The sequence below is a fragment of the Schistocerca piceifrons genome, chromosome 3, assembly GCF_021461385.2.
Source record: "Schistocerca piceifrons isolate TAMUIC-IGC-003096 chromosome 3, iqSchPice1.1, whole genome shotgun sequence".
Classification (NCBI taxonomy): domain Eukaryota; kingdom Metazoa; phylum Arthropoda; class Insecta; order Orthoptera; family Acrididae; genus Schistocerca; species Schistocerca piceifrons.
Window position 1 is genome coordinate 845563250 of NC_060140.1, and position 207266 is coordinate 845770515.

Here is a 207266-nt window from a genome sequence, read left to right on the forward strand (position 1 = left end):
GGCAACAATTTGTACCTTAGTTCGTGTAATTTTGCCATGGCGACGGCACATGTGTGGGCGCGCATTGTCTTCATGGAAGATGACTTTCTTCCTTGCCAAACATGGCCTTTTTCCCCGTATCTTCTGTTGCAATTTGTCCAGGAGGTTAACATAGTATTCCCCAGAAATTCTTTGCCCAGCGGGGAGATAATCTATAAACAGAATCCCCTTCGCATCCCAGAACACTGATGCTATGACCATAGGAATTGTCCTTAGTTTCTTTTGTGGCGGAGAATCAGCAAGTTTTCACTGCTTTGACTGTTGTTTTGTCTCTGGGGTATAGTAGTGCACCCAAGTTTCATCTTTGGTCACAAACCGCTGCAAAAAATCTTGTTCGTTTCTCTTAAAATGGGCCAAACATTGTTCTGATATGTCCATTCGCATGCGTTTTTGATCCAGCATCAAGAGTCGTGGCTCCCATCTTGCAGATAATTTTTTCATTTCTAATTCTTCAGTTAAAATGTGATATACCCTTTCAGATGACATCTGGCAAGCGTGAGCAATTTCACGCACTTTCAACCGGCGATCCTCCATGACTGTTTTGTGCACTTTTGCAATGATTTCTGGAGTAGTGATACATCTTGGCCGACCACTGCGCGGATCGTCATATAAGCTCCCCCGACCAAATTGAAATTCATTTGTCCACTTGGCAGCAGTTGTATATGAAGGAGCAGATTCTCCCAGTGTACTCTGTAAATCGGCATGAATGTAATTTGCTTTCATACCTTTCTTTACGAAGTACTTAATCACTGTTCGAATCTCGATTTTTTTCCATCTTCGCAAATCACTAAGCACGAACAACAGCGCCACGTCATCGCCACAGCTCTCTTTCAGGAGCACTGACGTGGTACTTGTTTACAGGCAACAGTCCAATGAATATCACGTGAACAAATCGTTGTACTAGCGCTGACCTCTCGTGGTGATTCCGAGAACTTTTCAAACCACCCTCGTATAAAGGGACAATAAAATATTCTTTCTGATTCGGCTTAAGTGACAAACATTGCTTGAAAACCAAAATTAGCAGGTTGGGCGCAGCTGGAGCTATTCTCATAAGGAAAAGTTTGTGACAGGTGGAACTGTGTGCCACACTGGAAACACAAACTAGGCCACCTACTTTTCGTGGGCACTCGCGTTCAATTAAATTCGCTACGCAATTTGACTGGTTTCCTCTTCATTTACTCCCCTCATTTCATTTCATTGAGTTTAAATTAATGTAAGCAACAGAATTAAAGGAACACTTTCTCGAAATGCTGCAAATGTCTCCCACGCATAAGTTTGATACTCGGCTCAAAGGCGCCCGCAATCTTCCTCTGAAATGGCGTAAAAGCGTGGCTCTCTGTGATGTCAATCTTAGGCTGGACAACGCTTCAGACAGCAATGTGTCGACGCAAGTGAAAAAAGGCCACACCTTAGAAGCTCATGTGAGTTGCGAAGTGGGTAAATGATGTCGCACCGGCACCAAATTTTTCCACAGTTCTGCTTAATACCACAGTGGATGTATCACATGACGGGAAGGTCGTCAGCCCCCTTATCAAAATTTCACTCCTTTTTTGGACGCCTTTGCGATGGAAGTCAGACCCGCGACGCCCAGTGTTGAAACCGACCGTTTTCTTATGGATGGCTGAGTAAAATATTTCAGACACACCATCGGTCAGAATCGTCATGAAAAGATCTCAGGGGATGGCGAAAGGGCGTCAATGAAACTACCCCTCTCCCTGTGGTCAAAAACGACAGTTTTCAGTACACCGAGCAACAGTATGACGTTCTTTACAACCTTTGACACTGTTGACATCACAGGATGTTTCAACCATTCTCTAAGGACACGGTGGGGCTGCATCCTCACTGAACGTATCACACCCCTTTGGCGTGCATTGTGACCACAGTTTTTGCTGTCATGTACATGTTGGAGCTGCTAGTCACTGTTCAATACCATTCGACGAAACCTAAATGTGATCCGAAGCAGCAAAGGGTACTTCTGATTTTTCAGCCCTTCTGTTTTGCATCCTCCTGTGGCGTGATCATGGGGGGTTCTGACACTGACCTTTCTTGAATGAAATGACAAAGGGTGCCTCTAAGACCCCACAGCTTAGCATAACCTTTGGTGGCACACGCCCACCTTTACTGCGAATTTTAAAAATGAACCTGTAATGTAGTCCTAGGCGCCTGCAGGCAGGCAACTCCTTCACACAACCCCGATTCCAGTTGGATGCCTTCAAGCACTTAGAGCTACACTGAAGCGCCAAACAAACTGGTATAAGCATGAGTATTCAAATACAGAGATATATAAACAGGTAGAATACAGTGCTGCAGTCGGCAACGTCTATATAAGATAACAAGAGTCTGACGCAGTTGTTACATCGGTTACTGCTGCTACAATGACAGGTTATCAAGATTTAAGTGAGTTTGAACGTGGTGTTATAGTCGGCGCATGAGAGATGGGACACAGCATCCCCAAGGTAGCGATGAAGTGGGGATTTTCCCGACCGACCAAATCAAGAATCCGGGTAAAACATCAAATCTCCGACATCGCTGCGGCCGGAAAAAATCCTGCAAGAACGGGACCAACGATGACTGAGGAAAATCGTTCGACGTGAAATAAGTGCAACCCTTCCGCAAATTGCTCCAGATTTCAATGCTTAGCCAACAACAAGCGTCAGCGTGCGAACCTTTCAACAAAACATCATCGATATGGGCTTTCGAAGCTGAAGGCCCACTCGTGTACCCTTGATGCTTGCACGTCAGAAAACATTACGCCTCGCCAGGGCCCATCAACACCGACATTGGACTGCTGATTACTGGAAGTGTGTTGCATGGTCGGGCGAGTCTCGTTTCAAATTGTATCGAGCAGATGGACGTGTAGAGGTATGGAGACAACCTTATTAACCCACGGACCCTGCATATCAGCACGGGACTGTTCAAGCTGGAGGAGGCTCTGTAATGGTGTGGGGCGTGTGCAGTTGGAGTGATATGGGACCCTTGATACGTCTAGATACGACTCTGACAGGTGCGTAAGCATCCTGTCTAATCGCCTGCGTCCATTCATGTCCATTGTGCATTCCGACGGTCTTGAGCAATTTCAGCAGGACACTGCGACTCCCCACACGCCTAGAATTGATACAGAGTGGTTTCAGGGACACTCTTCTGAGTTTAAACACTTCCGCTGGCCACCAAACTCCCCAGGCATCGACATTATTGAGCACATCTGGGATACCTTGCAATGTGCTGTACAGTACAGATCTCCATCGCCTTGTACTCTTACGGATTTACACCCCTGCAGGATTCATGGAGACAGTTCCCTCCAGCACCTCTTCAGACATTATTCGAGCCCACGCCACGTCGTGTTGCGGCGCTTCTGCGTAGTCGTTGAGGCCCTACACGATGTTAGGCAGATGTACCAGTTTCTTTGGCTCTTTAGTGTATTTCACAAATTGTCTTCGTAGAAGTTCGTTTTTAAAATTGTCAATAAAGGTTGCTGGGTGCCGCCGAGTGTTTTGCTTAACTCGGGCATCTTAATCACATCAATGCTGCTGTATGAGACATCGTTTGGTACAAGTTTTTTTTACAGAATATAATGTTGTAACAGAATATAGTATTAAATATTTAATTTACATAAATATCGATTTACACTTGTATCTTACACAGCTTGTAATGTAAAACATTGACTGCACATTACAATTAAATTATTGAATCATTTACACTGTTACATATGAATTCCTCCACACTACAAGGCCTTTCTTTTTAGCTGTGTTTCCATAACCATTTGAAATTTAGAGAGACCTTTTGCCGTTTCATTCACGCTTGTTTCAATGTCCCAACCCGCAATGATCGGACCACAAGAGAGCGCGAAATAGGAGGGCTGGAAAAGCTTCTGCACCCTTTGCTCTTTCGGATCACGTTTAAATTTCGTCGAATGGTTTTGAACAGTGACGAGTGGCTCCAACCCGTACACGACAGCGAAAACTGTGGTCGTGATTCACTCCAAAGGGGTGCCTTCACGTTCAGTGGGAATACCGCCCCACAATGTCCTTAGAGAAGGGTTGGAAATTCCGAGGACGTCAGCAGCATAAAATGTTGTCAGGAACATCTTTCTGTTGTTCATCGATCGCGAAATATGCTGAATCAGTGTCCCAGGAGAAAGGGTGGTTTCACTGACGCACTGTATGCCACCACCTGCAGCATTTTCATGACGGTTCTCAGCGACGGTGTGTCTCAAATGATTTCCGCGGCCAGTATTAAGAAAATCGCGTGGTTTTAATGCTGGGCGTCGCGGAGGTGTCAGAAGAAGGGGTGAAATGTTAATAAACGCGAGTGTGACGACACGTCCCCATCGTGTGAAACGTGCCCAAGACGTTATTTACAAGGGAAATGCCCCATCATACCCACCTCAGGTTTAGTGGTAAGATGGCGCAGTGGACAGCCCGTCAAAAACTGAACACAGATCAAACACGAAAACTGTGAAAAAAAGCAAAATAGAAATAGTGAACAGCCCAAGAACAACAAGTCCTGGTCGTGGTATTGGACTGCTAAGCGGGCAAGCTGTGTTCAAAACTCTCTGCGGCCCTTTTTTTTTCACAACATTATGAGCTATCCCTTCAGTCGCTGAAATGTTTATTCTGTTTCTGTAGTCTTCGCAGTTGTCATACTGTACATTGGCCGTAGAATAGGAGTCATGTTGATTAATCGGGTGCCGGTTATTCGCGTCTTTCCTGCACGATATTTCAACTGCGTGACTCGCAGTCTTCTTCAGGTGCTTTCCGATACTGATTCCGGTGTGGAACGAGTCCGGTATTTAAGGCTATGTTGTGAGCCCGCCCGGTTAGCCGTGCGTTCTAACGCACTGCTTTCCAGGCGGGAAGGCGTGCCGGTCTCCGGTACGAATCCGCCCGGCGGATTAGTGTCGAGGGCCGGTGAGCCGGCCAGCCTGTGGATGGTGTTTAAGGAACACAGACTCAAAGGAAGGCCTCGGCGCTTGTTCGTGACGTCACGTCAGCTAGGCACGGCGAACGCCAGGTCTGGTGCAGGCAGAAACACCTGGGCGTGCTTATCACTATAAATCTCTTATTTTTGGACAAAATGTTTGGTATTGTTTTGGATTCTGCAGTTTTATTTAGATGAAAGATTTTCTTACTATCGTAAAGCTACAAATGAAGATCATAGTTCTGTATTACTGAATCCTGTCGAAACAAACGTAGATCAATATGAGAAGATGCCTTGCCCCTTTGCAAGCTTCGGAAATTTTACATTCAAGTAACTATATTTACTTGATCCATTTTGCTATCGAAACTTACCCCAACCCCCTTACAATTAACTCGTTTCTTTTATTTATTTTCGTTTGACATCGTCACTGGAAATGTGAACTAATTTACATGTGTAAATGTCCAACTGTTGTCAGTCATTAGATTGCAGTCGTTTTCAACGAAAGGAATTCTAAACAGGAAACTAAATAGCTTCATACATCTAAAATACTGCTGAGCTTAAACTTTTTTAAACATGCACATCAGAAAAGATAAATATTCCCCTCTTGCAACTGAAAGGAGAAACTTTATAAGATAAAAAAATTTATTTCATAAAACAAGTATCTCTCTTTTGCCTCTTCTTCCGTCCCCCACCCCCTCCCCCAACGGGTACAATCGCAAGATATTTCATTAACATTCAGTGCTCCTCACCCCATAGTCAACCAAGATACCTAAAGAAGAGCACCAATATGTTCACAGTTTCTTGTAGAAGCAATCCAGTACAAAGTTACTTCCTCAGATTTACAAATAAGGGAAAGAAGCACGAATTCTGTTGCTGCTGGACCATGAAGTTGTTTTTGTATGTCAATCCTTAAAACCGGTGGAAATTTAAGTTCCGGAGTACACTATTTGTTAAGAAGTGTAATGAATTGCACAATTAATTGATTGCAGAAATCTTTCAGAACAATGTGTGTTGGTCAACTACCACTAATAGTTTCACATTTTCCTGTGTCAGAGATGGAGACACCACCATTATGAGTATGCCTGCAGCAGACCTGGCGTTCGCCGTGCCTAGCTGACGTGACGTCACGAACAAGCGCCAAGGCCTTCCTTTGAGTCGGTGTTGGTTTAAGGCGGTTTTCCATCTGCCTCGGCGAATGCGGGCTGCTTCCCCTTATACCGCCTCAGTTACACTATGTCAGCGATTGCTGCGCAAACGCTTTCTCCACGTACGAGTATACCATAATTACGCTACCACGCAAACAGTGTGGTTACACTCGTCTGGTGTGAGGCGTTCCCGGGTGGGTCCACTGAGGGAGGAACCGCACAATAAGCCTGGTGGATGGGTGGGGCGGCGGTGGGGTGAGAGGACTGCTGTAGCCTGTTGTGGGGTTGTGTACCACTGAGGGCTACGGCGGGGACGAAGCCTCTCCGTCGTTTCTAGCTCCCCTGTTCCATACAATACAATACAATACAAGCCTACGTTGTGTTAGGCGTTCCCACTGTAGCCCGCGCCGCGTCTGGCGCTCTGTCCGTGGTGTGCGCCGACAAATAGCAACGGCTGTGGCGTTTTCCTCTAGCCGCGGCTGTTCTGAACCCTGTGCGCGTACTTTGTGGCTATTATTCGTTGTTAATATAGCCAAATAAAGATCTGAATGGCTTCCAAACTGTGCTAGACGTTTTATCTTCCGGTTGTCATTATTTGAGTCCTTGTGTGAATTGTGACGTTCTGTTACCATAGGCCGGCCGGTGTGGCCGAGCGGTTCTAGGCGCTACAGTCTGGAACCGCGCGGCCGCTACGGTCGCAGGTTCGAATCCTGCCTCGGGCATGGATGTGTGTGATGTCCTTAGTTTAGTTAGGTTTAAGTAGTTCTAAGTTCTAGGGGACTGATGACCTCAGATGTTGAGTCCCATAGTGCTCAGAGCCATTGGAACCATTGTTACCATAGTGTGCCGTGTTAGGTGTCCCGTCTGAAGTTCTTGTCCCCCAGGAGCGGCTCCTGTGTCATTTTCAGGCCGATTGTGCTCACATTGTCGCTCGAGACTCGGAAGAACGCCCTCAGATACTGTGTGTATTGTCCGTTTCACGTACGTCCTCCGTTATATGTACTGGGCTGTTACCCTAATTCCATCTTTATACATGTCTCCCTTGGGGTCTGGATGTTGCCTATGTTGCGTCTTCAGAAGATCGAGTGGTGGGTTAAGGAGATTCTCCGCAACGTTAATCCAATAGATTCTTTATTAATGCTGTCCCAGTATCTCGATGTTCGTGTTAAAATCTTGGCACCATTATACTTCATAGAATGATTAAGTTCCAAACAATGCTCGGCAAGCCGGCCGGAGTGGTCGTGCGGTTCTAGGCGCTACAGTCTGGAGCCGAGCGACCGCTACGGTCGCAGGTTCAAATCCTTCCTGGGGCATGGACGTGTATGATGTCCTTAGGTTAGTCAGGTTTAATTAGTTCTAAGTTCTAGGCGACTGATGACCTCAGAAGTTAAGTCGCATAGTGCTCAGAGCCATTTGAACCATCTGAATGCTCGGCAATCGCTGACTTGATTGCCTGTCTCAGTCTGGTGTGCCTTTGGTGTTCTTTGCACCTGATGTCAATGGTCTTGCTAGTCGTGCCGACGTATGCCATGCCACATTCACATGCACTCCGTCTTCAGGCCACAAGTGGCCCATCGGGACCATCCGACCGCCATGTCATCCTCAGTTGAGGATGCGGATAGGAGGGGCGTGTGGTCACCACATCGCTCTCCTGGTCGTTATGATGGTTTTCTTTGACCGGAGCCGCTACTATTCGGTCGAGTAGCTCTACAATTGGCATCACGAGGCTGAGTGCACCCCGAAAAATGGCAACAGCGCATGGCGGCTGGATGGTCACCCATCCAAGTGCCGGCCACGCCCGACAGCGCTTAACTTCGGTGATCTCACGGGAACCGGTGTATCCACTGCGGCCAGGCCGTTGCCGTCCGCAGTCACATGGTACGTGGTAAACACCCGGTGTCTGTAGGCGCAGGTCATCCTTCACACTCCCTAGCAGAGCCTTGATGTTGGTGGGTTACGTTACCGTCGCAAGTAAATGTGATGAATAGTGACAGCAGGCGAGATACCACATACACGTCTCACAGAAATGAAAACAACAAGTAAACGGCTGCGAACTATGTTACAACAAAAGAATTCAACTGAGTCAAGACTTCCAAAACGGACCGGAACTTCAAATCCGTTAAAAACATACGTTTTGGCAGAGCACAGAGAAATTGTGATTGTGAAACTGTTGCAGGTTATGTGACAAACTATTACGTTTTCATAGTTTCCTTGGCAGTGACCACATTCACATCTGTACGAACACCTATATCGACTCACTCACCAATCGTACAAAGTAGGTGCGTCGATGAGAGATTCCTACTGTCGCTAATGCCGCTATGACACATCAGACGTCTTTTCCGATGGAACATTCGGTTGACTTGTCGCCTTGTCATCAAACGCTTGCGTTTCCCATTGTAAAGCCACTCCCATTCGGTTGCTAATAGAGCAGTTGTGTAGAATCAACTGTCATTATAAGCCCCTACCTTATCTCCTCGCTGTTACAAAAGGACGTTACATCACGACACACAAATTTAAATAAAGCGAACATCGAAAGAAAAATTAAAAGAATTGGCTTGAGGGAGGTGTGTACACGGCTCACGCGCTTGGCAGTCCAACAGCGTGGCCACTTTCTTTATTTCTTTCTTTCTTTTTTCTAGGTTGTTCGCTGTATTTACATTATGTTCATCATAAGAATAAACCTGATGTAAACAAACACAGAGGCGATGGTTGGTCAACAACCGTAACTCTCGCACACTGGTGTTGTTTCGCTCTTGCAAGTATGTGCGACTTATGTATTAGATATCGTATTACCATTTCACTGTAAATGAAACTTTAAGACATTCCGATGTATTAACAGCCTTCAACGTTTTTATTAATCATACTTTAGCTACGTAATTTTTATTTCAAAAATCGTGTACAGTCATAGTGTCTGTAAGCGCTACCTGTGTTCTGACTGTCCAGCTGTTCATGCGTACCGCAAAAATGGAAGACGCTGCTTCCTGCTTCGCAGTGAAACGCGCTCTCGGACAACCGTTAATGTCTAGAAACAAGTAGTTCTTAATCTTTTTCAAAACATTACAGAGAAAAATCAGCTTTGTCTTTTTTTTTTTTTTTTTTTTGAGAAACACGACGTAATAAATATACGACTTAGTATATTTCTGTTTTCCATTCCAAATACACTTTCTTAATTATCGATATATTATAAAAGATTGTTACAGATTTCGAAGTTAAGAAAGCATTACACATTTAAATTTTTTGGAGAAAAATAAAAAATCAAATACTCTTTGTTTGAATATGCCCATTGTTTTATAGGGCAGATGTAGTCTCACACGAACCGGAGTGATAAGCGTCGTAGAAAAATAGAAAACAATAGTTTTCACGGCGTGTAGCACACTGTACAAACGATGCATGTTTACACTTATCACCTTAACACTGCAATCTGAACCCAATAGAATTGGGCCAAGTCAAGGCATATGTCACGAGAAATAATAAGACATTTGCGCTGGCAAGCTTTCTGAAACTAATGCACGAAGCTTTGCGACACGTCACTGCCGAGCGATGGCGAAATGCAGAACAGCACGTCATAAAAGAGGAGGAGTAAATGTGGACTTTTTGGTGGCTTGAGATTCTATTGCTGATCGCCTCGTTATCAACGTAGCAGCACTGTCATGTACCGTATTCTTCGGAGCCCAATAAGGAAGAAGTTAGGAAGCTGCCAGACGACTGACTGTAATACCTCTAGTGGCTTCAGTACTTAACTACATGGTGAAATCCCAGTGCGCTTTTACGCCGCACATAGCTCATGCGGAAAAATTACCCTTGTTTAAAGTCAGGAATTTTCATCACTTTCGTTTTTAATTACAGTACTCTATTAGCTAAAATCGAGAGCTTGTTATGTTTCCCTGCAGGTCACCTAAGAAGCGTGTCGCCTGAGTTTTACGATTATTTCCTTCTGTTCGAAAATTAAATGACATTCAAGGCTACATTGTTCTCCGCTCGCCCCTTTTTGTGTCTTTATTACAACTGTTCACATCAGTGCAGATTAGCTGGACCAGGTGGCTGGCTAGTGCTTTCCAAGTTAAATGCGCCGGTAGAGCTGTTGTACCGTATTATCGCCGAGTTCAAAATGGCTCTGAGCACTATGGGACTTAACATCTGAGGTCATCAGTCCCCTAGAACTTAGAACTACTTAAACCTAACTAACCTAAGGACATCACACACATCCATGCCCGTGGCAGGATTCGAACCTGCGACCGTAGCGGTCGCGCGGTTCCAGACTGAAGCGCCTAGAACCGCTCGGCCACACCGGCTATCGCCAAGTCGATGTACGCGTAACGCACAGCGTAAAACGTATCCTCATTGACGTACTTGGCTGTACTCGGAACAGCTTGGCCTCTGCTCCACGTGAAATGAAATCCAATGAGGTTCCAGCAAACGCGGAAGAATACATAATGTAATGTTTACACGAGGTTTATTCTTATGAAGTCCGATGTTGATCCCTTCACTCAGTTTTTATTATTATTATTATTACACAGACCACCCAGCTGACTGACCGTGACGGCTGTCAACCACGACTCCATTGCTATTCCTGGTAGCTCTATATTGCCTACTCGTTCTTGGCACGTTCGCTTTTTCTATTTTGCTTGTTTTTCGCAGTTCAGTACACGTTCTTCCTGTTTTCATGCTTGATCTGTGTTCAGTTTTTGACGGGATGTCCACTGGGTCCTCTTACCACTAAATATGAGGCGGATGCTACGGGGAGTTTCCCTTGTTAGAACTGTGATGAAATTTGAAGTCAAGACGTCATGAGCTTCTGAACTGAACCTTCCTTTTCTTTCTTTCGTTTTTTTACGATAGTCGACACCTGCCTGTTTGAAGTGTCGCCGAGCCTGAGGGTGACTTTGCAGAGCGCCATGTTTTTGCTCCATTACAGAGGAAGGTTGTAGGCAATTTTTGGGCCAAATTGATAACTTATGCATCGCCAAATTCCTGTGTGGATGAGTCAGGTTTTGTGAGGTCTCTCGAGGAAAGGACACTGCCCTCTTAGAAAAAATATGAATGACTGTGCTAGTAAAACTCTTACATTATTTGATTTTCAAACAGCTGAGCAAAACTGAACGTACTCAGACATTTCTCTCTTTACTTATTCAAGTCACCACTACACTGATACACAATATTTTTAGCGCAACGCAGTCTGACTTTCAATAATCCCTACAAAAGAATGGCCCTGACTAGCAATAACCTATGTTGTTGTTGTTGTGGTCTTCAGTACTGAGACTGGTTCGATGCAACTCTCCATGCTACTCTATCCTGTGCAAGCTTCTTCATCTCCCAGTACCTACTGCAACCTACATCCTTCTGAATCTGCTTAGTGTATTCATCTCTTGGTCTCCCTCTACGATTTTTACTCTCCGCGCTGCCCTCCAGCACTAAATTGGTGATCCCTGGATGTCTCAGAACATGTCCTACCAACCGATCCCTTCTTTTAGTCAAGTTGTGCCATAAGCTCCTCTTCTCCCCAATTCTATTCAATACCTCCTCATTAGTTATCTGATCTACCCATCTAATCTTCAGCATTCTTCTGTAGCACCACATTTCGAAAGCTTCTATTCTCTTCTTGTCTAAACCATTTATCGTGCACGTTTCACCTCCGTGCATGGCTACACTCCATACAAATACTTTCAGAAACGACTTCCTGACATTTAAATCTATACTCGATGTTAACAAATTTCTCTTCTTCAGAAACGCTTTCCTTGCCATTGCCAGTCTACATTTTATATCCTCTCTAATTCGACCATCATCAGTTATTTTGCTCCCCAAATAGCAAAACTCCTTTACTACTTTAAGTGTCTCATTTCCTAATCTAATTCCCTCAGCATCACCCGACTTAATTCGACTACATTCCATTATCCTCGTTTTGCTTTAGTTGATGTTCATCTTATACCCTCCTTTCAAGACACGTCCATTCCGTTCAACTGCTCTTCCAAGTTCTTTGCTGTCTCTGACAGAATTACAATGCATCGGCGAACCTCAAAGTTTTTATTTCTTCTCGATGGATTTTAATACCTACTTTTCTTTTGCTTCCTTTACTGCTTGCTCAATATACAGATTGAATAACATCGGGGATAGGCAACAACCCTGTCTCACTCCTTTCCCAACCACTGCTTCCCTTTCATGCCCCTTGACTCTTATAACTGCCATCTGCTTTCTGTACGAATTGTAAATAGCTTTTCGCTCCCTGTATTTTACCCCTGCCACCTTCAGAATTTGAAAGAGAGTGTTCCAGTCAACATTGTCAAAAGCTTTCTCTAAGTCTACAAATGTTAGAAACGTAGGTTTGCCTTTCCTTAATCTTTCTTCTAAGGTAAGTCGTAGGGTCAATGTTGCCTCACGTGTTCCAACATTTCTACGGAATCCAAACTGATCTTCCCCGAGGTCGGCTTCCATCAGTTTTTCCATTCGTTTGTAAAGAATTCGCGTTAGTATTTTGCAGCTGTGACTTATTAAACTGATAGTTCGGTAATTTTCACATCTGTCAACACCTGCTTTCTTTGGGATTGGAATTATATTTTTCTTGAAGTCTGAGGGTATTTTGCCTGTCTCATAAATCTTGCTCACCAGATGGTAGAGTTTTGTCAGGACTGGCTCTCCCAAGGCTGTCAGTAGTTCTAATGGAATGTTGTCTACTCCGGGGGCCTTGTTTCGACTCAGGTCTTTCAGTGCTCTGTCAAACTCTTCACACAGTGTCATATCTCCCATTTGATCTTCATCTACATCCTCTTACATTTCCATAATATTGTCTTCAAGTATATCGCCCTTGTATAGACCCTCTATATACTCCTTCCACCTTTCTGCTTTCCCTTCTTTGGTTAGAACAGTGTTTCCATCAATAACCTATACCTTTCATGAATCACTTACCTCACAAAAATCTTCGTTACTCGAACTACTGCAATACAGCGAGCGCCAATACTGCCAGCTAAATAAAAGATTCTAACTACTGAATGCACTAACTACTGATAGGCATAGTTAGCAAATGAAAGATTTTGATAGAGAACTAACAATGTATTTACCTTAATAATGTTCAAAAGTCATCATATATATATATATATATATATATATATATATATATATATATATATATATATATATATATATTCATGACATCCAGAGATTTGAGAAGTTACTATAAGAGATGTGGACGTGTGTCCGCCAGAAAAAGGAAAGTTGTAAAGATGGATGTCATGAATTTATATATATATATATATATATATATATATATATATATATTTTCTGGCGGACACACGTCCACATCTCTTATAGTAACTTCTCAAATCTCTGGCATCTCTCCGTCCACATCCACAACTGCTTGTGTCTCACCTCCAGCTGCGCAACGCTACGTGCTGTTCACATCTAACTGCTTAACGCAACAATAGCGAATATTTCAACAATGCCAACCAGCCACAGACTGCACACAGCACAGTCAGTGATTTTCATACAGAGCGCTACGTGGCATTACCAACGTAAAGACCTAAACAGCCTACTTACAGGCAGTGTCCTCTGCACTTCCTAGTTGCTCCTGCAAGTGCCGTCGCTTAGGATTGCGTCAGTAGTTAACTACGCTCTTGGAAGTCCCGAGGTGCAATGCGGCGATGCTACGGAAGTGAGAGCCACCGCGAGTCTGCCGTAGGCGTTGTCCGCCGTGTGGACTTGCGTAGACGTCGTGTTCCTGGATATCAGAAAACAAAACTGTGGCTCCAAACCAAGCGGATAGTGCACCAAACTCTACCAGACTATTTACCTACGGAACAGATCGTAATGACGGTGACCATAACTGTTATCTTGACAATTTGAGGCACTTCCTGGCAAAAAGTAGGCACTCAAAAAGAAAAGGATTAAGTTTCGTGTTGTAGGGAAACAGTTAATTGTAGGCTATTGGCAAAAAGAAGGGCGATTCGCAGAATTTTTATATCTGTCGTAGCCTAACTGTATCACAATACTAAGGAAAGATGATCAAACGGTATGGCTGCTTTTTGAGACAGAAATTAGGATCAAGTCCCTTGCTGTTTTCTGAGAAACCGAAACTGACGACAGCGAAACGAAAGTCAAACTACAGACATACGGCTTGGAATGATTCTTCTGAACGGAAATCAAGAAATGCGGCTGCCACAGAATTTTCACTCCTCTCCAAGCATTGAAAAATAGCATTGAAAAATAAATGAAATTGCCAAAACTGAACAAATTTACAAAATTCCTATTCAACGTGTAAGGTGGCTATAATTTCGCACCTTACAAGAACCCATCCACGTACTTTGCCGTGATCTACAAACACAATTAGGTATCATGTGATAGGCTGTACATCGTATATATGAATATACAGGGTGGCGCAGATGGATCGGGTGGTTTTGAAGTGGACTGTACGTCTGGAGGGGGGGAGCCAGGTGTTCGGCGACTTCGTCCTGTGGTGGGGGGGGACGGGAAGTTTCAGTTGCAGGCTGGCAGTCAGTCGCGATGGCTACGTGGTCCGTTGAGCATCGTGTTTTCGCAGTGGAAGAGATCATACGCAATAACGAGTCAATTGTTGCTGTGACACGTGCCTTTCGCCGGCGTTTCAACATCCCACCTCGCGGTAGTGTTCCTAAGCGAGATACGATATTGAGTTGGGTGCATAATTTCCGCACTACTGGTTCATGTGCTCCAAAATGGACGCCTAGACCGCCAACAATAACAACGCCTGAGAACGTGGAGCGTGTGAGACGCGATGTCACTGCGAGCCCACGTCGATCAACGAGACGTCGTGCTCAAGCTCTTGGAATGTCACGTCGGAGCCTTCAAAGGATTCTTAACGAAGAACTGAAATTCCACCCCTATAAAATCCTGTTGGTACAGAAGATTCTCCCAACAGACCATCTTCAAAGGCTTCAGTTTAGCCAACAGATGTTGGAGTTATTGGAAGATGTAAACCTGATTATCATGATGTCTGACGAGGCTCACTTTCACATTAACGGATACGTAAACAAGCAAAATTGCCGTTACTGGGCCGACACTAACCCAAGAGATCTACACCAACGGCCTCTCCATAGTGACAAAGTGACGGTTTGGTGTGGGGTTTCTAAGGTAGGGATAATTGGTCCTTACTTTTTTGAAAATGAAAGGGAGCAGGCGGTTACTGTTAATTCGCAGCGTTATGTGAACATGATTGAAGATTTTCTTCTCCCACAACTAGAAGAGAACAATTACGACATGGGCAATATGTGGTTCCAACAAGACGGGGCAACTGCACATACCGCTAGGATATCAATGCAAGCTGTACGCGCTCTGTTCCCTGGCCGTTTGATTTCCCGTAATGGAGATGTCCATTGGCCCCCTCGCTCGCCGGACCTCACGGTATGTGACTTTTTCTTATGGGGCTATTTAAAAGCAAGGGTCTACTTGAACAAACCCCGGACCATTCAGGAGTTGAAGGCAGCAATTCACACCGAAATCACATCAATTCCTGGTGATGTGCTTGAGCGGGCAATGCGGAACGTTAAGGACCGACTCCAAGAATGCGTCGCTCGAGAAGGAGGGCATTTGATGGATGTAATTTTTAAAAACTAACATTACTATTTTTTTGTTGATAAACTTCCATTGTAACTACACGTTTTGCACTTTATTTCAATCCAATACCTTTACAATTGACAGTTTGACAAGTATTTTAAAACCACCCGATCCATCTGCGCCACCCTGTATAAAGGAGACTGACATTGTCACGTACGCCTTGTAAATAATTGTCAACGCTTATTGCATGAAAGATGACGGAGTGTCTTCATTATCATACTAGTAGAGGTTGGAACGCCAAGGTAGATCAAACGGCAGGCAGAACTCAAGCTCTGTGGGTAAGGCCTACACAGGTGTTGATCTTGCTTTAACACAGGAAGTAGCTAGACGGACGTCGTGGCACCTGAGCTCTGGAGCACAATACGGTGACGGCCGGCCGCTAGTGTAGTAGGGCCGGAAGGATAACCGGATAATACTTCCGAACTTTGCAAATCTAGGACGCAGGTGAGAGGAACGAAGAAGCGGCATCTCGGAAACCAAGCAGGCTGGGGTATTTCCAAGGATTTTTACTCAGAAGCGTACCATTGTACGAGTATAGGTTTTTCCACGCAAAAATCCCGTGCTGGACGGAGAAAGATTAAAATATGGTTGGTCGGGTGTCGGACTTGCTGTCTTTGCTCTCAGGAGAGTTTTTAGTTAGAACAGTTGGGAACTGTGCTGTTGCGACCTTATACGATTCTGAACTTCACCTCCGGGCTGGAAGTCGTCGTTGAGCACGCAGCGTTCAGTAATTGAGAGCACTTCCTCTGCCTATACTTACGTTGAGACGTTAACTGAACTCCGTCCTTGTGGCTGGGAGTTCGCGTTTCTCGTCTGTGGAACACAGAGAGTTGAAGACAGTATTAGAGTATATTAGTCAGAGGACCGCCTTCTGCCGTCCTAGTGTTTGAAAGCGCTTATTTGTGGCTTGAGTTCTTCCATCGACGCAGATGTGTACGAGAACGAGCACGCCGACGCACCAGACGCAGTACATATGGTGATATTGCAAATTGGCAAATTGCTTCAGCTTATTAGGGCTATAAAGCTAAACAGTTGTGATCACGTTAGTGTATTTCCACTGAGGTTCCACACCACCGTAGATCATCTTTGAAAGTAGTGTCTTCTAGTGTCTGGTACGTAGATGGTGTCAGTCATTTCGCGTTATGATATTAGACCGCGCAGTCATAATAAGGGGCAGAGTTGGGCAGTTTATTAGCAATTTTACTTAGGAAGTGTAAACTTTGTAATATAAAAGGTTTTTCTTAACCTACAATAAATATATAAGCAGGAGCAACGTTTATCATTTAGCTGTACTAGTTGCCTTAATTATTCATTTATGTTTAGATTGTAATTTATAGAATTAAGAGACCCTACGATCTGCTTCAGGGGGTAGTCAGACAGGGGCAAATCATCATTTTAGCGTTTATTATTTTCCGTTGCACACATTCATCTTTACACCCGCCTGGAGTAGCATCTTGGAAACGTCATGCGAAATTTATGCGCGAATTACCTCCATTTTTAACTTTAGTACACCGAAAATCTATTGAAGAGAGAACTGGAGGGTTCTTGTCTCTTGAGTGTAAGACAAAGCAAGTCACATAGTTCACACGGAAAAATAAAATAGCTCTCGGAATGAACTATCGCATTGATTAATCATCTTTTACAATTTTAAATTAGGTAGTCAGTTGCATGTACCACGGACTACCCTGGACGAGATATACACTGAAGAGCTAAACAAACTGGTGTACCTGCCTAATAACGTGTAGGGCACCCGAGAGCACGCAGAGTGCCGAAACACGACGTAACACGGACTCAACAAATGTCTGAATTAGTGCTGGAGGGAACTAACACCATGAATCCTGCAGACCTGTCCGAACATCCGTAAGAGTACAAGAGGGTGGAGATCTCTTCTGAACAGCACTTTGCAAGGCACACCAAATATGCTTAATAACGTTCATGTCTGGGGAGTTTGGTGACCAGCGGAAGCGTTTAAACTTAGAAGAGTATTCCTGGAGACACTCTGTAGCAATTCTGGACGTGTGGGGTGTCCCATTGCCCTGTTGGAATTGCCAAAGTCCGTCGGAATCCACAATGGACATGAAGTGATGCAAGTGATCAGACAGGATGCTTACGTACGTGTCACCTGTCAAAGTCATATCTAGATGTATCAGGGGTCCCAAATCACCCCAACTGCACACGCCCCACATCATTACAGAGCCTCCACTAACTTGAACAGTCCCCTGCTGACATGGAGGGTCCATGGATTCATGAAGTTGTCTCCACACTCGTACACGTCCATCCGCTCTAAACAATTTGAAACGAGACTCGTCCCATCAGGCAACAGGTTTCCAGTCATCAGAAGTCCAACGTCGGTGTTCATGGGTCCAGGCGGGGTGTAAAGCTTTGTGTCGGGTAGTTATCAAGGGTACCCGAGTGGGCCTTCGGCTGCGAAAGCCCATATCGATGATGTTTCGTCGAATGGTTCGCACGCTGACACTTGTTGATGGCCCAGCATTGAAATCTGCAGGAATTTGCGGAAGAGTTGCACTTCTGTCGTCATTGGTCCCATTTTCGCAGGATCTTTATCCGGCCGCAGCGACGTCGGAGATTTGATGTTTTACCGGATTTCTGGTATTCACGATACACTGGTGAAATGGTCGTACGGGAAAATCCCCACTTCATCGCTACCTCAGAGATGCTGTGTCGCATCGCTCGTGCGCCGACTATAACACCACGTTGACACTCATTTAAATCTTGATAACCTGCCACTGTATCAGCAGTAACCGATCCAACTACTGCGCCAGACATTTGTTGTCATATATAGGCGTCATACTAACTCGAATTCTTTACAGACGAATGGAAAAACTAGTAGAAGCCGACCTTGGGGAAGATCAGTTTGGATTCCGTAGAAATACTGGAACACGTGAGGCAATACTGACCTTACGACTTATCTTAGAAGAAAGATTAAGGAAAGGCAAACCTACGTTTCTAGCATTTGTAGACTTAGAGAAAGCTTTTGACAATGTTGACTGGAATACTCTCTTTCAAATTCTAAAGGTGGCAGGGGTAAAATACAGGGAGCGAAAGGCTATTTACAATATGTACAGAAACCAGATGGCAGTTATAAGAGTCGAGGGACATGAAAGGGAAGCAGTGGTTGGGAAGGGAGTAAGACAGGGTTGTAGCCTGTCCCCGATGTTGTTCAATCTGTATATTGAGCAAGCAGTAAAGGAAACAAAAGAAAAATTCGGAGTAGGTATTAAAATTCATGGAGAAGAAATAAAAACTTTGAGGTTCGCCGATGACATTGTAATTCTGTCAGAGACAGCAAAGGACTTGGAAGAGCAGTTGAATGGAATGGACAGTGTCTTGAAAGGAGGATATAAGATGAACATCAACAAAAGCAAAACAAGGATAATGGAATGTAGTCTAATTAAGTCGGGTGATGCTGAGGGAATTAGATTAGGAAATGAGGCACTTAAAGTAGTAAAGGAGTTTTGCTATTTGGGGAGCAAAATAACTGATGATGGTCGAAGTAGAGAGGATATAAAATGTAGGCTGGCAATGGCAAGGAAAGCGTTTCTGAAGAAGAGAAATTTGTTAACATCCAGCATTGATTTAAGTGTCAGGAAGTCATTTTTGAAAGTATTCGTATGGAGCGTAGCCATGTATGGAAGTGATACATGGACGATAAATAGTTTGGACAAGAAGAGAATAGAAGCTTTCGAAATGTGGTGCTACAGAAGAATGCTGAAGATTAGATGGGTAGATCACATAACTAATGAGGAAGTATTGAATAGGATTGGGGAGAAGAGAAGTTTGTGGCACAACTTGACCAGAGGAAGGGATCGTTTGGTAGGACATGTTCTGAGGCATCAAGGGATCACCAATTTAGTATTGGAGGGCAGCGTGGAGGGTAAAAATCGTAGGGGGAGACCAAGAGATGAATACACTAAGCAGATTCAGAAGGATGTAGGTTGCAGTAGGTACTGGGAGATGAAAAAGCTTGCACAGGATAGAGTAGCATGGAGAGCTGCATCAAACCAGTCTCAGGACTGAAGACCACAACAACAACAACAACATATAGGCGTTGCCGACCGCAGCACCGTATTCTGCCTCTTTACATATCTCTGTATTTGAATACGCATGCCTATACCAGTTTCTTTGGCGCTTCAGTGCAGTAATGACATGGAACGAATAAGTATGCAGAATAAAACCTTAATTCGTTTTTACAAATGAGTTCGCATAACCGCCCAATACGTTTGGCAGTAGAATCTTAAAACCTGTCCTTGAGCTCAAGCACGATGAGAAATGTTGAACAGAATGACTTCCTACATGCCTACCAGGATGGATTCCGATAACAATGTTCATGAAAAACCAACGTCACACTTTCCACACTTGACCTTCTAGAAGCCGTGAATCAAAACAGTTATGTGGAAGCAGTATTTCTTGATTTCGGAAAATCATCTGACTCACTATCACTCCTCTTCTTATTATCGAAAGTAATAGTGTAAGTGGTATCGAGCGGAATTTGTTAGTGAATTAATTACTTAATTACTTAATAGGGAGAACAAACCATGTTATATTTTTTGGAGGGTCTCCGACCGATGTAGACGAACTTCGGGATTTGCTTCAGTAAAATGTGTTGAGAACCATTCTGTTCAAATGTATTAATAACCTCACAGACAACATTAACAGTAGCTCTACAACTTTTGCAGATGATGCAGTTATCTATAATTAAGCACTATCTGAAAAAGTTGTGCAAATATTCAGTTATATATTGATAAGATTTCAGTGTAGTGCAAAGATTGGCAACTTGGTTTAAATGTTCAAGATTGTGAAATTTTGCGTTTTACAAAACGCCTAAATATCACTGAGTCACCCTTGAGATCGGTCAATTCACAAAAATATCAGTATGTACCATTTGTAGGGGCGTGAAATGGAGCGATCACATAGGATCAAGGTAAGGAAAATGTGAACAAAAATGTCGCTGAGCACTATGGGACTTAATATCTGAGGTCATCAGCCCCCTAGAATTTAGAACTACTTAAACCTAACTAACCTAAGGACATCACACACACATCCATGCCCGATGCAAGATTCGAACCTGCGACCGTAGCGGTTGCGCGCTTCCGGGCTGAAGCGCCTAGAACCGCTCGGTCACAGCGGCCGGCAAAATGTGAACACTTCTTATATCACAGTTGCAATGGATCGCTTAAAATCAACAGGTTTCATGTCGATAACAATTGAAGACTTACCTCAGAGAAGGTTGTGTATCACAATTTCATAATTTTTCAGGAAGTAAATGTTGTTTTCCTTTTGTATTATTTATTCATACGTTTTATTATGTCTTATGACGTTATGCAGCATGTATAATAAAACAGCAACACATAGCATATTTTCCATTATTTAAGAAGTTATCTTAATTTTTATGTGGCTTTCCGCATAAGAATGTTGCATGCCTGTAAACGTAGATCGTACAATAATGTCGTATACAGAAAAAATATGAGCTTCTCTTACAATGACAGAAATAACGGAAAATATTAACAGAATGTATTATATGATATACAAAAAATACTGCATATTTATTTAATTAACCTCCAAACAAGGAAAACTAGTTCTGTACAGGACAAGAAACAATAGGAAAAAAAATTAAACAGAGGAAAAATAAATTGAACTGCTCACTCAGAAGGCAAGTTTCCGCAAATTTCCTGTGTTGCACATCAAGGTATATACACATATGCCAGTCCCTCAGTTTCTCTACCGATAGAGCAAGAAGCTCTTTATACAAAAAAGAAGTTAGGATTGAGAATATCGAAAAAGTTCAAAGAAGGGCAGCGCTTTTTCTATTATCGCGAAATAGGAGAGAGAATGTCATGAATATGATACGTGATTTGTGGTGGCAATCATTAAAACAAGGCGTTTTTCATTGCCGCTAAATCTTCTCAAGAAATTTCAATCTAGAGCGTTCTCCTCTGAGTGAGAAAATATTTTGTTGGCGCCCTCCTATATAGGGAGAAATGATTATTGCAATAAAATAAGAGAAATCAGAGTTCGCACGGACAGATTTATGTGTTCGTTTTACCCGCGCGCTGTTAGAGAGCGGAATAGTAGAGAAATAGTGTGAAAGTGGTCTGATGAACACTTTACCAGCCAACAGAGTGTGAACTGCAAAGTAGTCATGTAGATGTAGGAAACCTCGTAATCAATATAGGGATGTTAACTTGAGGTCGATTTTCTCTTCTGTTTTTAGCAGAGAATGACATCCCCAAGAATGACTGACATTATGACTGAGGCGCAGATACAATGAATTTGGATCATCTGCGTTGATATTCAACCACGTAACTAGTAATTTACAAGTATGGGCCACGCTTCCCAATTCCTTCAAGAACATCGACGGGAACAAAGTCATTCTCGTTCATTTACTTTATAACGAAAGGTGTATTTAAACAAGCTTCACCTATTACATAGCCGGCCGCGGTGGTCGAGCGGTTCTAGGCGCTTCAGTCCGGAACCGCGCGACTGCTACGGCGCAGGTTCGAATCTTGCCTCTGGCATGGACGTGTGTGATGTCCTTAGGTTAGTTAGGTTTAAGTAGCTCTACGTTCTATGGGACTGATGATCTCAGATGTTAAGTCCCATAGTGCTCAGAGTCATCTGAACCATTTTTCGAACCTATTACATACTTCCATTCGTAGGTGATCTTGACGTCCATTATTCTTCTCTTCTCTGATTAGTGCAAAAATACGGCCCTATGGATAAAAGTGTCATTGTCCTGTTGTTGTTTTGCCCAAACCAACGGCCAGACCAAGCAAATTAGTATAGTGTACAATTTTTATGCTATGATTATATACAACGCTCTTGTACGTATCGCATTCGACGTAGTTTCTTTTGCTCCTTTTTTCCCCCAGGCACGTCTGTACCAGCTGTAGAAAGATAAGATTCCCCACAATCCCTCCCACTTTTCTAGACATCCTGCTTCCAGTTTATGGATCTTGTTTCCTTTCTGTGTTTTTAATTAACGACACAATACACACTAGCGTGAAGCTTACTTTTGCCACATGCTCCGTTTTCAAAGATACACAATGTTCTTCCAGGATGGCCAATCTTACAACTGCAAACAGCTTAACCTGTAAACAGAAAAAAAGACATCCGTTGCTATGATAACATGTCTCATGTGATGTACCTCGTAATTCCAGTGAAAACTCAGTATTGCCAAAAACATGACATACAACATTCTTTGAGGAAGCTCTTCAGTTATATTTGACCCGTTTTGGGCTTAACCCATTCTCATAACACGTGCCAAACGAAATACAAATGCCATGGAAGTACAAGCATAACGTCTGGTAGATCTTCTAAGTATAGGTTACGCGCGAAACGCGTTAAATATGATTTTTATTTTGTTGATTTTAAGTGACTTGTCGATACATCAATGATATAAGAACTGCTTAGAATTTACGTTATGGTCGCAGGCTCGTACGCGACTTCATATACAGGGTGTTTCAAAAATGACCGGTATATTTGAAACGGCAATAAAAACTAAACGAGCAGCGATAGAAATACACCGTTTGTTGCAATATGCTTGGGACAACAGTACATTTTCAGGCAGACAAACTTTCGAAATTACAGTACTTACAATTTTCAACAACAGATGGCGCTGCGGTCTGGGAAACTCTATAGTACGATATTTTCCACATATCCACCACGCGTAGCAATAATGGGGCGTAGTCTCTGAATGAAATTACCCGAAACCTTTGACAACGTGTCTGGCGGAATGGCTTCACATGCAGATGAGATGTACTGCTTCAGCTGTTCAATTGTTTCTGGATTCTGGCGGTACACCTGGTCTTTCAAGTGTCCCCACAGAAAGAAGTCACAGGGGTTCATGTCTGGCGAATAGGGAGGCCAATCCACGCCGCCTCCTGTATGTTTCGGATAGCCCAAAGCAATCACACGATCATCGAAATATTCATTCAGGAAATTAAAGACGTCGGCCGTGCGACGTGGCCGGGCACCATCTTGCATAAACCACGAGGTGTTCGGAGTGCCGTCTAAGGCAGTTTGTACCGCCACAAATTCACGAAGAATGTCCAGATAGCGTGATGCAGTAATCGTTTCGGATCTGAAAAATGGGCCAATGATTCCTTTGGAAGAAATGGCGGCCCAGACCAGTACTTTTTGAGGATGCAGGGACGATGGGACTGCAACATGGGGCTTTTCGGTTCCCCATATGCGCCAGTTCTGTTTATTGACGAAGCTGTCCAGGTAAAAATAAGCTTCGTCAGTAAACCAAATGCTGCCCATATGCATATCGCCGTCATCAATCCTGTGCATTATATCGTTAGTGAATGTCTCTCGTGCAGCAATGGTAGCGGCGCTGAGGGGTTGCCGCATTTGAATTTTGTATGGATAGAGGTGTAAACTCTGGCGCACGAGACGATATGTGGACGTTGGCGTCATTTGGACCGCAGCTGCAACACGACGAACGGAAACCCGAGGCCACTGTTGGATCACCTGCTGCACTAGCTGCGCGTTGCCCTCTGTGGTTGCCGTACGCGGTCGCCCTACCTTTCCAGCACGTTCATCCGTCACGTTCCCAGTCCGTTGAAATTTTTCAAACAGATCCTTTATTGTATCGCTTTTCGGTCCTTTGGTTACATTAAACCTCCGTTGAAAACTTCGTCTTGTTGCAACAACACTGTGTTCTAGGCGGTGGAATTCCAACACCAGAAAAATCCTCTGTTCTAAGGAATAAACCATGTTGTCTACAGCACACTTGCACGTTGTGAACAGCACACGCGTACAGCAGAAAGACGACGTACAGAATGGCGCACCCACAGACTGCGTTGTCTTCTATATCTTTCACATCACTTGCAGCGCCATCTGTTGTTGAAAATTGTAACTACTGTAATTTCGAAAGTTTGTCCGCCTGAACGACTGTTTGCAAAACACTCATGCAATCCATCCTTGAGTATTGCTCAAGTTAGTGGCACCTGTATCAAATAGTCCTGTTAAAAGGGAAGTTGAACGCGTGCTAAGCACGGATGGTCACAAGTTTCTTCGACCCACGACAGTGCTCCACGGACATGCTGTAAAAGTTGACCTTTCAAATACAGTTATTCCCTAATGAAATTTGTCATCAGTAATACTCCTCTCCTTCAAAGCAATAGCTAAGTTCATGGAATCAGTGGTAGAAATAAGAATAATTCACATGGAGATTTAAAGTCACTTACTTTGATGCAGTAATGCATCATTATTTAGGAATATACATTTTCAATAATTTTCCAGCAACCATAAAAATTTTAAACACCAAGAAAGTTCATTTTAAGAGGAGCCTACACAATTTATTGATAGCCAACACTTCCACCGACGAATTTCATAGGGAAAACTGGTGATGTACATATTTATAATATCAGATTACGGTGTTACGTAAAATCTAATTTCTGCACAGCTTCAGTGTGGTTGTGTAATCGATGTAAAGAAATGTTGTAAACTGCTCTGTTTCATGATGCGTGGCTGCAATATCTTAAGAATTATTCTACGCACCTCAACAAATTATTACACCATAAGTGAAATTATTGTAAAGAAATTTTCCGTGAGTATCATTTCACTTATGCTCAGTTGGAATGACTTTACATACTTCGTCAATTTTTCCTGCCGCAATGAAAAACGCCTTTGTTTTAATGATTGTCACCCCAAATCCTTTATCATGTCAGTGATACTCTCTCACCTATTTCGCGATAGTTCTTTGAACTTTTTGGATTTAATACGTCAGTCCTATCTTGTATGGATCCCACATCGCACAGCAGTACTCCAGAAGATGGCGGAAAAGAGCAATGAAGGCAGTCTCTTTACCAGACCTATTCCATTTTCTAAGTGTTCTGCCAATAAATCGCAGTCTTTGGCTTGCTTTCCTCATAAAATTATGTATGTGACCGTTCCAATTTAAGTTATTCGTTTTTGCAATCCCTAAGTATTTAGTTGAACTGACAGCCTTTAGTTTTGTGTGATTTATTGTGTAACCGAAATATAGCTGATTTCTGTTAGTAGTCTTGTGGGTGACTTCACATTTTTCGTTATTTAGAGTCAACTACCATTTTTCGCACCATACAAGTATCATGTCTTAATCATTTTCTAACTGGTTTTGATCTTCTGATGGCTTTACAACGTGGTAAAACACAGTATCATCTGCGAAAAATCAAAGTGGGCTTCTCAGTATGTCTCGTAAGTCGTTTTGTAGGTGAGGAACAGCAGAAGATATATAACATTCTTGGGGAACGTCATGTATTACTTCTGCTTTACTCGATGACTTTCCGAGGATTACTATGAACTGTGACCTTTCTGATAGGAAATCACGAATTCAATCGCACGGCTGCGATACTCCTTCGGCAGGCAATTTGAGTAAAACTCTATCACGAGGAGCGGTGTCAAAAGCCGTCTGGAAATCTAAAAATTTGGAATCAATTTGGCATCCCCTGACGATAGTACTCATTATGTCGTGAGAATTATGGAGTAGTTGCGTTTCACAAGAACTATATTTTCTGAATCCGTGATGAGAGTTTGTCAATAAATCGTTTTCTTCGAGATAACTCATAATGTTCGTACACAGCATGTATTCGAAAATCGTACCACAAATCGACGTTAGTGATATGAGACAGTAATTCATAAGGTTCCTGCTATTTCCTTTCTTGGATATTGGTGTGACTTGTGCAACTTTCCAGTCTTTGTGTACGGATCTTCCTACGAGCGAGCGGTTGTATATGATTGCTAAGTATAGAGCTACTGTACCAGCATACTCCGTGAGGAACCTAACTGGTGTACAGTCTGAACCGGAAGCTTTTCTTTTAAGTATTTTAAGCTGCTTTACTACACTGAGGACTACTACTTCTAAGTTACTCATCTTGGCAGTCGTTCTTGATACGTATTATCGAATATTTACTTCATCTTTTGAGGTCTTACCCGCATCGTACACTGAAGAGCCAAAGAAACTGGTACACCTGCCTAATATCGTGTAGGATCCCCGCTAACACACAGTTGTGGTGCAACACGACGTGGCTTAGACTCGACTAATGTCTGAAGTAATGCTGGAGGGAACTAACGCCATGAATAAAAAATGATCCCAATGGCTCTGAGCACTATGGGACTTAACAGCTGAGGTCATCAGTCCTCTAGAACTTAGAACTACTTAAACCTAACCTAAGCACATCGCACATATCCATGCCCGAGGCAGGATTCGAACCTGCGACCGTAGCGCCTAGAACCGCTCGGCCACAATGGCCGGCCCGTCATGAATCCTGCAGGGCTGTCCACAAATCCGTATGAGTACGAGGAGGTGGAGATCTCTTCTGAACAGCACGTTGCAAGGCGTCCCAGATATGCTCAACGCTGTTCACGTCTGTGAAGTTTGGTGGCCAGCGGAAATGTTTAAGTCCGTCGGAATGCAGAATGGACATGAATGGATGCAAGCGATCAGACAAAATGCTTACGTACGTGACATCTCTTCAGAGTCGTATCCAATGCAGAATGGACATGAATGGATGCAAGCGATCAGACAAAATGCTTACGTACGTGACATCTCTTCAGAGTCGTATCTAGACGTATCAGGGGTCCCATATCATTCCAACTGTACGCGCCCCACACCAGCTTGAACAGTCCCCTACTGAAATGCAGAGTCCATGGATTCGTGAGGTTGTCTCCATATACAATTTGAAACGAGAATCGTCCGACGAGCAACATGTCTGCAGTCATCAACAGTCCAACGTTGGTGTTGACAGGCCCAGGCGAGGTGTAAAGCTTAATCTCGTGCAGTCATCAAGGGTACACGAGTGGACCTTCGGCTCCGAAGGCCTCACATCGATGATGTTTTGTTGAAATGTTCGCAGGCGGACACTTGTTGATGGCCCAGCATTCAAATCTGCAGGAATTTCTGGAAGGGTTGCACTTCTGTCGAACGATTCTCTTCAGTCATCGTTGGTCCTGTTCTTGCAGGATCTTTTTCCGGTCGCAGAGATGTCGGAGATCTGATATTTTACCGGATTCCTGGTATTGACGGTACAATCGTGAAACGGTCGTACGGGAAAATCCCCGCTTCTTCGCTGTGTCCCGTCGTTCGCGCGCCGACTACTGTGCCATGTTCAAACTCACTTAAATCTTGATAACTAGCCATTGTAGCAGCAATAACCGATCTAACAACTGCGCCAGACACTTGATGTCTTGTATAGGCTTGCCGACCGCAGCGCCGTATTCTGCCTATTTATATTTGAATACGCATGCCTATACGAGTTTCTTTGGCGTTTCAGTGTAAATGTAATTATTTTGTGGAAATTTTGACTTATTACGTACCCATGGGTATGATGTGTTTGACGTATCTCTTTACTTTGTAAATATGTATTGTTGATTTTCTGTCATGTTCTACACGCCTGAGGATGTCCTCATGGAGATAAATGGAGTGAAAAGTATATGAAATCAAATCACAGAAGTGTGGACGATACGACATCAGTGCCTCTCACGGTGACAAGTTGAGGGTCAGAACGAGGAAGATTCCCTGCGGCTGAAACGGGATCCGGAGCTAGCTAGCTGCCTGGTTGTGTATTTTTGCGCCACGTCTTCCTGGCGGCCAGACCGCAGAGTTCCTGATGCGTGTGCACAAGCGACAGCACAGCAGATAACAGCCGGCGGCGTCTGGTGTGGACTGCGCTCTTACGCTGCAGTGCTTGTCGACTTTACGTCCTGAGCTGGCAGCCAGTCTAGCGACGTCTACAGCTGACTACCGGAGGGAATCTGGACATGCAGGTAAGGGCACCAGGCAGCGCGGAAGGGCGATGGCTCGGTCCGCTTGTAGGATGACCTGCAGCCCACAACACTTCGTGCAAACGTGACGTCACTGTGACCTCACACGCTGTATCGGAGATGAGAGGAGCCGTCTATCGACTATCCCGTGATCGTTCGTTTCTCAACAGGCGAGGGCGCTCCGCGAACATGACGTTCAAAACAATAACATCCTCTTCAACCAGAGGGTGTGGAAGTTCGCTTTATCTTTACTACAGGGTCCGTTAACCCAGAAATTTCTTCGTTTATAGTCCTGTAAAGTTCCGCTTTCATGTGGAGTGGGCTGGTTAACGGAGAGATTACAGTGTTTGCGAGAATTATGCCCGAATCTTAATGAAAAAGTTTTTGTTTGTTTATTTATTTACACGTCTAGTTCCAGAGGACCAAATTGAGGAGCGAATCTCCAAGGTCATGGAACGTGTCAGTACATAAAATAGAATAACAAATAAAATAAAATGTTCATGAATCCAAACCATAAGTTTAAGTAAACTCAATCAGTGCTATAACCTAGGAATCAGCTCAATTTTTCAAGGAACTTCTCGAAAGAAAGGAAGGAGTCACTCAGGAGGAAACTCTGCAGTTTCGATTTGAAAGTGCGTGGATTACTGCTGCTGTTGTTGTTGTTGTGGTCTTCAGTCCTGAGACTGGTTTAATGCAGCTCTCCATGCTACTCTATCCTGTGCAAGCTTCTTCACCTCCCAGTACCTACTGCAACCTACATCCTTCCGAATCTGCTTAGTGTATTCATCTCTTGGTCTCCCTCTACGATTTTTACCCTCAACGCTGCCCTCCAATACTAAACTACTAAACTGGTGAGCCCTTGATGCCTCGGAATATGTCCTACCAACCGATCCCTTCTTCTAGTCAAGTTGTGCCACAAACTTGTCCTCTCCCCAATCCTATTCAATACTTCCTCATTAGTTATGTGAACTACCCATCTAATCTTCAGCATTCTTCTGTAGCACCACATTTCGAAAGCCTCTATTCTCTTATTGTGCAAACTATTTATCGTCCATGTTTCACTTCCGTACATGGCTACACTCCATAAAAATACTTTCAGAAACGACTTCCTGACATTTAAATCTGTACTCGATGTTAACAAATTTCTCTTCTTCGGAAACTCTTTCCTTGCCATTGCCAGTCTACATTTTATATCCCCTGTACTTCGACCATCATCAGTTATTTTGCTCCCCAAATAGCAAAACTCCTTTACTACTTTAAGTGTCTCATTTCCTAATTTAATTCCCTCAGCATCACCCGACTTAATTACACTAAATTCCATTATCCTTGTTTTGCTTTTGTTGATGTTTATCTTATATCCTCCTTTCAAGACACTATCCATTCCGTTCAATTGCTCTTCCAAGTCCTTTGCTGTCTCTGACAGAATTACAATGTCATCGGCGAACGTCAAAGTTTTTATTTCTTCTCCATGGATTTTAATACCTACTCCGAATTTTTCTTTTGTTTCCTTCACTGCTTGCTCAATATACAGATTGAATAACATTGGGGAGAGGTTACAACCCTGTCTCACTCCCTTCCCAACCACTGCTTCCCTTTGATGTTCCTCGACTCTTCTAACTGCCATCTGGTTTCTGTACAAATTGTAAATAGCTTTTCGCTCCCTGTATTTTACCCTTGCCACCTTTAGAATTTGAAAGAGAATATTCCAGTCAACATTGTCAAAAGCTTTCTCTAAGTCTACAAATGCTAGAAACGTAAGTTTGCCTTTCCTTAATCTAGCTTCTAAGATAAGTCGTAGGGTCAGTATTGCCTCACGTGTTCCGATATTTCTACGGAATCCAAAATGATCTTCCCCGAGGTCGGCTTCTACTAGTTTTTCCATTCGTTTGTAAAGAATTCGCGTTAGTACTTTGCAGCCGTGACTTACTAAACTGATAGTTCGGTAATTTTCACACTGTCAACACCTGCTTTCTTTGGGATGGAATTATTATATTCTTCTTGAAGTCTGAGGGTATTTCGCCTGTCTCATACATCTTGCTCACCAGATGGTAGAGTTTTGTCAGGACTGGCTCTCCCAAGGCTGTCAGTAGTTCTAATGGAATGTTGTCTACTCCCGGAGCTTTGTTTCGACTCAGGTCGTTCAGTGCTCTGTCAAACTCTTCACGCAGTGTCATATCTCCCTTTTCATCTTCATCTACATCCTCTTACATTTCCATATTATTGTCCTCAAGTACATCGCCCTTGTATAGACCCTCTATATACTACTTCCACCTTTCTGCTTTTCCTTCTTTGCTTAGAACTGGGTTTCCATCTGAGCTCTTGATATTCATACAAGTGGTTCTCTTTTCTCCAAAGGTCTCTTTAATTTTCCTGTAGGCAGTATCTATCTTACCCCTAGTGAGATAAGCCTCTACAGCCTTACATTTGTCCTCTAGCCATCCCTGCTTAGCCATTTTGCACTTCCTGTCGATCTCATTTTTGAGACGTTTGTATTCCCTTTTGTCTGCTTCATTTACTGCATTTTTATATTTTCTCCTTTCATCAATTAAATTCAATATTTCTTCTGTTACCCAAGGATTTCTACTAGCCCTCGTCTTTTTACCTACTTGATCCTCTGCTGCCTTCACCACTTCATCCCTCAAAGCTACCCATTCTTCTTCTACTGTATTTCTTTCCCTCATTCTTGTCAACTGTTCCCTTATGCTCTCCCTGAATGTACAACCTCTGGTTTAGTCAGTTTATCCAGGTCACATCTCCCTAACTTCGCACTTTTTTGCAATTTCTTCAGTTTTAATCTACAGTTCATAACCAATAGATTGTGGTCAGAGACCACATCTTCCCCTGGAAATGTCTTACAATTTAAAACCTGGTTCCTAAATCTCTGTCTTACCATTATATAATCTATCTGAAACCCGTCAGTCTCTCCAGGCTTCTTCCATGTATACAATCTTCTTTTATGATTCTTGAACCAAGTGTTAGCTATGATTAGGTTGTGTTCTGTGCAAAGTTCTACCAGGCGGCTTCCTCTTTCGTTTCTTACCCCCAATTCATATTCACCTACTACGTTTCCTTCTCTCCCTTTTCCTACTGACGAATTCCAGTCACCCATGACTATTAAATTTTCGTCTCCCTTCACTATCTGAATAATTTCTTTTATTTCATCATGTATTTCTTCAATTTCTTCGTCATCTGCAGAGCTAGTAGGCATATAAACTTGTACTACTGTGGTAGGCGTGGGCTTCGTATCTATCTTGGCCACAATAATACGTTCACTATACTGTTTGCAGTAGCTTACCCGCATTCCTATTTTCCTATTCATTATTAAACCTACTCCTGCATTACGCCTATTTGATTTTGTGCTTATAACCCTGTAGTCACCTGACCAGAAGTCTTGTTCCTCCTGGCACCGAACTTCACTAATTCCCACTATATCTAACTTTAACCTATCCATTTCCCTTTCTAAATTTTCTAACCTACCTGCCCGATTAAGGGATCTGACATTCCACGCTCCGATCCGTAGAACGCCAGTTTTCTTTCTCCTGATAACGACATCCTCTTGAGTAGTCCCCGCCCGGAGATTCGAATGTGGGACTATTTTACCTCCGGAATGTTTTACCCAAGAGGACGCCATCATCATTTAACCATACACTAAAGCTGCATTCCCTCGGGAAAAATTACGGCCTTAGTTTTCCCTTGCTTTCAGCCGTTCGCAGTACCAGCACAACAAGGCCGTTTTGGTTAGTGTTACAAGGCCAGATCAGTCAATCATCCAGACTGTTGCCCCTGCAACTACTGAAAAGGCTGCTGCCCCTCTTCAGGAGCCACACGTTTGTCTGGCCTCTCAACAGATACCCCTCCGTTGTGGTTGCACCTACGGTACGGCCATCCGTATCGCTGAGGCACGCAAGCCTCCTCACCAACGGCAAGGTCTATGGTTTAAGGGGGGGGGATTACTGCTAAAATTTTTGAATTCTCGTGGTAGCTCATTGAAAATGGATGCAGCAGTATACTGCACACCTTTCTGCACAAGAGGTAAGGAAGTGCGATCCAAATGCAGATTGGATTTGTGCGTAGAATTAACTGAGTGAAAGGTGCTGATTCTTGGGAATAAGGTGATATTCAAATAGTTCAAATGGCTCTAAACACTATGGGAAATAACATGTCATCTGTCCCCTAGAATTAGAACTATTTAAACCTAACTAACCTAAGGACGGCACACACATCCATGCCCCAGGCAAAAAAATTCGAACCTGCGACCGCAGCAACCACGTAGTTCCGGACTGAAGCGCCCAGAATTGCTCGGTCACAGCGGCCGGCTAAGCTGATATTGTTAACAAGAAACGACAGTAAAGAGTATGTATATTGAGAGGCCAATGTCAAAGTCCCCAGACTAGTGAAGAGGGGTCGACAAGAGGTTCGCGAGCTTACACCACTTATTGCACGAACTGCCCGTTTCTGAGCAAAAATTATCCTTTGCGAATGGGAAGAGTTACCCAAAATATAATACTGTGTGACATAAGCAAATGAAAATAAGCAAAGTAGACTTCTTTTCGTGTCGAACGGTCACTTACTTCAGATACCGTTCGAAAAGTTCCAGCATTAAGTCTTTGAACAAGATCCTGAACGTGGGGTTTCTACAATAGTTTACTAATTGTTTTTCGTAATATCCTTCATGAACCCCACAATGAGATGATTTGCTGCTTTACAATCTCAAGGCAGCCAGCCAATAATGAGTACAGGGTGAACGTTAATGAAACCGGCAAACTGCAGGGACAGATTCCTAACTGTAAACTGAGGAAAAGAGGTCCTATGAGCTAGTGTCCGGAAATGAGAGGTGTGCGTGCAACGACAACAAAATGGTTCAAATGGCTCTAACCACTATGGGACTTAACTTCTGAGCTCACCCAAATCGCCCGACATGAATCCCATTGAACATTTATGGGACAATATCGACAGATCAGTTCGCGCAGAAAATCCTACGCCGGCAACACGTTCTCAATTATGGATGCCTAAAGAGGTAACATGGTCAATATTTCTGCAAGGGACTTCCAACGACCTCTTGAGCCCATGTCTTGTCGAGTTGCTGTACTGCACTGGGCAAAACGGGGTCCGACACGATATTAGGAGGTTTAAATGGTCCAAATGGCTCTGAGCACTATGGGAGTTAACTTCTGAGGTCACCAGTCTCCTAGAACTTAGAACTACTTAAACCCAACTAACCTAAGGACATCACACACATCCATGCCCGAGGCAGAATTAGAACCTGCGACCGTAGCGGTCGCGCGGTTCCAGACAGAAGCGCCTAGAACCGCAACGACAACAGATCATCCCGGAGCACAGTACAGAGCTGCATCGCATCCACGTCGCAACGCAACGGAGGATCAAAGTGGCCTCCGTGGGACTGCAGGTGGCAGAGATAGTAGCGGTTGTCATGCAGGATCCACATAATCGTACTTTGGCTTACACCATGTTGGCGGGCCTCTTGCCTGGAGCTTGTACTAGAGTTCGTCTCAATATCCCGTAGAACCGGGTCCTCCAGATGTGGTGTACGCACAGTCCGCCGCCTCCCTGCGCATTCGTCTGTCTGAAAGGACCCACGATCACACAAACGCCAAAAAAGGGCTTGAAAGGTTGTGTGATGTGGTTGGTGTCTGTGAGGGTATTTGTTTTGGTATAGCCGTGCTGCCTCTCGACCGTTTGCATCTGCTCTGTCGTACACAAACACCATCTCGGCTTGTTCCCGACATGAATACAGGACCATTCTGCTGCCTGCAGTACGCTGTGTCAGTCACACAGCCTGCAACACACAATGAATACACGGCACGTGGTCAGAGGAGCTTTCACACGTCAGCACCGTCTACCACGGCAACGATGCATTTCCGGAGGCATGTTCATAGGAAATTTTTTGCTCCATTTCTAGTGAGAAATCCGACCCAGCAGTTTGTCGGTTTTATTAATATTCACCCTGTATGTTCAACTGTGTTCTTGAAGGTGGCTCAACAATATAAATTAATGTTCAGCGATTTTGAAAAGTAGTTTTAGGCGTTTGTCTGTAATTAGAAAGAATGGTTAGCCTTTCCACCAGATGAATTAAAGCCGCAGCTCATTTAACTTGTGTCCTGTGAATAAATGCTCTTTGAAAACACCAGCACATTTTTTCTCTCGAAAACGCATCGATATTGGTAAAATTTGCTTTAATAATTGACGAAAAACGTAAGATTGGTCTTCAAAGATGTCCTTTAATTCATAACGTTCATATTTGGAAAAGAAGTGTCCTGAAAGAACTAGCTCGTAAATTTTCTTTTATACCTTATAAATGGCAGAGACTAAGTTACCCTACCTTTTACGTAATTCTCATGCAAACGTGTCATTCTTTTTCTGTGATTTTTATAGCGAGAAGTAGTTTGTTGTACCAGACCATCGTCGTGTTTTGGATATTTATTCGCATTTGCCAATTTCATGCTTCATTTGTAAATGATTGATAATGGCAACTTACTCCTGTCTGTGTGTGTGTGTGTGTGAGAGAGAGAGAGAGAGAGAGAGAGAGAGAGAGAGGGAGAGGGAGAGGGAGAGGGAGGGAGAGAGCCGCATTCTTGTATGTACATAAAATTGAATGTTACAGAACATACTTCTAATACAATAATAAGGGCGTCCCAGAACCTTTTACAAACGCGAAACCGGAAAAAAAATTAGACATGGCAGGAGTCGAACCAGCCACTGTGCTGTTTTGCTTCGTAACTGCACGCTCATTGCCTCCACACTACGATAAAGTTGCGGAACTTTGGCCTTCGTGCTGTAAGTCACAAATCAGAACCGCTGCTAAGCCATTATGTGATGTTTAATTATGACAAATCCCAACGAAAATGACGTGTTTTTGTAAGACTTCAATGTGACGTTTCCTTGAAACAGCATGCTTTCATTAAGACACAAGTTACATTACGAAAACTATCAAAATCTCAATCCAATACAATGTCTCTGTCTCAAAAGCACCCCAAATTGAACGCTAACGAAAGTCGGCAGCAATTCCTGTGGGCTTCGATAAATGCGTGTGTCGTGAAAATGACGTCACCTTTGCACAAAGTCTTGTGTACTATTGGCTGCCCGTTTAGTTTTTAGTTTAGTTCAGTTATGTCATGTTCCGTAGATCATTTTCACGATTATTTTATCGATATGATGTGGAACAAGTCAGATTACAAGATATATATACACACATAAATAGTGCTAATGTTAATATTACTGAAATTTTTAATTCTACACATGCAACTACATTTAGAGGTACAAGTTTTTTTACCAGTTTTGAAACAGAAACTCGTCCATGGAATAGGAGTTGTCCAAAAGAAATGATTTTAAGCTAGATTTAAAACTTGAACTGCTTGCTGGTAGACACTTTATGTTGTTGGGCAAATGATCAAAGATTTTTATTGGTGAATAATGTACTCCTTTTTGAGCAACTGACAGTTTCAATAACGGATAGGAAAGGTCATTTTTCCCTCTAGTGTTGTACGTATGAACATCACTGTTCTTCGCGAATTGACATGGATTATTTATAACGAATTTCATTATCGAATATATGTAATCTCATGGTGCAGTCAAAATACCTAACTCCTTGACTAGGAACCTACATGAGTCCTTGCGTGAATACCACTAATTATTTTCACTGCTCTTTTTTGTGCAATCAATATTTATGTCTAAGTGGTGAGTTATCCCAAAAATTATTCCATAAGACATTATTGAGTGGAAATATGTAAAGTACGTTAGGAGGCTCATTACCAAGACTAGCGATTGTACAAAGAGCGAAAGAAGCTGAACTTAACTGTTTGAGGAGCTCAGTAATATGCTTCTTCCAGTTCAAGTGGCCATCAATGTGAACACCCAAAAATTTGGAGAAATCTACCCTGTTAACTGAGCCCTGTTCATATGCTACATCAATTGTTGATATGAATCTATTCTGTGTACAGAACTGGATATACTGAGTTTTTTTTCAAAATTAAGGGAGAGTCCATTTTCTGAGAACCACTTAATAATTCTTTGAAAGACATTCTTAACAATATCTTCAGCTGCTTTTTCTGGAATGGGATTTATTATAACAGTCGTGTCATCTGCAAAAAGTACTAGTTCTGCTTGCTGAACGTTAAGTGAGAGGTCATTCACATGAATAAGGAACAGCAGAGGACCCAAAATTGAACCCTGCAGGGCTCCCTTTGTGATAACTCCCCAATTACTAGAATTTACCACCCTCCCAACATTATTTGTGTTATTCAGCACAACTTTTTGCTTTATGTTCGTTAAGTATGATTCAAACCAGCCTTCAGTTCCATAAAACCTGAGTTTTTCTAAGAGTGACATGATCCATACAGTCAAATTCCTTGGAAAGATCACAAAAAATATCAACTGGCGATAATTTGTTATTTAGGGCTTGTACTATTTGATGGGTAAATGTGTAGATAGCATTCTCAGTCGAGTAACCCTTCCGGAATCTTAACTGTGGCATGCTGAGTATATTATTTTCACTTAAATGTGGGACTACTCTTGAATACATCACTTTTTTGAATATTTTAGAAAATGAAGTCGGCAATGAGATTGGTCTGTAACTATTTAAGTCACTCTTGTCCCCTTTCTTATGAGGAGGTTTGACAACTGCGTATTTCAATCTGTCTGGAAAAATTCCATGTGCCAGTGGAGCATTACATATATCACAAAAGGACTCCACTTATTATATTAGAACAACACTTTCAAATTCTGTTAGAGACTCCATCAACACCACATGAGCTCTTGTTTTTCAGAATATTTATAATTCCCTTGATTTCAGTGGGGGATGATGGTGCTATTTCTAAATGCCTAAAGTCCTTTGGGACTGACAATTTTAACATATTTTTTTGCTTCTTCAACTGAGCCTTTCAACCCTATTTTTACTGCTACATTCAGAAAGTGATTGTTAAAAATAGTTGCAACTTGTGAATTATCGCTCACAACATCTTCGTTTAGCTTTATTTCTATGGTATGCTGTGCACTGGCTGCCCCGTCTTCCATTTGCCATTTGACAATATTCCATATAGTTTTAATCTTACTATCCGCATTATTAATTTCTGTCAAAACACATAAGTTTCTCGACTTCTTAATGACTTTCCTTAAAATATTACAGTATCTTTTGTAGTAAACAAGGTATGTCGGATCCTGACTTATTCTGGCCTGTCCATATATTTCCCTCTTCGTCTTACACAATATCTTAATTCCCTTAGTAATCCATGGCTTACTTGACTTTGTAATGGCTTTTTTTGAGTAACGTTTCAGGAAAGCAACTCTCAAATATTGAGACAAATTTACGGTGGAATAAATTTAAATTGGTATCAGCATCATTTTCTGTGTATACTTCGTCCCATTCTACCTCTTCTAGGCTGCTCGTAAAACTCTGTACCCTGTTTGCATCAATAGGTCTCTCTGCCTTGTATGAACCTGCCTGAATCCTGTGAGGTGCTATATGTGTTAGTTCCATTAATTGTGCATCATGATCAGTTAGCCCATTAACAACTGGGTACACATTAATTGTTTCTGCTTGAGCACTGTATATGAAAATGTTATCGATAAGTGACCTACTATCCTGCTGCACACGAGTTGGAAAATTTACAACAGATACTAGACTGAAACAGCCAAACAAATATTCTAGCTCATTTTTCCCATCCGTATCTTTTAAGAAATCTACATTAAAATCGCCACAAACCACTAACTGCTTCTTTTTGTCTGACAGGTAGCCCTATAATGCCTCTAGGTTTTTCATGGATAGCTGAAAGTTACCTTGAGGGGATCTGTAAGTTGTTACAATTACTGAAGAAGCATATTGCAGTAGCATCTCACAAGAACATGCTTCAAGGATCTGATCAATATTTTTGACTTCGTTTCCAGTTTTTATATAAGTAGCAACTCCTCCTTTTTCCATGTTGACTCTACATGAATAAGATGCTAATTTGTAATCCCTTAAATTTAACTTCTCCATACCTACGGTTACATGGTGTTCAGAGAGACACAAAACATCTATACCTTCAGAATTTACCTCATTTTATAGGCATACAAGAAGCTCATCTATCTTATTTTTCAATCTTCTAATGTTCTGATGAAACACTCAAATTTTATTTCTTTGGATACTGCTACAGACATTATGGCACTGTTCTGTTATAATCTCTTTCAATACTCTCCGTCTGTAACCTGACTTTAACCTAAAAAATTTGTCCCTCTGACTCCAGTAATCACAGGTATTTTGTCTTGTGTGCATGTGGCTTTCCGCAAGAAGATCAACTAATCTATCCTTCCCCCTCCTATCCAGAGGCAGGCCATGACTAGTGTAACCTCACCTCCCAATTGCATCAACAGGTACAGATTTACTTTCTGCCAACAACAACGCCGCCTCCCCCCTCCCCCCCCCCCCCCCAGCTATCTGTTAACACGGTTGACAGCCGTACTAACCCAGCGTGGTCATGGCGCTGCAAAACATCCACAAACCCCACACGAGTGTGAGCTGTTGCTGCTCCTATGACTTGCAGGTCATACCTAATACTATAGTCCGAATTGCTAGCCAGGCTGTTTCCTGCTCTTCCTACTATAAGAACATGATCCTCACCCGTTCGCGTGGCGTTAGCGTGTGCGCCATCCAGCGATCCAGATGAAAATTTGTCAATTGGCTCTTAAGGGCTGTGCTTTCCTCAACAGTCATTCACATTCTATTCCCTGTAACCCCCTTTCCATTAGATGGGTAGATCACATAACTAATGAGGAGGTATTGAATAGAATTGGGGAGAGGAGAAATTTGTGGGACAACTTGACTAGAAGAAGGGATCGGTTGGTAGGACATGTTCTGAGGCATCAAGGGATCACCAATTTAGCATTGGAGGGCAGCGTGGAGGGTAAAAATCGTAGAAGGAGACCAAGAGATGAATACACTAAGCAGATTCAGAAGGACGTGTTGCAGTAGGTACTGGGAGATGAAGAAGCTTGCACAGGATAGAGTACCATGGAGAGCTGCATGAAACCAGTCTCTGGACTGAAGACCACAACAACAACACTCCCCTTTCCAGTAAAGGCATGTTTCAAACGAGCAAATTCAAGCAGTTATAACAGAAGGACTAAAATTCAGTGGCCGAGCGGTTCTAGGCGCTTCAGGGTGAACCACGCTGCTGCTACGGTCGCAGGTTCGAATCCTGCCTCGGGCATGGATGTGTGTGATGTCCTTAGGTTAGTTAGGTTTAAGTAGTTCTACGTTCTAGGGGACTGATGACCTCAGATGTTGAGTCCCATAGTGCTCAGAGCCATTTGAACCAATTATTGAACTATATGAAATAAAAGCGTCATTACTTCTGAACGGTTCAAACTGCACGGTTCGCCGCGGGGCATGATGGGAATTAGTATGCGCATCACTACGTGCATTGTTGTTGTTGGCCCCTTTCATTTGAATGGGTTCGTAAGTAAGCAAAATTGGCGCATTTCGGGAACCGAGAATACGCATTTCGTGATCGAGAAGTCTCTTCGCCCCCAACGGATGAGTCTGTGGTGTGCGATGTCCAGTGACGGAATAATCGGTGCGATATTCCTTGATGGCACAGTGAATACCGAAATGTACGTGAAGATTTTGGAAGATGATTTCATCCCCATTATCCAAAGTGACCATGATTTCGACAGGGTGTGGTTCATGCAAGACGGAGCTCGACCGCATAGAAGCAGGGGTGTGATTGCTGTCCTTGAGGAGTACTTTGGGGACCACTTTCTGGCTCTGAGGTACCCACAGGCCACTCGAATGGGCCTCGATTGGCCGCCATATTCTCCAGATCCAAACACATGAGACTCCTTTTCGCGGGGCTATATTAAAGACAAGATATACAGCAATGACCCCAAAACGATTGCTGAGCTGAAAACAGTCATTCAGAAGGTCATCGACACCATCGATGTTCCGACATTTCAGCGGGCCATGCAGAATTTCGCTATTCGTCTACGCTACATCATCGCCAATGATGGCAAGCATATCGAACATGTCATAACCTTAATTGGAATATTTGTAGTGACTCTTGCATGTTGAATAAAGTGTTAGCAAGCCGCAGTTTGTAACTAATTTACTTTTTTTGTTCATATTGTTCAGTAATTGTCACTCTGTATGTGTAAAGTCACAGGTGAAATCTGCACAAAAATGTAAATGCTCGTTTGTTAAAAGTCTTAAATCTCTGAAAAGTCTTCATCGATTGGTTCGAAATTGTGATACAACGTTGCATTTGAATAAGCGCGCGTTTATATATAGGCCTACCTATCGTTAAATATATTTAGCATGTATATGAATATGTAACATATAAAGAGGAAAACTTATTACCAAAAATCTTTTACACGTAACTCTAACGGAGAATTGGATGGACATAGGCTATATATATTTTAATACCATATATACAGGGTGGTGCATTGATCGTGACCGTGCCAAATATCTCACGAAATAAGCGTCACACGAAAAAACTAAAAAGAACAAAAATTGGCTAGCTTGAAGGGGGAAACCAGATGGCGCTATGGATGGCCCGCTAGATGGCGCTGCCATAGGTCAAACGGATATCAACTGTTTTTTTAGTAGGAACTCCCATTTTTATTACATATTCGTGTAGTACGTAAAGATATATGAATGTTTTAGTTGGACCACTTTTTTCGCTTTGTGATAGATGGCACTGTAATAGTCACAAACATATGGGTCTTAATTTTAGACAAACAGTTGGTAACAGGTGATGAGGTCCCATACTCCGAGGAGCGTAGGGGACGATGCGGGAGACCCGCAGCGCTGTACTAGGCAAGGTCCTAGTGGAGGTGGTTTGCCATTGCCTTCATCCGACCGTAAATGAGGGTGAATGATGATGATGAAGACGACACAATAACACCCAGTCATCACGAGCCAGGAAAAATCCCTGACCCCGCCGGGAATCGAACCCGGGACCCCGTGCGCGGGAAGCGAGAACGCTACCGCAAGACCACGAGACACGGACAGGTAGGATTTTTAAATTAAAATACGGAACGTAGGTACGTTTGAACATTTTATTTCGGTTCTTCCAATGTGATAGATGTACCTTTGTGAATATATCATTTCTGAGAAGGCATGCTGTTACAGCGTGATTACCTGTAAATACCACATTAATGCAATAAATGCTCAAAATGATGTCCGTCAACCTCAATGCATTTGGCAATACGTGTAACGACATTCCTCTGAACAGCGAGTAGTTCGCCTTCCATAATGTTCGCACATGCATTGACAATGCGCTGGCGCATGTTGTCAGGCGTTGTCGGTGGATCACGATAGCAAACATCCTTCAACTTTCCCCACAGAAAGAAATCCGGGGACGTCAGATCCGGTGAACGTGCGGGCCATGGTATGGTGCTTCAACGACCAGTCCACCTGTCATGAAATATGCTATTCAATACCGCTTCAACCGCACGCGAGCTATGTGCCGGACATCCATCATGCTGGAAGTACATCGCCTTTCTGTCATGCAGCGAAACGTTTTGTAGTAACATCGGTAGAACATTACGTAGGAAATTAGCATATATTGCACCATTTAGATTACCATCGATAAAATGGGGGCCACTTATCTTTCCTCCCATAATGCCGCACCATACATTAACCCGCCAAGGTCGCTGATGTTCCACTTGTCGCAGCCATCGTGGATTTTCCGTTGCCCAATTGTGCATATTATGTTGGTTTACGTTACCGCTGTTGGTGAATGACGCTTCGTCGCTAAACAGAAAGCGTGCAAAAAATCCGTCATCGTCCCGTAATTTCTCTTGTGCCCAGTAGCAGAACTGTACACAACGTTCAAAGTCGTCGCTATGCAATTGCTGGTGCATAGAAATATGGTACGGGTGCAATCGATGTTGATGTAGCATTCTCAACACCGACGTTTTTGAGATTCCCGATTTTCGCGCAGTTTGTCTACTCCTGGTGTGCGGATTAGCCGCAACAGCAGCTAAAACACCTACTTGGGCATCATCATTTGTTGCAGGTCGTGGTTGACGTTTCACATGTGGCTGAACACTTCCTGTTTCCTTAAATAACGTAACTATACGGCGAACGGTTCGGATACTTGGGTGATGTCGTCCAGGATACCGAGCAGCATACATAGCACACGCCCTTTGGCCATTTTGATCACAACAGCCATACATCAACACGATCTAGACCTTCCCCGCAGTTGGTAAACGGTCCAATTTAACACGGGTATCAGGAAGCAAATACCGTCCGCATTGGAGGAATGTTACGTGATACCACGTACTTATACGTTTGTGACTATTACAGCGCCTTCTATCACAACGCGAAAAAAGTGGTCCAACTAAAACATTCATATATCTTTACGTACTACACGAATATGTAATAAAAATGGGGTTTCCTGTTTAAAAAAAACTCATTTGATATCCGTTTGACCTATGGCAGCGCAACCTAGCGAGCCAACCATAGCGCCATCTGGTTTCCCCCTTCAAGCTAGACCTTTCTTTGTAGTTCTTTCGTTTGATGCTTATTTTGTGAGATATTTGGCCCGGTCACGATCAATGGACCACCCTGTATATACGGTATTAAAAATATCTGCCCGACCTCCATTTCGCCAGTTTGCTCCGCCATCGCGTATCGACACGAAGACAAGATTAGAATAATTGCAGCCCACGCGGTGGTATCTAAGGAGACAAAGGAGCAAATGAAGCAAAACGTGTTAATATCATATGATTTAATCACCATTGTTTTGGGGATGGCATTGCAATGGTTGCTTGTAGTGTAGATAAAGTACCACAACGAATGCAGTAACTTAACAGAGCCAGTTTGAAAAGTACGGCAGACAATCTGTAAGTCTAATAGGAAGTATAACCAGAATATTGTAAAGTAAATACACTCCTGGAAATTGAAATAAGAACACCGTGAATTCATTGTCCCAGGAAGGGGAAACTTTATTGACACATTCCTGGGGTCAGATACATCACATGATCACACTGACAGAACCACAGGCACATAGACACAGGCAACAGAGCATGCACAATGTCGGCACTAGTACAGTGTATATCCACCTTTCGCAGCAATGCAGGATGCTATTCTCCCATGGAGACGATCGTAGAGGTGCTGGATGTAGTCCTGTGGAACGGCTTGCCATGCCATTTCCACCTGGCGCCTCAGTTGGATCAGCGTTCGTGCTGGACGTGCAGACCGCGTGAGACGACGCTTCATCCAGTCCCAAACATGCTCAATGGGGGACAGATCCGGAGATCTTGCTGGCCAGGGTAGTTGACTTACACCTTCTAGAGAACGTTGGGTGGCACGGGATACATGCGGACGTGCATTGTCCTGTTGGAACAGCAAGTTCCCTTGCCGGTCTAGGAATGGTAGAACGATGGGTTCGATGACGGTTTGGATGTACCGTGCACTATTCAGTGTCCCCTCGACGATCACCAGTGGTGTACGGCCAGTGTAGGAGATCGCACCCCACACCATGATGCCGGGTGTTGGCCCTGTGTGCCTCGGTCGTATGCCGTCCTGATTGTGGCGCTCACCTGCACGGCGCCAAACACGCATACGACCATCATTGGCACCAAGGCAGAAGCGACTCTCATCGCTGAAGACGACACGTCTCCATTCGTCCCTCCATTCACGCCTGTCGCGACACCACTGGAGGCGGGCTGCACGATGTTGGGGCGTGAGCGGAAGACGGCCTAACGGTGTGCGGGACCGTAGCCCAGCTTCATGGAGACGGTTGCGAATGGTCCTCGCCGATACCCCAGGAGCAACAGTGTCCCTAATTTGCTGGGAAGTGGCGGTGCGGTCCCCTACGGCACTGCGTAGGATCCTACGGTCTTGGCGTGCATCCGTGCGTCGCTGCGGTCCGGTCCCAGGTCGACGGGCACGTGCACCTTCCGCCGACCACTGGCGACAACATCGATGTACTGTGGAGACCTCACGCCCCACGTGTTGAGCAATTCGGCGGTACGTCCACCCGGCCTCCCGCATGCCCACTGTATGCCCTCGCTCAAAGTCCGTCAACTGCACATACGGTTCACGTCCACGCTGTCGCGGCATGCTACCAGTGTTAAAGACTGCGATGGAGCTCCGTATGCCACGGCAAACTGGCTGACACTGACGGCGGCGGTGCACAAATGCTGCGCAGCTAGCGCCATTCGACGGCCAACACCGCAGTTCCTGGTGTGTCCGCTGTGCCGTGCGTGTGATCATTGCTTGTACAGCCCTCTCGCAGTGTCCGGAGCAAGTATGGTGGGTCTGACACACCGGTGTCAATGTGTTCTTTTTTCCATTTCCAGGAGTGTAGTAAAGACTGACAGTGAAGCCGTAGATTCGGTTGATGTGTTTTATTTATTGAGGCTGGCTGAAGATGATGGTAGCGAAAGAAATAAACGGTGGAGTAGAAATCCTACAGCGAACTAAAACAGGGTTTTCAAAATTGCGTTAGCTTTGTGCCTGAGATGGTAAGTAGCGATCGGCTTTTAATTACGGCTACGGGACATGAACATTCAATGCGAAAATCATTCATAACTTGTGACTTGCCCAGCAGGTGATTGGGAACGGATGTTAGCAATTTACTAGAGGAGACGCTGGAACAAACGCGTGGATAAGGGAACGGGATGGAGTGGAAGGTGTTAAGTGTGAAAAATTGGCTAGATGAGAATAGGACTCGCACACTGAGGCTCTCGTAGAAATTTAATTTTGTGTACAGACAATTCATCCGTGCCGGGAATTGACGACGATTTATGCCTGTTATCGACATTGCTACTAGCAAGATACCGGTCGCGGGAATTCCAAGACGTTCGATATTGTATTAATTTTAATTTTGAACTCGGATGGTAAATGGATAAGGAAAAGAGTGAAATTACTAACATGAGTACTAAAAGAAATCAGCTAAATTTCGATTATGCGGTAAGTCACACAAATCTGAAGGCTGTAAATTCAACTAAATATTTAGGGATTACAATTACCAATAACCTAAATTGGAACGTTCACATAGATAATATTGTGGGTAGAGCAAACCAAAGACTGCGATTTATTGGCAGAACACTCAGAAGGTGCAACTGGTCTACTAAAGAGACTGCTTACACCAAGCTTGTCCACCCTATTCTGGGGTATTGCTGTGCGGTGTGGGATCCGCATCAGGTGAGACTGACGGATGACATCGAAAAAGTACGAAGAAGGGCATCTCGTTTTGTATTATCACGAAATAGGGGAGATAGTGTCAAAGACATGATTCATGAATTGGAGTGGCAATCATTAAAACAAAGGCGTTTTTGGTTCGACGGGATCTTCTCATGAAATTTCAATCACCAGTTTTCTCCTCCGATTGCGTAAACATTTTGTTGCCACCCACATACATAGGGAGAAATGATCATCACGATAAAATAAGAGTAACCAGGGCTCGCACAGAAAAATTTAAGTGCTCGTTTCTCCCGCGTACCGTTCGAAAGTGGAACGGTAGAGAGACAGCTTGAAAGTGGTTCATTGAACCCTCTTCCAAACACTTTATTGTGAATAGCAGGGTAATCACGTAGATGTAGAGGTACCCTATATATTGTAATGACTGAGTTCGCGGGTATGAAATTATGTGAATAAATGGCCGTATCTTCTGATTGCATTGACTTAGAAGCTTCAATGTTTTACACCGCCAAGGAACTGTAGACCTTAGTATGTGACACAAATTTCAAGTTGATACGTCTACTTGTTGCTGAGAATAAGGGTTTAATAGATTGACGAACAGTTAGTCGGATAACAAATGACAATTTTTCTTCGTTCGTTGTAATTACAAATTCACTACTTTCGGACTTTTTCCTCCACTTGTAATATGAAAACCTTGGTTCTTGCAAAATTTCAGCATTGCAGGCTAGCGGGAAGGACTCTACAGGTTTTGAGGAATGAATTCGGGAGTATCAAAATATGCGACATAAAGAGCCGTATCCTTTGACCGTATTGATTTAGAAGCTTCATTTTTTTACACCGCCAAGGGGCACCGTAGATCTTAGTAAGTGACCTGAATGTTAAAGTGATACACCATCCCGTTCCTGAGAAAATAGTCTTTTAACAGTCGGACAGACAAACAGACAGACAACAAAGTCTATAATTGTTCCTTTTTTACCGATTGAGGTAAGAAGCCCAAAAAATGAAGTGGAGAAAATCGGAATAGGTAATCAGACCAATGGGTGGTGCAAGGAGCAAAGAAGCTCTTTTCCAAAGAAGTAAGAAAAACAACGAAATGCGACCTACTGGGAGGTGACTAAATAACACTAGAAAACATGCAGGTGGAACATTGATGGAAAAGTCTAGAGGAGAGGCCTTTATTTAGCACTGAATATAAAATGCCAAATAATGACGACGACGATGATGATAGTGTGAATGAGGTACATTATTTAGCCTTAAGTAATACGTCTGATTTTTCTGAAAGTTGTCATTTTCTAGCAGCACTGATACAAGAATTTTAGACTTAGTTGGATGTCAGTCAATATCCTTGACTTATTGTTTTAATTTTTGTTCAGGGAGTACACTTGTACTTAAACAATGACTACATTCCTGATTATAACTTTTGTGTGTCTATGGAGAAATGACTATGTGGCAGAGAGAGAGAGAGAAAGAGAGAGAAAGAGAGAGAGAGAGAGAGAGAGAGAGAGAGAGAGGGATTGCCGACCTGACTCAACTGTCGTACTTTGAAAGTATGCATTTTAAATATACAGAGTGAACCAAAATTCGCGCACATGGTCACCATAGCATACGAACAGTGCAAAAATATCTCTAGCCAAAGTTTTTCCTGAACGTACGAGGGTTGGGACTTTAATAGTGGCAACTATTTATTTACAGCTCGTACAAAATAGATACGTGTTTCAAAGTTTTACTGGCCTTCAAAGTAGTCACCAGCATTGTTTATAACCCGTTGCCAGCAGTACCTGTTGTGTTGACAGTACGAGCGGCGCGGTCTATTGCCCGACAAATTTGTAGCAGTTCTGAAGCGAATGCCGTGAAGTGTTTCCTTCATTTTAGAAATCGAGTTGAACTTAAGAGGGCTCAAGTCACGTGAGTGCAGTAGATGGTATAGCACTTAGCAGTCCCATCAGTCAAACAAATCAGTAACAGCTTGCACTGTAGGTGTTTGAGCATTGCCCTGCAAAATGATGGTCAGGTCCTGCAGAAAGTGTCATCACTTCTGTCTCTATGCTGTTCATTTTTGGAACACAACCTACGACCAGCTTAGAGACAGAAGTGATGACACTTCCTGCAGGACCTGACCATCATTTTGCAGAACAATGCTCAAGCACGTACAGTGCAAGCTGTTACGGATTTGTTTGACTGATGGGACTGCTAAGCGCTATACCACCTACTGCACTCACGTGACTTAAGCACTCGTGAGTTCAACTCGATTTCTAAACTAAAGGAAACACTTCACGGCATTCGCTTCAGAACTGCTACAAATTCGTCGGGCTATAGACCGCGCCGCTCGAACTGTCAACACAACTGACACTGCTAAGAGTATCTTACGACTACCACATCGCTGGCAGCGGGTTATACACAATGCTGGTGACTACTTTGAAGGTCAGTAAAACTTTGAAACACGTATCTATTTTGTACGAGCTGTAAATAAATAGTTGCTACTATTAAAGTTCCAATCCTCGCATGTTCGGTAGAGAATGGACGTCGAACAAAGGCAATTTGGTACCCTCGTCAGTACACTATTCGTGTGTTGCGAGGTTAGTGCAGTAGGCATAGTTTTGGGTTAGAATATTCGAGTTCGATTCCGTACCTAGATGTAAATTTTTCATTTTTATTTTATAATTTTTATACGGCCAGTAATGCTGTAGCACACTATTCCTTAAACTACACATATCCTACAGTTACAGCCTCTTTTAACATCTAGCGTACCAATTACTAGTCCACAGTCGGAAATATTCACAATGAATTAAAAAGTATTATCTGTCATAGGATACAAATAAATACAAATCAACAAAGAGAAATTAAACGTACATACTACAGGGCCATCAATCCTTAACGCAACCACTTGGTGTGCATCATTTTCCCCTGCAGGCAGCCGGCCCGGTATATTTCCACTCTGCTGCGAGGGCGGTTTGTGTAAAAATCTTGCGCAGGCTTGCACGTGTTTGTTACGCGACGCAATACAGTGTACTGAGTGAAAGTGTTTCACATGAAGTGGAGAAATACAAGAATTATATTCGCCAAAGCGTAGTCATGAACAGTCAGGTAACGAAAGTCATGGGATACCTCCTAACATCTGTGGCCGAGCGGTTCTAGGCGCTTCAGTCCGGTATCGCGCTGCTGCTACGGTCGCAGGTTCGAATCCTGCCTCTAGCATGGATGTGTGTGATGTCCTTTGGTTAGGTTTAAGTAGTTCTAAGTCTAGTGGACTGATGATCTCAGATGTTAAGTCCCATAGTGCTCAGAGCCATTTGAACCATTTCAACCTCCTAATATCGTGTCGGACCTCGTTTTGCCCAGTGAAGTACAGCAACTCGACAAGACATGGGCTCAAGAGGTCGTTGGAAGTCCCTTGCAGAAATATTGACCATGTTGCCTCTTTAGGCATCCATAATTGAGAACGTGTTGCCGGCGTAGGATTTTCTGCGCGAACTGATCTGTCGATATTGTCCCATAAATGTTCAATGGGATTCATGTCGGGCGATTTGGGCGGCCAAATAATTCGCTCGAATCGTCCAGAATGTTTTTCAAACCAATCCTGGTGACACAACGCATCCATAAAAGATCAATCACCATCGTTTGGAAACATGGAGTCCAGGAATGGCTGCAAATGGTCTCCAAGTACCCTAACGTAACGATTTCAAGTCAATGTACGGTTCAGTTGGACCAGAGGAACCAGTCCATTCCATTTAAACACAGCCCACAGCATTATGGAGCCACCACCAGCTTGCACAGTGCTTTTTTGACGAGTCCATGGCTTCGTTGGGTCTGTGCCACAGTCGAACCTTACGAACACCTCTCCAACTGAAATCGGGACTCATTTTACGCGGCAACTGTATTCCAGTCGTCTAGGATCCAACAGATATGGTCACAAGCCCAGGAAAGAAGCTACAGACGATGTCGTGCTGTCAACAAAGGCACTCGCGTCTGCTGCATCAGCCCAGTAATGCCAAACATCGCGGCACCATCCTAACGCATACGTTAGTCCTATGCCCCTCACTGATTTCTACGGTTGTTTCACGTAGTGTTTTGTCTGTTAGCACTGACAACTTTACGTTAACTTCGCTGCTCTCGGTCTTTATGTGAAGGCCGTCGGCCACAGCGTTTTCCGTGGTGAGATGTAATGAATGCCTGAAATTTGGTATTCCCGACACACTCTTGACGCTCTAAGTCTCGGAATATTGATTTCCCAAACGATTTCCGTTGCGTCTAGCTCCAACTACTATTCCGCGTTCAGAGTCTGTTAATTCTCGTCGTGCGTTCATAATCGAATCGGAAATCTTTGCACATGAATCACGTGTCTCCAAATGACAACTCTATTAACGTACTGTCCTTTTATATCTTGTGTACGTGATACCACAGCCATCAGTATATGTGCATATCGCTATTCTATGACTTTTGTCACCTCAGTGTATGATTCATACGCACAGACTCAGCACATGCAGTATGGACATTATTTCAAGAAGAATTTCATGATGTTAAGCTTCCTAATTGGAGTACGATTCACCGATTGATAAGTATACTTTCGTGAAGCGGGAAGTATTCTTAACAGGATAAACAGACAACCAGTTACAGTACTCACACAGGGAACTCTGGATAACATTCGGAATGCCTGGAAAAGTCTCCTAGAAAATCAGTTTGACGTCTTTCTCAGCAAATGGAAATTTTCTGTGGCTCTATTCAAACGGCTGCAAAGTTATTCAAATTACAGTCCTGACTCTGCAAAAAAGGTCGGAGTTTTGTGAATGAGTTTTGAACTGAGTGCATGACGGAAAAATTGACCCTCACCTAACTTTCTTTTCGGACGAATTATGGTTCAGCCTAAGTGGATACGTTACTTCACAAAATCATCGTTATTGGAATTTTGGAAAACCTAACGTAATACACGAGGTATCGCAGCATGATCAAAAAACAGGAGGGTGGCTCGCTATTAGCAATGGGAGAACAATGGGTCCTATTTTTTTCGAGGACACAATTAACAGCGAGAGATATGTGGAAAATATTTTGCAGCCTTTCTGACCTCAGTTAAATGAAAGAGGACGTGCGTTCACGATCCTTCAGCAGGACTCTGACGGCACATGTAGCCAAGTTCTCACTACAGGAAATTCACGACGTGTTTGAAGATAGAGTTATCACTAACAACATATGGCCTCTGACTCTTCAAGCTTGTGGCAGAATAGGTGAAGCGTGGTAATGTGCAGACATGTTGAATGACGGTACAGAGTGTGGCACGTACGGTTTTTTGATTCGTTTTGTATATTTGTTTTTGTGTAAAGTAAAGGACAACTGAATAATCCGCTGATTTGATGACAATGTGTGTATGTATATTCGATAACAGAGCTGTCATAACATGGGTCTAGTACGGTTTTTTAGTGAGTAACGTCTGGCTGCACTGTTAGTAAATATAGCGTACATCCACGAGCAGAATAGCTGCTCTGCGATTTTCGGCAGAGAGCGCTTGAGTATGGCGCCATCTAACTACAAATCATTGCCCACGCGTGATTTTCGCGCCTGCGCATTGTTCGCGTGTCTGTTCTAAATACAGGGCCGTCGATGTGGGGATACCGTCAGTCGTACCTAGCCATCGCCAAAGTTCAACACATGAAGATGTCGGACAGTTGCTCCGAGGAAATGTTGCAGAATTTACACTACGTCATCCGGCGACAAACCCATGAAGACAACATATGACCTCCTCATTCCCCTCTTTAATCCGCTGCGACTTTTTTTATCTCTGGGAAGAATTACGGTAGAAAGTGAGCAAATCAATTCCACACACTTTAGATGAACATACACTATCATCCGTCAATTACTTCCATTTCTCAGAGTGAAGTGCAGTGTAATGAGCATTTTTTTACGCAGGTGTCAGAAATGCTTGAATAATGAAGTAAGGCAGTTCCAGCATCTTGCTTAATATAGGTGAATAATTTACTTCTACTTTTAAGTGTTTGTGTTATGGATGTTAGAAATAACCTACGCGACAAACTGTACTGTATTTGCTGTTGACCTCTTGACACCCGCATCTGTCCTCACTGACCGGTCACATGGGGATAAAGTGAATGCGCTAACAATTGATCACAATTTTTTTAGTTTGGAGGAATGGTACAAGTAACAAAAGGAGATCTGCTGACAAAAAATGTTCAAATGTGTGTGAAATCTTATGGGACTTAACTGCTAAGGTCATCAGTCCCTAAGCTTACACACTACTTAACCTAAATTATTCTAAGGACAAACACACACACCCATGCCCGAGGGAGGACTCGAACCTCCGCCGGGACCAGCCGCACAGTCTATGACTGCATCGCCCTAGACCGCTCGGCTGCTGACAAAGGACCAGAATGCATGGAGGGATGTAACTGCATGGAAGAGAATAGAGGAAATACTTCAAGGCAGGATGCGTCCCGCTTTTAAAGTGGAATAATAAAAACATATGTATTCTCATTTCTCTGTTAGTATTGAACAATCGCACGTGTTTTGTATAAGACCTACTGTAATTGCCACACAACGATTAAGAAACAAGATACCATATAAAGCAACCTCAAATCAGAAAATAAAGTAAGTACACCTAGATCTGGTATCAAACCGCCGGAATGGAGTATTCTAACTGAAAAGTCTACCTTCTGCACTAACTTACCGGCGTATTGACTGAAGACACTTCTCACACATATAATTACGGTGTTGCCAAATTGCATTTCTTTGACGTGCATTTTGTACCGAATGTATGTATGGGACGATATTTTATTATAGACGTTTTTGTAATGTTGGTGTTTAAGGAATTGTACTGCGGCGTCTGAGTGTGCAAATTTTGTTTCACCATTTATATGCTACATACAGGGTGACAATGATCGAACTATATGAAATAAAATCGTCGTAACTTCCGAACCGTTTGCGTTAGGACGGCCAAACTGCATGGTTGGCCGTGGCGCTTGATGGTATTAGTATGCACCTTGTTGGTTTAACGATGAAGTCCACATTCATTTCGATGGGGTAGTCAATACGCAAAATTGGCGCATTTTGTGGATTGAGAATCCGTATTTCGCGATCGAGAAGTCTCTTCACCCTCATCTAGTGACTGTGTGGTGTGCAACATCCAGTCACGGAATAATCGGTGCGACATTCCTTGATGGCATAGTGAATACCGAACGATATCTGTAGGGTTTTGAAAATTATTTCATCCCCATTATCCAAAACGACCCTCATTTCGACAAGATGTGGTTCATGCAAGACCCCATCGAATCAGGAGAGTGTTTGATGTCCTGGAGGAGCACATTGGGGACCGCAATTTGGCTCTAGGTTACCTAGAGGCCATTTGCACGGGTCTCGGATGACCACCATATTCTGCAGATCTGAACACATGCGACTCCTTTCTGTGGGGACAAGTCACGGAATAATCGGTGCGTTATTCCTTGATGGCACAGTGAATACCGAACGATATCTGTAGGTTTTTGAAGATTATTTCATCCCCGTTAAAGACAAGGTGTACAGCAATAACCCCAAAATCATTGCTGAGCTGAAAACAGCCATTCAAGAGATCATAGACAGCATCGAGGTTCCAATACTTCAGCGGGTCATGCAGAATTTCGCCATTCGTCTGCGCCACATCATCGCCATTGATGGCAGGCATATCCAAGTCTCATAACCTAAATCCGAATATCTGTATTGACGCTTACACGTTGAATAAAGGGTGTTCACGCCGTTGTTTGTAACTAATTTACGTTTTTTTCATACAGTTCAATAAGTATAACCCTGTATGTGTCGCAATGCTTTATGAAGAACACTACTGAACACACTTAAACACCCATGTAACCAGTATGAAGCGTGTGATTGTGGATTTGCTTTGATTTCTAGAGGCTGCTGCCATGGCTGGTTATAATGGTGACTGTTTCACACGAGATGGTGTATGTCTCAACACAAAGCCTCTCTGGAATGGCAAGAGAGGTGTCCAGTGTGCATGCCCCAGATGGATTTCATCTTCCCAACACCTATCTTGTCCAGCAGTTTCCATGGCTGGTGGATAGAAGTAAGATTCAGCAGGATGCACAACTCCTTCAAGAGGCTCAGTACAATCTCGAGTCAGCTCCTGTGAAACGAGAGGCAGCTCCTCAGTATGACTGCCACCAGGACTCACAGGCGAGAGTTGTCTGCCACCAGGTAGTTGCAGGTCTCGAACACTCATATGGCCAGCAAGCGCTTCGGCAAAGGCTATTTGTGGACGTGCAAGAAGAAGATGTCCACCAGAAGAATAATCACAAGAGAGTAGTGCGCCAAGATGATGCAAACCGCCAGACTGGAGACCAACAAGACGGACATCAGGAGGATGCACCCCAGTCAAATGGGGCACAACAACAAGACCCACCTCAGTCAAATGGGGCACAACAAGACCAACCCCAGTCAAATGAGGCCCAGCAGCAGGATCTACCCCAGCAACAGCAGGTGGACCTTCCCCTATGTCCAGAGGACAGCAGCTGCTCCTGTGAGACTGTAAGTGGGGTCGTGAGGGCCGACTGCTCCAGCTCAGGGCTGGACCAGCTGCCAGCCGGACTGCACCCCAACACCACGCGGCTCTCACTGTCTGGAAACAGCCTGCAGCAGCTTGGCAACGACTCACTGGCGGGTCTCCACAGGTATGCACTTCATCCTTCACTCTGCTTCTCAGCCTATGATGTTTTAGAGCTTGCTTGATAGATTAAAACTGAGAATCAGACAACAGTTCGAACCTGCACCCTTGCCGAACTGAGAATATTTTCTATATTATGTTGTTGAGACCAAAGACGCTGATGTGTTTGATTATATTGTTTCTTACAATAGGCCTATTTTGGCGTAATTGCCATCCTCCAGTTACTGGTGAAAAGTACAATATTTCAAATTTTTCAGTAGATCATTTAGCCTCTTATAGAATTACAGTTTCTTAAGTACATCAGATGCTCTTCATATCCATACAATAACGATGTCTCAGTTGCAGTCACAGTCTTTTATAAGTTTGCTCCTTTCATGCTGTTTGAGCTATGGTAGATGTTAAATCTTTTAATCAAGTGAAACAATGGTTCCAGAGACCTTCTCAGGTGTCAAACATCTATGATGTATATACGCATGAACCGTGATTTATCTTCAAACAATATTCTTAAGAATTTATTTTATTTACTAGTAATTCATCAAGAACATTAACACATTTAATCACATTATGTAAGCATGAAAGTAGTCGCCAGGGAGTAACTGATGAAATCATAAGCAAATTCCTTTTAACAAATGGGAATTTTATTCTCTTTAATAGTTCCTGAAAACATTTTTTAAGAGCTACAGATTTAAAATTATAATCATAAAACACCCTCTAAATATCAAGTTACAATTTATTCAGAGGCAGAAAGAAACAAGTTTTAACTGTATGAGTTTTCGGGCAGAGAACCTTTGCCGCTCCCTTTTGACACGTCCATAGTTACAACCGCTCACAACAGCCTCTGAAAGACTATACTGGTGCAAATCTGCAACACACCAGATTACTTTAAACTAAAAGCTTTAACAATTTACACAAGCACACAAATTATGCAACCTCGTAGGAAGGATGGAAATGGTACAAAACACTAAAAATTAAAAATATTAACTTTGCCACCGAAGGTGCAACTTGATTTTAATTTCTAAAAAAAGTCTTATGGTGAAAGGGTGGCAACTTTATATACTAAAATGATCATTTAAATAAAACCCCATGAAATGCAATCTTATATAAAATTGTACAAGGTTGGCCAAACAATAGTTAAGATGCTCTACAGTACACAGATACCGCCTCTCGATATCATAGGCAATAATATCAAAGTTTCCGAAAATCAAACCAAATTTCAGGTATTAGGCTGTTACGCTCCAAGTAATAAATTCGTTAACACACCAAATCCGCCAAACGTGACAGAGGCAGCTACTAACGTACGGTAGATTGATAGGGAGATTACCAAACAACACGAACTTCAGGTTGCCTTAACCCGCCCCCACTCCTCAAGGGAAAAGCGGAACACCCAATTTATAAACAACCACCTTCCCGCGGGTGGGAAAACGAAGAAGAATGGTGGGACGACCCCAAAGCAAAGTGGCTGGTGACCTCACCAAGAAAACAAGTAGAATTTAACAAGAGTAAATCAAACAACACATCACCAATCACTTAACTTCTAATAAACTGCGATTTCTCGAGAAGACCTGGCGCAGCAACCCCCCCCCCTAGCCCACCCCCCACCGCCCAACTAGACTAGCAAGCTGGGGACGAGAGACTGACCCGGACTGACTGACTGGCCTGACTGGCGAGCTCATAGCGCCCCTTAAATGCACGCGAACAGGCAACCTTTCCCACCAGAGGGAGACACCAGAGCTGCGATTGCCACAGCGGCGCCACCGCCAGAAACGGAGGGCGACTGCTTCACACTACGCGCTGCGGCGCGCTCTTCAAAACAGCAGTTTTTACCAGGGCTCAACGCAGACTGAAGCGACGAATGAAAATTTACGCCAAACCCAGGATTCGAACGTGGGTCTCCTGCTCACTATACAGACGCGCTAACCACTACACAACCCTGGCAGAGTTGTTTTTCACAACAGCATGTCTCCTTCCTCGATTGAAATTCCGGTTCACACATCAGCCCTCTTGATATTCCCCCTAAACTCGAACAGCACTGTAGAGGCTCTCCAACTGTATTGCAATAGCTGTAGCCTGCATATAACATCATAGATGTTTGAGGCTTGATAAGAACTCTGGAACCATACTTTCATTTGATTAAAGCACCTATGCCTCGGTTTCAGGCACGATCCTCTGTTTCGTTCGATGGTGAGATGCTATTCCAATATAGTTACAGAGCCTCTGCGTCATAGTTCGAGTTTAGGGTAGCCCATGCAGGGTTGTGTAGTTTTTAGGGTATCTGTCTAGTGAGCAGGAGACATGGGTTAGAATCCCAGTCTTCGTACAAATTTTCAGTCATACATCTACATCTACGTCCATACTCCGCAAGCCACCTGACGGTGTGTGGCGGAGGGTACCTTCAGTACCTCTATCGGTTCTCCCTTCTATTCCAGTTTCGTATTGTTCGTGGAAAGAAGGACTGTCGGTATGCCTCTGTGTGGGATCTAATCTCTCTGGTTTTATCCTCATGGTCTCTTCGCGAGATATACGTAGGAGGGAGCAATATACTGCTTGACTCTTCGGTGAAGGTATGTTCTCGAAACTTCAATAAAAGCCCGTACCGAGCTACTGAGCGTCTCTCCTGCAGAGTCTTCCACTGGAGTTTATCTATCATCTCCGTAACGCTTTCGCGATTACTAAATGATCCTGTAACGAAGCGCGCTGCTCTCCGTTGGATCTTCTCTATCTCTTCTATCAACCCTATCTGGTACGGATCCCACACTGCTGAGCAGTATTCAAGCAGTGGGCGAACAAGCGTACTGTAACCTACTTCCTTTGTTTTCGGATTGCATTTCCTTAGGATTTTTCCAATGAATCTCAGTCTGGCATCTGCTTTACCGACGATCAACATTATATGATCATTCCATTTTAAATCACTCCTAATGCGTACTCCCAGATAATTTATGGTATTAACTGCTTCCAGTTGCTGACCTGCTATTTTGTAGCTAAATGATAAAGGATTTATCTTTCTGTATATTCGCAGCACATTACACTTGTCTACATTGAGATTCAATTGCCATTCCCTGCACCATGCGTCAATTCGCTGCAGATCCTCCTGCATTTCAATACAATTTTCAATTGTTACAATCTCTCGGTACACCACAGCATCATCTGCAAAAAGCCTCAGTGAACTTCCGATGTCATCCAACAGATCATTTATGTATATTGTGAATAGCAACAGTCCTATGACACTCCCCTGCGGCACACCTGAAATCACTCTTACTTCGGAAGACTTCTCTCCATTGAGAATAACATGCTGTGTCCTGTTATCTAGGAACTCCTCAATCCAATCACACAATTGGTCTGATAGTCTATATGCTCTTACTTTGTTCATTAAACGACTGTGGGGAACTGTATCGAACGCCTTGCGGAAGTCAAGAAACACGGCATCTACCTGTGAACCCGTGTCTATGGCCCTCTGAGTCTCGTGGACGAATAGCGCGAGCTGGGTTTCACATGACCGTCTTTTTCGAAACCCATGCTGATTCCTACAGAGTACATTTCTAGTCTCCAGAAAAGTCATTATACTCGAACACAATACGTGTTCCAAAATTCTGCAACTGATCGACGTTAGAGATATAGGTCTATAGTTCTGCACATCTGTTCGACGTCCCTTCTTGAAAACGGGGATGACCTGTGCCCTTTTCCAATCCTTTGGAACGCTACGCTCTTCTAGAGACCTACGGTACACCGCTGCCAGAAGGGGGGCAAGTTCCTTCGCGTACTCTGTGTAAAATTGAACTGGTATCCCATCAGGTCCAGAGGCCTTTCCTCTTTTGAGCGATTTTAATTGTTTCTCTATCCCTCTGTCGTCTATTTCGATATCTACCGTTTTGTCATCTGTGCGACAATCTAGAGAAGGAACTACAGTGCAATCTTCCTCTGTGAAACAACTTTGGAAAAAGACATTTAGTATTTCGGCCTTTAGTCTGTCATCCTCTGTTTCAGTACCATTTTGGTCACAGACTGTCTGGACATTTTGTTTTGATCCACCTACCGCTTTGACATAAGACCAAAATTTCTTAGGATTTTCTCCCAAGTCAGTACATAGAACTTTACTTTCGAATTCATTGAACGCCTCTCGCATAGTCCTCCTCACACTACATTTCGCTTCGCGTAATTTTTGTTTGTCTGCAAGGCTTTGGCTATGTTTATGTTTGCTGTGAAGTTCCCTTTGCTTCCGCAGCAGTTTTCTAACTCGGTTGTTGTACCACGGTGGCTCTTTCCCATCTCTTACGATCTTGCTTGGCACATACTTATCTAACGCATAATGTACGACGGTTTTGAACTTCGTCCACTGATCCTCAACACTATCTGTACTTGAGACAAAACTTTTGTGTTGAGCCAACAGGTACTCTGAAATCTGCTTTTTGTCACTTTTTCTAAGCAGAAAAATCTTCCTACCCTTTTTAATATTCCTATTTACGGCTGAAATCATCGATGCCGTAACCGCTTTATGATCGCTGATTCCCTGTTCTGCGTTAACTTTTTCAAATAGTTCGGGTCTGTTTGTCACCAGAAGGTCTAATATGTTATCCCCACGAGCCGGTTCTCTGTTTAACTGCTCAAGGTAGTTTTCAGATAAAGCACTTAAAAAAATTTCACAGGATTCTTTGTCCCTGCCACCCGTTATGAACGTTTGAGTCTCCCAGTCTATATCTGGCAAATTAAAATCTCCACCCAGAACTATAACATGGTGGGGAAATCTACTCGAAATATTTTCCAAATTATCCTTCAGGTGCTCAGCCACAACAGCTGTTAAGCCAGGGGGCCTATAGAGACATCCAATTACCATGTCTGAGCCTGCTTTAACCGTGGCCTTCACCCAAATCATTTCACATTTCGGATCTCCGTCAATTTCCTTCGATACTATTGCACTTCTTATCGCTATAAACACGCCTCCCCCTTCACTGTTCAGCCTGTCTCTACGGTATACATTCCAATCTGAGTTTAGGATTTCATTACTGTTTACGTCTGGTTTCAGCCAACTTTCTGTCCCTAGTACTATATGGGCATTGTGACCGTTTATTAATGAGAGCAGTTCTGGGACCTTTCTATAGACGCTCCTGCAGTTTACTATTAGCACATTAATATTGTTATTCCCTGTTGCATTTTGCCTACTCCTACCTTGCCGCGTCTCAGGAGGCGTCTTGTCGGGCCTAGGGAGGGGATTCTCTAACCTAAAAAACCCCCATGTGCACTCCACACGTACTCCGCTACCCTTGTAGCCGCTTCCGGCGTGTAGTGCACGCCTGACCTATTCAGGGGGACCCTACATTTCTCCACCCGATAGCGGAGGTCGAGAAATTTGCACCCCAGATCTCCGCAGAATCGTCTGAGTCTCTGGTTTAAGCCTTCCACTCGGCTCCAAACCAGAGGACCGCGATCGGTTCTGGGAACGATACTACAAATTGTTAGCTCTGATTCCACCCCGCGAGCGAGGCTTTCCGCCTTCACCAATTCCGCCAACCGCCTGTACGAACTGAGGATGACCTCTGAACCCAGACGGCAGGAGTCATTGGTGCCGACATGAGCAACAATTTGCAGTCGGGTGCACCCAGTGCTCTCTATCGCCGCCGGTAGGGCCTCCTCCACATCTCGGATGAGGCCCCCCGGCAAGCAGACAGAGTGAACACTGGCCTTCTTCCCCGACCTTCCCGCTATTTCCCTAAGGGGCTCCATCACCCGCCTAACGTTGGAGCTCCCAATAACTAATAAACCCCTCCCCCCCTGTGCCTGCTCGGACCTTGCTGAAGGAGCAGCCACATGTCCACTCACAGGCAGAGCGGGCGATGCCACACGGCCAGCCTCGACATTGACCCTCCGCCTCGTGCGCCGCGAACGCCGCTGAACCCGCCACTCCCCTTGGGGAGAGGGTGGCCCAACCGCGCCCGGTACCGGCGAAGATGTCTCGACAGCAGGGACAGTGTGTGAAGCATGTAACACCTGGGGTGTACCCTGCGACGCACCAGACTCCCCACTGCCGCTACACTCCGAGGCAGCAGCCTGAAGACGGCTGACCGCGGCCATCAACACGCTCAGCTGTTCGCGAACAGTGGCCAGCTCCTCCTGCGTCCGTACACAGCAGTCACACATCCTATCCATCCTAAGGAATCAATTTACTGAAGAGAGTTGTTCAACCTTTAACTAGACTGCCAATTCACTAAAGGCGGCTGTTTATTCACTAAACTGGGGTTGCTAGCCACTTCTTGTATCAAACAATGAAAATTGCACTACCTGTCTCTGGACTGTATTGAAAACAAACACTAGCACTACTGGCACTATGGCTGACTAAAGGGACTCTCTGACTGTATTCAAAACAAACACGAAATCTATGGAACACTATTAATAGCACCAGACAATTAAAGCTTCCTAAAAGCAAATACACACGGAAGAAGAAGTGACAATTGAGAAAAATACAGTTAATACTTAAATTAAGGTAGCTCGCTGCACAGCAGACGTGAAGCAGACGGCAGTTACGACGACACTGACTCTACTGGCACTATGGCTGACTAAAGGGACTCTCTGACTGTATTCAAAACAAACACGAAATCTATGGAACACTATTAATAGCACCAGACAATTAAAGCTTCCTAAAAGCAAAAACACACGGAAGAAGTGACAATTGAGAAAAATACAGTTAATACTTAAATTAAGGTAGCTCGCTGCACAGCAGACGTGAAGCAGACGGCAGTTACGACGACACTGACTCTACTGGCACTATGGCTGACTAAAGGGACTCTCTGACTGTATTCAAAACAAACACGAAATCTATGGAACACTATTAATAGCACCAGACAATTAAAGCTTCCTAAAAGCAAAAACACACGGAAGAAGTGACAATTGAGAAAAATACAGTTAATACTTAAATTAAGGTAGCTCGCTGCACAGCAGACGTGAAGCAGACGGCAGTTACGACGACACTGACTCTACTGGCACTATGGCTGACTAAAGGGACTCTCTGACTGTATTCAAAACAAACACGAAATCTATGGAACACTATTAATAGCACCAGACAATTAAAGCTTCCTAAAAGCAAAAACACACGGAAGAAGTGACAATTGAGAAAAATACAGTTAATACTTAAATTAAGGTAGCTCGCTGCACAGCAGACGTGAAGCAGACGGCAGTTACGACGACACTGACTCTACTGGCACTATGGCTGACTAAAGGGACTCTCTGACTGTATTCAAAACAAACACGAAATCTATGGAACACTATTAATAGCACCAGACAATTAAAGCTTCCTAAAAGCAAAAACACACGGAAGAAGTGACAATTGAGAAAAATACAGTTAATACTTAAATTAAGGTAGCTCGCTGCACAGCAGACGTGAAGCAGACGGCAGTTACGACGACACTGACTCTACTGGCACTATGGCTGACTAAAGGGACTCTCTGACTGTATTCAAAACAAACACGAAATCTATGGAACACTATTAATAGCACCAGACAATTAAAGCTTCCTAAAAGCAAAAACACACGGAAGAAGTGACAATTGAGAAAAATACAGTTAATACTTAAATTAAGGTAGCTCGCTGCACAGCAGACGTGAAGCAGACGGCAGTTACGACGACACTGACTCTACTGGCACTATGGCTGACTAAAGGGACTCTCTGACTGTATTCAAAACAAACACGAAATCTATGGAACACTATTAATAGCACCAGACAATTAAAGCTTCCTAAAAGCAAATACACACGGAAGAAGAAGTGACAATTGAGAAAAATACAGTTAATACTTAAATTAAGGTAGCTCGCTGCACAGCAGACGTGAAGCAGACGGCAGTTACGACGACACTGACTCTACTGGCACTATGGCTGACTAAAGGGACTCTGACTGTATTCAAAACAAACACGAAATCTATGGAACACTATTAATAGCACCAGACAATTAAAGCTTCCTAAAAGCAAAAACACACGGAAGAAGTGACAATTGAGAAAAATACAGTTAATACTTAAATTAAGGTAGCTCGCTGCACAGCAGACGTGAAGCAGACGGCAGTTACGACGACACTGACTCTACTGGCACTATGGCTGACTAAAGGGACTCTCTGACTGTATTCAAAACAAACACGAAATCTATGGAACACTATTAATAGCACCAGACAATTAAAGCTTCCTAAAAGCAAAAACACACGGAAGAAGTGACAAGTGAGAAAAATACAGTTAATACTTAAATTAAGGTAGCTCGCTGCACAGCAGACGTGAAGCAGACGGCAGTTACGACGACACTTCAGTTTGCGTATATAAAAATCGTTAAGTTTTTTTGTTGTAATAGTTATTTATATAATTGTCGAATTGTGAAAGTTTATTGCGTAATGGTGTTGCGTGACAGCTATACAGACAGTTGAGTCAGGGATGTTGTATGGTCACAGGCAGCTTGCTTCATTGGTATTATATAGGGTTGTTCTTATCAGCTGCATTATGTTGCTTGTATGACTTGAATTTATGTTGTTTGTGATCATATGTATTTTAATCCTATTGTTTTTATGGATCTGGTTACATCAGACAGCGTTGTGATGTGCGAGGATTGTAACAATTGTCTGATGAGTTTACGTAAATGCATGCTTTCTAGTGGTTACTTTTAAGTTCGTGGTAACAAGATCTCTGATACAATTGCAGATTTTGTTTTTCTACTAATTTGCTGTTTGGAAGGATAATTTAAGTAAAATTTACTTTGTAATGTTTATGTTTCAGATGGATCTGTTCACCTCGTCTCCTACCTTCCAAACTTTACAGAAGCTCTCCTGCGAACCTTGCAGAACTAGCACTCCTGAAAGAAAGGATATTGCGGAGACATGGCTAAGCCATCCTTTCTTTCAGGAGTGCTAGTTCTACAAGGTTCGCAGGAGAGCTTCTGTAAAGTTTGGAAGGTAGGAGACGAGGTACTGGCAGAAGTAAAGCTGTGAGTACCGGGCGTGAGTCGTGCTTCGGTAGCTCAGTTGGTAGAGCACTTGCCCGCGAAAGGCAAAGGTCCCGAGTTCGGGTCTCGGTCGGGCACACAGTTTTAATCTGCCAGGAAGTTTCATATCAACATATTGACGGAAAAAACATCGACGTACCGGCCTACAGAAATATCGGCTGCACATTGTGAACTTATCTCCGGTTTCAGAGCTGTATATTTAAGTATTGGTTTATTGTTAGATATTCTGTACATGAACAAGCTAGCAGCCTGCTTATCCCACTTAGAGCAAGGATTGCAAGGAAAACGATGCACGTTCACGTTTGGCGATAATCACCTTGCTAACCAGGGTAACGGCATGTAAGTGGCACAATAAAAAGTGTCCGATGGGTCCGAATTTCGGCTTCGTTACATATCAGATTTGTCCGGAGCACTTAATGGCGGCTTCCGTGTTTTTTCATTTCTGGAAACGCCAGGAACTTAGCAGCAGCAGTAGTGTCAAAATTGTGTGGTGAAGTTCACGTTGCAGTTTCTGTTGGTAGCGCAAAGCGCCGATTGCGTCAGCATTTCCCCCTCACACGTCTCCGCCCACCACAAAGACCAATCTTGTCATTCAGATTTTTGCTCATTATTTTCAGCAACTGTCATCGAAGAATGCCGATGTGAAAAGAAAGAGCACACTATTGGCGTTAAAAATTGTTTTTTAACGTAACTGGTTTGCTATTTCTTCACATGGGAAATCTTGTTATTCCATTCACCCCCCCCCCCCCCCCCCGTACTACTGCAATCAATTGGACTTATTTTGTGCCACATATACTTCCTTCACACAGTCAAAGAGAAAGAATGGGCGTGATGAAAGCTCAAAAAGTAGTAAGACTCCTTCACACTGTGAAAGTAAAATTATGTTCTACTACAATTTCAAATGAACAACTTCAAATATTTATAGAAAATTGCGAAAGAAATATAATATGAAATAAAAATATCGGCACCGATAGTGCCATTTCAATATCGACATATTGGTGAAAAAATATCGCCGATGTATATCAACATTTTTGGACGACGTATCGGTATGTCAATATATCAATATTTTATCAACAACCCCAGAGCTAGGTCGCATGATCTCTCTCCAGTCGAGAGCGTTTGGAGCATTATAGGTACACACACTAAACTGTGCTGCACCAAGTGCGCACAGGTCAACTGCAATACCAACATTCAAAAAGCATTGTCAGAGGGCAAATACTTGCAAGGTAGTGTAGGCCCTTTGCTGTTCCTTATCTTTATAAACGATCTGGGGGACAACCCGAGCAGCCATCTCAGGTTGTTTGCAGATGATGCTTTCGTTTATCGACTAGTAAAGTCATCACAAGATCAAAGCAAATTGCAAAACGATTTAGAAAGGATATCTGAATGGTGCGAAAATTAACAATTGTGTCTGTATAATGAAAAGTGTGAGGTTATCCAAATGAGTGCTAAAAGGAATCCTTTAAACGTCGGTTACACGATAAATCAGTCAAATCTAAAGGCCTTAAATTCAACTAATTCACTATGTGATTAAAAGTATACAGACACCCCAAAAACATACTTTTTCATATTAGATGCGTTGTGCTGCCACCTACTGCCAGGTACTCCATATCAGCGACCTCGGAAGTCATTAGACATCGTGAGGGAGCAGCATGGAGAGCTCCACGAAACTCACCGACTTCGAACGTGGTCAGGTGATCGGGTATCACTTGTGTCATACGTCTGTACGCGAGATTTCTACATTCCTAAACACCCCTAGATCCACTGTTTGTGATGTGATAGTGAAGAAACGCGAAGGGACACGTACAGCATAAAAGCGTACAGGCCGACCCCGTCTGTTGACTGACACAGACCGCCGACAGTTGAAGAGGGTCGTAATGTGTAATAGGCAGACATTTATTCAGACCATCACGCACGAATTCCAAACTGCATCAGGATCCACTGCAAGTACCAGACGGTTGGATTTCATGGTCGAGGGCTGCTCATAAGCCACACATCACGCCAATAAATGCCAAACGACGCTTCGCGTGGTGTTAGGAGCGTAAACATTGGACGATTGAACAGTGGAAAAACGTTGTGTGGAGTGACGAATCACGGTACACAATGTGGTGATACGATGGCATGGTGTGGGTATGCCGAATGCTCGGTGAATATCATCTGCCAGCGTGTGTAGTGCCAACAGTAAAATTCGGAGGCGGTGGTGTTATGGTGTGGTCGGGTTTTTCCTGGAGGGGGCTTGCACCACTTGCTGTTTTGCGTGGCACTAACACAGCACAGGCCTACGTTGATGTTTTAAGCACATTCTCACTTCCCACTGTTGAAGAGCAATTAGAGGCCGGCCGCGGTGGTCTAGCAGTTCTGGCGCTGCAGTCCGGAACCGCGGGACTGCTACGGTCGCAGGTTCGAATCCTGCCTCGGGCATGGGTGTGTGTGATGTCCTTAGGTTAGTTAGGTTTAAGTAGTTCCAAGTTCTAGGGGACTTATGACCTAAGATGTTGAGTCCCATAGTGCTCAGAGCCATTTGAACCATTTTGAAGAGCAATTAGAGGATGGCGATTGCATCTTTCAACACGATCGAGTACCTGTTCATAATGCACGGCCTGTGGCGGAGTGGTTACACGACGATAACATCCCTCTAATGGACTAGCCTGCACAGAATCCTGACCTGAGTGTTCTTATGACACCTTTGGGATGTTTTGGAACGCCGACTTCGTAGCAGGCCTCACCGGCCGACATCGACACCTCTCTTCAGTGCAGCACTCCGTGAAGAATGGGATGCCATTCCCCAAGAAACCATCCAGCACCTGATTGAACATATGCCTCCGAGAGAGGAAGCTGTCATCAGAGCTAAAAGTGGGCCAACACAGTACTGAATTCCAGCAGTACGGATGGAGGGCGCCACGAACTTGTAAGTCATTTGATCACATAGTGTACCTTGGAATTACAATTAGAACAACTTAAAGTGGAAGGAACATACAGAAAATGTTGTGGGGAAGGCTTACCAAAGACTGCGTTTTATTTGCAGGACACTTAGAAAATGTAACAAATCTACTAAGGAGACTGCCTACGCTATGCTTGTCCATCCTCTTTTCGAGTACTGCAGCGCGGTCTGGGATCTTTACCTGATATGATTAATGGAGGACATCGAGAAAGTTCAAAGAAGAGCAACACGTTTCTAACTATCGCGAAATAGGGTGGGAGAGTGCCACTGAAATGATACACAATTTCGGATGAACATAATTAGAAAAAAGGCATTTTTCTTTGCGGAGCAATCTTCACACGAAATTCCAATCACTAACTTTGTCTCCGAATGTGAAAATATTTTGTTGGCGCCAACCTACGTAGGGAGAAACGATCACCACGATAATATAATGGGATGTCAGAACTCGTACGGAAAGATATAGGTGTTCGTTCTTTCCGCGAGCTATACGAGACTGGAATATAGAGAATGTGAAGATGGTTCGATGAACACTCTGCCAGACACTTAAATGTGATTTGCAGAGTATCCATGTAAATGTAGATGTACAGAGAAACAAATGCTTAAGATTTCAGAAAAACGGATGACATATTCACAAATTGAGCAAGTGAATAACGCATTGGTCAACCTCTGATCCATATGCAAGCAGAATTCGACTTGGCAATGATTTGTAGAGTCGTCTGTTGTTCTCCTCAGGGATGTCGTGCAAAATTCTGTCCAACTGGCTCGTTAGATCGTCAAAAATCCCTAGCTGGTTGGAGGATCATGCCTATAATGCTCCAAACATTCTCGATTGGGGAGAGATCACGCGACCTAGCCAGTCAAGGTAGGATTTAGCAAGCATGAAGACATGCACTAGAAATTCTTGCCGTGTACAGGTGGGCTTGATCTCAGGATGGCTTACCATAAAGAACAATCACACTGGGCACAGAATATCGACGAAATACTGCTGTAAGGATGCCGCGAATGACCAGCAGAGAGATTTGTGACGTTCGCCTGCTTTATTTCTTCGTTGATCCATCTCTGATCCTTTGCAACTAGAATTCGCCTTGGCAATGATTTATAGAGTCGTCTGATGTTCTCCTCAGGGACAGCGTGCGAAATTCTGTCCAACTGGCGCGTTAGATCGTCAAAAATTGTGATACTGGCTGAAAAATGGGGGGTGGAATTTCAACACTGACTACTTTAAATGATGTAGCCGACAGATGCACATTTGTGTTTCACCGTTCTTTACTTTCACTGTTCACCCCTCCCCCCCCCCCCCCCCCAATCATACACAGTTATATGGTCAGTTAACTATTGGCAAATTTTGATAAGCCTCATTAATAGTTTGCAGGCATACGTCAGCATACTGCTACAATAGTTTACTGTTGAATATGTATAGGCAGTAAAAACAGCACCACACAGTTCACAGTTATTGCATGATAATACGGTATGTATTGATCAGACACTGTCATTGTTTTAACACACGGCCTAATTGTGTTACACTTATTTTCCATTTAAGTTGATGCATTGTTGATGATCTAACCAATACGGGTTCCTCGTCTGAAACGCGGCCATGGACTGTTCCGAGGGCAGAGACCAAAAACCGAGCCTTTGTATATCATCACAATAATAGGCACTGAAACTATACGTTGTTCGATGTTTAAGTTACAGAAATTACAACTGAAACATACTTCACTGAATTAACTGAATATGTAGAAAAATTCCGTCTTTTTAACAGTTCCTTCTGCTACAAGGGTTAAGCCGTATTATTTGTTTAAATCATGAAATTAACAGATATAGTTACGCAAACAACGCTTTTGACAAAACTGGCAATTACTATGGAATTAATTAAGGACTGGCTTTGCTAACATGTTTTCGAATAAGCCAAATAAATACTTAAAGAATGTCGGTATTTCGTCATCCAAATGTTTATAGTTAGTACAGAATTTATGTTTGTTTATAAGTCAACAATAGTATTTAAGTTTCAAAACAATTACTGATTTCACCCTATAACAAAAGATATTAACTATGAATAATCGAAATAAATTAGAAAATCAATTACATATATAAAACTAAGCACAAAATTAGATCTGGTGGTATATTCTTTAAGACTGAGGGCCAAACTTTCCCTTTTATGAAAATGCAGATTATACTCACGAATGTCAATGGTAATTAGTCAGACATGAAAAAATGAATTTTAAAGAAGCAGATGGAAAAATAAGAGGGGAGGAAAAACTATCCCAGCTTGCTTCGTCACAGGTTCTCCTACGAAAAGAAATGACTCTCCAGACCATTACTCCTGACTGTTAGACCGTATGGAGGGTGACAGTCAGGTTGGCATTCCATCGCTCTCCGGGGCACCTCCAGACACACCTTCGGCCTGGAATCTCATTGACTGGAGTATAATAATTGTCTTTAGTGATGAGTGCCGCTTCTAATTGAGCCCCAATGACCAGCAAAGACGTGTGGAGGCACGCCAGACAGTGGTAAAAAACCAACCTGAATGTCGCTTGTGCACAATTTTAGTTTTTACAAGCTGTGCCATGAGGTCAAAAAAATTTCAAAAGAACTTTGTTTTTCGCTGACAGTTCGCCTTCCTAAAACACTGTGTAGTGGGAAGTCAGTCGCTGATATGGATCTCTGTGTCCCCCAAGAAGCGAAGCAGCTGCATTTTGTTCTGGAATTCTTTTCTGTCTTTGTAAAAGCGATGGGTTGTTATTCCGGCACCACTGCATGAGGGGTAAACACCGCCCTGTCTAAAGTGTTGTAGGAGGGCACTACACTGGCTAATCTTAAAAAAAAAATCAGAGGAAAAGAAGTCATGGTGCCAGTTTCCGAGACATTGAGACAGGGAGACGAGCATACCGGGTTGAGTGGAAAAACTGAAGAGAGAGAGTGTAACACCCAATTGTATAAGAACTGTGTACATGAGTGTTAGATGGTTGGTTAACATTGTAAAACTTTCGCCAGGTGGTGAGTTGGTTATTTTGTTAACAACAGTATCACTGGCCAGCATTTTGCACAGCCTTTTCATTGGCACAAAGATACTGCGCGATCATTGCAGAGAGGAGAGAGTTGTCTTCTGTCCGTGAAGCACTTCAGCTAGTTATTCCGAATAAAACACTTCGTCTAGATACTTGAGAAGGAAACTTGGTCCTCAGAGGTTGAGAATAACTCTTCGCCCGCAGATGGAGGGAACAGACTTTGCCACAGTCGGCACGTAATGTTTGTTGCAGAGAATATCAGATCACGGAAATCGCAGCTTTTCACTCTGTAAGGAATTGCAGCTTAGGCAAGTGGGGTTTGAGAGTTACCGATCGTTTGGAGACACGTTTTTTGGGTCAGATTTGTTCCGAAAATCTTATATTTTTACTGAGTGATGTTTTTGCATGAAATGGCTTTTCATTCTTCCGGCGGCATAAGGCAATCACCGTGTGCCCACCACGAATTTGTCTGTCCATTTACACTGAAGCGCCAAAGGAACTGCTACGGGCATGCGTATTCAAATACAGAGATATGTAAACAGGTAGAATGCAGCGCTGAAGACTACAAGTGTCGGCGCTGTTTTCGATCGGTTACTGCTGTTACAATAGCGGGTTATCAAGATTTAAGTGAGTCTGAACGTGGTGTTGCAGTCGGCGCACGAGCGATGGGACGCAGCATCTCCGAGATAGCGATGGGGATTTTCCCATACGGCCATTTCACGAGTGTAGCGTAAATATCAGGAATGCGATGAAACATCAAATCTCCGACAGGAGGAGGTTAGTGTTTAACGTCCCGTCGACAACGAGGTCATTAGAGACGGAGCGCAAGCTCGGGTTAGGGAAGGATGGGGAAGGAAATCGGCCGTGCCCTTTTAAAGGAACCATCCCGGCATTTGCCTGAAACGATTTAGGGAAATCACGGAAAACCTAAATCAGGATGGCTGGAGACGGGATAAATCTCCGACAAACAGGACCAACAACGACTGCAGAGAATCGATCAACATGACAGAAGTGCAGTCCTTCCACAAATTGCTGCAGATTTGAATTTTTTTTTTTTTTTGGTCGGCAGTCTACTGACTGGCTTGATGCGGCCCGCCACGAATTCCTTTCCCGTGCTAACCTCTTCATATCAGAGTAGCACTTGCAACCTAAGTCCTCAATTATTTGCTTGACGTATTCCAATCTCTGTCTTCCTCTACGGTTTTTGCCCTCTACAGCTCCCTCTAGTACCATGGAAGTCATTCCCTCATGTCGGAGCAGATGACCTATCATCCTGTCCCTTCTCCTTATCAATGTTTTCCACATATTCCTTTCCTCTCCGATTCTGCGTAGAACCTCCTCATTCCTTACCTTATCAGTCCACCTAATTTTCAACATTCGTCTATAGCACCACATCTCAAATGCTTCGATTCTCTTCTTTTCCGGTTTTCCCACAGTCCATGTTTCACTACCATACAATGCTGTACTCCAGACGTACATCCTCAGAAATTTCTTCCTCAAATTAAGGCCGGTATTTGATATTAGTGGACTTCTCTTGGCCAGAAATGCCTTTATTGCCATAGCGAGTCTGATTTTGATGTCCTCCTTGCTCCGTCCGTCATTGGTTATTTTACTGCCTAGGTAGCAGAATTCCTAACTTCATTGACTTCGTGACCATCAATCCTCATGTTAAGTTTCTCGCTGTTCTCATTTCTACTACTTCTCATTACCTTCGTCTTTCTCCGATTTACTCTCAAACCATACTGTGTACTCATTAGACTGTTCATTCCGTTCAGCAGATCATTTAATTCTTCTTCACTTTCACTCAGGATAGCAATGTCATCAGCGAATCGTATCATTGATATCCTTTCACCTCGTATTTTAATTCCACTCCTGAACCTTTCGTCGGCAGATAGAGATATGGGCTTTCGGAGCCGAATGCCCATTCGTGTACCCTTGATGATCGCACAAGCTTTACGCCTCGCCTGGGCCCGTAAACACCGACGTAGACCTTTGACGACAGGAACCATGTTGCCTGGTCGGACGTGTACGGATAGACGTGTACGGGTACGGAGACAACCTCATGAATCCATGGATACTGCATATCACCAGGGGACTGTTCAGGCTGGTGTGGCTCTGTGATGGTGTGGGGCGTGTGCAGTTGGAGTGATATGGGACCCCTGATACGTTTAGATACAACTCTGATAGGTAACACGCACGTAAGCATTCTGTCTGATCACCTGCATCCATTCATCTCCACTGTGCATTCCGATGGGCAATTCCAGCAGGGCAATGCGACACCCCACACATCCAGAACTGCTACACAGTGGCTCCAGGAACGCTCTTCCGAGTTTAAACGCTTCCGCTGGCCACCAAACTCCCCAGACATGAACATTATTGAGCATATGTCGGTTGCCTTCCAGCGTACTGTTCATAAGAGATCTCCACCTGCTCGTACTCTTACGGATTTATGGACAGCCTTGCAGGATTCATGGTGTCAGTTCCCTCCAGCACTAGTTCAGATATTAGTCGACTTCATACCACGTCGTGTTGCGTCACTTCTGCATGCTCGTTGGGGCCCTACACGATATTAGGCAGGTGTACCAGTTTCGTTTGCTCTTCAGTGTAGATTTTTAAGATTCCGGTCTTTCCCATTCACCTAACATGTACAGTCTTTGCCTGGTCATTATGTGTTAGATTAGGACTACGAGGAGCGTGCAATAGGTAACGCAACACTTTTTTTTATCTCGGCCAATTTCGGTTGACAAAATGCGAAACTTGTTGTGGAACACCGTGCCATATTTCCGCTTCAGCCGATGTAGTTTCATGAAGTTCTGAAAGGTGGTGGCGCTACACGTGGCCTTCAAAATGGCGTCTGTAACAGAGGCGCGTTCCAAGCAGAGAACCGTCGTCTTTGAGTTCCTTTTGGCTAAAAACTAGTGCATCGCAGATATTCATAGGCGCTTGCAGAATGTCGTCGGAGACCCAGCAGTGATAAAAAGCATGGTGAGTCATTGGGCGAGGAGTCTGTCATCATCGTAACAAAGTCGCACAAATCTGTCCGTCCTCTTGCGTGCCGGCCGATCGCACGCTCCTGTTCCTCCTGCAACGTAGGAACGTGCGGACACTCTCATTCTAGGTGATCGACGGATCACAATCAAACGCTTCACTGCACAGCTGGGTGGGGGTCTCTCTGACACACTCGCCCACCAGTTGCGGTATCCAAAATTATGTGCCTGCTGTATTCCTCGCCGACTAACAGGAGACCATATAGAGCAACTAATGACCATCTGTGCGGAATTGCTTGTGCGTTACGAGGCTGATCGTGACTATTTTTTGTCGAGCATCGTCACAGATCACGATGCGTGATTTCATCACTGCGAACCGGAAACAAAACGGCAATCCATGTGTAAGTAGGCTGTTTAGGTTTTTATGTTGGTAACGTCATGTAGCGCTCTGTATGAAAATCGCTGACTGTGCTGTGTGCAGTCTGTGGCTGGTTTGCATTGTTGGAACATTTGCCATTGTAGTGTTGGGCAGTTGGATGTGAACAGTTGGAGGTGAGCCGCCAGCAGTGGTTGATGTGAGGAGAGAGATAGCGGAGTTTTGAGAGCGGATGATCTGGACGTGTGTCCATCAGAGACAGTAAATTTGTAAGACTGGATATATAATATATATAATGACTTTTGAACACTATTAAGGTAAATACATTGTTTGTTCTCTATCAAAATCTCTCATTTGCTAACTATGCCTATCAGTAGTTAGTGCCTTCAGTAGTTAGAATCCTTTATTTAGCTGGCGGTATTGGCACTCGCTGTATTGCAGTAGTTCGAGTAACGAAGATTTTTGTAAGTGATTCATGAAAGGTATAGGTTATTGTTAGTCAGGGCCATTCTTTTGTAGAGATTATTGAAAGTCAGATTGCGTTGCGCAAAAAATATTCTGTGTGAGTTTAGTGCTGATCAGAATAAGTAAAGAGCGAAATGTTTGAGTACGTTCAGTTCTGCTCAGCTGTTTGAAAATCAAATAATGTAAGAAGTTTATCAGCAAAGTAATTCATTAATTTTTCTAAGGGAACGTTTCATATACATATGACGTTAGCAAACGAAAGATTTTGATAGAGAACAAACAATGTATTTATCTTAATAGTGTTCAAAAGTGATAATATATATATCAGTTCGTCACATCCAGTTTTACAAATTTACTGTCTCTGATGGACACTCGTCCATATCATCCGCTCTCAAAACTCCGCCATCTCTCTCCCCACATCCATCACTGCTGGCAGCTCACCTCCAACTGCGCAGCGCTACGCGCTGTTCACATCCAACTGCCCAACATTACAATGGCAAATATTCCAAAAATGCAAACCAGCCACAGACTGCACACAGCACAGTCAGTGATTTTCATACAGAGCGCTACATGACGTTACCAACATAAAAACCTAAACAGCCTACTTACACATGGAGTGGCGCCACACACCTCTCCTCCAAATAAAAAGTTCAAAGCCACACCATCAACCGGTGAAGTCAGGGCGACGATTCTCTGGGCCGGTGAAGGCGTTATTCTGTTTAATGTCCTCCGTCATGGTGCAACGATCAACTTTGAAGTGTACTGTGCTGCCCTCAGGAAATCGAAGATACGACCTCAGCGTGTTCATCGCCACAAAAATGGAAACGATCTTCTTCTCCATGACAGGTCTGTGCACCCGAGAGGAACTGACAAAACTTAATTGGACTGTTGTTCCTCATCCACCCTGCAGCCCGGATATCGCATCTTCTGACTTCCATCTGTTTGGTCCAACAAAGGATGCATTCCACAGACGGAGCGAGGTGGCGCAGTAGTTAGCACACTGGATTCGCATTCGGGAGGACGACGGTTCAATCCCGCATCCGGCCATCCTGATTTAGGTTTTCCGTGATTTCCCTATATCGCTCCAGGCAAATGCCGGGATGGTTCCTTTGAAAGGGCATGGCCGACTTCCTTCCCCGTCCTTCCATAATCCGATGAGACCGAGGACCTCCCTGTTTGGTCTCTTCTAAATGGTTCAAATGGCTCTGAGCACTATGGGACTTAACATCTGCGGTCATCAGTCCCCTAGAAATTAGAACTACTTAAACCTAACTAACCTAAGGACATCACACACATCCATGCCCGAGGCAGGATTCGAACCTGCGACCGTAGCAGTCGCGCGGTGCCGGACTGAGCGCCTAGAACCGCTAGACCACCGCGGCCGGCGGTCTCTTCCCCCAGACAACCAACCCAACCAACCAACCATTCCACGGGAATCAGTACGTGGTTGACGGGGAGGATACTGATGCAGCAAGGCGTTGGCTCCGGCCCTCCCAGTAAGGTGGCGTTAGGCCGTCACATTGAAAGGAGATTATGTTGGAAATTAGGGTTTTTTAGCCAAAAGCGTGGGGAATAATGTGGTGTATTGCAATCCTGAATAAAACCAACATGATTTCAGAAAAAATATGTTGTATTACTTGTTAGACGTCCCTCATATTTCAGGTTAGTAGTTGTCAGTTTTCCTGTTCTCTGTATTTCTCAATCTCAGACGGATCCTGTGATTAATTGTTATTCGTGTACGAGTTAGCGGAGTACTTTATAATAAACTGGGGTTAATTTAGACCATTATCTCGTTTAATAGTTAGATGATCCCCATTTATTCTCTGTTGTTAACTGCAACACCCGTGTCTCGTTTGCTAGGCCCATCCTTTTCCTACTACCGATCGAGGTGGCGCAGTGGTTAGCACACTGGACTCGCATTCGGGAGGACGACGGTTCAATCCCGGGTCCGGCCATCCTGATTTAGGTTTTCCGTGATTTCCCTAAATCGCTTCAGGCAAATACCGGGATGGTTCCTTAGAAAGGGCTCGGCCGATTTCCTTCCCCATCCTTCCCTAATCCGAGCTTGTGCTCCGTCTCTAATGACCTCGTTGTCGACGGGACGTTAAACAGTAATCTCCTCCCTCCCTCCTCCTCCTCCTTTTCCTACCACTAATCCACTGTGCTATAAATTTTATTAGCGCATATGAGCCCGTGGGGAGTGATCGGACAGTCGGTCGATCCAGCCAATGGTGATCGTTTTTTGTCAGTAGTTCAGTTGACGCCTTACAAACTCTACAGCACAATGTTACGTCACAGACGTCCTCATGTATTACTTCTGATGCGACAGTACCGTATTGCCATTTTTTCACAGGACAACGCTCGTCCACACATTGCACATGCCTCTTTGAAGTGTCTGCGTGTGGCTGAGATACTCCCGTGGCCAGCAAGATCCCCGTATGTGTGAGACCACATCTGACATCAGCTTTGTCCCAGTGGTAGTATCCATTATATCAAGGGCCATTTACAGCAGAGAGACTGAAATATGCCATTGTCAAACAGATAAACAGGAGCGGTATCAATGATTACCGACCTGTTTCACTGCTGATATTTTCCATAAATTTTGAGAAGATGGTTTGTTGTAGAATGGTATCTCGCCTGAGCAACAATTATACCTTGAGCAAATCGCGGTTTAGATTTCAGAAGAGTTGCTCTACTGAGAATGCCATTTACGTGTTCACTCAACAGATTTTACAAGCAGCAAATAATAAAAACCAGTTAGTATTTTCTGTGACCTATCTAAGCCACTTGACTTTGTGAATCATGGTATTCTTATAGATAAATGGAAGTTTTGTGGGACTGATGGTGTAGCCAACAAGTGGATAATATCGTATCTTACCAAAGAATGCAGAGAGTTGTACTTTGTAATTCAACCAATGCAGTCCTGGGACGTTATTGTGATTGGGGAGAAATCCCCAAGGCTCGATCTTAGGCTCACTATTGTTCCTCATACATGTAAACGATTTTCTGCCTAGTATACAACAGGCAGAATTAGTTCTTTTTTCAGATGATACTAGTATTGTAATCAGTCAAAGCATAGTTACAGAAACACGATCTCCTTAAAAGTATCAACGACTGGTTATCTGAGAATGGTTTGACCCGCTATTTAAAAAAATAAAATAAGGTGAAAAATAAAAAAGTGGTGGAAACTTTAAAATTCTTAGGGATCCGTATGATGAGAATTAAACTGGAAAAGCAGATTTTGGAACCCCTAAAACAACTTAGTTCAGCCAATTTGCTCTTAGAATCATTGCAAATCTTGAGGAGAGACGAATCACTAAATTAACATATTTGGCACATTTTCGTTCAGTAATTTCATACAGAATAACGCTCTGCGGAAACTCATCTTTAAGAAAAGGAGTCTTCATTGTTCACAGACGTGCGGTAAGACTAATATGTGGTGCTTGCCCACACCTAACCTTGCAGACATCTGTTTAAGGAGTTGCGCATTCTGACTACTGCTTCACAGGACATTTATTCCTTCATGAAGTTTGTTGTAAATAATCCACCGCAGTTCAAAAGGGACAGCGATGTACATAATTACAATACCAGAAGGAAAAATGACATTCATTACACGGCATTGGGGTTGTCTAGCACAAAAAGGAGTAGGCAAGTTGCAGCTAAAATTCTTGAAAACTTACCCAGTGATATAATATACCCAACGAACAGCAAAGTGCAGTTTCAAAACAAGGTGAAAATGTTTCTCCTTGACAATCCCTTCCATTCCATAGAAGAATTTCTCTTATTGTAATGTGTAAAACTTGGCGGGGGGGGGGGGGGGGGAGGTGAGAATTAGTAACTCACATCAGTGTATTAAAAAAAAGTTATAAATGTTCAACACATTACGATAATTACAAATTAATTTGCAATGTGCATGTAAAATGTCGCGTTCCACATCATTACGATTTGTCGTGCAAAATGATCCGTGAAACATGGAACTAACAAACAGTTGTGGACCAGCTTGCCCCAGGCCTTATGACACCATTATCAATCATACCAAGGCTTGCATCCAGACCACAGGAGGGCTTAGCGCCATAGTGACAAATGGGAAAATACTGCCGTGTTCTTTGTAAATACGACTTGATATTGTGATTCCTGCACTAACCCGTCAAGGTTTTTTTCCGTTTCCTCCTCCACTTCTTGTTGCTTCACTTTTTCTAACAGGCAGCGCGTATTCAGTGTTAAAATACTTCTCTTTTTCAAAAACACTCTTCTTGCTATAACCATTCTGCATTTTACATGCTCTCTACTTCGGCCATCGTCTGTTATTACGACAATCGTTCCGAAAGCAATGTCTCCTATTTTTATTCATGGGAACTACAGGAGCTACAGGCGGTATCAAAAAAAATCATTCGATTCCTGAAACTAGTAGACATATACAATGTGTGGTGTCACCGCCAGACACCACACTTGCTAGGTGGTAGCTTTAAATCGGCCGCGGTCCATTAGTACATGTCGGACCCGCGTGTCGCCACTGTGTGATCGCAGACCGAGCGCCACCACAAGGCAGATCTCGAGATACGGACTAGCACTCGCCCCAGTTGTACGGACGACGTAGCTAGCGACTATACTGATGGAGCCTCGGTCTTTTGCCGAGCCGATAGTTAGAATAGCCTTCAGCTAAGTCAATGGCTACGACCTAGCAAGGCGCCATTAGTAACATTGCATGTATCTAAAGAGTCTCACTTGTATCGCCACAATCTCCAGATGTACCAAAAGGATGGATTAAAGTTAAGTATTCCAGAAGCTACGTACTTTTCTTTATAGCATTCATTACGTATCCTGTTTCAGACCTCACGCCATCCTACTTTAACTTAGCGCGTGCCTTTCGGCTTCCTCTCATTGTGTCTAGGCTGTCTTGTCTAGACACAACACAATGAATCTTGTTTTTTGATGAATGAGAAACTTAAAAAAATTTTTCCATACATTTTCACAGGTATTCAATATGCTCCCTTGAGATGCACGGCATATGTCAATGCGGAATTCAAATTGTTCCCACAATGGAGCAAGCATGTCTTCAATTACAGCTTCCAGAGCTGCTGTTATGTGGTGTCTCAGTTCATTCATGTTTTGGTAATGGAGGCTCATAAACTGAGACTTTTATAAAACCCTACAAGAAATAAACACACACGGTCAGGTCCGGTGACCTTGGAGGCCAGTAATATAAGCATTTGGTCCAGTGCGACCGATGGATCGTTCAGTAATCTTTTGATTTAAAAATTCCCGCACTTCCAGATGCCAGTGTGGCGGTGCCCCATACTATTGGTAAATGAAGTCGTTCGAACCAGTCTCCAACTATGGGAAAAGAAAGTTCTCAAGCATATCGAGATATGTGCTTCCTTTAACATATGTGCTTCCTTTAACAATGTCCTCGGCAAAGAGAAATGGACCATACACAAGACACATTAAATTTTGAAGAGTCCCTCTCATGTTGTACAACTTCATATGGTTGTTCCGTACCCCATACTTTCACATTATGACGGTTTACCTTTCCATTTAAATGGAATGTTGCCTCGTCACTAAACACTAAACGTGGAAGAAAACTGTCATCCTCCAGCTTACCAAGAACGAAATTACAGAACTCCACAGGTTGCTGTCTGTCACCTTCACGAAGGGCTTGCAGTAGCTGAATTTTGTATGATTTCACGCATAAACGTCGACAGAACACACCCCAGACGGATATCGGGGCATGTTGAGCTGTCGTGATGCACGGCGAACGGATTTCTACGGACTGCTTGTGAAAGTATGGCGGATGCGTTCGACGTCAGTGCCAGACACTCGGGGAAAATCCGCCGATTTTCCTTCACACAAACTACCTGTTTCTCGGAATTGTTCATGCTACCATCTAATGCTCGACGCTGTAGGAGGATCCACACCATACCTAGTACGAAAGTCACGCTGAATAGTCATTAGTGACCCACACTGCGCAAAACGTAGAACACAGAACGCTTTTGGTTGTCCCGACACAATTTTTAATAGACCTGAAGTGGGCACAACTACTGCTACCTGGTGGGAACCACTAAAACACGAGACCTTGCTGTTTCCAACAGAATGTTCTTCACACACATATCTCAAATAACGTAATAGTTATGATTATTTTAAATCGGATGATTCTTTTTATATACCCTGTACATAAATCATAACAGTACAGCTAAATAGAGCGGTATTTTAGCTACAGACTGTCATTTTTCCACATAGCCACCGCCATTCGTTATGCACTTTTGCCAACGGTGAACCAGAGCCCGTATGCTGCGCTTGTAAAAATCGAAACCAACTGAGGCTAACCACTTCCTTACAGCTTTGACAACAGCATCCGAGTCTTGAAAATGTTCGCCGCGTAGTCCATCTTTCAGAGACCTAAAGACATGGAAATCTGAAGGCACTAAGCCTGGACTGTACGATGGATGTGGTAAGACAGTCCAGCCCAATTCTGCAACCAATTGCGTGGTCGCTGAACTGGTGTAGGGCCTGGCGTTATCGTGTTGCAGGTGAAAGTTGGTCTTCTTCTCTGGACTTACCCTGGAAATTCGGGCTTTCAGCTTAGTCAGTGTCGTCTTGTAGCGTGCTGAACTGACAGTTTCTCCAGGTTCCAGGACATCCAAAACAACCACACCCTGGCTACCCCAGGAGACTGTGCACATCACTTTGCCTGCAGATAGCTGTGCTTGAATTTCTTCTTTGGCTGATAATTCACATGTCACAATTACGTGGACTGTCTTTTGGATTCCGTTCGTGGTGGTGACACCACGTCTCATCTCCGATGACGATGCTATTCAGAAAATTGTCACCTTCAGCTTCATGTTGGTCCAGCAGGTGCTGACTAATTTCCATTCAATGAGTTTCTTGTTCTTCTGTAAACATCCGCAGGGCCATCTCGCACAGATTTTGCGATAACCGAAATGTTCCAACATTATTTCTACGGCATTATAGCCGACATTCGGCCTAGCACACAATTCTCTGGTCGCTATCAGCCGACCAGCGCGAATGCACTGATCAAGACCCTCTTCATTGCGAGGGAGGGATGACAGCTGTGCAGGGTCGACTGGGCTGTGATTTGTCATGCGCACGCTTTTCACAGCCTCGAAAATTCCGTACCCATCGCCTCACTTTGCTCACGCCTATTGTCTCCATACATCTTTACAAGCGTCGATGGATTTCGACCGGCGCAGTTTTTTTAGCAGTGTTTTATGCGCACGTCCATATCAGACTCCATTTTGGAACAGTTCTCTGCTGGAGCCAACTAATGCAGAACGACGAAACCACCAGCAAATGAAAGAGGAAGGTTTAAGCATTAACACTACACCAGTAGCATCTGGCTCGGACATCCAAAATGTCCACACAAAAAGAACAGGAGGCATTACTTTCGGAACGACCATCCAAACAAAATTCATCTACTACTTTCACTGTCTCATGTCCTAACCTAAGTCCCTCACCATCAGCTCATTAAATTCGACTACATGGTATTGACCTTGTTTTATTTTGTTGACGTTTATCTTACAACCTGTTTTCAAGACATACCTACTTCCTCCAACTGCTCTTCAGAGTCCTTTTACCGTCTCTGACAAAATTGCTTTGTCATTAGCAAAGCACAAAGTTTTAATTTCATCTCCCTGAACATTAAATCCCCGTGATTTTACGTACACGAAAATTGAACAACGATAAAAATTATGACTACGAGGATGAAGGCTCTCTTTCTTCGGTGGTGAAATGTGACCACACCTTTTGAAACACGGTGAAGAAACCTGTGGCTCCACAAGGAAGCAGGAAGACGCTGCACCGTAAGCAGCCTGGCGGAGACACATCCTTCCTACCACCAGCAGAAGCTTCACTCTCTGAGTCAGTTCCCTGCAGCGACTTCCGCACGAACTAAGACGGAAAAAATCACTAAAAACTGGCAATAACTTGAGAGAAAAGTAACGCAACTGACACGAAGGTTGAGCAGATTGTCTTTTTTGTACTTTTCAGAAGCATCAATGCACAGAGACACGAAGAAGAACAAAAGAATATAATGAAACTAATTGTTGGCTGTAAAGGCCCCCGTAATCGATCAAACGTGTTTGACAAAATCGCTCATATCCAACCACGGATTTGCCAAGCAACCTTGTACACGTTCAAACAACGTTTTGTCAGTTTAACCCCACTTTGAAGCAGACGCAATTCGTGTTCGCGTGTATTTTGAGCGTAGTGAGTACGGCCACAAATGCAGACAAAGCAGTCCTGTCATTGACTTTGGCACTGTGTAAAGAAGAAGAAGAAGAAGCAGAAGAAGATTCTGGCCCGGGGAATGGCTTAAAGTAAGAGTTTACCCATGAAAATATGCTAAGGGAAATATTACTTTCGGAATCCGATTATTACATCGAATTCCTTCGAAACGACAATGAAACTTTTTAAATCTTATTAAGTCCTACCTAAAAGAGCAAACTTGCCTGTCAACTATTTCAGTGGTTACATAAAAACGTGTCAATAGGTACTGCTTAAATCCAGCTTTAAAAAAGCAGGACCCAATTAATTACTATTTAAAATCGTATATGAAATACTTAGATATAGAAATAAATGTGTGTCAATTACAGTAAGTTGTTAACTAAAGATACGTAATTGCATATTACATAAAATCAAACGCATTTCTATAAACACGAAACAATTTAAATAAGTAGGAGTAAATGTTTCAATAAAAGTTTATTAGTGGACTCGAAACTTTTATACACGTTGCTTTGGAATTTTGAATATCAAGTCTTCAATAAAATAAAAGTTACCTACACCACAGAAACCAGTGAAACATACACTCCTGGAAATGGAAAAAAGAACACATTGACACCGGTGTGTCAGACCCACCATACTTGCTCCGGACACTGCGAGAGGGCTGTACAAGCAATGATCACACGCACAGCACAGCGGACACACCAGGAACCGCGGTGTTGGCCGTCGAATGGCGCTAGCTGCGCAGCATTTGTGCACCGCCGCCGTCAGTGTCAGCCAGTTTGCCGTGGCATATGGAGCTCCATCGCAGTCTTTAACACTGGTAGCATGCCGCGACAGCTTGGACGTGAACCGTATGTGCAGTTGACGGACTTTGAGCGAGGGCGTATAGTGGGCATGCGGGAGGCCGGGTGGACGTACCGCCGAATTGCTCAACACGTGGGGCGTGAGGTCTCCACAGTACATCGATGTTGTCGCCAGTGGTCGGCGGAAGGTGCACGTGCCCGTCGACCTGGGACCGGACCGCAGCGACGCACGGATGCACGCCAAGACCGTAGGATCCTACGCAGTGCCGTAGGGGACCGCACCGCCACTTCCCAGCAAATTAGGGACACTGTTGCTCCTGGGGTATCGGCGAGGACCATTCGCAACCGCCTTCATGTAGCTGGTCTTCGGTCCCGCACACCGTTAGGCCGTCTTCCGCTCACGCCCCAACATCGTGCAGCCCGCCTCCAGTGGTGTCGCGACAGGCGTGAATGGAGGGACGAATGGAGACGTGTCTTCTTCAGCGATGAGAGTCGCTTCTGCCTTGGTGCCAATGATGGTCGTATGCGTGTTTGGCGCCGTGCAGGTGAGCGCCACAATCAGGACTGCATACGACCGAGGCACACAGCGCCAACACCCGGCATCATGGTGTGGGGAGCGATCTCCTACACTGACCGTACACCACTGGTGATCGTCGAGGGGACACTGAATAGTGCACGGTACATCCAAACCGTCATCGAACCCATCGTTCTACCATTCCTAGACCGGCAAGGGAACTTGCTGTTCCAACAGGACAATGCACGTCCGCATGTATCCCGTGCCACCCAACGTGCTCTAGAAGGTGTAAGTCAACTACCCTGGCCAGCAAGATCTCCGGATCTGTCCCCCATTGAGCATGTTTGGGACTGGATGAAGCGTCGTCTCACGCGGTCTGCACGTCCAGCACGAACGCTGGTCCAACTGAGGCGCCAGGTGGAAATGGCATGGCAAGCCGTTCCACAGGACTACATCCAGCATCTCTACGATCGTCTCCATGGGAGAATAGCAGCCTGCATTGCTGCGAAAGTTGGATATACACTGTACTAGTGCCGACATTGTGCATGCTCTGTTGCCTGTGTCTATGTGCCTGTGGTTCTGTCAGTGTGATCATGTGATGTATCTGACCCCATGAATGTGTCAATAAAGTTTCCCCTTCCTGGGACAATGAATTCACGGTGTTCTTATTTCAATTTCCAGGAGTGTACATTAACGGCTCAATAAAAAGTATTTGGAAAGCATAGCCTTTGAATTAATTTCGATAGCTACTAAGTAGCTGTTGTCTGGAAGTAAATTGCGAAAAGGGTAAAGTACAGTATTTATTTACTCTTGCAGTAATACCAGAACAAGAGCGGTTGCTCCACATTGTTACGTTTCAGTGTGCCAAGATGCAATAGTGCCTGGATCGACAGCGCACGCGGCGTTAGGATGGCTGTAGTGAACGCTCCCTATATATGCACCTGCAGTGTTCGTACAAATCCTGCCTGTGATTTCTTAGTGTGCGATTTCGCCACGTCTTCCCATCCGCAGTGAAGGTCATTCTCTTAAAGGGCCACACTGCTCGCTCCACGAATTACGTAAAGCATGACAGAGAAGTCCCGTGTATGTGCCAGTCAGTTGTATGGAACCGGTGCTATAAGATCGGTCGACGTGGGGATGTGACCGAATAACAGAAAGGAGTTACCGTAGTACTACATGCCCCAGTGTACACCGTCAATGAAGTTGCCGGATTTGTTTGTGTACAACATGCAAAATGGTTCAAATGGCTCTGAGCACTATGGGACTTAACTTCTGAGGTCATCAGTCCCCTAGAACTACTTAAACCTAACTAACCTAAAGACATCACACACATCCATGCCCGAGGCAGGATTCGAACCTGCGACCGTAGCGGTTACGCGGTTCCAAACTGAAGCGCTTAGAACCGCACGGCCACACCGGCCGGCCTACAACATGCACTTTCTACAAGGAACTCTGTAGAGCTCGCACAGGTCAACTTGGCTCCTGCGCAGAAACGCATTCTCGTTCTGGAAAACCGAGCGAGGTGGCGCAGTGGTTAGCACACTGGACTCGCATTCGGGAGGACAACGGTTCAATTCCGCGTCCGGCCATCCTGATTTAGGTTTTCCGTGATTTCTCTAAATCTCTTCTGGCAAATGCCGGGATGGTTCCTTTGAAAAGGGCACGGCCGACTTTCTTACCCATTCTTCCTTAATCCGATGAGACCGATGACCTCGCAGTTTCGTCCCCCAAAACAACCCTAACTCGTTCTGGAAATTTTGGAAATTTGTGGCAAGGCCTTATGGGACTAAACTGCTGAGGTCATCGGTGTCTAAGCTTACCCACTACTTAATCTAACTTAACGATAAGGACTACACACACACCCATGCCGGAGGGAGGACTAACTTCCGACGGGGGGAGCCGCGTGGACCGTGACAAGCAAGGCGCCTTAGGCGACACGGCTGCCCCCCGCGGCATTCTCGTCCTCAGAGCTGGGATCTCTACTCAGTTGTCTGTCACCCACTAAGGCGCGTGCTTCACCTCTTCTGAACGAAACGCACTCTTCCCGCTTCGGGTACACTGCAGGAACGGAGGCATGTGCACACTGGCTGCACTACAAACTTTCTCAAATGATTTTAAAGAAGGTATTCTGCATAAAAAAGAAAAAAAAAAGATTCTATTACATCGCATAGTGTCATTTCGCTAATGGTCATAGCTATTGTGATATTTCTATGTTAAATAGGGTATTGCGCGAAATTCGAACAGTTTGCAATGAAAAATGGAGTTCACAGTGATTTTGCGTTTGATGGAAGTAAGGTCATACACGGCTACATACAAACTGTAGAAAGCATATTGAATTATTCTTTAAACTTGAGACGAAATCTATATGTTTCGTCAGTGTTAAGATGATAGATTGTATGTAGTGCAGTCACATCTGAAAGTGTGAACAAATAACAGAGTGAAAGTGAAATATTCGTGACATCACTCGCATCCCATTAGCTGTTCGAGATATCAAAACCACTTTTCGGCAGTTGATAGAATGCAAAGTGGGGCTTATTTTGTCTTATAGTTAACTTGCAAAACTTTATTATCCACTGAAATAAACGAGTAACTACTTCAATGAAATAATTTAATTATTTTAAGCGCCATTGGTATCTGCTGAAATGAGATCTAGTATTGGTACGTAATAACATAGGCGAAGGTATTAAGAAGGCAATAGGAATTCCACTGTTAAATGCAGAGAACAGAGCAGAGAGGTGGAAAAAGCACATTGAAGGCCGCTATGAACGGAAGTACTTGCCTGTTTAAGTGGTAGAAGAAGAAACAGCAGCCGACAAGGAGGAAATAGGGGATACAACATTAGAATTAGAATTTAACAGAGCTTACGACGACTTAAGATCGAATAAGGTAGAAGGAATAGATAACATTCCAAGAGAATTTCTAAATTAATTAGGGGAATTCGCAACAAAACGACTATTAACGTTGGTTTCTAGAACGTATGAGACCCCTGGCGATGTACCATCAGACTTTTGGAAAAACGTCATCCACACAATTCCGAAGATTGCAAGAGCAGGCAAGTTTGAGAATTATCGCACAATCAGCCTAACGGCTCATGTATCCAGGTTGCAGACAAGAATAATATACAGAAGAATGGAACAAAAATTAAAGATCACTGAGATGACCGTTACTTTGGCTTTAGGAAAGGTAAATGCACCAGAGGTGGTCCAGATGGTGCGGTTGGTAATGGAAGCAAGACTGAAGAAAAATCAAGACACATTCATGGGATTTGTTGACCTGGAAAAAGCGTTCGACATAGTAAAATGGTGAAAAATGGTCGAAATTTTAAGAAAAATAAGGGCAAGCCACAGGAAAAGACACACGGTATACCATATGTACAAGAACGAACAGGGAACAATAAGAGTGGAAACCAAAACCGAAGTGCTCTCATTGAAAAGGGTGTAAGACAGGGATGTATTCTTTCTCCTTAACTGTTCAATCTATACATCGAAGAAGCAATGACAGAATTAAACAAGAGTAGAATTAAAACTGAAGGTGAAAGGATATAAGTGATAAGATTCGCTGATGACAGTGAAAATGAAGAAGAATTACAGGATCTGTTGAACGAACAGTCTAATGAGTACAGAATATGGGTTGAGAATTAATTGACGAAAGACTAGAGTATTGAGAAGTAGCAAAAATGACAACAGCAAGAAACTTGACATCAGGATTGGTGATAACGAAGTAGAAGAAGTTAAAGAATTCTGCTACCTAGACAGCAAAATAACCCATGATGTTAAGCGATGTCTCAGTTCATTCACTGTTGTTGGTAACGTAGGCACATAAATAGTCTTTTATAAACCCCCCCCCCCCCCCCCAAGAAATAATCACATACAGTCAGGTCCGATGAACTTGGAGGCCAGTAATGTAAGGCTGTCATTTGGTCAATTGTGATGACTCCATTGTTCAGTTATCCTTTGATTTAAAAATTCCCACGTTTCCAGATGGCAGTGTAGCGGTGCCCCATCCTGTTGATAAATGAAGTCGTTCGAATCAGTCTTCAACTCTGGGAAAAGAAAGTTCTCAAGCATTCGCCATATCTGCTTCCTGTAACAGTTTTCTCGGCAGAGAAAAATGGACCATACATCTTTTCCCGTGGAACTGCATAAAACACATTAAATTTTGGAGATTCCCTCTCATGCTCAAGTTCATGTGGTTGTTGCGCACCCCATAATCTCACATTATGACGGTTCACCTTTCCATTGAAGTGGATTGTTGCCTCGTCACTAAGCAGTAAGCGTGGAAGAAAACTGTCACCCTTCATCTTGCCAAGAACGAAATAACAGGACTCCACAAGTTGTGTCTCACTTTCACGAAAAGGTTGCAGTAGCTGAATTTTGTATGGTTTCATGTGTAAACGTCGATGCAACACACACCAGACGGATATCGGGGGCACGTTGAACTGTCGAGCTGCACGGCCAACGGATTTCTGCGGACTGCTTGTGAAACTATGGCGAATGCGTTCGACGTCTGTGTCAGACACTCGAGGACGGCCCGGCGATTTGCCTTTACACAAACAACCTGTTTCCCGGAACTGTTCACGCCATCGTCTAATGCTCTGCGCTGTAGGAGGATCCACACCATACCTAGTACGAAAGTCACGCTGAACAGTTATTACTGACATGCACCGCGCAAAACACTTTCTGTCCCGACACCATTTTTACTAGAACTGAAGTGCGCACACACTACTGCTACCTAGCGGGAACCATGTAAAACTCGAGAGTTTGCTCTTTCCATCATTACGTTGTTTATGCACATATGTCAAATAACATAACAGTTATGATTTTTCTGTAATCGGACGATTGTTTTTGATACACCCTGCACTATAAAGTGCCACTATTGCGGTTACTGTGCTCCAGAAAATCCTCACGTTCACGTGGACAGACATTTTAATCTACTGGGTGTTAATGTGCGGTGTAGTCTTTCATCGTGCAGTCGATTGCCCTCCCTTCCTTTGAAGGTATCACAAATGGTGAGGTGTATCTTCATACACTGCAAGTAGCGATTTTACCTGCCATTCGAGATGTATTTGGAAATGGAAGATTTTACCTGCATCAAGAAAGCGCTCCGCCTCACTATCACAGCGATGTCAGAGGTTACTTGGATGAAAATCTACCAGGACGATGGATGGATCAAAGAGGAGCTGTTGAGTACCCACCGCCGTCTCCAGACCTCATACCTCTTGACTTCTACCTACGGGGGACTCTGAAAAATGAAGTTTATCAACAGAAGCCAGCTACATTGAACGAGCTACGAGAAACCATCGACGCGTCCTGTGAGGTCATCACACGGACAACACTGGCTGCCATAGTTCGATCAACAGTTCAGCAGCATCGACGTTGTTTCGCTGCTAATGGGGGCCATTTTGAACACGCAAAATAAGAATTGTAACGGTATGACATTTTGTTCCATTAATATTGACTGTCAAAGAGTGCCTACATTTTTCTGAACCCCTCTGTATTTAAAAACCAAAAATTTTAGCATTGCTGCTGTCGCTATATGATATTTTTACCAGATTATTCATAAAAAATACAAAAGCACCTGATATAAGGGAGGCCAAATAAATACCGAAAAATAACTGCTATTCAGAACTAAGATACTGGTATTGCTTTTAACAGATCGGTTTTTCCCATCGCAATGTTCCGTCGGCATGGGAGCCTTCACGACTACCATTGCCCAGATCACTGTATAGTACAAGCTCAACAGAATGCCATTTTGAATCCTACGTTGAAGCTGCTCGTTTAAACTCTATGGAACACTTACACTTTTCAATATGCTCTAAAGGTCATAAAATGTACATTCCTTGCGCTGATAATATTACAGCATTGTAAATGTATTGGTTTACATCTGACTGTAAGAGGTAAGCAATTTAAAGTAGGTGATTCGATGAGTATTTCGACATATGAGACATTCACTTACGTTCCATGTAAGTCATACGTTGCTGCTCTAAAAATTTACCAAATACAGTTAAATGCTTTACTAGTAGTGTATTTTCTGGTTTATACACGGTACATCTACTTAAGTTTATGGTAAGTAAGAGTTGCATTCGTAACCAATTACGGAACAGTGTTAAAGTGGAACACCACAGGCATAGAAATTTAACGTCAGCACAACAGAGAATTGCATGAGTACTCAAAGTATATTACTGAGCCCAATTTTATTGGCTATTTCAAAAGCCGTAAAAGAAACCTGTCCGAAGTTATTTAAAAAGTAAACGAAATCTGCAGAAAGATTAAAATAAACACATTTCTTACTTATATAATTTCATTACCACTGCTCTGTGAGCACATATATTTCTAAAACAAAGAAAAAAAAGCTTTTTTTTTTTACATGTAGTTACTCGATTTCAGTGTCCAATCTTTGCGCCTTGAATTTGCAAGCAACCTTTACTCTGATCTATATCTGAAGGAAACCGATAAAACTTATAGCGACAATTTTTACTATTATTTGAGCAGTTTGGAACTGAACACCCAACCATTTGGCGCTGTGGAACAATAAAATTAAGCAAAATTAGCTGATTCACTTTCTTGCGCCACGCGACGCATATAACATTGTCTTCGCATTAGGATTCAAAATGGAAGATTGTTCAGCACGGTATATCCAATGCTTTACCACTGCCCCTCCGCCTACCGTGAGTGCCTTCTGCGCAGTATATATCACAGCGTCAAAAGAGCGGTCGTAAAAAGGTCCTAACAACCGGGGACCGGAAACGAGTTATCACGCCTTGTCAATGGCAGTCGCTTTCAAACCCTCGTGGGACTGCTGCTGTCACTGAATGCCAAGTGCGCCTCAGCCAGCTGACACGCGAACTTTGCGAAGGGAACTGCATCCAGTCGCCATTTTGAGTGGGGTACCTCGCGAAAAGCCGTTGCTCACAGTGATACGTAACCACGCATGTCTTTGTGGGCCAAACAACAAAGAAACTGCACAGTAGCTAACTAGAGGCGTGTAATCCTACGAACCACGATGTAAGCTGTCGAGAGCTCCAAAGACTCAACGAAGCGTTTAAAACGCTGTTTGCGGAGGGTTGACTTAGCCCCGAAGTGGTTCTGTCAATTTTAAGGGTGTTTTTCATTCAGTGGCTTGAGTTCACACTTTTAGTTTACCATGAACACGCACCAGGATAGCTACGTCCAGCATTCTGGGCAGCCAAGTGTTGCCCTTTGTTCCAGATCTTCATGGTGATTATGCTAGATACAGTCCCGTCCTCCGACGTGTCAATAGCCGCTTTCGCAGGGCGGCAAGCATCAATACTGTAGAGGGTGTTTCACACGGTGTTGTTAACGTGATGTCTGCTGGGAGCGACTAAATTTTTATCCAGTGTGTTTGCTCAGAAGGGCCCCTGCTGTACCCTCGGTTGCACTAAATAGCTGCTGCTCATCTACTATTGACAGCCTAATATCTACTTGATCACAATGATATTTTTCAAAGACAACCTGTTTATAGTAACACCCTTTACAGTACTCCACAACTTCCGATAGAATATTTAGTGGTCTAAGTTTTACACAATGAAAATAATGGCACATGAGTGTGGCATTTGCGTATTAAAAGGAACCACAATACCCTGAATTGCCCTTGAGTGCGGCATATGCATCTGAACTGCTATATAAAGACAACATTATTACCAGAATTGTCGAAACGATCTTGGCCGATTTACTTCTTATTTTCATTTGATGCTACAATAAACATTCGAACAGACATAGGTTGCATCTTTGAATCGTTGTCAGAAAAAGTCTCGAAGAATGCTTGACCAGTTTACTTCAGGTTTTTGAAACAACAATGTACAGGTTTTCAGTTAAACCTGACTGGGAGAAAGAAAACTCTGTGCTGTGTTGTGGTATGAGGACGATATGTTGTTTCTTTTTTTTGTCGCAGTCAGTTTTAACTACTACATCACGGCATTTAAACTGTTAGAAAAATGGTTTCTCCCACATGCATTACCTCTCTTTATATATGTGTAGGTAGTGGGGAGTGGTGTGGCGTGTCATGGAGTATTGTGTTGCATAGTTTTCTACAGAACTACAACAAAATCAGTTACTTATTATTAACGTAACAAGATGTTTTATTTAATCACTGCTTTTCCCGGCTAATGATCGTTATTTTGTTAAAGAAATCTCCACTTGGGAACGTGTAGCAGTGTAAATGGCAGTAAGTTCATGCACAATACTACCATCGAACAAGCTAAATGAAACTTCCTGGCAGATTAAAACTGTGTGCCCGACCGAGACTCGAACTCAGTACTTTTGCTTTTCGCGGGCAAGTGCTCTACCATCTGAGCTACCGAAGCACGAATCACGCTAAATGCATGATTAGCAATCTCAACTACACAAGAGCAATGATTTTAGCAATATTCAGTGCTGTTGCATAATGATCTCATTACTAGTCGCAGATCGTCTATCGAATTTACCGCTACTGTTATTCGAGGTGGCAACACTTCTTTAAGCAAAATGAACAGTTTTGTCACATAATACCACACGCACACGACACTAATGTATTGTTTCCTGTCAAAATATTTCATAAAAGTTGTAACGAAGTAACCAGGCTTCATACATCAGTAGAGAACAATTTTTATCGCTTAAGATGCTATTTGCATAGATATAAGTTCACTATATTTAAAGATTATTCACCATCTGTGTCGAATTTATTGCCTCGAGACATAAAGACAGCCACTTATTGATTCTCCTTCAGGCACGGCTTTACTACTAACAAATAATGTATATTAAATCTTTTTTTTACCTTTATGTGGTGTCACCGTCAGACACCACACTTGCTAGGTGGTAGCTTTTAAATCGGCCGCGGTCCATTAGTATACGCCAGACCCGCGTGTCGCCACTAACAGTGATAGCAGACCGAGCGCCGCCACACGGCAGGTCTCGAGAGGCTTACTAGCACTCGCCCCAGTTGTACGGACGACTTAGCTAGCGATGCAACACTGACGAAGCCTCGTTTATTTGCATAGAAGATAGAATAGCCTTCAGCTAAGTCAATGGCTACGACCTAGCAAGGCGCCATAGCAATTGATAGTTATCGTATGAAGCATGCCTCATCAAAAACGATGTATACAAATGATGGATTGAAGTTAAGTATTCCAGAAGCTACGTACTTTCTTTATAGCATTCATTACGTATCCTGTTTCAGACCTCACGCTATCCTGCATGAGCTTATAGCGTGCATTTCGTCCTTCTCTAGCAATATAACACTTTACTATATATATTAACATTTAAAAGAATTTCTCAATGTTAATCGCTTATTATCCAGCATTTAACAATAAACCGCGCTGGAGATCAATAGCACTAATGGCTGCGCACCATTGTAGCTGATCAAAAATCTTAACATTTATATAAAGTCCAAACAAGTCGATTCATTTCAGTGACACAGAAACTCTATTTTTCAAATATTACTTAACAACATAACACATTTTGTTACAGACCTCTGTGCTCCGAGACATCGGTCACATCCTATCAGTACAACAGTTTGAACAAGAAGAAGAATTGTTCTAGAAGAATCATAGATAACAAAAGACTGAGATTTTCATGGGTATTGTCTGAGACATAGTTTCTTACAGGATATTAAATTATGTCATTGACAATAATTATTTTTTATTTTAGTATCGATGAAGTCCTTTTTATTAATATTAGGAGAATGTTCATTCGCATTCCACACTCGACGCTGTCGCGAATGTGATTCTAAATAAAATATAGGCGTGGATATTACAGCGGGTGTGGTAATTACGACGGTAAATAATCACTCGCACTCCAGTCACTATGAATACTTTTATTCTCGCAGCGTACACACAATGTGTGAAGCATACAGCGAGTACTATAGAAAACTGATCTGGCAAAGATACAGTCGTTCTTGCTGCGGTAGGGCAGGAATGTCATTTGCGTGTAGAGCTAGTTGTTCTACGTCCCCACATATATAGCTTTCTGCCTCGCAGTCGGTTTTAACAGGAAAAAGAAAAGAAATATTCATGGCTTGTTGGCTTATGATTAGAATACTACTACAGAATGTGAATCGTCGAAAACTTTGTAATCCTACGCGTTCGCAGATTTAAACTATGCGAAATACCATCATAGAAGCTACTATCCTCACTGATGCAGCAACTGGAAAGGTCTTTCTGATACCCCTTTATACCAATGGTACCAACCGATTTACTCATTCATTTTAAGCGCCTTCATTTACCGGTTAAGGTATCGTTTGTAATAACAATAAAAAACCTCCAAGTCAGGCTGGAAGAGGGGTTGGACAGTGGGAGACGGAGGGGGGGGGGGGGGGGGAGAAATGGACATAGAGACAGGGAAGAAAGAGATGGACAGAGAGAGTCGAGAAGAGGGGATGGAGAGAGGGGTGGAGGAGGGAGAGGGGAGGGGGGAGTGATGGACAAAGAGAGGGGCAGAAGGGGAAGGTGATGGACGGAGAGGGGGGAGGGCGGGCAACTGAGATTAGGGCGGATACGCAATTTTTATACATACTTCGCGAAGTATTGCCGGATACGCTAGTATTAAAATAAAACCTAATCACAGTATCTTAAATTGCAAGTGAGTGCGGCAGTTGCAGATCATATAAAAGGATTAGGAACGGCAACCGCAAGAATGTGAGCAGATTACTCACAAATATTTATTTTAAGAAGTAAAAATGCCTTTGGAACTCCGTTACTCAAATTCAATTTACAAGTTGCTTTCACTCAGAAAGAAGTAAATGATAATTTGCACAGTATCAGTTACAAGATTCTCTTGGTCGGTGCCAGGGTGTTTAAATCGTGGTTGCTACGAGACGAACGGTACTGGCAGGATGACCTGAAAGGATACCACACGCCAATAAGGTTTTCGTAAGGTTCGCCGGTGACATTGTAATTCTGTCAGAGACAGCAAAGGACTTGGAAGAGCAGTTGAACGGAATGGACAGTGTCTCGAAAGGAGGATATAAGGTGAACATCAACAAAAGCAAAACGAGGATAATGGAATGTAGTCAAATTAAATCGGGTGATGCTGAGGGGATTAGATTAGGAAATGAGACACTTAAAGTAGTAAAGGAGTTTTGCTATTTAGGGAGCAAAATAACTTATGATGGTCGAAGTAGAGAGGATATAAAATGTAGACTGGCAATGGGAAGGAAATCGTTTCTGAAGAAGAGAAATTTGTTAACATCGAGTATAGATTTAAGTGTCAGGAAGTCGTTTCTGAAAGTATTTGTATGGAGTGTAGCCATGTATGGAAGTGAAACATGGACGATAACCAGTTTGGACAAGAAGAGAATAGAAGCTTTCGAAATGTGGTGCTACAGAAGAATGCTGAAGATAAGGTGGGTAGATCACGTAACTAGTGAGGAGGTATTGAATAGGATTGGGGAGAAGAGAAGTTTGTGGCACAACTTGACTAGAAGAAGGGATCGGTTGGTAGGACATGTTTTGAGGCATCAAGGGATCACAAATTTAGCATTGGAGGGCAGCGTGGAGGGTAAAAATCGTAGAGGGAGACCAAGAGATCAATACACTAAGCAGATTCAAAAGGATGTAGGTTGCTGTAGGTACTGGGAGATGAAGAAGCTTGCACAGGATAGAGTAGCATGGAGAGCTGCATCAAACCAGTCTCAGGACTAAAGACCACAACAACAACAACAATTTTCGAAGATCAGAACTCAAGTATCAAAGCCCCAAAACAGATCGATACAACTCTCAAAAATTGTCGAGAAAATCGACTTTGAAGGTTTCCGAGGATCTTTAACTTGCTTAAGCTGGCAAAAGTTCGAAATGCGCTGCCTGACTCTGTGGTAGAACGCTTGTTTGCCACTTGGGTGGCCAGGGTTCGGTTCCCAGTTGAGGCAACTTTCTAAGCCAAAGTGCACGTTCTATGGCCATTACAATGAAACATACAATAAATATACATGAAAAATTAGTAATGTGTAATGTTTTTAGGGTTCAGTGCCTCAATCTGTGAAAACGGAATCCTTGTAGGATAGATTTGTTGTCCTTCCGTCTGTGTGTCTGTCTTTCCGACTGCTAACAACACTTTTCTCAGGAACGGAAAGATTCATCAAGCTCAAATTTATCCCACATATTAAGGTCATTGCTCCCTTGGCGGTGTAAGTTCTTAACTCACTGAAATCAAAAGATACTGCCATTTCTAACACGTACACACATCAAAAAAAGTTTTGCATAATCCTGGTTCCCAGAACTCCTGAAGACAGACGTTGACTGTGGATATTGTACCACAGACACAGTCCCTTTGACTGTTCAGAGATGTCACTAAACTCGCCCAAAAGTGTAAACAACCATGCATGGGCAGCGCCTATTAGAGGGAGGGTATCCGACAGCCGATCAGTTCCAGTCATTCCACTAGGAAGGAGGTACACGGCTCGTGTTGTCTGTAGTTTAACCATGCCTAGACGGTCAATACCGCGGTTCGATCGCATCCGCATTGTTACTTTGTTCCAGGAAGAGCTCTCAACAAGGGAAATATCCGAGCGTCTCGGAGTGAACCAAAGTGATGTTCAAAAAATGTTCAAATGTGTGTGAAATCTTATGGGACTTCTAAGGTCATCAGTCCCTAAGCTTACACACTAATTAAACTAAATAATCCTAGGGATAAAAACACACACACACACCCATGCCCGAGGGAGGACTCGAACCTCCACCGGGACCAGCCGCACAGTCCATGACTGCAGCGCCTGAGACCGCTCGGCAAAGCGATGTCCGGACATGGAGCAGATACAGAGAGACAGGAACTGTCGATGACATGCCTCGCTCAGGCCGCCCAAGGGCTACTACTGCGGTGGATGACCGCTACCTACGGATTATGGCTCGGAGGAACTCCACCATCTTTAAATAATGATTTTCGTGCAGCCACAGGACGTAGTGTTACGATTCAAACTGTGCGCAATAGGCTGCATGATGCGCTACTTCACTCAGACGTGTCACGCGGGATTAGCCGAGCGGTCTCAGGCGCTGCAGTCATGGACTGTGCGGCTGATCCCGGCGGAGGTTCGAGTCCTCCCTCGGGCATGGGTGTGTGTGTTTGTCCTTAGGATAATTTAGGTTAAGTAGTGTGTAAGCTTAAGGACTGATAACCTTAGCTGTTAAGTCCCATAAGATTTCATACACATTTGAATATTTGAACTCCTGACGTCCATGGCGAGGTCCATCTTTGCAACCACGACACCATACAGCGCGGTACAGATGGGCCCAACAACATGTCGAAAGGATGGCATCAAGTTCTCTTCACCGATGAGTGTCACTTATGCCTTCAACCAGACAGTCGTCGGAGACGTGTTTGGAGGCAACCCGGTCAGGCTGAACGCCTCAGACACACTGTCCAGCGAGTGCAGCAACGTGGAGATTCCCTGCCGTTTTGGGGTGGCGTTATAAGGGGCCGACGTACGCCGCTAGTGGTTATGGAAGGCGCCGTAAGGGCTGTACGATACGTGAATGCCAGCCGACCGATAGTGCAACCATATCGGCAGCATATTGGCGAGGCATTCGTCTTCATGGACGACAATTTGCGCCCCCTTCGTGCACATCTTGTGAATGATCCTTCAGCAAGGGTCGCTCGACTAGAGTGACCAGCATGTTCTCCAGACATGAACCCTATCTAACATGCCTGGGATAGATTCAAAAGGGCTGTTTATGGACGACGTGACCCACCAACCACTCTGAAGGATCTACGCCGCGTCGCCGTTGAGGAGTGGAACAATGTGGACCAACCGTGCCTAGATGACCTTGTGGATAGTATGCCACGACGAATACAGGCATGCATCAGTGCAAGAGGACGTGCTCCTGGATATTAGAGGCACCGGTGTGAACAGCAATTTGGACCACCACCTCTAAAGGTCTCGCTGTATGGTGCCACAACATGCAATGTGTGGTTTACATGAGCAATTAAAAGAGCGGAAATGATGTTTATGTTGATCTCTATTCCAATTCTCTGTAGAGGTTCCGGAACTCTCGGAACCGAGATGATGCAAAACCTTTTTTAATGTGTGTATTTTGACGCTCGGAAACTCGCTCATCGAAAGCTATAAGTGCTTCCCGTTGACCTAGAATCATGAAATTTGGCAAGAAACAAGTAACGAAAAATCAGAAAATTGTTAATTTATGATCACATACACCAAAAAAAATTTTTGTCATTTTTTATCTGTCTGTCTATCTGTTAAGACTCTATTTCCTTGGAATAGGTTGACACATCAAGTTAAAATTTATGTCACATACTAAGGTCAATGCATGTCAAAAGATTCACATACTTCGACACTGCTAAACTCACTCAAGAAAACCTATAGGGTGCTTCTCGTTGACCTATAATTTATAAATTTGGCAAGAGGCAACGTTTCACAGTATAAACAAAGGAAAAAATCCGAAAATCGTTAAGCTGTAATCATATCACACAAAAATATCATTTTGCCGTTTGAACATCATCCGTCAAAAGTATAGTAGACGTAAACTACAGCCGGCCGGTGTGGCCGAGCGGTTCTAGACGCTACAGTCTGGAACCGCGCAACTGCTACGGTCGCAGGTTCGAATCCTGCCTTGGGCATGGATGTGTGTGATGTCCTTAGGTTAGTTAGGTTGAAGTACTTCTAAGTTCTAGGGGACTGATGGCCTCTGACGTTAAGTCCCATAGTGCTCAGAGCCATTTGAACGAACATTACAGCATGTAAACATAAAATGTAAGTTGCTGTCAGTTTCAGTAAGCAGATAGAAATGTTTTATTAAATCTTTTCCCTCTACATATATAAACTGAAATCTCCTAGTCGTTTCTTTTTGTATGTCCGTGTTACTCTGAGGAACTGGTGTAGAGATTCTGACGCGGTCTTGGAATTCCAAAGACCAATGTCTTGCTAATAGGCAAAATCGTTAAGATTCTCGATTCCCACGATAACATAACTCTGTTTTTCATCGAGTGTCCCTTACCGCTGTTTACAGACCAGGTCTTTATCCAGATTTCAGTCGTTATGCAGAGATGAAGATCTTGCACATGACACACTAGAGTCAAAAGCTGCATGAAACCCGTCTTCGGACTGGAGAGCATAAATACAATATGTGGATTTACAAAACACGTTTTACGCAGGCGTATTCTTCGACAGCTAAAATATTCTCATTAGAAATCAATATAAATTCCGCAAATAGATTTCTTAAAGGAAGGCATCGCCATTTGACTATTTTATTGTTTATTTAAGTACAACAAAGGTTTCGGCCTTTTATGCCATTTTCAAGTATTTGATTTTATGTCTAACATATATTGCAGGGCACTTAACAAGTTGTCAAACTCAAAGTTGCCTATGAATTAAGAAAGACATTGGTTCCCCACAAAATGCCCGATGTAAGATGACCATCTTGTAACAGATCAGTAAATAATCGTGGGAGCACATCATATTTAGCAAAAACAGGGTTATTTTGGTAAATAAAAGATGAGCAGATGCCCTTAAAACGTACTGACTTTTAAATCATTGTATTTACACGGAAATAGGGAAGGGATTTCGGGTGATATTCACTGAAACAAAGGCATTTTTCCATGCATCTTTTCAGGAAATTACAGTCACCAGCTTTCCGCTGAGAATGCGAAAATTTTTCTTATCGCCAACGTACATAGGGAGAATTGATCATCGTAATAAAATAAGAGGAATCATAGCTCGCGCGAAAATATGTAAGTGTTCGTTTTTGCCGCACGTTGTTCGAGAGAGGACTTATAACAGTCTGCCAGAGGTTCGACGAACCCTCTGCAAAGGACTTCAGTGTGGACTACACACTATCGTGCAGATGTAGATGATAGGCGAATGTGTTGTTACGAGCCACTGTGCTCAAGTTTAAGTCACGGACCATGCTTGGGGAATGAGGTACGTGTGTGACTTTTCACCGGCTCATTTTGTCACTAATATTAAGACGTGCCAGTACTATCCATGATGGGCGTGTACGTTGCTTTCCAAGATGGTCTGATTTCAATGGTCTGGTAGAAATAGTTTTCCTGATGAGGGCAACCGCAGCTGAAGAAATCCGTGTTCCAGGAATAAACCGCTCTCAGCTGTATATGAACTTTTATTTACAGGAGCACGACCGGTTTCGCGATATCAAAACCCTTCTTCAGGCGTACATGTTGTTGTTCTGGTGTTCAGTCCAGAGAGTAGTTTTATGCAGCTCTCCATGCTAGTCTGCCCACTGCAAGCCTCCTCATTTCCGAGTAACTACTGCAACATACATCCTTCTGAATCTCCTTAGTGTATTCATCTCTTGGTCTCCCTCTCAGATTATTACCCTCCACGCTTCCCTCCAGTAATAACTGATGATCCCTTGATGCCTCAGGATGTGTCCTACCAACTGATCCCTTCTTCTAGTCAAGCTGTATATCTTCATTAGTTACGTGATCTACCCATCTGATCTTCAGCATTCTTCCGCAGCACCACATTTCGAAAGCTTCTCTTCTCGTCTTGTCTAAACTGTTTATGGTCCATGTCTAACCTCCATATATGGCTACACTCCATACAAATATTTTCAGAAAGGACTTCCTGACACTTAAATCAATACTCGATGTTAACAAATTTCTCTTCTTCAGAAATTCTTTCCTCGCCATAGCCAATCTACTTTTTATATCCTCTCCACTTCAACCATCATCAGTTATTTTGCTCCCCAAATATCAAAACTCATCTACTACTTTAAGTGTCTCATTTCCTAATCAAATTCCCTCAGCATCACCTGATTTGATTCGACTACATTCCACTATCTTCGTTTTGCTTTTGTTGATGTTCATCTTGTATCCTCCTTTCAAGACATCGTCCATTCCGTTCAGCTGCTCTTCCGGGCCCTTTGCTGTCTCTAACAGAATTACAGTGTCATCGGCAAACCTCAAAGTTTTGATTTCTTGTCCATGGATTTTAATTCCTACTCCAAATTTTTCTTTTGTTTCTTTTACTGCTTGCTCAGTATACTGACTGAATAACATCGGGGATAGGCTACAACACTCACTCTCTCACTGTCTTCTCAATCACTGCTTCAATTTCATGCCCCTCGACTCTTATAACTGCCGTCTGGTTTCTGTACAATTTGTAAATAGACTTTCGCTCCCTGAGTTTTACCCCTGCCACCTTCACAATTTGGAAGAGTGTATTCCAGTCAACACTGTCAAAAGCTTTCTGTAAGTCTACTTTCACAAAAGTAGGCAAAAAGCTAAGGACGAAAAAGATAAAGCCAGCGTTCTTTATTCCACAGGATCTTGGCCAAAGACTCGTACACAGAGACAGGGTAGTCTTTGAAAAGTACGGCGCTAATGGTGTCTATTGCACCAGCTGCGGCAAATTCAGCTCTCGGGCAGGCTGACAGAGGGATTGTTACTAAGGTCCGAGAACACCAAAGTGTGAGGAATTCGAAGTCTACTTCAAATAACCACATCAGTGCTTCTGGTCACTCCATAACAAGTGTAGTTAATAATTTAAACGTCTTACACAGAGATGTAAAGGGGCAGACCTTAACATTCTAGAACAGGTTGAAATTACGGAGAGTTTAAAGCTATATCCCAAACCGCCCATGTTAATAATCAGGTCGAGATAAGGTTGTAACCTTCCAACAGATAAATTATCTCCGTAACCTTGCAATAATAATGTGACTAATCTCTCAAAAAATTGTGACTTATATATAGCCTTTCAATAATTAAGTGACTGTGAACCTAAACTGGTAAATCTGGACGTTAGCAATGCTGTGTCATGGCCCTGAAAAGTCATTATGAATAAATTGAAAATTCGTACCTCAATTGAGTCGCCGGATAACGCTTATATATCTGCTCCTATAAGAAATTTTTCTGGCACAGCCTAGTGCAATCCCGGCCGCTAGATTGTGTTATTTATGAAAAACCATAGATTTTATTTGCGATAATTGGCATGACTATGGATAGGAGAAATTAGTAAAAACTTTAAATTTGGATGAATGACTGCCAAAAGTAATTTTTATAAGAAAGATTATTATTGAAAAATTATTGAAAATTATTTACATGTGACTTTGATGTAACAATAGTACAAAATGACTTTTTGCAAATTACATATTAGCGCGGCAATAATTTTTTCTTCCTTATACCACATCGCTCAGGCACCGCCTTCGCTCTCCGCGACCGGCCCTGGTAATTCCATACAGGACACAAGTGCTGTCTGTGAGCTATACAACTAGACAGCCGCTCCCTAAGAGCGACCTGACCCAACCGCCCGACTGCGAGCTACTACTACTGCTGCTGCTGCCGACACTGCTCTCTGGTCTGCGATTCTATTGTAGCTTACATACCGCAGGCAGCGCGTGAGCAATCCATCGAAGTTACATCTGCTCGAGTGCGCTAGCAGTAAATTCCTTAGTCATGGACCTCTGACAAGGTATTACGATATACTATTTAACTTTGTTTGCCTCTGAAGGACACAATGTTATAGTTTTTCGACTGTTTGGTTATTGATCCAGGGCTTGTTGTTATAAGCTCTTACGTCTGGTCTGTTTGGTTTTATCTGTTTTTTTTATGGTGAAGTATTTTATAGTTGCATGATAGCTTTTTGTTATGGGGGCCTCAATCATTCCCATGATATCTGGACACGTGCGAAAATGTTTGTACCTTTCGCGCTATGCGTGTTTGGTGGCGCCAGTGTCCACTGCAGCGACACAGGCGAGCACATTAACTGGCAGTGTGGTCCTGCACAGCTGGGCGGTAGGGGCTGTTCTCCGCCACTTGCTGGTATGAAGTTACCACGCTTTCAACATGCCAGTTTTTCAACTGGCCAATTTGATCTATGGGGCCTGCTTGTTGCGGGTAATAGTATTTTATTTTCTGAAGGATGAGTCCTCCCTCTTCCCCATACCGTGGGCGCAATGTTTTACTGGCGTATGTACTACTGCAAAAAAGTAGTAATTTAAGGAGATGAGACCTGGATAAACTGAAATAAACAGAGGTTGTAGAGAGTTTCAGAGAGAGTAGTAGGGAACGACTGACAACAACAGAGGAAAGAAATACAGTAGCAGAAGAATGGGTAAATTGAGAGATGAAGTAGTGAAGGCAGCAGAGGATCAAGTAGGTAAAAAGGCGAGGGCTAGTAGATATCTTTGGGTAACAGAGGAGGTATTGAATTTAACTGATTAAAGGAAGAAATATAAAAATGCAGTAAAAGAAGCAAGCGAAAAGGAATACAAATACCTCTCTTGGCCAGGAATGCCCTTTTTGACAGTGATAGCCTGCTTTAGATGCCCTCCTTGCTCCGTTCATCACTGACTATTTTACTGCCTTTGTAGCAGAATTTTTTACCTTCATGTACTTCGTGACCATCAATCCTGATGTTAAGTTTCTCGCTGTTGTCATTTCTGCTGCTTCTCATTATTTTCGTCTTTCTTCGATTTACTCTCAGTCCGTATTCTGTACTCATTACATTGTTAATTCCATTCAGCAGATCATGTAATTCTTCTTCACTTTTACTTAGGATAGCAACGTCATCAGCGAATCGTATTAATGATATGCTTTCACCTTGAATTTTAATTCCACTCCTGAACGTGTCATTTGTTTCCATGACTGCTTCTTCGATGTACAGATTGAACAGTAGGGCGCGAAAGACTACATCCCCGTCTTACACCCTATTTAATCAGAGCACTCCATTCTTGATCGTGCACTGTTATTATTCCCTCACGGCTCTTGTACGTATTGTATATTATTCGTCTCTCCCTATAGCTTACCCCTATTTAGTCTTGCTTCCATTATCAACATCAGAATTGCCTCCATCGTGCCTTTACCTTTTCTAAGGCCAAACTGATCGTCATCTCTCATTTATGTATGAAAAATTCTGTACTCTTTGCTCCCACCCAAGGCCGCGCAGCAATGAGCAATGCGTTCATTGAAGTTTTCGATGACGCGCTCACAAACATTTGGTGGGATGGCGTTAATAACGGTTTTAATTTCATCCGTCAATTGGTGTATTGTTTTTTGTTTGTTCAAGTACATTTTTGATTTCACAAATCCCCACAAAAAAAAAGAAAGTCACAAGGCGTAAGATCGCATGATCTGGAATTCCTGGTTGCTACGCAAGGGAACTTTTCATTCAGCGTCCGGCCCCGGTAGCTGAGTGGTCAGCGTGACGGAGTATCAATCCCAAGGTCTCGAGTTCGATTCCCGGCTGGGTCGGAGATTTTCTCCGCTCAGGGACTGGGTGTTGTGTTGTCCAAATCATCATCATTTCATCCACATCGACGCGCAGGTCGCCGAAGTGGCGTCAACTCGAAAGACCTGCACCAGGCGAACGGCCTACCCGACGGGAGGCTCTAGCCACACGGCATTTCATTTTTATTTCATTCAGCAGAGCAATCGTTTCACGGGATGTGTGACATGTCGCACCATCTTGTTGAAACCAGAAATCGTAATTTTTATCAATAAAAGGGAAAAACCAATCAGAGTGCACGTTTCGGTAACGGTGGCCTCGTCATTTTCAGGTTAAGTACGGGCCGATCACTCCTCCTTCCCAGCACTCACACCACACAGTCGTGTGTTGTGGACGCATCTAATCGATGGATTTTTGTTACCACAAATTCTTCAGTTCTGCTTATTGACGTGCCCATTGCGGTGCAAGTGCGCCTCGTCTGAGAAAATTATACTTTTTGCGAAGTCCTCGTTAAGCGCTTGTCGAGACGAGGCCCATTAAACAAATCGATGTCTCTCTCCATGATCTTGAGGCTTCAGCTCTTGTGTAGGTTAATTCTTGTACGCATGCATTTTCAGACGTTTTGAAAGGATTTCATGCAGTGAACTTGGTGGTAAATTCAATTGTTGCGCTCGTCGGCGAACCGTTTTCTTGCGTTCAAACAGAACGCGGTCGCCTCGTTTTCTTCTTTGAAACAGAGCCCGTGGTTTCAAACTTTCGGATCAACTTCCGGACTGATGGTTCGGTTGGAGCAGCATTACGTCCGATTGCCTCACGCAATTCACGAACCGTTACCGTGTGACATCCACTGTTTTTGTAATAACTTCATATCATTTGGATACGTTGCTCAGTTGTCACCTATTTCGTGACGAAAATAAACATCAAACAACAATGCTCACCACACGAAAGCTATCAGGCTAGGATTGCAGATAACAAACATGAAAAACCACACCTGCCAACCGTCATATTACAGAATGGCGCAAAATTCAAATGCGTCCTTAATTCTCAGGCACCCAACAGTTTATATGGTTGTGTTGTGTGACAGGGGCCTCAGTCATTCCCATGATATCTGGATACGCGCAAAAACGTTTGTAGCTTTCCCGTTACGTGTGTGGTGCGCTAATGCCCTCCCCCATGTCACACATGAACACGTTCACCAGCAGTGTGGCCCTGTACGACGTAGCTCTTGCAGGTTTGTCCGCCGCTTCCTGGTATCAAGTTAATGCGCTTTTGACATGTCAGTGTTTCGGCTGGAGAATTTGATCTATGACGCCCTGCTTGTTAGGTAGTAGTAGTAGTAGTAGAAGGGTTTTTTGGGCGCACGACAGCAAGGTCTTCAGCGCCCGTTCAGTAACATAGTGAGACGGGTGTCAAGAAAAACCCCAGAACAGGAATATAAAACACAACATAAAACACGGGTAACTATCGTTGAAAAATATGTTCTCACCCATACCGAAGCGTGGGATGAAGCAGGGTGTCAGCAGTAAAACAAGGAGAACACAGGAGGAAAATGAGAGAGGGAGCTAAAACAATGTAGCAGATGGAAGTGGCTGGCTGACCGCAAGGAAAAAAGGGGAGGAGTCAGCGACTCTGCAATACACTAAAACCTCCAGCCTAAAAGTTTAGGCCAGAGTCCAGACACATCACAAAACCTAAAAACCCTAGACACACACGTCTCATCATTAGCTAAAACAGAAGGCAGCTCCCCATCAACTTGTGTTTCTGCCCTTGCATCACGGTATAAAATGCAGTCTGTTAAAATGTGCCGGACAGAGATGTGCACACCACAAGCATCACAAAACGGAGGATTCTCCCGCCGTAATAAAAAGCTATGTGTGAGAGGACAGTGCCCGATCCGAAGACGTGTGAGAGCCACCTCTTCCCGCCTGAGCAACCGGCAGGAGGAACGCCACGGCCGAGTGGTTGACTTTACTGACCGCAGTTTATTGGCCCTCACAGCCAGCCATTCTTCCTCCCACATCTCCATGCACTTTCTGTGGAGTGCAGAGATGACAGACTGCAAGGGGATAGGACACTGGACCACATCCCGCTCTCTCCAGGCCTCCTTGGCAGCCCGATCGGCCTGTTCATTGCCCCATATTCCGACATGACCAGGCACCCAGCAGAAAGATACCTCTTTACCCCGCCGTTGGAGCAAGTACAGTTGGTCATATATCAGCTGGACCATCTCCTCAGTCGGGTACAGGTTCTGCAGTGATTGTAAGGCACTAAGATAATCGGAGCAGAGAAGAAATCGATCGCCCCGAACACGATTCATCTGCTCCAGTGCCTTCAGGATCGCGTGGAGCTCCGCTGCGAAAACGGTGTATTCAGCAGGGAGGCGAATCCGGGTAACATGGTCAGGGAACACCACAGAACAGCCAAGGAAATGCCCCTGTTTGGAGCCGTCAGTGTAAACGACAGTGCAACCGTGATGCACATCTAAAATGTTAAAAAACAGAGATTTGAATGTAAAATCTGGTGCGCTATCTTTCTTAAAATTAGTCAAATCTAAAATAAGGTTGGGTCTCCGGAGGAGCCAAGGTGGAGATCTGCTCCAACCGCGATGTAAAACACGAAGACCAGCCATAGACATCGCAGCGAGGCAAGTAATACCATTTTACACTACTGGCCATTAAAATTGCTACACCAAGAAGAAATGCAGACGATTAACGGGTATTCATTGGACAAATATATTATACTAGAACTGACAAGTGATTACATTTTCACGCAATTTGGGTGCATAGATACTGAGAAATCCGTACCCAGAACAACCACCTCTGGCCGTAATAATGGCCTTGATACGTAGGATATTGAGTCAAACAGAGCTTGGATGGCGTGTACAGGTACAGCTGCCCATGCAGCTTCAACACGATACTACAGTTCATCAAGAGTAGTGAATGGCGTATTGTGATGAGCCAGTTGCTCGGCCACCATTGACCAGACGTTTTCAATTGCTGAGACATCTGGAGAATGTGCTGGTCAGGGCAGCAGTCCAACATTTTCTGCATCCAGAAAGGCCCGTACAGGACCTGAAACATGCGGTCGTGCATTATCCTGCTGAAATGTAGGGTTCCGCAGGGATCGAATGAAGGGTAGAGCCACTGGTCGTAACACATCTGAAATGTAACGTCCACTGTTCAAAGTGCCGTCAATGCGAACAAGAGGTGACCGAGACGTGTAACTATGGCACCCCATATCATCACGCCGGGTGATACGCCAGTATGGAGATGACGAATACACGCTTCCAATGTGCGTTCACCGCGATGTCGCCAAACACGGATGCGACCATCATGATGCTGTAAACAGAATCTGGATTCATCCGAAAAAATGACATTTTGCCATCCGTGCACCCAAGTTCTTCGTTGAGTACACCATCGCAGGCGCTCCTGTCTCTGATGCAGCGTCAAGGATAACTGCAGCCATGGTCTCCGAGCTGATAGTCCATGCTGCTGCAAACGTCGTCGAACTGTTCGTGCAGATGGTTGTTGTCTTGCAAACGTAATCATCTATTGACTCAGGGATCGAGACGTGGCTGCACATTCCGTTACAGCCATGCGGATGAGATGTCTGTCATCTCGACTGCTAGTGATTCGAGGCCGTTGGGATCCAACACGGCGTTCCGTATTACCCTCCTGAACCCACCGATTCCATATTCTGCTAACAGTCATTGGATCTCGACCAACGCGAGAAGCTATGTCGCGGTACGATAAACCGCAATCGCGATAGGCTACAATCCAACCTTTATCAAAGTCAGAAACGTGATGGTACGCATTCCTCCTCCTTACACGAGGCATCACAACAACGTTACACCGGGCAACGCCGGTAAACTGCAGTTTGTGTATGAGAAATCGGTTGGAAACTTTCCTCATGTCAGCACGTTGTAGGTGTCGCCACCGGCGCCAACCTTGTGTGAATGCCCTGAAGAGCTAATCACTTGCGTATCACATCATCGTCTTCCTGTCGGTTAAATTTCCCGCCTTCGTGGTGTAGCAATTTTTATGGCCAGTAGTGTATTTTGTGAAGTTTGAGTCTCCCCTCTTCTGATATAATGCTGTACGTACACCTTAAGAAGTGATTTGATTTCGCGAAATCGGGCGTGCTCCTGTAAATAGGAGTTCATATACATCTGAAAGCGCTTTTTTTTCTAGGACATCAATCATCTGGATTTTTCTCGTTGGGTCATCTCAATACTGAAGTGTAACGCGTTGATATCGCGTGGTGATGACTTGCTAAGAAATCTAATCCGGTTGTTTTACCGAGCTGTGTGACCTAAAGCTATTAAACTAAACTCCATCCGAACAGGCCATGAAGGCCCAACAGTACACACCGACCGCCGTGCCATCCTCGTCCCACAGACGTCACAGCATGCGGATGTGTAGAGGCATGCGCTCAGCGCATCGCTCTCCCGGCTGTATGTAACTTGACGAGACCGGAGCCGCTATTTCTCAATCAGGTAGCTCATCAGTTTGCTTCAGAAGGGCTGAGTGCACCCCGCTTGCCAACAGCGCTCGGCAGACCTGATGGTCACCCATCCAAGTGCTACTCCGGCCTGACACCGCTTAACTCCGGTGATCTGGCAGGAACTGCTGTCACCACTGCGACAAGGCCTTTTGCCGTTCATGGTAGTGGCGAGAAAAAATTCTCATACGCGGTATGACAAAAGGTACCCTCCGCCACGCGCTCATTAGTGATTTCTAAAGAACATTCCGAGGTGTAAGCGCCGCGAACAGGCTGTGTGGTAAGGTTACGGAATGCTCTGGCTCACCACCTCCCTGCTGTCGTGGATGGAGCCGTGCTGTGCATTTGAAAACTGTCTGCCCTTTCCTTTGCAGGGTCATGCAGCTGTACCTGGACAAGAACAACATCAGCGACGTTCACGAGGACGCTTTTTCTGGGATGCCGAATCTCCGCGTCGTCGATTTCTCCAACAACCGGCTGTCAACTCTTCCGTCCAGTGTCTTCACGTAAGTCCAGTTTCATGTACTTCTTGAAGCTAGTTATTTACAGACTTGTCATATGTATAGTATCAGCATCAAACAAGATGCTTACAAGCGACACACAATAAGTTATACGAATGCTTTTCATTGATTACTTCAAAACTGGATACAATAATCGTCCCTTTGGCAGGCCTAAGAAATACATATTCATTCAAAAGTTTCAAGCTTCATTTACAATATTACTAGAAGTCTTCCTGGATGTTTCTTTCTGATGGCATTGCAATTCTCAAACCTTGGAAATTCCGTGTGACACTACACTGACGTGACAAAAGTGGTGGGTATTGTATTGTATCCAATTGTATGTTAACCGGGGGCCTAGAAACGACGGAGAGGCTCCGTCCCCGCCGCAGCCGCAGTGGTCCACAACCCCACGACGGCTATCGCAGTCCACTTCACCCCTCCGCCGCGCCACACCGAACCACTCTTTCAGGGTTATTGTGCGGTTCGGCCCCCGGTGGACCCCTCCCCCCCCCCCCCCTACAACTCGACCCCCGCCCGCCCCCCTTAGCGAATGTCTCACACCAGACGAGTGCGTGGTAGAGTAACGGTGGTGTACACATACGTGGAGAACTTGTTTGCGCAGCTTTCGCCGACGTAGTGTAGCTGAAGCGGAATAAGGGGAAACAGCCCGCATTCGCCGAGGCAGATGGAAAACCGCCTAAAAACCATCCACAGGCTGGCCGGCTCACCGGACCTCGACACAAGTCAGCCGGGTGGGTTTACGCTGGGGACATGGTCCTCCTTCCCGATCCAGAAAGCCATGCATTAGACCGCATGGCTAACCGGGCGGCCTAAAGTCATGGGTACTTCATACTACTGTGTCGGCCCTCCATTTGCCCGACGTAGTGAAGCAACTCGACATGGCATGGACTCACCAAGTCCTCTGAAGTCCCCTGTAGGAGTTCAAATGGCTCTGAGCGCTATGGGACTTAACTTCTGAGGTCATCAGTACCCTAGACCTTAGAACTACTTAAACCTAACTAACCTAAGGACATCACACACATTCCTGCCTGAAGCAGGATTCGAATCTGAGACAGTAGCGATTGCGCGGTTCCAGTCTGTAGCACCTAGAACCTGTAGGAGTACTGAGACATGGTGCCTCTATAGCCGTCCATAATTCCGAAAGTGATCTGGTGGCGGTATTTTGTACACGAAATGACTTCTCGATTATATCATATAAATGTCCTATGGGAGTCACGTCTTGGTGGCCAAATAGTTCCTTCAAACTGTCCACAGTATGCTGCAAATCAATCACGAACAACTGTGGCCTGATGACATGGAAAATTGTCATCCATAAAAATTCCATCGTTGTTTCAGAACATCAAGTCCATGAATGCCTGCAGATCGTCTCCAAGTAGCCAAATATAACCATTCCGGCCAACTGTCGGTTCAATTGGACCAGAGGACCCAGTCCATTCCATGAAGCAGAGCCCACACCATTATGGAGCCACCACCAGCTTTCACAGTGCCTCGTTGACATCTTGAGTCCATGGCTTCGTGAGGTTTGCGCCCCACTCGAACTCCACCATCAGCTGTTACCAACTGAAGTCGGGACTCATCTGACCAGGTCACGATTTTCCAGTTTAGGGTCCAACCGATATGGTCATGAGCCCAGGAGAGGCGCTGTAGGCGTTGTCGTCCTGTTGGCAAAGGCTCTCGCGTCGGTCTGCTGCCATAGCCTGTTAACGCGATATTTCGCCGCACTGTCCTAACGCATTAGTTCGTCGAACATGCAACGTTTGTTTCTGCGGTTATTTGACGCAGTGTTGCTTGTCTCTTACCACTAAAACTCTACGCAAACGCCCTTGCTCTCGGTCGTGAAGTCCGTCGGCCACTGTGTAGTCCGTGGTCAGAGATAATGTTCGGAATTTGGTAATCTCGGCACAGTTTTGACACTGGTGATCTTGGAGTACTGAATTACCTAACGACTTCCGAAATACGATCAAAGTCTGTTAATTCCGATCGTGCCCCCATAATCATGTCCGAACCTTTTCCCATAATCACCTGAGTACAAGCAACAGCTCCACCAATGCACTGCCCTTTTATACCTTGTGTATGTCATACTACCGACGTCTATGGACGTGCATATCGCTGTCCCACGACTTTTGTCATCTGCGTCTAGTGACAGTTACTTTACAAGACAGATAAAAGACCTGAGGTACAACCAAGTCCCAATTCCAGCCGAGCAGTGCTTCAAGAAGACTATCTGTCATACGACGGAGATGGTGTTCAGTGAGATACCACAGTGACTAAGACACTCTATTCATACCCTATCTGATCAAAAGTATCTGGATACATATTAGTGGACAATAATAAGAGCTGTTTCCACATTTCGTCTTAATGGAGGCTTGAACTCTGTGGAGAAATGGCTGCCCTTTCTTTCCTGACGGCCGAAACCAGAGGAGGTCGTATTGCCGGACGTGCGATGTGGAGCGAAGTCGACGCTGAAACTCATCCCAAAGATGTTCCATTCGGATCAGGTCGGGACTCTGAGCAAGGCAGACCATTTCAAGAACGTTACTGACAACAACCCATTGCTTCATAGATGCTGCTTTATGACAGACTGCCTTGTCATTGAATAACCCTCTTCAATCCCACAGAAAATCTCTGGAGCTGTTAGAAACAGTGGGTGCAGCATAGGAGTCAATATCCCTGCACTATGGCAGCTCTACAGGATCTAATCGTCAATGAGTGTCTTCATCTGGACGTGACGTACCTGAAGAAACCTGAGTCTCTCTGAGACATTCAAAGTCTGTGCCAGTATTTATGCAGCCACAGATCCCCAGTGTGGTCTCTTGACGACTGAGGTCTGGGCAGTGCGTGGTGACTGTTGAACCCGTGGTGCTGGATGGTCAATCAGTGTGACGGCCTGTTCCAGGTCCAATGGGAAGCTGCAGAAGCTGGACCTGAGTAGAAATCCAATCCACCTCACCGGGGGCCGGATGCTGGATTCTGCCTCCCTGTACTGGCTCAACCTGTCGCGGTGCGGCCTCTCCAGCCTGCCGGAGGACTCCTTCAAGGGCATTCCACAGATGGTCATGCTCGACCTCTCGGAGAACGAGCTGGTCGTTCCAACAGCTCTGGTAAGTTGTCGCCATTTAACACAGTAACTGCTTTGTACTTATCGTAGCTCTTGAGTGCATGAGTGTCAGGGAAATGCATGAAAGGGGGTCTATCAGACCCCTACCTTAAAACAAAAAAAAAATGTTGGCATTAACGAAAATATTATCAAATTTTGAAGGTGTCGGTGAGACAGAATAAATAAGACAACTTGAAACGTCCCCTTAGAAAAATTTTACTTGACTGTGCTTAAACTGACACACAATATTTTTTAGCGCAACGCAATTTGACTTTCAATAATCCCTACAAGAGAATGGCCCTGACTAAATTAACCTATACCTTTCACAAATCACTTACCTCACAAAAATCTTCGTTACTCGAACTACTGCAATACAGCGAGCGCCACTACTACCAGCTAAATAAAAGATTCAAACTACTGAAGGCACTAACTACTGATAGGCATAGTTAGCAGATGAATGATTTTGATAGAGAACAAACAATGCATTTACCTTAATAGTGTTCAAAAGTCATAATATATATAGCAGTTCATGACATCCATTCTTACGGATGTACTGTTTCTGTTGGACACATGTCCAGATCATCCGCTCTCAAAAATTCGCCATCTCACTTCCCCACATCCACCAATGCTGGCGGCTCATCTCCAACTGTGAAACGCTATGCGCTGTTCACATCCAGCTGCCCAACACTACAATGGCAGACAACAATGCAAACTAGCCACAGACTGCACACAGCACAGCCAGTGATTTTCATACAGAGCGCTATGTGGCGTTACCAATAAGAAAACCTATACAGCCTACTTACATAGCCCCATGCTCCCCATTAAAAATTTTACAAATTGTTTTGGGCACTGGCCAATACATATTTGTTAAAATTTTTTCACAATTACAGTAACAAAGAAATCAAATGCACACACTTATTGATACAATGTTGGTCAAAAGCTAAAATTTTCTCACAGTCCATAAAGACAGTCCTGATCGTTCATCACAGTAAAATAGCAGTGTTTTTCTCGAAGTCTGAGTAGTAAAAGAAAATGCACATGGAAGTAGTGGATTTCCATGCAGTCTTGAAGATGTAGTGTTGTCTTTCCGACAGAAAGATAATGCTGACTCTTGACATGCAGACAGGTAACGGTCCACAACAGAGCAAACCCACTGCAGAGTCAGTCTAACTTTTGAAGAATCTTTGTAGGTAGGTCATCACAGAGCAGACCCACTGTAGTCCTTGTAGAGATTACGGTATTGGAGGGCCATCAAAGATGCAGACCCACTGCAGCCCTTGTAGAAATAATGGTAATGGTGGGCCATCAAAGATGCAGACCCACTGTAGTCCTTGTAGAGATGGCCAGCAGCCATCTGTTGCGGCTGTGTGGGTGCACAGTCACCATTAAAGAGTCTTGCAGAAAATATAACAAGTCCATAAACCTCCACTTGTGCACTCACAAAGTTTTTGGAATTGTCCTTAGAAACAGCAATGCTGTTAACCAGTCCCTTGCTGAATTATCAACACACATGCAAACACTAACAGCCCTCTTTTTTTCACATAATGTCCATATATTATGACCAACAGAAACGTGTGCAGTGAAATGTAACTTACAAGTTACTTAATTTGATGGACTGGTGACAATTACAATTTTATAACATAAGAATACAATTACAAAGGTACAAAATACATCATTAAAGAACATAACAATACAGATAACTTTTGTAGTAAAACAGGCTTTACAAAAGAATAGAAATAAACATGTACATCAGTGTTACAAGAATTATGACATAAGTAAATACATAAAATATCAGAATAACTTTTGAAACATTAACTTCACACATGAGCATTAAAACAGAACAGAATAAATAATGTCTAAACACCTTTACAAAGTAAATAACATAACAGAATAAATAATGTCTAAACATCTTTACAAAGAAAATTACATATTATTAATGCAAATTATATTTGAGGATAACAGTATTCCTCATCATAGTGAATGTAACTGAGTATTAGAAAAATTCTACACCATAAGTCTTATCATATAAACACACAAAGACAGGAAGAACACAAATACACAAGGGTACATGCACACATAACGGAATAACAGAAAAGGAAAGGACAGGGTTTGTTTTCAGTGAGACGTCTGGTACTGCAGTCCAACCCAAAACTTCATTTCATAGATCTTTCCCCTTAATTCAACATTTGTTTCCACCAAAAAAATCCTATCCAAGCATGCTTTCTGTATTTATATGTTCACATATTTCTTACCTCATTATTTATTTTCCCTTATCTTACCTCATTTATTTCCAAGAAAATCCTACCTCAACTTGTTGTCCCTAAACCCTACTTCTTTGACCATATCCTCTTTCAAAATACTTTTTTGGTCAAACTATTTTCTTATAGCTTCTCAATGCATTTATTCCAATTCATCATATTTAGTTTCTTATACAGTCTACCCCCTCTTAAGCTAACTTAAAACTACTGAGTTCAGATATTAAACTAAGGGACAAGGCAATGCAGCAGCACAAAACAATTAACACAAGCAGCAATGACAAAGAAATGCAAATTGGCAAAGGAAGCAGCAGTATATATAAATTAGCAAAGCAATTACAATATTACAACTAATATAAGGCACTGTGCAGCAAACAAGAAAAATAAATCAGTAGTAAAACTGGCTTAACAGAGTAATACAAAGTGAAATTTAGTAGCACTATGCCTGGCAAACAGCAGCAGCAAATGCAATAACTAATATCTAAACATGACAAACCCCAAGCAGAAAAAATAGTACTCTAAAGACAACAATGCAGATAAGGGAGATGTCTATTCACATCTTAATGTCTATATAATTAAAGTGGTGCACCACAAAAACTTATTCTATGAAATAAATTACCAAGTACTTGAGAAGAAAATTATGTATGCAGTTCCTGTGAAGGGAAATGTCTTTTTGTGCTCCCTCATTTTTTTGGAAGTATATCACAAAACTATTATTTACTGGATCTGTAGACAGAAAATATTTATATTAGTACATCTATAAAATTTTATTTTAACCAATGCTGCAGTGCAGCTAGAAACTAGATGTTAAACAAAATAGGCAAATCAAGGTGTGAAACGTCACTCACTAGCCATATGGCATTTCATAATGCAGTAAACAATCTTTCAACTAGCAAGACAATGGATGTGAAATGTTTCTCATCATTTCATTTCAGTAAATATTATAAATTAAGAACTCTACAGTGTAATCATGTTTTCAATTATGAGCATATCGTATTTGCGATGCTTTCTACAAAGAAATGTCAATAGCGAGGATAATGGCCTCCTTTTTTCTCCACCTGTGCCTCTGAAAGGCACACACTAATGGCTTTTTTCCAGGCGACTGTCGCGCAGCTGGGTGCCCACGACGCATTACGTGAAGGTGGTCAATTAACTTTCTTACCGAAATATTAACGACACCAGTTTGCACTACAGTGACAGTCTCATATAAAATTTCACAGGTCAAGAATTTGCGTTACAAATGTGTAGAAACAAAATCCTTTAAATATAATAGTGTCCAACAAATTTTCGTTGGCATTGTGATACATTCACGCATTTACACACATTTCATAACTCTTTAAAAGTACGATTCTTGGTTTCCATCATCGTTTTTCACAAGTCAGAGTCCCTAACCACTACTCATTATTCCTTACCTTATTACACATACACTTATTCGTCAACACTTCTTCAATATTTCATCATAATAAATATGTAGCATAATCAAATTCCTGATATAGCATCAGCTTATTGATCATAAAAATACCTCAACAGCATAATACACATTGTCATCGTAATAATGACATCATAAAAACTCAGCCAAATCTCAAAAACGTCGTAGCTTTCTGTAATAATTTCAAAACCTAAAAATAATTCTCTACTCATTGCAATAGTGTCATCTACCTCAAACGTACTTTAAAAATCATGATCCCATACCAAATACATCATTCAAAGCTCTCATAATATCACAATGGTTCCAAAAAAATATGAACAGTTCACAAAGTACAGACAAAATACAGTTTCATAAGTGTGAAGTTATCCAACTGTGTAATTACGTAAACATGTGTCGCTGATGTAGTAAAATAAATGTTTGTCTCTCTCAGTTAAATAATCAGATAGCTGTGTAATTTATGTGAGAAATATGGTACAGATGTGTAAAGTTGTATAAGCAAATACGATATTAGCTAGGGCTCCTTGTGCTTGCCAAACACATGGTACACAAAGTAATGGTGTACCCCCCTGAGGATTAATGTAATTATACCCTCAGGTGTTACAGATTACAGCAATGGAATGAAATGTATCATGGAAAACTTTCTTTGTAATTCAAAAATCTTGAAAAATAAATGGTTTAAGTACAAAATTAATCACTCAAATGCGTGTCCTGTAGCGCTAAATGTGCGTCTTGCTGTAAGATAATTCTGTGGAAGTGTCGTAGTTATCGTCTTCTGTAAGCAAAGTTCTACTGAAGTCAATGTACTTACCTCATCATAAACGAAAGTGAAATGCTTTGCGTATAGATATTGTAGTTATTACGTACCTTACCATGATCAAGAAAGTACTATAATGTAACGTATTGTTGTGCTACAAAAAGGCTGTCTCATTGTAGCTATACCACAAAAGTTACTACTAAAACATGTTTTACTTTCCAGAATAATACAGAAAACCTGTGCAGATATAAAACAGATACACCGCAAAAGCAACAATATAAATTGTGTCACACATTAGTAGCATCGTGATATAATCGTGTAGCTCTCAAAGAAACCAAATACTAAGTCATCTTTAATCTCACAGAAAGTACTTCAAATTAAGAATGTCTTTTCAAGTAAACTAAAATGTTGCATTAAATTCTCATTAGCAGTATATGTTCTAAGTATGTAAGCCTTATATTCGTTACGTAATCGTGCAACTAACAAGCAAGAATGTACAAATAACAACAGTGTCGTCTGTTCACTATAACAATGCATTCGTAATTTCTGTTTAAATAAGTTCTATTGGTTCTTGACTGGATATTTAGCTTCAAACTTTGTTGCATGTTAACAGTTTCTAAGTCTGACAAAGCATACCAGTAACGTGAAGTGAAAAATTTTATGGCAAAGACTAAGTTAAAAAGCAGATTATCTTTCACATGTGAAATGTGGTGCAATCCTTTATGTTTCCTAGTACGCAGAGTTTCAACTTCAACGCAATTATCATGTCGTATACGTCGGATTCTGTAAGGTCCATTGTAAACCAGAAAGAATTTGTGACTCAAGTGTTTCTTCTTATGTGACAATGAATGAGCTTTAATGAGAACTTTCTGACCAATATATAATTTCTTTGCATTTGCTTTACCGTGTAGTTTTCTCCTTTTGTCTGCAGCAGAATTTATATTTTTAATAGCCAAATGAATTATGTCTTTGTGTGGAAGTTTACGTGTATTCGGAAAAGGTACATGCTCTCTGATTCTGTTTGGTGGTTCTTCATTCTTCAGTACAAGAATAGGTGGTAAAGCAGTGGAGTCATGAGGCATTTCATTCAGCACGTTTTGAAATAAGTGTAAATATCTGTCCCAATGCTGATGCTTTCTGTGACAATGAAGTCTGCAAAGCTTATTGATTTCTTTCATAATCCGCTCAGACGGGTTACAATGTGGTGAGTACAATGAAATAAAAACAGGTTTGATTTTATGATTCCGAAGAATGCGTGACCAAACAGCAGATCTGAATTGCGGTCCGTTCTATTTTTAACAAAGGCGCTGGAAATAGACCGTCCAGTGGCTTTACGTAACGGAGTGAAAGAAACAAATTTTGAAGTAAGTTCAACAGCGACTAGAACATACGAAAATCCATTCGATGTTCTGACAATGGGTCCCAAGAGATCAACAGCAGCAAATTCTTTTAATTTAGAAGGAATGGTAGGAAACAACGGAGCACGATGTGAGATAGTAGATGGTTTCGCCTTTTGACAAAGTTTACAAATAGACAAGACTCTTCGAATTCTCTTTTCCATATTGTTAAAATAACAAGTCGTTCGAAGAATATGATAACATTTTCGTGGACCAAAATGTGCGTAGCTGAAATGAATGTACCAAATGAGCTTATTAACAAAATCGTCAGGAATGCAAAGTACCCATGGCTTGTCATCAACAGTGCAGCGTTTGAAGAGTATGTTGTTTCTAACCAGATAATAGTGCCGAATCTGAGTGTGTGTCTTTTCATGCCATTTACTTTTGATGTCTTTCCAAATCGGATCTTTATCTTGTTCATGTGCAATGTCCTTTAAAGATGTGGAGATGAAGTTTTCAAAGGCGACTTTCTGAATGTAAAGAATACTGAAATTTTTCTCGAGGTTGCCTTCTGTGTTACTTTTCTCAAGCCCAGCCGGTGCGCGTGACAGTGCGTCCGCAACAATGTTCTCCTTGCCGGGAATGTAGACTACTGTGAAGTGGAATTCTTGCAGAAACAATGCCCAACGTCTTTACTTGTCATGATTTAATTTTGAAGACATAAGAAATTGTAATGCACGATGATCACTGTATACTTTTATGTGCTTACCAGAAAGAAAGAAACGGAATTTGTTAAATGCCCAAACGATAGCTAAAGCTTCTAATTTAGTAACGGAATAATTTTTTTCAGATTTTGTTAGCACTCGGCTAGCAAAAGCAATGGTTTTCTGAACAGTAGTGTCATTTTCTGTGGCTTCTTGAAATAAATGGGCACCAAGACCGACTTTAGAAGAATCCGTGCTAAGGCAGAAATCTTGTGACAGATCTCGATGAGCTAGTATTGGCGCGTTAAGTAGCGATTCTTTCAAAGAATTGAATTCCAACTGTGCTTGTTCGTCCCAGTTACAAATAGTATTTTTTTCCAGTGAGAGCACAATTTGCATATTCAGAAAACGACGGTAAAAATTTAAGAACCTAGAAAACTGCGGACTTGTTTCTTTGTGGATGGAACTGGAATGGCTGTGGTTGCTTCTAACTTTGCAGGATCCGGCTGAATGCCTTCAGAAAAAATAATATGTCCCAAAAACTTCACCTTTGTCCTACCGAATTCAGACTCTTCCAAGTTAATTGTAATTCCAGATTCTGCAAAAATATGCAACATGCTGTTGAGGATGCGAGTGTGTTGTTCCCATGAGGCTTCTGCTATCAGAATATCGTCCACATATAAGGTGATGTGACGTTTTAAGAAATCAGGTAATATGGAATTTAGACCGCGAATGAATGCTGCCGAAGAAATGTTCAAACCAAAAGGAAGTTTCCGAAACTGATAACAAACGCCGAAACAAAGGAAAGCTGTGTATTTTCTACATTCTGGATGAAGTTCGATCTGATAAAAGCTGGATCTGAGATCAATAGAAGACAACACTTTTACACCATTAAAATTTTGAAGAAGTTCGTCCAACGTTTGTGGCCTGTCTGTTTCAGGAATGATGATAGTATTGATTTGTCTCGAATCTAAGACAAGCCTGATCGATCCATTTTTCTTCTCAACAACATGTAATGGATTGTTGTATGAGCTTACTGCAGGCTCAATAACGCCCTCGTCAAGCATAGATTGTATTTCTGTTCTAACACGGTCCCTATAATGTGCCGGAATTACGTATGGTCTAACACAAAATTTAGTATGCTCACGAACACGAAACTGGTATTGAAATCCCTTGATTGTTTACTGTTTTGTGAGTAAAAACTGTGGAATGTGCTTGTAAAATCTCAGAAAGGTCTTGCCAATCAGTGTCATTATAATTCTCAATTGTTTGAATTTTATTCTGAATTAACTCATTAGTATCAAATGCGCCGTCGATATCATCCCTGTCAGTGCTTGCAGAGTAATTGTTAGTGTCAAGTTCCGTCGAAAATCCGAACTGTTGTCTAACAGGAGGTAAACTCGATTAATTTCTTCGTCATGGTTTGAGAGCCAATCTTCAAATTTCAAAGCTATTGACTTACCTTCTTTCTCTAAACTTATTTCAGCATCGTGAAAGTTTAAGATTGCTTTGTATTCATTCAAAAAGTCTACTCCCAATATAATTTCCGTCGAGAATAATGGAACAATAAGAAAGTTCATAGAGAAGCTGTGGCTTTGAAAAAGAATTCTAAGTTGGTTTGTTGGCGTACATCTACACTTTTTCCAACGATTGCACCTTGCAATTTAATCTTACGTAAAGGAAGTGTGGGGCAGTCGTTCGATTTGTTGCATTTGCTAAAGGCTGTTTCACTGATTACTGAAATTGGACTGCCAGAGTCAAGTACTGCCGTAAATTTAACGTCATTTACTGTAATGTGAATCACAGGATATGCAATGTTGTTATGTTTTACGTCGTGTTCCTGGAGTAAGATGTCCCTAATGTCTTCCATTTTTACGTAATTACTAGCTACGGCAGCTGCGTCGTCAGTTTCAGTGGCTGCCAGCGGTATGAGTCAGTGCCTATTGTCTCTTTGTTGGCGCGCGTCGTTATTGGGATTTGGAGACCGAACTTCTACAAATTCACCTTGTCGAGAGGGCCCTGCCATTTCTGGTGCAATTCAGTTTGGTTGGTTGTTTTGGGGAAGGAGACCAGACAGCGTGGTCATCGGTCTCATCGGATTAGGGAAGCATGGGGAAGAAAGTCGGCCGTGCCCTTTCAGAGGAACCATCCCGGCATTTGCCTGGAGTGATTTAGGGAAATCACGGAAAACCTAAATCAGTATGGCCGGACGCGGGATTGAACCGTCTTCCTCCCGAATGCGAGTCCATGCAATTCAGGTCTGTCGTTACGATCATATCGTCTGTCGTCATGTCGGTAGATTCCATAGTTTCTTTCTTGTCGGTCACGTGGTGGAGAATTTCTCCCTGAATCGTAACTGCGTATCGTAACTGCGTATCATCTTAAGTTATTCTGTCTCCCTTGATAATAATTATTTTGGTTCCCATATTGTCTGTTTCTCTGATTGTCTCTGTGATAGTCACTACCGCAGAGAGGTGATCTTTCCCTGTAATTATTACTACTCTGCCAACGGTTGTCATACGGGTGCTGTCTCTTTTGGTCACGATTTGTGTTGTGAGAATAGCCTTGTCGTGTCCTGTTATTATTTCTTTCATCGCGGAATTGCGACGGATGTGACCTGTAATTGTTGTGTTCCTGTTTTCGCATTCCACGATTGTCAGTGTCAATTTCTAATTCTTGTAAGAGTCCCTGAAAAGCTTCAGTGTCGTCTTTGCAACGTCCTGCCAAAATAATATGTCATAAATGTTCAGGTAATTTGATTAAGCAAATGCGGATGAGTTCTGAGGGGTTGTATGGGTTTGACAGGTACTGATTCTTGTGCAACATGTCTTCAAAATATTTCACAAGACTGGTAAATTCAGATTGTTCGAAATGTTTCATCATTATGACGTTATGTTTTAGTCGGTCTTGTATATCTTGAGACCAATATGCTGAGAGGAAGGCATGATAAAATTCTCCTTCACTGTGGCAATCGTGAATGACCGATCGCATTATTATAGCTGGTTCATTCTCTAAATAGCCACACATAAATTCTAATCTGTGCTCTAATGACCAGTTGGGAGGAAAACAATGAGAATTGATGAAGCGACGCTAGTGGATGAATGTCGTTGCCGGAATTCTTAAATGTTTTGAATTTACGTGTAGTAATAAACAGCTTATAGTCAAAATCATCATGTCGGCGAGTCGCATATCGGTCATAGTTACTTCGTTTCGGCGGTTCCATCTCAAAATTCGGTATACCTTGCCAATTTCTTTCATAAATTCCGAAGTACCCCGTGTTATTATTTTGTGGCTGTTCCGTATTTCTATGACCCTCTTCCCGTATTGGAGGGCGAATGTCCTCTAAAATACGTAATTCTTGTATTACCTGTGTCAGCCGATCTTGTACTTCCCGGATTTATCTTTGGTGTTGCTTATTAATTTGATTCTGATTTTGTTTGAATTTCCTAATTTGTACGCACTCTTCTGTGTCATTAAAGACTACCGGTTATGTGTCATTCAGATTATCATCTACCTTCGTATATAAATTATTTAGCTGATCCGAAAGTTCAACTACTTTCTCTGATAATGAGCTAATTTCCTCCATGTGTCTTTCTGAACCAATTTTCAGAGTATCTACTGTGTCCTTTTAGTTTTACTGAGTTTTTGCAAGTTGCGTAACCGAATCGGTAGATGCAACTGAGTCAATTTTAGCTTGCAAGGTCTCATGATTTTCTTGAACAATAGTTTGCAGTTCCTTTATGGCTGCTTCGTGATTCTGTAATGCATTTTCATGCCGCGAAAAAATAGGTTGAAAATGCTCACGAATTTGTGTTTTTACGTCATTACAGACTTTTTGATATTTCGATTCGATTTTATGTAACTCAGTAGTTAAATCTTAACGTGTTTGTTCAAGCGTGGTGTCTAACTTCCGAAGATTTTGTTCCATTGTGTCTAACTTTTGAAGCTTTTGCTGTGTTTGTCTCTGATTTTGTTCCATTGTGTCTAACTTTTGAAGCTTTTGCTGTGTTTGTCTCTGATTTTGTTCCATTTGTTGCATTAATTGCAATAATAATGTATTAGTGTCTGGAATCTGTTTCTCTATGCTTTTTGGCAGTGTATTTTCACCGGCAACATTCACATTTTGACAAGCAGAAAATGTGTCTTGACTCAGTTGAGAAAACGGTGAGGACCCAAAACCTGAGTCTACAGTATTTGCAATATTGTGTTCTGTCATTTCGGATTCCTGAGGCGAGCTGTTGCCGACCGATCGATCGATAATGCTTTCCTGTTCACTACTTGTTTCACTGTCTACACCATTATTTGCCGCCCGCTCCATTTCCCTATGCACAATTACCAAATTACTACTTCTAATGTCTGTTAATTCATTACACAGTGGTGCTGATAAGCTACGCTCGTCGTCACTATTATTTCTCAGTTTACTTTGGAGCCTAGTGTTACGTTTTTCACATGCCATTATTGTCACAATATTTCACACGATAACACAGAAAAGCACAATTTGAAGAGCAAAAATAAGAGAACACATTAACATAGCACTGAAAATAATATCTAGTTAATTGCAAGCGCAGGTGCGAAATACTTGGTGCAAATCTACAGGCATGTCACAACTGTTTTACTGTACAACAATGAAAGACTGCAACTACAAAGGAGATTCTCTCTACAATTACGCCCTAGCAATAAACAAAAGCTACACTAATTACACAAACTACAAGAAAAAATCGGAAGATTCCAGTGAGGTATCCTCGCCTAAGGGTCGACATATGAAACGTCCCCTTAGAAAAATTATACTTGACTGTGCTTAAACTGACCCACAATATTTTTTAACGCAACGCAATCTGACTTTCAATAATTCCTACAAGAGAATGGCCCTGACTAAATTAACCTATACCTTTCACAAATCACTTAACTCACAAAAATCTTCGTTACTCGAACTACTGCAATACAGCGAGCGCCACTACTACCAGCTAAATAAAAGATTCAAACTACTGAAGGCACTAACTACTGATAGGCATAGTTAGCAAATGAATGATTTTGATAAAGAACAAACAATGCATTTATCTTAATAGTGTTCAAAAGTCATAATATATATAGAAGTTCATGACATCCATTCTTACAAATGTACTGTTTCTGTTGAACACACGTCCAGATCATCCGCTCTCAAAAATCCGCCCTCTCACTTCCCCACGTCCACCACTGCTGGCGGCTCACCTCCAACTGCACAACGCTACGCGCTGTTCACATCCAGCTGCCCAACATTACAATGCAGACAACAATGCAAACTAGCTACAGACTGCACACAGCACAGCCAGTGATTTTCATACAGAGCGATATGTGGCGTTACCAATAAGAAAACCTATACAGCTTACTTACAAACTTTTGATATGATAATGTGACACTTGACTTACATTATTACTGTAAATAACGATATAACTTTCCTGAGATTGAATCACTTTCAATTTTATTGGTCCATACCTGAAAATTTGCTCATAAAAAATAACACTCTTCATAAATAACTTCACTGTGTTTTTTGCATATATTTTTTGTGCATTTGTAGAATGTTTGACCACTTCTTCTGTCTTATCGGTAGAGTACATGAAGCAGTGTCTATTTGGTGATCTTACAGTTTCCCCAATCTTCGTTACCTGGCGAACCGTGCAGTGGCTTTCAGAACTTCCACTTCTCCATATCAGAAAAATTCTTCTTTTATCAGATCTGTGAAAATAAACTCAGGGCGTTTATTGTTACTATATCTAATACGTTTGCCCATAAGACAAAATACTATCTTCATGTCTCAAGTGTGTGTATGTATCATCTGGCCCAGAGAATCAACTCCTGATTTCCAGTAGCTATAGAATAAAACATTCTCTCACTTGTTTTTACGTTCTTCACCTACAGTGTTGCTGTGGTGTAGGGATACTAGCAATATCACACTTTCTTGCCACATTACGTATGATTGTCAAATTATCTTTCAAACCATAATGATGAACATAAAACTTGTGTCGAAGTGGAAGACATCTTTTCTAGTGGACTTTCCTTTTTATTTTGTTATACTACCTCTTGACTTAGCAAGTGAATTCTGATGGCATTGTGTAGCCATATTCTTCTCGTTGGTAATAGTGATATACTCTCTTGAGTTCCATTATGACCGATAAGGGAAACTATATGATCTGTATCATCTAATTCTTCACTAACTTCGCTTGTTTTTGTGACGTAGCATTCATCTGTGAGCGGTACTTATATATGGACATGGTCATTTGCACAAGGTGGTTCATGTTTTTAAATATTTTAGTTATGACAGACCTTTTATAATGTGTTGTTTCTTATCCATATGTCAACTTGGCGTGAGGTCCAACTTAAAATGAACATATTCCACAACGAAAATATTTTTTAAGACCTGAAGATGACAGCAAAGTCTGTCGAAACCTTTTGTTTTAAATAAAGAAATATTTATGCGATCTTGGCTTTAGAGTGTTTTTAGCAAGTAAACCAGATCGCTCCTTCTGTCTTCTCAAAATGATACAGTTCAGTCATGCAGTAGAATAAATTTCCTTATTTCCGTCTATGATCACAAAATTGTATGATCAGCAATGATATCTTCAAATCTGTCGCAAAACATGGGAAAAAATACAAATAAAACTAGTGGACTTCCTACATCTTAAAATACTAAAATAAGCCACAGTGAAAAATATTACTGAATTACATGTGGAAAGCATGCGCTTTAAATGTGATAAGTCACACCTGTTTTGAAAACATGTCCTAATATAATGCACCCAAAGTGGATCGTCAAAAGATAAACACAAAATCAATGTAGCATCGTCGCATATATTCAGATTATGGTTTATACTAGGCCACAGTGTATGTTTGTGTCGTAAGCCCGTTAGATGTTTCTATTGTAGACACTTATATAAGTGTACAATATAGAATAAAAATAAAGTCTAAAGTGGGTTTATCATGTGTGTAAGTTATTACTATAATAAAATACAATAAATTAAAATCACGGCTGAAGTTGGGTCGTTAAAAAGGAAATAGTTAAGTGACAATAATTCTGATACACTCTTGTGGCGGAATTTAGATAAAAATATAATGACATACATTAGAACAAGCTTACAGAGCTAACAGAATACTATAAAAATAATAAAATAAATACCGAAAGAAGCCAAATGGACGAAACAATAGACTGCAGCAAGTAATCAGCGCTCTCTGTTGGCGTGGCCGCCATAGAGCGGCATAGGAACTTAAACAAGGATGAAACAACGTACCAGTCAATTAATAAGATTATCCAGTAAATGAAATATATTATATACACATGTTTTGCAGCAGATCTGAAGATTGTCATTGCCGATCTGAACCGATAGACTAAGGACCTAACAATTTTGTAGTCATAGACAAAAATAAAGAAATTTATTCTACACGTTCTGGATCACTGTTCTATCCGCAACCATGTCACAGCACGTCCAACTATAGGATCAGTTAACACAGGCAGAGGCTCAAACCATCGCCTGACACAGTCAGTCCTGTAACATCGCCTAAGGCAGGTAAAGCTTCACAACATTTCCCAACATTGCCAAAGTTACATAACGTCACGTAACACAGACAAAGCCTGTTGACATCATTTAAAATACCCCAAGCGTCATGACAACGCTTAACACAGCCAACGCCTTATTACATTGCTTAAGGTAGCTACAGTCTCGTAATAATAGCAGAGCTTCTTGTCTTTGCCTGAGGTAGCCAAAACCTCCTAATTTGTGTAAAGCAGCCTACGCCTTGTAGCGCTATTAAAGGTCGCCATAGCTTCGTAACATCACTCACTCAAAGTCTCATAACATACCTTATGGTAATAAAAGCGTTGGAATATTTCTTAAGATCACCAAAGCTTTGTCGTTACTGTTAAGATAGCAGAGCTTCATGTTGTTGTTGTGGTCTTCAGTCCTGAGACTGGCCTGATGCAGCTCTCCATGCTACTCTATCCTGTGCAAGCTTCTTCATCTCCCAGTACCTACTGCAACCTACATCCATCTGAATCTGCTTAGTGTATTCATCTCTTGGTCTCCCTCTACGATTTTTACCCTCCACGCTGCCCTCCAATACTAAATTGGTGATCCCTTGATGCCTCAGAACATGTCCTACCAACCGATCCCTTCTTCTGGTCAAGTTTTGCCACAAACTTCCCTTCTCCCCAATCCTATTCAATACTTCCTCATTAGTTATATGATCTACCCATCTAATCTTCAGCATTCTTCTGTAGCACCACGTTTCGAAAGCTTCTATTCTCTTCTTGTCCAAACTATTTATCGTCCATGTTTCACTTCCATACATGGCTACACTCCATACAAAGACTTTCAGAAATGACTTCCTGACACTTAAATCTATACTCGATGTTAACAAATTTCTCTTCTTCAGAAACGCTTTCCTTGCCATTGCCAGTCTACATTTTATATCCTCTCTACTTCGACCATCATCAGTTATTTTGCTCCCCAAATAGCAAAACTCCTTTACTACTTTAAGTGTCTCATTTCCTAATCTAATTTCCTCAGCATCACCTGACTTAATTCGACTACATTCCATTATCCTCGTTTTGCTTTTGTTGATGTTCATCTTATACCCTCCTTTCAAGACACTGTCCATTCCGTTCAACTGCTCTTCCAAGTCCTTTGCTGTCTCTGACAGAATTACGATGTCATCGGCGAACCTCAAAGTTTTTATTTCTTCTCCCTGGATTTTAATACCTGCTCCGAATTTTTCTTTTGTTTCCTTCACTGCTTGCTCGATATACAGATTGAGCTTCATAATGTCGTTTAAAGTAGCGAAAGCCTCGAAATATCACTTCCTGTATCCAAAGTCTTGGAAAATTGCTTCAAGTAGCTGAAGTTTGGTAAGTTGTTTAACATAAACAATGTCTTGTAGCACTGTGTAAGATAGCTATCTCGTAACATTTGTTAAGATTGCCAAAGCTTCGTCGATGCTCTTAAGATAGCTAATGCTTTGTAAAATTCTCTAACACAGCTGAAACCTCTTTACATCAATTAACATAGCCAAAGCTACATAACACCACTTAACACAGCTAAAGCCTCAATATCAAAACCTAACAACAAAGCTAAACAGTCTTGTTACATTGCCTTATGAAGTTAAAGCCTCATAACCTTATTTAACACAATAGAGCCTCATATTGCTGTCTCAAGTAGGCAATGCATTGAAACTTGCTCAATATAGGGAAAGCCTCGTAATATCGCTAGAGGCAGCCATAGGCTTGTTCAATTCAAATGGTTCAAATGGCTCTGAGCACTATGGGACTCAACTGCTGAGGTCATTAGTCCCCTAGAACTTAGAACTAGTTAAACCTAACTAACCTAAGGACATCACAAACATCCATGCCCGAGGCAGGATTCGAACCTGCGACCGCAGCGGTCTTGCGGTTCCAGACTGCAGCGCCTTTAACCGCACGGCCACTTTGGCCGGCATAGGCTTGTAATATCGCTTTAAGTAACCAGTTTCGTAACATCTCATAATGTAACCAAAACTTTGCAATCTTTCTTAAGACCAGCAAAGACTTTTCACTACTCTTAATATAGCCAAACCTTCGTAAGATCCCTGTGTTTATAGCTATAGCCTTGTGACATCGCTTAACACAGCCAAAGCCTTATAACATCACTCAACATAGCCAGAGCTTCACAATGACTACCATAGCCAACGACTGATACCATTTTTTGAAATAGCCAAAGCCTCGTAATTTGCTTAAGCAGTCAAAGTCTTGTAAGTAACCAAGTCTCATAACTTCTCTTAGCGTAACCGAGCCTTGTAACATTTATTAAGATCGTCAAAGCCTCGTTGTTACTGTTAAGAAATCCACAGTCTCATTACATTGCTGCATGTAGATAAAATTTCGTAACATTACTTAACATAGATAGCGCCTCATGACATCATTTAACACAGACAAAGCCTTGTAACATTGCTTTAGATATGCGAAGCCTTTTAAGTCGCTTAATGAAGACATTGCTTACGGTATTCAAGCCCTTATAATATTGCCAAACTGAAAAGAGCCAGAACACTCTAACGTCACTTACTTTAGCCAATATCTCGTAATTATTCGTAAGGGGAGACCCACCCAAAAATTTAACTATGCTTCTACTTTGCCGGTTTGAGCTGAGTTTCAAATCCTGTCTATCTTGTAAAGATGTGGCCTAGCCCATGCTTTGAAGTCCAGAACTTGACGGGTTTTCTGGGTTTGAATTATTAGCATGACTTTAATGGTGATTTTGGAAACCAACATTTCTTACTTGGACCTCAATTTTCACATTCTAGATTTTTCAGATACATTCAAAAGATTATTTGAATGCATAGTACCCGTTCCTTCAAAAGAATAGACACCATGCAGGTCCCGCAGCCGTGAAACATTATATGTAAATTGAAGGTGGATCACTGCTATTAGCCGCAGTAGTGCGTCAAGAGGAATCAGCGGCGACGAGCGAAAATGTGTAGCAGACCGGCATTCGAATCTGGGACCCCCTGCTTACTAGGCAGGCGCGGTAACCACTGCGCCATCCAGGACACAACGTTATTGGAACTGCACGGACTATCTCGGCATGCCTCAAGGCCGATCCACACTGTCATTGAGTGCCACGTATCCACTGTCCCTGTTCGCTACTTAAAGATGCCCACAGGAGATCGGGCGTATTTATGGATTCGCACTGGAGAAAGTTAATAGACACCACGCAGATACCGCAACTGTGCAACACTGTATGTACACTACTGGCCATTAAAATTGCTGCACCACGAAGGTGACGTGCTACAGACGTGAAATTTAACCGACAGGAAGAAAATAATGTGATATGCATATGAGTAGCTTTTCAGAGCATTCACACAAGGTTGGCGCCGGTGGCGACACCTACAACGTGCTGACATGAGGAAAGTTTCCAACCGATTTCTCATACACAAACAGCAGTTAACCGGCGTTGCCTGGTGAAACGTTGTTGTGATGCCTCGTGTGAGGAGGAGAAATGCGTACCATCACGTTTCCGGCTTTGATAAAGGTTGGATTGTAGCCTATCGCGATTGCGGTTTATCGTATCGCGACATTGCTGCTCGCGTTGGTCGAGATCCAATGACTGTTAGCAGAATATGGAATCGGTGGGTTCAGGAGGGTAATATGGAACGCCGTGTTGGATCCCAACGGCCTCGTATCACTAGCAGTCGAGATGACAGGTATCTTATCCGCATGGCTGTAACGAAACGTGCAGCCACGTCTCGATCCCTGAGTCAACAGATGGAGACGTTTGCAAGACAACAACCATCTGCACGAACAGTTCGACGACGACGTTATCAGCTCGGAGATCACAGCTGCGGTTACCCTTGACGCTGCATCACAGATAGGAGCGCCTGCGATGGTGTACTCAACAAGGGACCTGGGTGCTCGAATGGGAAAACGTCATTTTTTCGGATGAATCCAGGTTCTGTTTACAGCATCATGATGGCCGCATCCGTGTTTGGCGACATCGCGCTGAACGCGCATTGGAAGCAGGTATTCGTCATCCCTATACTGGCGTATAACCCGGCGTGATGATATGGGGTGCCACTGGTTACACGTCTCGGTCACCTCTTGTTCGCATTGACGGCACTTTGAACAGTGGACGTTACATTTCAGACGTGATAGGACCCGTGGCTCTACCCTTCATTCGATCCCTGCGAAACCCCACATTTCAGCAGGATAATGCACGACCGAATGTTCCAGGTCCTGTACAGGCATTTCTGGATACAGAAAATGTTCGACTGCTGCCCTGGCCAGCACGTTCTCCAGATCTCTCACCAATTGAAAACGTCTTGTCAATGCTGGCCGAGTAACTGGCTCGTCACAATACGCCAGTCACTACTCTTGATGAACTATGGTATCGTGTTGAAGCTGCATGGGCATCTGTACCAGTATACGCCATCCAAGCTCTGTTTGACTCAATGTCCAGACGTATCAAGGCCGTTATTACGGCCAGAGGTGGTTTTTCTGGGTACTGATTTCTCAGTATCTATGCACCCAAATTACGTGAAAATGTAATCACATCTCAGCTCTAGTGTAATATATTTGTCCAATGAATACCCGTTTATCAGCTGCATTTCTTCTTGGCGTAGCAATTTTAATGGCCAGTAGTGTAAATTGAAGGGGGATGACTGCTACCAGCTGCAGCGGACCGATTATTCCGTGACTGGACATTGCACACCACACTGTCACCTGTTGAAGGTGAAGAGAGTACTCGATCGCGAAATGCGGAACTTGTCCCTCAAATGCATCAGTTTTGCTTATCGACGAACCCACCCAAATGAAAGTGGCCTTCGTTGGTAGACCATGCATGCATGCATTGCACATACTAATTCCCATCACGCTCCGCGGCCAATCGTGCAGTTTGAACGCCCTAACGGAAACCGTTGAGAAGTTATGGTGATTTTATTTCATATAGTTCAATAACTAAGCAGGGATGGATAGAGGACAAATGTAAGGATGTAGAGGCTTATCTTACGAGGGGTATGATAGATAGTGCCTACAGTAAAATTAAAGAGATCTTTGGAGAAAAGAGAACCACTTGCATGAATATCAAGAGCTCAGATGGAAACCCAGTTCTAAGCAAAGAAGGGAAAGCAGAAAGGTGGAAGGAGTATATAGAGGGTCTATACAGATGCGATGTTGTTGAGGACAATATCATGGAAATGGAAGAGGATGAAGACAAAGATGAAATGAGAGGTATGATACTGCGTGAAGAGTTTGACAGAGCACTGAAAGACCTAAGTCGAAACAAGGCCCCGGGAGTAGACAACATTCCATTAGAACTACTGACAGCCTTGGGAGAGCCAGTCCTGACAAAACTCTACCATCTGGTGAGCAAGATATATGAGACAGGCGAAATTCCCTCAGACTTCAAGAAGAATATAATTATTCCAATCCCAAAGAAAGCACGTGTTGACAGATGCGAAAATTACCAAACTATCAGTTTAATAAGTCACAGCTGCAAAATACTAACGCGAATTGTTTACAGACGAATCGAAAAACTGGCGGAAGCCGACCTCGGGGAAGATCAGTTTGGATCCGTAGAAATGTTGCAACACGTGAGGCAACATTGACCCTACGACTTACCTTAGAAGAAAGATTAAGGAAGGCCTACCTACGTTTATAGCATTTGTAGACTTAGAGAAAGTTTTGATAATGTTGACTGGAATACTCTCTTTCAAATTCTGAAGGTGGCAGGTGTAAACCAGAGGGAGCGAAAGGCTATTTACAATTTGTACAAAAACCATATGGCAGTTATAAGAGTCGAGGGACATGAAAGGGAAGCAGTAGTTGGGAAGGGAGTGAGACAGGGTTGTAGCCTCTCCCCGATGTTATTCAATCCGTATATTGAGTAAGCAGTAAAGGAAACAAAAAAAAAAAAAAAAAAAAAATTCGGAGTAGGTATCAAAATCCATGGAGAAGAAATAAAAACTTTGAGGTTTGCCGATGACATTGTAATTCTGTCAGACACAGCAAAGGACTTGGAAGAGCAGTTGAACGGAATGGATAGTGTCTTGAAAGGAGGATATAAGATGAACATCAACAAAAGCAAAACGAGGATAACGGAATGTAGTCGAATTAAGTCGGGTGATGCTGCGGGAATTACATTAGGAAATGAGACACTTAAAGTAGTAAAGGAGTTTTGCTATTTGGGGAGCAAAATAACTGATGATGGTCGATGTAGAGAGGATATAAAATGTAGACTGGCAATGGCAAGGAAAGCGTTTCTGAAGAAGAGAAGTTTGTTATCATCGAGTATTGATTTAAGTGTTAGGATGTCGTTTCTGAAAGTGTTTGTATGGAGTGTAGCCATGTATGGAAGTGAAACGTGGACGATAAATACTTTAGACGAAAAGAGAATAGAAGCTTTCGAAATGTTGTGCTACAGATGAATGCTGAAGATTAGATGGGTAGATCACATAACTAATGAGGAGGTATTGAATAGAATTGGGAAGAAGAGGGATTTGTGGCACAACTTGACTAGAAGAAGGGATCGGTTGGTAGGACATGTCCTGAGGCATCAAGGGATCACAAATTTAGCATTGGAGGGCAGCGTGGAGGGTAAAAATCGTAGAGGGAGACCAAGAGATGAGTACACTAAGCAGATTCAGAAGGATGTAGGGTGCAGTAGGTACTGGGAGATGAAGAAGCTTGCACAGGATAGAGTAGCATGGAGAGCTGCATCAAACCAGTCTCAGGACTGAAGACCACAACAACAGCAACAAGTTCAAGAACTGTCACCATGGCGGTTTCTACAGAACTCTCCAAACGCGAGTCCTACCCTCACCTGACAAATTTCGTTAAATCGAATCAAATACCAACTGCCCTCAAGGTATAGTTTAGCCCTGCTCGTGCCCCGAGCCTGACGTGTGTTTGGGTGGCCAGGCCCTGGAGACGCTGAGCGGGCTGCGGCGGCTGCCGCTGGTGGGGAACCCCGTGTCGTGCTGCGAGGTGGGCGAGCTGCGCGCCTGGGTGGAGATGCGGCGCGTGTCGGTGATCCGCAGGGAGCTGTCGGTGGGGCCGCTGCCCACCTGCGCACAGCCCGAGGGCCTGCGCGGCCGCCCGTGGACCGCCGCCGCCGGACACGACGCGTGCGCTCAGCGGCTGGACGTGGCCGCCGTCGTGGGCTGCGTGCTGCTGGGGCTGCTGCTGGCCGCCCTGGCCGTCGTCGCCGCGCTGCTGCTGCTCAGGAGGCGCCGCAGGGCCGCGCGCCGCCGACGCACACAGAGCGCGCTCAGGTGAGCCCACCTCTGTGTTGTCGCCTGTGGTCAGCAGTGCGTGCTGCCCGAAAGTCGCTCTGACGCTATATGTGGGGCAGCGGCGCCTCTGTTACGAGAGCCTGAAAACTACACTCCTGGAAATTGAAATAAGAACACCGTGAATTCATTGTCCCAGGAAGGGGAAACTTTATTGACACATTCCTGGGGTCAGATACATCACATGATCACACTGACAGAACCACAGGCAAATAGACACAGGCAACAGAGCATGCACAATGTCGGCACTAGTACAGTGTATATCCACCTTTCGCAGCAATGCAGGCTGCCATTCTCCCATGGAGACGATCGTAGAGATGCTGGATGTAGTCCTGTGGAACGGCTTGCCATGCCATTTCCACCTGGCGCCTCAGTTGGACCAGCGTTCGTGCTGGACGTGCAGACCGCGTGAGACGACGCTTCATCCAGTCCCAAACATGCTCAATGGGGGACAGATCCGGAGATCTTGCTGGCCAGGGTAGTTGACTTACACCTTCTAGAGCACGTTGGGTGGCATGGGATACATGCGGACGTGCATTGTCCTGTTGGAACAGCAAGTTCCCTTGCCGGTCTAGGAATGGTAGAACGATGGGTTCGATGACAGTTTGGATGTACCGTGCACTATTCAGTGTCCCCTCGACGATCACCAGTGGTGTACGGCCAGTGTAGGAGATCGCTCCCCACACCATGATGCCGGGTGTTGGCCCTGTGTCCCTCGGTCGTATGCAGTCCTGATTGTGGCGCTCACCTGCACGGCGCCAAACACGTATACGACCATCATTGGCACCAAGGAAGAAGCGACTCTCATCGCTGAAGACGACACGTCTCCATTCGTCCCTCCATTCACGCCTGTCGCGACACCACTGGAGGCGGGCCCTCGATGTTGGGGCGTGAGCGGAAGACGGCCTAACGGTGTGCGGGACCGTAGCCCAGCTTCATGGAGACGGTTGCGAATGGTCCTCGCCGATACCCCAGGAGCAACAGTGTCCCTAATTTGCTGGGAAGTGGCGGTGCGGTCCCCTACGGCACTGCGTAGGATCCTACGGTCTTGGCGTGCATCCGTGCGTCGCTGCGGTCCGGTCCCAGGTCGACGGGCACGTGCACCTTCCGCCGACCACTGGCGACAACATCTATGTACTGTGGAGACCTCGCGCCCCACGTGTTGAGCAATTCGGCGGTACGTCCACCCGGCCTCCCGCATGCCCACTGTATGCCCTCGCTCAAAGTCCGTCAACCGCACATACGGTTCACGTCCACGCTGTCGCGGCATGCTACCAGTGTTAAAGACTGCGATGGAGCTCCGTATGCCACGGCAAACTGGCTGACACTGACGGCGGCGGTGCACAAATGCTGCGCAGCTAGCGCCATTCGACGGCCAACACCGCGGTTCCTGGTGTGTCCGCTGTGCCGTGCGTGTGATCATTGCTTGTACAGCCCTCTCGCAGTGTCCGGAGCAAGTATGGTGGGTCTGACACACCGGTGTCAATGTGTTCTTTTTTCCATTTCCAGGAGTGTATTTCTGCGATCAGCCAGAAAGCGGTGGAGGACATACTTACCGTAGTTTCCACTCTGCAAGTCCACATTCTTGTCCAGCCCACTGACAGAAATATTTCTATTCTCTATTTCATCAGTGAACCGTGGATTTACTTTCAAAATCTTTTCTTAAAGAATTTACTTTATTTACTAGCGATTCATCAAGAACATTAACACATTTAATCACACTATGTGAGGGTGGAAGTAGTTGCCAGTGGGTAACTGACGAAAACAAATTTCATTCAACAAATGGAAATTTTATCCCTAAAAACCCTTTCCCTTTAAAAAAAAAATTAAAAAATATAATCAGAAAGCCCCCTCTAAATATGAAGTTACAATTTATTCAGAGGCAGAAATAGCTTTTTTTTCCAGTATGAGCTTTCGGGCTGAGAACCTTGCCGCTCCCTTTTAACACGGCCGTAGTCACGACCGCTCACAACAACATCTGAAAGACTACACTGGTGCAAATCTGCAACACACCAAATTACTTTAAAGTAAAAATTTTAACAACTCACACAAACACAGAAACTCTGACCGAGCGAGGTGGCGCAGTGGTTAGCATACTGGACTCGCATTCGGGAGGACGACGGTTCAATCCCGTCTCCGGCCACCCTGATTTAGGTTTTCCGTGATTTCCCTAAATCGTTTCAGGCAAATTCCGGGATGGTTCCTTTGAAAGGGCACGGCCGATTTCCTTCCGAATCCTTCCCTATCCCGAGCTTGCGCTCCGTCTCTAATGACCTCGTTGTCGACGGAACGTTAAACACTACCCACCACCACCACCACAGAAACTATGCACCCCGTAGGAGGGATGGAAATGGTACAAAACACTCACATTAAAAAAAATTTCTTGTCACCGAAAGTGCAACTTGTTTTTAAAAGAAAACGCTTACGGTGGAAGGATGGCAACCTCATATACTATGACCATTTAAATAAAAACCCATGAAATGCAGTCTTACATAAAATGTACAAACGTGCTCTACATTACACATATACCGCCTCTCAAGATGATAGGCAAGATAAAAAACATATTTCAGGAATTCGGCCTTTACACCTTAAGCAATAAGTTCGTTAACACCGAATCCGACAAACATGGCAAAAAAAATGGTTCAAATGGCTCTGAGCACTATGGGACTTAACAGCTATGGTCATCAGTCCCCTAGAACTTAGAACTACTTAAACCTAACTAACCTAAGGACATCACACAACACCCAGTCATCACGAGGCAGAGAAAATCCCTGACCCCGCCGGGAATCGAACCCAAACATGGCAGAGGCAGCTATTAACGTAGGGCACATTGATAGGGAGATTACTGAACAACCCGAACCGCAGATTGCTCTAACCTGCCCCTACTCCACAAGGCAAAAACGGACCACTCAATTCATAAATAACCACCTCCCCGCGGGTGGGCAAACGGACAAGAATGGTGGGACGACCCTAAAACAAAGTGGCTGGTGACCTCACCAAGAAAACAAGTAGAATTTAACAATTACATGAAACAACATATCTCCAGTCACTTAACTTCTCATAAACTGCTATTTCTGGCGAAGACCTGGCGCAGCACCCCCAACGCTCCCCCAAACCGTTCGTTGCCAGCCGCTTCAACGGACGCAGGAAGGCGCGCCGATCTCCCGTCTCACGGCGTCGCAGCTCCCTCCGGCCAGACCGATGTCGTGGTTTGACTCCTGTTACTCTTTCGTCGACCGCGAAGCCACAACCCCTTTCTATACGGTGCGGCCCACTGGACTCACGTGGGGACCACACACGTGCCGACGCTCAAGACGGACAAGTCATCTTGTGTCTCAGTGCGCGACCGACTAACCGATCGATCCAACCGCCAATGACCGTTGTCCAAGCAACTCGAGCAGACTGGCGGCCTGACGCGCAGACTCAGATGCAGGAACTCAGCCCCGATCGGGCGACCACTAGCTGAGTTCTGTTACTGGCGGAGTGGCAAGACTCTCATTTGACGGCCTTAAAGTTTGATCCAAACTACAGACATACTAGCACTCCGACGACAGACAGACACCAACTGCCGCACAAATGCAAACGAGAGGCAGACCAGCAACTGGTGACGTGAGACTGACCCAGCCTCACTCCGACTGACCAACAGCCCAGACTAGCCCCCTAGCGAGCTCATAGCGCCCCTTAAATGCTCGTGAGCAGGCTACCTTTCCCCTTTTCCACCATAGGGAGACACCAAAGCAGCGATTGCCACAGCGGCGCCACCGCCAGAAAACGGCGGGCGACTGCTTCCACACTACGCCCTACGGCGCGCTCTTCAAAACAGCAAATTTTACCACGGCTCAGTCAGCGGGATCAGGAACTATGATTATAAATGAAGATTTTGAGTTTTAATTGACAGATATATTTGATCAACTTCCACACGCACAACGTAGTAAAATTCCTGAGGATAATACTAATAATTAGATAGAAGGAAAGGTATTAAGTGGATATGGAATGAGGGTAAGGAATGAAAGAATAATTAGATAGAAGGTAAAGTAGTAAGTGGATATGGAATCAGGGTAAGGAATGAAAGAGGAAGCCGCCTGGTAGAATTTTGCACAGAGCATAACTTAATCATAGCTAACACTTCCAGAATGAGATTTTCACTCTGCAGCGGAGTGTGCACTGATATGAAACTTCCTGACAGATTAAAACTGGGACCTTTGCCTTTCGCGGGCAAAGGATGGTAGAGCACTTGCCCGCGAAAGGAAAGGGTCCCGAGTTTGAGTCTCCATCCAGCACACAGTTTTAATCTGTCAGGAAGTTTCATATCAACGTACACTCCGCTGCAGAGTGAAAATCTCATTCTAGAAACATCCCCTAGGCTGTGGCTAAGTTATGTCTCCGCAATATCCTTTCTTCCAGGAGTGCTAGTTCTGCAAGGTTTGCAGAAGAGCTTCTGTGAAGTTTGGAAGGTAGGAGACGAGGTACTGGCAGAACTGAAGCTGTGAGGACGGGTTATGACTCGTGCTTGGGTAGCTCAGTTGGTAGATAACTTGCCCGCGGAAGGCAAGTTCGAGCCTTGGTCCGGCACACAGTTGTAATCATTCAGGAAGTTTCATAGCTAACACTTGCTTTAAGAATCGTGAAAGAAGGTTGTATACCTGGAAGAGGCCTGGATACACTGGAAGGTATTAGTAAGTCAGAGATTTAGGAACCAGGTTTTAAATTGCAACACATTTCCAGGGGCAGATATGGACTCTGACCACTATTTATTGGTTACGAACTGTAGACTAAAACTAAGAAAACTGCAAAAAGGTGGGACTTTCAGGAGATGGGACCTGGATAAACTGAAAGAACCAGAGGTTGTAGAGTGTTTCAAAGAGAGTATTAGGGAACGATTGACAAGAACTGGGGAAAGAAATTCAGTAGAAGTAGAACGGGTAGCTTTGAGAGATGAAATAGTGAAGGCAGCAGAGGATCAAGTAGGTAAAAAGACGAGGGCTAGTAGAAGTCCTTGGGTAATAGAAGAGAGATGGAATTTAATGGATGAAAGGAGAAAATATAAAAATGCAGTAAATGAAGTAAGCGAAAGGGAACACAAACGTCTCAAAAATGAGATCGACAGGAAGTGCAAAATGGCTAAGCGGGGATGGCTAGAGGACAAATCTAAGGATTTAGAAGCATATATCACTAGGGGTAAATTAGATACTGCTTATAGGGAAATTGAAGACACCTTTGGAGAAAAGAGAACCACTTCTACGAATATCAAGAACTCAGATTCGAAACCAGTTCTAGGCAAAGAAGGGAAACCAGAAAGGTGGAAGGAGTATATAGACGGTCTATACAAGGGCGATGTAGTGGAGGCCAATATTCTGGAAATGGAAGACGAGTTAGATGAAGAGGAAATGGGAGATATGATACTGCGTGACGAGTTTGACAGAGCACTGACAGACCTGATGCGAAACAAGGCCCCGGGAGTAGACAACATTCCGTGACAACTACTGATAGCCTTCGGAGAGCCACCCCTGACAAAACTCTAGCGTCTGGTGAGCAAGATGTATGAGACAGGTGAAATACCCTCAGACTTCAAGAAGAATACAATAATTCCAATCCCAAAGAAAGCAGACGTTGACAGGTGTGAAAATTACCGAACTATCAGTGTAATAAATCACGGCTGCAAAATACTGATACGAATTCCTTACAGGCGAATGGAAAAACTGGTAGAAGCCGATCTTGTGGAAGATCAGTTTGGATTCCGTAGAAATATTGGAACACGCGAGGCAGTACTGACCCTACGACTTATCTCAGAAGACAAATTAAGAAAGGGCAAACCTACGTTTCTAGTATTCGAAGACTTAGAGAAAGCTCTTCACAATGTTGACTGGAATACTCTCTTTCGAATTCTGAAGGTGGCAGGGGTAAAATACAGAGAGCGAAAGGCTATTTACAATTTGTACAGAAACCGGATGGCAGTTATAAGAGTCCCCGATGTTATTCAATCTGTATATTGAGCAAGCAGGAAAGGAAGCAAAAGAAAAATTTGGAGTAGGTGTTAAAATCCATGGATAAGAAATAAACACTTTAAGATTTGTCGATGACATTGTAATTCTGTCAGAGGAAGGAAAGGACTGGGAAGAGCAGTTGAACGGAATGGACAGTGTCTTGAAAGGAGGATATAATACGAACATCAACAAAAGCAAAACAAGAATAATGAAATGTAGTCAAATTAAATCAGGTGATGCTGAGGGAATTACAACAGAAAATGAGACACTTAAAGTACTAAATGAGTTTTCCTATTTAGGGAGCGAAATAACTGATGATGGTCGAAGTAGAGAGGATATAAAATGTAGACTGGCAATGGCAAGGAAGCGTTCCTGAAGAAGAGAAATTATTAACATCGAGTATAGATGTAAGTGTCAGCAAGTCTTTTCTAAAAGTATTTGTATCGAGTGTACCCATGTATGAATGTGAAACATGGAAGATAAATAGTTTAGACAAGTAGAGAATAGAAGCTTTGGGAATGTGGTGCTACAGAAGAATGCTGAATATTAGATGAGTAGATCAGATAATTAACGATGAAGAGGATTTTGTGGCACTATTTGACTAGAAGAAGGGATCGGTTGGTAGGACATGTTCTGAGGCATCAAGGAGGGCAGCGTGGAGGGTAAAAATCGCAGAGGGAGATCAAGAGATCAATACACTAAGCAGATTCAGAAGGATGTAGGTTGCAGTAGGTACTGGGAGATGAAGAAGCTTGCACAGGATAGAGTAGCATGGAGAGCTGCATCAAACCAGTCTCAGGACTGAAGACCACAACAACAACATCCTACCTAAATACATTGCTGGGTCCTAAATTTATATTTGTATTGCAAATACTGCAGCTTTTCTTGTTATAACTACAGGTGTGTTAGTGCTACTACTATTTCCACTATGGGCATTACTGAGTTTTAGTGTCTTATACTACATGTTTCTTTTATTACTGTGTTACTTGATATTACTTCACTATTGCTATTTTAATTCCTATGCTACTTTATCTGTACTTAAACTAATCTACACTACTTGCAGCGTTCAGGTGTGCCCCCCCCCCCCTTCCCCGATCTAATCCCAGTGGGTATGCCCCTGGCACCGGCATGGCCCAATATGTGGGATCGCTGCGGTTCTATCCTAGTGGATTATCTTATCCTACATCTAACCTAATTCTTGTTCCTACTGTCATATCTGGTGCGTCGCGGTGGCCATGAGGTTCTAGGCGCTTCAGTCTGGAACCGCGCGACCGCTACGGTCGCAGGTTCGAGTCCTGCCTCGGGCATGGCTGTGTGTGATGTCCTTAGTTAGGTTAATTAGTTCTAACAAGGGAATCTCCCCATCGCACGCCCCTCAGATTTAGTTATAAGTTGGCACAGTGGATAGGCCTTGAAAAACTGAACACAGATCAATCCAGAAAACAGGAAGAAGTTGTGAGGAACTATGAAAAAAATAAGCAAAATATACAAACTGAGTAGTCCACGCACAAGATAGGCAACATCAAGGATAGTGTGAGCTCAGGAGCGCCGAGGTCCCGTGGTTAGCGTGAGCAGCTGCGGAACGAGAGTTTACTGATGTGCGCATTTATTTATCCTATGTTTAAGGTACTCATGGAAAGTATGTTCGTATGTGAGATTCCGGCCAGTTCTTCCTCCAATCATGCGCTATCCTCCCATTTGTAATAACAGACTGGTTGTATAACTCGTCCAAATAAAATTTTTCATTTCGTCTTTCGAATACTTTGTAATAACAGACTGGTTGTATAACTCATCCACGACTTAGAGGAGAAGTGGAGGGGGCTGGTTGCACATTGAAAGCCGAACACTCCGTCTTACAAGTGTTTATTAATTTTCGGTAGCCCAACAACGTTTTTTATACATTGGCTGAACAGTCAATACCGTGCCCTACCATTTCATTTATTTTGCTAACGGCAAGTGTTAGTCTCTTCCTTTATTTAAGATCCAGCAATCATTAGTTAGTCAGTTCCATCTTACACTGGAATGCTTTTGCTTTTTACTCTAACATTCACTTACAAGAGCTTATGCCAAGGCAATACTCCAAAAAATTTAAACAACAATATTAAAACAACTTTTTAAAACAACCTCCATTGAACAAGTTGAAATTAAAAATTTCCTTAAGTTGAAATTAATAACAGCTCAGACAGTAGCAGAAGACAGTTCTTTCACAGTAATGTATAAACTAAAAATTCCAGATGACACTTGCCGTTAAATTTCCACATGCTAAATCGTTCTACCAAAAGCATTTACGAGAGTACTTAATAAGAAATAATTTAATCAAAACTCACGCAGAAAATTATCGGCTTAAGTTCTCACGCGATCATTTACAGTTAGTTAGCAAAAGGAAATTAAATTTATAAAATTCAGTTTACCAAGAACAGTTACCAACATATTAACCCGAGAGTTCTCCACTATTAGCGGTAATTACTACACTGTGCCAATACAGACAGTCCTCAAACGAGAAAAATTCCACTGTACTATACAACCCTCCCTCCCCTCCCCCCAAGAACCATGGATTTTGCCGTTGGTGGGGAGGCTTGCGTGCACTCAGCGATACAGATAGCCGTACCGTAGGTGCAACCACAACGGAGGGGTATCTGTTGAGAGGCCAGACAAACGTGTGGTTCCTGAAGAGGGGCAGCAGCCTTTTCAGTAGTCGCAGGGGCAACAGTGTGGATGATTGAGTGATTCGGCCTTGTAACACTAACCAAAACGGCCTTGCTGTGCTGGTACTGTGAACGGCTGAAAGCAAGGGAAAACTAAAGCCGTAATTTTTCCCGAGGACATGCAGCTTTACTGTATGGTTAAATGATGATGGCGTCCTCTTGGGTAAAATATTCCGGAGGTAAAATAGTCCCCCATTCGGATCTCCGGGGGGGGGGGGGGGGGGGGGGACTACTCAGGAGGACGTCATTATCAGGAGAAAGAAAACTGGCGTTCTACGGATCGGAGCGTGGAATGTCAAATCCCTTAATCGAGCAGGTAGGTTAGAAAATTTAAAAAGGGAAATGGATAGGTTAAAGTTAGATATAGTGGGAATTAGTGAAGTTTGCTGCTAGGAGGAACAAGACTTTTGGTCAGGCGAATACAGGGTTATAATTACAAAATCAAATAGGGGTAATGCAGGAGTAGGTTTAATAATGAATAAAAAAAATAGGAGTGCGGGTAAGCTACTACAAACAGCATAGTGAACGCATTATTGTGGCCAAGATAGACACGAAGCCCATCCCTATTACAGTAGTACAAGTTTATATGCCAACTAGCACTGCAGATGACGAAGAAATTGAAGAAATGTATGATGAAATGGAAGAAATTATTAAGATAGTGAAGGGAGACGAAAATTTAATAGTCATGGGTGACTGGAATTCGGTAGTAGGAAAAGGGAGAGAAGGAAACGTAGTAGATGAATATGGATTGGGGCTAAGAAATGAAAGAGGAAGCCGCCTGATAGAATTTTGCACAGAGCACAACTTAATCATAGCTAACACTTGGTTCAAGAATCATAAAAGAAGGTTGTATACATGGAAGAAGCCTGGAGATACTGACAGGTTTCAGATAGTTTATGTTATGGTAAGACAGAGATTTAGGAACCAGGTTTTAAATTGTAAGACATTTCCTGGGGCAGATGTGGATTCTGACCACAATCTATTGGTTATGAACTGTAGATTAAAACTGAAGAAACTGCAAAAAGGTAGAAATTTAAGGAGTTGGGACCTGAATAAACTGACTAAACCAGAGGTTGTACAAAGTTTCAGGGAGAGCATAAGGGAACAATTGACAGGAATGGGGAAAAGATATACAGTAGAAGAAGAATGGGAAGCTTTGAGAGATGAAGTAGTAAAGGCAGCAGAGGATCTAGTAGGTAAAAAGATAAGGGCTAGTAGAAGTCCTTGGGTAACAGAAGAAATGTTGAATTTAATTGATGAAAGGAGAAAATATAAAAATGCAGTAAATGAAGCAGGCATAAAGGAATACAAACGTCTCAAAAATGAGATCGACAGGAAGTGCAGAATGGCTAAGCAGGGATGGCTAGAGGACAAATGTAAGGATTTAGATGCTTATCTCACTAGGAGTAAGATAGATACTGCCTATAGGAAAATTAAAGAGACCTTTGGAGAAAAGAGAACCACTTGTATGAATATCAAGAGCTCAGATGGAAACCCAGTTCTAAGCAAAGAAGGGAAAACAGAAAGGCGGAAGGAGTATATAGAGGGTCTATACAGGTGCGATGTTCTTGAGGACAATATTATGGAAATGGAGGAGGATGTAGATGAAGATGAAATGGGACATACGATACTGCGTGAAGAGCTTGACAGAGCACTGAAAGACCTGAGTGGAAAGAAGGCCCCGGGAGTCGACAACATTCCATTAGAACTACTGACGACCTAGGGAGAGCCAGTCCTGACAAAACTCTACCATCTGGTGAGCAAGATGTATAGGACAGGCGAAATACCCTCAGACTTCAAGAAGAATATAGTAATTCCAATCCCAAGGAAAGCAGGTGCTGACAGATGTGAAAATTAGCGAACTATCAGTTTAATAAGTCACGGTTGCAAAATACTAACGCGAATTCTTCACAGACGATTGGAAAAACTGGTAGAAGCCGACCTCGGGGAAGATCAGTTTGGATTCCATAGAAATGTTGGAACACGTGAGGCAATACTGACCGTACGACTTATCTTAGAAGCTAGATTAAGGAAAGGCAAACCTACGTTTCTAGCATTTGTAGATTTAGAGAAAGCTTTTGACAATGTTGACTGGAATACTCTCTTTCAAATTCTGAAGGTGGTAGGGGTAAAATACAGGGAGCGAAACGCTATTTACAATTTGTACAGAAACCAGATGGCAGTTATAAGAGTCGAGGGGGATGAAAGGGAAGCAGTGATTGGGAAGGGAGTGAGACGGGGTTGTAGCCTCTCCCCGATGTTATTCAATCTGTATATTGAGTAAGCAATGAGGGAAACAAAAGAAAAATTCGGAGTAGGTGTTAAAATCCATGGAGAAGAAATAAAAACTTTGAGGTTCGCCGATGACATTGTAATTCTGTCAGAGACAGCAAAGGACTTGGAAGAGCAGTTGAACGGAATTGACAGTGTCATGAAAGGAGGGTGTAAGATGAACATCACCAAAAGCAAAACGAGGATAATGGAATGTAGTCGAATTAAGTCAGGTGATGCTGAGGGAAGTAGATTAGGAAATGAGACACTTAAAGTAGTAAAGGAGTTTTGCCATTTGGGAAGCAAAATAACTGATGGTGGTCGAAGTAGAGAGGATATAAAATGTGGACTGGCAATGGCAAGGAAAACTTTTCTGAAGAAGAGAAGTTTGTTAACATCGAGTATAGATTTATGTGTCAGGAAGTCGTTTCTGAAAGTATTTGTATGGAGTGTAGCCATGTATGGAACTGAAACATGGACGATAACTAGTTTGGACAAGAAGAGAATAGAAGCTTTCGAAATGTGGTGTTACAGAAGAATGCTGAAGATTAGATGGGTGGATCATATAACTAATGAGGAGGTACTGAATAGGATTGGGGAGAAGAGAAGTTTGTGGCACAACTTGACTAGAAGAAGGGATCGGTTGGTGGGACATGTTCTGAGGCATCAAGGGATCACCAATTTAGTATTGGAGGGCAGCGTGGAGGGTAAAAATCGTAGAGGGAGACCAAGAGATGAATATACTAAACAGATTCAGAAGGATGTAGGCTGCAGTAGGTACTGGGAGATGAAGAAGCTTGCACAGGATAGAGTAGCATGGAGAGCTGCATCAAACCAGTCTCAGGACTGAAGACCACAACAACAACATGCAACCGTACACAATGAAATGTTACAATAACAGAATGGAGAACTTTGTATCAAAGTACCATGTTCAGACTAACCTTACTTAAAATTATTTAACATCTACTCAGCCCTTGACTCGGTCGTGCCTTTTTACTATTCGTACCACACTTCTCAAGCCTGACTACCATAGCATCAGATCCCTCTTGACAAGTACAGCAGGTTACAGTTCGTGCCTTATTTCCACCAAACCGAATCAACATATTCGTTACTGGCACTGTTCATATTTCTCCTTCTCTTAGAAGATAAGCTTCGCAACACAGTTCTACGAGATTCTAGAACATGATCACTTCTTCGGGTAAAACCAAAACCAGTCCCCTCGTTTTCAGTGACCAAAAGTTTCAAAAGTTCCGCGCCATGTAACTCACCATCATTGTTGCACAGGAAGCCACAAATCCCGTCTCCAGTGAAACGTAGTAAAGGATAGTCGTTGCCCAAGGACCTGGTACTAAACACAATTACGTACTTGGAATATCATCCACAACATAGTAAAAAAACAATTATGAACAGATTTCGAATAAGTCCGCAGTAATATGACCGTGTAGTGCATAAGACAAACGACGGATACTGAGTGGAGGGCTCGTTAGAAAAATCGGTGTTTGTGCGTTTCGAGGATACTCGACACGATCTACAAGATGTGCATGATAGTGACCTACTCTGTTATGCACATCAAGTTGTGCCCGACATAGATTACAATAATTTCAAGGGACGCAGTTGATGGTTGCACAACTTGTAACAGTGTTACGTAATTGGAAGACGTAAGATAACGAAATCTCAAACAAAGCGTCAACTTAACGAAACACAGCGAACTGCACAAACTTATTCCATCCTTCAGTGAGGAACTAGTTTTTTGCTCCGACCGACCGGCATTTGACGAGGAAATGCATATGATAGGAAACCTAGAAATTAGTGGTGGCAAGAGAGCTGTATCAAGACCAGCTAACATCAGTGGCTTGACGCATTCATGTACAATTATGGCGACTCTTAATCTGGAAGTTAAATTGGCTGGACAGTTATTAATTGTGCTGCGAGAACTTGGAGGTGCTTTAACCTGTACGATTATTTGTCCTGTGTGTGATCTTGCAAGGGCAGCAGGGAATATTTACGTCACAGCATGCAAGGGTGGGAAAGTGGGCGTAAGAGAACAAGTACTGCTTTTGGCCAATAGCTGGTCAAAATAACTCGCTTTTGCTTGATTCCTGGTCCGCGTATGACAATCATACTCCTTGTGAGCAAATCCCCCCCCCCCCCCCCCCCCGATGAAAAGTGTGTGACATTGCAGTACATGCCACCTGGAGCCACTGGACACATTTGTTTTTTCCTTGGCTATAAAACATTTTATCACACTATCTGCAGCTACGCCTTAAAGGATAGCCACTTTCACGATAAGCCTCATGACATACTGTTATGCATTCGGTTGGATCCCATCACATTCCATCAGTTCCATCAGCCCGCTACACGAACATGATTCTATATGCACTCTTTAAGAGTGGATACCTCCATGAACGACCTGCACGGCTTGTAACTCCGAAGGAGTTCATCTTCGGTCTTGATGGTGCCAACTTTTGAGATCACTGTAGCCCCCATTTCTCATTTGGTATTCATGGCGCAAGTTAATGGTTTCTTTGAACATTTCTTGAATCTCGACAATATCCATTTTTGAAGCGTAATATATACTTCCCATAGAAGGTTGATCTCTGCACCTCACGGACACTCATTTTCTCTCGCCCTCCTGATGCACATGGTGATTCGTTAGCAGCTAATATGTTTCTTGTTATAACTGTTAACACAACACTTTCAAAGGAGCCTTACTAAAGACTGACCATGCGAACTCTCACACAAGCAGTTGTTTGCCACTGAAGGCTCGCAATCGACTGATCCTGTCACTGCACAATGGAAAACTTCTCCTGAGGCACAACTTGTGAGTTTACTGTGGCCCTCGCATTGCCATAATACGAAGGTGTTGGTGGAAGAAAGTATTAACCCAAAAGAGCATATTTTTGTTTAGCGTATGTTTCAATTCAAAGATGAGAACATAAATATATCTCCATCGCTACTGTATATATGGAGACACTGCCATATCAAAAATTGAGATTAAGACTGAATTTGCCCCAGATTTCAATAAAATGATCTTCGGTTTTATTTTAACACGTACTTGTTCGCAGGTACATCTGAAGAGAAGGACAGAAGCCTGGAAATTGATTGCCTTAAAGTAAAAATGAAGGTCATTTAACTGCAGACTGAGGCAGAATCATTCTTAGTCTGAACATACATAGAATAATACAAATATACGAGGGTAAGTCAATTGTCGGCCGGAGTGGCCGAGCGGTTCTAGGCGCTACAGTCTGGAGCCGCGCGACCGCTACGGTCGCAGGTTCGTATCCTGCCTCGGGCATGGATGTGTGTGATGCCCTTAGGTTAGTTAGGTTTCAGTAGTTCTAAGTTCTAGGGGACTGATGACCTCAGAAGTTAAGTCCCATAGTGTCCAGAGCCATTTTCTTTTGGTAAGTCAATTATTATCCGCAAAGTAGTTATAAAATTTTATTGTAGTCAAAGAGGAAACTTACAAGAACATCATTCTTCTACATAGTCTCCTTGCGTTTCAACGCACTTGGTCCATCGTTGTACAAGCTTCCTGAAGGTTCTCGGTTGAGCTGCGAGCCAAGAATGCACCGCTTCTTTCATTGCTTTGTCCGAGGCAAATCGACGGCCCCTTAATGCCTGTTTGAGCGGACCAAACAAGTGATAGACAAAAGGGGCAAGATTGAGGCTATATGGGGGATGATCCAGTACTTCAGATTTGCGTTTCTGGAGCGTTTCAGCAGTGCGGGCAATAGTATGCGGACGGGCATTGTCGTGCAACAACATAACAACTTTTGACAGCAATCCTCGGCGTTTGATTCGAATTACAGGCTTTAGCCTGGCAGTAAACGTCTCACTGTAATGTACACTGTTTATTGTTATGCCCCTTTCCCCATAATGTTCCCGTACTGGACGTTGTGCGTCCCAGAAAACCGTAAGCATCAGTTTTCCTGCGGACGGTTGGGTCTTGAACTTTTTCTTGCACGGCGAATTTCGATGTTTCCATTCCATACGCTGCCGTTTACTCTCCGGCTCGTAATGATGGATCCATGTTTCGTCACCAGTAATGATCCTGTCCAAGAAGTTGTCCCCTCCGTTACCACAGCGATCCAAATGTTTTTTGCAGATGTCCAAGCGCGTTTGTTTATGCAACTGTGTGAGTTGTTTTGGGACCCATATTACACAAACTTTATGGAACCAAAGTCTGTTGTGGATGTTTTCGTAGGCAGAACCGTGGCTAATTTGTAGACGATGTGCCACTTCGTCAATAGTTAATCGTCTGTCTAAGAGAATCATTTCACGTGAACGCTCAATGATTTCTTCATTTGTGGCGTTAAACGGTCGTCCGGGTCCTCCATCGAGAGTAATACTTGTGCGACCATTTCAGAATTTTTCAATCCATTCGTAGACACTCCGTTGTGGCAAAAAACTGCCCCCGTACAGTACCGAAAGTCTTCGATGAATTTCGACCCCTGATACTCTGGTATGATTTTTTTTTTAGTAATTTAATTGAAAACTTTGTTGCTTTGGTAAAAAAAATTGGTTCTTTTTGTGGTGACAGAATAAATTACTATTAATCACACCAGATTTGTCGGAGAACAGCAGCAACATGTGTAATTGATCCAGCTTTAAGAAATTCTATTACCTTTTAGCGGAAAATTCGTGCGGTACTCTCCGACATTAGAAAAGTCGTGGTGTTCCGTTCGGAGCAGGAGGCGGCTGTCTTTTCTCATTCGCGATATCGAAAATTACTAAAAAATGAACAGAAATTTTTTTTTCGGAGGAAGATCGCGCGGAGAAAACAGACAGAAGTTACATGAAAGAAACCTAAGGGACCAACTAATTGGATTTGTACGAACATATAAACGGAACAGAAATAACTTGGAATAAATACTATAACGATGTCGTCACGACAGCCTCCTGTTCCGACAGAACACACGCTGGATCATAAGCTGCATAAATCTTTTAAACAAAAAAGATTATCACAAGTATAATTAATGAAAATAAGGTTGAGAGATTTTCTTTGAAATTAAATAAACTTAAAGGCTTCAAGTATTATATTATGAAACGGAAACTTACATTAACATGGCCACCCAATGTGGCGGTGGAGCGAATTTTCATGATACACATACTCGCTTGTTTGTGGCTACATATATTTTTAATCACTTAAACTCTTAAATTTACAATAAAATGATTATATCAGTATGGAGCACAATACTTTTGCGTCCGACTCGCAACACATTCACAGAAGAACAGCTAGAGAGCGGCGCGGCACCCTGCAGAAGTAAAAATCGGCAATTGTTATTTTGAAACATAGGTGCATCGTTTTTTTTACTGATCGATAGCAGCGTATAACAGTTTATAGCTATCGTGATATTCTGCGCTTTTCAGGAGCGCGGCAAAGATATCTGGTTACAACATTCATTGGTATATGTTAAAAGTTCGCACATACTGACGAGAATACAGAAAAAAAACTTTTACATGTTAAAAATCGCAGTGATAAAGGCTGTAATGTCACAATCGTACAGTACCGAAAGTCTTCGATGAATTTCGGCCCCTGATACGCCTTCCGACCGCAAAAAACGGATCACTGTACGTTGCTCTTCTTTGGTGCAAATAGACAGCGGAGCTGCGATGATTAACAGCACGGCACCGATAACGTAACTAACCCAGCAGCTTGAAAATTGCAAAGATATAAAAACAAATAAACAAAAGATGCGTCATCAACATAAAACGACAGTACTACCAAAATAAACAAAAATTTAACTAAACTTCGGATAATAATTGACTTATCCTCGTATATAGCAGGCAACGCTCTCCACCTTGCTATCAGCATGTGGTATCTGCCCCAATCCCTGGTAGCTGAATGGTCAGCGCGACGGAATGACATACCTAACGGCCCCGGTTCGATTCCCGGCTGGGTCGGAGATTTTCTTCGCTCAGGGACTGGGTGTTGTGTTGTCCTTATCATCATCATTTCATCCTCATCGACGCGCAAGTCGCCGAAGTGCCGTCATCTCGAAGGACTTGCACCAGGCGAACGGTCTACCCGATGGGAGGCCCTAGCCACACGGCATTTACATTTTACATCTGCCCCAATAGCTGAGTGGTCAGTGCGGTGGAATGCCATGCGGAGGGCCTGGATTCGATTCATGGCCGTGTCATAGATTTTCTCCACTTAGTGAATGGGTGTTGTGTTGTCTTCATCATCATTTCATCCTCATCAACAAGCAAGTTGCCGAAGTGACGTCTACCAAAATGACTTGCACCAGGTGGTTGGACTCACTGCAAGTGGGGCTCCTAGCCTAGCAACACGCATTATCATTAGTACCAGCACGTTGTGTGCCCGAAATAAACACAGTTGGCGTGATCAGGCTAATCCTCACCAAATTGAGGGTTAGCTCTTTTTGCTGCTGCCCACTTCATGCGCTTTAACGAAGGTGTAGAATTGAACAATTTAAAATAGATGATTTCAAAAGTCAAGCTTTGTTGTGGGTGGCATTGTAATAATATAAACGGCGTTGCATCACGTAATTGGCGTCTGGAACCCGTAGCTGAGTCAGTAGAAAGCTACAACCATGGTCTGACTGAAGAAGCCACAGAGAGGCCGAGCTGAGATGACAGCAGGCTTTGCCATGGCATTAGAACAATTACAACATACTATATGAACACAACATCTCCAAAAGAACAGACACCACACATTCATGTAATTGATTTGCCTCGATGGGCCACGAATCCATTACCTTCAGTGCGGATTACGTCCGACCTCCTGTGGGAACCTTAAAGTAGCGAGCATGGAGGACATGGACGAGCACCCAAGTTGGTGCTCGGTGGGATTGCAGGTCATCCGGGAGGTGTATTCAGATAGTCCACTCATTTGTGACTGAAGTTATACACAGATGGCGCAGTGGTTAACACAATTGCAAGTAAGCAGAAGATCCTGAGTTCGAGTCCGGTCCAGCACAGATTTTCACTCATTTCCGCTGATTCCGCATGAAGTCCCGATGCAGCTGACATCAATAATGCCTTTCCTTTCCTTTCCTTCCCCCTCCTTCCACCTTCAATGTATATAATACACTACTGGCCATTAAAATTGCTACACCAAGAAGAAATGCACATGATAAACTGGTATTCGTTGGACAAATATATTATACTAGAACTGACACGTGATTACATTTTCACGCAATTTGCGTGCAGAGATCCTGAGAAATCAGTACCCAGAACAACCACCTCTGGCCGTAATAATGGCCTTGATACGCCTGGGCATTGAGTCAAACAGAGCTTGGATCGGGTGTTCAGGTACAGCTGCCCATGCAGCTTCAACACGATACCACAGTTCGTCAAGAGTTGTGACTGGCGTATTGTGACGAGCCAGTTACTCGGCCACCATTGACCAGACGTTTTCAATTGTTGACAGATCTGGAGAATGTGCTCGCCAGGGCAGCAGTCAAACATTTTCTGTATCCAGAAAGGCCCGTACAGGTCCTGCAACATGCGGTCGTACATTATCCTGCTGAAATGCAGGGTTTCGCAGGGATCGAATGAAGGGTAGAGCCACGGGGCGTAACACATCTGAAATGTAACGTCCGCTGTTCAAAGTGCCATCGGTGCGAACAAGAGGTGACCGAGACGTGTAACCAATGGCACCCCATACCATCACGCCGGGTGATACGCCAGTACGGCGATGACGAATACACGCTTCCAATGTGCGTTCACCGCGATGTTGCCAAACACGGATGCGACCATCATGATACTGTAACCAGAATCTGGATTCATCAGAAAAAATCACGTTTTGCCATTCGTGCACCCAGATTCGTCGTTGAGTACACCATCGCAGGCGCTCCTGTCTGTGATGCAGCGTCAAGAGTAACCGCAGCCATGGTCTCCGAGCTGAGAGTCCATGCTGCTTCAAACGTCGTCGAACTGTTCGTGCAGATAGTTGTTGTCTTGCAAACGTCCCCATCTGTCGACTCAGGGATTGAGACGTGGCTGCACGATCCGTTACAGCCATTCGGATAAGATGCCTGTCATCTCGACTGCTAGTGATACGAGGCCCTTGGGATCCAGCAAGGCGTTCCGTATTACCCTCCTGAACCCACCGATTCCATATTCTGCTAACAGTCATTGGATCTCGACCAATGCGACCAGCAATGTCGCGATACGATAAACCGCAATCGTTATGGGCTACAATCCGACCTTAATCAAAGTCGGAAACGTGATGGTACACATTTCTCCTCCTTACACGAGGCATCACAACAACGTTTCACCAGGCAACGCCGACCAACTGCTGTTTGTATATGAGAAATCGGCTGGAAACTGTGCTCATGTCAGCACGTTGTAGGTGTCGCCACCGGCGCCAACCTTGTGTGAATGCTCTGAAAAGCTAATCATTTGCATGTCACAGCATCTTCTTCCTATCGGTTAAATTTCGCGTCTGTAGCACGTCATCTTCGTGGTGTAGCAATTTTAATGGCCAGTAGTGTAGTTACCACATATGCATCCGTATGTCACAGGATGCAGTCAACTCAGAGAGGTAATCAACGACAGTCATCGACCCAATGTGGATCAACTGGGCTGCTGTTACTAGATGCTGTCTCAGCTATCTGTGGAACAATGGCCTGCGACAAAATCCGGATGCTGCTGGGTGGTGAACTGGTGCCTTCCAGGTGCTAGGCCACCTGCTGGCTAGCTACTGCCAGCTGCAGGGCACATAGCCAGGGGTCCGTGATTCGCACCTAGGTGTGACTAGCTCCCAGGCCACAACCTGCTCCGTGTGGGCACACTCTGCTACTACAGACCACTGTCGCTCCGTCCTGTGCTGATATCCCCGGTTCACTTTTACTCTCGGGTGTTACCTGCACTGAGCCGCACATCTGTGCGAACCAGTGGGCCCGACTTCTGTGAGGGCATTTTTGTCGCGTACTCGCTTCCTACCTGGGGCTTCACATGGCTCTCCAGTCGCCAGAGCACTGATAACATTACTCCACTCTGCTGCCGTCTGCTTATTGGAGCGACGCTGTGTGGTGACTACGTCTCAAAGTTGTGTGCTGAGCTAATTACCTCTACGCCATCTGGGGATAGCCTGTGACTCTGTGTGATGGCTGCAGCGTGACAACATTATGAATAAATGAACTAATGGCTGTACTTCCTCTATGACTTTGCGCTGGACTTCCACCTGGTTCCACGTACGTTACCTGCTTTCCCTGCCAACCAGCTCACGCCATCATCACAACCTGTTCTGGGTTGAATAACACATCAGCTATATCGACGCCCCCTACACCGGCAACCATTGAGAGTTTGCGTCAGTGTGTAAGCCTGAGAGGATGTAGCTCAGAAGAACGTTCGAGCGTTGTGTATTATGAAACAATTAGCGCCTATGATGTACAAGCCGCCAATGAATTTTCGCAGTCTCTGTGGTTATTTGTTACAGTGTCCCAACGGCGTCCACATCGAACCCTAACTCTTAACGCGCTTCATTTATAATTGTTCAGTACTTGGCTCTTCTGTGCCATCTTTAAATTTCTTTCAGCCACGAGTTTCTCCGTCTTCCAATGGCCCTTTTTCTATGTATCATTCCTTCTTTTGCTATTTATCACTCCTTCAGTGATAAACTATAGCGTTTGGTATATAATTCGTCACTCGAAAGTTGCTCCTAATACTGTCTCTTTCTTTGGTGTAAGACATACACTAAAGCGCCAAAGAAACTGGTATAGCTATGCGTATTCAAACACAGAGATATAAAAGCAGGCACAATACGGCGCTGCGGTCGGCGACGTCTATATAAGACAAGTGCCAGGCGCAGTTGTTAGATCGGTTACTGCTGCTACAATGGCTGGTTATTTAAATTTAAGTGAGGCTGAACGTGGTGCTACAGCCGACGCACGAGCGATGGTTTCAAATGGTTCAAATGTCTCTGAGCACTATGGGGCTTAACATCTGAGGTCATCAGTCCCCTAGAACATGTTGTTGTTGTTGTGGTCTTCAGTCCTGAGACTGGTTTGATGCAGCTCTCCATGCTACTCTATCCTGTGCAAGCTTCTTCATGTCCCAGTACTTGCTGCAACCTACATCCTTCTGAATCTGCTTAGTGTATTCATCTCTTGGTCTCCCTCTACGATTGGTAGAACGTAGAACTACTTAAACCTAACTAACCTAAGGACGTCATACACATCCATGCCCGAGGCAGGATTCGAACCTGCGACCGTAGCAGTCGCACGGTTCCCGAATGAAGCGCCTAGAACCACTCGGCCACTGCCGCCGGCCGAGCAATAGGACGCAGCAGCTTCGAGGTAGCGATGAAGTCGGGATTTTCTCGTACGATCATTTCACGAGTGCACCGTGAATATCAGGAATCCGTTAACACATCAAATTTCCGACATCTATGCGGACGGAAAAAGATTCTGCAAGAACGGGACCAACGACGGCGGAAGAGAACAGTTCAACGCGACAGAAGTGCAACTCTTGCGCAAATTGTCGTAGATTTCAATTCTGGGCCACCAACAAGCGTCAGCGTACGAACCATCATCGATATGGGCTTTCGGAGCCGAAGGCCCACTCTTGTACCCGTGATGACTGCACGACATTGGACTGTTCATGACTGGAAACAAGTTGCCTGGTCGCACGAGTCTCGTTTCAAATTTTATCGAGCGGATGGGCGTGTACGGGTATGGAGACAACCTTATGAATCCATGGATCCTGCATGTCAGCAGGGGACTGTTCTAGCTGGTGGAGGCTCTGTAATGGTGTGGGGAATGTGCAGTTGGAGTGATATGAGATCCCTGATACATCTTGGTACGACTCTGACAGGTAACACGCACGTAAGCATCCTGTCTGATCATCTGCATCCATTCATGTCCATTGTGCATTCCGATACACTTGGGCAATTCCAGCAGGACAATGCGACACCCCACACATCCAGAATTGTTCTAGGAACACTCTTTTGAGTTTAAACACTTCCGCTGGCCACCAGACTCCCTAAACAATGACATTCTGCGCGAATCTGGGATGCCTTGCAACGACCTTTTCAGAAGAGGTCTCTGCCCCCTTGTACTCTTACGGATTTGTGGACACTAGTCTAATCCGTGCCATGTCGTATTGCCAAACTTCTGCGTGCGGGGGAGGGGGGGGGGAGAGATGGGGGGGGCTAGTCGATATTAGGCAGGTGTACCAGTTTCTTTGGCTCATCTACATCTACATATAAACTTCGCTAGCCTCCAAGCGGTGTGTCTCGAAGGGTACTATTCGCGCCAAGGTCATATCCGCCCCCCTGTGTTCCACTCGCGGGTCGCGCGAGGGAAAACGACTGTCTGAAGACCTCAGTACGAGCTCTACTTTCGCTTATCTTTGAATGGTGATCATGGCGTGATTTGAAAGTTGGTGGTAGTACTATATGCTCGACGTCCTCGGCGAAGATCGGATTTTGGAATTTTGTGAGCAGCCCCTTCCGCTTAGCGCTTCGTCTATTGCAAGTGTGTCCCACTTCAAACTTTCTACGAGATTTGTAACGCTCTCTCGATGGCTAAATGTACCAGTCACGAATCTTGACGCTCATTTTGGACCTTCTCAATCTCTTGAATCAGACCAACTGGTAAGGGTCCCATACAGACAAACAATACTCTAAGACTGGATGAACTAACGTATTGTAAGTAATTTCCTTTGTTGAAGGATTGCATCGCTTCAGGATTCTACCAATAAACCGCAATCAAGAATTCGCCTTACCCGCTACTTGTGTAATCTGATCGTTCCATTTGAGATCATTTCGAATAGTCACACTCAGATACTTGACGGATGTTACCGCTTCCAAAGACTGGGCATTTAATTTGCACTCGTACATTAATGGGGATTTTCGCTTTGTTATACGCAGTAGGTTACACTTGTTAATAGTGAGAGATAACTGCCAGTCATTACATCATACATTTATTTCCTGCAAATCCTCACCGATTTGTTCACAGCTTTCGTGTGATACTACTTTCCTGTAGACTAGAGCATCATCAACAAACAGTCTAATGCCACTGTCAATACCATCAACCAGATCGTTTATGTAATCGTAAAAAGCAGAGGACCTATTACGCTGCCCTGGGTCACACCTCGTGTTACGCTTGTTTCTATTGAAGTCTCCCCATTCAGGACGACATACTGCTCTCTGTCAGAAAACTTTCTATCTAACGCCATATGTCATCGGATAGACCATAAGCGCACACTTTTTGGAGCAAGCGACAGTGCGGAAATGAGTCGAACGCCTTTCGAAAGTCGAGGATTATGGAATCAACCTGGGAGCCGGTATCTAGAGCCTGTTATATATCATGCACAAAGAGGGCCAGCTGTGTCTCACATGACTGCTGTTTCCTAAAACCGCGCTGGTTTCTACAGATGAGCTTCCCAGAGTCTAGAAAAGTCATTATGTCTGAACACAAAATACGTCCCATGATTCCACAGCAAATCGATGTCAGTGAAACTGGCCGGTAATTATGTGCATCCGATTTCCTACCCTATTTATAGATTCCTATGACCTGGGCCTTCTTCCAGTCCCGTTAAAGTTTCCGCTGTTCCAATGATCTCAGATAGATGAGGGATAAGAATGGTACTGTATTTGTAGCATAGTCAACATAAAATCTTACGGGGATACCGTCTGGTCCAGATGATTTCCTGGCGTCTAAGGATCTTAACTGTTTTACAATCCCAGATACAATAAACACTATGTCAGCCAGCCTTGCGTTTGTTCGATAATTGAAAGGGGGGATGGTGCTGCAGTCCTCTACCATAAACGAGTTTTTGAAAGCCAGATTCAGAATTTCGGCCTTCTGTCTATCATCATTCGTTATATTACCCGTACTGTCAGCAAGAGAAGATATTGAATTATTTGTAGCGTTCATAGTTTTTACTTACGACGAAATTTTTTGGGGCTATTTTTAGAATCTGTAGATAAAATATTGCTTTCAAATTTGTTAAAAGAATTTTTCATTGTCCTTCTGACAGCTGCTTTCATTTCGCATAATTTGTTTGTCAGCGGGCCAGTGACTACGTTTAAAACGACTGTGCAATATTCTCTGCTTTCTCAGCAACTTCCTAATTTGTTTATGGAACCAAGGTGAATCCTTTCCCTCCCCTATATTTTTTCTAGGCACATATTTCTCTTGCACATGGTCGACAATACCTTTAAATTCCGACCAAAGATGCTCTATATGTGTCCTGCGGTGAATGCTTGGAGCTGACTATGAAGATATTCATTAATGACACTTTTATTTGCTTTCCCAAACAAGAAAACTCTACGCTGTTTTTTTTTTTTTTTTTTTTTGCAACTTCTACTGACATAGGAGCCACAACGACATTATGGTCGCTAGTCCCTTCTTCTAGATTAACTTTCTCAAAAGGATCAGATCTGTTAGTCGCCAAGACAAGATATCTATTATGTTCCCATCTCGAGTTTGTTTTCTAACCAATTGCTCAAGGCTGTATGTTGAGAGCGCTTCTAGAATAACTTCACACTAGTCTTTCTTCTGCCCTCTGTGATAAACGTGTAATTTTCAATGGATGCCAGATTTAAGTCTCCATCGATAACTAATGGATAATTTGGATATTTATTTCCTATGTACTCAAGACTTTCCCTGAAACGTCCTGCGACGTTTGTTGCGGATGCTGGTGGTCTATAAAAACATCCTAATACAATGGTCACTCCTTGTATGATTGACAGCTTTATCCAGACTATTTGACAGTGCAGTGTAAATATCATTCATCTTTCATCATTTTAAAAATAAAGTGTTCCAAGAAAAGGCTTTCTTTCTACATTTTAGTTAGGTGCTAAACTTAATCATAATGTGGTGGACGTGGGGGGGGGGGGGGGGGGTGAAATGGGCTTTCACGGTTTGTTAATACCACCCAAGGGTGAACGACCGAAGGCGTGGACCAAAGGGATTTGAGGCACTTCATTCACTTTTTTTTTTACAACACACTTGTTTATTAATAACATTGATAATACTTTTAAAAGGAAACAACACAACAGGCATTGTAAATCGGCTAACTGCATAAGTGAACTACTAAAAATAATCGTTAATATGTTTAGGAACACAATAAACTTCAAATCACAAATAGCATTCAGTTGTTTACTAATTAATTAAATGTCTGTTCAAGGCAATTTCCCCATATAATCAACACAACTTAAAACCAGAATTCAATACACTTCCTTGTTACTAAATGTCTGCACAAGTTAATGGCCATACATAGTAACCTCTGAACAAAAATTCAATTGACTAAAAAAAAAAACACAACCACCTAAACATGTTTACAGAATTATGGGAAAGAAATGCATATACACCTTCTGTTTAGCAAATGAACCATTTTCGGCCTGAGCCACCAACAACATAAGTCGTTCTCATTACCCACATAGAGCCAATCCGAGGTACTGGAAGCAAAACATAAGTCTTCCACGTGTACACCAAAGGCACGGTTTCCCAGACTCCAAGCCGTAAGAAACCAGTCAACACGCTCCCGCCACCAAGTACTGGAAGGCGTCGGGATAGTAAACAACGCCCGCTACGGTGGGCGGGCGCGACTACGTAACTGTTTGCCACAGTGGGTCGGTTCCTCCCGCAGCCTCTGCGAAGACCGGTGGCGAAATTAATGAAATTAGCACCACCTGTGACACAAAGGGCAAGCAACTCACCAACGTAATAAGGACATAAATTATTTGCATATACAACGTGTCGAAAAGAGCTGTCTATCCACTACTTCCAGCACCTCAGAGGACACCACTTAACACACTGAATGCAGAGTCATCTAAACATACCGCGCAATCTGCGCAAAACCACATAAACCTCCTGCATGAGCGCACTACGCTTAAAATAAGGAGTATTAACTTAACACAACATACAACTTCTAAATCTGCGGGTGACTGGCCTGGACTCGTGAAATGGATCTACCAACACATCATCATGGCCAATAAACCGCCTCCGCTCTCCACTTGCGAGGCACAAATCGGATATGTCCTGCAACACGCTGATTAAAATGTCTAAAACAGTGTTCGTTACAAGATTAACACCCAATGTCACAGGGAAACATTAATCAGAAACAGACATCGGTTCATTACAATAAACGCACAAATTACGTGGCTGAAAAACACAACCAAGTCAGTGGCACACAAGAAGGTCAGTAATAGTAAGGCCCTTTATCATTTTCCCATTCAGAGGGGCGTAAAACAATAACACTTAAGCAGAGAAGTATGAATGCATTTGAGCAATTCAGTGACTGACAACAACTAAGTTTTTAAATGCAGAACACAAGTCCTCACAGGATAAATGCGGCCTTACGCAATGGACTCCTAATAGGAAGGTCAAGCGTCCAAAGCACACTGCTCAATAAATACACCACAACGGCAAGCACACTCAGTAATCGCCAGAACGATGGACACTGAGAACAAAATGCTGCTTATATCCAAACCAACTGTGCTCGCAATGGCATTACATCAGTCACAGAGCCATAGAGACGAGAATGTAGTCACTAGAAGCAAACGGTAAATCCATCATAAACAAGGAAGTAGCATGTTCCCGACAGCATCGGCGCCTCTACCCACCAAGTCCGCCGCAAACTCTATCAGGTAACGTGGCAAACTTTCCTCTTGGCACCACACACGGCGTCGGCAGACACGGTTTCACGCTCGGCGCACTACTGCCTACTCACTGTTTCTCCTCGCCCTCCAAAATCCAACTACTCGACTGTCACAGGTGCCTCGCCGACTTCCCCCACTAGGGGGCGCCACTTCTCTCTTTCCTCAGCGATACAGCGGTAATATTATACGCGGTACGTTCGATAAATCTACATCTACATCCATACTCCGTAAGCCACCTGACGGTGTGTGGCGGAGGGTACCCTGAGTACCTCTATCGGTTCACCCTTCTATTCCAGTCTCCTATTGTTCGTGCAAAGAAGGATTGTCGGTATGCTTCTGTGCGGGCTCTAATCTCTCTGATTTTATCCTCATAGTCTCTTCGCGAGATATACGTAGGAGGGAGCAATATACTGCTTGACTCTTCGGTGAAGGTATGTTCTCGAAACTTTAACAAAAGCCCGTACCGAGCTACTGAGCGTCTCTCCTGCATTGTCTTCCACTGGAGTTTATCTATGATCTCCGTAACGCTTTCGCGATTACAAAAAGATCCTGTAATAAAGCCCGCTGCTCTCCGTTGGATCCTCTCTATCTCTTCTATCACCCCTATCTGGTACGGATCCCACACTGCTGAGCAGTATTCAAGCAGTGGGCGAACAAGCGTACTGTAACCTACTTCCTTTGTTTTCGGATTGCATTTCCTTAGGATTCTTCCAATGAATCTCAGTCTGGCATCTGCTTTACCGACGATCAACTTTATATGATCATTCCATTTTAATTCACTCCTAATGCGTACTCCCAGATAATTTATGGAATTAACTGCTTCCAGTTGCTGACCTGCTATTTTGTAGCTAAATGATAAGGGATCTATCTTTCTATGTATTCGCAGCACATTACACTTTTCTACATTGAGATTGAATTGCCATTCCCTGTACCATGCGTTAATTCCCTGTAGATCCTCCTGCATTTCAGTACAATTTTCCATTGTTACAACCTCTCGATACACCACAGCATCATCTGCAAAAAGTCTCAGTGAACTTCCGATGTCATCCGCAAGGTCATGTATGTATATTGTGAATAGCAACGGTCCTATGACACTCCCCTGCGGCACACCTGAAATCACTCTCACTTCGGAAGACTTCTCTCCATTCAGAATGACATGCTGCGTTCTGTTATCTAGGAACTCTTCAATCCAATCACACAATTGGTCTGATAGTCCATATGCTCTTACTTTGTTCATCAAACGACTGTAGGGAACTGTATCGAACGCGTTGCGGAAGTCAAGAAACACGGCATTTACCTGGTAACCCGTGTCTATGGCTCTCTGAGTCTCGTGGACGAATAGCGCGAGCTGGGTTTCACACGACCGTCTTTTTCGAAACCCATGCTGATTCCTACAGAGTAGATTTCTAGTCTCCAGAAAAGTCATTATACTCGAACATAATACGTGTTCCACGGCTCAGGGGGAGAGGAGGGGGGAGGGCAACAGATGGCAGGAGGGGCAGGGTGGGGGTACTAGCTACTGTCTGACTGCACTCAGGGTAATGGTTCAAAAAAAGGTTCAAATGGCTCTGAGCACTGTGGTACTTAACACCTGAGGTCTTCAGTCCCCTAGACTTATAACTACTTAAACCTAACTAACCTAAGGACATCACACACATCCACGTCCGAGGCAGGATTCGAACCTGCGACCGTAGCGGTCGCGCGGTTCCAGACTGAAGCGCCTAGAACCGCTCGGCCACCACGGCCGGCCAGGGATAATGGTCTAAGAAAGGTTGGGAGTCACTCGTGTAGAACGACACCCCCGGGATAACAAGGCCGCCCAGCAGTGTTAGTGACGTCACACTAAGCGGCCCATAGCCGACGCAGCAGTCCACGGACACCTCCGTACACACGCGCCCGATGCTAACGATCTTCTGTCCGTCATACAGAAAGGAGCGAACTATAATTCGAACCAAAGACCAAATTATATATATTCTTGTAAACAGCATAAAAGTTCATAACGAAATACCGATTACATATACGGGCAGGAATAGTTTCTAGAACTCCTCTGAAACGTGTTTATCTTCAGTACCAGAATGAACATCAAATTGTCAGGTTTTCTAAATAGAAAAGCAATTTGTTAGTAACAGACAGCAATAATGAGACTTGCAGTTGGTGATTTCTACGTGGAAAAGGAAATAAGCTGTAGAGAGATTGAAAATGGTAAGTAAAGAGAGCCTCAGCCTTTTGCTCACATTCTTACATGTAATGCACTTGGTTGTTTTTCATTCCCTTACGTTTCATAACATTTTTAATATTGTTTCAAGAAGTGTATCTTCAATAGCAGAGTGAACTTCAAATTGTCAGGTTTTTCTTAAAGGAAAGACCAGTCCCTTAGTATCACAGTGCAAGACAGAATCTTGTGTTCTTGTTACCTTATTGTAAACGAAAGTTGTGAGGGTTTTGCTATGTATGACAGTGTTTAAGATAATTTACTTTCAGTGTAATAGACTGAAAGTCAGTTGGCATTTGTCACCACCTGTATGCGAGTTTTAAAGCTAAACAGTGTTCCGACAATTATAAAATAGTGGCAAAGTTCCTCAATCGATTAAACTTATTCCTGCCCGTATATGTAATCGGTATTTCGTTATGAACTTTTATGCTGTTTACAAGAATATATATAATTTGGTCTTTGGTTCGAATTATAGTTCGCTCCTTTCTGTATGACGGACAGAAGATCGTTAGCATCAGGCGCGTGTGTACGGAGGTGTCCGTGGACTGCTGCTTCGGCTATGGGCCGCTTAGTGTGACGTCACTAACACTGCTGGGCGGCCTTGTTATTCCGGGGGTGTCGTGTAGTGTGTTGAGGCCCCCGCGTTAGCCCTCGTGACGTTTTGGGTACCACTGTTGCAGGAGAGAGGAGAACCACTTGCGGCAGGACGACGGGGGAATGTACGAGCCGCCGCCCGTGGCGAACCCGAAGGAGGTGGGCTGGGCCGGGCCGCTGGCCTGGGAAAGGCGCAGGCCGTCCGGACCCCGGTACGTGGCCTCCTTCCGGTCGCCGCACCCGCCCACCGTCTACGACGACGCCGTCGGCTCCGGGCGCAAGGCGTCGGCCCGCCGCCGCGACGCAGCCGAGTCGCCCACCTCGCCCACGTACGACGACGCCGTGGGCACCGGCCGCACGTCGCCAGTGTACGACTACATCCTGGGGTCAGACGGGCGGCGGTCTCTCGGGGCGCCGACCAGCTCCGGCGAGAAGGCACCCCACCACTCCTCCATACCGTCGGTGCTCGAGGGCTGCGACTTCTACGAGGACGCCTGAGGGTGGCGGCCGTGGTGGTGCACCTCTGCTTGCTGCAGTAACTCTGCGAGGACCCTCTTCTCGGACCACGTCAACTGGATACTTGGAATTACAAAGGGTGCCTAGTGCAAAGCGAGGTCCAGGAATCTGGCTGGAACAACAGCCGTGATCCTGACAGCTGCTGCGTCTGCTAGCCCTTCGTCAATGAACAGCAAGTAGTTCCTCACTGTCTGCGTCACAGTGACCGTTGTGGCACACCTCCACAGGGACGCCACCCTACATTCGTGATAAATATATGAAAAAGCGTTGTCTATCACCACTCCTGCAAGGAATACGCCCAGTACTCGTACCAGGGAAGATTTCGTTTCTCCCACCAGTGCCAATATAAGCTGGGCAACTCGTGCTCCACGTTCAATTAATATACACGAGATATCCAAAGTGTGGATCAAGATACGCTGGCACTGGTTTCACAATGAATAGTAAACTAAAGTCCTTTAGCTCCACTTATGCAGCCACAATCCATGCATCTGATCAGCCTTTCTTTCTCTGTTGCAACACTGGTATCTACTACTAGTAGTGCCCCGTGTTCTGATCCCACAGTTCACCAGGCACCTGCTGTACTTTTTTCCCCTTCTGTTCCATAATTCTGACCTCAGTGTGTAGAGGAGATGAGATTTGTCTCCACTGCCCATTTCCTGTAATAGCCAATATAGTCGCCACCCCAAGAGATGTCACTCCTCCAGTAGTAAGGTAGACCATAACACATCAGCCACAGCAGTCAGCCAGCTCTTGACCAAGAACATGGTTAATACCTTCAGAAGTTAGAGTCTTAACTCAAGTGTGGCACAGTGTGCACACAAGGAAAATCTTACCACAAAATTCTCTCTGTGTCAAAATGTACAAGCCATTATTTGTCAAAACAATCTGATAGTGCATGTGTTGTGGCAACAATGGAGAATGGTGAGTCAGATACACTGCAATGTGTAAAGCTTTAGGGCAAACTGTGGGACACCTTGTACTTTATCATTTTCACATTAATTTCACGACATTATTTTCCTTAAATGTATGTTTTTCCACTATTTCTCATCACTGGACTTTATCTAATCAATTAAAGATCTTTCTTTTCATGATAATTTTTTATAAAGCTCCAGTTATTTGTTGACTTTTGTCAGAAAAAATTATTATTCGAAACATAAGCAGAATTATGAAATTAAAATAAAGTGAGAGCAGATGAAGGACAAATTTAATTTCTGCAAATTACAGGACAATCTAAGTTAAATCTTACTTCATGTGAGGATTTGCTCATGTGTATTATCCAACAGTATGTTTTGTCTCTTGTATTGAACTACATGATTTCTGTGGTTTTGCAACGTCATTTTTGTATTTATCTTTATGGGATGTAGTTTCACTGTGAAATACGTGATTGTCTGTCGTATGTTCCCATTGTAAAATTATCTAACTTTGTGCCATTATGTTGGAAGGTTTTTAAGACACGAACTTCCAATTTTCCATAATTAATAGATGTACTTTTTTAGATGTACTGAACTAAAACTATTGTGATAATTGTGTTATCAGTCATGTTATGATATTTTTCTTAAACACTTAATTTTGTAACTAAATGAACATAAAAACTAAACAACGTAGGATGTTTTTATTCTTCTAGTCCACATGTGTTGAATCTTTTTCTTGGCATGCAGTGAAATTTTCATATTTCCCCTTCCAGTACTTTTTGAGATAACGAGTGATTTGTGGCAAAAATGTAGGAATGAGACTGGAGGTTCAAAATTTTTTTAGTTACATACTTTTGTACATAATTATAGAACTGACTTTTTCATGCACTAGAATTTTCCTGTCCCATATTTTGTGTTCTCTTCAGTACCACAATCACCCAACGCTTGCCTTCTTTACTTTCTTGCTTTTTTGTTCATTTGCTAAGCAGCAAACTCTGCTTGTCGTACACGAAGCCAACATCCATTTCCCACAGTCCCCTAGCGGTGTTCTGCCCTAGTCTCTCCCCTAACTTCTCCTGAAGCTTCAGTCTTTTATAGTTCCCACCATTAAATGTTATTACAGCATCAGATACTGCTAACTTTAGAGTCATTAGGTCAACAAAACAATTTTTAGACACAGCGCCACGCACTCTTATTCACTTAATATAAACTATAAAATTATATTATCACTTAATGATCTTTGAGGGGTCAAAACATATGGTAATAACTAGGTGCTAGCTCAACCTAATTCAAGACGTGATCGACAGTAAAAATGATATTTTATTTTTTGAATGTTTTACTTGGCTGTGTGTGGATTTTCATTGTTATGCTGGAATAGACGCAAGTATTTATAAGACCAAGGTTTTTGAACTTTTTTTGAGGCTTTGAATAGTTATGAAGCGTGTTACAGTATTCTGCACTGATTACTGCGTGATATACTTAGCTATTTACTATGAACCCTGTGATATACCTTACTGTTTACTGTCTACCCACTCATATGCTCCACTGTTTATTGTGCAACTTGTGACATGCTTCCCTTTGCTTACTATGCACCCTCTGATACATTTGTCTTTTTCTGTGTGCCCTGTGATGTTTTACTGTTTACTGTACACCCTGTGATATGCATCGCTGTTTACTGTACACCCACGGATACGCTTCATTGTTTATTCTTCCGCCCTCTAATATGCTTCGTTGTGATTCGCTGTCAAGAGAGCAATGTGTGAAACTTGCAATGACTGTCGTAGCAGAATATTGTCAAGTGATCTTTCACAGAACCCAGAGAAATTCTGGTCGTGTGTAAAGGCTGTTAGTGGCCCTAAAGTTAGTGTCCAGTCCCTAGCGAATGAGACAGGAACTGAAACTGAGAGTAGCAAAGCAAAACATGAAATGCTTTACTCCGTTTTCAAATGTTCCTTTACAAAGAAAACCCACGATAATTGCTCCAATTTTATCTTCGTACCACAGAAAAGATGAATGAAATGAGTGTTAGTGTCAATGGTGTTGAGAAACAGCTGAAATCGCTACAACTGATCAAAACTCCAGGCCCCGCTGGAATACTTGTCAGATTCTATACTGACTTCTCGGCTGAGTTAGCCCCTCCTCTAACTATAAGCTATCGTAGATCCCTCGAACAAGAAACCGTGCCAACTTCTTGGGAAAAGGCACAGGTCACACCTGTCTACATGAAGGGTAGTAGAAGTGATCCACAAAACTACCGTTCAAAATCCTCGACATCAGTTTGTTGTAGAATCTTTGAACATGTTCTGATCTCAAACACAGTGAGGTATCGTGACCAGTATGACCTTCTCAATGTCAATCAGCACGGATTTCGAAAACATTCAAAATCTGAAACCCAACTCGCACTTTCCTCACATGATACTGAAAGCTTTGGATCAAGACAACCAGGTAGATGCAGCGTTTCTTAATTTCCGAAAAGCATTTGACTCAGTAACACACCTACGATTGTTGCCAAAAGCACAATTACACTCCTGGAAATGGAAAAAAGAACACATTGACACCGGTGTGTCAGACACACCATACTTGCTCCGGACACTGCGAGAGGGCTGTACAAGCAATGATCACACGCATGGCACAGCGGACACACCAGGAACCGCGGTGTTGGCCGTCGAATGGCGCTAGCTGCGCAGCATTTGTGCACCGCCGCCGTCAGTGTCAGCCAGTTTGCCGTGGCATACGGAGCTCCATCGCAGTCTTTAACACTGGTAGCATGCCGCGACAGCGTGGACGTGAACCGTATGTGCAGTTGACGGACTTTGAGCGAGGGCGTATAGTGGGCATGCGGGAGGCCGGGTGGACGTACCACCGAATTGCTCAACACGTGGGGCGTGAGGTCTCCACAGTACATCGATGTTGTCGCCAGTGGTCGGCGGAAGGTGCACGTGCCCGTCGACCTGGGACCGGACCGCAGCGACGCACGGATGCACGCCAAGACCGTAGGATCCTACGCACTGCCGTAGGGGACCGCACCGCCACTTCCCAGCAAATTAGGGACACTGTTGCTCCCGGGGTATCGGCGAGGACCATTCGCAACCGTCTCCATGAAGCTGGGCTACGGTCCCGCACACCGTTAGGCCGTCTTCCGCTCACGCCCCGACATCGTGCAGCCCGCCTCCAGTGGTGTCGCGACAGGCGTGAATGGAGGGACGAATGGAGACGTGTCGTCTTCAGCGATGAGAGTCGCTTCTGCCTTGGTGCCAATGATGGTCGTATGCGTGTTTGGCGCCGTGCAGGTGAGCGCCACAATCAGGACTGCATACGACCGAGGCACACAGGGCCAACACCCGGCATCGTGGTGTGGGGAGCGAACTCCTACAATGGCCGTACACCACTGGTGATCGTCGAGGGGACACTGAATAGTGCACGGTACATCCAAACCGTCATCGAACCCATCGTTCTACCATTCCTACACCGGCAAGGGAACTTGCTGTTCCAACAGGACAATGCACGTCCGCATGTATCCCGTGCCACCCAACGTGCTCTAGAAGGTGTAAGTCAACTACCCTGGCCAGCAAGATCTCCGGATCTGTCCCCCATTCAGCATGTTTGGGACTGGATGAAGCGTCGTCTCACTCGGTCTGCACGTCCAGCACGAACGCTGGTCCAACTGAGGCGCCAGGTGGAAATGGCATGGCAAGCCGTTCCACAGGACTACATCCAGCATCTCTACGATCGTCTCCATGGGAGAATAGCAGCCTGCATTGCTGCGAAAGGTGGATATACACTGTACTAGTGCCGACATTGTGCATGCTCTGTTGCCTGTGTCTATGTGCCTGTGGTTCTGTCAGTGTGATCATGTGATGTATCTGACCCCAGGAATGTGTCAATAAAGTTTCCCCTTCCTGGGACAATGAATTCACGGTGTTCTTATTTCAATTTCCAGGAGTGTATATGAAGTATCGAGTGAAATTTGTGACTGGATTGAGGACTTTGCAGCCGGGAGGACACAGCATGTTATCCTGGATAGACACTCATCGTCGGATGTAGAAGTAACTTTGGATGTGCCCCAGGTGAGTGTGTTGGGACCCTTGCTGTTCATATTGTACATTAATGACCTTGCAGACAATATTAATAGTAAACTCAGGGCTTGGTTCAGTTATCTATAATGAAGTACTATCTGAAAGAAGCTGCATAAATATTCAGTCAGATCTTTATAAGATTTCAACGTGGTGCAGAGATTGGCAACTTGCTCTAAATGTTCAGAAAAGTAAAATTTTGCACTTCACGAAATGAATAAACGTAGTATGACTATAATATCAAAGACTCACTGTTGGAATCGGCCTACTCATACATATACCTGGATGTAAAACTTTGTTGGGATATGAAATGGAACGATCACATGGGTTCACTCGTGGTTAAAGCAGGTGGTAGACTTCAGGTTATTGGTAGAATACTGGGGAAGTGCAACGAGTCTACGAAGGAGATTGCTTACAAATCACTCGTGCGAGCCATCCTAGAATTTTGCTCAAGTGTATGGGACCCTTACGAAAGAGGACTAACAGGGGATGTTGAACGTATACAGAGAAGGGCAGCACGAATGGGCACAGGTTTGTTCAGTCCTTGAGAGTGTGTCACAGAGATACTGAAGGACATGAACTGGAAGACTCTTGAAGACAGACGTAAACTATCCCGAAAAAGTCTATTAATAATGTTGCAAGAACTGGCTTTAAATGATTACCCTAGGAATATGTTACAGTCATATGGTTCAAATGGCTCTGAGCACTATGGGACTTAGCATCGGAGGTCATCAGTCCCCTAGACTTAGAACTACTTAAACCTAACTAACCTAAGGACATCACACACATCCATGCCCGAGGCAGGATTCGAACCTGCGACCGTAGCAGTCGCGCGGTTCCGGACTGAAGCGCCTAGAACCGCTCGGCCACAGCGGCATATTATAGTACCCAACATACCTCTCACATAGGGATCATGAGAAAAAGATTAGAATAATTACTGCAACCACAAAGGCATTCAAACTATCATTCTCCCCGCATTCCATACGTGAATGGGACAGGAAGAAATCCTGATAACTACTACAATGGGACGTACCCTCTGCCATACACCTCACGTGGCTTGCAGATCTTAGATGTACTGTGTGTGCTCCCTCCCCTCCCCTCCCCCCCTCCATATAATTCGCTGTTTACTGCGTGTCCTCTGATACGCTTCACTGTTTACTGCACGTCTTCTGTATATTTTTTCACTATATTTTACATATTATTTGATATGCTATATTATTCAATGTTCACTTTTGATATGCTTCAGTGTTGATTATACTTTGTTATGCTGCACTAAAGTAAACGATAATCTCCTGAAACAGTACTGTACCCATATCTAAGCGTTACCTGCCTCACAGATTGCTGACGTGGTCAAATTGCGTCAGAGTTGATATTAATATTGAAACGCACGCCCATCAAGATGTAGACTAAATATGATCAAGCAGACCACATACTGTAACCTCTCCACTTGTGATTGTGGACAAAATCTGTCATAGCCTAATGGTCATACACTGAGTTTTTACACGTGTAGGGATTCTGAACATGTGGAAAGCCACCGAGAAACATACATTTGGTCTGTTTGATAAAGGACTTTAGAAATTAAAGCCGCTACATGCAAGCAACTTCTGCGTTGAAGGTAATGATTTGAAGACACTGTGCCTCAAAACTTAATGAAAGACTCTATAATTGTTATGGATAACGTACCGTATCATTCGGTTAAACAATTTAAAGCGTCTACAAAGACAACGAAGAAAAACGACATCGATTGCTAGCTAGAGAAACGTAAGATACGATTTGACAGTATCTTGACATGCGCAGGATTGTTAAAACTTGTGTCGCGACACACGCCAAAGAACCCAGTTTACATTACGGATAAAATAGCGGAAAAAATATCGGCGTATAGTGCTCAGATTGCCTCCTTATCATTGCCACTTCAACGCAATGCGAATGAGCTTGAGGGAGGGGGGGGGGGGCGACCCTTATGACCGAGCGGTTCTAGGCGCTTCAGTCCGGAACCGTGCTGCTGCTGCGGTCGCAGGTTCGAATCCTGCATTGGGCATGGATGTGTGTGATGTCCTTATATGGTTAGGTTTAAGTAGTTCTAAGTCTAGGGGACTGATGACCTCAGATGTTAAGTCCCATAGTGCCTAGAGCCATTTGAACCATTTGATCTGAGGTGGGCTCAGGTTAAATGTCATAATTCTGCAGAAAATAAATAATTACGTTGACCGAAGTGGAATGCCTTTTGATGGGAGCAGTTGAAAAAATGAAACCGGAAGAAAGTAGTGACACAAGAAGCATGGAACAATGAATGTGTGTTACGACAGTGCGTCAAAGACTTGTTAATATCCCTCACTACGAGCTGTGTCACCGATAGTTCTGACTCTGAATTAAGCTGTGTCTTGCCATTGTCTGATTAGCATGTAGTGTATAGTGGATACGGCACTTTAACGAACGTCTTACTTCCATTAAATCTTGTGTTTGTGACTTTATTTCGATCAATATCTTTTCCTTGTTGTGAGCCTATGTAATAACGTCATTATGATAAGTTTAGATACATTTCGTTTTGCGTAGAAGCCAAGCTGTTATTTTACGTGTGTAATAGGTTTTCCGATATGCAATAATAAGAAGGAAACTTTCCCGGACGCGAAAATTTCTTATGTTTCAATAACAAACTAAAACCGGCCCTGATTGAAACTAAGAAAAGATTTTTACGCTCTTAGAGCTACCATTCAGAATTTTTACATTATTTTTGTAGAACTTCGTACTTGCTACGAGCCGGCCGATGTGGCCGAGTGGCTCTAGCGCTTTAGTCTGGAACCGCGCGACCGCTACTGTCGCAGGTTCGAATCCTGCCTCGGGCATGGATGTGTGTGATGTCCTTAGGTTAGTTAGGTTTAAGTAGTTCTAGGGGACTGATGACCTCAGATGTCAAGTACTATAGTGCTCAGAGCCATTTGAACCATATGAACTTGCTACGAGTTAAATATTGACACTATTACATGAAACGCCGTTTTCAGAAGCATATATAGGAAATGTAATACAGTATGAAAATTTTAAGAGAATCGTTGCCGAGCGAGATGTTTTGGTAATCAACGAAAACAAAAGTACTTGTGTGAGAGCATTAGTTTTTGAGACCTGATGTGATAACTTCGAATCTGTTTACGAACGACAATATTTAATCTGTTTCAAAAACGATTTACGCAACTCTTTCCGTAACTAAAATTAGAACGGATTTTTGACATGCTGGGAGACACTATAGATATCTACGTCGTATGTGAATTTGAGATGTTTTTACTTGATTTTTGTGGAGGAAACAGTATTTAACGCTATTTTATATCGCCCAAGAAAGCGATGCTCTGTGACAACTGCGTGCAGACGCGACAGCGTCGCTACTTCGGAGCTTAAACGTCAAGCGACAGGTGTGGTTGAGTTGGCGTTAAGTTGCTATGGGCTGGGTACTGCAGCTTCGCAGGTCTGTCTCTACCAACAACGTAATGCGATTCCGTAACGTCTCTATGGCAACGGTTAGCGCTTCACAGTTGAAAGCTGCCAACAGGGCCACGAACTGTCAGGAATATTCTTGCACCGTCTCTACTGTACTTTAAACCAAATTACAGAGGTGGCTTGACAAGGGAAAATCGAAGGACTGCTCAGATGACTCTGACCACAGCACATTACTGCGTAGACGTAGAGTAGTAGCTGAGCTTCGCTGGAAGGTTTACAACAGAGAGTTAGCTGTACTATGACACTTGGAGAACCGAACTATTTGTCTCTGAGTACAGTGGGTGGACTGTAACATACGTGGGGGCTACGAGGGTTGTCATTCCGGCGCTTCGTCACCAGCTGGTGGAACGGCAAGGGAAATTGTCAACTAAACAACCTCCCTGCATTTTTTCTCCTCGAACAAAAAGCCGAACCATCTGTTATTTGTGCACTCAGTAGTTTCCTTGCCCCTTTTTCTATAGTTACAGTTTTGTCACATGAATTCTGACCCAAGAGATCAAAGACAATCAGTATATGCTCCCTCTCTTTGAATATCCTACTGTGCACCAAAATCACAATAAAGACATTTCGTAGATTGACATTAATATAGAAAAACATTAAAATTAGCAATATTCGTTAATAACACACACACATACACTACGTCATCAAAAATATCCGGGCATCTGGCTGAAAATGAATTACAAGTTCGTGGCACCCTGCATCGGTAATGCTGGAATTCCATGTGGTGTTGGCCCACCCTTAGCTTTGATGACAGCTTCCACTCTCGCAGGCATACGTTAAATCAGGTGCTGGAAGGTTTCTTGGGGAATGGCAGCCCATTCATCACGGAGTGTTACACTGAGGAGAGGTATCGATGTCGGTCGGTGAGACCTGACACGAAGTCGGCGTTCCAAAACATTCTAAATGTATTCTATAGGTTTCAAGTCAGGACTCTGTGCAGGCCAGTCCAATACAGGGATATTACTGTCGTGTAACCACTCCGCCACAGGCCGTGCATTATGAACAGTTGCTCGACCGTGTTGAAAGATGCAATCGACTTCCTCGAATTACTCTTCAACAGCGGGAAGCGAGTAGGTGCTTGAAACAACAATGTGATGAGCTGTGATACTGCCACGCAAAACAACAAGTGGTGCAAGCCCCCTCCATGAAAAATACCATCACACCATAACATTACAGCCTCTGAATTTTACTGTTGGCACTACACACACTGGCAGATGACGTTCACCAGGCATTCGCCATACCCACACCCTGCCATCAGACCGCCACATTGCATATCGTGATTCGTCACTCCACACAACATTTTTCCACAGTTCAATCTTCGGATGTTTACGCTTCTTACACCAAGCGAGGCTTCGTTTCGCATTTATCGGCGTGATGTGTGGCTTATGAGCAGCCGCTAGACCATGAAATCCAAGTTTTCTCACCTCCCGCTAACTGTCGTAGTACTTGCAGTGGATCCTGATGCAGTTTGGAATTCCTGCGTGATGGTCTGGATAGATGTCTGCCTATTACACATTACGACCCTCTTCAACTGTCGGCAGTCTCTGTCAGTCAACAGACGAGATCGGCCTGTACGATTTTGTGCTGTACGTATCCCTTCACGTCTCCACTTGACTATCACATCGCAAACAGTGGACCTATGGATGTTTAGGAGTGTGGAAATCCCGCGTACAGACGTCTGACACAAGTGATACCCAGTCACCTGACCATGTTCGACGTCGGTGAGTTCCGTGGAGCGCCCCATTCTGCTCTCTCACGATGTCTAATGGCCATTGAGGTCGCTGATATGGAGTACCTGGCAGTATGTGGCAGCACAATGCACCTAATATGAAAAACGTATGTTTTTGGGGGGTCCGGATACTTTTGATCACTTAGTGTATGTAACCAAACAGGAGATAGGGTTATACATTCTGTTCATAAAAAATAAAGTAGGGCAGTTTCAAGATACCCAATAGGCTGTACGGTAAATGTCAATATTCCGCAGTTTTATTTACACTTGTTAGAATGTATAGTGAAACTGCAATGAATTCCATACCAAGCTAAAAATACCAACTGACTATGAAAGTGTTTTTGTACAATCATTATCTCTCACAGACTTCCTGTGTTGTACTCTGAAAAAGGTTCTATGACAGAAAACACTCGTAAGATCGTCCCATTAACAATGAGAAAATTATAATGAAGTACTTTTTGAATGACACGTATTTAACACCACACAGATAATTTCCATATTTGATGCTACCAGTAAGAATGAAAAAAGATTTTCTTGGGAATAACATTAACTTCCAAAAAACAAATGAACGCAAACATTAAATTTGTTCTAAAAAGAAATAATAATCTATTTTTTAACATTATTTATTATTACGTAGAGCAGATTAAACTAAACTTATGGGAACCAAAGGAAAATTAAATGCAGCAGTATACTTTGATCCATTCTATGTAGTGATACATACTGACAAAAAATATGTATCGAATGAAACAACTTTACTATTACCATTCACTGTTTATTTGTACCCACAACAGGTTTCAAATGTTTAAACCTCCATTATCAGAGGGATATATAAGTGTTAATACCAATATGACGGTTGCAAAATACTGACACGAATTCTGTACAGACGAATGGAAAAACTGGTAGAAGTCGACCTTGGAGAAGATTACTTTAGATTCTATAGAAATGCTGGAACACGTGAGGCAACACTGACCCTAAGACTTATCTTAAAAAATAGATTAAGGAAACGCAAAGCTACGTTTCTAGCATTCGTAGACTCAGAGAAAGCTTTTTACAATGTTGACTGGAATACTCCCTTTCAAATTCTAAAGGTGGCAGGGGTGAAATACAGGGAGCGAAAGGCTATTTACAGCTTGTACAGAAACCAGATGGCAGCTATAAGATTCGAGGGACATGAAAGGGAAGCAGTGGTTGGGAAGGAAGTGGGACAGAGTTGTAGCCTAACCTCAATGTTATTCAATCTCTGTATTGAGCAAGCAGTAAAGGAAACAAAAGAAAAATTCGGAGTAGGAATTAAAATCCACGGAGAAGAAATAAAACCTCCGAGGTTTGCCGATGACTTTGTAATTCTGTCAGAGACAGCGAACGAACTGGAAGAGAAATTGAAAGGAATGGACAGTGTCTTGAAAGGAGGATATAAGATGAACATCAACAAAAGCAAAACGAGGATAATAGAACGTAGTCGAATTAAATCTGGTGATGCAGAGGGAATTACATTAGGAAATGAGACGCTTAAAGTAGTAGATGAGTTTTTGCTATGTGGGGAGCAAAATAGCTGATAATGGCCGAAGTAGAGACGTTATAAAATGTAGGCTGGCAATGGAAAGGAAAGCGTTTCTGAAGAACAGAAATTTGTTGACGTCGAGTATTGATTTAAGTGTCAGAAAGTCTTTTTTAAAAGTATCTGTATGGAGTGTCGTTATGTATGGAAGTGAAACGTGGCCAATAATTAGTTCAGACAAGAAGGAAACAGAAGCTTTCGAAATGTGAAGCTACAGAAGAATGCTGAAGATTAGATGGGTAGATCACGTAACTAATAAGGAGGTACTGAATAGAATTGGGAAGAAGAGGGATCTGTGGCACAACTTGACTAGAAGAAGGGATCGATTGGTAGGACATGTTCTGAGGTATCAAGGGATCACCAAGTTAATATTAGAGGGCAGTGTGGAGGGTAAAAATCGTAGAGGGAGACCAAGAGATGAATACACTAAGCAGATTCAGAAGGATGTAGAGTGCAGTAGGTACTGGGAGATGAAGAAGCTTGCACAGGATAGAGTGGCATGGAGAGATGCATCAAACCAGTCTCAGGACTGAAGACCACAACAACAACAGTAATAAGTATACGACTTGCGTGTTGTGTTATACTTCGGGGGAACCCGTGACAATATGTCCAGTGGTCACAGACTCCTTTCTCACAATACATCACATGTAAACTTTTCGTTTCCAGACACCATCTTTGTTTACAGAATGTGACGACAGAGAAAGGAGCCCATGACCACCGGGTACAGTGCTACAAGTTACCCCATAATACAACATAATACAACATACGCATGTAGTATTAACACATATAAACCTATGAAACACGTTGTGAATATAAATAAACAGTGGCTGGTAACAGTAAAGTTGGTGTTTCAATGGATTTCAATAACAGTCACAGTCACAGTAAAACCTAACCTAAAGTGTTCGCATTTAAAATAAAAAAATTTTTTTCTTCTTAAGAGAAAGTAATTTGTTTCCACTGTTTAATGTGCTGCGCTTTTTTAAATTGCTTTAATTTTTTCGATTTTTTCTAATTTCACAATTTTTATTGTTTTGTTAGCTGTCACCCTTTTTTTATACTTGGAAGACCTACAAGAGCTGCTTCCCATACGAATGAAATTCGGATGTAAGAACTGTAACAAATGAGAAAGGCACAGCTTGAAAAAGGTAAGAACAGACAAGCAATGAAACTTACTGTAGAAAGTATCTGTGTACTAGAACAAAGCTCTCTGGAGTCCATGAGCATGTAAATTTGTGGTTACTCCGCGAAACAATGCGTGAATATGTCGTTTACGTTTAACACATAAGGGATTTCCAAATGAGACTGCTGTGCAATGTACTCATTGAATCTAGTTAGTTGGGGAGAGTGCTGTTAACTTTGAAAACTTTTCACACTTCCGCCTGTAGCCAGCCCATCAACAGATGATTAATAAATTTTCCTATTCCATTTTCAAAAGATAGCATTTATTTTAAGTGTGCTCTAATCTTTTTCTAAAATTATAGAAATTACTCTGGAAAAGTAAAAAATGTATCTAGTTACAACATGGTCATCTGCCTAAGAACAAAAATTATATTGAAATTTAAAAGTTTTGGAATCGAGAAAATTTTGAAGCTATTGTGGTTAATACTCTATCTGTTACATTATTACCCTACTACACACCAACAATCGGTAAGTGAAATAAATGTAAGTAGAAGTGGTATCGAAAACCAGTTGAATCTCAAGTACATTGTTCAGTAGAAGCTATCGCAAACTAACTCAGATTTCCGTTTTCAAGGCTGGTAAAACTGTCAAGACATTAAAGAACCCTGTATGCAAGAAACTTTATACCCACAATTGCAGTATAATATTGTATAATTTATCTTGTTTGTTACCACGAAATTTATCAGACACAAGAAGTATTGTCCTTTGTTCTTGATGCTCAAATAATACAAAGAAACGTAAATTTTCTATTCAGATACTCTGGAATAAATGGGTATGATATCCGTAAGTGCAGATTGGTTTATTTATCGAAAGTCGAGCAAAGCTGTTATGTAGAGTTACACATGTCGTCAAAATAAACGAAGTTCAGACTGGTTTCAGCCACGATTAGTGCAAAAGAACAAGTCTGTTCGTTCCCAATAGTGTAATTAAAATACGGAAAGAACTCTTGTTTCAGCTTAATCAAGCCAAAACAGTCATTGTCGTAGATAATCTTGATAATTTACAGCAGGGGTCGTGAAGAATTCATCTCATGAGTGGTGACCTGAGTTGAATACCACTGCTCTCGTCCTTGGCTGACACTTCCCCCACCACCATGCCACACAGTCTCAGCGGGAAGTGGGAAAGAGTGCGAAACTACGACGCGCTGCATATAACTTGGTTTCCTATTTAACATTTCTCAACCACGCAAATCACAAACAAATAAATTTTCAATATTATTTAATTATTTTTGGCGCTCTAAAGAAGTAAATATAATTTTTATCTAACACGAACTGTCGGCATACGGACAGACACAGACAGCTTTACACCTTTTTGGACTCAGGTGACTTATTTAGTTTCATAACCGAAAAAAGTATTTTACGCACATATCTTAATCCAAAAATCGTAGCACTGTTGCCGTCTCATTATGGAGACGTGGAAACTCTGCCTGAGGAAAGCAATATAGACACCCTGGACAGTTTTAACTTAAAAGAATTTGTGTTTAAAACGAGAATTACCTTGCAGATCAGTTAGTTACATCTGCACTTGTACAGGGGCGATCTCAACTGAAACGGCAACTGGTCTCGAAAAAAAGTGAAAGGAGCAGTGACCTCAAAACGTTTAGAAGACAGTCCGTGTAATTCTTTCAAGGCCGCAATGAATTCTTCAAACCTTGCATTGTCTTTAACGCCACTGGGCTTGGGAAACTGGACTATGTTTGTCGGAATGTGTCCCTTCTACAACGCAATTTGCTTTTTAAATGCGTCCCATACAGTCAGAAAGAATTTGTTTCTCACCTTTCAATGTCTTACTGTGGGCAGTGTGCATTCGAATATTCTTAAAACGTGGGATCTACAATCCATTCCAGATGTTCAAATTTTCGATCTTGCATTGATTTTGCCTTCATAAATTCAACAATAGCGAGTTTTGAATCGAAAAATCCTTCCAGGCTTGCTCCTAGACCTAACCAAAGTACTTTGCAGTAATATATAAAGTCTCCACACTCTTCGTTAAATTCAATTGGAAAGTGTTGTAACTGACAGTGGAATACAGCACGCGACTTTAAAAATTTTGGTATTCATGCCAGTAATTTCTTTGTGTGCTGCATGCCAGCAAATTTAGCACTAAGTGCTTCTTGATGTACAGAACAAATAATGCCATATGTCGACCGTTGTAATTTTTTGTTCTTTCACTGTCAGTTAAATCTTTAAATTCTTTCTGCACGGCATTATAATGTCGTTTCACAGCAAATTTTCAGTACCTGTCTCTTATGCGATTCCATAATACATACTGAGAATTCTCATATCTCTCCACTGTCATTCCCATTCATTTTTAAAGGCTTGTGACGGCGGGTCGCTAGACTGCCTCTTTTTTTGCAAACAGCCGCTGGACTTGTGAATGCCCTTCATACCAAGAACAAATAGCGAAGCGTAAACAGCGCTGATACACCGATTCCGCCGAAATGAACAGTTTTGCCGACAGGGAACTGCCACACCGCAGTACTAAGCGAAATGTCGCGCCGTACCGGGTACTTCCGAGAAGGACCGAGCACAACCGAGATGGGCCGAAGCTCAGCCCACACGCGGTCCGCATACCTGGTTCGCATGAAGTTTGGTACACATCCAAGGCGACCTCGGATTAACGGAAAGAAGCTAAAACCAGCTGTAAAGTGGTTGCTGGCAAATAACTCATTACACAAAGATACACATGCATCATTTTCCGAAATAGCTGCTATATCAGAAAAAGTATAAAGTAAGTTAAATCATCAGCAGCAGGCATTATTCTAATACCATCTAGCCTTGCTAATGGCAATAATTCAGCGTAGATGAGAGTCCAGAAGTTTCTACAGGCATGCCACATCCAGCTGAAGGCGTCCATTCGTGATGAGATACTGTACAGCCACCAAATTGCGAGGCTGTTGATTGCTACTGTAACGTAGCAAGTTTTTACGAGATGACATTCGTTGCAGTAAGGCACGCAGCCGTCTGATACGGTGGCAGCAGGATGGCTAAGTTTTTTTTCGCTTTGCATAGAGTAACATTCAGTCGGTACGAAAATTCATACCCTCTACGGATCTAAGTAATCCATACTAGTTATTATTCAATTTTGTTCAAATTTCGTAAACATCCTTTTATTATTAATGGGATGATGCTATAAAAATTTCAGATTTTTATTTATTATACACTCCTGGAAATTGAAATAAGAACACCGTGAATTCATTGTCCCAGGAAGGGGAAACTTTATTGACACATTCCTGGGGTCAGATACATCACATGATCACACTGACAGAACCACAGGCACATAGACACAGGCGACAGAGCATGCACAATGTCGGCACTAGTACAGTGTATATCCGCCTTTCGCAGCAATGCAGGCTGCTATTCTCCCATGGAGACGATCGTAGAGATGCTGGATGTAGTCCTGTGGAACGGCTTGCCATGCCATTTCCACCTGGCGCCTCAGTTGGACCAGCGTTCGTGCTGGACGTGCAGACCGCGTGAGACGACGCTTCATCCAGTCCCAAACATGCTGAATGGGGGACAGATCCGGAGATCTTGCTGGCCAGGGTAGTTGACTTACACCTTCTAGAGCACGTTGGGTGGCACGGGATACATGCGGACGTGCATTGTCCTGTTGGAACAGCAAGTTCCCTTGCCGGTCTAGGAATGGTAGAACGATGGGTTCGATGACGGTTTGGATGTACCGTGCACTATTCAGTGTCCCCTCGACGATCACCAGTGGTGTACGGCCAGTGTAGGAGATCGCTCCCCACACCATGATGCCGGGTGTTGGCCCTGTGTGCCTCGGTCGTATGCAGTCCTGATTGTGGCGCTCACCTGCACGGCGCCAAACACGCATACGACCATCATTGGCACCAAGGCAGAAGCGACTCTCATCGCTGAAGACGACACGTCTCCATTCGTCCCTCCATTCACGCCTGTCGCGACACCACTGGAGGCGGGCTGCACGATGTTGGGGCGTGAGCGGAAGACGGCCTAACGATGTGCGGGGCCGTAGCCCAGCTTCATGGAGACGGTTGCGAATGGTACTCGCCGATACCCCAGGAGCAACAGTGTCCCTAATTTGCTGGGAAGTGGCGGTGCGGTCCCCTAGGGCACTGCGTAGGATCCTACGGTCTTGGCGTGCATCCGTGCGTCGCTGCGGTCCGGTCCCTGGTCGACGGGCACGTGCACCTTCCGCCGACCACTGGCGACAACATCGATGTACTGTGGAGACCTCACGCCCCACGTGTTGAGCAATTCGGCGGTACGTCCACCCGGCCTCCCGCATGCCCACTATACGCCCTCGCTCAAAGTCCGTCAACCGCACATACGGTTCACGTCCACGCTGTCGCGGCATGCTACCAGTGTTAAAGACTGCGATGGAGCTCCGTATGCCACGGCAAACTGGCTGACACTGACGGCGGCGGTGCACAAATGCTGCGCAGCTAGCGCCATTCGACGGCCAACACCGCGGTTCCTGGGGTGTCCGCTGTGCCGTGCGTGTGATCATTGCTTGTACAGCCCTCTCGCAGTGTCCGGAGCAAGTATGGTGTGTCTGACACACCGGTGTCAATGTTTTCTTTTTTCCATTTCCAGGAGTGTAGTTCCGTAGATAACGAAAATTACCTGAAAGTCCTAAAACCTAAGCTTATGTTTTAAAACCCAGTTAGGAACAATAACAAATTGACTTTCATTATCAGTTGAAGCCATTACAAAATTATCAGTGCATAAAATCAATTAATTAGAATTTTCTTTTCAAAACTTTCGTTACTTTACGTAATACAAAATTCGCTCAAAATTATTATTTGCTTATGATTTTGCTGTGTGAGTGCATGAGAATGATTGAGAGAGTGTATGTGGGACATCCGTTAAAACTTAATATGTCCTATTATGTAAAACCTTGCACAATCGAACCGTGAGAAAGTTATGGTGCAACCACAATTCAGATGATGTATGTCAGTGTAAGCTTGCTTTTGTACAAAAGCAACCAGAATGGAAGTTAGAGGCGGAATAAGTTTATTTATCAATTTGGAGAATATTTTGAACTTCGCTTATTTTGATTAAACAATATACTAGAAATTGAAGTGTTAATGACATTAATTACTATCAGATTAGTGATTGGATAAGGTAAGTTTTGCCACGAGAATGATCTGGAAGGAACATTCTGATTGGTCGTTTAGATCAACAGCCAATCAGAATTAAGCTGTTCCCGCGCGAATATAGTGAGGTGGGCTGAGAATAGAGGAGCTCGAGATAGTCGCTTGCTAACTGGCCTACGGATAACACTATATTAGATAGCTCCGTAAAAATAGTCTGTAAGATGAAGAACTAGTGAGTTCATTTCGGTTAGAACATGTCGTGACTGAAGCGACTGAAGTTACGAACATTTTAATGAAAGTTTGGTGTTTCTAAATTAAATAGTTGGAGATTTATGAGCGTGTGAACTTTCTGGTCGTACTAACAATTCCGTGTGGCATATTTCGTTTTCTATACGGAATACTTTGGCGAGCACTTCTTACTAAGAAGACCACTGAAACGACCGAATGTTTAACTCGCAAAGAGTGGTGGGTCTGTGATGGTTAGATCGTGAAAATTAGTCGGGTCGCACTTGCAAAAATTCTGGCTGTTTTTCGAGTGAAACTATGTTGTACAGACAGTGAACTTTGAATGATAGAGTATTACCATGGTAAATAAGGACTTGATAGCCATTTCATGTGTTTCCACATGAATAAAAAGCAGATTCAATCTAATTTTTAAATGCTTTCTGCAAGTAGACTGCATCCTCCGAACGCACGATTTTTTAAATATGAACTTTGAGGAACTTACTTTCAACTCGAGTTTTGCGGCGTCTGTGCGGTAGGTATTAGGTAGTGGTTTCATCAGCGTTGCTTTACACTGCCTAGCACGTATCTGCTACTACGGAGTGGTGGGACGTCGGAAGGAAGGAATATCGAAGTAGGTGGACTTGCGATAAGTGGCTCGGTTCAAATGGCTCTGAGCACTATGGGACTTAACATCTGTGGTCATCAGTCCCCTAGAACTTAGAACTACTTAAACCTAACTAACCTAAGGACATCACACATATCCATGCCCGAGGCAGGATTCGAACCTGCGACCGCAGCAGTCGTGCGGTCCCGTACTGAGCGCCTGAACCGCTAGACCATCGCGGCCGGCCTTTCGATAAGTGATAGAGAGAACGAAGACGACTGACCCCGCCCCGCTGCACTACGTTTTCATCCACTGTGCCAAATAGTCCCAGACGTTTTCTATGGGATTAAACAGAACGAATAAGTAGGGCAGTAGGAGTGCAAAAGTGTGCCTGGGTATTCATCAAATCAGGAACATGTGTGTGCAGCCCTGTAGGCTATGTCCAAACATAACAGCCCGTCTCTGCCATTTTGTCACGTCTCTACAGCGACCATGTTACTGCGCCGATTCCATACATCTGACTGGCACAAACATCAGTCCACTACCGCTACTTACGACAGTGTGGAGGGTTACAAGGTTGGCAAGCGGGGTGCACTCAGCCCGTGAGAGACCAATTGAGGAGCTACTTGACTGAGAAGTAGCGACACTGGTAATGAAAACTGACAATGGGTGGGAGCGCGGTGTGTTGACCACATGCCTCTCCACACCCGCATGCGATAATGCCTTAAGGCTAAGGATGACACGGCGGCCCGTCGGTACTGTTACACCTTCAAGGCCTTTTCCGATGGTTTGTTTTTTTAATCTGGAGGGTCACATGACTGCACGGGACCATTCTGCGCCATGTACAGTGCTCCAATTGAACGAGTGTGCTTAAGGAGGTGACAAGTTATTTGCTGTTTGTTGCATTCCAATGTTTGTCCCAAGAATGTACATAAAGTAACGCCTTCAATGGACAGTAGAGAGGGCATTTTAGGTGGTGCAGGAACCACATGCATTGACAACAGTTGCAGCAACCATCACCAACGTTGCCGCCACAGCTGTCATCATCTCGCTGTCACTTCCACCTCCACAGCTGCCTTCAAAAACCTCGTCACCCTGCTGTCCGTCGGAATGACGCCACCTCACCACTGCCTTCTCCAGCACTAGCGGACATGCTATGCTCAGCATACCTCGTTCTAAGCTGCTCGATCCCACCCACCTATGCAGTACTGCTGCCAGGTAACAAGCAGAAAATTGGGACTTACGAATTGGTGGTGGTTAAAAATCGGCGGGACCAGGAAATAAAAGTTCGGAGAAAATTTGGTACACTGGAATGACTTACTGTTCTATTCTTGAAAAGCACCAATTTTATTTTGGTAATGAAAACATTCGTCATGCTTCAGCAAAAGTGCGGCTAGTCAGTGGGCGAGAGGGGGGGGGGGGGGGGGAGGAGGGTTACATGGGAGCAGGATGAGTTGAAACACTCTTCAGAAAGCAGCAGCGCATTAATGGTACAACAATGGAACCCATGTGGCTAAGAGTGTTCGAAGCGTACAGTTTGAGCACACGCTGAGGCGATCCTTTTTGTTGAGTGGTTCCGAACCTGTGGTTTTATTTCCTGATGGGTAAAATGTCATTTTCTGAGCGGCAAAAACAAAAGGTTAGATTATTTCTAAAAATCATTACTATCTTCACTATATGTAAGGCTGTAATGCTGATTACATAAATTACGAATAATTACATTTTTCTCAGTACTAGCATTGACGCATAACACGATGTGGTCGACATTACAGCTTGTGAAAATAAAGTATGAACATCTTTCTCACATAGCTCACTCACTAAACACATACTTTGTACTTTGCATCATACATCTTTCAACACTCTCCTTGCATTAGCAAGACGAGTGACAGAACCTATTGGTCATAGGTAGTCCGAATTCGGCGAAGTCGCTGGTGGAGACACGGACGGCCGACGTATCTCGCTGTAGGTGTCTGAAAAACCCTTACCTGCGACTTTCAGATGATGATGTCCCCACTGCACAGCAGAAGCGCTAGTCGTGGATTCACTGGGCTCAGGATCTGGATGAATGGCTGTAACGGCGTAGAATTACGTGATGTCTGCAAGGGCCGAATAATAGCGCTCAAATTTTCTGAAGGGTCACATTTTTTAATGCTAGTAATTTCCTTTGTAGGGGTTTACAAAACACGTTTACATACTTATCATCTATCTGCGCTTTAAGTAAATTGTAGCCAGCCGCGGTGGCCGAGCGGTTCTATGCGCTTCAGTCCGGAACCGCGCGACTGCTACGGTCGCAGGTTCGAATTCTGCCTCGGGCATGGATGTGTGTGATGTCCTTAGGTTAGTTAGGTTTAAGTAGTTATAAGTTCTAGGGGACTAATGACCTCAGATGTTAAGTCCCATAGTGCTCAGAGCCATTTGAATCATTTTGAACTAAGTAAATTACACTCGTGTCTCCCGCCAAAACAATGGGAGTTACATATAGAAAATTCTACACAGTGCCACAGTTTAAGTGATGAAGCATATTTTACCGTGATCCGAGGGATCTACACCCAACACCCAACCGATTACCTCCAGCATCCCTTCCCGACTGCTGCTTTGTTAACCTGACACAGGGCAGGAAATGCTTCCTTGTGTTTTGGGCCAATCGGAGCCCTCCGTTTTGTTGATTATATGTATGTTGCCTTCTGGGGGTCGACCAATGGTGATCTGCTTACATGGCTCATGTAACGCTATTCTACCAGGGATGATATGCAGGACCTCTCTGTCCCTCTGTATTTACCCTCTCGCTCTCCCAATCCAGTGGCTACATGTTGCCCAGCATTGTGTAATCTTAGGTATTATTCATCGAGTATCCCCATTTTAACATAATCATTATAATCTGTGACAGATATACATCACATACGATTAAATGCGTCATGAAACACTGTTACAAAGCACCCTCTACCACGCATCACCAGTAGGAACAGCCCTCTGCCTAAGGACATTGTTACAGAGGACCCTCTGAAACGCAACATTGGTACAAAGCATTTTCTGCTATGAAAAACTGGTAAGGAGCACCGCCTGACATGCAACATTGGTACAGAGAACCCTCTTCTACGCAAAATTTGTATGAAGCACCCTCTGCCACGTAAAACTGGTACAAAGTACTTTTTGCCACGTAATGTTGGTACCCAGTTGACAGCAGCACCAGGCCATGCAAGTTAATGTGTTTCAAAAGTGTTCTTCCATTCACCACTAGATGGAAGTGGCATCGTTTTCACATTGATGGGGAACTTTAATTCATCACCTTTCAGACTTTTTGCACAGAACCAGTCTACATATTAGGTAAAACCATATTAAAATCCATACAGTTGTTCCTGATTAGCTCCAATACACAGATAAAACTGCAGTAGAGGACTTCAGTTTACATGTGTAAAGACAAAATAGAACAAAGACACAAGAAGAAGATATACAAAAATCTTCCTCCGTTAAACCAGTCTATACCCTCCTCCCCAGGGCCCACCTTTTCCTCTCCCCTCCTTCTCCCAGAGCGGATTTCCCTCCTTAGCTGTTTTCCTCTCCCATCCCTTCGCTCCCCAGCCCTCCTTTGGCGCGCCCCCCACCTCATCCCCCTTTCTCACCCCCAATTCTCGCCTCCTTTTCCCTTCTCCCTTGCCCCCCCCCCCACCCCTTTGGCAGATCATCCCAGGTTTTTATTCATTATCAAGTGTGCTGCGTTAGTGCTGTGTTCGGTGCCATTATACAGTATCATCTAGTGATGTAGTTTTAATTGTGTGCTCGACCTGTATAGTCCATGATTGTTCGTGTGTGGCCGATTTTTAACTTGTTTTTGCCTCCTGTGTTTTTTAAGTGTACAAATTGCCAGCTGTGTTCTTCTAACTTGATGTCGACTTTTTAACTGTCCTCCAGTGCATGTTCCCACATTAGCGTGTGTTTTAACTCCCATCATCTCCATTTATAGTGTTTTTTTATGTCCCTCTTTTTATCCCCCTTTTATGTCAGAGCTCCCCTTTCATGTATTTTGTAAACCTATGAGGCTGAAGAGTGGTGGACTGTGCCGCTGCCAGCGCTCCCCTGCCTGTGTGGGGCAGGGGAATGAAATTACAATAAAGAAAACAAAACAAGTCTATGTATTTAGTTAAAACCATATTAAAATCCATACAGTGGTTCCCAAGATTAGACACAGACAGAACTGCAACAGAGGACTTCAGTTTATGTGTGTACAGACAGAAGATAGAACCCAGACACAAGAAGGAGATATATAGAAACCTCTTGTGCAAAACAGTCTATGTATTAGTGGAAACCATATCAAATTTCCTACAGTATTACCTGAGTTTAGCCTTAAAATACAGACGGAACTGCAGCTGGGGACTTCAGTTTGTATTTTTATAGATAGAAGATGATGAAGAAGAAGAAGAAGAAGGTGACAAAGAAGAAAAAGAAGGAGGAGATAAATAGACAGATAAATAGAAGATGTCAAGATAAGATAAATTTTATGTCATAAATAAGATCACCCAAGAAAAATTACATTGTACAACATTTTAAAAATTACTCATTATCTTTCTCTAATAATAGCTCTTAGCTCGTTAAAGAGGTCCATTTTAAAACATATTTGCTCATATCATTCGATTATATAAAAGTGAACTTTAAAATTTAATAAGCTTGTCTTAGTTCTCATTATGTAAATAATTGTCATATCAAAAATTTGGTTCTGCTATTGTAACAGTGCAGACTCATTATCAATGTTGGATTTCGTTTTATATTTTATACTGAAGGGAGACAAATGTCCTGCTTGCCTCATTACTTCAAATAATTTTGTCTGGTATGATAGGCTTGAAACCAATAAAATAAAAATAACAGAACTGCCCCTTTTGCAGTAGGTCGCTGTAACAAGAGATCGTTCCACATGACTGGAAAAAGGCGCAGCTCGAACCATTCTGTAAGAAGGGTTGCAGGACTGACATGCAGAACTGTAGACTCATTTAACCGATGTGAACTGAAGAATACATTATGGCCACGTATAAGGACTACTGGAAACAGAAATACTCTCACGAAGAAATCAACACCACTTCTGCAAGCACTAGGTAACTTGTAGAGTTCATTCATTACATCTAACAAGCAGTTGATAACGGAGTTCGTTTCTTACGTCCAGGAAGCTCTCTTATAATGTTTTTTGCATTGTCACCTAGCAAACGAAAGATTCCCTTACAGCATATCCGAACAAAAATGCGATTAGATTGAAGAATTCCTTGTGAAACAGCTCAGAGGTTTGTCATTCAGAAACTGCATGGCAATGTTGGTTGTTTGTAAGAAGTTCATGTTATGCCTCATCACGCATCTGTGTGTGACATACAGAAAACAGAGCAAACATGCTGTAACTGTATAATATGTGGTTAGAGGTGACTGGTTGCATTCGAGTACAGTGCTATACTATGTCGTCCGATCAGAAAAATAGTGCAATTGTGCTAGATTTGGCAGCTTTACTACATTTACAATCAATTTTAGAACACAGAACGAGAAGTGATGTCGTGATCGCATGGACGGAAGTGACATAAAATCGATAAAATAACAGAAAATACGCATAAATTGAGGGAAAATACGGTGAAATGCGGGGAAATTGAGGGAGTATTGCATGTATTCTGAGTGGTGCAGAACAATTCTTGTACATGGGAACGAGTATACGACAGCAAGAGCAATACGGGGAAACGTTGAAATGGAAGCACCGGGAACTGGGGAAACAATCTGTTATTTTTCGTCGAGGCAACATTCTACTGTACGCCTGTTGAGGTAATAGTGACACGCGGGAGTTGACTGCTGTCTTTGATGCTTTCCTTGAAAAAAGAGAAGCATCTGCCTCTAAACTTACTTGCATATGCGTTAAAGGATGACAGAGTGGATGGAGGGAGTTTGTAACTTCCCTTTTGTATGTAAAGAATGACAGTGCTGGAAAAACGTTTACGTTATTTTATTTTCAAACAGGTGAGCAAAATTGAACGTACTTAGACAGTTCTCTCTTTACTTATTCTGATCACCACTAAACTGACACACAATATTTTTAGCACAACGCAATCTGACCTTCAATAATCCCTACAAAAGAATGGCCCTGGCTAACAATAACCTTTACCTTTCAGGTTGAGATGGAGTTGTAAGAAGGTAGGATGTAATGGTAGACTGTTGATGCACTGTAGAGAGAGAGGGACATTTGACCATTTTTTCCGTTGTTCTGTCGGTATGCGTTAACTGTGTGACATAACTTGCGTTCGACTCACATACAACTGTGTGTTCGGTGCGTGACGTAGAACACTATCTACATGCGATCGTTAACAGCAAACCTCTCGGTCATCAGAGGACTTCCATCCCGTTTCGACACATTCCTCTAGATGAACGAAGATTAATGCGATGTACTCTATTCCCCTGCCGCATCTTGGGCATAAAATCGAGTCTTCAGTTTCATAACTACAGTGATTCTAAGTTTGTGACAGATGTTTGTGAGGTACTAGAATCCCGATAAATACATAAATCTGCTTCACAGATGTCCTGTTTACGGAATTAGTGGCGGCCTGACGTGTAATTTCACATGTCAGCCACCGCTGCTACGCATTTGCCTATTCCTCTGTAAGAAACATTCTCTGTTACTAACGATCATTTTATATAGGAGTGATGCGACCATAGTATAATTTCTGAACCGTGATGGGATGTGAACAGTGGGGGCAGTACAGCTCTGGAAAGCTATAGTGTGCGTTTATCACAAGGAATCGTTTTTTTTTTAAGCAAGCATGGTAGTTTTCTATTTTACAGTTTGTCACCATAACTTATCGTAGAGAAATCTGCAAGGAGAATGTATGTCATGTGCTGGAAATATATTTCTTACATTGGGATAGTAACAGCGTTGCATTCCATACTGTTAATACGTCGCAGCCGGTCGGTGTAGCCGAGCGGTTCTAGGCGCTTCAGTCTGGAACCGCGCAACCGCTACGGTCGCAGGTTCGAATCCTGCCTCGGGCATGGATTTGTGTGATGTCCTTAGGTTAGTTAGGTTTAAGTAGTTCTAAGTTCTATGGGACTGATGACCTCAGATGTTAAGTCCCATGGTGCTCTGAGCCATTTGAACCATTTGAACCAATACGTTGGAAACCGCAACGATCTAACATTATGGCGTGTTTTAAGTGCAGAACCTTGTAGCCTTAGGAGTTCATATGTTAATGTTCTCTCCCACCTATATCTTCTTGGTAATGACCCCAGTCACTAAAGCAATACTTTATAATTGATAGCACAGTTGATTTATTAAAAATGCTGCAAACTCCGTCTGTCTGGAGCTCCATCATGCATAAAAACTACCCGTTTCTTGTTCTTAAACGTCTGTTATATCATGACAACAGTTTCATATCTGCTACACACCGATAAGGGGTGCTAAGTTCCTCGACATACGCGTATCTGGAGAAATCTTGTGCTCTTGGGCTGGTGCAGGACAGCAGTTACGGCCTCGGCTCACACTGTTCCTACATGAAACGTGGAATGTAGCGATCTAATTCTGGTCAGCTGCCGATTAAATCAGTACCACTGCCGCAATGAGCGTTTGTCAAGAATAGTGCGAGGAGATCTTTCGGTCTTTAACTTCATCCTAAGAATGTGAGAATGCCCTATGACTCCCATCCACACAGAGAAAGATCGTAAATTATGCACTATGATCGAAATGTTAGAGATATATGGGCCGCTGTCTGGTATGCTTTGGTGTACATGTTCGAGAATTAACAATGAATAAACGTGCAGTCTTCTATTTACATTCGCAATGGTACTAGCAAGTAGTAGAGGGACTGTTTACCGATGGTACAGAAACTGGGAAGCATGCTGCCGCGTCATTAGTCGGTGCTGTAATTATGGTAAAATTGATCTCACTATCAACTGTGATGCTGTAAATAGGCTGTTTAGGTTTTTATGTTGGTAACGCCACGTAGCGCTCTGTATGAAAATCACTGACTGTGCTGTGTGCAGTCTGAGGCTGATTTGCATTGTTGGAATTTGCTACTGTAGTGTTGGGCAGTTGGCTGTTTAACAGCGCATAGCGTTGCGCAGTTGGAGGTGAGCCGCCAGCAGTGGTGGATGTGGGGAGAGAGATGGCGGAGTTTTGAGAGCGGATGATATGGACGTGTGTCCATCAGAGAGAGTAAATTTGTAATACTGGGTATCATGAACTGATATATATATTATGACTTTTGAACACTATTAAGGTAAATACATTGTTTGTTCTCTATCAAAATCTTTCATTGCTAACTATGCCTATCAGTAGTTAGTGCCTTCAGTAGTTAGAATCTTTTATTTAGCTGGCAGTAGTGGCGCTCGCTGTATTGCAGTAGTTAAAGAATCTTTTATTTAGCTGGCAGTAGTGGCGCTCGCTGTATTGCAGTAGTTAAAGTAACGAAGATTTTTGTGAGGTAAGTGATTCATGAAAGGTATAGGTTATTGATAGTCAGGGCCATTCTTTTGTAGGGATTTTTGAAAGATTGCGTTGCGCTAAAAATATTGTGTGTCAGTTTAGTGTTGATCAGAATAGGTAAAGAGCGAAACGTCTGAGTACGTTCAGTTCTGCTCAGCTGTTTGAAAATCAAATAATGTAAGAGGTTTATCGGCACAGTAACTCATTAATTTTTCTAAGTTGACGTTTCAATGCTGACAGTGCATTTTCCATCCCATCCAACCACAAGTACGCTGCTGATTACCACACAATGACTGACTGACATCGCTTGTCTGAGATGGAAAAAGAGTCCTGGTGGAGGGGGCTATACCTCCCGGGGGGTAGCTAACACCGAAACAGTGATCGTGTACATGGCAGCAATATGTGGAGTCGATCAAACGGAACACAGCGCGATCAGCTATCTCGTCACTGTAAATGATGAGTTTAGATGTAAAGGTCGTCAGTCGCCTTCGGACAGCAGTTTGGAAATGCTCCACAACGCCTCAGAACTCTTCCAGTTTCCTTGTGTTGTGACTGTCTTTTATTTCAATCACTCAGAGTGTGTGTGTGTGTGTGTGTGTGTGTGTGTGTGTGTGTGTGTGTGTTTTGTGGGAGCAGCAGCAACAACATGATTTACACTGTGCAATGTCTAGTTTTCTGTGAGAGCCAATAAATCAAAAGATGTTAATGTCAGTTTAGAACCTGACACAGACCTCGAAGCTGTGGCGGAAAAAACAAAATGTGTGGTAGTGTACAAAGCGTGTTACAGCAGAAAAAGCGGTATATCAAACAACAAAACAAGGACCCTCTCTTGCGAGTGATAATCTGTAGGAGATGGTCCTCGTACAGAACAGGCAAAGAAATTTTACACTGGTCTATGCAAGCGACGTCGATCACTGGCCACCTACTTCTGCTTGGGTCTGGAGCGAATTCGACATTCTTGTTCATCCCAAAGGCGATCCATCGGTTTCAGGGCGGAATTTTGGGCAGGTCAGATAATTTCAGGAATGTTCTTGTCCACAAATCATTGCCTTAAAGATTCCCTGTTCATGACAGGGTGTATTGTCAGTCTGATATGGTCTATCATCGTCTCTGAATGGTCTTCTAATGTATGCAGTGCTGTAAATTGTGTTCATATCCTTCCGGATTTAGCAATTTCCTAAGTGCAATAAGGGGACTGCAGCCTAACCACGAGAGAAACCATACCTTAACAAATATCAAGTTGATAAGAAAATTAATGAAATTGATAAATTAATTCCCTCAACCACGCCCACCTCCGCCACCAGATGACATCACGTGTTTTTCTCAGCCTGCACGTGGGCCCCGGCCCCCTCCCCCTCTCCTCCCCCATGTACCCTATTGGTGGAAATTTCGAATTTTGGTAGGAATTTCTTTGTCCTGGGGCAGTGCTGACGTCCCACCCCACCCTCACCCACGAATTGACGGTAAATTAAAATTGGCGGTGCCCTTCCTGGGATTCAAACCCTGGTCCTCCTGGATGGAAAGCCCAAGCGCACCCCCATAACACAGCTATACCACCAGATGTGCTTGGTATTGATGGGAAATTAAAAATGGTAGTGCCATTTCTGGGACTCGAACCCTGGTTCTACTGGATGGAAAGCCCAAGTGCTCCCTCCAACACATGGAAACTGTCCAGATGCAGAGAAAATTAAGTAAAGATAGGTCCTAATTACATAATTAATCATGAGGATTGGGCCTAATTACACAACTATATCTGTAGCGCTACACAAGAAGTGCCTAAAATCGTAATACAGCTCAAAAACTGACGATACCATACAACTGGTGTTATCGTGCTGGGAAAAATTTCACAGTACCACTTGAAACTAGTGACAGACACACTCAAAGTCTACCCTTCACCTACAAGCTGGCAGGAAAAAGGCAGGGTATAAGGTATTAGCTTTATTCTTTTTGGCTGGAAATATGTTGAACTGACGAGATGGTGGTGTTGGACAAACAGGAGTTTAAAACTGTATTACCTGTAGGCATACAGTTGAGGACAGTATTTATCATTGTTTGATGTCAGAGTTTGCTACAGTTGCCTGCTCAAAAACCACCTTGCAGCCCAGGTAACCAAAGCCTACATACTATCGCAACTGATGGAAAAAAATTCATCATAGTTCTAATTACACTTCGAAACTGTCATGAAAAGACCAGCACTCATAATGAATGGATCATAATGCAACACATGTACTGGGGAAAATCGTCCTCCTAAATTACTGCAGTAGTCAAACATGCATTATCGATAGGCGTCCACAAACTGCCGAAAATCGAGGCCCTCTCCCTCATGCCTCCCCTCCCTCCCTCCCACTATCCACCTATGGGGGGACAGGCATTTTGAAATGGCCAGCTGCTCCACCGAGCATCTCGTAGTTTTTCTGCGGTCAACAGCCAACCCCACGTGGTCACTGGCCACACTTGGCCTTGATGCGGCGGCCTTAGCCAACACAAAACGGAAATTTTAACAGCACCACCACACGCTCCTCTGCAGACCATTCCACATGGCTTTTTCAAAAGTCGGCTGCTTGTGAAACAGGAAGCCTTCCGCCTAAAGCGACCGCAACCTCAGACCACAGTGTCTTCAGTTCAGAGCACTCCGGCGAGCACATTGCTGGGTGGTCGGTGTTATCGATACCGACAAAGGCTACACATACAATAGAGCGTGTCCCTCAGAACAAAACCGTGGCAAATGAGGGCTATCAAGACCATGGGTTGTTTCTCTAAAGAGACAGCTACGACCTCTTAGGGAACTCGTCCACCATACTGTTCCGAGCGCTGGACCGGAACATTTGTATTTAACATCAATGTGACTCCTATAATGAAGCAACTGGCAGAAAATGAAAACACAATGGCGACGATAATAAATGTCCTCTTTCCAAGAAAGTAGGCACAGTCCATTTTCTTTTAGTTTTATGAGCAAAATCAGTATAGTTTTTACATTCAACTGCGGGATACAATTCGCATCTCATTATGATGCGACATCCAGCGAAGTGCACCGCCACCAATCACAGATGATCACCTGTGTGTTATAAACATTTCAGACACGTGAAATAACATCAGAGAATACAATCTTTCATGCCATTAGCTCACATGTATAAAACACTACAATTTTAATTAATATTTTGTTTATACTGGTTGCTGGTGAGGAGGAAATTTGGTTATTAGTATTTTATTAATTATCTCATTCATAAGCAGCCATATCACAGTCGCTCAAGAAAGTTATAATTAAGCTTTACTTGTTTAATCAGAATCGTACGATGACTCTCCTTGTCCGCAGTCTCGATGTTTGGAAGCGATCTGCAATCCTGTGTAAATAAAATTTCCTGGTTTTCTTGCATTGCGTAGTCAGTCGGGAAACCTCAGATCAAGCGGAAAGTTTGCTTTGATAGAGTTTAATTATCCGATGAAATAATGGAGCTCTTGGAGCTAATAATTGCAGGTTCGTTTCCAATTCATCGGAAGTTCCCTTCTGATTACCAACGAAACGACACATCTGTGCAAATTTCCAATTAGATAACACATATATATACAATTAAATTCTTTACAGACCTTTTATGTAAATGCTCAGTATATATTCTCTCGATTAGCATACAATGTATTTCCAATCTCTTTCTTCCAGTAATCTCGATAGCAAAATTACAATTATTCAATGCGGCTATTCGGCACGGAGAAGGTCCTAGAAGTCCTCTCAACACGCACCAGAGAGAATATTACAAAGAGTAATTATGCGCTCATGGAATAGTAAAAGTACTGTACTACTTTTCGCATCCATTCTGCGAGAATATAGATGGTCAAGTAGGAATTCTGCAGGGATAATTAATAGAATATAAAGAGATATTACAACACAATAATTTTACGTTCAACAACAAGAAGCTATAATTCAAGAGGACGTACATGGTTTGTACACCATGGCAGGTTCCGTTTTACCATTATGATACAAATCGTGGGAGTCTGCTTTATAATAAAACCTCCTATAACAGTTTACCACACGTGTCTTCCGTTGCATCGAAACCATTTACCCACCTGCATGCTTACATTTGACATTTTTGATGCATAACGCACCTCTTCCAACATGTCTGCAAAGTTTCTGTCATACAGCATCAGATTCTTGCGTTCTAGTTTTGTAAACAATTTGATCATCACAACCTGTTTTACGCAACCTCCTCACACGTCAGAAAAAAACAGTATCATTTCTAGATTTCACAATGAGCTATAATTCAAGTGGTGTCTGCTTTATAATTAGAGGCTATGAAGTACGATATAACACATACTTTTTAAACATACAATCATGACGATAATAAAAGAAAAAAAAACAGTCATGAGTCCACGAGAATAGAGACAGCCGATTCCTACTAGTTCAATGAGCAAATTCGTATTGATGTTATCGATAATAATAATGACAGCAAATCAGACGATACTTCATCAATTTCGTTTAACCAAACACCTGAATTCCAAAATCTACAGCAGACAATCAATGAGATAGGTTCGTCTAATAATACATTACGTAGAAAATTGTCAAGTTTACAGCAAGAGGTAACAGAGATAAAAAATATTTCAGTTAATAACGCGTCACAGCATACGGCGAATTCCGAACATTTCTCACACTCACACAGCCAGTATAATTTAGGTAATCTACAGAGAGTACGTGAGTTAGATTCCGAACAGTCACAGTCAAACAGATTCCCATACAATCCTTGACCTGTTCCGTCATACAGAGACGATAATTTTGATTACAAACATTTTCTATCAGTGAGAAAATTTAAAGTATTTAAAAATGACAGAACACAGATTCACCCACTGGATTGGATACAACAATTTAGCTTTGCTTTTCCACCGACTTGGCCCGTAACACATAAACTTGAATTTATTTGCAGTTTTTTGGAAGGCGAACCGGCAACTCGTGTGAGACCGATCGCGAGGCAATGCTATTCGGTAGAAGAGTTTCAGAATGCTTTTCTGTCAGCGTATTGGTCGAAGACGACACAGCGCGGAATTAAGGATCAACTAATTAGTTTACCGAATTATGAGAACTCAAATTTTCCCAGTGTCACGCAATTTTTTGAGCACATGGTCCAACAAAATCAGTACTTAAGTGAACCATACAGTGAATCTGCACTTATACAATTATGCATTTCTAAATTACCATGGTCATTAAGAGTGTCACTGTTAACGGGTCAGCAGAAGGAAAACATTTCGGCATTCAGAGATCTGTTACAGCTGTTGGAAGTGCAGCAATCGGATTATTCCCTTGTAAACAACAATTTTTCATATAATAACCATGGCCAACAAACTTACAGTAATTACGATCAGCCACGCAATTTCAATAGCAAAAGTAATAGACGCTTTAGGAACGACAACCACCAGAACTTTAATAACAGGCAAAATTTTAATTATCAGTATCGTCAAAATTATCAGAAACAGCAAACATATTTTGGTAACAATAGAGGTTTTTCTCCGCAACGGCATGAAAGCCAGCCGGTTAGCATACCTAACCAACAATGCAGTGTGCAAGGTCAGCCAAGCTTTAATGTTTCGCCGCGTGCACGTATAGTCTCAGCTCCAACAAATAGTAACGCACGGAAGCAAGGAAATAACTACGTACAGAAGACACAGTATTTTAATTCCTATCGCAATGCACCGTATAGAAATGACTATCACGACAGACGTAAAAACAATGAGCACAATTATCAACATACGTTTAATAACAGTCGGTCTTACCAGCAGCAAAATGATCAGCAACAACATATTCTCATGAATGAACCAGACAGTAGGTATCATCCAGAACGTAATACGTCTGCAAGAAATAACAGAACAGTTCAAATAGTCGAAATGCCACAGCATCCTCCGGAAAATAATAACACGTCAGATAGAATTTGACTAGATACAGTACAGGTTGCATCTTCCAGTAACGCAAGCACTACTTTTGACACGCAGAATGTTGTTCACGAAAATGTTATTACTTTTGACGACATACGAGACACTCTTTTGCAAGAAAGACCAGTTGTTCAAAAAACCATTTCACATCCTGTCATCGAAATTAAAATTGGTTCATCGAAATTTTCAGCAGTAATCGATTCCGGATCACCTATGTCAGTTATAAATGAAGAAACTTTCAACGAGTGTAACGAAGAGAATACCTATCCTACGCTATCATTAGGCAAAACGAAAGTAAAAGGAGCAGTATCGAGTAAAGGAGTATATGTAAAATTACAGACACATTTATCATTTTGCATTGCAGATCACACATTTCACTCAAATTTTTGGATTGTTCCCTTATTGACAACAGACGTTATTCTAGGTACGAATTTTCTGGTACAACACGACGCAGTTATTGATTTTCAAAATTCCTATTTAATGTTAAAGGATGAAAATCTACAACTGGCTTTAGAATTTCAACACTCTTTATCTGCGGAAGAACAAAGAATTAATCGCACAGAGGTCATTTCCGTATCACGTAGCATAGACTGTAATTCCACATTGTTCACAGATACGTACGTACACAACAATAATACTCCAGACGAAGCCGACTATGACGTAATACAGACGATTTCTGATAAAGTTAAACAGAGTCGTGCAAATACAGACGACGAACGCACGCAACTACACAAAATTCTTTTACAGCAAGCTCCAGTTTTTGACAACGTTCCTGGTACTATGTCCAGTTTCATGTATGAATTTCAGGTTAAACAGCACGACACATTTAAAGCCAAGCATTATCCCGTTCCATATATCCATAGAGAACAAGTTAAGAAAGAATTGCGAGCTATGCTCGACCAAGGAATTATTGAACCGGCAGTTAGTCAGTACATAAACCCGCTCCATATTGTTAAGAAAAGGGATGGCTCACTTCGCCTCGTACTGGATTCGCGTCGCATCAATGACATTATTATTAATGAAACAGAGCGCCCACAGGCACTAGAAGAACTTCTACAGAAATTTCACGGTACTGCTATTTATTCTACATTAGATTTGAAATCGGGATTTTGGCAAATTCAGCTCCATCCGAACTGCAGAAAGTACACAGCATTTCTCTGTTTTGGTGACTGTTATCAATTTTGTAAATTACCGTTCGGTTTAACAATTTCTTCAGCAGCTTTTATTCGCGGTTTGAATACAATACTTCCGACAGAGCTTAAAGACAGAATTACAACGTACGTAGACGACATTCTTATTGCAGAAGCTAACTGGTCTGAACACAATCTGATTCTTGAACAACTGTTGCAAACTTTTCGTGCACAAGGACTTACAGTTAATCTCAGTAAATCGCACTTTGGTAAAACTTCTCAGCAGAAGGCATTACGCCTGACCCGGAAAAACTTCAAGCTCTACGTGACATTACTGTTCCTACGCCGAAGAAACAACTACGCAGCTTTTTTCGTAAATTTATTCATTACTCTGCTTTAGACACCCCTAGATTATGTCAATTGACAGGTAAAAACACTATTTGGTCCTGGGATAAGCAAGCACATTCTGAATTTATGAACCTGAAACATAATTTGTTGAATGCACCACTTTTATCGCACCCAGATCTTACTAGAAATTTTTCCATTGCCACCGACAGTTTTAGGCGTACTCATTTTTCAGGAAATTGAAGAAGATGGTTGCACAGTAATTAAAAACATCGCATTTACAAGTCGCATTCTGTCACCTGCTGAACGAAATTATTCTGTTACAGAACTAGAAACATTATTTGTTGTATGGGCTTTTACCAGATTTCGGCATTTTCTTTATGGAAGACATACCACCGTTTACACAGACCACAGAGCGATACAATTTTTACTTTCGGCTAAATTTACACACGACAGATTAAGCAGATGGAAACTTTATCTTCAGGAATTTAATTTTACAATTGTTCACATTCCCGGCACACAAAATGTTGTAGCAGACGCACTATCTCGTTCTCTTAGCAACAATCAGCAAGACATCGCAACTGACAAAGCAAATTTCAGCGTCATGTACATTCAACAAGTTGCATTTGAAAATTTCATTTCGTCGTCATTATAAGACATAGCACAAGAGCAGAGTAAAGACAACGTATGGAAAGATATTAAACACCTTTGGCAAGATAGGAATAATGTTACCATTAGAAACCATTACACTGTACGCAATGACATTCTGTTTCGCCGCTCTCATCCTGACAGCAACAATTGGTTATTATGCATTCCTGACGAGCTTGTTAACAAATTAATCTGGTATACTCATTTAAGTTACGTACATTACGGAGCCAGAAAATGTTTTCTTATACTGAGACAGAGCTGTTATTTTACGAACATGGAGAAACGTATGCGACGAGTTTTAGCGTCATGTAAAATCTGTCAGAAAGCTAAATCAGATACGACTTCACATATTCCTCCATTACATCCCATTGTGCCTGTTAAATTGAGACATATGACCGCTGTAGACATTTTTGGTCCGATTCCCAGAACTAATAGAGGTTTTTGCTACATCTTTGTCGCTGTTGAACTCACTTCAAAATTTGTTACCTTCACTCCGTTACACAAAGCTACTGCTAAAACTGTTTCGAAAGCATTTGTAAAACATGTTCTATTTCATGTAGGGCATGTGTTGAAAGTAATTTCCGACAATGGACCACAGTTTAGATCTGCTATATGGACACGTATGTTACGAGCTAGAAACATTTCTCCGATATATATATATCCAGGTACCATGCTTCCTCGAACCCTTGTGAACGATTAATGAAAGAAATTGGTAAACTGTGTAGAATATACTGCCATAAAAGACATATTGATTGGGACACACACACTCTCATTCCAGGATGTAATTAATTCCATACCAAATGAATCCACTATGCTATCTCCGTCTGTTATACTGAAAAGTGTTGAACCACCTAACAAAATTAAAGAATTAGTAAACTTTCCTACATCTCGTCGACTACGACACCATGAAATAATTGACATTGCGCTGATCAACATCAAACGTGCCGCAGATCGCCGGAGAAGACAGTAAAAACAGGTTTGTACACGCCGTGACTTTCACATTGGACAGAAGATATTAGTACGTACACACTATTTATCCAATAGAGTAAAAGGTAGGTGCAGTAAATTTGAACTTCTATACGCAGGTCCATATCGGATTCGCAGCATTCCTCACCCCAATGTTGTACACGTCGAAACTTTGAGAACCAGAAAAACCAAAGGAAATCACCACATATCGAACATCGAACCTTTTATTGAATGAAGATACTTTATGATTTAACATGCTGTAATGCCATTTGCTAATTTTTATTACATGCAGTTATATTCACATGAATACTTACTGATGATTGTCGCATTTTTCTTGGCAAGTGCCCGGCAAGGTAAAGTTAGCAGGTCGCTCTTCTTGTCGTTACACATCAGACCGTGCATATTTTTCCAGATGAACTTACACATTTTATGACCATTTATGCAATTATATTTATGTGACTACTTACTGATGATTGTCGTATTTTTCTTGGCAAGTGCCCGGCAAGGTAAGATTAGCAGGTCGCTCTTCTTGTCGTTACACATTAGACCATGCACATTTTTCCAGATAGACTTACGTATCTTATGAATAATTATGCAATTTTATCTAGTGACATATTAATTCTATTAAATTCTCTCTCCATTAAAGTCTTTAATTCTCGCCTCTATTAACTACACAACATACTAGCTGAACACAAAGAAAGTCACATTTCTTGTCATCATTTTTATGTATGTACGATTGTTTTCCTGTTTGTATGCACTATGAAATAGTTAAGATATAGCAAACACCAGTTAACTTTGACATTTTTGCCTTATGATATCTCAACATCGTGACTACTTTACTTCTTTTTCTTTTGCAGCTACATTGTGATACACTGGGTACATTTTTGCCTCTGAACACTATCTATGTTTTTGACATATTAAGTTTTCTGTCATGCTATGCTGTATGCTCAATTATGCTACTATAAACCAGTTTTTATTTAATGAGTATATGATTTAAATGCAAGACATTAATCTTTGTTCATCAATTTCAGAAAGAAATAACGTGTAAAAGAAATAAATTAAACAGAAATGGGAATTTCACCTTCGGAATGAACGAAAGAAGATGCAAAAAAACCTCATGAGGAAGAGTAAATGGATCAGGATTAACAAGCATTAACAAGAATATACTACACATCGTAGAATAGCAGTCTTAACTAATTTTTTCTTTCAGAATACAAGGCGATTGATGCAGGCTGTCAGACAGAACTACACATCTTAGTTTTAGTGATGAAATATGCTAGAAATAAGGAATAGTTGTGTAATGAGTAATGAAGTGACTGTTTTTGCAGATGATAATGAATGGTGATGAATAATGATGAAGAATATGCTACTATGGATAATGAAGTTTTTCTTACAGGTGACGATAATAATGGAGTTATGATAATATAGATAATGAAGTGATGGATAATGAAGTTTTTTTTTCTTTACAGATGAGGATAATGTTGAAGTTATGTATTTATGCTATGTAGTTATTTTAGTATTTGTTGCAGTTCGTTTTGACAGTATGTGTTATATTGCTTAGTATGATGACTGAAGGTTTTGGAAAGGACAGCTAGGGAACACATTTTTTTTATACACATTTCACTACCAGTTAATTCGAAGTTCACTACTTTTCAGCATAAAATGCGTTTCTTCTTTCAGTTTAATAATCCATTTTTGTATTTTGCAGGAAAAATTATTTATGAAATTAATGTGCTATAAGCAGTTGTTCATTAAACCTATGTCATTTATGAATGTGATTACATATACTCTACTTGTTTCATAATCTTGATACAGCTGACTCATGACGAATGACGTTACACATCTTCATTTGCAGCAACAACTCAAAAGCAAATATTTTCATTCTTCAGTAATTACCCAATGCAATGCATTGTTTAAAAAAATGCTTTGTAAGTAGGCAATGAGTGCCAATGTTCTCTGTAAAACGACTGATGAACATTATTCTGTAATACTATGTCATTTATTAGCTCCTCTTTTCAATGATGACTTCTGATGGTTTATAATTAGGCAATGAGTGCCAATGTTCTCTGTAAAACGACTCATGAACATTATTCTGTAATACTATGCCACTTATTAGCTCCTGTTTTCAATGATGACTTCTGATGGTTTATAATTAGGCAATGAGTGCAAATGTTCTCTGTATAACAACTCATGAACATTATTCTGCAATACTACATACATGGTACAGAAATGTTCAATAACTGGGCAATGAGTGCCACCAGCTATTAGTGTAATTCTCAATGAAGACTAGTATGTGACTTAATGTCCTTCACCTTCTGACCTAATTACCTTAAATTACTGCAATATCCGTTTGTCCTGTATATCCTCATGATCATGGAGCACTATATTTGGTTTTTGCACTAATTCTACGTTGGTGTACCTTACAAGAATGTGGTGTTGACACGACATGCTGTCCACCACCATGAGCGATGGAGATGCTATTATGATCCCACTGTTTGGTGTACCTAATGTACTACCCAAAAGATAACATGGAATATTACTACGACATTTCAGTGTCTTGGCTACGCTGATTAATACTCCTGGGAAAAGATCTTCAGATTGTCTCACTTGGTGTTGTGCTTCTGTAGAAAGATATGGACTTTCAGTGCAGCTGCGTGCAACCTAAAGTGCTACAATCATGATGCAATCCTTCCCTTTCCTATCCTAATTCTTGTAACATAGTGAAAATCATTTTTACTAACATGATTTGTATTCATGACCTATACATTTTTTGATTTGCTGATATGTTCTGAACTACAGTGCATGTGCACTTATGTCATTTGTTAATTTGTTTTGTACTCATTGTATATATTTTTTGTCATTACCTGATATGTTCTGCACTCGGTGCATGTGCACTATGTTTATTTCATGTTCTATACTTCTACATATGTACATATTCTGTGATTGTAAAGTTAGTTAGTTAACAAAAATTTGTTGCTCATGGCAAGTCCAAATGACTCACCACCGCTGCCAAATTTTTGCCCCTCCAGTGGAGGTTTATGAAACACGTATGTATTCATTACCAGCGATGGCGAGGCATGACAGAATCTCTGACCAGAGAGTTATTTATCGTTGCTAGTCTGCGCTTGACCGCGCGAGTGTTCAGTTGTACTCTGTCAGTACCATGTAGCGAGACGGCAGCAGCAGTTGTACTCTGTCTGTAGTAGTCAGTCGTCAGTAGTAGCGAGTGGACGGTTGTACTGAGCGGGCGTGGGCATGCGTCGACGGCGTATTCTTCTTGCGGCTCTGGTCAGGATTGTGGTGGACGATGAGTATTGTTGTAGAAGGTAATGAAGCAGCATTGCGCACATCTAGTAATGTATGTTAATTGTAATTAATTTGTTCAAAAAAATGCCCCAATAATAATTTTTTATAAAGTAACTCTTTTAAAGAAAAACATTCATTTCAATTTAAAGAATATTTCCTATGCATTTCCTCCAAGAATCAAAATTAAATATACGCCAGCATTACACGAAGCTGGTCGATAGATAAGAGCAGATATAGATGCAGTTTTTTATTGAGGTAAGAATGTTTGCTTTTTATTCAGAACACAGGACCGAAGGTCAGCGCTGCTGTCCTTATAAAATTTACCAGATATTATTATTTCTGTTGAGATGTTACATTCGGTTCATGGTTCATTATTTGATTAATATTATTGTGGGTTTATGATCAATTTTCATTTATCAATTTTGTGGGGAGTTCACGCATAGTTCCATTTTGCATTTTTATTCTTTGATTTTTGCGGAGAGGTTACATTATATAGGCGTTGCCGACCGCAGCGCCGTATTCTGTCTGTTTACATATCTCTCTGTACTTGAATGCGCATGCCTATACCAGTTTCTCTGGCGCTTCATAGTATATTAAGGTGGGAAGGAAAGACATTCCTAAAAATTAGAGCCTACTAACTTCAACAATAAATATCCAAGTAGGAAACTCAGAAATCACTTCAGAGCGTCTAAAATAATATATATGGAACTGTTTTTGTTTCCTTGTCGTTTCCCATTTTTTCGCAGAACGTTGTAATAAATGGCTAATAAATTGCATTGGAACAATCGAAATAAAATGTTCAAACGTACCTACGTTCTGTATTTTAATTTAAAAAACCTACCTGTTACCAACTGTTCGTCTAAAATTGTGAGCCATATGTTTGTGACTATTACAGCGCCATCTATCACAAAACGAAAAAAGTGGTCCAACTAAAATTCATATTTCTTTACGTGCTACACGAATATGTAATAAAAATGGGGGTTCCTATTTAAAAAACGCAGTTGATATCCGTTTGACCTATGGCAGCACCATCTAGCGGGCCAACCATAGCGCCATCCGGTTTCCCCCTTCAAGCTAGACGAGTTTCGTTCTTTGTAGCTTTTTCGTTTGATGCTTATTTCGTGAGATATTTGGCCCGGTGATTATCAGTGGACCACCCTGTATAATCTTGAATACTACACGCTACACGCAACACGCAACAATACGACAGGCAGGGTAAATGTTTTGTAGCTAATAGTCTGTGTTTTTCCTTCACAAGACAAGAAATCTGTAGACGTGCTTTTCCGAAGGTATTCAGAGCAATAATATAACTGCAATAAGCACTGCGAACTTAAGATTCTAGAGAGACCTGTGGCAAAAAAGGCGTAGCAGCTGATCAGCAAGTAACGTACGATTTCACCAATGGCCCCTCTCTCTCTCTCTCTCTCTCTCTCTCTCTCTCTCTCTCCCTCTCTGTATACAGGGTGAACATAATAAAACCGGCAAACTGCAGAGGCTGATTCATGACTGGAAATGAAGAAAAAAAGTCCTATGAACATGTGTCCGGAAATGGATGGTGTGCATGCGACAACAACAAATTGTCTCAGAACACAGTACAGAGCTGCATCCCATCCAAGTCACAACAGATGCTCAAATTGGCCTCCATGGGATTGTAGGTGATACGGATAGTAGCCGCTATGATGCAGGATACACATAATCGTACTTTGCCTTACACCATGTTGGTGGGCTACATGCCTGAAGCTTGTACTGGGGTTCCTCTCAATAACCTGTAGAGCCCTGTCTTCTAAATCTGGTGTATGCATAGCCCGCCGCCTTCCAGCAGGTTCATCTGAATGAAAGGCCCATGAGTACACAATCGCCAAAAAACTGCTTGAAATGTGAGATTTGTTTGGCATCCTTGAGCATACTTGTTTGGTATAGCCGCCGGCCAAAGTGGCCGAGCGGTTCTAGGCGCTTCAGTCTGGAACCGCGCGACCGCTACGGTCGCAGGTTCGAATCCTGCCTCGGGCATGGATGTGTGTGATATCCTTAGGTTAGTTAGGTTTAAGTAGTTCTAAGTTCTAGGGGACTGATGACCTCATATGTTGAGTCCCATAGTGCTCAGAGCCATTTGAACCATTTTGGTATAGCCGTGCTGCCGCTCGCCCGTTTCCATCCGCTTGGCAATACACAAAAACCGTCTCGGCTTGTTCGCTAAATGAATAGTGAACCATTTTACTGCTTACAGTACGCTGCGTCAATCACATAGCCTGCAACACACAAGGAACACACGACATGTGGTCAGAGGAACTCTCATTCGTCAGCGCCATCTACTACCGTTTCAATGATGCATTCCCGGACACATGTTCATAAGGTCCTTTTTCCTCAGTTTCTAGTCATGAATTCGTCACAGCAGTTTGTCGGTTTTATTAATGTTCTCCCTGTAGAATGCCGCAGTTTTCCTAAAGTTTTCAAAACCATAATCCAACTTCAGAAAGCACTGCGAACCACATTCTCTTGAATACTGTCATGTCTCTCTGGCACCGTTTGACAGCTGGAGCGACACTAGCGCTCCAAGCGGTGAGGAAGCAGACAGCCATGCGTGTCGTACGGATGAAGTTTGTTTCTAATTAACGAAATAGCTGTTATATTTTTGCTTTCCATACGTTAGTAATTACCAAGAGACATGAAGAATCGCGAAATACGTGTAAAAACAGCCAAACAACACCGGTTCATTGATGTAAGCTGCAAGTCATTCATGAAGAAATACTTTAGAATACGTCTGTATTTCCAGTTTACTTCGCGGAAAGCAAGAGAATGTAAACCAGTTTCATGCATGAGAAGCATATATTTCTGTAATTGTCCGTTAATGTTATCACAGGCTCTTTCAATGGCATTTAAAATTTTTTTGTGGAATCCAGTAATTCGCCGTTTCTTATACGGGATGTTCAAAAAGTCTCTCCGCAGTGCTGTATGATAGCCCCGCGTGGCGTATGCCGCAGTGAATATACCGAAATGAGTGAAATACAAGTTAGTTATTAATTTATTAAATATTCATTTTTACTTACAAATTTTCACATTAAATGTTGAAAGGGTCGTCGTCCCCCCCCCCCCCCCCCCAATGTTGTTGAATACTCAATTCAATTCGTCTAAAATATTTCCAAACACAAGCTATAACATTTCTTCTATAACAGAAGCAGTGTAAGTAGATTTGCAGTTTCCAATTCATCGATGGATTTTGGATGGTTTTTATAGACAGTTGCTTTCGCTGCACCCCAGAAGAAAAAGACAGGTGGTATTAGTTCCGGCGATCGTGGACGATAAAGTCCCTGTGAAATTATGCGATCACCAAAAACATCAGCAAGTAGTGACATTGAAACGCGATCTGTATGCGTGGTTGCACCATCTTGTTGAAAATAACCGTTCAGTATTTCACTTTCACAAGTTCTCCTATGAATGGGTACAGAATATCACCGCAGCATCGTTGTGGCTTTATTTTCGTTGGAAAGTATGGGACCCACAATCCGACGTCTAGAAACTGCAATCCAAACTCCTATTTTAACAGAATGAACTGGTTCCTCATGAATATGCAATGGATTTGCAGTACTCCACGTACGAGAATTTTGTTAAGTTCATGTACCCGGATAAATGAAACCACGCGTCATCAGTGAAAAACGTTTCATTAAGAATATCCCTTCCATTTTGTTGAACGAAATTTTTGAACCATTGACAATAATGCAGTCTTTTCCCATGATCAGTGTTTTCTAGTTCTTGCACGACTGTCTCTTTGTATGGGAAAGGTTGTAATTTTTTTCCTTGCAGCTGTGTGGGCCGTTCCGACACTTAACATCGATTTCCTGGGCGAGTTTTCTTACTGACTTGTCCGGACTCATAGACACTTTATCGGAAATATCGAGTAGTTTATACTCAGACAAAATGCTAGGACGACCACTTCTCGGTGCATCTATCAACCCGTACTTCGAAATTTGTTAATCAAATCTCGCACAGTATCGCGATGTGGGAGTGTTGTTTCCGGGAAAACTGAATTAAATGTTTGATGAACTGAAACTGTGTATTTACCGCCAGCTTTGAACATTTGTTCGACTAAAAACACACGTTCTTCAATGGTAAGCATTTTAACAGTGACAAAAACGAACAAAGGAACTAAACTTATACGTTCACGTCAACACGTAACAACACACATCAACGATACTACTGACGCTGGCTGAAATAAACGAAACAGTGGAATGTTGGGAGAGTCCACTTGAAGGGAAGTAACCCAGGCAGATGAACAATCATACGGCAAGCGCGGTTAACAATCATATGGCACCGCGGAGAGACTTTGAACACCCTGTACTTCACTCGATTTTCTAATACACGAGTACTTTTGTGAATTAACTTTTGCTTCAAAAGCGAATATGTCGAAGATTCTTGCCTTTTGTGGTCAAGATTTAGCAACTATTGCGGAATTGGTTTCTCCTCTGATGGAAAACAGTTTCATTGCTTTAGACGGTTTATTGTCACGGCTGTGAGATTTTCTCGTAAGCTACAGTTGTGGTGGCTTATTTGATACGTTAAATAGTGAACAAAACTTTACTTTGTTGGATGGATATACGACGCCTTTCTGTAAAATGTCAGATCTTCTAGTGTTTCATTAGTATTTTTTGTTATTAACGAAAAATGACATTATTCAGTAAATATATGTACGTTACAAGAGAATCGTAAATAAGCTATCCTGTAATTCACCATTTCGTATCTCTCAGGGTGCTTACGAAACTAATCAATCACAAATCTAGCGTAATTTTTTAGTTATTGTCGATTTTTATGGCATTACCTACACTCCCTATTGTAAAAACTGTGTTACAAATGAATACAAATGTTAGTATCGGATTCATACGATGTATTCAGAAGTGTTGCTTGCTGGCCACTTGGGGTGCTGCTATCGCTGGCGGTAACAAAAACGAGTGTCGTGACTTTTAGACTGTGTTGCGAACTTAACGATTCGAGAGCGACTTGTGAAAAAAAAATGGCGTAGCAGCTCATCAGCCAATCTCGCGAGAGATTTCACCAGGGGCCCATTCCCCCCTCGCCCCCCCCCCCTCTCTCTCCCTCTCTCTCTCTCTCTCTCTCTCTCTCCCTCCCTCTCTCTCTCTCTCTCTCTCTCTCTCTCTCTCTCTCTCTCTGTATATACACTACTGACCATTAAAATTGCTACACCAAGAAGAAATGCAGATGATAAACGAGTATTCATTGGACAAATATATTATACTAAAACTGACATGTGATTACATTTTCACGCAATTTGGGTGCATAGATCCTGAGAAATCAGTACCCAGAACAACCACCTCTGGCGGTAATAACGGCCTTGATACGCCTGGGCATTGAGTCAAACAGAGCTTCGATGGCGTGTACAGGTACAGCTGCCCATGCAGCTTCAACACGATACCACAGTTCATCAACAGTAGTGACTGGGGTATTGTGACGAGCCAGTTGCTCGGCCACCATTAACCAGATGTTTTCAATTGGTGAGAGATCTGGAGAATGTGCTGGCCAGGACAGCAGTCGAACATTTTCTGTATCCAGAAAGGCCCCGTACATGACCTGCAACAAGCGGTCGTGCATTATCCTGCTGAAATGTAGGGTCTCCCAGGGATCGAATGAAGGGTAGAGCCACGGGTCGTAACACATCTGAAATGTAACGTCCACTGTTCAAAGTGCCGTTAATGCGAACAAGAGGTGACCAAGACGTGTAACCAATGGCACCCCATACCATCACGCTGGGTGATACGCCAGTATGGCGATG

General features: G+C 43.1%; 1 protein-coding gene across 1 annotated transcript; it reads left to right on the top strand.

Moving 5' to 3' along the window:
• The first annotated feature begins 28320 nt into the window (after positions 1–28320).
• On the top strand, positions 28321–163479 carry LOC124788254. The gene is made up of 6 exons (XM_047255451.1): positions 28321–28451; positions 53476–54251; positions 107532–107663; positions 110575–110779; positions 131665–132017; positions 161471–163479. The coding sequence occupies exons 1-6, from the start codon at positions 28446–28448 to the stop codon at positions 161880–161882; spliced, it is 1884 nt and encodes a 627-aa protein (XP_047111407.1). The 5' UTR covers positions 28321–28445; the 3' UTR covers positions 161883–163479.
• Positions 163480–207266: the final 43787 nt, after the last annotated feature.

Coding starts and splice junctions, on each gene's coding strand:
- LOC124788254 (XM_047255451.1), top strand. Junction 54,252..107,531: donor TCACTGGCGGGTCTCCACAG/GTATGCACTTCA, acceptor TTTCCTTTGCAG/GGTCATGCAGCTGTACCTGG. Junction 107,664..110,574: donor CTTCCGTCCAGTGTCTTCAC/GTAAGTCCAGTT, acceptor GGCCTGTTCCAG/GTCCAATGGGAAGCTGCAGA.